Genomic DNA, 288,358 nt, shown 5'->3' on the forward strand with positions numbered 1-288,358 from the left:
TGCATGAGTTTTGCAGAGAATGAATTCGTCTCTATTGAAAATTTACAATACCAATTTCATCACGTTATTTACAAAATCAAATCCATTAAAATCATTCTAACATAACATCAAGCACCTCCAACAACAACAGAGAATTTTAGCATGAGTAAAACAAGGATTTTTTTTTCCCGAAACACTGTTTAACATCTTAAAGTAAACAAAAGAGCATATTTCATAGTTCATCTGTTCAGAGGGTAGGGAAATGCCTTATAATACCTACATGATTACGGTACATAGACATTTGCTTTTTTAAATAATTTTTTTCTTCATTTTGAGTTTCAAAAAAAAAAAAAAAAAAAAGACAGATATGATTTTTAATTTAAGGACTAATGACCCTCTGCCCTAAATTCCAAACACTGATTTTCATCAATAGCTACAGCATCAGAACAAATAAAAATTGGATGAGTTGTGAAGCGCTGCCTATTTTTTCAGAAAAAATTAATATGTCAGATCATAATATGAAAAAAATAAACAATTATGCAATTCGAATTATTGCAGTGATCTATTGTGATACTTTGAAGTGAAAAATAATTCAAATGATTCATTCTTTAAACTTTTGCCTCTCTCGTGAGAGTACAAGATAATTCATTTCATGGAAATATATGTATCTTGCCTGAACAATCAGGTGCTTCTATGACGGTACCACTGCATCCATAGATACAAGCCCCATTAAAAGCATCACACTGCCTATAACGACATTTTGGATCGCAGGAAGTGCAGTTTTCTCCGTAATGTTGAGATGGACAACCTAAATGAAAACATAAAATATTAAAGGATATACATTAGTATGGTTGCAACAATGCCGTCTAAAAGAATCATGTTAACACTCAGATATATGATTTCTTTTCCGAAACTCAGTTTTCATCTTCAATTATATTGTTCAATCATATGAATATATCTGAAATAAGACATACCCATAATTTTTACTTCACAGATTTCAATGGTTGCGAAGGTAGGTTCATACCCTGCACATGTTGTGCTGACAGGGGGGTCCTTTGAGTTATACAGAGCTATTCCTTGAATCTCTTTATTGATAGTAATAGTTGACACACGATCAGGACAGGTAGAGATATTGTGAGTGAACACTTCATGTCGAGATTTGCTTGATGGAGGAATATATGATGAGTTGTTGAAAACAAAAACAGAAAATCCCACATGTCGATTAACAGCTGAAATGAATGTAATAATCAAAAAAAAAAAAAAAAAAAAAAAAAAAAAAAAAAAAAAAAATTGTATACACATTCCTGGATGTCAATCCAATATATTAGATAACAGTTTAAAGCAGGAAACAGAAACTTTTTTGCCTTCTTAATGATATGATTATTATTCTAATCAGATAAAAAAGTTCATCATTCAGGCAAAAATATCGAAGAAACGAGAAAACCTCTCATCGAAATATATGAGTAGCTGATATAGAATGAACCCTTATAGACTGCTCCTAACTGGTAATCTATCATATATATATATATATATATATATATATATATATATATATATATATATATATATATATATATATATATATATATAATTCCAACATGTGATTCGTTTCCTTAAAGTCCTGTAAATTATATCCGGCAAAAAATTAACTCTGTGGATGAGATATACGTTTACTTAGAAGATTTAAAATAATTTTAAAGCAAGTTTTAACGATTTATCTTTAATGAGTATTTTTTTTTTCCGAGGAGAGGATATCTTTACAATTGTATATGCTATTTACAGGGAACTTCTTGCCCAGTTATTATTTTTTTATGCCCCTTTCGCCCCAAGTACTGGTGGGCGAATTTAAAATGGAGTATTCAACAGTGGTCAACTGCAAAGAAAATAGAGGAGCTTTCACAAGTGGTCAACTGCACAAAATATATCGGAGCATTCAACATTGGTCAACTGCAAATGAAATATAGGAGCTTTTTACAGTTGTCAAGTGTACAGAAATATCGTAGAATTCAACAGTGGTCAGCTGCAAAGAAAATATAGGAGCGTTTATCAGTGGTCAACTCCACAAAAATATGAGTATTCCATTAATCGTCAATTGCATATGTACAGAAGATATGTGTATCAATACACATAATATATATGAGCATTTAATAGCAAAGAATATTTGGGTCAACTATAAGCAAATGAGTTGAACACTACCGTAGTTGGCAAAGGTTCAACTAATGGTCAATTGACGGTCAATTTATCGTCAACGAACCGTCAACCGATTACTCCGATTGAATTCTCATAGTCCTTTTTTGTATGGGATTCTTTCAGCTATTGCACACACACACACACACACACACACACACACACACACACACAAATACATAACCTACGTAAAATATAAGCTGGTAATGTACTTTTCCTGCAATAGCTATTTTCCCCGTACTTATAAACAAAAGAAGATATTCTATCGTTTGCATTTCTGTCAGTATAAACGATCATGCAAAGTACAAATAAGTACAATAAGTAGTGTATCATTGATTTGTACGGTATTGTGGGTCTCACTGAAGGTAAAATAAACTGCATGAGAAATCTACACAAGTTGCTTGAAAAAAAAAATGGTTCTAACCGGCGTTTACTGGTTAATGAGTAAAGTTCATTTCAAAAATTTTCAGTGGATGTAGATGTTTTACAGTGACTCATTTTACATTAGCAAGATTTGCTTGATACTGTTTCTGTCTTTACATTGATTATATATTGTATTGTTCTAAATAAACAAACACAATATATTATAGAAATGGATTTGTATGTACTTTTATAAACTGAGTATTTTTTACTAAATTATAAGTTCCATTTATTTGTCATCGCAACAATCTATTTCACCAGAGTTATTAAGATTCTATCTCTCTCATGCATGTTTTTAACCATGTAAGAAAGTTTAAGGATTTTGTAAAGTGACTTACTTGAACTTCGGAAATAAATTTCTAAATACGCTATATTAGACATGCGTTTCAGTGAAAATTTCCACCAAGCAACCTTAACCTCAGGATTAGCCCATGTAATACTGCAGGTGTTTTCACGTTCCTCCTGGAGATAGCCATCTACTGCTCTGTCTGCAGGTGCGTTATAACCGCCGTATGTTCTACTCTGGGATGCATGTCCTTTATACGCTGGTAGCGAGCTAAGATTATCTTCAAAGAATAGAACATTAATTTTACTATAAAAAGTACTTTGTGAAGAAAAAAAATGACTATGTTTAGAAGAAAAAAAAGGTATTTATTGAGAATCTGTGCATTTATCGAAAAAATAAACGTTGTCGAAAATCATACATATTTTTGAACAATATGTAGTTTACCAAATCCTTCAACTGTATGAATAGCATTCCAAAGAAATATGAGGTACATTAATCTTTTAAACTCCTCCATAAGTGCTTATGATTATCCAATTGCAATGACGCTCATCAAAAATTACACGATTGAAAAAGTTAAAGAGAAAAATTACAAATATCACCACACTCTTATTTGGTGATCTTTGAAGATATAAGACTGTGATGATAAAGATTTCCTATGAGGAAAAATATTGAATTCAACAAAAAAAAAAAAAAAAAACAAAAAAAAAAAAAAAAACAAAACAAAACAAAACAAAACAAAACAAAACAAAACCAAATTGAAACATAAACTTCCTTAGTTTGTAGTTATACATTACACTCTCTTGTGTACGTTTTATGCATGACGATTGAAAACGCATAAACCATTTTACCTAAACAGCTAGTGTGATACAAGATATATAATTGCGAATTGCGAGGAAGTTTCCTTATTTCTATTTGCTTTCTTTTTTTTTTTTTTATAATTTCGTGAACTTGTCTATATTACTACGTTTATCAAGGATTTCACATCTAATTTGATGTGATTTTTATCTATCAGGTCGTGCGAAAAACAAAGCGGGATTGGGGAGGGGGGTAGAAAACATATCATGAATTGCATAAAACTTGTGAAATCATTAAATAAACTTTACTAATTCCCAATCAAATAATGTAGCCCGGTTTTCTGACAAAAGCAAATTCATGATTTATCTTTCTGCGAAAAAATGAGCTCAGTATCTTAAAGAACATGAAACAAATTATCAAATCCGAAATGGACAGAATTACAGAGAGATACATAGACAAAGTATTCCCCACCTATTTCGCCTATATACAGTGTAGTTTTAATAAAACTCAATCTCTAAACATGACATTCTTTGTATATTTATCACATGTTAAATATACACCTCCTCCTTCTCTCTGGCTTTCCCTTGTTCTAATTTACAAAGCATGTTAACGCCAAGAATATAAAAAGAGCGCAGAATAATGGAGAAAAAATATCTATTCATGTTTATAATTGTATTCATTGAAAAGGAGATGGGCGAACAAGGCGTGCAAAATGCATATAGCCTTAAGTGTATAAAAGTCATAATCAATATGTGAACTTAGTATTTAGAGTAAAGTTCTTATCATTGAAAGGACAAATCAAATGTTTCTGGGGAATATTCCTTCGGCAAAGATCATTCTATGAATTAAAAAGGATTTGGCATTCTTTGGGTTCAACCCACGCGATAAAAATCCTGAATATCAAATTTCCCTTAGAGACTAACACGCTTACCATTATGCTATACCACTCATAACAAGCAGCGGATTTCAGTCATGTTTGTAACATGACCCTTGACTAAATGGAAAGGTACAAGTATTATGTGATAAAGTGTAGTTTTAAGGTATAATGGGTCATTGTCCCATGTTTTGTTAAGAAGAATGTATATTTTTAAGCACACTTTGAACCTTTAAAAAAGAGCAAAGACCCACTCATATAGGAAAATCGTGTTATCGTATAAAGAACTGGTCGTAATTGCCCTCTTTTGTGATTGTATACTATTTCATAGACTAAACATTTCAAATTTGGGGGGATTTTGGGGATCTGTGGAAATTTTCCATAGAGTATGCGCTTACCTTCAATGATATATATATTTAAAAAACCCATAATTGAGATTTGATTTATTTACGTTCTTGTGGCAAAATAGGCATTTTTTCTGGCCTTGATCACCCATCATCTTTGAATAAATTACCTCATTAATCCATGTTCAAACTTTATGTCTAAATGTTTGCTATGCGTTTGCTTACATGACACTATTGAAAAAATATGATATGAAATATATACTCAATGACAATCGCTGCATAAAGGTGTCATCTTGTGATGAAATGCATTGAAACCTAACTAAAGACGTTTTGCAAATCATTTTTTATTTAAAATATAACAAGTCCTATTTTATCAATTTAATATATCATAGCAAATAGAAAGAATTTAAAGGTGAAAAATAAATAACACACAGTATTAATCTGATTTAAAATCACTTTTGATCACAGAAAATAAAAGTCAAAATAAGTATCATATTTCCTTACATCTTTAGTAAATCGGAAGTGAAATAGAATAAAAAGCACCATAAACAATAGGATCTGGTTCCCGATGACAAAGCTTCCAACGATAAAGTCTTTGTTTGCAAGGCGTATTATTATAGCTACATCTTTCAAGAATCTCTCATTCTATAATTCAGCTTTCTATTTACAGTCCATATCATTTAAACTAGATTTTATTACTTGATGCTCCGTCTATCTGATCAATACATAGGGCTTTCGGCGGGTGTGGTCGGTCAACAGGGGATGCACCTGGTCCTACCTCTGAAATTTCCGGAGGTCTGTCTTTGTTTTCCCTGATCACAGATTTGTATTTTTTTTTATAATTTCTTTAGATTGATCACTGTTTGTTATCTTCATTGATTGAACGGAGAAGAGTGGTTGTCGCATCGTGCAGCGATTATTTTTTCACCGCTTTCTGTAAAATGAATTCTTTAAAAAAGAAACAAAATACTTTTGCTGGACAGAAAAGATTAAACGTATTCAAAAGCTTCCTGACATAACGTAAAATCTAATTGATTTTCGTCATGGCCCCTAGAGCTAGGGTAGGGTTGGTCCACAATACGAGCTGAAAGTTTCACAATAATCTTTATAAGAAATCTTTTTAAAAATCCTCTGAACAACACAAAAGAACCTCAATTTGCAAACATTTTCAAGTTGTGTCTACTCTTTTTTTTTTAATTATGGACACAGGGTTAGAGTTTATTTAAATCAGGATCAAATTTTACACAGTGCATATTTACATGATGATGATAAATGAATATAAATAAATAATTTAATCTCCATAACTGCAAAGACACGTTAGTCATATTGATAACGAAGGACACGCCTGTTGTGTAGATTCAAATACCCCTTAATGTTAGGATGGGGTAATGATGTTTTTCATAATAATTGTTGGGCCATTATTTACATACTGAATTTTCCGTTATTTCCTGATCATGACAAAGAGCACACGGAGGGTGTGACCGGTCGGCAGGAGATGCTCACTCCTCCATGGCACCTGATATCATCTCTGGACTGGGTTGCTCAAAACCTTGGTTAGCGCTAACCGCTGGTTAAATCTCTTATCCAGCGGTTAACTTTTAACAATTGGTTAAATTCTGTTGCTCAGAATTTATCCGCTGGTTAACTTTGCTATCCAGGGGTTAAATATTGGCCAAAGTTAGCCATTCCACGGAGGTGGGTTAAGTCTCTTATCCAGTGGTTAATCATGGCTACCTAGTTATTGTCTGTTGTAGATTTTGGAGGATAACAAAAGAAACAAAGTCTTGTATACATTGTAATCATGAATTTAATGTTGATGAGTACTAACAAAGACATAGTCATTTATAAGTCAAGTAGAAATGGCTTTGCAGCAATATGGAAGAGGGAATAACAACACTATCAGAGATATGGTAGGATTTCATGTCTTCAGCATCAGCAAGAATGTTTTGTATGGGGTTTTTTCAAGGCTAAAATTGTTGGCGTTGCAAAGGTTTTCATCAAGTGGCCCTCCCCTACTTGCTGATAAAAAGAAAGATGATGATATTCATTATATGTATGAATAAAATTGTTTGTCATTTGCAAATATGCTTTATAACGGATACAAATAAATTGATACACATGAATTAGTTTGGTAACCAAACATAAATGATTAAAATACATTAAAATAAATTGGGAATCGACACCCCCCCCTCTTCAAATGTCTTGCTTTTAAATTATTTAATTACTTTTTACAATATTATCATTCGCTTGACAATGATAGTTTATTGGCCCCATTTTTTTTAAGCGATGCTTCTTGCAAGATGCATTAAATAAAGAGTATATCCCCTATTTCCTTTGATTTTACATTCATTTTGACTAGGTCCCACTTTGATTATAAATAAATAAAAATAATTATAGAAAATGATTTGCACATTTGATATTTATAGATATCTATATATAGTCCTTTATTTTCTCTAAATATTGATACCTATTAAAAGGTGTGACAGGGTTCTCCATCATTTCAAATTTAACTGTGGCGCAAGACTTAGCGAAGTCCTAATATTCGCGTTCTTTTCGCAACCGAATTCGCGAGGGAACCACGAAATAAATTGAAAAAACATACAACCCCAATGAATCAATCGTTTAATATACAAATGTTATTTATTATATGGCAAATTGATTATTTAATTTTCATAATAAAAGTTATTAAACGACATCGATTAAACATAGTGTAAAACAATAATTAGGATGTTCCCAAAATATATGCATGCTTTGAAAAAGACCTCCACCCCTTACCAAACACAAACGTACTTATAAATTAACAAAAATATGAGCTTATAAAATCTGAAAATAAAAGTACCAGTAACAAAAAGTTTTAAGCATTAAACCCTCTTTAAAAAAAATACAAAAGGTAAATTATTCAAGTGTCCAGTGAGGTCTAAAAGATAATTGTATGTGCAAGCCAAAAAATGGACCTTAATTAGAGTAAATTAACGGTTTAGCATTAGAAACTGAAAAACAGTACCTAATTTATATATTTATCTTACTGACGACGACGACCTTACTGTGGCGCTAATATTTTAACTGTGGCGGAACTATGGCGCAGATTTTTTAACTGCGGCGCTAAGGAATTTAATTGTGGCGCGGGCCACCACGTTAAACGGCCCATGGAGAACCCTGGTGTGATATTTATGTAATAAACTTTGGATAATGCATTAATGCATTTTAGTTACACAGTGTATGGGTACGGAGCGAAATGCCTTAGTGACGAAATTACTTTATCTATGTATTCGACCATGACATTTCTGTTATTTACAGAAGTGCAAACAATCTCCTATGCAGAGTTGTCGTTCGTTCCTTTCTCAGACACCTCTGCAATGGGCTCGCGTCAAGATTTTTGACGTAACGTAAAAAAATAACATTTCAAGGATTATTTCAAATTAAACTAATAGTTTAATATCTATTTAGTAAATATCTATCTTTAAGGACTATCATTAGCTCAGACATTTAATGATAATGAATTAAAATAAACGCACTATTTCTCGTGCTTATCACTGTGATATACGCGAGCCAACGGCAGAGGTGAATGTATGAGCCGATGGTAGAGAGTGAAGTGCAAATAGTAGTGACTACCAACTATCGGTGTTACAAAGACAGATATAAATGTGAAGAAAGTTTTTTTCTTTGTAAGTATTTGACTATAAACGTTGAAGTAAGTTCCTTCTGGCAAGGCATTTAAAGCGAGAATATAACCAGTGCGAATTTCCTCTGAAACATAGCAGACGACGTTTACGTGGTGATAACAGGTAAAGGTGTTCAATAAGTTATTATTTGAGTATGAAACGATGCAAATTGATGTATTAACCTTTTAAGTATTGAATAGGAATAATTCCGAAAAGATATATGGCAAGTCACTTTGCATTATTTACGACACTAGATTTGATGAGGGCTATGATGCCCATCATCGGTCTTTACACAGCCAACTATCCACCTTGGCCGTTGTGCTAATTTTCGTATTAATACCGCCCTATGTTCTTATTGATTCTCCACTTGAATATACAGCATTTTTAGCCAAACCTGTGCTTTCATGACTTTTTGTGACTTAAACCGTTTGTTTAGTGTTGATAACTGGTACATCTATCATGGGTGTTACTGCGCTTCTTCAATACAGTTGAAACATTATAACTTCTCACTTTTTACTCGTATTGTATTTACCATGGTAGCCTTTTTTTGGTTGACAAGTGGACAAATGTAATGCATTGTGGGATACTAACCGCTGGTTAAATCATTTAACCCGTGGTTAACTAACCAGAGGGTAATTTTATTTTGAGCAACAGATATTTGACCAGTGGTTAGTTGGCCAGTGGATATAGAATTTAACCACCGGCTAACTTAACCAGTGGTCAAAGTTAACCAGTGTTTTGATCAAGCCAGTCCTGGTGTTTTTGGACGTCGGTGTTTGCTCTGCTTCCGATTTGCATTGTTTTAATGGAATTTGAGCTTGAATACTTTTTGTTAACTCCATATTTCATGGAGGCACATTTTTCAGGAATAGAAAGTAGCGAAATCGTGATTAGTAAAAATGTAAAGAAAATTGGGGCTAGCCAGGTAAGCGTTTAGACCAATTAGCCTCCTTTTTAAATTAGAATAACCTTTTCCAAATATTACGAATTTTGTCCACAAACACGATCATCGAAGCCAGGGACTGCTTTTGAATGATTTTTGATTGAATTGTTTGGTATAGCGTACCGTTGAATAAAATTTTGTTTATCTACAGGTTAACATATAACTTATGTGGAAATATTTAATACACAAGGAAATATATTTTTTAGCTACTGAAATAGATATTGCAAACTTGCGGAATTATATAAAATAATTTTAGCATTTATAAAATTGAAAAGGTAGCTTGCTTATACTTTCTAAATTTACATGTGTATTTCTTGATAAACAGAAACATTCACTGCAATACTAATTTTTTATTATACACGTTTTCCTCTTCTGTCTTTTTAGCTCACCTGAGCCAAAGGCTCAAGTGAGCTTTTCTGATCAAAATTTGTCCATTGTCTGTCGTCGTTGTCGTTGGCGTTGTCGTCGTTGTCGTTGGCGTAAACTTTTCACAATTTCAACTTCTTCTCCAGAACTACTGGGCCAATTTCAACCAAACTTGGCACAGAGTATCCTTGGGTAAAGGGGATTCAAGTTTGTTCAAATGAAGGGACTTGCCCTCTTTCAATGGGAGATAATAAAGAATTAGTGAAAAATTAATACATCTTTTAAAAATCTTCTTCTCAAGAACCACAAAGCCAGGGAAATTGAAACTCATGTGGAAGCATCCTCAGGTAGTGTAGATTCACATTTTTCAAATCATGACCCCCGGGGGTAGGGCGGGGACACAATGGAGGATCAAAGTTTTACATAGAAATATACAGGAAAAACCTTTAAAAATCTTCTTCTCAAGAACTGCAAAGCCCTAATTGGTCATATTTATATGGAAGCATCTTCAGGTAGTGGAAATTCAAATTTGTCCAAATCATGACCCCCGTGGGTAGGGCGGGGCCACAATGGAGGATCAAAGTTTAACATAGAAATATATAGGAAAAACCTTCAAAAATCTTCTTTTCAAGAACAGCAAAGCCATGATAAGTCATATTTATATGGAAGCATCTCCAGGTAGTGTAGATTCAAGTTTGTTCAAATCATGACCCCCGGGGGTAGGGCGGGTCCACAATGGAGGATCAATGTCTGAAATAGAAATATATATGAAGGTATCTTCTGATGAAGAACTGCAAAGCCATGTTTGTCATTTTGATATGGAAGCATCCTCAGGTTGTGTAGATTCAAGATTGTTAAAATGATGACCCCCGGGGATAGGGATGGGCCACAATGGGGGATCAATTTTTTTTTTTTACATAGGAACATATTGGAAAATATCTTCTTCTCAAGAAATGAAATCATGTTTAGTCAATTTGATATGGAAGCATCCTCAGGTAGTGTAAGTTCAATTTTTTTTTCAAATGATAACCCCCCAGGGGTAGGGTGGGGCCCAATAGGGATCGAAAGTTTTACATAAGAACACATAGAAGAAATATTTCTTCTCAAGAACAGAAAAGCTATGTTTAGTCATATTGATATGGAAGCATCCTCGGGTAGTGTAGATTAAAGTTTGTTCAAATGATGACCTCTGGGATAGGGAGGAGCCACAATGGGGGATCAAAATTTTACAAAGGAATGTATGGGAAATTTTTTTTTTAAATCTTCTCAAGTACAAGAAAGCCATTTGTTATATTGACATGGAAGCACCATCAGGTAGTTTAAAATTCAACCCCCCCCCCCAACCCCCCAGTAATCTTATCAATACTGAACTGATTTCTCTCTAGCTAATGTGCTCAGGTGAGCGATGTGGCCCATGGCCTCTTGTTAATTTTATCATAGAAATGCAAGTTTCCCGCTGACTCGGTATCCTCCTCTTTGTGACCGTGTTTTTGTTTTCCTTTGTGGCGTATTCTAAGGGCTATGATTATTATAGTTACTACTACAAGTACTGAAACAGTGACGAGGCCCACGGTGGAGGTCTTAAGTGTCTCCGACCTTCCATTATCTACAGGTGTAAATAAATGGCTCATGATATGCTTTCGAATTCTTGTTATCATCTGCCAGTAAAAGCTCAAAATCAGAGGAGCAGTATGTTTTTACTTTGAAATACCTCACAGATAATGTACACAATAGATTCAGAATCCCAATTTCTAACATTAGGACAGCATAGTGACCAGCTATTGGAATTCACAGGTACGCAAAAAAGCAATTATTTCATGCATGTCATCAAACAGAGTCGTTTTACATGTGCACAAGCATATCAATTTCATGTAACAATCGATTTAATATCCAGACTTTTTTCCCTCTGTGTAGAATCTCCACAAACTTATAGTATGTGAATTAAATTTACAAGCGATAGCGTAGGCTATACTCTATTATCCATTAAGTAAGACCTTGATGAGAAATATGACAGAATGCATTGTTATCAGAGGCTTTCGTGCATGTAATTTGTGCAATTTATTACATTTTAAAGTTTAAATTCACATTTCAAATATTTTCTTCGTACGTTATATGCCTATGAAATCTATTCTAAAACAATTCTTTTGTGCACACGTTCTAGTTTTTGCAATATTGACCTATATACTAAAATTAAAGTATACAGCGTCGTACTTTGTTAACATTCGCATGGAATTGGACAAAACCGTCCTCTTTTGTAGTTTAAATTTGATATATTCGATTGCTATAAGAAGGATAAGTGTTTTCAATTTGTTAAAGAGAGTAAAGAGAGAAATAGGAAGGAAAGTTCTTTTCTTAGTCTTTGATGAAGTTTTTCATGTTGAAAAACCAGAGTTTGAAGCCCAAGACGCTAAGTAAAAATCAACACAAACTGCAAATAATCCTGAAATTTCAAGGACGTTTAAAGAACAGAAATTGTCCCAATTATCATGTTGCATTTAACATTCTTACACAGTTTGTCAAAATATCTTCTTATCGACACTCGTAACCTTGAGTTTCTCACAAATATTTCCTGTTCACTATCCATATGTCTAGAAATAATATATTTTCAATCGACAATAATTTGGGGAAAAATGTTTAACAGTTTGGTTTTTTTTCATTAGACGTACATCCTCTTAAATCCGTTCAATATAAATGTGATACGTTTAGTTGATTCATTTTTGTAGTTTTACATCCATTACAAGATTACTTAAAAAGAAAGTAATATAATCAAATGCCATTGAATAGTAAATTAAGACTATAACTTGGCACTTAGGTCCATTGAGCATTGATAGTTCTTTAGCGTACCAACGAAAGCTGCAATTGCTCCATTATTTTTTTCGACTTAGATTTGTTGCTGCCGGACGAGTGTGATAGGATCTGCATGAATAGTGGTTTAATTTGAAAAAAAAAAAATGCTGAAAGCAATTAGGGATCATTGTACACCGTAAGGAGAAAATCTACATAAATGTGTAATATAGTTTTCTTCATGGAAACAACATTAATAAATGAACCAAAGTTGTCATGTTATTTAAGAAAGAACATTATAAAATGGTTTTTACATACATAATTATAAATAGTTGAGATTGTAAGTGCAGACGTAGGTTCGTCAAATAAGATTTCCACAATGCGAAGAGTTTTGAAAGAGCAACACATTTAGAGGAAATTTTAGAGCAATGAACTATCATCTCCATCATGATATGTTTGATTGTCAACAAGCTCAACAAGCTTGAAATTATTCCTACCATATGTCAGTGAAATTAAAGATATCAAAATTTCAGAAATTTCATGTTCATATCCATTTCTCTCTTTTTGATCAGTGTTCACTTTTCTGCTCTCTTCTCCTATGTTTACAGTTCGCTCATTTTTAATTTCAGAGAATGAAATATGCGCCAATTTGAGTGTATGTGTCATCTTTCAAAGAAATAAATCGTTCACGGCAGCTCAGTTGCTAGAGCGCTCGCTCCGTGACCGGGAAGTTGTGAGTTCGAATCTCGGGCGCAACTGACCTAAAACTATAAAAAAAAAAATGGGTAGCAACTGTTCATTCGTCATGCACTCGGCGCTTTGAAGTGAATGTAGCGGTTCTTCGGATGAGATCTTGAAAACTGAGACGGCGCTGGCACGATAAAGATCTTTCACTGCTCGATGGCCATGAGTGCCGAGTAAAGTTTAAAATTTGAAACCTTCACCAGTATATGGTGACGTCTCTATATAAGTGAAACAATTCTCGAATGGGACGTAAAACAACATACAGTCAATCAATCAAACAAAGAAATTAGATTATATAAACGCCTTAATATTGAGACAACTTAGAATAAGTATATCAAAGTGCCTTAAAAGTTTAATTCTCTATTTACTCAACATATAATACGTGTGAAATAATAAAAGAAGTAAATACAGCCAGATTGTTTTTGATATCTGCATGATCCATTGAATGCATCACAGTCTTGTTTAGGACATACTGATGGGCATACTTTGCAACCTTCTCCGTAAGCTCAAGCTTTGCGGCAAAAATCAAAGCAAACAACAGGTATTCATTGTACGTTTATTATGAGATTAAGTATTAAAATTAATCCTATTTTCTGCTGATATTTTTTAATAATTTTCCGTTTCTTTCGAGGATTTTGTTTCTTTTGAAACCTACTTGCAAAATATTTTCTCGCCACTACAGTACCAACCAGACCCAACCTGCCACAAAGCAGTCCCAGAGCAGTCCCGGGGTCTGCTTTCTGGGACTGCTTTTCACTAACTTGTCAATTTACAATAACTCTTAAACTAACATAACTGCCCTAAGTATCACTATTATTAAAATAAAAAAGAAAATAGGGCTAATCCAAATCCTATATGCATGCTTCGCTTTGCAAAACTATTAAGTAGGCATATTTCAGGGAAAAAAATTAAAAAGATATATTATATATCTCTTGCTACAAATCCAAGTAAAGAATGTATACCTGTGAGTTGAACTTTTCAAAACTTTAAAGGAAAAAAATCTATAAATTATCTTTCTAAATCAAATATACAATTTACTTTACTTGCAAAATGCACTGTAATATATCGTAAAGAATACTAAGTACAGGGATGCTTTATCGAAGTATTACTTGTGTTACTTGATAAATCATGTGGTTGATAATTTTGAAGTAAAAAAAAAAGCAAAATTGTATTGACTCTAGACTCAGGCTATATATACAGTCAATCCTCTCTAATCAGTATGAACCCCCATGGGACGCCAAATTTTTTTAGTTTGTTTACTATTAAAATTGAAAAAAAGGTTACACTCAGAATTTAGACATGTACAATAAACAATATTTTATTTTTTTTTCGTATACAAGTTAATAATAAATTTGCTATGCGGATGCATATACATGGTTGACAAAGTATACCTCAGATTAGTGAAGCTCTATACTTTATTGAGATTGTTAGTCCCCGAAGGTCTCTACAGCCCAGTAGCTAAGTACTTCGGTACTAGCATGAAAATATGGATATATATTTAATTTTTAGGTATAAATTAGTAATTAATCTCAAAACTAGGTATTATCTCCCTCATGCATAACTCTGATCCTTCGACGTATTTGGCTCTAGTCTTTGGAACCCCTTTTTCGGCTCTTCGAGTTTTTTTTTTTTAAATTTAAATATTTCGGATTTCCATCGTTTCTGCATGAGCATCACTGTAGAGACATAATTTGTCGAAATGTGCACCTGATGCATCAAAATTGGTAGCCTATAATATTTACATTGTATTAAAATTACTTGCGTAGAAATTTCGTTTCTGAATTAGAGGGATTAAGGGTAAATCAAACCTAAAAAAAATTAGCTTTAGCTATTTTCACTTGCAGAAACATAAATTTCTATCACGAGACTTTCATCATGAAATGAATAGACATACTTTAAAATAAATTTGAGATGATTTAAAGAAAAAACACTTCACAAAACATTTTTTTTTTTAATTTTTGAATGATAATCCGATCCGTTTAGTATATATTGACGGTTTTAAAAAGAGGAACTTACTACATGAATTAATTTTCTACTTTGGTATACGTAACCTACAGCAATCTGATGACGTCATAAAGGTGTTATTACATCCATAGATACAGGCACCATTTAATGAGTCACACAGCTGATCACGACATCTGAGATTGCAAAGTTTACAGTTTCCCCCATATTTTTGCAATGGACAGCCTGAAAATATTTAATATTTTATCATTCTAACAAATCAAGTTGAGGTCAATCAACACTGTATTTTTTGCAAGTATATCTTAAGATTTGACGACACATATTTGTTTGTTTTGTTTGTTTGTTTTTGTTTTTTGTTTTTGGTTTGCATCCCTTTGTAATAAATTGAAATCCTTGTAGTTCATCAGTTCTTGTGATTTCCAGTAAAGAATTATATAGGAAATACAGCCACCGGAATCCTTCACAAATGCATTGTAATATACCCCAAATTCTTGTGAGGAAACTTTTAGAAGTAGCAATAATTTAATAACAAATTCTGCGAAAAGGTTAGATATTTTTGAGGAACGAGTCATCTGACCTCAAAAGATTTTGAAGACATATTAATTGATATTAAGAAAAATATATAAAGACTATATACCCATCACGAAAACTTCACATATTTAAATAGTAGCAAATGTTGTTTCATATCCTGGGCAGTTAGTGTTAATTGGAGGGTCCTTTGAATTATACAGTGCTATTCCTTTGGTCACTTTATTAAGGTCTTCCGTGTTCACGGAAGACCTTATAGTGATTCTACTGTTTCTTCTTCTTATTATTATTCTTATTTTTAGACAAATTTTGTGCACGCGATATCTCGAGAACTATTCAGTTGTTTTTCACCAATCTTTCAGGGATAATGCGCTATTAAATGCCATTGTTACATTTGGAAGATGTTTTGAATAATTCGCTTCCAGTTCCAAGTTATGGACTGTTTCCTGATTTCAAAATGAAATTTTGTCGCCCCTTTTATTTCAAAAATAGTAAAAGATATGAACTGGAGACTTGTTAGAGACCATAGGGCATGGCTTTTAGATATGCAGAATCTCCTTTTCGTGCGTCGTCAGTACTTCCGGTCGCTACCGGAAGCGAATTTAAAAAGTGGAATTTTTAAACTTTTTTGTTTTTCAATATTTTTTAATAATATTTAGAGGGTTGATAAATACCTCCTGCAGAATACATACTATATACTTTGTTTGAAAATTGATAAATCCCTACTCTAGATATTGGCATTTCTAAATTTGAAGCGGTGGTCCAAAATGGCGGCTGTCTTCGTAAACTCCATCGAGCAGGTCGGAGTTTACGGAGACAGCCGAGCTTGCCAAAGAAAAGGCGCGAAGATTTACTCATGATATTTGGCTTGAAATAATGTATCGTGTCCCGCCTTTCATAGTAGACAAATGGACTGATGCAGTAGATTAGAAGTGCAGAAAAGGATTACATGGACATCTTTGTTTGGAATTGAATGGAATTAAAAAAAAAGAATGCATAAAAGATAAAAGAAGTTGAAACATCAATAGTTTTAGATATTCGCATTTCTAAATTTGAAGCACTGGTCCAAAATGGCGGCTGTCTTCATAAACTCCAACGAGCATGTCAGAGTTTACGGAGACAGCCAAGCTTGCCAAAGAAAAGGCGCAAAGATTTACTCATGATATTTGGCTCGAAATAATGTGTCGTGTCAAGCCTTTCATATTAGACAAATAGTATAGAAGTGCAGAGAACGATTACACCGACATGTCTGTTTGTAATTGAATGGAGTAAAAAATTGAATGCATAAAGAATAAAGGAATTAAACACATCATTAATCAATAACAGATTATTTCTTCTGCTAACAGTTATTGTTAAAACTCAAGTAACAAATTCAGATGTGAATCTGCTTGCACAAATTTTGGCTGGTTAGCTAATATCCTATAATTCCGTACCATGAAAATATTAACCTCCCTGTCGCTCTTTGCTTCAGGCAATGAGTGCAAATAAACATCCAAGATAGTTGGATTATATTGCGCTGGTAGATCGGTTTCCATATTAATTTTTCACGCAGGCGATCTGGGTTAAATTTTGTGCACGCGATTTCTCAGCAACTATTCGGTGGTTTTCAATGAAATTTTCAGGAATAATGCGCATCTGTAGGAACTTGATGCATCTGGGAGGTAATTTGAAAATTCTCTTCCGGTGCCAAGTTATGAACAATTTCCTGATTTTAAAATAAATATTTGTCGCCCCTTTTTTTCAAGAATGGCTAAAGATATGAACTGGAGACTTGTTGGCTATGATAGTACATGACCTATAGGTGAACAGAATTATCTTTTTGTGCGTTGGCAGTACTTCCGGTCGCTACCGGAAGTGAATCTATAAAGTCAAATTTTTCAACTTTATTGTTTTTGAATATTTTTTGATAATAAAAGGATGGTCAATCGGACGGAAGACCTCTCGTTGCTCGCAACGAGTTTCTAGTTGACTGTTATATTCATCTCTAAGTGAAGGCAGGTAGATGGATCGTGAGTGTAAACTCTGTCACCAGAATTTGACGGTGGTGTATAGGATGAGTCATTGAATACAAAAGCAGAAAATCCTACATGTCGATTCACAGATGGAACATTGTATAAAGATACGTTTACCTCTTTTTTTTTTATTTCATTAATTGAATTCGTCTAGCATGTTAATGTATCTAAGAAAGTAAAAAGAATAATTTAAATTACCCTGTAATTAACAGCAGATTATAACTAAAGAATATCACTCGTAATGACACATTTTAAAGGAAAAAAAGTTCTTTCTTGATTCTCGAAAAAAGATTATTAAATACGCCACATTGGCCATGCGTTTTAATGGAAATTTCCACCAAGCCGTGCGACTATGGGGGATAGCAAGGGTTATGCTACACGTGTCTTCGCCACGATCTTCTTCAAGATATCCATCAACTGCTTTGTCGGCTAAATATAAGTCTGTGTAAGATTTACTCTGTGTTGGTAGACCTGAATACTCAGATGACTAAGGTATTCTAAATATGATTTAAATGCATGATTATGAGAGTGATTCAATATGACATAAAATAAAACTTTTTGTATTCCCTGTTCAATCTCTAATTTAAAGTAAAACATTTTCAACCCCCTCCCCCCACCCCCCCCCCCCCCCCCCCCACACACACACAGAAAAGAAAAAAGAAAAAGAAAAAAAACCTGATCAGATATTCGCACAATAATAAAAACTGCTAAGGAAAGTATAAAAGTATAAAATGTCTGTAGATAGCATTCTTTTCCTATGTTGCATTTTCTATTTAAACGATCAATAATGAAATTGTCTGCACTCTTGAATGAATAAATTCTGAAAAAAAAAAAACGTCCAAATCAAATTTTTAATTTATTCTGAGAAGAATATAACTTCAGTTATAAAAAAGGAGACATTACAATCGTTAAGAATATTCATAATATTCTACATATTGAGAAATGCATTGAAAACAATTTAAATCTTTAATTTTTTTTTAATCCAGAGAACATATATATATATATATATATATATATATATATATATATATATATATATATATATATATATATATATATATATATATATATATATATATATAATGAAACATGGTTAAAAACAAAACATCAGAATCGCTAACATAAATATATAAAAAAAAAATATTTTTTAGATAAATTATAACATTTAAATTTTTTACATTTTAACTTTTAATTTTTTTTCATAGAAGTTAAAATTTACAAACTAGGTTCATTCCCCTCTATTTGACGTAATTTGTACCAAAAGATTACCGAAGCATACTGCTTCAACAGGAATGAAAACTATAGGAAACTTTGCCATTAAGAAAGTGTCCATCTTTCCTCTGGATTCCACGTTCCTAAAATTTGAATAATTTATTGTTGGAAATATGACAATTACGGAAAGAAAATTAAGAAAATAAATAAAAATCATTACATTCAATCCCTATAAAGAAACACTTTAAAAAATAACACATAATAGACATAACAAAGTAACAAAAATAGCTTACTCACCTCCTAATCAAAATCTAACACAGGCTAGCAGAAATAGGTTCCTATACGTTTGAACTTATCAATTACCTATTGTTCAATTTTGTTAAATAAATATAGAGAAAAGGATATATTTGAATAATAATACGAAGGATCTTTCGATGAAATATCTCCTTGACCTGTACTATGAAACTTGTATAATTTATTTCAATTTTATTTTTGTTATTCTGATGACTTTTTGAGGAAAATATCACTTTATTACGCATAAAGATTGAAATTAAAGATACCTGCAAAAATCTTATCGAGTCAAAATAAAATACAGCTTCCTTGTTTCTCTTTTTTTCCAAAATAAAATCTTCCTCTTTTTTCTTTTATTTCCTAGTTTCGCGAATTTTGTCTTTTATTTCCTTTTTCTTTGTTTTCATTTAGAATTTGTTTTTTTTTTCTTATTTTTAGAAACAATTCGTTATCCAACATTAAAATTTTTCCGGGTCATTGAATTGTTTACATCTTGGAATATAATAGAGCTTGATCTCAAGGTCAGAAATCCAACATAGTCTAGTACAAAACTCTGGTCCAGACTTCAGTAGGATTGTATTTATCAGTTAAAACTGTAAAAGATGTTCTTTCAAATGTTTATTCAGTAAGATTGATATTGCATAGAAAAAGAATTTTTAGACATATTTCTTTTGCACAAAAAGATATGTCTATTAAAAGTGAGTTTTTTTAAAAATCTTTTTACAAACGGTAAGAATCGACTACATAAAGATGTCGAGGAAAGACATCTAGCAAATTTAAGAAGTTTATATGTATATGTTTCTCATATTTAAGAAAGTAACTCCGTTAATGATGCTTTACCATAGCGACGGAAGAGGGCATAATAAATGGGTAAATAAAATGAGAAGTTAGTGAACAGTAATCATGCTCTAGGTTCAATCAGACAATACAAATGGGAGCATAGCGAACACAGACTTCTGAAAACAGCGATGGGATCAAGTGCCATGGAGGAGTGAGCATTCCCTATCTACCGGTCAGTCCCGCTGTGGGCTCTTTGTCATGATCGGGTAAACGAACAAACACGTGTTTTAAAGTGTCATTTTTAATCCTTCATTCTAGGGTTGTTATGCGTACATCTTGGACTGCAGTTTACTCCAAAGAGGCTGATTTTTGCTCCAGGTGAGGAATCCAAAAAAAGCCTGGTCCAAAACTGTAGTCCAAAGATTTCAGTGGGAGTGTAATTACGAGTTCATCAGTAAAAGATGTTTTATTTATTCACATGTATGATTAAATAGGCATTACACGGAAAAAGATTACTTTTGACTATTTATACCTTTTGAGAAGAAAACAAATCAGCTTATATTCCCCTAAATACTACTTCCAATTTAAAAATCGATGGATGAAGAAATTTTATAAACCATGTTTCATTTCGAATAATTTAACGTTTATCACATACAGCTCTCATTTATTTTATTTTGTTTAAAATTTCAGTTTTGCTCTTTCAATCTCAGCGCTTTGACTGGATCTAATTAGATCATGTGATTAAGCCAAAAAAGAGGAATATCAAATGGATGCTTTTAGTTTCGAAAATGTAAGATGTTGCTAAAACATTCTTCTGTAAATAATTATAATAAATCTATCACAATATATTGATACATGTATCAAGTGGATGTTTTTAAAGGTGCGATCACTCGATGCGATTTTTCATTCGATTTTCCATCAGATTTTTCCATTCGATTTGCTTTCGAATAAAATCGTACTGTGTGACCACCCAAGTCGAAAGCAAAAATCTGAGAGTCGATTGGAGATCGGATGGCGTCCAATTACAATCAGCTTTCCGATCAGAATCGTGACGTCGCTATGACACATCCCGTGACACGAAATAAAAAAAAAGAAATTGCAGAAAGTATATCATGTGAATTAAGAAGGTCATTATACATGCATTTATAATAAATGTTATAAAGGATGATTCTCTATAAGGCCATTTTTCGGCCTACGATAAAATCACTTAAAAATGTGATTTTATGTAACTTTAATCATTGTATTTCATGATTTTGATGTTTGTTTTTCAACATCGATCACCTAAGTCGCGTGATTTAAAGATCACAAACGGCCGTCAAGTAAAGAAAAATTGAGGATAGGTCTATTTACATCAGGTTTCTATGCATGTTTCTAGATGTAAATGATCAAAAATTGTTTATTTATGTCGGAAACTTATCAGACTTAAGTAATAAGTGCAAAGATTGTTTAATTTAAGGCTAAGGATATTTTTTATGGCAAGAATTTTGATGCATTCACATTTTGCATATTTTGAATGTAAATCTTTACAAAATGCACCTCGTATGATGTTGAAAAATGTTTAATTAGCATTTAATTAAAAGTATTATTTCATATATGTTTATATTGTAATTGTGTATTGTTTCTATAGATGTGGTACCTATTTTACCATAAAATGCCCATGCAAGAAATGAGATTTCTAAGTTTCCATTGAACTATAAAAGTTGTGTATCAAATGTTTAAAGCATTGAATGAATTTTGTTTGATTAAATCAAAATTAAGTTGTAATTTATAAAATATAGTCTACATAAATTTTCAAAAAAAAAAAAAAAAAAAAAAAAAAAAAAAAAAAAAAAAAAGAATTCATTAATTTACAGGATGAAAATATTAATGCAAGTACATAAACCTCAGAACGGTTGTATTAAAAATATATATATCGACGTAAAATGAAATAACATCATAAGAGTTGCTTTGATTCAATGTAATTACGCATGTAAAACAATATATTTAATTTAAAATGCTATCTAAACTATGATACACAAATGTATGTATAAAAGTGGAGTCCTCCCCCCCCCCCCCCCCCCGGCACTCCATAAAATGGAGTAGATTTTCAACAGTTCCTTCCACTACGCTTATCAGAAGTTTTAGTATATCCATGGACTAACATAGTTCTACAACATCCCAGGTACAAAATGGACCGTAAGAGATGACACTCCTTTCGCACTTTTGAAACCTGAGGATTAAATTCTCTTTCCGTGCTGCGTCAAGAACTAAGGTGTTTAACACGGGTAGTGACAGTTCCTTTGCTAAGTCCTCAGCATTGAAAGTAAAAGTCATGGGTCTTTTGGATATAATCTTAAAGAAGGAGGTCCTGTCCCACGGTAGGTGTTGGTCAATACTGAAACCATGCATAAATCAAAATTGTGACACTTCACCTTAAGTGGATGATCTCTTTATCTGGGTGAAAAATTCTAAAATGACGTAAAGCAACATTCAATTATCAATCACGTGACATTTAGGAACCCCTTTCCTCCTTGGCGTTTTATTTTCTAAGACAGAACTACTGTTCTCATAACTTATATTGATGCTACCAAAGAAGTGTGATGAATAGATTGAGTCCTCTCAACACCCAGTTAACAAAATACATGGATCCTATGTCACTCATACGGAAAAGTGTCCTTCTAAAAGGTCGAGGCGAGAATTTCCATTATGAAACCATCCCATCAGTAATTCTCTATCTATAAAACTTACATGTGTACCCATAGAAAAATTAAGTTTATAACACAAATAGCAAATGCATCTTCCCGCTACAACAAAAATAGCTTTTATCATTTCTAGAACTAATAACAAATATGCAGTACTCCTAAGGAAATACAAATACAAAGAAGAAGCATAGATAAACTATACTTATAAATTATAATAATTATAATAAGTAACTTATATTCATGCCTTATAGTCTATAAAAAAAATTCTTTATTTCTAGCAGAGAGTTCAATGACACTTGTTTTCACGTAATTTCATAACAACCAGTCCTTTGCTTTTAGATTTTTTAAGTAAAAAGTTTACCTTTTTTGAGTAAACATGCATGGCTTATATTAATTCTTAGTAAATCAATAGAAACATGTACTCTAAGTGGAAGTTTATAATAAGAAATAATCTACATAAGCTGATATCCTTCATTGTGAGTAGTTAGCTTTTCCTGCAAATATCCTAAAAATGAAGCGAAAAGTTTTTATTTACATGTCATAACCACTTTAACCAAGATGATAATTTGGTAGTCACTTTTTATGTTCATAAGAAGTTTACATGCAAATTTTGGTGTTGGTTAAAGGTGGTTATGACATGTGTAGGAGTTACCTAACACACCAACCCTCTTGAGTTTTCCCATTACCCTAATACTAATACGGACCGATAGTACCTTACTTTGTGACCCTATATCATAAAAAATACTTTTGTATCATTAACCAATCAACATTTATCATTAAATTGGAACATTAGCCTACTGACTCATGCAGTTTTTAAGGAAAAAAATACTATTTGAAAATTTGAAGTCATTGTAGGCCGCAAAACGGTCTTATAGAGAATGATCCTTTACCAAATAAAAAGAATAACAGCTACAGCGATTATTGTGAACAAATGGATAATTTTATCAAATAAATCAACATTAATCACCATAGAAAGCGAACACTGAGATCTATGTATTTATAGTATGTCATTTATGAACTTAAACATATCTTCTTCCTTTTTAAGAATTGAATGTAATCGATTAAATTTCATTCAAATTATCGCATTAAATTTTCAATTTTTGTGAAATATTAAGGCTACATTTTACTTTGAGAAACGTAATTCGTAGTTTAAATAAGTTTCACATATACGAAATTTCTAATAACGCTTTTATGGTGTATCAGTCTGAAATGCTATAGTAAGTAAGTCAAGATATTATTGTATATACAAAAAAAAAAAAAGAAAAAAAAAGCCAAACCAAAACAAAACAAACAAACAAACTAACAAACAAAAAAGAAAAAAAGGGGAAAAAAACCCAACAACTACAAAATATTAACTTAAACCTATGTCTAAGCCCTTTAAAATTTAATTTTTAAATAAGTCATTCTCACAAGAATCAATGGTAAATTCAAAACAATTCGATATACATTTTATCAGAAGTCTTTTTTTCTGATTTCGATTCATTTTTTTTTATTATGATCATATTGAAAGTGCATATATTCGAACTTCTCCAACTCTCGAACCAACACCTGGGTCCTGTTACACACATTTCATTATTTTTTACTCTCTATCTCTCGAAGTTTTGATTGCGCATGTGTACACGCCAATCAAGCGTAAAATTAATGCAGCTTAGACTGACCTGGATAAAGTGAACGCCTGGGGCTGGCATGGAGGTGTTAAATGGGTGTTTACATTGATGACACTATACTTGTGAGCATCCGAGTTTTGATAACTTATTTGGACTTGACAGTGAGACGATAATTTTCAGAAAATAATTTTAGAGACGTGTCAATAATTTTCCATAGATTATGAGTATAGATATTTATAGTTTTATTAGAGTCTACATAATCCCAGTATGACAAACATTGCACAAGAAATCCTATCTCAAGAATTGAATACCGATTTAATACGAGAAATCTGGTGAAGGACCAAGCTCGGGGCGATACCACACCGACGATTGCTATTCAGGTTTCATGTAATCTTGAAATGAGAACAAATAAATATTGAAAATTAAAGAGATCGTTTTATTTATTCAAAATACGATCATTGTTGTTGAAATCATGTGAATTGCCTGTAAAATACGAATGAAAGCAAGCAATGACATTATCAACATATACTTCCGGTATTTATAATAGTAAAACAATGATGATCGGAACTGAAAATTCCGGATTTTATTCACTTTCTATCTCTCGAACCCCTCGATCTCTCGAACTTTTTTTGCGGTTCCCTTGAACTTCGAGAGATCGAGAGTCACCTGTAAATAGATTGTATGAAATTCAATATATTCCGGCTTCTTGAGATTACTAACTTCAGTTTCGAATTTAGTTCAAAAACAAAAATTTATATTTTCGGATAAAATTTAATTCATAATGATTGGCTACAGAAAAAAAAGGTTTGCCTTTTAAGAAAAGCGAGCGAAGGTTGGCAGTCTGAACCCGTAACCCAGAAATCACAGCCCAAGTTTGAGGTCATGATGTGGTGGTGCATTCCTTAGCTCAGCCCTGGTACAAACGCGGCTCTAGATGGACGTTTTTGTCACATATGGCGAAAAATCAAGTCTAAACCTGGACTCGAACGCAGGATCTCTGGCATACCGTGCCAGCGCTCTAATCACTCAGCTATTGAGACCGATATGTTGACTGATTTTTATGCACCTGTGAACCCAGTGGCATATCCCCCACCCCCTCTTTGTAGAAATTCGTCCTCGAATTCTAGGAATTAGGAAAATTCTTTAAGGCATGTTCCTAGGAAAAAATGGGTATTTTGTACGTTAGGCGCCAAATGTCACAGTTGGTGAAAAATCAAGTCTCAACCGGGACTCGAACCTAGGGCCTAGGGCTTCTGGCATACCGTGCCAGCACTCTAACCACTGAGCTATTGAGAGACCCGACTGAATTTCATGCACCTTTGAACCCGGTGACACAGTAATGCCATTACCGATTTAATATCATTTTGGAGGACCACCTATGCCAGTTATTGCACGACATTTTCCTCAAAGATGCTAGTAGTTTCTTTTTCAAGATCACAACGCCGCAGTCCACCACGCAAGATCGAGCATGCCATACAAAACCCCATATTCTGCCACTTCTCAGCCCTGCACAATCACCAGATTTTAATATCATTAGCAATTTATGGCTTTTTGATAAAAGAAATTTGCAAAAAATGTAAAATAACACTAATATATCGGCAGCTTTATTTTAAAGAAATTCAGACATTTGGATCGACATCACACCTCAGGACATACAAATTTTATACAACTCCATCCTCAGAAGTATTAAAATTTTTAATAAAACTAAGTATTTATTTGTAAATTATTGCCTTCTTTGTGCAGCAACACTAAAGATTTCTTATTACCTATTTAGCACCTATTTAGACTATCGTAATGGCAAGTTCTGAACAAGGTAGGTTGTGTGAATTTATTTCATTTTAGTCATTTATTTTTAAAATACAGTTGACATAATATTTATGCTTAGCTTGAAATATTATACAGATATAAAAAAAATAAAATAAAATACATAAATGTCTGTACACGTTACACATAATGTTCATAAACACCTGAAAAAGTTTAAGCCATCGATATCACCTTTCCATACTCGCTCATACTCAGTTCTGCCGAGTATATTGTCTATTAAATAAAATTAAAAAAAAAAAAATAAAATCTGAAAAATCCCGAATAAACTAAAAGAATCATTTTGTCTGTGCGAAAAACAAAACTTCTTTCCTTTGTTTACTTCAAGAACTATTTTCTTTGAGCAGACAGTGTACATGTATTGTTGTAAGTATGCATTTCTTGATAATCATACTCCTTTATTGAAGAACTGACTTTTTGACAGGTATGGTCATTCTTAGTATCTGCTATTTGGTCATAAAATTGTGGGCTTTCCATCGTCTTTGCTGTTATATTGTATGCTTGATCTTTTACTGAAATTTTCCTCTTGTTTATAATTCGTACCCCAACATATATTAGGGTTACAGTCAGAAGTGTGAAGAAAATGGATATAAATACAGATGATGTCCTTGAAATCCCCTCATCTACAATTCAATTGAAAAAATGACAATTAAGTCAAAGTTTCGGCTGATTTTGGCATTGATTTGGTAAAATAATGTTTACAAGGCAATCAAGGACTTAAAACAAGTATATCGTTTCATATTTACACTTTTTTTCAATCAATATTATAATGAATGTAAAATTTCATCATAATCAGTGTCTCCAATTCTACTATATTTTGCATGTACATATAAGATGTTCATATTGATCATACCTGAACAAACATTGAGTGAATCTTTTTCTATAGCAATGCCATCACATTTGGGAAGTGTCCAGTTTTCTTTGCAGCCCATAGGACATACTCCTGTTAACAGGTCACAAATGGTCCCTGTTAGACATTTTCCACATTTATAACCACAGTTAAATCCGTAATATCCATCAGCGCAAACTGTAAACAGAATATTATTTGGCAAAAAATTGCACCATATGTCAACAAACAGTTTTTTATTTCCATAAAAAAAGTTCCTCTTTTAATTATCAACTTCATCTGTGTGGCAATCTCCCGCGTGGCTCAGCAGTTAGAGCGTCTGCTCTAGAGTGGAGTAAGGAGTTGATCCTTACGTCGCGGGTTCAAATCCCACTGCGGGACCTGGAGACCGGTACTTTGGATGAGACCTTATAAACCGAGGTCCCGTGTCGCAGTAGGTGCTGGCACGAAAATGATCCTTCATTGCTCAATGGCCCTGAGTGCCCAGTATAGGTCAAAATTCGAAGCCCTCCATCGGCAAGTGGTGGCGTCTTCATATGAGTGAAAAATTCTCGAGAGGGACGTTAAACAACAAACAAACAATCAATCAATCATCTGTGTGGCGCAGTGGTTAAAAAATATTTTTTTTTATCTCAAGTAGTGTGATTTGAAAAAAAAAAAATGAAAATATGTATGTGCACATTCATCTATATAATCATCCTTTGATGAGTTCAAACGATATTAAAATTGACGGAAATGTGGTTTATTTAAGTAAAAATAACAAAATATTCGATTAATTGAATATTTGTAGTTCTACATCCCTTCCGGGATTCTTTCACTGATATGAGAGGTCACCAGATACAGTTGGAGGGCTTGAAATCTGGACTTTACTCGGCACTCAGGCCCATAGAGTTTTGAAAGGTCTCTTCCGAAAACTTTATTTTTTACTTCAAGTACCTAAAGCTTGGAGAAGAAACAGCTCCTGCCTATGTTATATCGACTTAGGTTTGTTATGCCCGGGCATGAACCTACAATCTTTTGTTCGCGGAGATGTCCTCTACCAAATTACATGTAGCTACCGTGAGGTTACAAAGTGTTTGAAAATGAATATAGTGACTGTCTTTTATCCTAAAATATACATAAAAATAATGTTTTATCAACTTATATCATTACTATCAATTTTTGGTTGTATTTTTAAAACTGATGTTTAATACGGAAATCCAACTTACAAATAAAGTTAGAAGTAGAAGGGGTTGGTAAAATAAATAAATAAAACTGGAGCATTGAAGCAAAACATGAATGTAGTCTATATTTCACAAAAAACTGAAAAGATTTGAGATTTGAAAAGACTTTCGCAGTCTCCTATTTCTACTTAAAAAAATAGATTTTTGCTACTTTTTATAATTAGACACGACTGCATTGAAAACCTTCCAAATTACTATCAAAACTCTTTTTAAATTCACCAGTTACATTGTGAAAATATATGTGTTGTCAAATCGGACGATTTTTAGTAACCGGTTACTCTCTTACTTTTCCTATCGAGTACACGGTTACTTGGCTTTTCTTTAGACATCGAAACATTCCTGTTCGCGGTATATATACTCATATATAGCTGTAATATATATTGTAATGTCGTTACACTTATCATTTGTTTATCGGTATATACAAAACACAAATGCACTGCATATGAACTTTATTCATAATTACGAACACACAATATCTTCTAAAAAAATTGTTCTCGAAAACTCGTAATCGTTGGCTGTTTTGTGCTTATATATCGCTGGTTTCACAGTTAAACTTCAGTCTGAGGTGGTTTAGTATATAAGTTGCCCCATTCTTGTATGCTTAATCAATTTCACATAATTTACATCTCACGGATTTAAACTTAGCCATTCTTTTAATAATTTTGTATTGTGAACTAGCTCAGGTTTATGTGAGGTAACTATAATCAAATCTAGCCTTCTTGTATACACCTTGGCAATCAAAACAATTAGAAAAACTGTGAAATACTAATCAAAACAAATCGATCACATTTGTTAAACGCTAGGTAAAGACTTACGTCACACATGTATATAACGGTAAGTAAAATGGGGACATTTTAAACAAAAAATACATTATTCCTACTGATTTACTTTATAAAAATCAATATATCCGAGTAACCGAGTGGCAGTTTTACTAACCGATACTTGCATCGTTCGACGAATATCCGGTTAACCGGGTACTCGTTGACAACGCTAGAAAATATATTTGAGGTTAAAAATAAACAAATCCGATGAAGTCATTTTCATAAACGGAAAGAATAACACCACTTTCTGACTACATGTAACAATATTGGTAGAAGCGCATGTTGATAACTCTAAATCTGCATTTTTCAACAGAAATAATATTTTAAGGAAATGTGTAATTCTACTGATTATTGAGGACTTACCGTCACATTTTGATCCGTTCCAGCGATTCTGACAACCCTCTATGCAGTTCCCTGTGATGTTGTCGCAGACATTTCCAGTTTGACATTTGCCACATGCGTATTCACATGTATATCCGTAAAAACCATCCACGCAGACTATTTTAAATCATGTTTACAAAACATAAAATAAATAAGCACACTCTTTAAAACCAACTGACAAACTTCATTGTTAATAAGTAACATTTCTTCTATATGTATTTGTTTTAAGGTCTTACGACACGTTTCTCGAATATCTGTTTTGTATCTCTTCTTGATGATGAGAAAAATAGTTATATTATTCATTATCAAATGAATAATAAACTGCTCTCAAAAGGTCTCTGAAGAATTATTTGCTCACGAATTGTGTTATTAATATTCAATTGATTTTAATAGGATTATGTAACAAAAAAATCTTTCGGAACAAATGCCTAGCAACGTACTTCAATTTCTCAGGAATCTTGTTAAAGTAACAATACTATAATGGCGAATTTGTATATTAGTTAGCAAAACGTTGTCTGACCTTAATACTAGCAAGTGTGTAAAATCAAAGTGAAGGGTACTAAATTATTTCCGCTTATGTAAGTATATTAATTTCATAATTTTGAAAACCAGCACATATGTCTGCAATAAATGAAGAGGGTGGATGCTCAATTTATTGTTCATTTTTGCAACAAGTAAGCTACATTCCACAATAAAAGCACGGTATAAAACAGTGCCATTCAGTTAACTGAACGGCAACTGAATTGTACAGGTCTTAGCTATTCTAGATCTTCAACTAACCATTCTGTTTAATGAAATGCACACTTTTATCCTGTGAAGTTTTCTCTGTGTAATTAATTTGATTTATTTATAAGAATCACTTTAAGGATTATCAAATGTAATGGGCTATTGAGGTTATAAGTTAACATAATAACTATTTGCTAATTTTAAGAATCACACACCATCACAATGAGATCCCTTCCAATGATTATCACAGCCTTCCTCACAAATACCAGTTACATTGTGACAATAAGTTCCAGATGAACAGTGACCACATGTCCGTGTACAGTTATCACCATAGAAACCATTCTCACATACTGGATATGAATTAAAAAAAATAAAACAAAGAAGACAAAAAACAAAGAAAAAAATGTTCAAATTTATAGTAGAAGTGTTTAGAAATGCAGGTTAAACTGATTTGGTTCACATATAAATCATGCCAGTTCTTACTGTCACATTTTGAACCTCTCCAGCGACTCTGACATCCATTGGGACAGATTCCTGTGATTTTGCTACACACAGTTCCAGTTTTACAGTTGCCACATGTATGTTCACAATTTTGTCCATAATAGCCACTATTACAATCTATAGCATAAAGTATTAAAGCATATGATAACAACAAGTACATTGTATATTTCTGCTATAGATGGGTTTGGTTTTTTTAATCTTTAATTTGAATAAATTGATTCCATTTAATTTAACCAGCTCCAAAAAATTTGTTTCTGCTTAACTTCACAAATCAATAAAAACTCAAATGCAAAATTGAAATCAAATGCATATATGTGACAGTAGATCCGAACAAGAAAAAATACCATTTGTGATCAAAATTTACTTGTTCATTAGGGTCGATAACGCCTACATTTTCTATTCATTAATTATCGGTATAAATCGGTATGAAAATGTGATTGAACACACATATCGTGAAGTAATTAACTAAAATGAGAACAAAAAAATGCTTTATAAAGTATCTAACAAGTACTTAAAAATAGAGTGATGTGAATCAGTTAACATAATTGAGAGAAAAGTTTTGCAAAGATACATAGATGGAAAGTGTTGAATATTATTCCAGCTGATGTCGATATATCCTACAAGGAAATTTCCGCTACTTTGTCTGGTCTCAAAATGAAAAGAGATGAGAATCTTAATTAAAAAAAAAGAGAAAAAAAAAACCCAACAATCAAACAGTTGACTGTGTTATATAGTATGCGTATTTGTATTTATTTCAATGATAAATCAGCTTCACATTTCATTTATATAAGAATTAGCATCAATTTCCATGCTTTCATCCTTTTGGCAATTGGAAATATTAGAAGATTAGTTATTTCTTTACTGATGTCAAACGTTTGCTGCTTATCAACATATCTAGTATGCTGAATATTAACTTTCTAATAGCCGAAACCTCGCATCTGTACAACAGGGGTTGGACAAACAAAAATGTCTGAGGGTGAAAAAAACATACTACATTTGGCAAAAAAGACTCCCAAAAATTAATGAAGAACAAAGAATACGGCCAAACTGAACTTTAATTAGCAAAGGACTGGTGAGAAATTGATAGATATTTATGACAAGTTACTGGACATGTTCGATGGTGTGTTGGCAGAAGCTTAGGGAGACGAATCCGATCTATGCAGAGTTGCGCTCCAACATCCCAAATTAAATAATGATACAGTGGTCTCTCTCCGAAAATGGAAGGATTGCTGATACGGTGATGTCTGAGGTCACTGAAGTCTTAAATTCAAACGAAGACGTACCGGTAGACATAGACCTGATTGTAACTATTGGATCCATTGATATGCCAAAGGGATGGGTTGGAAATAAATTACCCATCACCGCCGTACTTAGATCTGGAAATAGTCTGATCAGAAAATACTTAATCTGTAGGGTAATGTACATAATGATATTCATCTCTTGCATGACCATTGCAATAAAGCTTTGCTTTTGGAAAACGTGTAAAAAAGTGGATTCTAAGACAAGAAGTACTTAGTAGGAAAGGAGTCGGGAATACAAACTTTGAATTGGCAGTGAAATACCAAACGGTCCCCCAAACGTTTTACGACAATATCTTGAAGACGAGTAGGAGAAAAATGCAAACTAAATGGCTTTATCGTTTACACGTTCGGTGTACCCACACATACGTATTTGGGGTTAAAATGAAATTGACCCGTTTGAGGCATCATTAGGTGTAAACATGTATGTTGTCTCGTCGCGAGTGGGAAACAAATTGTGTCAGAGTAAGAATGATTGTTGCATTGGTTATTTTATTTTACTGTATTCAATATTGAAATATCCAAAAGAATGCAAATGGCATTCACTGGCAGGTTTGATTTTAGACAAATCAAAATTGGAATATTTTAAATATCTATCCATCTGCGTACTTAAACAGTCAGGTAGTTCGTCAAAGTGTTCACTGCAGCCATATCTACATGATCCATCAAAAGCATCACACTCTCTGTCTTTACATTTTGCTGAGCATAAAGTACAGTTCTCTCCGTATTGTTGAGATTTACACCCTAAAGAATATTGGTCAATCATCAATTTACATGAAATAGAAATGTAAATTATAATTAATATGAATATATAACAGATGCTTAGTTGAAGCTTATATTTAAATTAATTATTTGATTGATCCTGTGCTATAGAATACACATATATAGGAAGAACAATTTTCATTGCTTTAAACGAAATTCATTAGACCCAAAATATATTTAAGGTTGTTTAATTATATCTTTAAACACTTTAAGGAATGAAATCTAATTTTACTATAAACTTAAATTCATCATGAACTGCTTTCTGTATAATATTTTTACGATAAGATGCTTAACTTTCCATTTGAGATTTTATCACGCATTAAGAGAAGCTAACTGCCTTATTGCTTATTTTTGATTTCATCGGAACCGTCATTGATTCCTTCAGTACAGTACATACCCATCACCATCACTTCACAGATTTCAATGGTAGCATATAAAGGTGCGTATCCCTCACAGCTTGTGTTTAGTGGAGGATCTTTAGAATTATATATAGCTATTCCTTTAGTCTCTCTATTGACAGTCACATTCATCACTTGCTCTGGACAGGAAGATGAATTCTGAGTGAAAACCAATTCTCCTCCGAAAGATGGTGGTGTATAGGATGACTCATTGAACACAAATACTGAGAATCCAGTATTACGATTCACAGCTATAATTGCAGAAAGTAAACTGAAGCAGTTAATTTTCGTTGCGTTATTTAAAGATGTTCTTTAATTAAGTGCAATAAGAAGGGTAATTATTATAATCACAAATAGGCATTGCAAATAATTGTTTTCTTCTATTTCTTGGTGTACACATGTTTATCAGGATGCAGAAGATCAATCATAAGGTCGTTAAAATTCGTGTCTAAAGTAACCTAGACAGAGTCATTGCTCTCCTCTGAAAATTTCTCTTCAATCTATAGCTTAATGGTTTGTTTGTTTGTTTGTATGTTGTTTAACGTCCCTCTCGAGAACTTTTCACTCATATGGAGACGCCACCACTTGCCGGTGGAGAGCTGCAAATTTTGTCCTATACTCGGCACTTACGGCCATTGAGCAGTGAGGGATCTTTTTCGTGCCAGCACCTACTGCGACACGGGACCTCGGTTTATACGGTCTCATCCGAAGGACCGGTCTCAACGTCCCACAGTGGGATTCGAACCCGCGACGTAAGGATCAGCTCCTTACACCGCGACTCTAGAGCAGACGCTCTAACCACTGCGCCACGCGGGCGACCTTAATGGTTTGTATAGAGTCATTAAGTCTTAAAAATTCGTGTCTTCTGTAACTTAGACAGAGTTATTGCTCTCCTCTGAAAATTTCTCCTCAATCTATAGCTTAATGGTTTTATACAACTGATAAATAAATTAGATTGAAAATGATGTATAGAAAACATAAAATGTTTTCTATACATCATTTTCAATCTAATATATTTAAAAATTGAAAGTTGAATGGTAGAGAAAGTGTCCCTTTTGAATTTTAATTCCGCGATACATTTTCAAGAAGTGGGGTTTGCTTTTATTCCAATGTAATACAGAAGCATATTGAATTTCCATAAAGTAAACTAAAATATTTTTGAATGTGAAATAGACAGGGAAAGGATAATTATTGAAATGTATCTTGTTATACAGTTTTAAAGATATACTAGTATATATATATATATATATATATATATATATATATATATATATATATATATATATATATATATATATGACTGCCGTCATGAGATAAAGGCCCTTAAGGTCAAAATTTCACAAATTGACTTTTTGTTAAATTTTGATAGCCTGACTCTTTCTGAATGCAAATATACATCAGTTTTTAAAATATCTCACTTTATCAGTATTTTATGAGCATTTTAGTAAGGCCGCTTCAAAACAACGTTGACGTTACTTACTGAAACCGTAATGACGTCGCGTGCGTCAGATTCAGTTTCCAAACATTCTTTTAAAAACTTCACTTTTTAAATAACCTTAATCGTTTTGACTCGTATAAACTTGAGAATTTTTTTTCTTCCAAGCAAATAGTATGTAATTATTCATGAGGGAAGTTGAATACTATTTTCATACTATATTGGAGCAAGTCTAGTAATTTCGTTAAGTGTGGGGTGGGGGTATAGACAGGATATAGGAACGGTTTTTATTCAGTCGAAAAATTAATACTTGTTGAATTCCACATCATAAGGTATTCCTTTTAAAATTCCTACCCTAGTTCAATTCATAAAAGAGATAAAGCACTTGTAATATTAAAATATGAAAAAATCTATATATATATGTCCCAGAAGGGCTCCTCGCGAAAGAGCACATCGATCCCGATAAAAAAAATAATTTCGGATAAAAGCACGCATTCACTCACCCACATACAAGCACGTTACTTTATCCCCTATAACTTTGATACGAAGGGATAATAACACCTCATGTATTTTCGGTATCACCAAAAAATTCTAACGGGAAATAAATTCAGATACGCCATATTTGTAAACATTTTTTTAAGTTTCATTAAAGAAATCATAATTAATTAAAAAAAATATTCACTACTTCCAAGGAGATTTTTTTTTATTTAGCTTTTTCTTAATTCTTTAATAAAAATGATTAAATAATTAAGTTTACATTGTTTATACAATTCAATTTCTTCGCCTGTCTTAGTTATGGAGTAGAAACATAACAAAGAGGCACATAACGATGTCAAAGGATTGTATTATGAACGTTTATTCTGTACATGAAAATTTAATTTTTTTGTCAACTTCTTAATTTTTTTCAGTATACCACACTCAATCAAAAGCGGTTAAAAATGTTTCTCTCCTTTTATTTTTATTTTGAGGCATCTGTGCCATCGACGCTACTGCTGTATCACTTGAACACAACAAGTATCGTTCATCATTTCTTAAAAGAGTCGCTAATCTGGAAAAAAAAAAAAAAAAAAAAAAAAAAAAAAAAAAAAAAAAAAAAAAAAAACCCTGATATACATACAAACTAAACGGACTTTTCTGAGCGAAATGAAATACAGTTGCATTACAATTTTTATGAAATCTATTTGAAATCGAAACCGATTATTATGCGAGACTTAACAGACCCGTAGAACGCGGGGGTGGGGTGGGGGGGGTGGGGGGTGGGGGGCAATTTTCCCTCTTATACGTGTTGGTTCCCCCCCACATTTTTGTTGTTATAAGGTGGAGCACTGGTAAATCCAGGATTTGTACAGGTAAGTTTTCCCTTTTTTCTGCTTGTCAGATTATTTTGGAAAGTTGCCCCCCCCACTCTTTAGTCAGTATAGGTTTGTTTGTTTGTTTGTTGTTGTTGTTGTTTTTTTTTTGCTTTTCAGATCTTTAGAGGAAGTTGCCCTCTCCCGATCCCCCCCCCCCCCGAACTTTTGAATCTAACAACGGACCTGCTTGAATATATGTATTTGATCATAATTAAGATCATCTATTCATCTTCCTCTGTGGCATCAGCTAACCTGACACCTAATCTTTTCATTTTTCGATGCGATGAAATGTACATAAAATTATATTCTTAAACAATAATTAAATATTACGTCCAACACACATGTTTATACTTTTTTGTATATGAGGCGATTCGGTTAAGCAATATCCCATTGAATGTTTCTAACTCTACCACTCTAACTTGAACTTCATGGGCGATCGACTTACATGTAGTATCCGCTTTTGTCTTGAAAGCTAAAGGTAAAATAGAAAAACCATTTTTTCCCAGTCATTGTTTCAAAAAAAAAAAAAAAAAAAAAAAAAAAAAAAATACAATTTGTCAGAATCTCGAAATTAAAGAGCATGACTCTTATTTTTGCCTGTTACCACACGACTGAAATAGAAACGTTTTTTTTCTTCTTTAAAATCAAAAAGATGTGTGTGCTTGTTTAATATTTTTCCTTCGGTATCCCTACATCAACGGAACTTTCAAAAAATGTCGAGATATCCGGCGTATCGAGACATCAGAACTGAGACTCAACATAGGATTTCAACACGAAACGTGACTAACTTATTACATACAGATGTACATGAATACAACGGTCCACATTCACTTGGCGTTTTTAACCTTTCTTTTCATATATAAAAAATTCTCCATACTATTACAGTATGGAGATTTTTTTTTATTTATGAAAAGAAAGGTTAGAAACGTCAAGTGCCTGTGCAACAGTCAGAAAAACGCCTTTTTAAACATATTTTATGGTTATCAGAGCTTTGCCTGAACCTCCGTTTTTCCGATCGAAACATCAGCAATGTTAATTTTTTTTTTCATCTTTATCAAAATATAGATTTCTTCACTGTCTTTGTTGTCTTACGACTGGTGTGGTTGATGTTTTTGAAAGTTTTCTTAACATTTGAATTTGACACCCATAACCACTTGTTGCTAGTTCTTATTCCCCTATCAGTGATTTATTCTCAAAAGATGTCGCCATATCAAAATTTATCAGAAGTTTTAATTTCTTACAGCCTTATCTATTGTTTAATCTGTTGTTTCTTCTGTTTCATAAATATTTTTAATCCTAATATCACCGTTGATGCAATTGTTATTTTTTTCAACGTTGATCATATTGCTTTTGAAAAGTCCACATCAGCTGTATCTATATCCTAAATATATTGCAATTCAATTTCAAGTCAGCTTTTACAGGATCTATCTAAGAAAATTGATACAATAGTCATTTTTATCAGAAACTACTTTTTATGTATTTATTTGATCATGTCAAAATGTTTTCTTAATCATAATTTATTTTTTGTGACATCCCTCTCTTCCGTTTTTCCCCTTAGCATATTCTCTTGCTGTTAACTTAGCAAAGAAATTTCTATATCGGGCCCGTTTCCCCCCCCCCCCCCCCTCCCCCTCTCTCTCTTATTCGTTGCTGTAGTAGGAGGTTCGAATCTCCCATAATACCATATACCAGTACTATATCCACCCCCCCCCCCCCCGAAAAAAGAGATAGGTTCTCTTTTTTAGATTGAACTTTTACCGATTGCGGTTTTATTAGGAGATTTTTTTTTTGCTTTTCAATGTTCTGCGTCCCACCCCTTCCCCTCCCCCTCAAACACATTTGGATATCGACGCTTCACTTTTTCTTGTTACACCTAGAAATCCAATTTAATTTTTTGTTCACAAAACGCAATCGACAAAAATTACTACAATACCACGACTTTGACGTCTTTTTCTGAGCATTGTGACGTCAAAAGATAAGGGCCCTTTTCTCATGATGGCAGTCATATATATATATATATATATATATATATATATATATATATATATATATATATATATATATATATATATATATATATGTGTGTGTGTGTGTGTGTGTGTGTGTGTGTGTGTGTGAGGGTGTGTGTGTGTGTGTGAGGGTGTGTGTGAGGGTGTGTGTGTGTCATTTAACGCCAATGTCGTCATTTAACTCGTATAGTTACATTTCTGCATTTTTAGTATGACGTCTTTGGTGGACGCAATGACAATAAAACGGTAGTTGTTCATGGAAAAGTTATCTCTGAAATTTGAAAAAGAAATAATATGCACGCATGGTTTTGAATTTAGAATTGCTAAATAATGACATTAAAAAAATGCTTTAAGGAGATTAACTAAGTGTTGAAATCCAGCCAGCTATATTTTCGGTATTTCCCTGAAATGTTTTATTCAAAGAGTTTAATAACGTTCAATAAATTAAATAAGTTTAACTTTGTTTTTTTACATGTATCTCGAGATTTGAATCTTTTTTAATCTCACTTTCAAGTTCCAAAAAGATATAATAGTCACTTAATTACTGATGTCGCAAATGAAGTAAATAATAAGGACCTTATATCACTAATTCAGAATTTTCACTGCTGACAATATTTTAGCGATGCTTGGTGTAACATTTATCGTAACCAGATATGTATCTTTATTTGTAAGGTAATTATAGAAAATGTCTTCAGACATATATTCACAGACAGCTTCTTTCAATGTAGACATCCACGTTAACAATGCAAAATTGTTAGCACTTTTAAAATTCTTGATACTTTTTGTCCACCCTTTTGGCAATATTTGATTAACTTGTCAGGTGTGATATATTTTGTCATGTAATACACAAGACTGTGATTACTTTTTTTTCATTTATCTTAACCATGTACATCCATATTCGTCCTTGCTTACTTCTTATATTAAGTTACTTATCTTCAAAATTCTGAGAATAAAACACATATATTTTTAAATGAAATATCATAAAAATATACGCTATAATTCATAAAAATAATTCATTTTTTTTTAAATATTAGAATTGGAATTATAAGTAGATATGATATTTTCAGCATATTTTCTGCATTTCGGATCTTCTATGCATTTGAAATCAACTTATGTAAGTTTATATACAGCGACAACCTCCCATAAATCAATTACATGGATTTGTTTTCCTTGTTTTCTTTGTTTTATTTTAAAACCAGGTGACTACATATTGTCGAATCGTATATATTGTCTAGGCGACACTATGACAATTGTTCACAGCGAAAACGTGTATCAATACCCTCACTGCACAAATTGTCGTCTATCTACACAATACATATTGTCGTAGGCTACAAAATGATACACATGCATATTTTCGACTCAATAACACTAGTTAGTAGTACTCAGTCCGCTAAAAAAAGAAAAAAAATTCAGAATATGACTTACAAAGGACTGAAGAATGTACACAACTTCTATTGAAAAAGGGTTAATGAAAAGAATTAAAAAAAATATAACCCTAAATTTGTGTATATTCATATAATAAAAATCATAATTATACCAACAAGAGGCCCATGGGCCACATCGCTCACCTGAGCACATTGGCTAGGCAAAAGCACAAATCAGTTCAGTATTGAAAAGATTACCCGGGGGGGGGGGGGGGGCTTGAATTTTAAACTACCTGATGATGCTTCCATGTCAATATAACAAATGGCTTTGTTGTACTTGAGAAGATTTAAAAAAAAATTTCCCATATATTCCTTCGTAAAAATTTGATCCCCCATTGTGGTTCCTCCCTATCCCAGGGGTCATCATTTGAACTTGAATCTACACTACCTGAGGATGCTTCCATATCAATATGACTAAACATAGTTTTCCTGTTCTTGAGAAGAAATATTTTTTCTATATGTTCTTATGTAAAACTTTCGATCCCCCAATGGGCCCCACCCAACCCCTGGGGGGCATCATTTGAACAAAATTTTATCTACACTACCTGAGGATGCTTCCATATCAAAATGACTAATCATGGTTTGCAGTTCTTCAGAAGAAGATATTTTCCTATATATTTCTATTTAAGACTTTGATCCTCCATTGTGGCCCCATCCTACCCACGGGGTCATGATTTGAACAAAATAGAATCTACACTACCTGAGGATGCTTCCACATAAATATGATCAATCAGGGCTTTGCTGTTCCTGAGAAAAAGATTTTTAAAATTTTTCCTATACATCTCTATGTAAAACTTTGATCCTCCATTGTGGCCCCATCCTACACCCGGGGATCATGATCTGAATAAATTTGAATCTACCCTACCTGAGGATGCTTCCATATAAATATGACTCATCATGGCTTTGCTTTTCCTGAGAAGAAGATTTGTCCTATATATTTCTATGTAAAACTTTGATTCTCCATTGTGGCCCCGCCCTGCCCCCGGGGGTTATGGTTTGAACAAACTTGAATCTACCCTACCTGAGGATGCTTCCATATAAATATGACTCATCATGGCTTTGCTGTGCTTGAGAAGAAGATTTTTAAAGATTTTTCCTATATATTTCTATGTTAAAATTTGATCTTCCATTGTGGCCACGCCCTACCCCTGGGGGTCATGATTTTAACAAAATAAAATCTACACTACCTGAGGATGCTTCCATATAAATATGACTCATCGTGGCTTTGTTGTTCTTGAGAAGAAGATTTTTAAAGATTTTTCCTATATATTTCTATGTAAAACTTTGATCCTTCATTGTGGCCCCGCCCTACCCCCGGGGGTCATGATTTGAACAAACTTGAATCTACACTATCTGAGGATGCTTCCATATCAATATGACTCATCATGACTTTGTTGTTCCTGAGAAGAAGATTTTTAAAGATTTTTCCTACATATTTCTATGTAAAAATTTGATCCTCCATTGTGGTCCCATCCTACACCCGGGGGTCATGATCTGAATAAATTTGAATCTACCCTACCTGAGGATGCTTCCATATATTTGCTGTTCCTGAGAAGAAGATTTGTCCTATATATTTCTATGTTAAACTTTGATCCTCCATTGTGGCCACGCCCTATCCCCGGGGGTCATGACTTTAACAAACTTGAATCTAACCTACCCGAAGATGCTTCCATATAAATATGACTCATCATGACTTTGCTGTTCTTGAGAAGAATATTTTTAAAGATTTTTCCTATATATTTCTATGTAAAACTTTGATCCTCCATTGTGGCCCCATCCTACACCCGGGGGTCATGATTTGAACAAAATAGAATCTACACTACCTGAGGATGCTTCCATATAAATATGACTCATTGTGGCTTTGCTGTTCCTGAGAAGAAGATTTTTAAAGATTTTTCCTATATATTTCTATGTAAAACTTTGATCCTCCATTGTGGCCACGCCCTACCCCCGGGGGTCATGATTTTAACAAACTTGAATCTGCACTACCTGAAGATGCTTCCATATAAATATGACTCATCATGACTTTGCTGTTCTTGAGAAGAAGATTTTTGAAGATTTTTTCTATATATTTCTATGTAAAACTTTGATCCTCCATTGTGGCCCCGCCCTACCCCAGGGGGTCATGGTTTGAACAAACTTGAATCTACGCTACCCAAGGATGCTTCCATATAAATATGACTCATCATGGCTTTGCTGTTCTTTAGTAGAAGATTTTGAAAGGTTTTTCCTATATATTTCTATGTAAAACTTTGATCCTCCATTGTGGCCCCGCCCTACCCCCGGAGGTCATGATTTGAACAAAATTGAATGTACACTACCTGAAGATGCTTCCACGTGAGTTTCATTTTTCCTGGCCCTATGGTTCTTGAGAAGAAGATTTTTAAATGATGCATTTATTTATTTTTCACTAATTCTTAATTATTTCCCCTTGAAAGAGGGCGTGGCCCTTCATTTGAACAAACTTGAATCCCCTTCACCGAAGGATACTTTGTGGCAAGTTTGGTTGAAATTGGCCAAGTGGTTCTTGAGAAAAAGATGAAAATGTGAAAAGTTTACAACAACAACAAGAACAACGACAACAACGACGACAGACAACGGACAAATTTTGATCAGAAAAGCTCACTTGAGCCTTTGGTTCAGGTGAGATAAAAATTAAAACGTGTTCTAGTTGTAGATAAACATTTTTATAACCCGGGAGCAAATCTCTGTGAGCATGGTGAGTGGAAATGTTAAGAAAAACAAGATGTGGTTGTGAAACACTAATGCCCCCGTATGGCAGGTTATGGCGAAGGTTAAAGTTTCTCAAATGCAAGTCAATCTCCAAGGTCAAGAGATCAAAAATGTTGTTACCCAAAGAAATGACTTGTTTCACTGAACATTCCTGGTTAAAAGGAAAGACCAAGTACAAAGGTCAAAATTAATAGTACGCAAGGGAAGACTTTGTCATAAGAAATAAACATGCAAAATATAAAAGCCCTTGCACAAACTGTTCAAATGTTATGGCAAATGTTAAAGTTTTTTTTAAAGTAGGTTAAACTCCAATGTCAAGGTCAAAAGGTCATATTGTTGGTGTCCAGATAAAGGTCTTGTCACAAGGAATATATCTGTGAAAATTGAAAGCCCAAGTTCTAAACTCTTCAAAAGGTAAGGCCAAGGATAAAGGTTTTTTTTTAAAGTTGCTAAAACTCTAAGGTCAAGGTCAAAAAGTCAAAAATATTTAAACTTTTGGAACCGTCTTGTCCCGATGAATACACATTTGAAATATGAAAGCCCTAGCATTAACTGTTCAAAAGTTATGGCCAAGGTTAAAATTGGGTAATTTTTTGCAAAAGTAGGCAAAACTCCAAGATCAAGATCAGAAGGTAAAATATTTTGGTACGCAAAAGTCTTGTCACAAGGAATACATATGTGCCATAGCTCCAACCAATCAAAATTTTGGAGTAAGGTTAAAGTTTTTTTGGAAAACAAACAGACAGACAGAAGGCTAGAGAGACAGACAGACAGACAAGACAAAAACTATATACCCCCGAATTTTCGATTACGGGGGCATAAAAAGTATAACTTGAACTGAATTTCCCTCCTTGTACTTCTCTTGTACCGCGATTGTAAGAGGTACCTCTCCTGTTTTTTTTAGAAAAAATATCTCGTCTGTCATTCTTACGTAATTTTGCTAGATTTGTGAAACTTGCAAAGATATTTTTCTTTTCTGTTAGGAGTGTGTTAAGTTTCAATTTTTAGAATAAAACATTTTACAACACAAGTTTACGTATCCTTTAAAGGAAATCCGTCGACAATTCAGTGTGTAAATAATGGCCTAACAATTAGTATGAAAACGTCAGTTGGCATTTGACTCAAAGATAAATTTCTTATTTCATGCAAGCTTTTTGAAAGTCTTTTACTTTTTTCGTCTACGTACATGTAATTATAAGTTTCAAGTCAACGTAAAACATACGACTAATCATAAAGTCCCAGGGCAGCAGCGTGAATACGGGATTCAAAACATTTCTAACTACAATGATGCTAAATGTATTTAAAAGATAGAATTAAAATGACGAAGGATGCACTTGTTATAAATCAACATAAGAAAATTTTGAACAGGTATTATAAATTTCTCATTAATACCATTAAGTAAAGCATATTTTCCCTCTTTTTTTTCATAGTACGTCTGGATAAAGTGAAAAGGATTTTGCGAAAAAAAAAAATAATTGTTACTTTATGATTAAAATGCTGAATATATTTCTAAAAATTTACAAAAAAATCGTTGAACTGCAACTACATTTTCTGCACTTTTTACCAGATTATATGGATTGACAACATATCTTTGGTGAAAGAAGCACTTGTTTAAGGAAAGATGTTTGGATTTTGGACCAAATAATTTGTGTGAATCACAACAAATTAGAAATTATATGGATTGAAGATTTGAAAGCCAAAATTTAAATTACATTATTATTCATTTATCAATTTCATTTTTTTTTCCATTAATTAAAAGAGATCGATTATTTGTCTAAAATAAAGAGTCAACATTGCAGTTTTTTTCCAATGGAAAATATCCGTGTGTACACTAACTATACTGGTAATATCAAACTGTGTAAGCGCTTACTAGATTCTCTGAAAAATATTTGCAAATAAGCAACATTAGACAACTGGGTCAGTGTAAACTTCCACCATGCTGTCTTATAGTAAAGACCTATTGAGAAACTGCACGTTGGTTCACCAACTTCACTTGGAAAAAATCCATCAACTGCTCTGTCTGCGGACCATCGGTTATTCACGAATGAAGAACTTAGCGATGCTACGCCTCTAAATGCAGCATTCTGAGCAAGGTTCTCTAAAAAATCAAAATATGCAAAAATAATGACAAAAAATTATTTTCTAGATTTCCTGGAATTAACACTTAGTTTTAAGTCCTCATCCGAGAGACTCGTGACTTTCTAATTCCGGACGCTTTGCAAAGGAACTGTAACTAAATATGTTTACTGCTTTAGTTTGGAACGACGCAAGAATTCAACTTGTGCATTTCCATCACGAATTCTTTCTTTACAATGAAAGCGAAATACCCGAAATTGCCAAATGTCAATATTTCACATGCTTTTTATATTCTTTTTATCCTAATGAAAAAAACCAGTTCATGTAAAAATAAAAAAAAAAAATCTTTATGGAAATTGCAAAAATCTAGATTTAAATTTATTTTTTTTTTCTCCGTCTTTTTGAATGACTTTTCCATAATATGAAAGTATTATATAAATAAATTACCTAGACCCACTGATATATGAGCAAAAGTAACTCCAAAGCCGAAAAGCTTTATTAAAACATCCATGCCATTCAATTTTCTTGTTAAGAGCATTTTATCACCTTTGAAGGTTTATTTTGAAAGGAAGCTGTTTCCACTTAGTCATTCATATATATTTCCTGTTTGCTTTTTGTGAGATTGATATATTCTTCCCTATCCTATATATTTGATATGAATGCATATGTTATCTATCACTATTGAAAGGAGATAATACAAATTGGAAAATGGGTTTTGAAAATGAAAAAAAAAATACTCTCCTTACAATCTTGTTAACATTATTTGTGTCTATTTATTCATTTCCATTCATTTAATATTTTTTTTTAACATGCTCAAAAGTTTCATTAAAATGCATGAACTGTAAAAATACGTACTAAAGATGTGATATTTTTGAACGGTAATCGGCGCCATTATTTAAACGGGATCTTGAATTGGCAGGGAATATATCACACATTGTATTAAAGAAATTAAAAACAATTAACAGGTATATCTGGAAGGAACCTGGATGTGCATACAAAAGTTTATAAATACTTTTATTTTTTCTGCTCTCCTTTTTGTGTTGACTGTTGTATTAAAACCGATTTTTACAAATTGTGCTAATTCCTTTTCTGAATTCAAAACAATGTTATCCAGTTTGAAACACGAAATGGCTTTTCAATTCACCTAATTCTGTTTGCAAAATGCGAAAAAGATTCAGCACATGAATATCACAAGTGCAACTCGATCATACTACATGTAAATAATTTCTCTTACCTGAACAATCAAATGATTGTCTTTGACATTTTTTAATCACAGAGTGTGCAGTTTTCTCCATAATGTTGAGATTGGCAACCTAAAAAAAAAAGATTAATATATTATTGATATAACCTCCCGTTAAAATCCATATTAAAATATTAAGAGGAGGGTTCCTTGCGTTATGCGAAGCAATCCACTGAGTTACCCTTTTGATAGTTACATTTGTCAAACGGTCAGGGCAAGTAGAGGGATTGTGAGTATACACTTTATGATGAGACGAATTTGATGTAGGGACGTACGTTGAGATATTGAACACATAAACAGAAAATCTCACGTGTCGATTTACAACTAAAATCATACAATGAATGTATAAACATACTGTAGGATAATTTGATATACCAGAAAGTATTTAATTTCAAATTATTCTTGCAGCAGGTGCTTAAATTTCAATCTGATGCTTTCTTGATTCGGAGGTCTCTTAAAAAGACATTTTTTTGTCAAACACAAATATGAATTTATGTCGTTTGCATTTTAATTTCTTCAGTTAATTATACATATATCACAAGACCTTTCAGTTGAATTTAATCCCAAATAAGTTTTAGCTTGGTGTTTGTTAAAGAAAAACAGCAGCGAAATTTTTAAGATTTTTTGCCTTCACAAAAAAGATCTCAATAAATTTACGTTTATAGTGTAATCAGAATTTTATGAAGTTAGGCGATAAAAGAATATGATTCTTTTTATTTAGAAAATTAACAATTAAAAATATAAATATTTACCTGAATTTTTAAAAAAATCCAAGTATGCTACGTTAGACATTTGTTTTAAAGGAAGTTTCCACCAAGCTTCCTCTTCTTTATGATTCCCTACAGTAATACTGCACGTTTGTTCACCACCAGCGTTCTGCAAAATACCATCTACTGCCTTGTCTGCATGGTATCGAGAAGGATATGTTTTGTTCTGTGACGCAGTATCTCTAATTGAATCAAGTTGGCTTAGGTTTTCTTTAAACAAAAGAGATATTGAATTTAGCATATCCCTTTGGTTATCAGTGTATGTTCATTTGAGACAAATCTGAATGAAAAATTGATTTTTCCTTCACCTTGCATAACAGGAGTCCGTGATTGTAGCTTTGTTATTTTGAAAATTTATAATCAATCTGTTTATTTTATTTCATTAAAAGTAAAAATTTATCTAAATCTGTAGAAACACAAAATAAATTCACAAAATGCTTATTTTCAAGTAATTCAATGACACCTCTAAGAAAAATCACGGATTACTTATTTGAAGTAATTATAATTGAGTGACAAGGCGAATCCCCAAAAAAAGATATGTAAGAATACTAGATATTGACATGTAACTCAGCTGTATACTTTCATGCTTAATTGAAATTGGGACCAAAAAAAAAAAATTCAAAACGCCTGATTATATTCATTATAAAATTGCAAAGCACAGAGGTCTGTGTTACCAAACAGTTTTCGAAAAGAAAAAAAAAAACATCTGGGGAAGATTAAGTAAAGTATTAAATACCTAGACCTTTTGTTGCAACTTAGAATCAAATATATGGAGATAACGAACAGTATTCAAGCTCAAAAGTCCATTAAACAGTACAAAATAGAAGCAGAGCAAACAAGGACCTCCAAAACGTCAGAGGTGGGATCAGGTGCCATGGAGGAGTGAGCATCCCCTGCCGACCGTCACACCCATCGTGTGCTCCTTGTCATGATCGGAAAATAACGGGAAAATCCGTCAACAATTCAGTGTGTAAATAATGGCCTAACAGGTAGTATGAAAAACGTCAGTCAGCATTTGACTCAGAGATCAATTGTATTTGCTGACAAGGTCATTGTATCGACCATAGAACTTACGAAATGATGACTTTAAACGAGACTGCTGATATTAATGTTTCATCAACTTGTTTGTCAATAATTTACCTAGTTTTAGAAATTGTACATACGTAGAGCATGCTCTTGCGTATCTAATCAACTGAGAGATATAAACCCCGTTTGCAGGTGATGAAGGTATATTGCTGCATAAGTAAGGGAATTGACGATTGAAAAGTTAAAGTCATCACGTTTATCCTAAAGCTTGGTTGTTAGATTACCATTAACGTCTTTTTCAAGTAAAATATCCAAATATGAAGCAGATTTGTCAGACTCTGTGGTATCTTTTATCTCAAGCGCACCGGGATATATCGTATCGACAAAAGAATAGAAATAACCATTGTTAATTGACAATACGTCGTCGATATATCTAAATCTCGAGTTGAAGGCCACAGCAAGTGTTTTCTTCTTTTCAGGTATAAGATTTTGGACAAATTCTGCTTCATATGAATACAAAAAAGGTCTGCTAATAACGGGGCGCAATTGGTACCCATGGGAATTCCAATAGATTATTGGAAGACCTGGTCTCCAAAAACCATATAGATATTGTCAATCAGAAACTCAATCATCTTTTAAATGTCAACTTCAGAGTATTTGTGTGTTCAATCAGAATCTTTTTTAACAAAATAATTTTGCAAATGACCAATGACAAGGTAAGTAAATTTACGAGTTCCATTATTATTGAAAAAAACAGATGTCAGTGATATCAAAAAGCCTGCACTTTAATTTATCGTGGGGAATGGTTGTGTATGAAATTGAAAAGTCGTGAGTTTTTAAGCTGTTGGTTTTGGTAAATTCTTGTGATTTCAAATTTTCCCAAAGTTCCTTGGAATTTTTAAGTATCCACATCTGATTTACACTACTTCTCGAATATATTGTTGCACAGTACTCTTGAAGTTTCTCCTTCACTACTGTTAATATCTTACTGAGGGGTAAAGAAAGAGGCTTTGTTGAACGTTTACTGGAACCCGCTATGTATCTATGTATCTTTGTTTGTAAGGATTTTATGAAGTTTCGGAATCCAATATAGGTATGATAATTCAAATTCATTTTGGTTGTTTGGGATATTAAAATTGAACCACAACACACGTCAATTGATTCATGGCGAACTCTGCATTTTTGTCAAGTTCTCAATTGTTTATGTTTACAGAATGCCAAATCTCGATTGCTTATAGATAAATTTACAAAAATCTACAAATAAGGAATATTCTAAGGCAAGAAAGCATAAGATTAACATTAATCGGCGTATGGAAAAAAACAACAACTAAAACTTGCTTTCGCAATTGTTCTTAAATACTTACATGCAGAAATGCATCTAATTGAAAATTTCATTCGGAAAATTTTAAAATTGGATATCTGTTTAGAAGTGTCTTGAATATACAAAGCTTATTGCTAGAAATATTGAAGGTAAGGAAAAAAAATACTATCAGTTCCAAAAAAAACCAAAAAAAAAAAAAAAAAAAAAAACCAAAAAAAAAAACCAGATTATGAAGCATTACGTTTTTAATCATTTAAAATACTTAAAAAAAAAAACATGGCCAGAAAGTCCTTATGCTGCCAATGGAAAAAAGACATTCTATAGTAAGGTACGGATCGATTATTTAATTTTATTTTATGCATTTTCCCTCTACATTTCCTGAATACTTTTAAAAGGCATGTAAAATAAGAACATATGAGTGTCTTTTTGTGTTATTTCAAAAATGATATTCTTTTCTTTCCCATAAATGTTAAATATGTTCAAGGTAATTTTAACTTGAAATTGCATACGGGCTAATTGTAACAACTTTTTCATAATAAATCCTAAAGTTATTATTATATTCTTAAAGAAAAATGTTTGAATACCTTTTGAAAGGTTTTAAAGGCTTTTGTTTGACTTGAATAGATCATGTAACAAGAAATCTTCCTTCTACTTTGTTGTTGCCTTCCTGTAGGGATATTGGATAGTTTACCTTTTGTAAACATAGGCAACGCGACATTCTTAAAACAAAGATGAAGGAAACTATAATATAGGTGAGGACGATAATTTCACCCACGGTTCAAAAGGAAGATCTTGGTAATCAATTGGTAACGTTTGCGTATTCAAATATCTTTTATTAGTGTATCCAAGTGCAATAGAACTTGTTGACTAATTAAGAGACCATGTCAGTAAGCACTGAGCTTCATACTATATAAACATGGAAAGTGGAAAAATATTTCTAGCTCAACTTTTGTGATCAGTCTTTCAAAAAATATATCTACCCAGCATATGATATTTGCTATATTTTATTACAGAAATATTTGGACTGTCCTATCCTGTTATAATTCATATTTTTACATCCAAACTCTATGTATAATTTTATAATGTGGGTCATTAAGTGATTTGAAATACATTTTTCTGTTATATATGGAAAATTTATTTTTTGATTGATTCTATTAGATTTTACCTATAGAATTATATCGCATGAAGAGCTATGTTGTTTGCAAAATCAAGACAACTTTAAAAATTTCTACATATATCTGTAGAAGGAGAATACTCTGTTTAATACATTAAATAAATAAAATTGTGTAGACGCTTAAGACTTTAAGAAAAATATCTGAATAAATTGTTGTAAAGTTCTGTTGAAAAATGATTGGATTACCCCCCTTGCAAGAGCTCACAAGCAAAAGAGGTCGGAAAGAATGAAACAGACAACAAAGGCGGAATTGCAGGAGAAAAAGGAAAACTTCCAGCTTGGGAGTAGTTGGACAAAAACTGATAGTGGTATGTTGAATATGTATTTTTCATGTACATTTTTGGGCAAACTTTTGATAAGCTTATCTTTTTAAAGCAAAATTAAAGATTAGGAAGGTACTCATAGATTCATTTCTGTTTCCCATGATGTGATACAAACACTGAATGCATGAGTGATGCATCGTACCTACAGCTCGCGAGCAACCTGTTATTTGACTACTGTTCAATTCTGCAGTTGTTAGATTACTCTTGATGCAATTAAAGATAGATAAATGCTATAATGATATTCAGAATAAATAGCACAGAGAAGACATTCTAACTCATCCCCTTCCTCTTTTATAATTCAGAGTTTATATTATTTAAGGAATTAATTTAATAGCTACCCAATTAATACGGTATAAAGTGGGTTTGGGTCAGTTTACGCTTTATAAACCGCGAAGCGTTTTATAAAAAAGCGTAAACTGTTCCAACCCACTTTATACCGTATAAGTTGGGTAGCTATTAAATCCATTCCTTATAATCAAATTTTCATTCATTTAGTGTACGAAAAAAAAGATGATTGCCCTTAAAAAATTACTTCAACTTGTACAAAATTTAAATGTAACGTCAGACGGATCGATACTTTTTGATGCAAGTCATTGTGACGTAGGCAACCCAATTTATACGATATAAAGTGATTTTTTATCCAATCAAATGGCGCGTTACAATCAGAATTAAATTATTTCATATTAAAAACAAAGCTATGTTCAAATCGTAGTTTTTCGTCTGCATCTTCCATAAAATCAATGCAATAAATATATCAAATGAGTGTTTTTTTTCTACCAATTGCCAAATGAATTGGGAGTGGTACTGATACCAATTCAAGGTTGAAAAATAGCATCAAATTTATTTACCTTTAAATTTTGGATGAAATGTACGTGAAAGCTACCATTCAGGGGATTGAAGCAAATTTGCTTGTTGACACTGGAGCAACATTGTCAGTACTGTCCAGTAGACTTTACGAAGCTATACAAAACAAACCAGTTTTGTACAAAACTGATCAAATAGTCTCCTCTGCATGTGGGACCGACCTAACTGTAAAAGGAAAACCTTGTCTTTGCATTAATTTGGGTGAAAGTTTTTATAGCCAAGATGTCATTGTAGCAGATTTCTCTCTTGATGGCGTCACTGGACTTGACTTTATGAAGAGATATAGTTGTACAATAGACGTATTTAACGGGTATTTTAAGGTAAACGACAAAGTTTACAAAGTTGATCTCTATGGCAAAACTGGGTGTTTTAGGATTAAATCAAAAGATATGATTTTTCTTCCTGCCAGAAGTGAAATAGTGACTTATTGTAAAGTCTTAATGCCATCAAAACCGCACGATTTAAAGGAAGTTTTGGGTATGATAGAACCATTGGAGAAGTTTCTCAAATTAAGAAAAATTTTTGATAACAATATCAGTTGCAGTGTATCCAGGAACATTTATTGCAAATTTGAGTTCTGTGGACACTGTCTATGAACCAACATCTACTGTTAATAAATCATGCAAAGATCTGCCTTCTCATTTGCAGGATCTGTTCGAGAGATCTAAAGTTAATCTAAATGCTGGTGATTTACCTAAATTACAGAAGTTCTTGACCAGGCATGCCGATATATTTGCTAGGTCAGAGAGATATCTTGGCCGCACCTCACTAATCAAACCCATGATTGATACCAAGGATGCTCGCCCACTGAAAGAACCTCCTAGAAGAATTCCACATCATTTACAGGACGAGATGAACAAGCAATTAAATGACATGCTTGACAGGGATATTATAGAGAAATCGAATAGCCCATGGGCATCAGGGGTAGTTTTCGCCAAAAAGAAAGATGGTTCTTTGCGTTTCTGCGTGGACTACAGGCGTTTAAATGCAGCTACAGTCAAAGACGCCTACCCGCCTCCACGCATCGACGACTCAATAGACAGTCTTGCCGAAGCAAAATGGTTCTCAACCCTTGACTTGTGCTCCGGGTATTGGCAAGTTAGTATGGACAACTCAGACAAATTAAAAACAGCATTTGCAACGAAACGTGGTTTATGCCATTTTAATGTAATGCCGTTTGGCCTTTGCAATGCCCCGGCAACCCTTGAAGGCTAATGGAAACTGTTCTGAGTGGCTTGCGATGGCAAATATGTTTGGTGTACCTAAACGACATCATTGTCGGAATACCGTTTTCCAACATGTTAGAAAACCTCACACAGGTATTTGATAGACTATCATCTGCCAACTTGAAACTGAAAGCAAGAAAGTGTCACCTGTTTCATAAGACTGTTGAATTTCTCGGACATGTAGTATCAGAAAAAGGAGTAAGAACTGACCCTTCAAATATTTCTGAAGTACAAAATTGGTCCTGCCTACAAATCTAACAGAGGTTAAAAGTTTTTTAGGTCTTTGCAGCTACTACAGACGTTTCATACATAACTTGACAGCAAAGGCAAAGCCACTGAACAAATTGACTGAGAAAGGAGCAAATTTCAAATGGACAGATAATTGTCAAGCATCTTTTGACTCGCTTCATCAAGCACTTATCTCTGCACCAATTCTGGCCCTTCCTGATTTTACCCAGTCATTTATTTTGGATACAGATGCTAGCGACGTAGCTATTGGGGCAGTTTTTTCACAGATACAAAATGGAGTAGAGAGACATTGTTTTTGGAAGCAGAACCTTATCTAAAGCCAACGTAAATATTGCGTGACAAGAAAGGAGCTGTTTGCTGTTTTCTACTTTACAAAGTATTACAAACACTACTTGTATGGCAAACAGTTTTTAGTCAGAACAGATCACAGCTCTTTGAAATAGCTAATGAACAGCAAAAACCCAGAAGGTCAGCTCACTCGATGGTTTGAATCATTGTGCAATTTTCAAATGACCATTAAACAAAGACCAGGGAATAAACACGCAAATGCTGATGCCCTCAGCCGATTACCTTGCAGAAATCCATGTTGTACATCTGGAAGTATAGTTAATACTATAAGTAATGTGGCATCTCAAGATAAGTTGTCTCTAAAAGCCAAACAAAACGATGACAAAGACATAAAGCAACTGGTCAAATGGGTTGAAAAAGGTGTAAAGCCAGAGTCCTCAGAGATTTCTGGTCATAGCAACTTCATAAAGTCTATATATTCTCAGTGGGATACTCTGGTGTTAGAAAATGATATGCTCTTCCGAAAGAAAAAGCACGAAAATGGCAAAGTTTCTCCGCAAGCTGTTGTACCGTACAGTGAAAGACGAACAGTGTTAGAACAGTTCCACAATGAAAGAACTTCTGCACATCTTGGGATAAGGAAAACAGTGTTGAAGATAAATGCCAAATACTATTGGCCAGGATTGCGGAAAGATGTTAAATTGTACCTTGCAGGTTGTGAAAAAATCCAGCGGCGAAAATCCCACAACACTACAAAACGTGCTCCGATGCAAATAGTCAATTGCGGTGCACCGATGGAACGTATTGCTACAGACATATTAGGCGAACTTCCAATATCTGATAATGGTAACCGATATATACTAGTCGTGTCGGATTACTTTACTTAATGGACTGAAAGTTTTCCTATGGCAAATATCGAAGCCGCAACTGTAGCTAAGGTAGTAGTACAAGAAGTCATAGCCCGCTTTGGAGTGCCTGGAACTATTCACTCTGATCAAGGAGTCCAGTTTGAAAGCAATCTTTTTACAGAAATGTGTAGGCTTTTGAATGTAAAGAAAACACACACCACCCCGTACCACCACCAATCGGACGGGATGGTTGAAAGATTCAACAAAACACTAGCTACCATGTTATCAGCATATGTCAATGAGTACCATACAGATTAGGACGAACATCTCCCACACATAATGATGGCATACAGAGCAGCGGTCCACGAATCAACTGGTGCAACCCTAACAAAAAAGTACTATAGTTTACTATAGTTAACTATAGTTTACTATAGTATCAAAGTTTTTTCACTATAGTAAATCAAAGTATTTTTACTATGGATTTCAGATCGTTATATTTTTTGTTCTTCAATTCATACCTACACATTTTTCATATTAAATTGAAATATTATTTGTATATTCACACATTATTTCCAAATTTTACATTACTGTTATCGAATTTTAGAGATTTTAGGCTTTGAAATCTCAAAAAAAAGTTCTAGAGTAAAGTTTCATAGTAAATCAAAGTATCAAAGTTTTCACTATAGTTAACTATAGTTAACTATAGTAAATTTTTGTTAGGGAACCCCAAACAAAATGATGTTAGGTAGAGAGGTCACTACACCTCTGGATATTGTCTATGAGGTCCATTCTAATATTAAGAGAATACCGCAGAATAGATGGGTTTGGGATTTACAAGAAAAATTAGAAGAAGCCTATTCAGTTGTCAGGGAAATGAAAAAGGAGAGTATAGAACGACAGAAGTGGTACCATGATAGAAAATTAAACTGGCAGTCATGTAAGCCAGGTGATAAAGTTTACGTTTACTTCCTAAAACGGAAAACTGGTACATCTCCCAAGTTCTCATCATATTGGCAAGGACCATACAAGATTATTGAAAAATGTTCAAATGTTACTTATATAGTAAATTGTGGACATAGGGGAGCAAATAAAGTCATTCATACTGACAGAATAAGGCCAGTGAAAGACCAAATCCTAACATCAGAAGCTTTGGGAGGGGGAAATTATTGCAGAAAATACAGTATCTGATTCTTGTGATGACGATAATGAAGATATTGAGACTGCAGATAAGAAGGAGTGTCTTCAGGCATATACAGTCCCTGAAACGTTCTACTTTCCCATTTTTCCGTTCGCTCACCGTTCGTTCACCGTTCGTTCAGCGTGTGTTCACCGTTCGTTCAGCGTGCGTTCACCGTTCGCTCTCCGTTCACAGTTTTGCGTTCACCGTTCACAAAGCGTTCAGCGTTCGCTCTTCGTTCCGTTCACTTTGCGTTCACCTTGCGTTCAGCGTTCACCTATCGTTCAGTTTTCATTGTCATTCGGAACTCCGAAGTGAAAGGACTTATCTTTTTGTAGTTAAGGAGTTACAGGTTTTTTAAATTTATTAACTAACATATTGTGTTTGAAGAATCATTATTTCATGAGGAAAAATATCTACAATATATATTTTTATTATTCTAACTTAGCTGCATGTTAGGTTATTTATAAAATTACTCTGGAAAATAAATGTTGTTACAAGCACATTCTGTACCTATGAAGAACGATGCTGAAATATTAAACTTAACTAAGGGTAATGTGCAAATACTTCAAGCACTGCAACATTTTGTTGTTTTGTTAAAGACGACAAATCGTTAATGGAGATATAATTATTCAAGTCAAATAATTACGCAGCAAAATTACGAAAATATTTATTTCTATTACGTTTTTTTTCAATTACTACAGAAAGTATAATAGAACTAGTTCTGAGAGTTATACATAGTACTGCGGATATCCTGTTAATTTATTATCTTTAGAACGAATTAAAATGATAGTGTGGCTAAAGGAAATATTTATTTGAAATGTAAAGCACTACAGAATTTCTCTACTGTAATATGTAAAGTCTATAGTTATAGAGGAAAAAAAAATCTTTCTTCACCGTAACTTTATATGTTTGCCATTCGATATGATTAATACCCCCCCTTTCCCCCTAAATCGGTGACTTAGTCAGTACCGTATTTCCAGAATATTTTAATTAACATTTAAAAAAAAAAAGCTACGGTCTTTTTTAGAACAAAAATTTCAGTCTCAAAACAAACATGCATCTAAAATAGTCACAAAACAATAGTAGATCAAAATGTACACGTGTCGGCGGTGGTATTTGAAATTGGCAGAGAGTATGTTTCACATTCAAGTGTCAATGCCCAATGTATTTTACTAATTTATTATTCAAATGTTGGAATCAAATCTAGAAATGATAAAAATATATGTTATAACTTGTTGGAAATACTCGCACTTCGTCTTATTAATTATCTGTATTTAGTAAAAACGTTACAAATGTATATGAAAGGAAGTAAGATTGAAAATGTGTAGGCAGTTTATAAATCAATATGTCTGAGTGTTAATATAATTATGTAAAAGTGTGAATAAAATTTATGAATTAAAAAAATATGAATTATTGTGTACAATTCCATAATATATAAAATGTATATAAAAAAGAAATCAATAAAATTATCATACCACCCCTCCATCTTCAGAAAACCAACCTCGTTATTTGGATAAGAGTCATACATATGAAAGACAAATGTAGTAATGTTTGTCTATGAAAATTGATCCCACCCGACCCCCTTTTCAGAATCCAGAAATCCTATGTATTTTGCAACTGATTTATTTGAATTGTTCCGTTGTCTAACAGGTTCATGCTAATTATTAACATTGACTAGCATGGTGCAAATTACAAGCATATATAATGCAACCTTTACAGAAGATAGGATGTACATGTGTGTTAATCTACTATGTATCACTTATTCAGTAGTAATACATAAACTTTTGTTATTTTTACAGCTATAGATAGTAGAAGTTGACATTCTGTTCCTAAAAAACCACTGGAGGAAATTTATCTTGTTTCGAACCATTATTAAAAGATAATCCTGTTTTACCATGTTCCAAATCAGATGCTACACATCTGTCTAATAACCACATAATCCCCAGAAGTGAATCTGAAGGAATGGAGGATAGCATGTGTTATGTATTTTTGCATGATATAGACAGTTAATACATGTATGTGCCCAAATCACAGGCAAAACTTGGACTTGGTTGGATTTTTTGTATTGTTTTTGAGTCTCATGTGTGTATAAACTGAATATTAAATGATCTAATATAATAACTTTTGAAAATTCTTTTTGTATTTTTGAGCTATTAGGAAATGGGTGTTGCAAGAATATGTAGCCACTTAAATTTATTTTTGGTTCTTAAGATTTCCCAGTTGGGGACTTGGAAGAACAATCTGATTCCATTAATTTTCTTAAGGAGTAGTTGTCAACAGTTGAAGCACTATTCATGTACTTTAAAGAAACCTTCTCCATAAAAAAGAAAATTGAGGATTTTACAAAAGGGGCAAATTATATTTTTCTTCATTTAATTTATTAATTAAAATAAAACAAGGGGGGGGGGTATGCTGAACTCTAAGATTTTTTTTACTCAATGTGGTCGAATTAATATTTGTTGAATCATTTTTGTCTAAATAGACGTTGACTTCAGTTCAATCTGATGTGAAGAGGTTGACTGATATAAGCAGAGGGAGGAAATGAAATAGATTTTCCATTGGATTCCTCTGTAAGTGCTTTCAGTAGTGTATTTATGGAACTATTGAAGGAGAAATTTTTAAAGGGGCATTAACCATAGCTGTACTTAGTAGGCTTTTCTGTCAAAAAAATATTGTTGTTGTTAACTTCTGCATTTTCATCTTTTAATTTACTGAAAATACCATTGGACCATGTTTCACACCGAATATCCTTCAGTAAAGGGGCATATTTCAAGTTTGTTCAAATAAATGACCGAACTCCTTCCCAAGAGGAGATAATCAGGAAAAGCCTAAAATAGGGTGGTGTCATTTACATTTACATAAATCTTAAGAAAAAGATGATGCAAAAGCTTCCTAATATATCAAATAATGGCCATTGGGTTTAGGGTGAAACCACAACAGGGAATCAAATTATATAAAAACAGTGGAGCCAGGATTTGTCATAATATGCAAGGAATTCTCGGGCAGTGCAGATTTCATGGTGTACTAATCATTGACCCTGGGGCAAAGATGAGGCTAAAATGGAGACTAAATGAGAATACAGTACACATTTTCAGATATTCTTTTCAAGAATAGCAAGATCGATATCAAACTAAATCATAGTGTCACAGGGTGAATTATAATTAATTAATTCTACTAATTATCATTCATATCATATTCATACATTTGTCTAAGGCATTATATTATTATAGTAACTAGTGAATTCCGTTCTCACTACGGAATTTACTACGTTCATTCATTGCCTTATTCATTCATTCATTCATTTATACGGGTGAGTGGTCAGTGAGAGTACGGGTGTGTGAGTGGTCAAACTGGTTTTATTCTGTCCCCTGCGCATTCGCGTCAATACTAATTCTCAAGCACTCCAACCTAAGACTTTGGGGAGAGAAGACGCTCTCTCTCCCCAACACAACTTTATCTCACGATAATTGTGAACTTCAGTCTAGGAATTACGGTAAGAAATAGTGGTAAATTATTTCTAAGGATTCAATTATTATTCAATATCTATTTGATCATTTTATTCAAATCGAGTATTTTCTAAATTATCCAAATTTATAAAATTTAAATTATGATCCGCGTAAAAGTGTGAGTGAGGCGAGAGATATTTAATACCTGTTGTTATATTTCAGGTCACCCTTCCATCTATGTTATAAAATTCCACAATCGTAGAATATATATTATATATAAACATCGAACCCAGCAGTCGTGTTGTGTTGTATTTTACCACATATTTAAGGCTGTGACAATGGCGCCCAACGTGATTAATAATTTCTACGCTGGAATTTTCATTTTTTCATAAAGTCTAAAGGGTGATTCGTATTTATATCATCGTTGGAGTTCTTCATTTGTTCATCATTTTAAAAATGTCCTTTGATTGCTGTTATTTATTATTCAATTCAACTGTGTCTTCATCTGTTCATCTGTTATATTGAATTGGACCCGCTCGAGCAGAACTGAACGCTGATCACCAAACCATTCAATACTTCATTCATCGTGCGTGACTTTTACAGCTGTTACTATATATACACCGATAGGCCTGCACCGCTGGAATGCGTTTCCCATCTAGACATTTCGCGTGCCATCCAGGATTCATGTTCCAGGGACTGTGACTTTCTCTATAGATTTATTCTATTGACTGTTAATTTTCAATTCATTTGTTTAATATCGTATATTTCTGTCATTGTTTATTTTCATGTATACACGTGTGTGAAGTGTGTGCGTGTATGAGAGTGTAAAACTTAAATAACTTAATTCAGTTGAAATTTAGTACACAGTCAAGTGGCATTACAGTTTTAGTGACAAGTTAACATGTCGGCATGCGCTAACATCTTTATTGCACTCTATTAACATTCTCTTATTTTTCAAAGCAGAGGAAATTCGAGTGAACAGGTGCGCGTTAGATTGTGACAGTTTCAGTCATCATTTAGATCGTTCATTTCATTCATCATAGTTATGAATTAACAGTGCTAATATTTGACTAAATTTAAATTGTACAGTGTATTTGTAATAGAACATAACAAGACTTACAGACTACCAGCTGATACACGGTCTACATTACTTCGTTCTATTATTTCAGATTACAAGATACGGGTGTAGCAGTTACAAAGAAATATTAATTTCTATTTTCTTTATTACAGATTACAAGAAATCAACAGATTTAAACCAAAATTTACTTTTGTATTTAGTTTATATTTTGTTGTTTTAAGAGTTTAATTCACTGTAATTAGCTTTGATATTTAATGAGTAATAGTAAGTTACAGAAATATTTAGATAGACCAGAAGAAAAGAAGAAATTAGTTAGTCAACCTGTATTAGTTAGTACAAGTTTGGGTAACTACCTGAAAAAAACTTCTAGTCTTTTAAAACAATATCATTTATTTTTGCATTTTGAATGTAGACCTGGTGCTCGATTTACAGATTTTTATTCATAGTTAAATTAAAATTTACGTGCTCTTTTGGACCAGTACGGCCATTTGACGTAGTATGATTGGCTTCGTAAAGGCGAAATCAAAAGAAAATCTGGTAAGTTTATTTCTTTAGTTTCTGAAAGTCTTTTGTGGAGAATGTTGTTCACTATATAGATAGTTTTTATTCAATTGTCAAAGAGTTTCATTTAATTTCAATTTTATTTGGATGGAGTTCATCCGGGTCAAATGTTAACCAGAACGTGGTTAAAAAGACTTATAGAGAACATTTTTGTACACGGTTCTTAAATGTCTTAATATATACAGTGTTATTGATACATTACTGCTCATCTGGGAACAGGTATCTGTTGGCAGGGACTGACCCATTCACAGAAATCATACCTGTTACTCAATACACTGTATCATAGATTTATTCATGTACATAGTATTACACTGTTGGGTTTGTATTGGTAGGGATTGACCCAATCATACTTTTATACCTAATAAGTTGTAAATTTACTATTACATGTGATACTGTCATTATTTTACAAAATGGCAGAAGCAGGTAAAAAAGAACAAAAGATACCATCAGACAAGGCAGGAAAGGTGAGGATACTGATGCAATCTCTATACAGCATCATATTTCTGAGGTACAGAAAGACCCCAACTACAGAGTGTTAACTAAAGAGGAATATGACGTTTTAGTAAATGCTAGTTTAAAGCAAAGCAACACTAGTACCCCCTTGGGTAAACCAAATATGTCACCAATGGCAAGACTCTTAAATAGTAAACCATTAAATTTTGACTTCCCCAAAACACCAGATGTCCCTTCTACCCCTACATGTACAATCAGCACCCAATACAACTTTCCAAAATTACCAACATTTAGTGGTGCTGATGATCCTAAACAAGGTGAGGTCAAATATGAAGTATGGAATTTTGAGGTCAAGTGTATTCAAAATTCAGGCCAGTACCCTGAGCACATTTTGCTCCAGTCTGTAAGAAATTCATTAAAAGGGCTTGCCCGATCAATGTTAGTTTCTATTGGAGAAAATGCTTCTCTAAAAGATATTCTAACCAAACTTGATGGATTTTTTGGAAATGTTGCTTCAGGGGAAACTCTTATGCAATCTTTTTATAATGATATGCAAAAAGAGGGAGAATCACTTGTAGTGTATGCTTCTAGATTAGAGGATACTTTATCCAAAGCTATAAAAGTTGGCTATATAGATGCCGTTGCAAAAGATGCTATGCTTAGAAGTAAATTTTGGACTGGTTTGTACAATGTACAATTAAAACAAAGTACTAGGTATTTATTTGATTCAATTAAAAACTTTGAACATCTTCTTAGGGAAATTAGAAAAGTACACCAGGAAGAATGATCAACTCCTGTGAGAAAGACACAGAAAGTATTCCAACAGGCTGAGATAGCAGAAACAACAGACTTACAAAAGGAACTTCAGAAATTGACATCAACAATGCAAAGATTAGAGAGCAAAATTGACAGTAACTCTCAAAGTTTTCAGCAATTAAGCAATAAAGTTAATCAGTTGGAAAGAAATGTCAAACCAACAAAGTCCAAATTTTATTGGGTCAGGTAGAAGTAGAGCAAGAGGATTTGGTTTTTGTGGAAATTCTAGTAGAGGCTATGTTCGCGGACGAGGTCAAATTCGGGGTCAAGGTCATTTCAATGTAAATTAGAACAACCGAATTCGGTCAAACAATCAAGTGCCTCAAAAGAGTAACAATTCAACAAACTAGTAACCTCTTCTATTAAAGGGCAAATGGGGGAGGAATCTGTAAATAAGAGCCCTGAACAAAATTTGTTGTCAAGAATGGTGGGTCATTCAAATGAAAGTAGAATCATTATAAATGGTGTTGAGACAGAAGCTTTAATAGATACAGGTTCTATGGTTACTTGCATGTCAGAAGAGTTTTACCATTCATTGAGTCATAAACCTGAACTTCACAGTATTGCAGATTTTGAGTTGAAAGTATATAGTGCTGAGGGTAGTACTTTGCCATATTCAGGTTATGTTGAAGTAGAGTTTCAAGTACCTTTTCTGTCAAAAGAATCATTCTATTTACCAGTCTTAGTTATGAAAGGAACAGAATACAGTAGTAAAGTCCCAATAATTGTTGGTACTAATATTATAAGACTGTGTAAAGAATATTCTAAGTGCATAGAAACAACTATTCCAGATGAATGGGAATTAGCTTTTATAAATTTAAGCCTTGATAGTGATATGCCTGTCAAAAGCACAAATAAGTATCCCATTACAGTAGCACCATACGAGGTGAAAACAATTTCTGGTTTAGTTAAGACCATGGACAAGGTAAAAACTGCTATTACAGAGCAAATTAATACAAATCAAAATGGTAGCCTTTTGATATGTCCAAGGGTTGTTACAATGAAAAGTTGAAAAACTTGTAGAGTACCTGTTCGTGTCTGCAATATGTCAGCACAACCAATTAAAATAGCACCAAAATCTGTCATTTGTAATGTAAGTGCTGCAAAAGTGGTTGATACTTTAGATTCACCATTGTTAGATTCCAAGGACCATAGTTCATTTAATCTTGTGGATGCAGGTATAAAGGTTGATCATAATAACTTAACCCCAGATCAATCAGAAGAGTGTCATAATTTTCTTAACAAGTGGAAACACATCTTTTCTACATCTTTCAAGGACATAGGGAGAACTGATCTAGTTGAACATGAGATTAAATTAACAGATAATATTCCTTTTAAAGAACCATACAGAAGGATTCCACCAGCAATGTTTGAGGAGGTAAGGCATCATCTTAAAGAAATGCTAGATGCTGATGCTATTAGAAAATCTAAGAGTCCTTATTGTTCAAACGTAGTACTAGCCAGAAAATCAGATGGTTCACTTAGATTTTGTATTGATCTCAGGAAGTTAAACAACAAAACTATAAGAGATGCATATAATCTTCCTAGAGTGGATGAAACAATTGACACTTTAATTGGCAGTAAGTATTTTTCTAAGTTAGACTTAAGATCTGGTTATTGGCAGGTGGAAATTAAAGAGGAAGACAAACATAAGACTGCATTTTCGCTTGGTCCACTTGGTTTTTATGAGTGTAACCGTATGGCATTTGGCTTGACTAATGCGCCCGCTACATTTCAGCGGCTAATGGAAACTTGCATGGGTGAGATGAATCTTAAGGAATGTTTGATATTTCTAGATGAAATACTTGTATTTTCATCTACTTTTGAAGAACATTTAGAGAGATTGCAGGGTGTTTTCAAGCGATTAGAAAAACATAATTTGAAATTGAAACCCTCGAAATGTGAATTCTTTATGTCAGAGGTCAAATATTTAGGACATATTGTGTCTGAGAAAGGTATTCAAACAGACCCTGATAAAATATCAGCTTTGAAAACATGGCCTGTCCCTAAAAATATCAAATCATTACGATCTTTCTTAGGATTCACTGGTTATTATAGGCGTTTTGTTAAGGACTATGCCAAAATTGTAAAACCCCTAAATGATTTATTAGTGGGTCACCCTACAAACAAAAGAGCAAGCAAGTCAAAGAAAAAGAAAGTACCTTGGATTTGGGGTAAAACAGAACAAACTGCTTTTGATTCCCTAATAGAAAACCTCACGTCACCCCCTATTTTAGCCTATGCAGACTTTTCCCAACCTTTTATTGTAAATATTGATGCTAGTAGGGAAGGTCTTGGCGCTGTTTTATACCAGAATCAAGGAGGGTTAGACAGGGTTATAGCTTACGCAAGTAGGGGATTGCGCCCCAGTGAATGCAATTACCCCGCCCACAAATTGGAATTTTTATGCTTGAAATGGACACTATGTGATAAATTTCATGATTACTTATATGGGAATACGTTTACGGTCTATACTGACAATAACCCTTTAACATATGTAACAACTACAGCTAAGTTGGATGCAACATCGCACCGCTGGTTAGCGTCTCTTTCAAATTACAATTTCAAGTTAGTTTACAAAACTGGCAAATCTAATAGAGATGCTGATGGGTTATCACGGAGACCAACAGAGGTAGAGGTTTTTCCTGATGTTATAAAAGCTTTAACATCTGCACTTTTAGTTGAAAAGGAAGAACTACCTTTAGCTGAATGTTTAGTTATATCACAGAATGCTCAGTTAAAACATGTAGAAATAGAAAGTGAGAATACAGATTTTAGTACCAGTAATATCAATTGGAAAGAGGAACAAGATAAAGATACAGCCATTAATAGAGTAGTTGAGTTAATACACAGTGGATTGAAGCCTACAGGTAAGGACTTACAAAGCGAAAGTCAAGATGTTAAGGAGTATCTTGAAGAGTGGAAGAACTTAGAAATTTGTAAAGGTATACTTTATAGAAACACTATTCAAGATGGAGTAAGTATTAAACAATTAGTCTTACCAGCACAGTATAGAGATGTAGCTTTTAAAGGAATTCATGACAATGCAGGACACCAAGGTAGGGATAAGACACTATGGTTAGCTAAACAAAAATTCTTTTGGAATGGAATAGATAATGATATTAAATCCAGAGTAGAAACTTGTGGAAGGTGTGTAAGAAGAAAAGTTGGTGATACCCCAAGGGCTGATCTTGTTAATATCCAAAGTACTAAACCCTTAGAAATTTTATGTATAGATTTTTTATCTCTTGAAAGAGCAAAGGGTGGATTTGAAAATATACTGGTGATCACAGATCATTTCACTAGATATGCAATGGCTGTGCCAACGAAGAACCAACTTGCTAGAACAACTGCAAAAGTATTATTTGAAAATTTTATATGTCATTATAGTTTTCCTGAAAGATTACATTCAGATCAGGGAAGAAATTTTGAAAGTAAAGTTATTAAAGAACTTTGTAAATTAGCAGGTGTGAGTAAATCACGTACAACACCATATCACCCCATGGGTAATGGTCTAGTTGAACGTTTTAACCAAACTTTACTTAAAATGTTGGGAACTTTAGAAAATTACAAGAAAGATGATTGGAAATCTTATATTTTACCATTGGTTCATGCTTATAATGCAACCAAACAAGACACAACTGGTTTTTCTCCACATTATTTAATGTTTGGTTGGCATCCAAAGTTGGCCATTGATGCATTTTTAAATTTAGATCCTTCAGAAATGTCTGATAAGCCAGTCAGTCATCAAACTTATGTTGACAAATTGAAGAAAAGATTAAACTTTGCTTATAATGTCGCAAGGTCTAATGTTGAAAAAAATACTACAAGACACAAAGAGAACTATGATAATAGAGTCCGATTCTCAAAGTTAGAGATCGGAGACAGGGTTCTAGTTCGTCTTTTAGTAAAGACTGGAAAAAGTAAACTATCTGATAAATGGGAAAAAGATCCATATGTTGTGTTAGATATTCCCAATAGTGACATTCCTGTGTATAAAGTACAGAAGTCATCTGGCAAAGGACCAGTAAGATTACTTCACAGAAACTTACTGTTACCTTTTATGTTCTTGTCAGATGATGACTGTCTTACAAATAATATGACCAAGAAAAGTAAGAAAACTGTTAAACAAAAACATAGCGTGTTTACAGAAAGTGGAACAGATTCTGAATCAAGTTATTCTGAATCAGAGGTGTTACTGGTGACAAAACCAGCGAATACAAATAAGTGTAAAAATGTTCATAACACTTCACGTGTTAACCATAATACTCATCTCAATAGTTCAAATGAACAAATGAGATCAGATGGTTTGACATTTAACACATTTAATATTTCAGATTTTAGTAAACCTATGTCAAGGTTAGAAAATTCTTCTTCCGTTGACCCTGCATATCAAATACAGGACAGTGGTTCTTCTTTTAACACAGTATCGAGTACAAATTTATCCGAAATGCGTGATAATTTGTCGCGAGGTAGTGAATCGAGCCCGTCTACTATTCAACCAAGTATAAGACGTTCCACAAGAGTTAAAAATCCTCCTGATAGATATGGAAATTGGATTGTAGGGGAGCATGATGCTCAAGTATGGTATGTGTAGGAGGAGAGTGTCACAGGATTATTACAGGGATTAGATTTTAGATAGTATATTTCAGATAGTCAGTTGTATATAGTTTTATGACGTAGATATCTAAAGTTGATAGTTTTAAGACGTATGTGATAGTTGATAGTTTTATGACTTACATGATCGCTAGTTGACCTAGATTTTAGGATACTTTATTAATCATGGATTGCTTTTCAGCGTAGCCATTCGTGATTCCAGTTTTATGAAAATAATACATTGATATGAATTGATTGAATGATTTTGTATTTCAGCTTGTGCTAATACAAAATGCTCTCTGTTATAGAGCAGAAGATGTTGCAAAACATTAATTATCAATTATATGTGTGTTGATATTTTTAATATGTAATATTTTTATTTCAGTTGATATATAATTTTTTACAATGTGATTTGATGAAATGTGAGGACACATTTTTCTCAAAGAGGAGGAGAATGTCACAGGGTGAATTATAATTAATTAATTCTACTAATTATCACTCATATCATATTCATACATTTGTCTAAGGCATTATATTATTATAGTAACTAGTGAATTCCGTTCTCACTACGGAATTTACTACGTTCATTCATTGCCTTATTCATTCATTCATTCATTTATACGGGTGAGTGGTCAGTGAGAGTACGGGTGTGTGAGTGGTCAAACTGGTTTTATTCTGTCCCCTGCGCATTCGCGTCAATACTAATTCTCAAGCACTCCAACCTAAGACTTTGGGGAGAGAAGACGCTCTCTCTCCCCAACACAACTTTATCTCACGATAATTGTGAACTTCAGTCTAGGAATTACGGTAAGAAATAGTGGTAAATTATTTCTAAGGATTCAATTATTATTCAATATCTATTTGATCATTTTATTCAAATCGAGTATTTTCTAAATTATCCAAATTTATAAAATTTAAATTATGATCCGCGTAAAAGTGTGAGTGAGGCGAGAGATATTTAATACCTGTTGTTATATTTCAGGTCACCCTTCCTTCTATGTTATAAAATTCCACAATCGTAGAATATATATTATATATAAACATCGAACCCAGCAGTCGTGTTGTGTTGTATTTTACCACATATTTAAGGCTGTGACAATAGCAATAATTTTGCAAAGAAACCCAAGTGTGGATTTTAGTTTTTAGCTCTACTGGTCAGAGACCAGAAGAGCTTATGCGATAGTAAGGTGTCCGTCGTCCGTCCGTCTGTCTGTCTGTCCGTCCGTCTGTAAGCAATTTTTCAAAAAGCTACTCCTCCTACAGTTTTGACCTAATTTCAATATAACTTGTTACATAAGTATACTACACAAAGATACATAATTCTGTGTATCGGTTTTTGATTTCAATGAACGGTGTTTCCACGGTTACTAAAACAGAAATTTCTGTGAAAAACTTTCAAAATGCTACTCCTCCTACAGTTTTGATCTGATTTCAATATAAATTGGTATACAAGTAGACTATAATAAAATACATAATTCTGTATATCAGTTTTTTATTTCAATGAACGTTGTTGTCATGGTTACAAAAAATAATTTTTTCTGAAATACTTTCAAAATGCTACTCCTCCTATAGTATTGGTTCGATTTCAGTATAACTTGGTACACAAGTAGACTACACTGAGATACATAATTCTTTGTATCAGTTTTTGATGTCGATGAGCGGTGTTGCCATGGTTACTAAATATAGAATTTTTGGGAAATACATTCAAAATGCTACTCCTCCTACAGTTTTGACCTGATTTCAGTATAACTTAGTGGCACGAAAGTAGATTACACTTAGATACATAATTTTCTATACATGTATCAGTTTTGAATTACGATGAACAGTGTTGCCATGATAAATTAAAATAGAAATTTATGTAAAATACTTTCAAAACATTACTCCTCCTACATTTTTTGTCTGATTTCAGTATAACTTAATGGCATACAAGTAGACTACACTGAGATACATTGTGGTTATTGTTTTTTTTTTTTTTATTTTGTTGAATGATGTCGCCATGGTTACTTAAATCCAAATATCTGTAAATTTGTTTTAGTCTGATTGCAATAAACCTTGCCACAAAAAGAGACTAAACCAAGGATCATTATTCTATTTATTGCTGTTACAAAGTTTCACATCCAAGTGCTACTTTTATCTTCTTTTATAAGTACAACCAGTAGAGCTACAGTCTCGTCAGACACTTCTGGTTTCCCTCAGATTGTCAACCTCTAGGTATGGATGGGGATAAAATTTGGGACCAAATTTATACAGTGCAGGGGAGGAAAATCTTAAGGAACATCAAGGTCATTTTAATCATTAATGATGTTGAAGCATCATTTTTTAGTGTTGACTAAAGGTTGTTCATGATGCATTACTTTGCATATGTTTCAAATACATGTACATGAACCACAAGAACAGGTCACAACAGATAAAATTTTTAACTTGACCTCAGTTAATTAACTGACCTTGCCATTGGGGTCAAGGTCAACAGTAGAACATGAATTCTCCTTCTTGAATTGTCTAACAGTATACACTGTGCATCAATGTATGAAATATTTGGAGCAAGGTTCAAAATATCAAGAACCACATAGATTTAGATAAGAAATTATTAGATAAAGAATATATAATACGGAATAATTTGACCTTGGGGTCAAAGGTCAAAGTTAACAGAAGGTCATAGTAGTGCATGACTCATTTCCTGTTACAACTGCACCCATATGGAATAAGGATATCTTGTTTCTCAAAGTACAAATTACTTCTAGTAATCTAAACTGTTAACAGGAAATCATCTAAAAATGCCCAAATTTGTATATTTTTGAATCTCCATGGCAACAATGTTTTTGAAAGTCTACCAAAGTTTACTTTTTAATCTTTTTGTATACTCAATCAGTTACAAAATTTCATTATAGCAATTGTATGGATTTTTGTCAAACTCCTTTTAAAAATGTCTTCAATTCAGCTATTTTTTCAATGCTAAAATTGTCGCTCTTTCCCATTGCCATAGCAACGTAACATAAGAAATTAATCCAATTTAATCAGTCAAAGTAGAACTATCAATTTAGTCATCTTTAAAAAATGGGTGATTTTAAACCATCTTTTAAAAACATTTGCCTGAAAATACAATTAATTATGTCAGTATTTGCCCGTTTTGAATATAAAAAGTTGTTCTGGTAACTAAGGAAATGTTTCTCCTTGGATACGATTCAGTGATTATGGTTGAAATAATTAATTTTGTATTTTTCTTGTTATTTGTGACAGATATAATGCTTAGACAATATTAAAAAAAAATCATATTTTTGACTTTCCATAGAAAGTTCAATGCGTACTGGCATGGTCTCTTAATTGATTGTTTATTGTCCATTGCAATATGTGACCTCAAAACATAAAGGCGAATGACGTTAAATTCGAACCTATGATAAGCACCCAGGACCATTGAACAGTGAGTGGTTCTTTTTCTTGCCAACGCCTAGATGTACATGTACCATAGTCCTACGTTTTTAAGGTAATTTACAGAAGACCCAGAACTTTCACTTGTAATGCCATGGGTATAAGGAAGGAAAAATCACTACTTATGTCCAGCGTCTAAGGTTAAACTCAGCGTTACGGACATGGACCAAACTTGAATCCCAACCATGTAGCAATTATCTTCATACTTGTCTACCACAACAGGTACACGTAAATATATTATGTGAATATATATATATATATATATATATATATATATATATATATATATATATATATATATATATATATATATATATATATATATATATTTCGTACAATTTGTCTTGTTCTAAGAGAAATGTAATGAATTACCATTTATTGACTTCAAAAATTATTTTATACCGTGTACTCTTGTGAGTGTAGAGTTACGATAGAGGAACTGTCCTCAAATGCCTATTATGTTTCTCTATTCAATAGAATACCAAAGATGCTCACAGTTAAGGGGGGTCATTAACATAATGTGATGACGCATTTTTAAAAAAAAATGGTCCAAGTCTAAATTAAACTAAAAATAGGACAATAAGGAAAATTTAGCGTTTTCATTTCCAATTTGGATGGTTTTCCTTCATTTCACTTATTAGGCCATCTTGAAAATCTTCACCTATTACTTTATCTACATTCCATTGTCTACCAGAACAAGATGTCCCAATATCTTTGAATGACGTTCCATTAAAAAATTGTATTGACCTAATAAGATTTCCCGAAAATATCTTTAAGATTTAATTCAACAATAATATTATCTCGTTTGGCCTTATCATTTATAGCCAGTAAAACATCTAAATCTGAAACATATGACAGACTCTGTGGTGTCTGTAATATCAGGTTCACTTCAAATATATAGAAATATGTGGAGATAGCGTACATTATTCGAGCTCAAAAGTTCATTAAACATTACAAAATAGGAGTAGAGCAAACACGGACATCTAAGACATCAGAGGTGGGATCAGGTGCCATGGAGGAGTGCGCGCATCCCCTTCCAACCAGTCACACCCGCCGTGTGCTCCTTGTCATTATCGAGAAATAACGGAAAATCATTGTGTAAATAAAGGCCTAACAATTAGTATGAAAAAAGTCAGTCAGCATTTGACTTGTATTTGCTGACAAGGTCATTGCATCGACCATAGAACTTGCAAAATGATGAATTCAAACGATACTGCTGATATTCTTGTTTCATCAACTTGTTTGTCAGTAATTTACCTCGTTTTAGAAATTGTTTATAAGTAGAGCATGCTCTTGCGTATCTAATCAACTGAGAGATATATACCCCGTATGCAGTTGATGAATGAAAGTAACGTTTGCCAATTTATTATATATCGTCGATGAGTGTTTTCTCCTTTTTATGTAGAAGTTTTTGATTAAATCCTGCTTCATAGGTATATAAAACACGCCAGCTAATAAAGGAGCACAGTTAGTGTCTATCGAAATTCCAAAAGTTTGTTGGAGGACCTGTTCTCCAAAGAGTACATAAATGATGTCAATGAGGAATTCCATCATCTTTTTAATATTAACTTCAAATTACTTGTGTGTAGAATCAGAGTGATCTTTAAGAAAGAAATTTTCTTGATGACCAATCACGAGATAGGAAAAGTTCCGACTTCCATTTTCATTGACGAAACAGTAGTTTATGTTTTTATTATAATGACTTTTGAAAAAAAAAAATGCGATTTTAATTTTTCTAAAAGTTCTCTGGAGTTTTCGAGAATCCACATCTGATTAACAGTACTTCTAGAGTATGCTTTTCTGGTTTTACAATAAGATATCATATGCTCTTAGTCTTCATTTTATTTTTTAATGTGCTGCAAAACAACATACAGGCAACATAATCAAATTATTGTTAAATTATTTGTTTTTATGTATACATAAATCACAGAGAGATATCAAAATTAACACAAATGATAAGATATAAAAATAATCATAAAAATATGTAACTTCTATGTAGAATATATCCCTATAATTTTGTTTTTTTATAAATGTATTTTTATTATTTCAATACAATTTTATCCATCTAAGGCAGGAACGATTACTGTATTAATATAATTTGTAAACAGACTTTTGTGACATATACAAGAAATCACAATTTTTACAAGCTCAGGGGGAAATATGCAAGAAAGAAGAGGGAAAAAAATAATGATAGTAGGTAAGGGCAAGTTTGTAGTTATAAAAAGCTGTAAAATGAGGCAAGCTACGAACAAAACATAAATGATACAAGGGTATCTGCTATCGCATTTTGAGTCAACATTTAACAAATCCTATTACCGATATAATGACCTTGTTTGCAAATTTACATAATATGTCGTTAGGTTGATACTGATATGAGTATGATACACTTTGTTTGGTAGGCCTGAATACTCCGAGAGTTGACTGAGACTTTCTATAAATGAATAAGAAATAGGTTGATGCAAGATTATCATACCTTTAGAAATATCGGACAGTGTAATTATTCTTTTTGCTTACAAATATTATCTTACAGCCTAAAAACTGGTTGAGAGTTGAAAGAACAAAAAAAAAAAAAAAAGAAAAAAAAAAAAAGATTTCAACTAGAAGGATACATGCAACTTGATAAAAAGTGACCCCTACCGAAAAAGAAAAAAAAGTCCGTCTAATCCCAAGTCAAATTACAAGTAACCTGGAAAAGTTCTAAGGCAAGAACATTATTTTGATTATTTTCAACAATGCGTACTTAATATATATGTGCTTTCGACAAATGTTATACAAACTGTAAGGTCATGAGATTCAAGCTGAGTTTTTTTTTTTTTCTCAGGAATTACTCTGTTTATCCGATGAACATCAAGGTTTCACAACTCGTATGACTGGTCGACAAAAGGTGCTAATATATATATATATATATATATATATATATATATATATATATATATATATATATATATATATATATAGAGAGAGAGAGAGAGAGAGAGAGAGAGAGAGAGAGAGTTCGAGTTCTATAAAGTTGTTAGATTGGATTATTAGACATAATAACGGTTTGTTTGTGTTCTCTCACATTTCTCTTGAACTTTTGTAAGAAAAATATATATAGTGCATTTTCTATGATATAATTGGCAAAGATTACTAGCAGAATACATTGAAATAAATTTCATGTATACATTTATATTATTAAAAAATGCTTTCTTAAAAAAAAAAGAAAGAAAAATGTTATATATATATATATATATATATATATATATATATATATATATATATATATATATATTGTTGTTGTAATTTTCAACATTTAACTGAAGTTTAATTTTGAGTTAGCAAATAACAATCTCTTCTGTCGATATCTCATCTATTCAAAATTATCATACAAACTGATTACCGAAGCATTTTGTTGCAACAACGAAGAGCACTTGAAAAATTCTTCCATTCTTTCCTCAGAACTATATTTCTATAGAATTCTTAGTATTTCGATAATCATTTTTATAAATTGGAAAGCACTTAATTTTAAAATAGGAAAAGAAACATCTAATCCGGAACTGGGTACGTTAAGACCGATTAACGGCCCTGTAAAATCGGCAAAAATTAAACGCATGATTACATTTTATCAACAGTATCAATTAATTATTACGGTTTTCCTGTGTGTGAAATAGAAATAAATTTTTCTCAACACACGTTTCTTTTTGTTCAAACCGGTCTAATATTCCGGAGGTCCCCTATTTTGGACGGTTTCCTCCTCTTCAAATCTATATTTCGATATGAACCCATCCGAGTATTATGCGAAACTTCGCAGAATAAACAAATATACCTCAATTTCTAATATTAAAGAGAAGAATATCAATAAAAACCTGTTGTCACCCCTGCCACAAAATGAGTATTGGTTCTAGGTTATGGGATACACTGAGGTCACACGAAGGTCAGAAAATATGCCAATTTTCGGATTTTCTCATTTATCATGAAAAGTGTATCTTACAAATGCTCCTTCATAGTGGGCATTGATTTTATTCTACTGTTCAAGAAAAGAATATTTTTTACTTTTTATTGAAAATCATCAGCTTCCTTACGTATGCTTTACTCGTTTTCAATTTTTATATGTCTGGGATTCATAAATATCAAAAGACAATAGCTAGAGATTTTACAGATTTCTTTTAACGTAACGTTAAATCATTAAACTGTTTGAGATAATTTTAAAAAATAAAATGTTTTTGAAAGGACACATCGTAGGTATGTTTGAAAAAAAAAGCTAAAATCAAATTTAGAGGCAGAACCGATTTGTTATACGTAATGTACCCAGTTCTTTGTAGAGTTGTCTCATAGTTAATATTTCCTGTGCAAATTAGGCCCCGCCTCCTTATTGTAGCCTTAACAGTGCTGCGTCTGAGAAGCATGTAATCGGTTGAAAAAATAATATCAGCAGATAATAAATATAATTTCTATTTTTTTTTCATGCGGAAAATGTGAAAGATTAAGCTTTTTATAGTTCATGTAGAAGGAAACTCCGTACATTGTGCCTCAAACATTAGCATATATCCCCTCTGATGAAACGGATCCACCAAGTAATTGGTAACACCTGCGGTACTCTTCCTGGAATAAAATGAACAGCAAGAAGAAATAAAGTCACGTGAATCGCATACAATTCAATAAAACAGACATAACATCATAGGATGAAAAGCTACTACAATGTATTATTGTAATGCCATATAATACAAAAAAAATATTATAATCGGTATTAACTAGTAATTATAGGACAAAATATACAATGAGAGAAGGATAATGTAATATTCCGGAAACTTATAGTGTGACCATTCGGGTTTAGCTATAATGTTTCAGATGTAAACTTCCGTGTTAAAAAGGTATATAAAGGCTGAATCCCGGTACAGACAGTCCTTTCCAGTGCAAGCTGTGCTAAGTGCAAGACGTGTGTGAACATACAGCGGTACTTGTAAGTGAGACGATAAAGTCAGCTTACAGAAGAGGTTGACCTTATGAAATAAGTAAGGTCTACAAGGATAGTTATTAAAAGGCTGTTGCGTTTTGGAGTGGCAAGCCACTTAGAGGCTAACCAGCAACGGAGGTTAGCCACTTGTAATTCGTCTTGTTGACCTGTCTGGCGACCAGGCTGTTGTGCGCAGTGTGTCTGCCTGAATAAGGCTAGCAGTGTGCACAGCAGTTGAAGAGCTGTCACTTGTACTGACTGTGTCCTGAATAAGGCTGCAGTACAAGTGTCAGTCCGAGGTTGGCCAGTGAAAGTGATAGTCTACCCATTGCATTTACACAATCATTTGTAACCAGTTGAAATCCTCGCAGCTGTGTTAAGGCTGCATAAAGTGGGCGGGGCCTAATTTATACGGGAAATGTCTACTGTGACATCACACAAATATAGCAATTCCTCAAAACAACAGAAAATGAAATAATTTGCGGTTTTAAACTGCATAAGAGTGATGAACTACATCAAAACTTACCACTGCATTCATTTTTGTCGCTAGTTAAATCCCACACAGCAAGATATAAACAAGTCACTGATCGCAATGCACTTGTCGACATGACGTCATCGTGGTAAAATTTGACGCATTTTATGTGCAGTGAGAGGCGGATCAAGTTATTTTTCCACAGTGAAAAACGCATTTTATTATTAAACAGAATATTATTTGCAAATCTTAGGTAGACCATTATTACAAATCTGAAACCTTTGTTTTGTGCCATTTTTTAAAGAACTATCGAGAGAATGTATTGAATTAATTCTACCGTGTTTTTATGTACAGGGTGTGCATGTTTCACTCCGAGGTGCCTCATTAAATCGCCTTTTCGCAGGGGCATACACTTAATAGATCTTGACCATTTTTTGAATATGCATAACGGAAGCATTCCTTAACTTGAAAAGTGCTGCTGCTTTCCTGAAATCGACAGCATTACTAAATAAATAAATAAAATACATGGCAAAGGTCACACATATTTCGTTTATAGCCAAATAACTTGAAATTTAAACTAATAAAATGCGAATTCTATGTAAAGCAGCAGCACCTTTCATAAACTACAGGTTATGTAGATACAATTTATTACTGAAATTTTTAATTCTAACTAGGGTATGCCCTTGCGATATTGAAATTTGTTTATGACCTACATACAGTACACATTACATGCATTTATCACGTGACTGTCAAATAACGTGACGAAACCAAATTCCGTACCGAGCGAGGTATACAATGTTATTTCAATTAAAATTAAAGTCATGTGATAATATAGTAGCTTTACAAAAATTAATTCAGTTTAAAATAGTATGTATTTATGCACGTATATATTCCGTTGTTTTATTCGTAGTACGCCTTAACAGTCCTGCGCTATTTCATATTGTCGTGATTATTAACCTAGATAAGGTTAGGCCATACTATTTGTATATATTTGGAGACCTTTGTTGTTAATCATATGCCAATCATTTATTAAGAAAGATTGTTATATTGAAATCATCCCCCAAAACCTTGAATCGACAAGGTACAACCCCCCGATAGAAGTTAACATTCCGCTCGACACGTTACAATAAGATGAAAAGAAATATCACAATTTGTCACTTATCATACTTTCTCGATGAGAGAGGATAGTTCGCGAATTAAAAAAAAACGAGTTTTATGAAAACATTAACAACGATATGTAACCTTGTAAATCGGAAGAAAAAAAGTTATAATAGGATGACATTCCTAGTAACAGTATACAAGTTGCATGCTTGTGATGAGAAATGACTAGTTTTTTTCTCTCTTTAGAATATGTACAAAAAGGAAAATGAATGATAGATGACGGATAACGATTAGCAATCACATGAGTCTTTTAAATCAAATTCTCAGAACGATTATTTATTTTTGAAAGACCTTCATTGTGTTTTTCAATTTAAAAAAAAGTTCCTTCTGGTTACTTACGTTAGTTATAACTTTTAAATTGTCAACAGACACTCGGCAAACCTCGTGAACCGAGTTATTCGAAGTGTTACAAAAGATCGATAACTCTGCATCGACCATGTATTGATTTTCATGCGACTAGGTATAAGTAATACACCCCTTCAGAGGACAGACTTCAACCAATCGTAAGCCAGGATTTCATCGAAAAATCAACAGAAGTGGGCTAAAAATGTTAATTGCAAATCGTTTTCAATAAAAACTTACAAGCGTTGTAATGACCTCTGGCCTCCTAGTCTGTATCTGTCGGACTCTTGTTAATATATCCACCTCTCCGTCCATTCGAAGCTGTTGAAAAGCGTTATGTAGAACACAAAATACTCCCACTGGTCCGGCACCATTACTTTAGAATAACGATAAGTTAAAATTATGTCATTGCGTCATTTGAGAAGCAAAAAAGTCATTTAAAAATGTAAAATACTAGACTAAACAAAATACTTATTAGGAAATTTAAGATCAAAGATCTTGATAGCATATATTTTGAAGACAATTCTGATATAATTTATAATCTACTTTTTAAAGTCTATGAAATTAACTTTTCTATGGACGTCAAGAATGAAAATTGTTATCGGTTAACGAAGGCGCGAAAAAAATGTGCCGAAGGTGCAAAAGCGTTATGATGATGGTGCGACATTGCGATGACGATGGTACGATAGCACGATAAAGCGATTGTGAACATCCCTTCGTCTTAATCATACCATTTTACCATCGTCAGCGCACAATCACTTCATCTTGCCATCGCACCATGGTCGCGCCATCGTATCACTGTCATTCCGCTATCATCGCTTCTTCGTCAGTGCATCATTGCGTCATCGCACTATCGACCCTTACATCGTCAACTGCATAGCCCTATCCGGATTCCCGACAAAATATATACAAAAGAAATTGACGAATGTATTTTGTTTCATACTTCAACAATCAATGTACTGTAAATAACATTTTATTCCCTCTAAACCTCGTTTTCCTATAATTACGCGAGACGGTCTCCTGTAAAAATTTGATTCGCGCTGATATTTTTATAAGCATTTATAAAGCAAAATACTAGCATTCACGAATATATTTATGCCCTCTTCACAGATTTGTATTGTTTATAGATTTTTTGATATCGACACTTCGTTATCTTAACCTTTTTCACTATCTACAGCAAAGGTGTCGATCGATTATTTAATTTTTATGCATTTCCCCCCTGCCTTTCGTGTAAACTTTTAAGAGACATGTAAAAAAAGGATATCTAAGTGTCTTTTTGTGTCATTTTAAACAAAACATTCTTTTTTTTTTCTCAAAAGAAACATGTTTATTACATTTTATTGTAAGAATGTTCTTAAAAAAATAAATCAGGTCTTTTTTTTTTCAGTTAGTAGTTTTGTTAAATGCTAATATTGATAAGTCTTGCTTCTTTCAAAATAAAATGTTCGTGTGGTCAAAATACTTAAATTGTATAATGTGTGTATTTAAAGCTAGTCTCTTTGATCATTATTAGGGAAAAAATAAACAGATTTGTAAATTCTTACCTGCTTATGACAAGAGAAGTTGATGCATTTCCTTTCTCTAGAAGCATATTTGCACCTTTCAATAAAGCCTCATCATTTCCAGATGGAATTTGAAAGACATCAATGTACGATTTGTAATCCTTTGTTCATAAAACATAAATAACGTATGATATAAAGTGTATTTCATTTTTAGAAACACATATTCGAAGTAAAAATAAGAGAATTAAATAGCAAGAAATATTAAAATTTAGCCTTACGTCTGTTGATATAAGAAGACGATCTTGTTGGATACCGTCACTGTCACACCCATTTTCTTTCGCACTTATGGTAAAAGGATTACAGTGTAGCTTTTCTCCTCCATTAGGTAGCCAGTTATCTCCCTTGTTATGATAAAAACGATTTTACATGTATTTATTATAATGTATACCATTTAAATAATGGAGAAATAAGTTTTTTTTTGAAAATAGAGAGGAAACAGGTAGATTGAAATATTTAGAGAAGGACCGAAATGGAAACGTTCTACAAAACCAGAGGATCTGCCAGAAATGTATTTTGTAGTAAAAATGAATAGGATTGTGATAAGTTTGCATTACAAACCATTTCACCGTCATTCAGAACCACCATTGACTCGACTTCATGGTCCCTGCACAATCTCCACAAATCAACCTCTGTATCAGGAAGAGGCTTCTGGGTCACAATGAATCCATATAGGTTAGTAAAAGTCTGGAAATTAAATTATATTTCATAAAATATTGTCTGTGCCATTTTTCGTCAATTACAATGTAAAAAAAAAAAAAATAATAAATAAATAAATAAAAATTCCATTAATGTCATGCATTCCTTTGATAAATCAAATTAGATTTGGTTTAATTTATTTTTGATTTTCCGAATGAAATTTATGATATGAAGGTAAAACAGTTACATCATATCTTATGAAACAAAATTTAAAAGAAATGTTTACTTCATGATTGAAATAAAAAGAAAGTCATTAAATCTAGTAAAACCTTTTTCCCTCATAAGAGTGAAAATTCATGTTCCTTGTATGTTCATAAAAGTTGAAATTATGATACGTACGGAAACGAAGACTGCATTGATGTAGTCATTACTTCCTCTAACATAGGATGTTAAGTAGGGTCTGTATTTTGATGCTAAAAATAAAATTGTTGACTACTTAAAAAATAATTCAATTGCATAGGTATAAATTAATCAAATTTAGGATATTGTTAGTTAAAATCTCACCTGGCAAAATATTCATATCCACATTTTTTGCTCTGTTTGCGGGTTTCACAGCATCTTCTTTCATCACATTATCATAAAAGGGTTTCAAGGCCACCAACAACTGAAAAGCAATCAAATGTAAAATCATTTGTATAATCATGAAAACAAGTTGAAAATATGAACACATCTTTAATGAACAATAAAGTTTAGTTCGTACCAAAATATAAAAAAATTATTTAAAACGATTACAAAGGTTTGGTTCGTAAACTTCCTTCATTTATATTACCTGAAACTCTTTGTTCAGTTTTTGTTGATTAAAAGGTGATGCATCGTTCAGAAGGGTGAGTACTTTAGCTTGAAGATCACGTTCAGAAATTACAGTTTCTAGATCTTGAAATCCACAGAGTAATGCTTTATGCAAGAACACATACTGCTCCTACAGGGAAAATTACTAATATAAGGAGTGGATATTTTCTAGTACGGAGCAAATTAATACAATCCATTTTCATATATTATATTTAAACATATACTGTTATCTTACAACTGTTTGAACCATGTTCATACGATCCTCTCTCATTTGCTTCACAAACTCAAAAACATTGATCCGCCCCGTTTCTCTTCCTTGATGTAGTAACACATTCAGACCAATATATGTTCCTGTTCTGCCCACTCCGGCACTAAAATGTCAAAGTTCATATAATTGAATGTGTATCTAGCTGCATTCTATAAATATATTCTAAATACTATTATTTAAATGTGCTAGAAGAAATCTCAATCAAATAATATCTAAAGAATAGAAATAAATCGAACTTAAAATTGCAGAATATTTAAGGAAATTTTTCGATCTGTTCCAAATAACTATTACCAATTTCTTTCTCTCTTTTTTTGGAAAAATGCGAGACAAATGTGATTATGTAGTTAGACAGGTTATTGCAAACAGATTCGACAGGAATTTTCGATCAACTTCTCGGGAATGTTGTCATGGACGGGTAACACGTTTTTCCACCAAAATCTCAAACGATTAAATATAAATTGAAATTATCTAGGTTGATCGAGGACGCATTATCAATTCAAATTTCTTATTTTCATTGCAAAGTCGACTCTATATATATATACCTATCATATCGAAATAAAAGATGCTACAGAGTCTGATACATCTGTTACTTTTTTTCTTTTTTTTTTAAAGAAAAATACGCTAATAGGCTAATGGTAACCTAAAAAAACTTATGACTTTAAATTTTTTTTATCACCAAAGTCCCTTTTTTTTAGTAATATACCTCCATCACCTGAATATCGAGTTTTTGTCTAGCAGTTGATTCGATTTTTAAAGCGAGTCAAGCTACTGAAAAACAAGATGATGAAGCAAGAATACCAAAAGTCTTAATTAAGCGAGCAATTAGCAAATCCTAAGGTAAATGCAATAAAATTGTCAACGAGTACAATTCAACATCATGTCGAATTCTGCTTGTCATTTATTTTCAATTTTCATCTAAATTTGCTCGGTTATTATTTACATGCGGAATTGTCTACGGAATTTTTTATTTGCCCGAACAAGGCAAGGAGCACCCTTCGAGTGTGACCGGTCGACAGGGGATTTTATACGTTTATACGTTCTCATCCGAAGTATCGGTCTCAACATCTCAACTTTTTACTCCACAACTCTAGAACACTGCGCCACGCGGGCAGCTAGTTTCTTATGAAGATATATAAAAGAACAATTTATTGTATGATGCACATTTTATCTTTCGTAGAATGTTAATCTGTTTTCGTGTAATTGCATAAAAAAATGACGCCCAAGACAAATCCATTCTATTACAATACCATTATACTATTGCCATTGTTAATTGTATCTTAACAAATCCGATTTCTTTTTCTTATTGAAGATTTAAGTATAATAGAGATCGTTATCGCCACCGACCTGCAGTGAACCAGTAATGGAGATCTAGCTTGGTAAATTTTGATAACAGTTCTGTGGAACTGAACAATTCCTATCTCCTCTGGAGTGCCATGATCTGGCCAAGCTGTATAATGGAACTGGGTGATTGTTCTCAAGGAGTTTGACTGTAATGATATTACAAAAAAAGATCTGTATTAACGTCTTGGAAACTCAACCGCCAAGTAAGACATGCAATAGATTTTCAAACATAAATAGGTAAACTTGAAGATAACATTTATAAACTTAAATTGCCAATCTATAATTCTTCTACTTGTAGGTAGCGCTTTTATAAAACGTGTATTCAATACTTGAAGTGGATATGTTCAAAAGGTGGTTTGAATGGTAAGTATTTAAGACGTACGTTTTCTCTCTGAAGTGAGAACTTCCGAACAGTAAAGAAAGCATAGGTAGTTTCTTCCAAAAGGCGAATTTTACATGGACCGATGTTCATAGAGCGATCTTTATTGGGCCAGTACTCCTTGCATTTGTTCTATAAAAATGGATTGATTATGAATACATGTTATATTCAATTAAAATAATCAGATAGGGCCTACAACAAATTGAAAAAAGAATGAAACATTAAAAGAAACAAGATGAATAAATCAACAAACGTACATAAGAAAAGATTTTCGCTAGAACATCTGATTTATATCATACATCAGCATACCTTCCCATTTTCTACAAGATTTGTCAGCATAAGAACGCATTCAATATTCTCTTGCCATATCATTCTCCAAAAGTCAATAATTGTATTCTTCTGAGGACCTGTATGAAGTATGAAAATATAGGTCAGTTTTCCTTTAAAATATTAAAGATGGATAATATTGAGGATCAACAGCTGAATACTTGAAATATTTATGCTATGGAAAAAAAAGTCCATCACAAAGAAATCAGGAATATTTTCTTTTAATATACAAGTTTTCACATAGGATGGGTATAATATATAAAAATCGACTTGGGTTGAGGGCAAAATTGATTAATTTAGCCCCTTATCCTGAGGAATGAAATATTGCCCGTCGCAGAGCGGAGGTCACGATTTTTGTTCAGAAGGGGCTAATATACTCAATGTGTCTCAAAATCATTCAAAAATATTTTTAATATGAAAAAAAGAAACAAATTGATAAAACAACCTTTTGTTTTCATTCATCTAAATTCAGCACATTATTTATATCGAATGGCTTATTCTGCACGTTGCTTGTAGTGCTAGCGCTTCTTTAAGTTTCCATGACTCTATTATTTGTATTTTCAATGTGATGTTTTGCTTTTTGAAAGTCGTGATGGATTTATTTCATAAAATCAGGCTACTTATCAGAATCAAAATCAATGATATGGTTGGAAAATTCTCTTTACTGGTCAATAGCAAAATATTTTTTTTCGGAGGAGCAAATATCAATTATGTTGTTCGTTTCTCTATATAGAAAATAGGGGGGGGGGGGGTTATAATTTACTGAATATAACAAAGATTTATATTAGCATCAATTCTACCTTTTAATTCGATGTCATATTAAAATAAATCTTGATGTATTTGCATTTCTGCTTCCATATAAACGGAAAAAAATATTCTTGATCAAAAGAATGGATACTGAAACTGAAAAAAACAGTAACACTACTCATGTGATGTACTTGTGAAATAACTCACGGTTGATGAGACAAAATGTTTAGTTTACGTAAATAGGAATAAAAGACGAGAGATAACAAAGAAAATTAATTTAAATCTGCTACCTTGTGTTGCAATGAAGCGATTTCCCCAATATAAATCCTACAAAGATTAATTAAAAACAGCTAAATATAACAAACAAATAAGTATAAAACAAAGGTACTTAATAACCCTAAAACAGAAAATTACCCTAATATAATTTGCGTTTATATAGTCATTGTCATCTTTATTCCATTTTTCTTTAAGGATTACTCTGGAATGTTCATCTGCAACAAAAGTAAATTTTGCAATATTTTTTTTTGCTACAAATTTCATTGATAGAAATGATGATATGTATACGTCAATTTAAATTTTGGAATACAAGTAGAATGCAGTGACGTTAGAATATCATTTGGATGTTTTTTACTGTTCAATAAATGTAAAGGAATATTGCATTGTTTTCATATGAATTATTATAACTACGTAATTGAATTGAAAAGATTGTGACTGAAATAAAATGGGGGAAAGCTGAATTGGTTAGGTATTCTTACAAGGAAATGTCGTTTTGAAACGGTTCTTCGTAATGTTTTCTTTCTTCTGGGCTGTGTGACAGATTTCTAGATCTTCAGTTGGTAATCTCTGTTTTTACGATAAAAAGAAAGTTATTCTCAAGCTTATATCTATCGGCTAAAAACAATATTGCAAAAAGTACGATGGACAGAACTGAGATTTTTGCATACTTCTGGATCTTATGTTTAAGCTGCTACATATGGTCTTATTAATCTGAGCGTTTTCAAATTCTCGATTTACAGTTAACGTTTTCTAATGAACAAACAATAAGTACATATGTAACATTTATTCGTCATTAGTATTAGTCTATCATATCTTTCTAAATATGTAACTAATATTCATGAAACAAGAATAGTCTTCCTTTCTCTTTAAACCTCTTCACATTTTACTCCAAAAATCTCATTCTACCTTATATTCCAGATAAAACAAGGGTTTTTCCCCAGCACTTTTGGCTGCAATGTAACTCTGTAGTTCCTCTATTTTAACATCATGGCTTGTTTGGTTTGCGTTGTAATATACACTATCAGCAGCATGGTCCCGACTTGTCAATCGATCTTCAGGAGATGGTTGGGCCAAGTAACCTATGTAAATTAGCTTGTATATATATATATATATATATATATATATATATATATATATATATATATATATATATATATATATATATATATATATATATATATATATATATATATATATATATATAGATAGATAGATAGATAGATAGATAGATATAGATATAGTGGGGCCTCGTTTATCCGGACGCCTCTGTCCCCAACGAAATTGTCCGGATAAATGAATCGTCCGGATAATTGAATCACTTCTCAAAAAAAAAAAAACTCTCCATGTATGTTTATATATGCACATTCTTGTATCAAATGCGACGGCAAGGAAAAGAAACTTTAATATTTTGCTTTTTTATTTTTATTTTATAGTTTTAAAAGAAGTAATAAATTAAAGGAAAAATGTGTTAAAATCTAATTTCTAACCCCCCCCCCCCCCAAAAAAAAATAAAAAAATGGATAGGCAATTTTATGCTGAGACTCCCTTTTTAAACACTGGAAATTTTATTTGACTTCTCTTTGGCATGTAACTTCATGGGCTGGGCAAATTTTGACCTACTGTTGTTTTATTTCTCCATATTTTATAATTATTGAAGCTCATATGATATGACAGAACTGTTCCGCATCATCATTAAAAATGTTCAAATATAAGTTAACCCCGTATATTCGCTGTATATTCATTACACAGGTTACTAATTAAAATTAACTGAACACTGCAAGATAACTCAAACAAGCGCAATCAATGAAAGTACAAAACAGAAGCCATCTTCATGATTATCAATATTTTTTTCTACAGACTCTAAGTTTGGATTTCGACCATTAAACAATACCTTGAAAAGCGTAATCAACTTCTATACATTTTATGTTTCTTTTCTATAGTTATGTACATTTATAGACAAAGTACATTACAGAGAAAGATATTTCTTCATTTATGTACATTTCTAAACTGTCTTGCGGGTAAAAAAGCGTTCAAATACATTTACGCTTTTAGAAGTGGAAAATCGAATTTTAATCTAACGCAATCAACATCATAAATAGTATTACGAAATCGTTCGTAATGTATTGTTCATTTTATTTTCAACTCTTCAAAATTCTCATGAATTTACCGATGTATATACGGTTAGCAATATTATTTTGAACGGATTATTATTTAGTTAATGCACAGTGTAGGCTTAATTCTTCGAGCTTCATAATAAATGTGTGATTTATATTCGGGGTAAACACACGCTAATTGTAGACGCTATTGTTTTTGGTCACTGGTAACCACCTTCAAATGACTGCATGACCAATGTTTTTACAACAATTACCACTACTGCAAGATAAGTGTGATAAAGTCGTTTCTAGAAATATTAGCGTCCGGATAAACGAGTCATTTTTCATTGAACTATTACGTTCTGGTAGTAGAAATCGACCGTCCGGATACGGAACGCGAATTTCCGGATTAAAGGGACAAAATAACGTGGGAAAAATCGGTTCCCAAAAAATATCGTCCGGATTGTGAAGCGTCCAGATAAACGCGGCGCCACTGTATATATATATATATATATATATATATATATATATATATATATATATATATATATATATATATATATATATATATATATATATATATATATATATATATATATAACTCTGATTTAAGGACTAGGGAGACCAGACCATTATATATGGCTTAAGGAGACAATATACAGATTTTTTAAATTTGCTTTTTTCTAAAAAGAAGTACCCGATCAAAGATCTATAGAACACCATTTAGTCGACTCTTGCTTTATTTTTTCATAATAAATGCCTCCTAAAAATATATGAAAAAAATGGTCTCCTTAATATTTTATGTTTCTCTCATATGACTTAAGGAGACCAGTGTATATTTTTTATAAATATAACTTGTGGTTTAAGTAGACCATTTTTCTTTCATAGTAATTTCACTTATTATGCATTAATTAACATATTGTTTCCAACCAGAATAGTTGCGGATGGTCATTAGTCAAGGTCAGCAGAAAGATATTTGTGCTTATGTGACTCAACATGATCAGTACAAACTTTGAATTAAACTAAAGTCATTGCACAAGTGACTTAAATAGAGAGTAGTTGCCCCCGTGGCGCAGTGGTTAGAGCGTCTGCTCTAGAGTAGCGAAGTAAGGAGTTGATCCTTACGTCGCAGGTTCAAATCCCACTGTGGGATGGGGAGACCGGTCCTTCAGATGAGACCGTATAAATCGAGGTCCTGTGTCGCAGTAGATGCTGGCACGAAAAAAATCCCTCGATGCTCAATGGCCGTAAGTCCCGAGTATAGGACAAAATTTGCAGATCTCCACCGGCATGTGGTGGTGTCTCCATATGAGTGAAAAAATCTCGAGAGGAATGTTAAACAACATACAATCAATCAATATATAGAGAGTATAAGCCCAGAGTAGCTTGTTCTGATATCCACATTTAACTCTCAATGCTGTCGCCCTCGTGGTGCAGTGGAAAGAGCCTCTGCTCTAGAGTCGTGGAGTTAGTTGATCCTTTTGTCACATGTTTGAATCCCACTGTGGGACGTAGAGACCCGTCCTTCGTACAGAGGTCCAGTGTCGCAGTAGATGCTGGCATGAAAAAGATCCCTCACTGCCCATTGGCCCTGAGTGCCGAGCATAGGTCATTTGCAGCTCTCCATCGGCAAGTGTTGGCATCTCCATATGAGTGAAAAATTCTCCAGAGGGACGTTAAACAACAAACAAACTCTCAATGCCCAAAACAGTTTAACCTAAAAGTGAATGCAGGCATAGATTATTCTTTAGACCAAGTATAGTATACTCCATATTGTTTTGTTGAGGACACAAAGTTCACAGTGGACATCAAGTAGTTTTTCCTGCTATTTATACCCAGCTTCTTTTAAACCATATAGTCACCGAGTGCATTCGCTTTCCAACTAATTGATGAAGTTCTGACCTATGCCTATATTTGTTTAAATTCTTTGTGATTTAGGAATACATTTGACCAGTTGAAACCAAGAGTACATGTACTACATAAAATTTCAAGGTTGTGATTAAGATTCAGTAAAAGTTATGCCCCATCCAGTATAGCAATATGTGGATGCCATGTTCAATATACATATTTGCTATCATTAAACTTGCAGAGACCATGAATCAAAATAATTCAAATGCTTAAAAATCATTTTATTTTTACTGCTAGTCAAAATACAGTCACCCAAGCATATCCTTTGTTAATTTGAAAAAAAAAAAAAAATAATAGTTTAACATTTATTATTAATACCATACCAAAGCACAAGATAGTGCACTTCTTACATAATCCAATGATTCATGCTGTGATTTTACCTATTTAGATGTTTCTTATTTACAGTTCAATTTACAGTGTACCATGATATACATGATATACCAGTACATTGTGACACTAACCTAGTATCAGTTAAATGGATCACTACTATTCTGTTTTTAAGAAGTTTGCAGGGTAAAAAGTATAATAAAATAAAAATATTGATAAATTTACTGATTGCATATGCTAAAAACTTTTATAAAATATCAAACATTGTATCATAACAGCTTTTACAAATTAATTCAATACATTCAAAGGTACAAAAATCAAATTATTTTCATCCACAGTTTTATCATATTCAGTTGAACAACAACTACATCTATTATATAAAATGTATGGTAGTTGGCACTGATGGTATATATATCCTGAGCAAAGAAAAAACATACCTAATCAAAGAATACAAAGCTCACTTCTATAAATGTTATCTACTAGTAAGGCAAAGTCTCACTCAACAAACACCCTGGTAATGTATGTCACCTGGATCCAAAATCTATGCAAGTTGGTCTGGGTTAGATTAAACTGCTCAATAACCCTGAAAATGTATGTTACATACAGCATCAGAAGCAGGATACATCATCTATGTTTACTGATCACCAAAGAGTATATTGTTACTTTGAATGAACTTTCTCTAAACCAGAAGTCTCTGACGAGACTGTAGCTCTACTGGTTGTATTTATAAAGGAAGATAAAAGTAGCACTTGGACTTGAAACTTTGCAACAGCAATAAATAGAATAATGATCCTTGGTTTAGTCTCTTTTGTGGCAAGATTTATTATTATATCAGACTAAAACTGTAGGAGGAGTAGCCTTTTAAAACAATTTTACAGAAATTTTGATTTAAGTAACCATGGCAACATCATTCAACAAAATCAAAAAAACAATAACACCAATTATGTATCTCTGTAGTCTACTTGTATGCCACATTATACTGAAATCAGACAAAAAGTGTAGGAGGAGTAGCATTTTGAAAGTATTTCAAGAAAATTTCTATTTTTAGTAACCATGGCAACACTGTTCATCGAAATCCAAAACTGGTATAGAGAATTATGTATCTTAGTGTAGTTTACTTGTGTGTGAAGTAATACTAAAATCAGACCAAAACTGTAGGGGTAGCATTTTGAAGGAAATTTCTATTTTCAGTAACCATGGCAACACCGTTCATCGAAATCAGAAAATCAATACAAAGAATTATGTATCTTAGTGTTGTCTACTTGTTTGCCAAGTTATACTGAAATCAGACCAAAACTGTAAGAGGAGTAGCATTTTGAAAGTATTTCACAGAAATTTCTATTTTTAGAAGCCATGGCAACACCGTTCATTGAAATCAAAAACTGATACACAGAATTATGTATCTTATTATAGTTTACTTGTGTGCCAAGTTATATTGAAATCAGATCAAAACTGTAGGAGGAGTACCATTTTGAAAGTATTTCACAGAAATTTCTATTTTTAGTAACCATGCTAACAACGTTCATCGAAATCAAAAACCGATATACAGAATTATGCATCTTAGTATAGTCTACTTGTGTGCCAAGTTATATTGAAATCAGATCAAAACTGTAGGAGGAGTAGCATTTTGAAAGTATTTCACAGAAATTTCTATTTTTAGTAACCATGGCACTAACGTTCATCGAAATCAAAAACCGATACACAGAATTATGCATCTTAGTATAGTCTACTTGTGTGCCAAGTTATATTGAAATCAGATCAAAACTGTAGGAGAAGTAGCATTTTGAATGTTTTTCACAAAAATTTCTATTTTTAGTAACCATGGCAACACTGTTCATCAAAATCAAAAACCGATATACAGAATTATGTATCTTAGTGTAGTCTACTTGTGTGCCAAGTTATATTGAAATCAGATCAAAACTGTAGGAGGAGTAGCATTTTGAAAAATTGTTTACAGACAGACAGACAGACAGACAGACAGACAGACAGACAGACGGACAGACAGACAGACAGACGGACGGACGGACGACGGACACCTTACTATCGCATAAGCTCTTCTGGTCTCTGACCAGTAGAGCTAAAAACTGGTCATTAATCCAGAAAATCTAAGTCAAATCAAGGATTGGTACCCTGAAACATTTACATGTACATACATCATCTTTGCAGGTTTGTTCAACATAGAGTTTATAATTACATGAGAATAGGACTGCTCAAAACACTTAATCTTGTGGAGTCCCCCATGTGGCGCAAAGGATAGAGTTTGTAATCTAGAGTCACGAGTAAGGATTTAATCCTTAAGTCTCAGGTTCAAATCCACTGGGGATGTGGGGACCAGTCCTTCAGATTAGACCATATAAACCGAGGTCCCGCCTAGCAGTTGATGTGGGCACAAAAAAGATCCCTTACTGCTCAAGGCCCTGAGTGCAAAGTATAGGTCAAATTTTGCAGCTCTCCACCAGCAAGTAGTGGCATCTCCATATGGATGAAAAATTCTTGAGAGGGATGTTAAACAACAAACAAACAAAAACAAAAAAAAAAAAAAAAAAAAAACATGAGGAAAATGTAGATCAGGTCAAGCATCTGAAGTAAATCTGTTAATGTGCTTTAATCCATGCAAGTTTGTCCAGGTAGAGCTTAGGAATGAACCTTGCTCCTTAAATTTTAACTGGGATACAATGCTAGGTATTTAGTAAGAACTCATCTAGACTGTCCAGAAAAGCTAAAAAAATATTTAGCAATTTCTTACTTGCATGATTTAAAAAAATCTGCAATCTAACATTATTTCAAAAAGAATTTCAACACATTTTCTAATTTTCAACAAATTCAATGCACTATGAGACGATTTAACATTTCTTAACCACATACACTGTACTTAAAGTGCAATATACATGCATTATACTGTATGTTAAATCTTTACAGTTTTCTTCAAGTACTCTAATAGTATATGAAATATGAAGATTACCAAAAGTGATCAAGCTTTAAAGTCCATTGAAACAATGCATAATTAGAGCAGAGCAAACACAGACCTCTAAAAACACCAGTTGCAATGGAGGAGAAAGCATTTCCTGCCATGTGCTCCTTGACATGATTGGACAAATGGAAAAAACCACAAACAATTCAGTGTAAACAATTTTGATGAAAAACATTAGTCAAAATTCAACTTAATGATCGATTGAATTTGCTATAACAATTAATTTACACGTAAGTGTACACACATGTATGCATACTAGATGAATTATTTCACAATATCCAAAATTGGACAATAATAGTTTCTAATCTAGCTAGACAACAGGAAATTTTCATTATTACTTAAATTACATGAAACTATTGAAGTCTGTGAGCTACAAATTATATCTAAAAATTATACACATTTTAACAAGTGTTTACAGTTTAGTATATTTATTATACACAAATGATGACTTAGTAAGACATTCTAGTAAAGTCCACAGATTGACTTCCAGATTTCAGCTCAAAGGCTTGAAGATTTTTAGTGGCTCTTTCATCATTTTTTTTCACTGAATATTTTCATTTTTATTTTCAAGACGCTGTTTTTGTTGAGGTCTTTTAGCAGTTTGATGCAATCCAAGAACTCCAAGGGCAATTTAAGAACTCCTGAATTTCTTTCTTACCTGGAAAAAAAAATTTAAAAGTTTAAAATATATTCAACTTACATGAAGAAAACTAGTAAAACTAGTGATAATGTAATAGACCTTTCAGATGTTCCAAAGCAGCTACATGTATCTAATTAAAAAATATAAAGTTTGAAGTATTTAGAGTCACCTGTATTCTGAACAAGGGATATGTGTATTTGACAGACAGATGAATGAATAGACTGATCACTATAGAGCACCTTATAGTCTTTTTTCAATAATCTTTATATTAGTGAAAATCAAATAGGAACTAAAGTGTTTCAAGGAATGTATATGTCACCTGCTAGGTATCGTCATTAAAAAGGTTAATAAATCTAAGAGTTGTCAGCTATTAATTTAATATTAGCACGGAGGTTCATGCATTTGCCTGCAAGGAAAAAAAAGGATCCAAAAGTAAAAGACTGGGATAGAATCTGGCAATCAAAGAAAATATGGTTCCCCAGTCCTCAAATGAATAATTTAATTGAAATTATGAGGAATAACTATTTATCACTTTATTAATACACATGTAGGTGCTTCCAACATTCCTCGGAGGAAAGGAATTTCAGACTGTCTTTACTTTAATTGTCCCTTTGTCAGTCAACACGATTCATTGTGGAATACTGATCCCAGTGTAATTTAATAGTATTTAAATATAAGTTTGTGTGGTAACTGAATTTCATACAGTTTCAAAGTATAGTATCATGAGCTCAAAAACATACATAAATGCTAATTATCAAAACCCTGCCTCTCAAAATTTTGGAGATATAAGGTGTGACAGACGGACAGACAGACACCAGGTAAAGTGATCTCTAAGTGTCGTTCTGCTCTGCAGTTGACACAAAAATGAAAGTTAGTCAATTTTTGACCATGTATATCACTTCAGTGATGAAAGGAATGCTGAAGTGGTAAGTCTATCCTAATTATTTGAAAATACGGCAACCCCATTGGTCAGAATATAATACATATGCTGTCCAGCCTTAATTTCATTGGCATAAAGCAGCACAAAACACGATTTGATTGGATGGTGCAACTTGTTTTTCTAGGGGGGGCTGTTGCAACCCTGGAAAAGAAAACAGGACTGGGGCTTGCCCTTAGGGGGCACTTACTGACCAGAAGTAAACAAACAACAGAAATAGCAATACACTAGAAATATGTCCATAGGACATGTATGCCCGCCAAGTGTATAGTAATGCAACATGAAATTTTGTGTTAGTGTATGAAGTTTGATGAGAATATCTTGAAAAGTTTCTTTAAAATTGAAAATGAAATCTAAAAAAATGGATATAGATGGTAAATTCTCACCAAATTATGTATAGATGCATAGCCTTAGATATCAATATTTTAAATGGTTTTAAAACCATGCAAAATGCAAATTGAAGGAAAGTGAGGTCAAGGTCACAGGAAAGGTCAAAAGTTTATGAAATAGTTGAATAGGTCTTACTAATTATATTTGTTACATATATATATTGAATCAGCATATTAAGTTTGATGAAAAATACCTTGAATGATTTCTTTAAAACTGAGCTAGTCACAAGCGTGGCGCCATGGTTAAGAGCGTCTGCTCTAGAGTCGCGAAGTAAGGAGTTGATCCTTATGTGGCAGGTTTGAATCCCACTGTGGGACATGGAGACCAGTCCTTCGGATGAGACCTTATAAACCAAGGTCCCGTGTCACAGTAGGTGCTGGGATGAAAAAGACCCCTCACTGCTCAATGGCCATGAGTGCAGAGTATATGACAGAATCTGCAGCTTTCCACTGGCAAGTGGTGGCATCTCCATATGAGTGTAAAATTCTCGAGAGGGACTGCAGATTACCTATAATGATTGACCAAAATCCCGACTAGGCTTTAAACTCTTCATTCTTGACCTGTATTTCGTCAAATGAGATTTTTCCAGTTAATTAAGGTAAAATTACTAATTGTTAAAACTGTAAATGATTTTTTTTTTTTTTTTACCTGAGCCAGATTTTTACTTTTCTTAAAAGTGTCTGTATTTGACTGTTGGTTCCACCTATCTCAAGGAAATGATCTGTAAAAGTAAATGTTAGAAATCATAATCTGTTCTCTATCTACTATAATCATGAGAAAAGGTGTTGAAAATTAACAGATGGAGATAAAATCAGCAGTCATATTAAAGGCTTTTTTCAATAATCAATTTATTATTGAAAATCATAAAAGTATTAGGCAAAAAGGAAAAATAAATGTTGTCATTAATTAACCTTGCATATCTCTACAATTTTCTGATAAGAAAATTATACCCGATAGATGCAATATAATCACCCTTTGCCTGCCCCTAAATTAAATTATGAAATTTTGATAGATTTTGATCTAGTAAGCAATTATTTAAAACAAGCTTCTTTTAGAGGTGCCTAGGGTCGAAATTCATAAAAAAAACCTACAAAAAACGTGAAAACCTATTTCTATCATACTGGTTTATATTTATTATAAATGTCCTCATAGTCAGCATAGCCCAGAACGATAGACCGCAGACTCTCACCATGAACATATTTAGTGTCCTGGTTCGAAACCATTTGTTGGCACATTTTTATTTTTTCAAACTTTTTACCTGTATAAACACTAAAGAATGAGTGCACTTATGGGCCCTGGTAAAATGTGAAAAAATGAAGAATTAAATTAAGCATAATTTTCCATCTCAGATCAATAATTGATATCTAAACCATAAGATTCAACAAATTTTATCGCTGAAATTCATGAATATACAAAGAGCAAAGCCATACAATGTGGTAGGGGGTCAGCCGACATTCGTGATTTTCTATAGTAAATCGAGGGCGGTCATTCATTTCAAAGCTTTTGTTTATTGTCAGCCTAACATTGTACAAACTTGTGCGATTGACAAAAAATGCATTATACATTCATGAATTCACAAATATACAAAGAGCAAAGCCATACAATGTGGTAGGGGGTCAGCCGACATTTGTGATTTTCTATAGTAAATCGAGGACGGTCATTCATTTCAAAGCTTTTGTTTATTGTCAGCCTAACATTGTACAAACTTGTGCGATTGACAAAAAACGCATTATACATTTACGAAAATTGTGTGAAAGTAGGAAATTTGTACATGATTAGGCTTGACAATGTACTTAAAATATTAAAAATGTATGAAAAGTTCAATGTTTTTCCTATAACAAGCAAGAGCTATTTACCTGTATGACCTATGTTTAACATTCATGCAAGACAATGGTACTGGTATTGAAAGCCACCTAAATACACTTTTTTTCATTTTAAAATTTAAAGGAACTAATGTTAATACTTATTGTATTATTTCAAATGCAAGCATGCAAATTTCTTAGTTTGATCACTATGGATACAGGTATCTATACAACTTCATTCGATTTTTTTCTCGGGTAAAATAGCACAAGAAGTATCATTCGGCAAACGCGCCTGTCAATGATCCACCATCAGATTGTTCAAGTGTCTGATTAAAATGTCTCCTCCCCTTGATTTAAATAAACGAAACTCAAAATAGGTTCTGTACGACTTTTCCGGATTTGGGGTATCTATAGGCATTTAAAAAACTTCATTTGTTTCAAATCCATGCTGATTTAGGTGATGTTTTAATGTGATTTTAATTAGAAATGTCCACTTGTGTTTAACTATTACCAAAAGAGAACAATTTGGTAATACATTCTAAATTAATACGACACTGAAAAAGGGCCCATTAAGCATTGCTTAAGTGCACTTGTCCTTTGATTTTTTAATACAGGCTTTTGCATTTTACTTAATATATTTTCTTCCTTAAATGCATGTTTGGTGTTGATATAAAAGACATCTATGGAAATGCAGATCATAAATTCTCTTTAACTAAACGCAATCAACCGGAACTAAACCTCATTGTACGCACACTTTGTTCGAGGACATGATTCATTCCCTTTGTGTTACTCGATACTGCAGGTGTCACGAAAAAAAAATCATGCCGAACAATAATTGCTGAGTTTGCCTTTCAAGAACATAATGACGTGTAATAGTACTGTTGTGCCAGTGGGAGAGATACTGTTCTATGCAGAGTAGATGCAGTTCATTCCTCGGGAAAAATGTGTGCATTGGCGATATGTTATGCTAAAAATGCATGAGGGTTTTCAGATTAGAAAAGAATGTGGTAAGGTCAGTTAAGGTTTTATGTCCCGTTGCCATTACTCAGTCAGACATCAAGAATGACCCTCAAACAAAGGATGTATCATTCTGTAAGTACTGAGGTAGGATCACATGAACACACAGTTGAGTAGAATGAAATATATCGAGATAACAATCAGTATTCAAGCTCAAAAGCCCATCAAAAAATACGAAATAGGAGCAGAGCAAACACGACCTCCAAAACATCAGAGGTGGGATCAGGTGCCATGGAGGAGTGAGCATCCCCTGCAGACCAGTCACACCCGCTGTGTGCTCCTTGTCACGACTGGGAAACAATGGAAAAATCCATACACAATTCAGTGTGTAAATAATGGCCTAACAATAATAATAAGAAAAACGTCAGTCAGCATTTTACTTAATGATAAATTGTATTTGCTGACAAGGTCATTGTATCGACCATAGAACTTTCACTAATAAATAAATAAAATAAGAAGAAATTCCATGAACTTTCGGATCAATCCTCGTACATGTCAGTCATTAAATCTATATAATATACAGTATGCATAAGGGAGACCAAATGTATTATTACTGTATTGAGGAGACCAACCACTATCCATATGTAAATCAGTATTCAACCACTTTCACTAAAAAAAAAAAAATAAAATATGAAGAAATTCCATGAGCATTTGCATCAACCCTAGTACATGTCAGTCATTAAATTTATATAATATACAGTATGCATAAGGGAGACCAAATGCATTATTACTGCATTAAGGAGACCAACTACTCTCCACATGTAAATCAGTATTCAACCGCTTTCACTAATAAATTAAAAAAAATATGAAGAAATTAGTGATGAGACATCGGTTAATTTTCAGAATCGATCATCGGTTGGAATCGGTTACTGCTTCTGATGCGATTTCACCGATTATAATCTGATTTCTTCATAGTTTTGCATACAAAAAGCAGACTATTACAATAATTTCATTTATTTCTTTAACATGAATATATAAAATACATAATATATTATTTTCTTTGTTGTTTTGCTTCTTTTACACTTTCTAGACCTAAAAATATTTACAGTGGACACCCAACATGGCTGCCTAGCGGCAGAAAACGAACTTCAAAAAGTTGTGGGGGGAATTGATCACTCTTTATATTTAAGGTAAATGTTGACTAAGTTGCATATTTTATATCTCAAATAAAAGATACAATTAATATTTTCTTAATAAAAAGAATCAGCTGATTGATCAAACCAAAGAGCAAACACAGATTTGGCAGAAAAAAAAATTCACCTGGGGTAAATTGAATGGGTCGGTCGGGTTATTACAGGAAACAAAAATATTTTTTTTTAGGCCCTATATATACATCTTCGGTTCTTAATCACCTCTGCTTCGTGCTAGTTGGCTAGTATCAGATGCAGATGCCATTTTCTTTCATTAAGAAGAAATAAATTTTAAACCAGAAATGGATAATTCCGGAATGTATTGTATTAGAAGTATGTTTCCGATGATCGATTATGAAAAACTATAATCGATCATCGGAATCGGTAGCATTTTTTGTCGACAATCGATGTTTTCTGATTATCGGTACAACACTAGAAGAAATTCCACGAACTTTTGGATCAACCCTCGTACATGTCAGTCATTAAATTTATATAATATACAGTATGCATAAGGGAGACCAAATGTATTATTACTGCATTAAGGAGACCAACTACTATCCACATGTAAATCAGTATTCAACCACTTTCACTAATAAATAAATAAAATATGAAGAAATTCCACGAACTTTTGGATCAACCCTCGTATATGTCAGTCATTAAAGAGCTAGGTACGTTAGCTAATGTCAAAAGACCCTGCAAAAAGCTTAAAAAATAAAGTCTGCGTATCCTCATTAACCATGTATATTTATAAAGTTTATGATCCTTAGTCCTTGTATATGTAAACGTTTGGGCGGATCCAAGCTTCTTCTGCTGCTATGTAATATCCAAACCTATGCCATATCCGGAAAACAAGCAATTTTCTTCACTTTTCACCCGGGTTTTGGGAAAATTCGATGTGGCCACAAGCATCGGCTACGAAGATATTTTAACAAGAAATACTAAAGCATAAAAGGGATTAATTTAGACAGGTTTCGTTCTGGCCGTGGGCTGTGGCCACATTGAATTTTTACAAATTCTGATATTATCGGTCGTCTGCTATACGGACCTTGACGTGAGGGGAATGGAATATTAGCTTGGTATTTTTATCATATTCGTAGAAAATAAATAACAATTGAACACATGTTTATTTTGTAGAAAACTAAATGATAAAATGCATTATTTTAATAACTCAGTTGTTAAAAATTCGTATCCGCGACCACCCTTTTTACTTTCGTTTTCATTCCAGGCAACCAATACACAGGCAAATGTACACATGAAATGTCTAAATATCAGACGGTGTTTTGTTAAAAGATATAACTGAGATGTTATTGGGTTGTTAAATTTATTTAAAAAAAAAAAGTATCTTATGATAATTTTAAGGCAAAAACCTAACGTCTCTAGGTTGTACATCGAACTCTAAATATAGACGTCCTCATTGTTTACATTGACAACATACAGTGACGCGCCAAAAGTTTTTCCAATTTTTCAGTCTTTCGTTCGATATTTTACTGTAAACAATACGTTGTTTTATCAAGCATTTGATAAAAAATAATTGAGAATTTCTCACAGTAAAAGAAAACTGTAGTCAGATGATTCATTTTAGATATAAAAAAATCTCAAATTAACGACTTTTTATTATCTGTAAAAATGCTGGAAAGTTTACATGTTTCAATGCACAGATTAATTATTTTAATATTATAGCACTTACACCCTTTCTCCAAAAGCTTAATTAGTACATACTTATACTTAGTGTATTTTAAGTATGATAATCTTTCAATGAATTAAATCTATATACCATCATAGAAACGAAAAAGAAAACATAACCATTTAAAATGTTTTTATGTCTTCTCAAAAAATAATTGAAATGATAATTGAGAACAGTAGAGGCATAAGTATGTGTTATTTATGTCCCTGAGAACAGTGAAACAATGCGGTTAAATTCAAGAAAGAAGAATGGGGAAATTATATATAACTGTTTAAGTTTTCCTCAGAAAAGTTAAGATGAGAATAAATAAAATATTGTTCGACTAAAATGAAAACTTCTGAATGGGACAGCTTCATATAATTTTATGAAATTCTAAGATACTGAAAATATTTTTTAAAGCTATTTATTGTGTATCTGAGCTTGAAATTAATAATACAAGACTTAGTGTAAATATATATGATAAATGTTATTTACGTTCGAATTAAAATTTTCACCGATTTTGAACTTATATAACCTCACGTTTCTATAGTTAAATTGACTTTAAATTTGTCTGTTATTTTAATGTGGAGTTGGTAAATAAATCGGTTATTGCTTTAAATTTTTAATATCTTTGAAACGTGATTGATTTAAATTGTGTAATTTACAGGAAACTCCTATCTTATCTAAAGTAATAAAACAAATAGAAAGATTTTTTTTTTAATTTTGGTTACCTGAACTTATCAAAAAATACGCCCAAATATGACTTAAAATTTATTTTATATATCTATAGTTTTTTTTAACTCAGTCATTTTACACCCTCCCTTTTGTGACAGGAAATTTGCAAATTCATTGATTATTACTAAATCAAATAATATTACATGTAATAATAAAAATCTTGTTATAGGCTATTTATGAGCTTATACATCATACTTAAAATCTCGGAAATTGGGAAGTTGAACTACTTGGCCAGGGATCTCAAGGTACCTCCCCCCGACCCTGACGTACGTACCAGGAAGATACTGTATGTGTACTTTAAAAAGCCGGCTTCATATTTTAGTGGCTTTGGCGTAGACAACAGTGCGCTAATTCATGAATACCGTAAATAAATCATAACTGAGTACAATGCAAGGACCCATAATCTGTAGTGTTAATTTATGGTAACGCCATCTAGTCCATAGGAAGTCCTTCCGCTAAATTTTGTACACGTACAGTTTTGTCTTTTAATTGGATATAAAAAATATTTAGCGTTACAATAAAAAGACTCAGGAGAATTATTTTCATATCTTAGTTTCTTCTTGTTGTTTGTCCCCAAATGATCAACAGTCAGGTTCTAAAGCTGAAACCACTAGATCTAAAGGAATGAATTCAACATGACCCTGGTTGATGCATTATTAAAAGTCATGTTTGTTTAACCTTATGCTTACGTAAGTACCCCGCGTTTCGAGACACTGGTAACCTTATCGCTGTTCTTTGCATACAACTTAAGGCAACCCAACATTATAACTTTTTTGTAAAAAAAAAAAAAAAAAAAAAAAAAAAAAAAAAAAAAAAAAATCGCCATCTTTAAGGTCATGTGCATATGGCCCAGGGTTAAAATGTTACAACCTTTTTATGTAGGGTTGAAAAAATATACCTATATTATTATAAACCAAGTCAAAGCTTAATAAAAATTAAATATATCGTGTATGAGAGGAGTCGACCGTCTTCATTTTTTGATATCTTGGAGGGATGATGGATATGTTCAGAAAAATCACAAGTAATGCTCAAGAAAACGGAACAGCGTCCAATCATAAAGTTATGTGTTGATATGGTACAAACGGCGTCAGAGACATAATTCACGATTGTTAAAATTACTGGGAATTATCGAAATATTTTTTAGCTCATTTGACAAAGCAATTCATTTCATATTTCACAAAGTTTTGAAAGAAAAGTATTGTCTGAATTCCCCATTAGACAAATGAAATTAAATTTTATCACTACTATTATTTGAATTTACATCAGCTGTTTTGTATGGCTTTGTAAGTTCACTGTTGGTAAGTTAGGAAGATTGATTTTAATTTATTCTTTGTTAGTTGACACCTTTGTCTGTGGTCCAAAATCAAAGATCAATTTGCAAGGTCATCGTAAATTAAAAAAAAATGCTGATGGAAATTATGAAGGCATGTCCACTAGAGCCTGACTCTGACTCAAAGATATGTAAATTAGATCCAGTCTATACGTTTTGACAAATAAAAGACGTTAACTTTGACGTACAGTTCACAAGGAACCTTAGGGTCAGCTTTGATTTTTTTTTTTGGTTATTTGTTATGCCAGTAGCTTACTTTCACCCTCCCCCCCCTTCGTCCCTTTCTCAGCGCAATAGCGACCTAGAATATATTTTTACTTTAAACAAAACCTTGGAGTAACTCAGAATTTCAGGATTCTGAAGTCAATGAATTTTACTAAATATTTCTTAAGTTGCAGGCACGTAGTATAGGTTTTTAAATGAGGGCGGGATGGGGGGGGGGGGAATCAAACTTGAAAATCCTATTTCGTGGGAGGGAGGTCCAACTTCTCAATCTCTTCCACATCGATTTTTTTTCATACATCACCACATAACTATGCAACAAAAAGTGGGGGAGAGGAGCAACTAGCCCTTCAATGGACATTTTCGATAGAAAAGGTACTGTTCGAAAAAAGGGGACAGCCCCCCCCCCCAGTACTTCGTGCCTGAGTTACATGTATCATTACATCCTGGTGATATAATTTCTTATTATTTTGCTGTCCATTGATCTATTTTGCAAGAATAATTTAATACTTTTTAAAAATTGTATTGATTAATCTCAAATAGGGCGATTTTCGGTATTATAATATTATAATTTGAACCTTAGTGCAAATAGGTCAAAATTAATGCTAAAGTTAGTAAGTTATTTTTCCTCATTTACTGTTCTTGTTTGTTAATAAAAGCTTCATTTCAAGCATCTATTTGCATTCTCTATCTATTTTTTTTTAAACAATCCAGAAAAAATAAATTTATTTGTGGAGAAAAACACACTGCACCTTATGCAAGCAATTTTGACTGCAGTTATGATATTCGGGTATATCAATACTATGGAGGTCATTTATTCTTTAAAACATTCTTTTTTGTACAATATTTTCTTGAAGTAAATAAACTATCCAATGTAAACATTTTAATTTAAGATTTTTTACGTATAACATACATTGATACATTACAGTTGTTATTTAAATGTTCTTAATCGACGGCGATAATGACGTCATAGTGCTCAAAACGGTTAAATGAAATAAAATACATTCCATTTTTAGAGGGCTATTGCAACTAAACTATAAAGGATAGGTAAAAATTGTTGATATATTTATAAAGTGTACATCTTCAAGTCATTTCTTTATAATTGTTTTAAATTTTCAAAGAAGGGCTGATTTTCACTACTAACGTACCTGGCTCTTTATATAATATACAGTATGCATAAGGGAGATCAAATGTATTATTACTGCATTAAGGAGACCAACTACTCTCCACATATAAATCAGTATTCAAAACTTGAGATTTTAACACTCTGATAATTTACATGTTTAGTTACATGAACTAAATCTATTTACCTTTGTCATAATGCAAGAACTGTTTTACATTCAGCCAACTTTAACATTACACATGCATACAGTGTATGCCATGCATTAGGAAGACCAGATGCATTATTTCAACATTAAAGAAACCAACTACAATGAAACAATTAGACAGTATTCCAAAATGTTCATTCCAATACCATAGTAATTTCCCTTAATTTGTTTGTATTTAGATGACTTAAATCAATTTATCTCAGCCAGAATTGGAACAAAAAAGCTAATCATAAAAGTGGCCAAACACATGAACAGACAGATGGACATGATGATTCCTATGCTTATATACACCCAAAGTTGCCAAAGTAGAGCAGATGCAGTAGTTAGAGCGTCTACTCTAGAGTCGCGGAGAAAGAAGCTGATCCTTACATCGCGAGTTTGAATCCCACAGTGGGACGTGGAGACCCGTTCTTCAGATGAGACAGAGGTATTAACCAAGGTCCCATGTCACAGTAGGTGCTGGCTCGATAAAGATCCCTCAATGCTCAATGGCTGTAAGTGCTGAGTATAGGACAAAAATTTGCAGCTCTCCACCAACAAGTGGTGGCGTCTCCATATGAGTGAAAATTCTCAAGAGGGACGTTAAACAACAAACACTATACACCCAAAACTTTGTTTGCAGAAGATTTTGTGATACATGCTTTACAAGTATACCTATTGTTCATAAGGGAATAAAAATGCTATAATATATCATTAAGGAAAGCAACTGAAATTAAATGTGCACTTCTAATTGAAATAAACAAAATTACCCTTTGTCAGAATGTAGATTTATAAACAGGAAGGCTGTTTTTCTTCATTTTTTCCATGTCAGATTCAGACTGTTCTTGAAAAAATTCTGGCATACACCCTGTAAAAGTGAACAGTGCAGATAATAAAGAGCTTCTAATAAACTGCATAATATTTAAATGATCCACTTAATGAGGTTCTCCTGAGCTTTTGAGCAGATTTATATCTTACCCTATATTTCAAAAATTCTGCGTAAAGTTTTAATTGTTACAATAATTTTGGATTCTACAATGCCAATTAAACTATATTCAGTTAAAACTCCATGACTTACTTCCATACCAAAAGCATTAAGTGAGGAACTATATTTTGTGGCAGGAGGTTTTTTAGAAGAAAATGATCATTTTTTTCTCTTTCGAAGTATTTAAAGTATGTTAAGTTTGAATTCCTATTTCTCCATGCAGTCTGCACACAGAGTTATTTTGTGAAGTGAACTGTTTTATACTGGTCCTAAATTATATATCAAATAAACTGTCATGAATTTTATCATCATATTTAATAAATATAGCAAATATATTTTGAAAGTCAAGAAAAAAATATCCCTAATTTAAGCTTAAAATTAGCACTATTTTAGTAATATCTAAAAATTAACATTACAGACCCCCACTTTTTATTTTCTTTTCTGAATATATAAGATACTTTTAACCATTCTTCTTAAATTCAGTAAAATGTCATTACTTTCAAATGATATTTTTGCTTGTTAAATTTTTAATGCCAGAAAAATGAAATTTTTTGAGTGCAAAAAGGTCAAATAATTGAACATGCGGAGTAATTTGAAAATTTTTTCGTTGTCACAAATTTTTAGGTGTCTATTCAAGATGACATAAGTCTGTGTTTGTTCCCATAATTTACTTGAATAAAAAATATTGGAGGAAAAACTTCAAAAATTGATTTATGTGTAAGACGTTTTTACAGTGCAAAAAGGTCAAACTAAATGCTCTGTAGCGCCAAAAGAATCGCATTGACCCCCATTTTTTGTTTTGATTTTTAATTAAGCTATGTGTATAAATTCAGAAAATATACTTGATAAAAAATTCTCATTACTTTTGATGGCAGGATCCAACCTCCTTAAAAGGGATAACAAATGCATTTAACTCCATCAAGGAGACCAACTGATATCCATATATATATAAATCAGTACATGTATTTTAATTGTGATATTTTAATATCCTAGTAATTTACATGTTTAGTTTCATGAAATAAATCTATTTACCTTTGTCCAATGACCAATGAGCACAAGCACTGATTTTTCCTCTTTTTTCTTTACGGAATCACCAGGGCCAGTCTGCGGTCCATATGATTCTGGCATATGTACACTCTGTAAAATGCATATTTGTACCATGTACAGGCATATGAGCAATATTTCTATACTACATACATGCATCATTAAACTTAATAATCTTTTTTTTCCAAAATTCATTATTCATATATAATGAATTGTTTTGCTGTTAGCAAAATTCAACAAAAACTATACCGTATATATACTTGCCTATAAGGTGGTCCACCTATAAGTCAGTTGTATTTTTTGAGGTTATTTTGGAGGGATTTGTTACTGACCCGCTTATAAATCGGTACAACTTTTTGCCAGAATCAATTGACAATTTCAAATCAATGCTCTGATGTTTTAACCTGGTTTCAAAATACTAATCTTTTTATGACTCACCTATAAGTTGGACATAGAGTATATAGAGTACCTGCATTAGGAAGACCAAATGCATTATTGCAATATTAAAGAGACCATTGTGGCAAATGAAATCAATGTATGAATTGTATTCAAAACTACGGGTGTACTAATTTGTCTGAAGTATATCATGATATAATGTGATACACAAAGACTTTAACAGGATATGACATATACCCACATGCCTAAATGTAACAACAGTTTAAAAATGAATAATTTTTTTTTTTTGTAAATTTCACTGTTTAATTTATGAAATATAAAACATTATTTAAAACCTACATTTATTAATATTGTGGGTCATCATCCCATTTTTTGTGAAGGAATCATGAAAGGCATTGTAATTTCAACTTGCTCACAGAGCAAGTTTTACACAGAGGACCAACTCTTTATTCAAAATTTAGTTTACATACTTAATTTTTTAACAATTAAGTTTAATGGGTTTAAAAAACTTAAAACTAGGTCAAAATATTTTGCTTTCTAAATATGGACAAGAAATGTTCTTTCTTAAAATCACCTTAACTTCAGATTAAAAAAAATGCACTGTGCTCGTCCTCTTCAAATGCCTTGTTTGTAAATAACTTATAAAAGGTATATCTCACAAATGCTTCATTATTACAAATGTCTTACAGCAAATATATGCATCACCACAACTTATTTCATCAGTAAGAATAAACCCTTAAGCAATGAATATAAATGCTGAAAAGTGGTGCAATGTTAGGAGTTGATCCTACTACACAAGTTTTGAGATTATCTCCATTGGTGCACTCTTTTGTTACAGAGGGGAGTTTTGTTTCCACGTTAGCAGGCAGGTGGGACAGTGGCATCTCAATATGAGTAAAAAAATTCTCAAAAGCAATCTTGAACATAGAAACTAACAAATAAATGCTGAAATTATACATCGTGATATGTAGGTATATAGGGTTGGGATAATACACAGACCATATGATATGATACATATAAAATTTCAAAATGATTTATAAATCATGATTGTCAAATGTCAATAAATAACACAATAAAGTAGATTCATCATTTAGTGTAATGGCTAAGCATTCAGATTTGTTGTGTTTCTCATGTATTGAAACTTTGAATGACACAGTTTGAAAACAAGCTGTCTTCTCTGTAGTAGCGGCACTAGTGAAGAACCCAACATGTTCCAAAACTCGTAAGAATGGCCTGATTTGAATGTGTAAGATACAGTTGCAATGCCAACCATGCCAACATTTGGCATTTGTTTATTTTTTAGTTATTTTATGAACCAGCAATAATTAGGGCTGCATCAAATATATCGATACATATCTAGATTGATGAATATCGTCGCTGCGCTTCCAAAACCTCGTAAGTCAAAAAATGCGCGGGATACTTTTTTTTCTATTTTAGAATTGATACCCCAGCCTCCGTATACTCTCAAAATATCGTAACTCTACGCCAATCAGAAGTCCTTAAATTATACATGTGACAAAACCTCGTAAAATAATTGGTCGTCTGAGCCTATTCCAAAATATCGTATGTCAAAAGAGAAAAAAAACACCATGTGAAAATGCAGCTGCAGATCACTGAAAATACAGGTAAACTGTTATTTCGTTTATTATTGTGTTCAATTAATAAATAAACATGCAAAGAGTGTGCTATTTTAGTACATGTTCACTCTGAATTTAATATTATAGTGTGAAAGAGAGTAGAGATCATCTGATGAGCAGCAAATGAAGGATTTTCCCCCCTATTTTTGGCTTCGCAAAGTGTAGGAAATATGTCTATATCATTTTGATATCGACGTTTATATTTTTAATGTTTGATTAAATCAATAAATACTTCTTTCAAACTTTTTTTCTGGAGATACGATGTTTTGCAATTTTAACTTGAATGAATGATACGTGACATACGACAATTTGAAAGATCCTTTGATTAAGTTGGCATCCATTTTCGAATTAGATCAGTATGTAATTATAATGTTTTGTATATATGCGATCAATATACGAAAAATTGGAGTTGTATCTTACATCTGAAGGTGCAAAATAATATTTTTTCTGCCAGTGTCTAACAAATCAAACGACATGCATGTATTTTTACTTTAGTCATTTTATAATCTAAATAATGTTTCTTAGATGTCGGACTCTGATGAGGAATGGCCAGAGTGGAGTTGTTCTGAGTGCCATCGCGTTGCAGTGAACTCTGTTTGCCTTGATTTGCAGATGATAACAAAGGAACATGTGATACTTGTTGATGTAAATGGAGAAAAATGGGTGCGATGTATGTGTAATAAACGATTTCATTTGAACTGTACAACAAATCTTCCTAAAAAAGTCAAAGAATCAGACTTTACAGACATATATATTTGTGATTATTGTGGTTGGTTTATGACTGGGGCATACGATTCTGAAAATGCAACAACCTTGTAAATGGGGAAGAAATTACACAGATGTCAACCAAAGGGTACATTCAATTCAACCTGTTGTATCACTTTTACAAAGTAGAGAACGTGGTGATTTCTCGAGAAAAGGCCAGCATTTTCAATTTATAGAAAATATCTATTATTCTTGGTTTCCAGAAACAACACCAAGAGCAATAATCATTGAAAGACGTGGTAACGCTTACAAAAAAACTTAAATTCAAATTTCATCCTAACTGTAAGAATGGCTGTTAATTTGCCTCTGTCACGTGGACAACTTCTTTTGCAAATATCTTTAAATAAAAACAAGGAAATAAGTCATACAAACGAATTCAGAAATTTTCAAATTCAGGGATCTGTTGTTGCAGAATCAGTAGACGAGAATGAAAAAAATCAATGTGATGGAAATGAAAACATTCAATTTGAAAATGATGTACATAATGAGTCTGATGATGAAATGTACGATAGTTATGATGATCCAATCTGGAAGCCCAAAAGAAAAGAAATGCTTTTAAGCAGCTCGGACAGCAAAACAGATTGTAGCAATAAACGTAAAAGAAAGAGAAGAAAAACGTCAAAAAACAAGCAGATCAAAAAAAACAAAACAAAACTGTTAATTTCACGAACAAACCAGTCAATGAAAAAAATGCAAAAATCGACGATATTGGTAAGGGAATCTTGATATCTGCTGAAAACCGAGAGGATCCAAGTAACATTTCTAACAATCACATTAACGACGAACAGCTCCCGTTTGAAAAAGAAGTGATTATTGAGGAACAGAGTCAATCAGAAACTGTACCTCCTGCACAACTGCACATAGACGAAAACAACGAGTTGGAACGCGAACAATCAGATGCTGAAACTCAGACTACTGTTGATAGACAACAAATTCATTCAGAAAATGCCAATGACATGGAAACCACACAGGAACCCAAGAAACATAGAAAAAGAAACCTCTCAGATTGGGAGAGAAATAAACAAAAAGCATTACGAATGCAAGGTAAAGGGTATAAAGGGATGACGAAAATTGACGGTCACTACAAATTTACAGTGGAGAGACCAGAAAGGGTCATGAAAGAAAGAAAGTGCTCAAGAAAATGCCAGAACTGTTCTTCGATAGGCGAGGAAGAAAGAAGAAGCATTTTCAATCAATTCTGGAACAATATGGACTGGGATCAGAAAAAAAGTTTACATCTTAACGTTGGTGGATGTGAAAAGCTGTAAACAGAGAAAGCAAGATGAAGATATAAGCAGGCGTTCTAGATCTCTAGTTTATCATCTCAAACGAAACCATGAAAGGATTCCAGTTTGCAAATCCATGTTTCTGCTTACCTTTGGCATTGGCGAAAAGACTGTTTATACCTGGATAGATAATTCTGATAGGGGAATTCCTAAGCCACCAACCGTACGACAGATACAAAGTCGAGCTCCAGAAAAAGTTACTTTTGCAAATGACTTTTTGAAACAACTAACAAAGATGCCTTCACATTATTGCCGATCGTCTACCTCGAAACAATATTTGGAACCAACTTTTAACTCCTTTTGTGAACTCTACAATGAATACGTTGAACAGTCTAAACAATGTAACAAACCATTCCTGGCAAGGAAAATGTTTACAGAAGTATTTGAAAGCCAGAACCTCTCTTTATTCAGTCCTAAGAAAGATCAATGTGATATTTGTTGTGGCTTTGAGACCAAAAATATATCAGAAGCGATATACGCGAAACATTTAGAGATGAAGTTGGAAGCACGCACAGCAAAAGAAAAAGATAAAGAAAGGGCACTTGTAGAGGACAATCTGAAAGTAATAGTGTTTGATTTGCAGGCCCTGCTTCTTTCCCCTTTGTTGAAAGCAAGCTCCATGTATTACAAGACTAAATTGGGTTGTCACAATTTCACAGTATTTGATTTGTGTACGAAAGATGTGACATGCTACTTTTGGCATGAAGCGGAGGGCGATTTAACAGCAAATGCATTTGCCTCATGTGTCACTGATTATGTAGATAATCTTGATGAAAGAATCGAAGAAGTCATCATGTACAGTGATGGATGTACTTATCTAAATAGGAATGTTGTGCTAGCTAACGCCTTGTTAAAAGTATCACATGATAAAAAAATTCGAATTGTTCAGAAGATTTTGGAAAAAGGACACACGCAGATGGAGGTAAACAGTGTTCATAGTGTAATTGAGAGGAAACTCCGCAACAAACCGATCTATGTTCCACAAAATTATGTCGACATCATGAAGGCATGTAGACCATCTCAGCCATATAGCGTGAGGTATTTGACACATGATTTCTTCAAAGATTTCACTTCCTTAAATTACTACCAGTCGATTCGACCTGGAAGCAAAGCTGGCGAACCTACCGTTACCGATCTCAGGGTGTTGTACCGATCTCAGGGTGTTGAGATACCTACCTAATGGTACAATTGGATACAAGCTGCATCATGACGGGAATGAATTCATGGAGTTTCCAAGACGGGCTAAGCTTCGTTCACCTGCAGATGATGATGCTGTTGAAAATTTATATCAGCAACGGATTGAAATAAAAGCAGTGAAATATGCCCATCTTCAAGAGTTGAAAGGGGTTATTCCTGGTGATTATCACCCTTTTTATGACAGTTTGCCACACACATGAGTATGCCATACTTACCTGAACGTTGTGACCTCTACTGTTTATTATGTTTTTTATTTTCCTCTGCAGTAAAGCTATAGTGTTAAGACGTTGCAAGTCTTGTTTCACTTTCATGAACCATGAATATTAAAGCCTATTTTTTTTTGTTAATTGCTTGTTCTACATTGTTGAATTGGAAGTAAATTTCTGCAAATACTTAATACGTTATCATTAATTAATGTTCAGAATCAAATTTTACACGGTGAATACTATAGATCAAAAAAGTTTTCATACCATGAAGGGGATGAAAAGGAGAAAATAAAACACGTAGGTCAATCTCATCTCTAGTTTGTATGATTGAAAACGTTATTTATCAATTATAGGGCAAGCTAGTTTGATTATTATGTAGAAACGGTGAGTGACAAAAGGTCGTAGGTACCAAAAAATTACAAAAAATTGAGACAAATCATCGTAAGTCCGCTATGCTCCGTACTGTGCACAGTAGTTTAGATTGCAAATCGGCATCTTCAAAACAATGGTTATTAATGATAATTTTGAAAACAATTTTGATATGTCACTAAAAGGAAACGCATAAAACAGTTTTTTGACTCTCCTGAAAATTATCAAATATTGACTTGCGAGGTTTTGGAAGCGCAGCGACGATATATCGTATCAAAAACAAGAGGCCCATGGGCCACATCGCTCACCTGAGCACATTGGCTAGGAAAAAGCACAAATCACTTCAGTATTGAAAAGTTTAAAGGGGATGGGGCTTGGATTTTGAACAACCTGAGGATGCTTCCATATTAATATAACAAATGGCTTTACTGTTCTTGAGCAGAAGATTTTTAAAGATTTTTTTCCTATATATTCCCTTGTTAAAAATTTGATCCCCCATTGTGGACCCTCCCTACCCCCCCCCCCATCATTTGAACAAACTTGAATCTACACTACCTGAGGATGCTTCCATATCAATATGACAAAACATGGCTTTTCTATTCCTGAGAAGAAGATTTTTCAAGTTTTTTTCCCTATATATTCCTATGTAAAACTATGATCCCCCATTGTGGCCCCACCCTACCCCCAGGGGTCATGATTTGAACAAACTTGAATCTACACAACCCGAGGAAGCTTCCATATCAATATGACAAAACATGGCTTTGCTGTTCCTGAGAAGAAGATTTTTCAAGTTTTTTTCCCCTATTTATTCCTATGTAAAACTGTGATCCCCCATTGTGGCCCCACCCTACCCCCAGGCGTCATGATTTGAAAAATCTTGAATCTACACTACCTGAAGATGCTTCCATATCAGTATGACAAAACATGACTTTGCTGTTCTTGAGAAGAAGATTTTTGAAGTTTTTTCCTATGTATTCCTATGTAAAACTTTGATCCTCAATTGTGGCACCACCCTAACCCTGGGGGTCACGATTTGAACAAAGTTAAATCTACACTATCTGAGAATGCTTCCATATCAATATGACTTTAAAACAAGGCTTTGCTGTTCCTGAGAAGAAGATTTTTCAAGTTTTTTTTCTGTATATTCCTATGTAAAACTTTGATCGCCCCTTGTGGCCCCACCCTACCCCGAGGGGTCATGATTTGATACAAACTTGAATCTTCGCTACCTGAGGATGAATCCACATCAATATGACTAATTGTGACTTTGTTGTTCTTGAGAAGAAGATTTTTCGAGATTTTTTTCTACATATTTCTATGTAAAATTTTGATCCCCCATTGTAGCCCCACCCTACCCCTGGGAGTCCAAAATTTAATCTACACTACCTGAGAATGATTCCATATCAATATGACTAATTGTGGCTTTGTTGTTCTTGAGAGAAAGATTTTTAAAGATTTTTTTCTATATATTCCTATGTAAAATTTTGATCCCGCATTGCATCCCCCCCCCCCCTGCCCGGGGGTCATGATTTTGTACAAACTTGAATCTACACTACCTGAGGATGATTCCATATAAATTATGACTAATTGTGGCTTTGTTGTTTTTAAGAAAAGCAATTTCAAGATTTTTTCTATATATTCCTATGTAAAACTTTGATCCCCCTTGTGGCCCCATCCTACCCCTGGGGGTCATGATTTGAACAAACTTGAATCTACACTATGTAATGAAGGTCTCACCTAAGTTTCAACTTTTACAGCCCTGTGGTTCTTGAGAAGAAGATTTTTAAAAGATACCACTAAATTTTCACTAATTCTTAATTATCTCCCCTTGAAAGAGGGTGTGGCCCTTCATTTGAACAAACTTGAATCCCCTTTACCCAAGGATGCTTTGTGGCAAGTTTGGTTGAAATTGGCCCTGTGGTTCTTGAGAAGAAGATGAAAATGTGAAAGGTTTACAACAACAACAAAGACGACAACGACGACAGACAACGGACAAATTTTGATCAGAAAAGCTCACTTGAGCCTTTGGCTCAGGTGAGCTAAAAATAACTTAATTCCAATACATTTTGGGCAGGCAGTTTTTTATGTAATTCTGTGAAAAAGTTGGGAATTTCAATCACCAAAGATTATATTTAACTGTTTTGAATTAAAACTGATCAAAAATGATATAATCATTAAGGAGGTAGCACATCTTAGATGATTATTACAAAATCATAAAAATACATAGACAACTTTACTTAACATGTTGATTTTACAGTCAAGAAAAGTTTGAATTTGAAGTGTAATTTTTAAAGACGGTGAGACAAAAAATTAAAAATGAGTAAAAAACAATTATTATTTTTATAAAATTCATGCATAATGATTTATAAGACTTTTTTGACAGAATTGTTAAAGAATTCAATATATTGCATATCGCATTAAAAAATGTCTTTTTTTTTTTTTTTTTTGCTCAATACACAGCCCTAGCAAAAATTATATACAACAAGGACTTTGATTGGATTATTAACATTCATTCAATTGATCATAATTATTAACTGTTACTGCACTTTCATTTTCAAAATGTTGTTAGGTATGTTGTTTGTTCTTTCTTTTGCATTGATATTATAATTTATAAAAGAGTATTTTAGCAGAAAAAATTATCAATTTACCTTTCTTGGAATAAAGACATGTTGACCCTTGAGCTGAGATTTTCTCTCTTTCCATAGATTTGTTACACTGGGGTCCACATGATTCTAGCAGAGACCCTGTAAAAAAGGACTTAACTATGGAAAAGCATGAAGAATATATGCCTATTATACATATCTTAAATTCTAATGAAAACAATGTTTTTTAATTAAGATCCATATATTTCTAATGATTGACATAATACAAATTCAAAATAAAATATGCATGTCTATATTATACACTGTACCTTAAGCAGACCAATTGCATTATTACATCCTTCAGGAGACCAACTTAAATCAATGTTTGAGAACTACTTGTGAGAACAATAAATTTATCTACTTTACAGTACTAAATGTACATGGAATCTATAGGATCATGTTACTTTAATTGACCTGCCTTAGTTCAACACAGTAATCTAACAAAGAAATTAAGCCAAAACAACATTTTAAGACTTTTTGAACAGTGCATGTTCCTATCATTTCAAAACCATTACCAGTAAAAATGCTAATATAGGAAAATGATGACAATTAATTAATATTGTACTTTCAGGTATATTAGATGAATTAATCTGATTCGTCAAGAAACATTTGTTAAAAAGCACTTAACTTATTCCGCTGAATAATGAAGCTACGCCCAGTGTCGCAACAGTCAACATTGCTTGACAACGGGTGATATTCCAAAAAACAGTGACTGCGCAGATTTATGCGCTCAAGGTTCACTATTATTTGTATTTGTATAAAACATTCAGTATAATATAATAAATATTGCATGTAGTTGAGTGTAACATTGAAAATTTTCACCCCTCAAAAACCAAATACGTCAAAAAGGGGATGGGTTTCTTTTCCAACTTCTACATAGTTTCGCCACTGCAAAAACTGGTATAGACCTTGGAAATGTTTAAACGGGCTAAGAGAAATCAAATGCATCAAGAGTACTTAATTGTTTTTACCCAAGTTACATGCCAAAAAAGATTCAGAGAGACGTCACATAAAGTTAACGTTGATTTGAACTGAAGTTAGGGTGTCAAAAGTCATTCACGTCCAAAAGTGACATTGATCATGTGTGGTAGATAATAAACTCCTACGAGCTAAATATGCTGCCATAATCAAGTGAGGATCTTTCCCTCATCCTATATATAAATCCATTTACAATATTATATGCACTTAAGCAGTGACATTGTAAAATTATATAAACAAGACCGGTTTATATAATTTATATCAATTTATATAATTAATAATATAATTTATATAATTTTAGCAAGATAAGTGTATGGGGTAGAGGGAGCAGACATTGAGAATCAATGTTGTCGGACCTCATGAAACTAAACTAACAGTCTTCCAAATAACCCGGGAGTCCAATGCCAGGACCTGTTAACATTTGCAGCCGGGCATGTAAAAATTGCCAAATTACATGTCCGAATAGGGCATATGTGAATCTTCTTTCATTGTACGATCTTTACTTGCCATTTATTCTGTACTACCCCCATTATTCGCTTAAACGTTGCTATATGTAATTGTCGATGGATTGCCTGTCTACATTCTCGATACGACCTGTCAAATGATTGTCAATCTAATCATTGACGTGTTTAGTTTAACCTATTTGTTTTCTCGAAGTTGCTTGCTAAATTTCGAGATGTTCATCAATGCCACATACAGTGGCACTACAGTCATGATCCCATTTCTGAAATTCAGTTCAGCTAAACCGGCCAACAAATGACCAGCATGCAACTCAAAAGTTATTTATGAACAAAAACGCTTTAGAAAATGGCAAGCACAGGCCATGGTTGGTTTACGACGCTGAAAAAATTAATATAAAATCTTTATACCTAATGGTTTTTTTTGTTGCACAATACTGGTAAATGTAAGAATTTTGAGTAGGACATGTACAAATTTGAATGGGCTGGGAAAAAATTATAGGTCAACATGCCCGAAGGGCATGTGCTGAAAAAGAATTGTTGTGAAGACTGAACTAAAGCGACAGCGCCGAGTGATCATATAAAGTCCCCTTTATTACATAATAATTTGGCAAATTATCAACACATCAAGCTAAAATTTCCAACATATCTTGACGGTGAGAATTTTTATTTTTTAAGTTGAAACCTCGTGACCTATGAAAAAAAAAAAATTTGTATCCCATCTAAAGTCTTAAAATGTATCAAGGTAATTTTTCGATACAAATTTGCGGTTGGGGTTATAAATGAAGGATAAAACCAGAGACCTCGGAATGGAATACTCGAAAGTCTCTGGTTTTATTCTACCCCCAACTGGAAGTTGTATCCCATCTAAAGTCTTAAAATGTATCGAGGTAATTTTCGAGGAATAAATGAGTGGTTTACAATAAAGAGGATTGACCAGAGACGTCTGAAACGATTTATTTGACAAGAAAAAAGTCTCTTGAAGCGAACGATGTCATTTTAAAGTAGGTTAATGATTGATAATGATACATGAACAAAATACGAGCTTGAAGCGGGGGTGCCTGAAATTGAGTTAGATACCTTGTGGTAAAAATAAGTAGGGGTGCACCGTATATGAAACAAGTGCCTGTGATTGATAGTCTGAAATTTCTCTTCACCTAAATATTAAAAGCTTGCAGTGATCGCTATAAATCTATACAACAGTCAAGTTACATACGGTAGACTAACATAAAAACAAGATTACAACAGTCATGATTACAGAAGGTATATTTTGAAGACTCTAGGTCAGTAGGTGAATGTAAACAGGTAAACACACGTGGGACAGTCACCGCAAATAAATGAACCACAAAACGACTTATAACAACTGTATAACATTAAAATGTAAATATTCATCTGCACACAGATTTTTGCATAATAATAATAATTTTTAAAAAGTGTAAATTAAAATAAAAAATTAACAAACCTCAAACCTTGTAACAAGGCTTGTTTCCCTGCAATCTTATTCTGGTTCTCTGTCACTGAAAATGCAGGGAACCAGGCTGCGTTATTAACTCGTACACAGATTTGTTGATACGAATAAACCTATAAACATATATATACGAAATAAAATATTATCATAAAAAATGAAGAATTTCAAATTGCTTGAAAAATTATCTTTATGTAGTTTATAATAAATGGTTGTAATTGTTTATTAATTTCTATCTATCCATTAAAATTTGATACGTATATCAGCTTAATATGTATCCGTCTGAACAATTATTGTTATTACACTCCCTGTCACATCTTCATAGTTAGCCTGTAAGCATGGTAAGTAGGAATCAATTTCAGTTGAAGGGGACCAAAACCAAACATTTTTCAGTTTCATTTGGTGGGGAGGGGGGGGTATAAACCTCAAATGATCATTTTATCTCTGTCACTGAACTGCTGAAAATAATGAAGGGAACTAGGCTGCGACAATGATTTGTTGACTGAATTAAAATACGAAATAAATTATCATACATACGAAATAAAATAATTTCATGAAAAAATAAAGAATTTCCAATTGCTTGAAAAAAAAGAAGCTTTTCATGTATGCGATTTACAATAAATGGTTGTACTTGTATATTTTCTATACTGTTATCCATTAAATTTTCATAGTATCAGTATTTCACTATTTGTAAACATTAACAATAATATTAAATAAATGTTACACTCACTGTGGCTTTGACTGAGTTACTGTCACATCTTCATAATTAAACGAGAATATTCCCTTCCGTAAATATTGCTATATATATCCGAACTGTTACCAATTAATCTTTCTTTGGTGAAAGAAAACCTCAGGGATGGAGAATAGGCCCGTACGTAATTTAGTTGGAGAAGGGGGGGGGGGGTGAGCACAACCAAACAACATTTTTCAGTTTCAGGTTGGGGGAGGCTACAAACCAAAAATTTTTTAATAAGCAAAAGAAAAATACATTATCAGAGGTTATTATTGAGGGGGCCCAAGCATAAAGGAGCAATGTTTTCTATAGTATACCTAAATTTCAATATTTTTCCTTTTTAGGTTTTTAACATAAAACATGGAAAACTAAGTTAAAGAAACACTCATTTGAACAAATCAAAAGCGGAAAAAATATATATGCTAGATTTTTTGTTTAATTGCATGATTTTCATGGTCTCCAAAATGCAGAAAAATTATCCTTTGAAATTATACGTAGGTTATAAATTCTTTTCTTTTTTAGGGAAGATGATAGAAATTAGACAACTTTTGAATGTTAAATAACAGAGTTAAAGATTAATAATATTTAATGGCAGACTGTTTATTTATCTATAAAAAGACATTTGCAATACTGATGAGGTCAAAATAATAGGGAGACCGAAAAAGGTCGCCTTAATCCAGTGGTCTCCCTAAGTCGAAAATATATCCTCCTTGGTCACCTGGAGCCATATGTCAGATATATATATATATATATATATATATATATATATATATATATATATATATATATATATATATATATATATATATATATATATATACGATGAATTTAATGGTTAGAAAGAATAAACAGTTACTGTTATATTTGTCTAACCATAAATATAACAATCCCTGATTATCACAGTGTAATTGAAATGCTCCCAATGCAGCAGGGTAAACATGGTTTATTGCACATAAGAGCTGGATAAAAAAATCTTTCCAATTTTATCTCTATGTAATTCCAAAACTATATTACAACTACTCACAATATAATATACATTATGTCGACAATGTATCTAGATATAAGTACAGTGAATGCATTTTTTTCTTCATAATTTTTAACAGCTGATGCGAGTGAGCCGTTTTGGTCGAACTCTGCGGAGGCCTGTTATATATACTGAGAAGAATATACGTACGTCTGTTTTAACATTTTGTTATGAATAATTGAAAATAACCTTTCAAATCTGATGGTTTTTCTTTCTTGCTCTCTTCACATCCCCCCTCAGATATCACTGTCAGGCGTCTTTTATCATTTGATGCATTTTGCAAATTTCGACGTCTTCAAAGGAGAATAAAATTAAGTGTATATTCCATCATTTTCTGAATACATGTTCATCAGCAGAATACTTTTCATATTTTACTATATTACAGGATGGAATTTTATGAATAAAATGAACCATAAGAGTCTTCAATAGGAAATTTTGAATATTTTTTTTAAATTACAAAACACATTTTTCTAAACAATTGTGAAACTACATAAAACACTTTCTTAGCAATATACCTTTTAAATACAACTATGCAAATCACAAAACCCGCAGAAATAATTAATACTATAAGGATCCCTCCAACAATCGATCCTAGGCTACTTTTAACATCCAATGATAATTCTAAAAGAAAGGTGATTGTTATAGTAAATAATAATTTATTAATTAATTAAAATGAATTATTTTTGCTACAGTGAATAACTGTTTTACAAAAAATAGGAAGGCATTCATAAATTTAAAGATATCGGAAAAGGTTTTTTGCTTATATTTTCAAATTCGCCTTTATTGTATTTTAAAATATTTCCAATGATTTTTTTAGAGAATAAGAAGCATTATGGATTGTTATTAGCCATCTCGACACATACCATCACATCTGACACCTTTCCACTCCCCCTGACATCCAGTGAGACAGTGTCCGTTTTTTTTATTACATGTACTTTGATTGCAATATCCACAAGATTCACCACAACTGGATCCATAAAATCCATCTTTACACTCTTTAATGAATTATTTTAAAAAGTTTATTTATTGATTTTTTTTGGCATCAAAATATGCTCATTTGAAGCATTTGAATACCTTGCCTGAAACAAATATCAAAATGAACGATGCAAAGCATATTAGCTTAAGCATTAATTAAGAAGAACACCAAAGAGAATCTTCCTTTTCTTTACCATATCTTCCGTCGCGTTAAAAAAGATACTGTCTAAAATTTTTTTTATTAAAGCTGATACAGATACACATATTAATAAATTCAGTTTTTACAAATTCAAGAGCATTGAAGCCGTTAACGCAAGATATCACTTTTTTAATTTTTTTTACTAATGTCTTAGACAATATTCTTGTAGAATTTTAAATATGAATTGAATAGTATTAAATAAAGGGATAGAAAAAAAAATCATATTGGAATACTCTTCATATCAGTTATCAATTATACATGTTATGTTCGAAACGAGGTGTGATACATTGTGAATTTTAAAATATTTCGCGATTTTACTGTCATATTTGGCATGTTTAAGCTTATACATTTTAGAATCACATACCATCACAATGAGAACCGTTCCAGTGGATATTGCAACCGTCTTCACAAACCCCTGTCACATTGTGGCAATATGTTCCAGGTTTACAATGACCGCATTTACTAGTGCAGTTCTCCCCGTAAAACATATCATCACACACTAAAAATATTTAAAGTAAAATATTAAAACAATATATCAACTGAAATTTTTTTTAAAAGCAAATTACAATTATGTTAAGTTTTTAGGTTTTTGACATGCAAACTTAACAAAAATGTTCTTCATACAACATATTCAACAAAGATTTATTTCGGTGTCATACTATGAAAATAAGATCAAGACTAACCTTGACAACTTGATCCACTCCAGCCATTCTGACAGCCTTCTTGACAAATTCCTGAGATACGGTTACATACAGTTCCAATTTTACACTTGCCACATGTGTGTGCACAGTTTTGCCCATAATAGCCATTTTTACAAGCTATGGTAAACGTTAACTAATTAACAAGCTTACAAGACTTAACAAGAAAATAACCGATGAAAATAATAAGTACATAATTATAACATCTTATCTAAATTGCCCATTCCATTCCTGAAATGTTTGTTCATGATGATCTAATATTCCCATCAAAGTTATTTTTTATTTATGAAATATAAAATATTCGATTTAAAACAAACAAACAAACAAACAAAAGGAGAACTCAAAGGTGAATCAAAGGAAAATGTTGATATGAACGCTAAAAAAATGTGACTAAACTCCTTAACTCCCTAGTCGAAGGGAAAAAAAAACCCTCTAAAAAGTTTAAAATGTAATATCTTTTCAAGCATATTTTGTTCATTTTATATAGTAGTTCTTAAAAAAAAGAAAAAAAAGGAAAAAAAAAAAACCCAAAGAAAAAACAAAACAAAACGAAAACTGGCGGATCTTAATTAATTTTTTTCCCCATGCAAGACACTGTAGATATTATCCTCAGCAAAGAGAAAATGATAATATAAAACGATTTCGATTTTTCTTGGAAAATATCAGTACACACTTTTGCATTTTAATCCTCGCGATCAAACTTTCTGAAATATTAAGCATACACAAATATATACGAGGGTTGTCCAAAAAGTTCCTTGACAAATGCTTAATTTTCTTTATAAAGTCCGCTATGGCAAACATGTACGATAATATCTTAATATAGACCATGACTGAGTAAATGTACAAAAAATTAAAACAATGCACACTATTTACTGAACATTATAGGTGTAAATACTTTGTATATGCAAGTCTCACGTGCCAGTCTGACGTAACGCTTATTTCATGATAACGTCAGAAATATGAATTTTGAATTTTTATCGCATGTTCATAGACGCATGCTATTTTTCTTTATTATGCCACATTGCCAAATGTGTGCAATAATATTTATGTATAGATTATAATTAATTTAAATTTTAAAGTTCAAAACAATACACAATAATTTACTAGCATCATCAATATTAACACTTTGTAAACACAGGATGCACAGGCCAGCCCGACGGCGCTATATTTATGACAACGTCATGAATAGGAATATATCCTAATTCATCAAATAACAGTGGTTTTCCACTTCTTGTAGTGTCTCCGAAATTTTACACACCGTTGAAAAATCGTATACACCAATTACAAATCAGTAAATATTTTCCAATAAATTTAAGTTGTTTGAATAAATATTTTGCTTTTGACGACATTTCAACCATATTAACCTTAATTGTATGATTGGACGCTGTCCCGTTCGGATGGCCGACGTCGCTTTTTCTGTCAATTTTTGAAACATACTTCTTGCGGTTTTCACTTAATATTTTCATTGTCTATTTAGTAAGTGATACTAAAGGTATCAGAAAATGGCGATAACCGCTTTATTTGTGATATATTAAATTTTCATTCAGCTTTGACTCGTTTTAAAAAGAAAATAATCATTTCAATCAGATCATTTTATTTAAAAGTTCATGGCATTTTAACCCTGGTCCATACGCACTATCGGCGACCTTTAATGACCGAGATTTTTACAAAAATATTAAGTTCAAACAATAAAAACCAAACTATTCCGAGTTGGATTTTCATAACTAATATTTTGGTATGCAATAAGCATATCTTGAACCATTCATTTTGACAAAAACGCCATAGTCCATGAACTTTTTGGACAACCCTCGTATATATATATATATATATATATATATATATATATATATATATATATATATATATATATATATATATATCTCCCTACTCATTTTTGGGTAAAAAATATATCCTATTTAACAAAGAAAATATTTGTCATTTTTTCGACGTCCATTTACCGCTAGAGCCACAAAACTGTAACATAATAGAACATAAATGAAATTCCGGGTTCATATAGCCAAGAGTGTTCGACTGAAGGACAACCGCAACATAATAATGATATAATAATATTAAAAAGAAAAATAAAACAAAACTTTTTTTATATCCACTTCACAATTTTTTTTTTCATTTCACTATACATTTTATATAAACTTTTCATACTTTAAACATTAACACAACACGCTTGTTCTAGATTTTTTTTTCTAAATGGTAACGTTTACGTTAGCTACTGTGTAGATATGTGAAGTAATGATAACGACGTATTCTAAGATATTAATCACTTGTCATTCATTGTTTATATTACGATTTAATACGCTTATAAAAAAGTAGAAAAAAAAAACCCAGCTCTAATGTTTTTTAAGCATACTTTTGGTTGTTGCAATAACCGCGGTGTCACAGTCTTCTTTTCTCAACATATATGGTTTTCCAGAGTATATGATACCTTTTCATGATTATGTAAAGCATTATTAAATGAATTATAAATTACAACATATACATTATAAACATAGCATATTCTGTCCACTGTGTTTTTTTTTCACACGAATTGATTGACACTTTAAGAAAAAAAGTATGAAAATTGCTTTTGGTTTTTAAATTATGTCCTCTAAATGACGTTTTACCTGGGTAAGGATCATGTCTACATTGTACAAAATTCCTTTCGACATCATAATATGTTTTGGGTGTTATCTCCTGAATTTTCATTGGGATGTACATTTTAAATGAATAAAGGATTCAGATTTTGGTTAAGAAACAATAACCTCGGACTGGGTTGGTTAATAACAGTTTCAAAAAGAGAGTCTCTAGCTCTTGGGATAAACCCCTTTTGATTGAAATGCAATTTTTAACAAACTTATTATGTAATTTAGTGGCAATACTTTTCCATTTGTGTGAAAAAAATCTATACTGTAATATTTAATTGCTAAAATTGCATTTATTCTTCTATAGGCACGTGTTTCTTGCAGTTTTTTTCAAATGGTTTCATATTATTTAAGACACCCTGTACATTTGTAACATTATATTTGAATGAATTGAGTTGCGTAGCGTAGTTTAGTGTTGCATTAAAGATCGAGATTAAAAAAATACAAAAGATACTTGTAATCATGAAGTTTTTATGCATTACAAAACATGCAGTATTTTTTTTTTATTTATTTTTTCTTAATTTATAACAAATATTGATTATGCTATAATTAATCTATGATTTCTATAGAAAATTAAACCATGGTTATGTCTGAATTTTTCTAATAAAAATGACGTCTATGTAATTTTGCGACAAAAATGAAATGTGCTAACTAAAATTCCGTATTGAATACTGAAATTAGGTGCAGAGTCTGTGGCCACACTTGGCTAAAAGGACCAGGAATTTTATATCTGATATTATTCCTTCAGGAAATCACTCTTGGCTACATTGTATAAAGACTCGTTTATTAAAATACCCGATTTATTAATTGCCGTCGAAAGTGTGTCAGATTTTTCACCATATAAATTATGATTGAAGACCAGTTCTGCTCTTTATGATATTAATCTCCATTTTTAGACAATTGTAAGAAATTAATGTATACAATGCTAACAATGAAATTATGCAATTAAACTATGATGCTATAGTTAAATCTGCTCCTATTTGGTATTGTTTAATGGACTTCTGAGCTTGAATACTGTTCGTTATCTCCATATATTTCATTTCTTTCTAAATAAAAGTATATTTCTCACTAGAACAGTCTGGTGGATATACAAAGCGTTCACTGCAGCCGTATATACAAGATCCATCAAAGGCATCACACTCTCTGTTTAAACAGTTAGTTGAACATAATTTACAGGGGTTTCCGTAGTGTTGAAACATGCATCCTAGAAGAAACTAATCAAATGTCAATTCATGTTGAGTAGAGACTCAAAAAATAATTTCGTTTTATAATAGATACTACATAAATTGGTTATTATTTTTATATTGCCAGTGCCTCTCTTTAAATAGTACAGTACTTACCCATTACTATTACTTCACAGACCTCAATAGTAGCAAATAACGATTTGTATCCTGCACAGCTTGTGTTAAGTGGAGGGTTTTTTGAAATAAATAGAGCTATTCCTTTAGCCAGTTTGTTTACTGTTACATCCATCACTTCATTTGGACAGGATGATGTATTCTGAGAGAAAACCTTATAGCCACCAGTAGATGGTGGTGTATACGATGACTCATTGAAAACATATACTGAGAATCCTGTATGACGATTCACAGCTGAAATTATTAAAAAAAATGTTAAAGTGTTAAAATTATATCAACGATGATCTTCAAAAGGTATAGAAAAGGGGCAAAAGGCAATATGGAATTTGAAAAATTTCTGTATTTGTTGGAACGCTTCCTTTAGTTATTTTGATTTCCAAAACTTTTTTTAGAAGATTAATGCGGATTTCCAAATCGTCTCACGCACACACATAGCAATTAATTTCTCTGGGAAAAAAAAGTTTATGGAAGATGTGAAAAAGCATCTGATTTTGCAGTTAAAAAAACACTATCTATACCATGAAAATTATTTAGCTTACCTTTGTAAATTCCTTGTGTCTTTGCAAAACGAAATATAAAGACATGTATGCTAGCAATGTAGCATCCACAACTCATTTTACGCTATTTATTACACTATGTGACTATATACAAAATTACCAATTTAAAGAAAACCGTATTTAACAAACTTTCATATCTCCAACTTAAAAAAAAATCAAACTGAACTGTAAAGATTAATTGTTTAACAATTTAAAAATGTTAATGTTATATTTTTTATTGTGGCGTGCTATTTTAATTTCTTTTAAATGTTCAAGCATGTTCTGAAATAAAACGTCACAAATTTAACACGTTGTAAAAATCAAGTTCTTTTTTTTCGCCGTTTCCATGACAACGATGGATATAGTCTGTTTTTTGTCAAAAGTTGATGCTGAAGATCATGCTGAACATAATGATACCAAAAACGTCCAGCCAGATTATCGTATTGCCATGATAATAGATAGCCAAATATAAGTATTTTCCGGAGAGAATCCCCCCCCCCCCCTTTGACGAGCCGGTTGCATAAGTGTTACAATAATAGAACGAAAGAGAATCTTCTCTTCTCCAAGGAGCGGTGTATATTTATTTTCATTACATCGGCGCTAAAAAGCAATCCTTTAAATAACAACACTACATATTTAGCGTAATCACTACTTAACGTCATTTCACGCCTACCAGGCAAAACTGTTCTGTAATTGAGTGTGATTACTGTACATGTAACTATGAATATTCAGAGGGGGATAACTCTAATGTCTTTCTTATGGGGTGCTCAAAGGAGTATCTTTAATATTACATATTTTCATACTAATTACAAATGTCAAAAATATCATATAACATGAAACAATTAGGACTTGGAAAATATCAATAAACTAAAAAGATGTTATAAGAGAAAGAGCCACTTGGGGCGTTTTTCTGGCCCTGGGAATTTTTGAAATATCGAACCTGCTCAGTTTTGGTGGAAAATGCAGTATTTATAACTTGGACCCTTGGTGACCGTGTAACTATTGAACATGACGTAATTTTTCTTTCTAGTCAATGCAAATTGAAGTCATAAAATGCGTCATTCTTCCCATATCCTGTAAATTCCCTTAAAAATGGCCAAAACTTGAGGTATTTTTTTTCTTCAATTTTTCATATAGAGCACAACCTCTGATCCAAAATATTCAGTTACATAATGAGAGATCTGTTTCTGAAGATCACAAAACATATTTTAATTTTTGGATCGTGGGCTGTGCTCATATTTTAATTCTTTGCTGAATGTGGTCAAATACACACGTTTTCAGCAAAATTCAAGAACATTGCATTTTCTCAAAGCCTGTTTCCCAATACCTGGATTCTCAAAAAGAAATTTTGTTATAGGAAATGAAAGCACTGAGTCTCTACTTTTTTTGATATATGAAATGGGACAGAGGGTGATAACAAATTAATTGATATAAGGACAGGGCCTTTTTATGATGCATTAAGTGAACCTAGCTCTTTGGAAACTATAAATATTTATAATTATGATTAAAATACAAAACAAAAAAGAAAGGAAAATAAATATTTAGCGTAAAAAATACATTAGTCTATTAAATATCTTTTTAATTAGGAACTGTAAGTAAAATCAATTAAGTTGCCAAATAAATTAGCTTAATTTATAATATGTTAATTCTAGAAGATTATGTTTAAAAACTTATGTAACAGAAAATAATGATTTTGATATGAGGAAGGTTGTTTTACCATCACAATCTTCATTCAGTTTGTCTTAAATTTATAGTCCCATTACCCTATAGTTTATGTCCACATACTGACATTGTATTTTAATATATATATATATATATATATATATATATATATATATATATATATATATATATATATATATATATATATATATATATATATAATTATATTACCTTTGCATACAACATATTTGTAAAAAAATATTAGTATGTGCCAAGAGTGCACCATTTTTTTTAAGAGATATGCGTGGGAGGATTTTTGGTTTGACAGAGAGGGGTGTAAGGCCTGTTTTCTAATCATTTTCAAGGGAAGCCAATACCTCGAATCTTCACATCTCTCCCTGTAGATCTGCATATGCATTAATTGTGTTGTGTAGACATTTTAATTAAGATTGCATTTTACTGTTAGTTATAGTCCTATTTCTGATGTTTGTTTCTAAGTGTTCTTGTCTGACTAAAACATTAAAAATGTTTTAGAATATTAATGAATGGATGGGTGGATGGATAGATGGATGATTGGATAGAAATAATAAGTTCAAATAAATAGTATAACAGATGCATCAAAGAGGACTTCAATAAAAATTAAAAGTACAAGACCAATGTTTTACCCGAGAGAGAGAGAGAGAGAGAGAGAGAGAGAGAGAGAGAGAGAGAGAGAGAGAGAGTGAACAAAAAAGAGAGAAGGAGATAGAGCTTGTTTTGATAATTCACCGACAATTTGGATAATCTTTATTACAGATTACAGATCCTACAAGTACCTAATTTCTTTTACCTAAATATCATACAATTTTAATCAACTTTTTGTCTCCTTTTTCCCTCTCAGAGTCTATTATATGCTGCTGCCAGTCATATTTATGACTAGTATTCCGCAAGTTTTTGATGAAATGCCCAGTTCAAGCATCAAAATTTTCAATTCTAACATTATTGATTCTCGAAAAGTATGTGTAGCATTCAAGACTGCGCAATGGGTTCTTGGAAACTCGCAAAACTGCAATTTTACCTCCACTAAGGTAGCAATTACACGGCTAGTGACTCATTATGTAAAGCTTAGAAAAATGTATGTTCTGAATGAAGGAAATAAGAAATTTAAAATATTTCTGGATACGGAATTCGTTCCACCTCGGATATCTAAAAGCACTCCCCATGATTTATGAATTATCCTATTTAATCAGCTCAGATGGTGATGCATCTTCCACAGCCATGTTAATTAACAAATCACTCATTTTTGAAAATCAAAGTCTTGTCACAGAGAAATCGAGATTAGAATCAGAAATGTCAAAACAAACTTCCAGCATACGATGCATAAGCAGTTATTCAGAAGTAACAAAGATTGAAAAACGAAATTCTTCACGAGAAGTTAAATGATCCAAAGCAAGAAAGAAACCAAACGAACAAAAAGAAGAAAAGAATACTGGAAAACAAAATGTGCTCGCTTAGAATCATCAGCAGGCTCAACTGTAAAGGAATGTCACAAATTCATAAGCGAATTACAAGAGGAAAATGATGACCTCAACACTGTTGTCAGAGAACTTCGGAAAACTTTAAAGGAGAAGGAGGAGGAAATTTCAGTAATGTCTGAGTTATTACAAGAAGCAAACAAAAACCATGTGATTCGCTTGTTTAATAAAAAAGAGAAAGCCTTCACACCTAAGCTCCATCTATGTGTCTACACTCTTCTTGAACACAGTGTTCCTGCTGCCCGAATTGGTAAGTGTTATTACTCCAGTACATCCTGAGTTTGTGTGTTATGTTTGTTTGTGTGTGCTCGTTCATGAGAGAGGGAGGGGGGGAGGGGAGGAGAGACTTCTTTCTTGTATGTACTTCTATCTTATACAGTCCCTGAAACGTTCTACTTTCCCATTTTTCCGTTCGCTCACCGTTCGTTCACCGTGCGTTCACCGTTCGCTCTCCGTTCACAGTTTTGCGTTCAGCGATCACCGTCCGCTCGCGTTCACCGTTCACAAACCGTTCACCTTTCGCTCTCAGTTCGTACACTTTGCGTTCACCTTGCGTTCAGCGTTCACTTATCGTTCAGTTTTCAGTGTCATTCGGAACTCCGAAGTGAAAGGACTTTTTGTAGGTAAGGATTTACAGCTAGGTTTTTTAATTTAATGATTAACATATCGTGTTTAAAGAATCATTATTTCACGGGAAAAATTATTTATAATATTCTAACTTTTTATTTTTTATTATTCTAACTTATCTGTGGTTATTTATTAATTTACTCTGGAAATAAATGTTGTTGAAAGTATTTACCTATGTAGAACGATTCTGAAAAAATTAATTTTAATTCGGACAATATACAGATTTTTAAGCACTACAACATTTTGTTGGTATGTTAAAGATGACAAATCGTTAAAGAAGAGGTAATAATCCAAGTCGATTAATTACAAACTGCAGCAAAATTACGAAAATATTTATTTCTAACACGTTTTTTCCCAATTACTACAGAAATACATGATAGAACTAGTTCTGAGAATTATATATAGCACTGCGGATATCCTGTTAATTAAATATCTTTGGAGCGAATTAAATTGATGATGTAGTTAAAAAATATTTAAAATGTAATATACTACAGAATTTTCCCTACTATTATATATGAAGTCTATAGTTATAGAGAAACAAAACAAAAATCTTCCTTCACCGTAACTTTATATGTTTGCCATTCGATATGATTTAGAGCTTCCCCCCTTTTCCCCCTAAATTAGTTACTTCGTCAGTATTTCCAGTACATTTTAATTAACATTTAAAAAGAAGTTAATGTGTTTTGTAGCACAAAAATTTCAATCTCAAAACAAACATGCATCTAAAAACGTCATTAAATGATAGTTCAAAATATACAAGTGTCGGTGGTGGTATTTTAAATTGGCAGAGAGCATGTTTCAAATTCAAGTGTTTAAGCCTCATGTATTTTATTTATTTATTTAGAAATTTGGAATCAAATCTAGGAATGATAACAGAAAATGTTAAAACTTGTTGTGAATACTAGCACTTCATCTTCCTTGTGACGAGACTTTCACACCTGCACAGTGTCGAATGTTTTTGATTGACATTACTAGCACGTGGACTTCGACTGAACTTGAAGCAAGAAAAGTAAAAAAAACGATTATGACTGTCAAACAAATAGATTTATTGATTAAAAAAAAAGTTACTTTCACTACCTGATTTATGTAAAAAAAAATTATTTTTTTTATATAAGTACAAACATTTGTTTAAGCCTGAAAGGGGAGGGGGGGGGGCGAAATATTCCTCTCTCTCACATCGTTCACTCACCGTTCGATCTGCATTCGTTCAGCGTTCATTCACTGTTCTCTCACCGTTCAAGTGGGAAAGTAGAACGTTTCAGGGACTGTATGTGCGAGAGAGAGAGAGAGAGAGAGAGAGAGAGAGAGAGAGAGAGAGCACTTTGTTTATGCACCTTTTCAGTTGCATCATATTAAATGTTGACATTAAGCACTTCCTTTTATAGGATCAACAATTGAAGCATGTTTAAAGTTGGCAGGAAAAAAAACCCTGATCATCTTCCATGTCAATAAAAAAGGAAATATTACCCGAGAAAAAAACACTACGTTACATACAAATGAAACTTCAAAGTATGGCATACAGTATGGTGGGTTTTCGGTTCGTATCGAAGATGGATCTTTTTTGTTTTAGGGCTGCGGGAAATGGCAACGAAGTCAGCAGAGACTACTTAAGACACATTTAAGGATATTTAGAGGATATATCTGAACCAAACAACAAAACTCTTGAAAATACAGGGACCAAAATTTTGGGCACATACAGAACACAATGAGTAATAGAGCAGCCACTGAATTAAAATTCAATGAACTACTAGAAATATATAGACAGAGTCTTCTTCCACAAACACAAAAAGATTACAACACTTTAAATAATGCTGGGAAAGAAGCAGTCAGTAGACTAAATAACTTTTTTGCAGTCTCCATGGACTAGTCAACATGGCAAATGCAGCACAGAAAAGTCTGTTTGAAGCAGAAAGGGGAAATTTTAATAAGAGAACCCACCAATCTGTCATGAAGGATTCTCAAAAGAAGTCGAATCAGGTCGAATTCGAAATGCATGCAAAGCTTTTGCTAGGCGCGGGGATGAAAAAGTGGGTGCTTTGGGAGTTTTAGAACATACAAGTAACCGTTTCTTCAGCAAAATGGTATCATATCCCTTCCATAACAGCCGTTTTAGGAAAATAGGTTTAATATTTTGTTTCAAAATGCAGCTTGTATCTTTTATCTCCATTCTCACATGATTGATTTTCTGAAGAAATCCTGCATTGAGTTTAAGAGACTTCTTATGTCTGTACTTTCGGTTCTTAAGGTTTCATTACAGTTGCCGGATTGAAAGTTCTAGGTCTCATTGCAAAATTAATCACAACTCCCTTATGAAATCTCTTTGAAAAAGTAGAGAACTATCCATTGAAAGTATGTCTTACCACTACATTCATTTATCAACGTATTTAGCAGATGCTAGTCAAAATTAGCCAGATTTTATAAAGGGAAAATTTCCTGCTTTCACACCAAACAACTTGAATGGTGACAAAATATTTGAATGTGTGATACGCGAATCTAAATATGACACAGACATCGAGATCATATTAAGCATTATGCTTCCCTTAATCAGGAATGTCGTTCTCCATGTTTACAAAGACCATTTACTTCTACGAAACTTTTACCGAGGAGCTGTCATTACTGACAAAAAGTTTGGACAAGCACAATTCCTTCTCAGAAAGACTTTTTGCATATACTGACCAAATTTAAGAAATAAATCTTACATTTCTACTCTTGCAATTGAAGCCTACAGCGCTTTTTTGCTGAATTGAACATCTGACTGGTTACAAAGTAAAGATGGAAATATAAAAGTTCTCACTTCAGAAGCTAGGAAATCTGTACAAACGGAAAGATATATCTTTAAAACAAGGAGAAGAGAAATACAGCAAAAACTAGAAGAGCGAGAAGAGCAAGAATTTGAACACAAAGCAGAAGTTCAGAGAAAAAGTATACATCGTCTTGAAAAACAGAGCGATGAAATTGTTTTCTATGGGTTATAGAAATCTTCCCAGGAATGCAAATCAAAAATAAAGGAGCTCAATCGTGTCAGGGAAAAAAATCAAGGTCATTAAAGCACAGTTGCGGTACCGAAAAAATGTTTGTGGAACAAGGTAACAGAAAAAGAACTTTATAAATTTACTAAGAAAGGAGACGATGGTAAAAAAAATACAAACTCTTCCACAAAGAGTTCCTTGCAAATTTGTTCAAAGTTTTGAAGTCAGTATAATTTTCTGTCAATAAAGATATCTTTCTTGGAGAAAAATAAGGAAGTCAAAATATGTAATCATGATGAAATTAATTAGGTAGTAATTAACTTTTATATACTACTTAGCAAAGTTGATATTTGGTTTATATCGTATTAAAATACACGTACATGCATTTGTTCCTGGAAATAAAAAAAATTATAATTGTTTTGTTTGTGTTTATTAATGTTTGTGTTTTAAAACGATACAAAAAAAAAAAAAAAAGAAAAATGCAAATATTAAAACTGTTGAAAATGAATGTGATTTTCTTTTTTATTTTAGGCTATGCTGTCAAAAACTAACGCAATGGAGAGTGCACGGTCTTTATATTAGTTCTACACATTACATAATTTTTTCAACAAGGGTAATTAGTGGAAAACGTCATTTGAAAAAAAAAAAAAAAAAAAAAAAAAAAAAAAAACATACAATATTATATTGTAATTGTTGTATTTGCAGTTTTCAATTTGTTTGATATTAATCACCGTTTTAAATTTGCAGCTCTTTTCAATAAAAAAAAAGAAACGAAAACAAGATGTGTTTGTGAAACACTGATGCCCCCATATGACAGCTTATGGCGAAGGTTAAAGTTTCTCAAATGCAAGTCAAAATCCAGGCCAAAAGATAAAAAATGTTATCTTTGAAAGCCCTAGCTGCAACTGTTCAAAAGTTATGGGTTGTTGGTATCGAAAGGAAGGCCTTGTCACAAGGATTACATATGTAAAGTATGAAAGCTCTAGCTCCAACCATTCAAAACTTATGGCCAAGTTTAAGGTTTTTCGAAAGTAGGTCGAAATCCTAGGTCAAGGTCAAAGGGTCAAAGTGCTTTGTATCCAAAGGAAGGTGATGTCATAAGGATTACATATGTGAAGTATGAAAGCCCTAGCTCTAACCGTTCAAAAGTTATGGCCAAGGTTAAAGTTTTTCAAAAGTGGGTCAAACTCCTAGGTCTAGGTCAAAGGGTCAAAGAAGTTGATATCCAGAGGAAGGTCTTGTCAAAAGGAATACACATGTGAAGTTTGAAACTCCAAGCACCAACTGCTCAAAAGTTATGGCCAAGGTTAAAGTTTTTCAAAAGTAGGTCAAACTCCAAGATCAAGGTCAAAAGGTCAAAGTTGTTGGTATCCAAAGGAAGGCCTTGTTACAAAAAATACACATGTGAATGTTGAAACCCCAAGCACCAACTGTTCAGAAGTTATGGCCAAGGTTAAAGTCTAATAAAATTTTGCGAAAGTGGGTCAAACTCCAAGGTCTAGGTCAAAAGGTCAAATATGATGGTACCCAAAGAAAAGCCTTGTCACAAGAAATACACATGTGAAATATGAATGTCATGGCTCCAACCAATCAAAAGTTATGGGCAAGGTTAAAGTTGACAACAGACAGACAGACAAACAGATAAACAGACAGACAGACAGGAAGAAAACAAATTACCCCCGGGATCTTTCGATCCGGGGGCATAATTATAAAGTCAACCCTATAATTATAAAATATGATACTATTTAACAAGATCTAACCCAGTAAACTATGCTCTATCGTAGGTTTTCTCACTTGCTAAATAAGGTGTAATCCTCAACAATTGATATGATTTAGTATTTTTACTGGTTTTAAATTAATTTGCGATCATTTTTTATTGATTTTCTTGTAAGAATAACAGTGGCGTAACGTTGCGTTCCTATGGCATAACGTTGCGTTTCTATCGTGTGACTCAACTAATTATACAGGAAGTAGACCGTTAATATCTAATGAATCAGACCAATCTAGGCGTTCTATGCAATTAAACTTTAATAATCATGAATCTGGGTAACAGAAAAAAGAAACAAAAGATTATAATTTTAATATTTTAACTTACATTTTGACATTAATGATACAAAATATTTTATTCAGATAAGTAATCTAACAGAAGAGCAATACCGCTACATTTCGCAATCTATTTTTAGTAACAACGTTTGACCAGAAAATCCCAAAATGATATTTTTTTTGAGGAGGCCGAGTCTAAATCGAGTGCGCATGACTTTGCGCAGCTTTTTAATTTCGTGCAGTCATATTCGCGACATTACGCCTTTCCTAAATATTGTGATTTTAATACAAAATTAATATTATCTGTAACACCTATCGATCGGAAATATGTTTTTACGACAATAATTAAGAAAAAAAACCCTGCTGAAATGGCTCTAACGACGTCACTGTTTTCCGATTTTGTAAGCAAGGCATGACGCTGAAGAATGACACATGACTCACTTGTAAATTGAAGACTTCCATCGATATTTTACTAAAAACCGTTGGCAGAACAACAAAAGAAACATACTAGCAATCTAAACATTTCTATTTTTTCCAAAATAATTCATCTGCGCCGACAATTCATCTGCACCGATATATACATATACCGGGCATTGCAATAATAAACTTTGTAATAATACCTACACCAATCTAGATGGTCAACTTTTTTGAAATTTCACAGTTTAGTGACTTTTTAGAATAACTTTCATGTACTTGACTAAAAAAGAAATCTCTAGGGCAGAAATACAAAATATACGGGAAAATGTGATAATTTGGCGCTTTTCCAACAAATTCCCATAGGGTCCAATAGTAAAATTTGACAACTTTTGAGATGGCCTCCTAAGCAATTGGGACGGTAAACATTCGATTTTTAAATCTTAAAACAATAAATATAATATTAAAAATTAATTCAAGAAAATTTATCAAAATCTCAAGTGTGGAAATAATTAGACTCGGCCTCGTTAAATGATATTTATAAGCTTTAATTTGATATATAATACAATTGGTAAATACAAGAGAGGTTGAGATTTCGTACGTGTACGGGTACGGGTACGTCTAGTAGGGGAATTCCCTTAATTTTTTTGCGTATTACGTCATCAGATTTCATTATGACATGTTTTCTACACGCTCATAGAACTTGTAGAGTGGCATCTACACGTAAGTGTAAACTTATAGTTTTTTATAATAAAACTAATAAGTCAATTTATGTGTGAAAACGTAACTGTTGTACACTATTTAGGACGCTTAGTTTCATGAGAACTTATTTTTACCATGTCTTATTTACTTACTAAAGTCAGACTGATATCATAAGACTACTAAATAGTTGAAACAGAGACACCGATCACAATGTACACGTTCTTGTTACACGTCATTAAAATCTCAACATACAAATTACAACGTATACATGTATGTCAAAGTATATGTTCATGTACACATACGCGTAAAAGCTTAAGATCTAAACCTCTCTACTATATATAAAATTTGACTTGTGGATGCTACTAAATGTTATCATCTTCCAATTACAGAAAAGTCGATTGTGAACAGCTTTTTTTCCCCTCAAATCTGCCATGTCTGCTTAAAGAATCTCCGGACATAAAATGCAGATAATTCTGTTTTGTTGAAAAATGTTTGGTTACAAAAATTATTAAAGGCACCAGAAAACTTCAACAATTAAATTGCTTACTTGATTTTCTGAAATATATTTTCAAGTATGCAACATTCGACAATTGAGTCAGAGTAAACTTCCACCATGCTGTCTTATAGTATAGAGCCGTTGTAAAGCTACATGCTTCTTCATTATTTCCGTTTTGAAAATTTCCATCGACTGCTTTGTCTGCTTGCCATCGGTTTCTATCAAATGAATGACTTTGTGAAGCTACACCTTTGAATGCCAAATTCTGAGCTAGGTTTTCTGAAAGAAAAATAAAAGATCATTTAATTCGATAGAAGGAAAACATGTACAATGTGAGGATTTTTTTTATGAATCAACACATTTTGCCTGTTCCTTTTATGGTCGCTATATTTTCTCTTTTTTTTTCCTTTAGAACGTCATATTGCCCTTAAAACTTTACGTTTGTCTAGTTGAATGATATTCTTCCAATAAGAAATAAATGATACTAGTAATACTGTTTAATTATGCACAATGTATCCAGAAAATATTGTTTATTTCATTTATTTTTCTACGTACGACATTTTCAGAGAAATTTATCTATACTAATTATATCTTTAAGCCCATCTAGATCTGAACCTATCCTGAGGTAATGTTTCTTCTATATAGTGAATTCTTGCCCGTAGTTGTAGTTTATAAGCGTAATTGTCTGTAAGTCGATTAACTTTTTTTTACGTTTAAAAAAATCTTTTTCTAACGACTGCTTCTCATTACGATTAACTGTTGACTGTTTCCGAAAGCAGATTATCAATTCATGGTATGGAGTTGGCTAAATAGAATATACTCTTCTCAAGAAGCTCAAGACAAGAAACAAGAGTCTGTCAGTTCTTTGTTTTAGAGTGTAGAATTATGTTCTGTCATATTAGTGAAATTAATTACATGAAGTGTAGGAGGACTAATATGCAGTACAGTTAAGATGCCAAATGGATATATCGGCGAATTTTTTAGACAGAAAATACATTCTTTACAAGGATGGGCGATTCCTTTTAGGCCTTTACTATTATCGGACAAATGTAATGTGGCTGAAACTACATGTTGATGACGTTTATATTTCTTATTTAGATTTCACACGTATTGTGACAGTCACGTGACTTTAGCAAATATATCTGAAGTATTGAGGTCATTTATAAATTCCCATATTGCAAGGGCATAACCAAGTTAAAAATCTAAGTTTAATTTACAATTATTTTCAATATTCTTTGTAGTTTGTGAAAAGTGCTGCGAACCTATATAGATTCAACTATACAATTGCAAAAATTACATTTGTTAGAGCGTATGTTGAATATTTTGCTGGTCAAGTACATTAAATGTAGATATAATCAATTTATTTGCAAGATTTCATCAGGTTCGCAGCACTTTTCAAATATCTTCATACCCCTGAGTTTATGTGTAAAAGCTTGTCGTAATTCATTGAGTGTATGCCCTTGCAATATATCGATTCATTACGACCCTTCTATTACCCTTCAATGAATCTGCATACAAATGTACGGCAGTTTCACCTGTCTAGGGAATGTACTGGAAGTATATGAATAAAATCATAAAATAGACATCGCATCCAAGTTAATGGTCTCCTATATATCTGCAAATAATATTTTATTTAATTACAAAACACGTTTTTCATATAAAATATAACTTGATCCGCCTCTCACTGCATACAAACTGCGTCAAATTTTACGATATGACGTCACATTGACAAGTGCATTGCGATCAGTGAATTGTTTATATATTGCTGTGTGGGATTTAACCAACGACAAAAATACATGCAATAGTAAGTATTGATGTAGTTTAAAGCTATCCAACAGTTTAAAATGGCTTATCATTTTATTTTGTGGTAATAAGGGGATGTTCAATCTTCCATAGCACCTGATGTCACCTCCGTTTTCGGGGGTCCATCATTGATCTGATCAAAATCTGTATTGTTTTGTTGGACTTTAAAACGTGATTGCTATTCGCTGTCTTAATAATTCACTTTATGTACCGCGTGTTATATAAAAGCTCTTTTAATAAGCTTTTTCATCTGTTTTTATAGACAACAAAGGAGTTAGAATATGAGCCATTGATATTATTCATAAAAATTCCTTTTAGTGAAGAAGTGGGCTTGGTCAAATTTTCTCCGAAGGATTAAAGTTAACCACGGTGTTACGTAAATTTCTGCAAGAACAATACAACTTGAATTTGTAAACTAAAGGTCAAACTTTAATATATGTAATTAACAAATCTGAATATATATCTGAATATATAGAAATAATTACTTGATAGCTACATTTATAAATATGCAAAGAATTAGCAATTACAATGAAGCACTGTAACTTCTGTAAAGGTTCGCGGGTAATCTTGCAAGAATATCAGGCCTCTCCTCTACCCTAAAACTAACCTCAAAATTGAAAAAATAAAAACATACAATTGTGGATAACGCAGCACAGTTAAAGCCACAATAAGGAGGCGGGACCTAATCTATACGGGAAATTCTAACTATGACATCACACAAAAATATATGTTCTTCAAATTACCACAAAATGAAATGATTTGCTTTTTAAACTGTTGGATAGCTTTAAACTACATCAATTCTTACTATTGTATGTATTTTTGTCGTTGGTTAAATCCCACACAACAATAAATAAACATTTCACTGATCGCAATGCACTTGTCAATGTGACGTCATATCGTAAAATTTGACGCAGTTTGTATGCAGTGAGAGGCGGATCAAGTTATATCTTATACAATGAAAAATGTGTTTTGTAATTAAATGAAATACTATTTGCAGATATATAGGAGACCATTAACTTGGATGCGATGTCTATTTTATGATTTTATTCATATATTTAATGTAGTTGACCTGCAAAATATTCAATTGCAACATACGGTCTAACTAATGTAATTTTAGCAATTGAATAGTAGAATCTATATAGGTTCGCAGCACTTTTCACAAACTACAAAGAGTGTTGAAAATAATTATAAATTAAACTTAGATTTTTAACTTGGGTTAAGCCCTTGCAATATTGGAATTTATAAATGACTTCAATACTGCAGGTATATTTGCTAAAATCACGTGACTGCCACATTACGTGACAAGTCTATGTAAGAAATCTAATCGTCCTCAGCATGTAGTTTTCAACCACATTACATTTGTCCGATAATAGTAAAGTCCTAAAAAGAATCGCCCATCCTTGAAAGAATGTATTTTCTAAGTAAAAAATTTACCGATATTTCCATTGGGCACATTAACTGTACTGCAAAGCGAGTCAATCCTGAAAACCTGAAAACAAGATATTTCAGTCTTAATGTTTTGTAGGGCATATGTAAAAAAATCTGCATTGTATGTAATTTTATTAAAATTCTAAAAAAAAAAATCACACTCATATTTATTTTTTCAAAAAGAAATTCGAAGGCCCACAAATTAAAATGGTAGACATTTTCAATTTACGATTGTCCATGTCATTGTCGAGTCTATAAAGTTTCCCTTTTATGATTCTTTAAAATAATATGCCAGCAGTAGCCCACTTCTTTGTATAAAATGTTAATTAGCCAACTTTTTGTAGATTGATTGATTATATGTTGTTTAAGGCCTCATTTCAAAATTTCAGTCATAGAGAGACGACATCGTATGCCGGTGAAGGGTTTCAATTTCAGACCTATACTCGGTATTTACGGCAATTGAGCAAAGAGGGTTCTTTATTTTGCTAAAACCAACCGTGCCACGACACCTCAGTTTTTAATATATCCAGTAAACTTGAAATAAAAGACACCACAGAAACATCTGTTTCATATTTGGATGTTTTACTGACTATAGACGATAAAGGCAAACTAACAACTAAATTGTATGACAAACGAGATGACTTTAGCTTTTCCATCGTCAACTTTCCTTATCTCACTATCACCGGTATATGGTGTATACATCTACCAACTTATTCGACTCACGAGCATGCTTCAATTTTTTTTAACTGAGGCAGGCTACTGACAGATATCATTAATGTAATAGGGATTTCAACAACCTAGTTTAAATTAAGCATTTCATAAACTCTACGGTCATTATAATGACCTTGATAGCAAATATAACCTGTAACTGGGTCGTTTGTTGGCGGACATGTTTCATACCCATTGTTAGGCCTTAATTTAAATACTGAATTTGACTGCGGGATATTTCGTCTACTTGATCTATACACAGGGCTTACTGCGGGATGCAGGGTACTCCTCCTGAGCACCTGGTCCCACCCCTGGTTTCCTTTCCAAAGCTTCGTGTTTTATGCCCTCTTGACATACATATTTGTTTTGTTTGTAGATTTTTGATCTTCTAGATCATTGTTCCTTATCTTTACCTTTTAATATTTTTAAGATCAAATCCGAAAGACCCGTGACTTTTACTTCTAATGCCAGGCGCTTGGAGAAGGAACAGTCACTATCTATGTTAAAGTTTAAGGATTGACGCAGCCTTTTCTTTTCATGATGAATTATCCAATATATAGAATTTTTATCTATGTATTCCCGTTGTATAATGTATTCAGGTTTTCACACAAGATAAATCCTATATTTTGATACATTTATGTTTATACATATTTGTACATAATGTAAGTATTATGTCATCAGTATTACTTATTTTGATATTGGTGCAACGGCTGAGTAATTTGAGTAAATAACCTACAACTTATTCTTTTTTATTTGAATAAGTGTTTAATTTAAAGCATATCTTTACATAACCCAACTTCTTTTCTTGGAAAAACATAAAACATGTGAATTTAATTGTGACACTCACGACATCTGCATCACAGTTTTTCATGAGTTTCTGAATTTGTGCCTCATGTCATGTAAAAAATTTGATAGAAATCTCATTTTTATTACTTGAAATTACTTGTTATAATTCTATCAAAAAGCAGCGATTTAGTATTAATAGCTGAGACTGCAATAATAAAATAAATAATAATAAAATAATACAAATGCAATAATTTATAGCATTAAGCATTGCATGTGTAACGTTTAGTGGTATTTTTAACATTAAGAGTCGTTGTATCATTAGCGGTCTTTACAAAACACTCCTCACTGAACATTTTAGTACAAAGCACATGATAAATAAGTTTTAACCCACCCTTCTAAAATACACAAAGTAAAAAAAAAAATAAATTCGCTTTAATTTTAACGGTCAATAATCTTAAAATCATATTAATAACATGTTTTCATCTTAAAAAGAAAGTGGATATATCGTATATATTGGTCATTATTTGAATAAATTTAGAATGTGTTTGTCATCTAGATGCGATTTCTTCATAGTAGAGCCTTGAAGTTTGGATAAATGTATAATGAGTCTCCACGTCCCATGGATAATAAAGGTCAATAACGTATTTATAATTCAAGGTCAAAAAAATATTACATCGTGCACTGATTCTTGGCATTGAATTTTTTTTTAAATCTCAAAAATATCTGATTCCCTATGGTCAATGTTCCTTATTTTGACACATTTCAATCTTTGATGCATTTCAATCATTATTTTTTTTTTCAAATATGACCTAAACAATTCCTTCTACGATATCTTAAAGTGTAGAATATTAACATGCGAGTTTGTATTTCCTGAGTTATGCTATTTCTTTTCTTTTCTTTTTTTTTTTTTTACATTGAGTGCACTCAAATATATATGTACAGTGGCGCCACGTTTATCCGGACGCTTCACCTTCCGGACGATATTTTTGGGAACCGATTTTTTCCACGTTTTTCCACGTTATTCGGTCTCATTAATCCGGAAATTCGCGTTCCGCAACCGGACGGTCGATTTCTACTACAAAACGTAATAGTTCGTTAAAAAGTGACTCGTTTATCCGGACGGTAATTTTTCAAGAAACGGCTTTTTCACACTCATCTTGCAGTAGTGTTAATTGTTGTAAAAACATTGGCCATGCAGTCAGTTTGAAGGCGGTTTCCTGTAACCTATAAGCAATAGCGTCTATAATTAGCGTGTGTTTACCCCAATTTAATCACACGTCTGTTATGAAGCTCGAAGAATTTCGCTTACACTGTGCATTAATCAAATAATAATCCATTCAAAACCATATTGCTAACCGTATATACATCGGTAAATTCATGAGAATTTTGAAGAGTAATGTTGTAAATAAAATGAACAATAAATTACGAGCGATTTTGTAATGGTCTTGATCAAGTTGATTGCGTTAGTTTAAAATACAATTTTCCACTTCTAAAAACGTAAATATATTTGAAACGCTTTTCTCCCCATTAGACAGCTAGAAAAGGTACGTAGTTGAAGAAATATCTTTCTATTTAATGCACTACCGTTTATAAACGTACATTACTTTATAAAAGAAATACAAAACTGGCGTTATACGTTTAGAAGTTAATTACGCTTTTCAAGGTATTTTTTGTGATCGAAATTCAAACTTAGAGTCTTTAGGGAAAAGATTTGATAATCATTAAGATTGCTCGTGTTTACGTTGAATATTTACAATACTTTCACTGATTGCGCGTGTTTGAGTTAGCTTGCAGTGTTCAGTTACTATAGTAGACCTGTGTAAAGAATATACGGGTATATACGGGGTTAGTTTATATTTGAACATATTCAGTGATGATGCCGAAATAAAACAACAGTAGATCAAAATTTGCTCAGCCCATGAATTCACATGCCAAAGAGAAGGCGAATAAAATTCCCTGCATTAAAAAGGAGGTCGCAGCGTAAAATTGCCCATCATTTTTTTTTATTGTGTAAATTACATTTTAATATATTTTTTCTTTACTTAATTACTTCTTTTAAAGCTAAAAGATAAAATCATTAAACCAAAATATCAAAGTTTTTCTCCTTTGCCTTTACATTTGATACCGGTATGTGCATATACGCATGCTTGGAGGTTTTTTTCTTTTTTTTTTTTTTTTTTTTTTTTTTTAGAAGCGATTCATTTATCCGGACGTTTTCGTTAGGGACGGAGGCGTCCGGATAAACGAGGCGCCACAGTACAAGTATCGAAAAAATATCATCTATTTTATGTATATAAAATCGTCGACTTTATTTTACGGGAAAAAGGTATTAATTTTGATCGTGATCGGCCTGCGGCTCTGGGTATTGTATAAGTAGGGAAGCTCGAGATCAACATTCTTTTCAGCAACTTGCTGGACACAGAGTAGGTTAAATATTTCTATGACAAGTTTTTTTCATAAAATTTGTAAGAATTTTTTGCATCGGTCTTAAATATATTTAAAATCTTATTAATGGATAATAAAGTGCTATGTTCTTAACATTATTTTAATCCAACGTATGTATTTTCTCTGGATTGTGTTGGATTTAAAGGTCGATTTTAAGGTGACGCGTCAGCCATATTTGTGTTTCTAATTTTACGCGTAACAAATTCCAAAAAAGTTGTATTTTTTTTAATTGAAAGTTAGTAATTTTATGTTTATTATTTACTCTAACGAGTGGATATGTCACCAAAAAATAAGAATAAGAGGAATTACAGAGACCACGTGGGTAAAGCAACAAGGTCAAAACGGTCAAGGCAAAAGCGACCAGCAGCACTCACTGACGATAGTCCTGCAGTACAGGAACCAGGTCTTTCAGGAAACATCGTCACCCAAGACAATGTAGTTTTTGCCAGAAAGTCAAACTCTCCACCAGCACCTGTCCCTGCTTTGGCTATTGAATCTCAGTCAGGTACAAGCATTGGTTATGAGAATCAATCTGTAGATAGCATTCATTCACTATTGGCTAGCAATGTCTCTAACTCGTTGAAGTCTAAAATCATTAGTTCAACATACACAGAGATTAGCTTATTGCTTGAAAACACTTCCCTGACAGAATGTTAAGAGAAAAAAAATATTTTTTAATGAAAAAGGGGAGTTGGTCAAAGAGAGGTTGTTAAACCTAGCAGTAAGATTCAAAATATCAGTAGATGGACAGATGCATTCTTAGTATATCATTAGCTAGCATTTATGCGTAAGCCCATCCAGAATCATTTCAGGGTCTTCTAAAATATTTACATAACGTAAGACTAGGGGCATCAAGATGTGGGGAAGGAAATTTGGGGTGGAAGAAATATGACGAGCAGTTACGCCTTCGCCGCAAGTGTCGATCCCACCATAGATTGGTCTAAAGTAGATTATAAGTTATGGTTGATGTTTATAACATCATTCCCACAATCTAAACTAACAATTCTACTTCATAACTGTCCAGTTCATTACGGAACCACATGAAATAGCACAAGCCTATCTGGCCTCAGTGCACTTTTATCTTGGCTTCAGTGTGGACGTGTTAATATAATCAGCAGTGATTTTCCCGCGGTTAATTGGTGAACAAAGGATTTTTGTTAGTTTTTGGATTAATTGTTTTATTATATATCATGGCTACTGGCCGTGAAGAAGATGCCTTACTGGGGTCGTTTGATGATGAGTTAACATCAGACTCAAAGCAATTTTTTAATGCTTTGACTAAAATTCAAAGCACTATGGACACAGTTGCTACTTGCATCAATAAAATGGGGGATGCTTTTTCTGCATTACCAGCAGCAGGCCCCAAACCTATGGTTACTGACCTGCCTTCCACTTCGAGCAAGTGTTCTGCTGATTTAATGGAGGAGGGGGAGGCAGATGACTCTGAGTATGATGATACTGATGATATAAAGAGTTTCTTGGAATCCGGAAATATCGGAGCCAAAACTGATCTACTTGATGATCAGCAGAGTGGTTCAGTGTTAGGAGAAATGGGCGCTCTCTTAGAGGATGATGATGATGTTGGTTCAGCAATTTCTGAAAAATTGGCCAATATTACTAACAAAGCATTTTTTAAACAGCATTCTATTGATGCTGTTAAGAAAAAAAAAGAGTATCACAGTTATTGTTCCCAAAGTAAACAAAGAAATTTGGCGTCAAATGCACAAACCAGCTTTCACTAAAAAGCGTGACTTAAGATTGATGAATGTTCAGAGTTTGATCACAAAGTCAACTTGTGCAATAGTTAGTGTAGCAAACAAGTTCTTGAATTTGGATGGCCAGAAGCATGATGCAGAAATAAGAAATTGTCTTGATGCGATTTACTCATTATTCCATGCAAATACCACAATGTCTATACAGCGTAGAGATTTATTAAGACCAGTGCTAAAAAGTGATTATGCTGCATTATGTGACTACAATATCCCAGTTACATCTTTGCTTTTCGGGGATGATCTTCCTAAGTCTTTGAAGGAGGCACGTCAAGTAGGCAATGTTGGAAGGGATTATTCAAAAAACGGAAAAGATTTGGGTTCAGTCAGAAAAACAAGAACGATTTTTCTTGGAAAAAGAAGAACCAAAGCCAGCAGAAAAGATTAAAAAAAGATCAGTAACAGAAACCCTGACTGAGGTAAAACTTCAATCTACTACATCTGACGAATATGCAAATTCTATAGAAAAAAAAAAACTATTTTGAATGCTAAAAAAGACATATTACAATTTGAAGGTGGCAGAATCGTGCATTTTTTTTTAGATCAATGGACTGAGCTCACTTCAGATCCAGAAATATTGAGCATTGTGAAGGGTATTGAACTTGAATTTATTAGTAAACCAATTCAGTATATTAATGCAATTCATCAATGCAATTTTAATATGATAGAGAGAAAAGCAATTGATGAAGAAATACAAAAGTTACTTGATAAAAAAGTAATTGTAGAGAGTGAACTGGAGAAAGACCAGTTTATGTCTTCTATATTTTTAAGACCCAAAAAAGATGGCAAATATAGGTTGATATGCAACTTGAAACATTTGAATTAATTCAGTATCGCCATTTTATAATGGATTCACTGGTGTTAGTTTTGAGGATGATGACACCAAATTGTTATATGGCTTCTATTGATCTAAAAGATACATATTAATGCATACCTGTTGCAAATGTTTATCAGAAATATCTTAAATTTTATTGGAATTCTAAGCTTTACATGTATAGAACATGTCCTATGGGCTAATGTATGAGCCCCCGGTTATTTAAACGTACTGAAACCAGTTTTTTCAAGACTTAGACAAAATGGTCATCAATCTGTAATTTATATTGATGACATTTATTTGCAAGGTGACAATGTACAAGCATGTAAAGAAAATGCAGTTGCTACAGCAAACATGCATTCTTTTAATTGCAGATTTGTCATTAGCCCTGAAAAATCTGTTTTTCAGCCAAGCCAAGAAATAGAATATCTAGGTTTCCTTCTGAACTCAGTAGAAATGACAATTGCAATTACAGACAGAAAGGCATTTAAAGTGGTTACAATTTGTGATGAATATCTTAAATCAAATAGAAATTCAATTAGAAATCTTAGCACTGTTATAGGAAACTTGGTGGCAAGTTTTCCAGCTGTACCACATGGGCAGTTGTTTTATCGTCAGTTAGAAAATGAGAAAAGTTTGGCTTTAAAGATGTCAAGGTGTCAATTTGAGGCTGAAGTTCTTTTTATCAAATCTAGCAATTAATGACTTACAGTGGTGGAAACGAAACATTGTGGGTTCTAAAGCCCTAATCACTCGAGGTCAATCAGATTTGATAATTGAAACAGATGCAAGTTTGCAAGGTTGGGGTTGTAATTGTCAATCACTTAGCATATCAACAGGTGGCAGATGGAAAGATTCAGAAAGAAATTATCATATAAATGTTTAAGAACTTCAAGCTGTGTATTTTTCATTGCAATCAATATGTAATGATACGCAGTACAGTTAAGGTGCCGAATGGAAATATGGGCGATTTTTTTAGATAGAAAATACATTGTTTACAAGGATGCGGGTTTCTTTTTAGGACTTTACTATTATCGGACAAATGCAATGTGGTTGAAAACTACATGTTGAGGACGATTAGACCTTATTTAGACTTGTCACGTGATGTGGCAGTCACGTGAATTTAGCAAATATACCTGAAGTATTGAGGTCATCTATAAATTCTAATATTGCAAGGGCATAACCAAGTTAAAAATCTAAGTTTAATTTACCATTATTTTCAATACTCTTTGTAGTTTGTGAAAAGTGCTGCGAACCTATATAGATTCTACTATCTAAATGCTAAAATCACTTTTGTTAGACCGCATGTTGAATATTTTGCTGGTCAAGTACATTAAATATAGATATAATTAATTCATTTGCAAGATTTCAACAAGTTCGCAGCACTTTTCAAATATCTTTATACTTTTTGAGTTTATGTGTAAAAGCTAGTCATAGTTCATTGAGGGTATGCCCTTGCAATATATCGATTTATAACGACCCTTCTATTACCCTTAAATGCATCTACATACAAATATACGACAGTATCGCTTGTCTAGGGAATGTACGGGAAGCATATGAATAAAATCATAAAATAGACATCGCATCCAAGTTAATGACCTCTTATATATCTACAATTTATATTTTATTTAATTACAAAATACATTTTTCATTGTGTAAATATAACTTGATCCGCCTCTCACTGCATACAAACTGCGTCAAATTTTACGATATGACGTCACATTGACAAGTGCATTGCGATCAGTGAATTGTTTATATATTGCTGTGTGGGATTTAACCAACGTCAATAATGCATGCACTAGTTAGTATTGGTGTAGTTTAAAGCTATTCAACAGTTTAAAATAGCAAATCATTTCATTTTGTGGTAATTTGAAGAACTTATATTTTTGTGTGATGTCATAGTAAGTATTTCCAGTATAAATTAGGCCCCGCCTCCTTACTTCAGCCTTAACTGTGCTGCGTAAGAAAAATATGCACATAAAGCTTTTAATTGACAATACAACTGCCGTAGCACATATAAAAGAACAAGGAAGTAGTCGTTCTTTAGAGTGCGATAAAATGGTCAGAAAAATTTGGACTTGGGCATATGAGAGAAATATTTGGCTGACGGCTGCTCATATCCCAGGGAAAATGAATTGCAAGGCAGATTTTGAGAGTAGACATTTTAAACAAGAATATGAATGGATGCTTAATAAACAAGTTTATCAATCAGCTTGTGAATAGTTGCATTTTATTCCATATATTGATTTGTTTGCTACATTCAATAATTGTCAATTAGAAAAAAATTGTGTCATGGACACCAGAGCATCTTTTGCAATTGATGCTTTTTCTATTTCTTGGGCTGGTATGAAATTATAGTGTTTTCCACCCCTTAGTTTGATACCATCAGTTTTACAGAAAATAGTGTTAGATAAAGCCACAGGTATTTTAATAATGCCAGATTGGCCAACGCAGCCATATTATGCTACTGCGATGAAAATGCTCATAGAACATCCAATTTTTGTTCACAGGAGGAAAACTCTGTTGTGCATTTCAGGGACAACACAGATCCACAAAATATGGGAAAAGTTGAACTTACTAATATGTCTAATATGTCTGTTATCATGAGATCAATCCAGAGTAAAGACTTATCGAAGCAAGCTAAAGACATTTTGTTGTCTTCATGGAGAAAGAAAACAAAAAAACAATATGAATGTTACCTCCGTAAGTGGGAGACATTCTGTGGTGGACGAGAATTTGATCCCTTTTCAACAACTGTAAATAATGTTTTGGAGTTTTTAACATTTTTATACGAGAGTGGCATTGGCTTTTCTTTCTAATCATGTTGGTAAGTCCACAAGTCACCCTAGGGGAACTCTGCAGGGGCAACCCCAAGTTAGACCCCTATGTCACACCCAACCCAAACCCCAAGACCACAAAGATATCTGTGCCTTAGGAAATTCCCCTATTGATATTGTAAAACTTAATCAATATTTGCAATCATACCCAGACAAATATGCTGCTAATTATATAAAAAATGGTTTTTCAAAGGGTTTTGAAATAAATTATACAGGCCCAAGGTGTCAAGTGTTTTAAAAAAATCTTAAGTCTGCAATTGAACACCATGATGAGTTGATGGATAAGATAAATAAGGAAATAAAGCTTGGCCGAATCATGGGTCCTTTTGATCAACTTCCAATTTCTAGCCTCCACATTTCGTCAGTTGGCATTGTCCCTAAATCTGATGGAGGTTGGCGAATGATTACCCATTTATCCTATCCTACTTTCCATGGGATCAACGACTTTATAGACCCAGATTTATGTACAGTACAGTATGCATCTTTTGATGGTGTAGTTGATATGATTGCCAATTTGAGAAAGGGGCCCTGATAGGTAAATGGATATTAAAAGTGCTTTTCGTTTAGTTCCTATCAATCCAGGAGATTTTGACTTGTTAGGTATCTTTGTAGATGGATTGTAATATATAGGTAAATGCCTTCCTATGGGTTGTTCCATTAGTTGCAAAATTTGGGAAACATTTGCAACTGTTCTACACTGGCTTACTCAGTTCAAGTTTGGGCTGAATACATTAGATCATTATTTAGATGATTTCCTTTTTGCAGGTAGGTCTGGTAGTGAAGAATGTGAAATTCTAATGTCTACTTTTAGTAACTTAGCTGGGGAGTTAGGAGTACCACTAGACATGACTTTTTTTGACCTCATACCTGTAGTTTTAGCAATAAAGGTATGGGGACCTAGGCTGCTACATAAAAAAAGTTCAGTTTCATGTCGATAACCTTTCACTAGTTAGTGACAATACCCAATCTTCCAAATCCAAAAGAGTTATGGAATTGATAAGACATTTGGTTCTTAGTCTTATGATCAACAATGTTATATTTTGGGCAAAACACATTGGTAGCTTGGATAACAAAATTGCAGATCTATTTCTCGCAAACAGTGGTACCGCTTCAAGAAGTGTTCTTACGCTACGGCTAGATCTTACTTATCATCTATTAGTTTTCAATCCAAAATTCAAAACTTGGTTGATGAAACAATGAACTTTCTTGATATCAAGGTTCTTGAGGGTATGAGAAGAATGAGTAGGTCCACTGATGCAAGGCTACCTATTACTAGGTATCAGTTCTCATCTGTTTTGAAAAATCACTTCATGTTCTTGGGGTCCAGGGACATTATAGGGTCCATTCATTTCCTATTGGGGCAGCCATAAATTTGTAGAGTTTCCTAGAGCTACCGTGTGATGTGGGCTCATCTATTATTAAGAATGCTATGGTGGCATCAGTATGCAGACCGGGGGGAACAAATCTTGGATTGGATAGATTGAATATGAATATCTGGTGGCAAGGATATTCAGGTTTGAAGTTTATGGAGCTTAAAAGAAAGTTTTTTATCTGACAGAATATGAAGAATCCCCAGATTTTTTGGTTATTTACTGTGGGGTGAACGATATCGGGGCAATAGATCTGTATACTCTCATTGAGAAAATCAAATCCCATCTGAAGGTTATTAAGGCTCGCTTTCCGCAAGCCACACTTGTCTGGTCACAGATGCTTCCACGAAATAAATGGAGGTACTCTGGGGACAACAAAGCGATGGAGCGATCCCGTCTCAAGGCCAATAGGGTAATTGCTTCATCAGTTTTTAAGTTGGGGGGTAGTTACATAAATTACCCTGATCTGTTGAAAAACATGTTGCAATTTTTGTTGTCAGATGGCATACATCTCAACGAGCTAGGAAACAAGCTCTTTCGTAATAATATCCAAGGGGGGTTAGAATTCTTCGAGACAAAACAAGGGAATGTGTATCTTTAAACAATTCTTAAAGAACATTGGTCCCTGGGGGCCTATTTGTCAGTTGTTTGGGTGCTCCTCCATGTGTGGTATGACTGCGAACTCTCCTTAGATTGCTCGCGGTCAAGTGGCGTTTGCACACACCAAAACAACTGAGGCCTACATAAACTTTGTATTGATGTGAGGTCGTCACCACTGCACTGTGAAAGGGGTTAACACTGCTTGAAAAAATAGCTTTACAAATAAGTAAAGGTATTGTAAATTTAATATTTACATTTACTCTAATCAGCTTTACTGTTTTACGTCAGAGTTGGTAAAGGTCATATTTACATTAACTTTACTTGACCTTAAAGGTCATGTAATGTCCCACATTGAATTAACGTTACTGCAAAGTAAAGTAAAAACTTAAGTCACTTTGATTTTTCTTAAATAAGAAGTTTATTTTATTAAATTCAATAATAAGATACCTTAAATACCAACTTCAATTGTAGTAAAGTTAATCTTTGCTTTTTGTAAATTATGAATTTACAAAATTTACTCGATCATAAAATAGCCTTAAATATCGACTTTAATTGCAGTAAAGATAATGTTTACATACTGTAAATTTTATCTTTAAATAAATATTTAGTTTATATTTTTTCCTAGTTTAAAGGTAATTCAACCAAGTAAATGCAAAACCATAAACTGAGTGAAAAAAATCAGTGTGCAGATACTTTTATTAAGTATAAACTTTGTTAAGAAAATTGTTATCTACATTAAAACATATACATTTTCAATACAATATACATATATACAATTGTAATAATGTTAGACAAATCTTAATTATTTACAGTTCTAAACAGTTGCATTTTTAATTTAATTAAATTTTTTAATTTAATTAATTTTTTTAATTTAATTAAATATCCAGGAGAACTTCTCCTCAATATCCGGCTTTTCCTGCTGCTTCACTGATCCCCTGGTTCTCTTCTGGAGAAGCCTCCTGCTTCTGAATGGACACATCTCCAGATATTCTTTTATCCAGGTTGTCGTTGATTGTCCTCCAGGCATCACTCTCCCATGAGTAGGGATGGGAAATGAAACCATCTGCCTCCTCATCGCTTGACACAAGGTTGTGTGACGACTTGGACCTCAATAACTCAGTAACCATTTTCTTCTTCTCTTGACCCCAGTTCTTCTTTTCAATAGCCTGCAGGCGACGTCTTGCTTTCTATAATGAAGAAAAAATATACTGTAATCTAAAATGCAACAGTAACTTTATTTGTATTTTTATTCAAGAAATCCTATGTGTGCCATCACAAAAATTGAATTAAAAAATATTATTATGTTTGCTCCTCTTTTTCTTCTTTAGCTACTAAAATTATGCATTCTCTCTAACTCCATAAGCAAAAGGTCAATTTTTAGAAAATCTGCTTGAAGACAATCACATTAAATTTAATTAGGTTAATAAATACCCCTTTTTATTGTTTATGTATGATGATAGACTTCCACAGTTATAAATAAATAGAGATATATTGTAATATTCTTAATAAATCAAAGAGTCAATATATTTCAGACTGATATATTTTCAAATTTATAGATGATCAGATTTTCTGGAAGTTCTAATGGTTTAGAAATATCCTGGATATCTTTAATTTATCTCCTATGTATACCAATCAAAATTACTTTGGAAAAAATATCATTGATCTTTATTGGGATTTGCCAATTTCTGTTACTATATATGGTGTTTCTGAGTGTCTATGGGTTACAAAATACTTGCCTCTTTCTTTCTCTCATATGTGGCTTGTCTCTGCTTGTGCAGGGTATCCTTGTTTTTGGATTTCCTGTTAGCAGCCTCCTTTTTGGATGTAAAGTATCACTTTACAGCAGCTGCATAAATATAAATAAAGATGATTTAAAAAAAAAATTCTCACTGGTTACAAGATTTGTTACCAAATATTGGTAGTTGGCTAGTTGCTAAGTAAGAAAATCTTATAGTGTTGTCTTTATTAAGAATAATACCCCAATCAGAGGAGCTTATCAATTTTGCAAAAGAGCATAAAATCATGTATCAGTTCAAACTGATTTCATAGCAGGTTAAGCTAACCTGTAGTATTAAGATATCCTAATAATATAAATAAAAGAAATATTCCTATGTAAATCTATGAGACCAACTTCAATTTTTTTTTAAAATTCCATGAAATGATTTTTAAAAAAATCAATCTGAAATCTTCTCATTCCCTCAACATCAATTTTAATTTCATATTTAAAAGTTTTTTTTTGCTTGTTTATTTTTTCCTTTTTTAAAATTTTTACCCTACCTAACTTTTTTTTTTACCCCAAGTCGGAATAGGACAATCAGGTTATTTTAACATATGGCCTTACCTTCTAAAACCCTTTACCCTTTTCTTTATAAACTCAGCCATTTCACAATTCTCCTCGTCATAGAATCTACAGTATATTTTAAACATAATTTTACAAATAAAGGACAGTCATTGAAATTGTTACTGCATATATTAATTAGAACTCAATTTTATTGTTTAAAAGACACAAAGGAGAATCTCGGTCAAGTTTAGAAATATAACGGATGTGGACAACAGAGTTGGTAATTATGAAAAAAAAAATATATAAACTGCATAAACAACTTAACAAGAGAGAAGAAAAGATCTAGTAATTTCTCATCTGCATAACTTTAAATTTAAGGCAAGAAATTACTGCTCAGTGATAAGTAATTCTAAACTAACCTCTTCTGGCAGTCCCATTTCAAATCCATGTCCTCCCCATTGGCAAAGTATTCCTTAACAGCCATCTACAAAAGAAACATACATATAAATGACATGTAAATTAAAAAATAAAATACTCTATCTGAAATCAAAATGGTGTGTTCCAAATTCTCTTCTCTTGAAAGTTCATGTACATGTGTACAAAGATTCATAATTTGACATGTGTATAAAGATTCATAGCTTTGCATTGTGGAATGGAAATGAAGATCCATTATAATTTAGAAACCTCGCAGCAGGGGTTGAAAATTTTCCTGGAAAGCTCACTAGCCGAGGGACTACAGATCAGTAAAAAAATACTAGCCCAAACCTCAAACTAACTAGCCCAATAATTTTTTATGCAAAATGAAAATATAAAACAATTTGGGTTTGAGTTACAGAAACAAATTTAATGAGTTCTGTCCAAAAAAAAAAAAAACAAAAAAAAAAAAAAAAACAGTCAACATAGAAAACAAAAGTAAACTGCCAAGAATTTTTTTCTGGTCTGCTAGTCCCACGGACTATTATTATATATAAATTAGCTAGCTCGAGTCTTTAAACGATTTGCCCCGGGCGTCAGGCTACTGTATATTTCAACTCCTGTCTCCGTCACGAGAAAGACAACCTGATTTCAATAACCCCCCTCTCCCCAAAAATCTTAAATCTTAACACATAAAAAAAAAACAACATTGTATTGCGCTGACTTTTAATGTTATTATTCACATTTAAATTTAATGGCATGAATGTATAGCCCTATATCTGCAACTCTTTAGTGAGCATAGAAATAATATATTAGAAATGACTTACCCTGATTCTGTTTGGAACACTGATTGGTGCTTGTGCTTCTTCTCTTTTTCGTTCAAATTCCTGTGCTAGTCCTTTTATGTCCCAATGTGGGCAAAAATTTCCCTTTCATTTTGAAGGATCTCTCTTAGTTGTCCTTGCACACCTTTACAATAAAAGCAGAAAATATTTCTTAATGCAAGAATGAGCATGCTCAATTTTTATCAATGCCTCTCAGGAAATGTACATATATTTTTAAATCAGCTCTTTATCAAGGATGATCTATAATCACTTGATTTAAATATCATCAGACAGCTAACACTGTAGAATACACTTTGCATTTAATACATAAATTTCATTATTAATTAAGTACTTTTTAAGTACTATTTCAAAGTGCCCATCCTTTCATTTTCAATCTGATAAGAATATGAACATTATCCTTACAAGAGATGTTTGTGAAACACTTATGCACCCCCCTCCCCCTAAATGGAATTTTTCTAAGTCCAAAGGACATACTGTAAAGGCATTACATTTGGCTGTGTATTCTTTTTTGCACATTTGGTGGAAATCAACGTCCGCTAATTCAAGTACAAAGCTAAATGTCTTGCACATATACACATAAATAAGACCATTGAGAAATGCGCCAAATCTAATCTATGCTAATTTTCTCAATAATCAATATCCGCTAAATATCGTACACGCTAAATATAATACATTTACAGTAACTCTGTCAAAAATTGCTCGATCGTACCCAAACATAACTTGTCCTAGATATTTTTATGATAAATTTGTATACCAAATTTCATTTCAGTATGTGCAACCTCTGTGAAGAAAAATGAACAGATACTGCAATTAATTGGAATTTTTCTAAGTCCAAGGGACAGAACTGTCCAAAATTGCTCGACTGTACCCAAAACAGATCCTGACCTAGATATACTTATGATAAATCTGTATACCAAATTTCATTTCAGTATGCGCAACCTCTGCGATGAAATGAACGGAAACTGTTGGTGGACTAACACACAGACCGACTGACAGATAGCAGCAAAGCAATATGCCCTCCCTTCTTTGAAGGGGGCATAAAAATTGAAAATACAAAACCAAAAAAAAAAAAAAAAAAAAAAAAAAATCACGCACTCAAAGAATAAAACTGATGTCAGACACAATTTCAGCTATGGGAAATTGATTTGCTTATTAGGCACTTAAACTTTCACTTGTCGAAATTTACATTCAGTATTAATTATCGAGAAACCAACACACCTTTATCGAGAAATCAACACCCCTAACTTTCAAAGAGATATCAGAGAAAAAACAGTTGCATGTAAAATATTTCATTTTCATTTCAGCCTTCCCAGTTGACAACAGGCAGATCTAATAAAATTTATTTCTTTTCTAAGTTTGTAAGTGCCCCTGGTGCTTAATCTTTAAAACAAATACAGTATAACTACATGTAATATTTTGTTAATCACTTACCACCACTTTGTGTTTTACTCGTTGAAGTTGTTAACCTGCTTGTGTCCATGTACAGTGGTAGTGTCAATGTGGGTTCTGGTCTTGAGGCTCCTTTTTTCTGCTTAACAAACAAAAATGAAAATTAACTCTTTACCCAAATTTTGACATCTAACATGTTTATTTCTTACCATTAAATATTAAGTCTGAATAATGGGCAGACACCAAGTACAGATCAAAGGAGGAATGATTTGAGAGCTGTTCATGATCATACATGTATAAATTTACTAAGATACCGGGACTGGTATACAAACCAACTGATATATACATGTTAAAATACAAAGAAAAGTCGAACCTTTCTGTAGAGATTGTCATCTTTTGCAGTTTGAATGTCTGCTTCTATTTCTAGCACTTCCTCTGACTGTGACTCCTGTAATTGTCTGGGGTTATTTGCTCTTTGTTTTCTGGGAGACCTTCTTAAAGGTGTGCTTGTTCTTACATTCTGTGCAATTCGAACAAACATGTATATATGTGAAGCTAGAACATCCACTTGCAACCAATGAAATTTATCTCAATAAAGAAAAATTATCTTCTTGCTTATAATACATCATTTATTTCATGCTCTGCTTTAAAATTAAGTCTAATTTTGTATTTATTACTGAACAATGATTTTTTTTAAAATGAATAATTTTTCCTTAACAAAAGAGAATGGACCATTGTCAGATTGTCATCAGTTTCTTCATCAGATCTTTCCATTAATATTCTCTGTGCCTCATTCAGTGATGACTTCTTTCTGGGTGTCCGCCTTAGGGGTAATGGTGGTGTAGCAGATTTCTAAGTAATTAAAATAAAATTTAATAAATACCCTAAGGTTAAATTCATAAAGTCTTAATTCCTACTTTCTTTTCTTTTTTTTTTAATATATAAATTCCTATGTTATGCAGTGATTATAAAATACAGAGTGAGACAATTGTACCAATTATGCTTCATATATGAGGTTAAAAAAATCACAATAAAACTATTAAGAAATGTAACATTTTTAACAAGCACTGACAATTAAGTTCTTTAGTTTTTTTTTCTTTGTGTCATACAACACATCAGATTACATATATAGTAATAACTAAACATATATACAATAAGATATAACAATAAGAGAGTGAGTATAATCAATAAATAGGAAGTAAATTATGTAGAATGTGCTTTAACAGGCAACTATAATCATAAAACACTTACAAATGATTTCTTCTAATGAAAGCTTGATATAATTATTTGCAGAGATTACAAATGCAGGGTAAATTCTACAACGGGTACTTTCTAAAAATTGTTTTGTAAAAATAAAAGTGAGCTCTCAAATAACATGTATTTCACTCACTGTTGTCATGTTAGATAAATAAAAAACAACATACACAACTATCTCAACTGCACTTTTTTCCCAAGGTTATTAATAATACTGTTTATCAATATGGCTTTCAATCCATTAGTTCCCATATTAGGGCCTTAAAGGCAGATATTTTAAGCATTCAAAAATACCTGGTCTGTGTACCCCTGTCAATCAAGTGCATAAAGGTACATCATTGGATGCTAGAACTTGACTGGCATTTACTTACTAGTCCCTGTGTATACCCTGTAGACCTTGTTTGGCACTCGTGGTGACCTTCAAATTAACTTGTGATCCTTTGATATTTACCACACATGGTATAAACAATAAAGAAGCTGTATTTCTATGAAATTTTTAGCTTGATAATATATATTCATACACGCCTTTAGTATTTGAAATAACTATGATATTCTTTATGATAAAATATATTAAAATTTGGTATAACTTTTTTTCAAAGCTCAACAAATAATTTGAATTATGATATTTTTTTAATGGGTGGGGATGCTCTGACACACATTCAATAACAAATTAATAAAAAAATTTTGAGATTAAACTTTATTTATAAATTTTTATTTCTAATTTAAAATCATCTCAAAATCTCACCACAGGTAAAGTTTGACTTCTTGGTTACTCTACTGTGTATTAAATCACTTCCTGTGTATAGGGATTAGGGGACAAATGACCACAGGTAGACTGCTAGCCCTCAAGGCATTCACACCTGTACAAAATAAGCCCCTCCCTCACCTGGAATTTACCACCCGGTAAAAAAATCTCTGCCTTTAAGTACTAGTTTTAACTTCAAACATGGCAATATTCATATACTGATATGTATCTGTACATTGACATTTGATTAATATCAATTTCTGAAAACTTCAGGCAAGTAATATAGTTGGGGGAAGGGGGGACTGTCCTCCCTTTTTTAAACAAAATTAATAACATAATTTTCATGAAAATGCCATCCTTTTGACCATTTTTTGTTGTTGCATGTAGTCAAATTTCTCCCTTATTATAAAATTTTCTTGACAATTTTTTTTTGACACCCCCCCCTTTCTCGTAACTTATTTATTTTCATTGTTTTTTTTTTTTTTTTTTTTTTTTTTTTTTTGCTAATGACAAAGATTTTTCAGGTATGCCTAAGTAAAGTTGTAAGTTCTTCTTGCCTAACTTTAAAAAAAAAGATCTTCACAAACCTAACATGATGGTTTTGTTAGTGAATATATGTAACGTATGATATTAAAATTAAATAGATTTAAAAAAAATACCTTAGTCAGAATGGACTCAGATTCAGCTTCACTTGCAGGAGACATCGGACGAATATTGCGCTTCTTTTTCTTTGGACGGGAATTTCTGACTGGACTCTGACTCGGCCCAGTCTCCATGCCGCTAATTTCCTTGGCCGTTTCCTCAATTCGCAAGTTAAGACTTTCTTCGTCAGGTTCAGGAGTGCTATAATCGTATTCCGACATCATTCTGCTGTTCTGGATTCAGTTTGTTTGTGCTCAGGTTCTGGGCGAATTCAAACTTATCTGAATTTGTATGTGCGCCCTCAACTCTGATTGGTTCGCAGTGTAGTATGGAAAGGAGGAATGAGTTAATATACATTGAAAATTCATAAATATATATATAATGAAAAACATATGGTTGCACCTGGAATCGAACCCGGGACCCCTGCATTGCGAATACATCTCTATGCAACAATTAGCTTACTGGTTCATTAGTGCATGGGCGGTTGGCGCAATCTTGAGAACAAAGAAAAACTGACCAGAAATTGAACATTAGATGTACTGAAGGACAAGACTCATTCTAAGTGTTCTGTAAGTTGAATTTTTAAACTTCATGGACCAGTATTCTTAACTATTGTAATTTTTATTTCATTGCAGTTTATAAAAATGTAAATTAAGGCTCTAGATCTATATCGACATGACTCATACAAGAAATTGCGCGATTTTTAACAGAGCAAGTAAATGTAAACTTTCAACCGTTGATTTTTTTTTAAAGCTTGGCCCTTTATATATAAAGCATTTTTCAATATCCCATGCGCTAGAATTATGCCTTTTAAGCTGATCACAGGCACACGTGTGGTATCGTTTTTGAAAGGAGGACCAGGGAAAAAAATGGATCACCTGAAAAACTTTGACAAGAAAAAAAAAATAAATTCTTTAAACTCGAAAATCCTATTTCGTTTGTGTAATTTTCTTTATACATTACTAGATAACATTTACTTAGACTATGCTGCAACAAAAAAGGGGGGCACTACCCTTTCAGTTTGTATAAAAAAGCTTATGTTTGAAAGAAGGGGGGGGTCCTCCCTGCCTCCCCCCTGATTCTATGTGCCTTGATCTACAGGGATACTAAGAGAACTTGAACTCCCCTACTAGGACCGATGAAAGATATTTAGACCCCCCCCCCTTAAATTTCTGGATAGACCATTGGTATATGCTGGTATTTGTACATTTAATTCTTTTGTTAATGCCCTCAGCTGTGATTATTAAAATGTGAAGATAACAAATGGTTTAGAACAAGAAAGACTCAATCAAAATTAGAAGTGTTAAGAACATCAAAGTTTATGGAATGTATTAATTGAGAAATTAGAGTATATTTTCAGTTTTATGCTTATCAACATTAATTCAAATATTGTATATATGATTAACTTGAGAATTCTGTTGCATTTATTTCTAAATTCATGCACTTATATTTCTTTGGAATAAGAATTTCTTGAGTGACAACTAAAGGAGAAATAAATTTATTTATTCATAATCAGCACTTTAAAGTTTTCGTTTTCAATGTTATCTTAATGTACAGTTCAACAATACTGAGCAACAGCTCTGATAACCCAATTTTTAACTAGTTTTTAAAAAAAAAGAAGAAAAAATAAGTTGTCAAGTTATGATGCTCAAAAACTAGGAATATATCTAACACATATATATAGCCACTAACCAAAAGGTTAGGAGTCATACAAAATGTATACAAAATTTAGAATGTTACTTTATTTCCCTTAATTTACAATATCTGTTGATGTCAAAGTTAAATAATTTATACAGTATTAATGTCTACCAGATAGCTATCACATGCGACAGTCATTTATATCAGCTGGGGGTTGATCAGGAAGATAATTTTAAATAGGATATGTTCCATGAAATCAAATTGAGAGCTTCAGATCTAGAGATCAACAGTTTAGTAATTCGTAATTAATTATACTGGTATTTGATTGACCATATTTCAGTTATTCTATGATTTTATTCCTTATTAACAACAGTATCATGTGAAAGGAGGGGGGGGGGTAATTGTTGAATACAAAGTCTGACAATGATCAATTTGATAGTCTTAAGTTTATCTAAAATAGAGTATTTGTATCATGAAAACTATTACATTTGATAAAGAGTAAAATATTTGATAATTTGTAGTACAAGCCTCACAAAATGTCAATGTGTATAATAAGAAACTAAGCATTTCAGCAGAAGTAATTAGTGCCCAGTTCTAGTAAATGGAATTTACATGATTAATGCATAGATAAGAAATGCCCCTACCCACTCAGTTAGATGTGAGGATTATCCATTAATGACCTGTTGATTGCATGTCAGAGTGAAAGGAAAGTTAACTTTGCATGCTCACAGTATGAGGCCCCACAGTGTATACAACTTTTCTTTTAAGCTTGAACATGCCATTTTTACACAACTGCTAACAAGTCATCCGATGAAAGAATTCCACATATCATGCTGCTAAATGGTGGTTGTATGAATTACATTCACTAACCAAGATAATTTGTTTATTCTTTTTGCATCTGACTGTGGATGAACCCACCATGCTGTTATCCAGCATGTGATATTAGCATCTTTGCATAATATTAATAAAGGGAACAAAAAATTAAAACATTTGATTGTAGTACATGTAATTAATATTACAGAAGCAAGATAGCAGACCATAAATTTCTACACAAGTTTGTGAATGATTATCTTAAAGGTATGCAGAACATTGAGCATGAAAAATATACCAGAAATCTATAATACAGCATTTAATTCTGTTACTATGATTATGGATATACAAACAAGTATTCAATGGAAGAAAGGAAAAGAACAATGCAGTATATATCATAATAAATTTGCCAGATGAAATCAAAATATTCATTCATTTTTTTATTCTTTATAGTTTTAGCCCAAAGTAAAATTAGGGGATAACCATTTTATATGTTGTTGGTTGGGGGTTAGATTATTTACTTTCATGCCAGTGAAGGACAGATTATGTATTTCCAAGATAATCAGAGACAGCTTATTTATTTTCTCTTTCACTGAAAAATGATGAACAAGCTTGAGAGAGGAAGAGACTGCCAAGCTCATTCTAGGAAAAAAGAAGAAAAAGCAAAGAAGTTGTAAAAGCAAAGACTAAAAGAAGGCGATTGGGGAAAAAGGAAATCCTACGGCTACATGCAGATCAGCAGAAGATACCATTGACTTGTGAAGAATGTTCCTCAAGTGGAGAAACTGAGGAAGCTTCAGTGAACAGTGGTATGATATATATATATATATATATATATATATATATATATATATATATATATATATATATATATTAAAATTTCTGATTCAATGCTATGCTTTTATATATTGATATTTGATAGGTTAAAATCTTACTATTAATCCATGACAACATAGCAGCATTTTGATAGCATGCAACATCAGCCTTTATGGGAAATACAATTATTGTATTCAAAACAGCTAGGTCTTACATCTTTTTATCTGGTGGTTTGGCAAATTAAATACAATTAATACATGCTGGTGATCTTAATATGAACATGATAACTTCTGGTCGTTCAAAAACTCTATGATGATGAACTTTTAAATTAATGTACAAAAATATTACAAATACACTGAATAATAGAGATTTTAATATTTGTAAAAATTATGTCCCATTTAAATTTAATTTTCATTTTTTTTAATGCCTCATCATCAAGTTGCTATGACATTCAGCATTTCCTTCATCTGTTCACTGTCATACCATCCCATAAAAGTTTGTTGACTGTACATGTAATACATTTCTCTTTGAACGTTCTTTCAGTTCTTATGAATTTAAAATTTACAGGAATTTAATAACATGGAATTGAATTCAATTTTTAAGAGATGTACACAGGAAAAATTGCAACGTATGTTTAACATATGTTGAACATACGTTGAACATATGTTCTGAAACATATGTTCGCCATAAAAAAACGAGCAACTTATGTTTAACATATGTTTATGTACATATGTTGATCATATGTTTAACTTATGTTGCTTATATGTTTTGTTTGAACATATGATTAACATATGTTTATGTTCATATGTTTTTCATATGTTAAACATATGTTAAGTTTATTTCTTACTTACATTTATTGTTTAATTATTTTGTATTTCAACGGATTGCAAAGTTAACTAAATAGCACTCTTGTCCTTTAATCACTTAATAATGAGAAATCAAAGAACACAATCTCAAGCAATAATCTTGTGTTTATTTTTTCAAATTTTTACATAATTCTGGCTTTATTTCCATGACAGTGACTGCATTGCTTCTGAAATGATAAAGAAAAAATAATAAAAATTAAGAAGTCAATTACATGTATAGTTAATGAATATATATTGTATTAGTTAGCACAAAGAGTAATTACTTTGAGCACTTACACTTTCTTGGCCTGTTCTTTGTTTTCTTCCATTTTACAACCCCTTGGAACCTCATCATAGGATTTGAAATTGTCACATGTTAAGCTACTGGGTGCACTACAGTGGAGACTCCAATTTTAAGGTTCTGTTGATTAATACAGGTTCTCTGAAATACAAATTAAACTCTATATGTAATTTAAGTTCATACACTGAAGTGCAAATGCATACTCCATTCTCTTAAACAGTTATCCGTTATGATACAAGTTAAAACTAATTTCATAAAATATTATATGGTGTTGTAAAACACCGTATAATGTTATGTCCAAGACAATTTCACTCTTGGAAGATATGTTTAATAAGAAATCATTTTAACAAAAATATTTTTTCTAAATGTTTACAAGTGAATTTGGAATGTTGAAAAAGTATAATATATTAATATTAAATGGATAATCAGATACAAATGCATATTTGGATATGAAAAAATACAGGCATAAAATACAGGCAGAGAAATAGACATTTTGTTTCCAATATATCACAAAACTTTGTTTGGAAGAAAATAACAAAGCTTGTAATACAGGGTGTACTTACCTATTCTGAAGCAAGCCTAAGGTCGTGGTGTTCTTCCATGTTATTCATAGCAGGGAGGGGAGCCTATAAAAATTGTAAAATAGATATTCATACAGTAAATATTTTCTAATCAAAATTCAATCAAAACTTAAAAGAAACTTCGAAAGAGAGTGAGTACAAGTCTCTAGTTTCTCTAGTGTTGAAAAAAAATCTATGTCAATTAATATATAAATAAGTAATAAATTAGCTGATGCACTTTAAATACATTTACACTATTATCTTGAATGTCAGATTAGGCTGAAATTGAGCATCTCTCAAATATTTATAGTTTAAAAGCCAGCAAGTTCTATCCATATCAATATCTTCAATATTTTAGTAAAAAAAAAGAGTTTGATAAATTTTTCATAAAGTAAACCAGTGTAGAATTAAGAAGCAAAAAGAAATTTCTCAGGAAATATTTTGTTATTAAAGAGTCACCCTAATTACTGTGATTATTATATGTATTTATTTTCACCTGTATATTGTGATCGTGCACGTGCAATCTTCAGTCAAATCAGCTTTGGGTTGAATTCTCAATCTTAACAGCTTTGGGTTCTTTCAATAAAAACGGCACTCTGACACTGAACTCCAATTGCTTAATACATAATAAAAACAAACGTTTTCCATTAATAATTTGATAAAAGAACCGAATGGATAACTATCTTAACATAGGCTACAAACAAACTGCTGTGCAACATTTCTACTTTCACTTTCATGTCAAGATCCTACGTAAATATGCAAACGTAGCTTTTGACAAAAGGAAAACAAATCTGAAAAATTAGTAATGCTAAATGGGTTTTACATTGGTCGAAAACAAATCCAAAATAACGTAGACAAGATCAATAGGTGTATCGTCTTTTTACAAACTTCATTAATTACAACTACAGTAAGATGTTATGCAAGTCACGAGGGTACTAGAAGTTCGTATGAAACTGTTACCCTAAAAAATCCTCTTAACATCATGAACTAAATTCTAAAAACATATCTGAGAACACTTACCTGTTTCCAACACCCAACACTTCTGCTGCAGCAGTGACGTCAAAAATGACGTACGTACACTTTCATCCGAAAAAACCCAAAACCGGTCCGGATATAAAATGTGGAATGATTTTTTTCACTCATTTAATAAATCCAAACAAAACGTGGTAAAATACAAATTTATTAAGCCTTGATAAATTTAATATTGGGAATAAAATGTTCAAGAAGACAAATTTTGATTTGAAGAAAGGTTGGGGTGGGGTGGGTGAGGGGGGGGGGACTGAATTTGGAGAAACGAGTGGAGGAGGGTGTGCAGGGTAACAGCGTAGTTAACCCATCCCTTTTTTTATGTAAGCTTCTACAAGTAATGATCATTCTTTTGAATAAATAAGTTTTCAAATTAATCTTGATAAATGTTATTGAAATTAATTTTCTAACATGCAGTCTACTTGCATTGGCGAATCCAGAAGGGGGGGGGTTGCTTGTCAACTCTGTTCAGAGGTTGCCCCCTTCGAAAACCGTTGCTATGGGCTTGAAGTGCCTATGGTGCGATTCTATGCATGAATGTTGGGGACACCGACCTGTAAACCCCCCTTCCAAAATTTGCTGGATACCCCCCCTCCATGTGTTAAATAACATATAACTCATGTTTTTCATATTAGGCTTAATATTAAATTATTGCTGGTTCACTGATTAACATTAAATTAATTAATATATTTTTTTATCTCGTTAAATTAAAATAAAATTAATCCAAATAACGATAGCATTGATTTAATATTTAATGAAATAAATGTAAAAAGGCTATTGGTTATTATATAATGTTCAGTATGAGTTTTATGTGAAACTCAAAACATATGTTGAACATATGTTTGAAACAACCATATGTTTAGCATATGTTCAACATATGTTAAACATATATTGTTACCACAAACATATGTTCAACATATGTTTTGAGTCTGCTATATGTTCAACATATAATTGAAACATATGTTCAACATATGTTTTAAACATATGTTCAACATACTGTCGAAAATTCATATGGTCAACATATGTATAACGTATGTTCAACATATGTTACTCGAAACATATGTTGAACATACGTTGCAATTTTACCTGTGTATAAAGAATGTTTGGATGCCGTAATTTAACTTTTTTCAACATTTGTTTAGACGTCCTGTAATGTTTATTAGATAGTTCAAAGAAATAAATGAATAATTTCTGGGATTTATAAATATGTACCAAATACCGGTATTTTAGTCTCCATATCACGAAATAAAAAAAATCACGATATACCGGTATACCGATAAAATCTTGCATCCCTTATATTTCAGTTGTTTGTTGAAGTGTTTGCCAAGTTATGGATACACATATTGGGTAATGGTACATATCTTTTATTTTTTGTTGTAGTGAAAAGACATCGCAGCTAGGTTAAGGACGCCCTTGAAATATAAGCCTTAAGATCAATTCTCTGTAAGGACCAAAATTTTACTGTAGGGCTGTGGCACACACCATGAGCGATTTTCATGAAACTTTTTCAGGTGATTAATGCCCATACATTATGACATAATCAACATTCAAAATTAAGGTTACTACCTTGGTTGCCATGGTAAAGGGCTAATATAGATTTTTGCCCCATTTACTCTCAATTCAAGCATAAAAATGCTATATACTTGATTTCATGTGGTTTAATCATCTTTATCATTTTGAGATAATTCATACATTATATGAATAGAACAAATGAAGCACTATATAACACAATAAAAAAAATTCTACAAGTCACTGCAAATTCTTCAATTGATGGCTCAAAGATGATCAAATTCTTATATTTTGAAAATGATCTTTTTTACCCTATATTTCAAGAAGTCTTTCAAGAAATGCAGGCAATTCAAGAAAAAATCACCTGAAATTTTAGAAACACCATAATAATACTAGAGCCAAGCTCGTTGCAGAGCAACGAATAGGTCTTCCGTTGGAGCAGTGACCTTGAGTCAAGGTCATGCCATATTCTAAGATGATAAATAATATTGTAAGGGACCTATCAACTGGCAATGTTCCGCCAGTAGAAAGACAATAAAATAATGTACACTTTCTATTTGTGACCTTTCCCAGATGACCTTGCGTCAAGCCATGACGCACTCTGGTTATGACGCAAACCTATCTGTGTTACCGACTTGACAAGTTCACACATGTTCTTTCAGTCCACACATCCAGTAAAAGCATCTTGTTCTTAGTGACCTTGAACTTGAGTCAAGGCCATGACACAGTCTGTATGATACCAACAATACCCTTCTGAGTGTTTCCGACTTGACAAGTTTACACATATTTTTTTTTTTTCATTTCATTTCCATATAGTTGTAATTTATTACGTTTAACTCGCTGGCTTCAAATTTTATTGTAAATATGTTTTATGTCCTATTTCGATATTGAAAAACGTCGGCGTCTTTGAGTACGTGTACAATGTGCATTACGTAACCCTATCACATCATGTTTTATAACGCAGACCAGTCGGCGTTATAAAAAGGTAAAAAAAAAACCCATTTTATTCATTAAAAATCTCTGCATAATTATCTTTGCCGATTTCTTACAGAACTAGATCTAAGAGTGTTCCAAGGAACGCATGTGTCGCCTGCTTTTAGCTTCATTAAAGATGTAACTAAGTCTAAAAGTGATCAGCTATTTATTTGCTACGGCATGGCATATAGTTCATGCAAAAAAAATCCAGGGGTAGTAAGACTGCGATAGAATCTAACAATCAAATAAAAATACAAATCCTTAATCCCTCAAAGCTAAAATGGATATTAATGAAATTTGAATAAATTTATTATAAATAATTATTTATAAATTAATTACGTGATTTCAACAATCCTTCAAAAGAGACTTCAGTCTATCATATCCGCAATTGTCAGTCTACACCATCCATTTTGGAATACCGATCCCGTTGTATTTTCATAGTACTTAAATTTCAGTTTTTGTGGTTTCTTTATTTCATACAGTGTCAAAATACATTGTCATGAGCTCATAAACATGTATAAATATTAATTATCAAACCCCTGCCTCTCTAATTTCAAAAGCCTTAAGTTAAATTTAACCCTCCACAGTATATTTTGCAAAATAGGTCCAAGGTCAAGTGGACTGTAACGCTGGTATTTTTCAAAATGTTTTATGACAAACAGTGCACATTCTAAATAGCATAGACTTACCTCTTTTAAAAATATCAAAAAGACGTTGTACATCGGCATTATTGGTTATTTTGAAAAGTAGGTCAAAGGTCAAGTTCACGGATATCTAGGTCGGAAGCCATGGTAAAATACAAAAGCCATAGTGTCAAGCTATATGTGCAGATTATCAAATCCATACCTCTTACAGTTCTCGAGATATAAGGTGTGACAGACGGACGAACAGCAAGACAGACAGACAGACGCCAAGCAAATTGATCGCTAAGTGCTGCTCTGCTCTGCAGGCGACACAAAAATGTTTGTTTGATTGTCTGTTTGTTGTTTAACGTCCATTGGGCTGTCAGCATTTGCCAGTGGAGGGCTGCAAATTTAGGCATGTACTCGGCACTTACGGCCTTTGAGCAGGAGGGATCTTTTTTCATGCCAGAACCTACTGCTACACAGGACCTCGTTTATACGGTCTAATCCGAAGGACCATACTCCACGTTCTGTAGTGGAATTGTTTGTGTGTTGTTTAATGTCCTTCTCGAGATTTTTCACTCATATGGAAACGCCACCACTTGCCGGTGGAGGACTGCAAATTCAGACCTATACTCGACACTCAAGGCCATTGAGCAGTGAGGGATCTTTTTCGTGCCAGCATCTACTGCTACAGGGGATCTCGGTTTATACGGTCTCATGCAAAGGACCGGTCTCCACGTCCCGCAGAGGGAGTCGAATCCGCGACGTAAAGATTAACTCCTTACTCCGCGACTCTAGAGCAAACGCTCAAACCACTGCGCCACGCGGGCGACGTGGTGGTATTCGAAACTGCGACTCCAAATCGTAGGGGTAGAAACATTTTGATAAAGGTACTATCATTATGAAAATCTTTTACTGACTCGAGCCTGTAGAAAGTAAATTTCATTTTTTTCTGGGATGGGGCAGGAACAATCAAATTTTTTTGATATATAAGGAAAAAAAATGAATAAAAAATTAAAACATAATTGCGGGGGGGGGGGGGGGCACGACCGTATAGTTTAAGCTATATAGTGACTAAGAAGGAATAACTTGTCATTTGTCAAAGTCTTTTACCTAAACGCTTCACTTTTAATTGTCAATAACAGATTCTTGTTACAAAATGAAAAGTATGCATTTATATGTAGTACAGGTATCCATCTCATGTGCATAATCTATTTAATCAATCATTTTATTCTAAAGGGAAAGTGAAACCTCAATCAAAACTTGTCACAAATACTGGATTTTCTGATTAATTATAATATACATGTAAGAACGGATCGTCAATTAGGACTGCAGGTTTCATAAACTCACAGCATGCATCTTCAGCCTTAATTAAAACGTTTTTTTCCGAAATATTACACTGTATCTATAAAGCACTGTGTCTATAAAGCAGTGGCACCAGAAGTTTACAATTTTGATTGACAGGTGAAGCGCCGTGCATGAATTTCATGTAACTATGTACCAATAAGAAATGAAGGGATCTAAAGAAAAGAGTTATTGTGATTGACATTGTAATTAAAACAGAGACAATTAAGAGTAGTTTGGCTGTACTGGCCTTTCTGACATTTGAAGTAAAGTTTTAGAGTAACTCATCATTGAAATGAAGTTGTAAAAGTGCATTATCAATTATTTTCATTTTCATCATTAGATGTGTGCTAATATGTTTGTTATATTCAAGTCCATGTATATGTACTCCTTGTACATTTTTTCTTTTGAACCGCGCGTGCAGGTGGAATAAAATTATAAAAAGTTAACATAGTTCTTAAATGCATGACATTTACGTTACACAGTTCTTGACATTAGAAATAAATAAGCTTATAGTGTTGCCGATATTTTATCGTATGCTAAAAAATATGTATAACATAAAACATGTATTTTAAAAAAAAATCAGCACAATATAGCCTTTCAGATACTTATACATACAAATCAAATTACATATAATATGAAATATTTTATTGAAAAATTACGATCTCTTCTCTGTAAACAGGTAGACATTGAAGGCGAAAAGGGGCTCGAATAGCCGCCAGTTTTTTTTCTTCTTCGGAGAGCTGTACAATTATCTTGGACGACATATCGCGTACAAGAACAGTGTACAAAACAGCAGTGAAAATAAAAATAATGAACTAAAAGTTTAATTCTCTTCTCTCAATTATTTTTTGAAATATAATTACCAACCAATATATAAGGTTTTTTTTACCAGAGTGTTTATAAAACTACATGGCCGTAGGAACCGGGGGGCACGGGGGGGCCGTGCCCCCCCCCCAATAATTTTGCCGATATATAGATTACTATAGTAAACATAGATACTATAAGCATGTGCCCCCTCAATAAAACCGCCTGATGCCCTTTTTTTTTTTTTTTTTTTTTTTGGCTTGTCAAGGAATATTTGGTAGTTGACGACCTTTTTTATTTTTTTTTTTGCTTGTCAGAAAATTTTTAGTAGTGCCCCCTCAACTGTCAACTGAAAAATGTTTGGCTGTGCCCCCCCAAACTGAAATTGCTTCCTACGGGCCTGAACTACTTTACCGCGACTTTTCAAGCGGTACATGAAAGCTTTGACGCGTGACCAGGTACATGTAATTGCTTTCAAAGCATGCAAATTCAGACTAGCCAATCAAATCAGCAGCTATTGTTTTATTTTTGTATGATTGACGGGCGGTATATTATCGATTTTTAAGCTAGGTAGATTTCGTGGGCGTTAATGGAAAATTGGCTGTTTAATAAAAGCACACGTACTTGCCATATGCTGGAGTTACAAAACTTTAGTCGACAGAGTTTTTCACATAGCATGTTCAGAGCTGGTGTAATCATAAAGATAGCCATTTTAAAATGAAAATATATGTCAGAGTGATAAGCAATGCGTCTTATTTTTTTCAAAATATATCTCTTTTGAATTCTTTGTCTACAAACCTTGTGTGTCAAGTTAGAATTATCTGCAGAATTAACCACACGCAATGAATCTCCGAAATAAAACACACAACAACACGTACATAACTGAGAAATAAATCGTTTATTAAATACATGTACATGTATGCAGTTTTAAGATTAGGATTCATGAAATCGGTGACCTTTATACGCCCTTAATAAAATGTTTTGGATTTAAATTAAATCAAATTAAGATAAGATTAAATGATTTAATTGAATGATCCGATATGATTTAAAAAATAATTTTCCGTAAATCATTGTGTTAGCAAAATGAATATAGAAAGACAATGTTTTGTGTTTGAGCACTAATAGCTGCTTCCTCGGCCTATCGAGGGAAAGGTTACGTAATTGTAAACAAACACAAAACCCGGGATGTTTGTGAAATGCGGTTAAATGCAGTTAAAGACTGATTTATTTTTTGCTAACTTTTTTAAAATTTAATATAGTGTATGTTTCAACATTAAACGACGAAAAGATGTTTTGTTTACGAACGTAGGTCGCTGGTTCACATGCAATGGATCCGCCACAATAATTTAAGAAGTATATCATCAACTTGACCAACATAGATAAAATGAGATAATTTGAAAGATCCGATATGATTAAAAAACGCAATTATCCGTGCATCGTTGAGTTTGCAAAATAGATTTAGAACGGCATTGCCTGTTTAGTGTATGGCCACTGATCACTGGATCTAGGTCACGCGTGATCGGTTACGTAATTATAAACAAAAACAAATCCCGAGACGTATTGAAAATATGTGACTCAGTAATTTGGAATGAAGCCACAGAACACGTATAAACTTATTACAAAGTAATATTAGTATTTATTTTGGATAGGTTAATCATTTATAGCAAGTTTATTTCAGTTATGCGCATAAAGATTTCACCTTCACCTGTCTAATGAAACTATAGTTACCTGTATATGGGTCAAGCTTCTAGCTCATTTATTAAACAAGACTCGAACAAAATAACAAGTTCATGAGATCAATAATATGTTAAAGAACAACTTTTAACGACAGCTATCTCGAAATATTTACCGTTTTTGAGTTATAAAACGAAAACTTTCAAGGACCCTAGATCCCTTATTTTAGGGACCAGCCCCTTTTTGGTAGTGCCAAATGAAAGACCTTAAAATTATGCACAACTTTTATTCAACATGTCTTAACAAAATATTTTTATTTAAAAGATACAAAGGAAAATATGTGTACATTTTCGCGCTTTTAGGCGTTCTAATTTTTGACCCCTATCTAGCGCCATTTTGAACGCAGAAATCAAAAAACAAAAATAGATGTGCACAACTTCAATGCTTCTATTATTCAAATTCAGTAGTATTTCTGCTCCAGCTTTTTTAGTCTCTGAGCCTTTGTCTGGAAAAGAAACCTTCGAAATTTTCATTTAAAGGGAGATAACCCAAAAGTGGAAGTGGATTTTTGACATGTTTGTCAGCATTCTGATAGAGTTTTGTAACGTCTATAAACCCTGCAAATTTGAGCAAAATCCGTTGACAATTGAGCGAGATATGAGGCCTCAAAGTTGGCGTCTAGAAAGGAGAAGAAATAAAAAAGAATAATAATCTTAACCATCAGAATCAGTAGAAGGTCTTCCGTTGTGACGGAAGACCTTAATTAGTTAACATTTATGAAAAGTAGAGTGGGGATTTTTTTTTTTTCGTTTTCGGTATTTTTAACTTCGAAAATTGGCATTTTGCCAAATAATTTTTTTTTTCAAAAATGATTACTAGACACTGGTTGTTTTATAAATTTCTTTTCCAAACATTTTTCTCACGAATAGAAAAGACAAATGGAATGATAAGTAAATATTATTAAAGATAATAAATAAGATAAAACAAAATTAAATGAATTATTATTGTTTCTCTATGATCCTTTACAAAGGGCAGGTACATGTAACTCAAAATCTAAAGAAAATTAGCTATTCAACTTTTCACAGAAACTTATTTCAGTAAACAACATTTTCAAATACTAGATAAAAAATGGAAAAAGATAATGGATAAAAACTCTAATGATACTTTTCAACCCAAAAAAAAAATAAATAAATAATAATACTAATAAAATAAATAAATAAATAATAAATTATTACTTTTCCATGCATAGGTAGGTAGATATTAATTTAGCAGGTTTTGAAATTTGATAAGCTAATGTTAATTTCCTCCATTTAAGTTTTGCTTGTTCCCAGATGCAAATCTTTAGATATCAATTTTATTTGGATAAGGAAATTTAGAATTATTTAGACTGACCATAAATTAAACTCCATTAAAAATAAAACCATTAATGTATATTCTTACAATCAGAAAACATACACATATTCATGTGTATATGTATAATTTTATCGTTACTTTTTAAAACAGTTTTTTTTCAAATTATTAATCAAGCAAGAATCTACATCTAAACATTATCCAAAATGGGTATTTAGAGATAAACAAAATGTAGAAAATAACTGCTATATAGCAGTTTTGTAGACAATAGAAACAGCTAGGCTTGATGTTTCCATGATTTCTCTTTACATCAGAGGTTGGCCATTATGTGGTGTTGTGTCTGACCAGTCAATAAGAATTTTAAATGGGTTTGAAAAGTGAAACTTGAAATAATCATCTTCATCTTTTCCCCTGGAATAAAAAACACACATGTACTTTAATTAAAAATCAATTGTTTAATATCTACTACATTTTTCATGTGATAACAAATGCAAGTATATAAGCTTATCTATTTTTATTAAAATGTATATAACACTAAGCTAGTAGTTAGTATTTACACCTCCTAATAAATTGCCTCAGAATTCCTGCATGTGTGTTTTAAAAAGCAGGCTTCCTATCACAGGTGCTTGGGGACGGGACCCCCCCCCCCCCTGCGTTCCATATCCCAAGGGTTCTCTCCGACTTTTTTATATAAAATATTTTTCTATGACACATTCACAATTTTTTTTTAATTGACTTTAGACATAAACAAACATACATACACAAACACAAACACAGACACACAACGACTGGAAAGCTTACATTCAAATTTTTAGGAATAGACATGAAATAAAAAAAGAAATATGAATACAGAAGATATACTAAAATAATAATGTAGATGACATAAATTTATCTATATGTTTATGTTTTCAAATATCTGGTTCCAGTTAATCCATCTTCTTTTATAGTTTATACACATGTAGTTCATTGTTTTATTTATTTTTATAAAAATTTATACTCTTGGATACTAAAGGAGAACTTTTAGTATCAGAAAGTATGAATTTTTATAAAAGGTTAGTTTTAAATTATATTTTGGATTTTTCAATTGTAATACTTTGTGAATGTGTCATAGAAATATATTTTATTAAAAAAAGGTCGGGGAGAACCCTTGGGGTACGGAACGCGGGGGAGGGGGTCCCATCCCCAAGCACCTGTTCTTCATGTTTTATCGCCTTGAACGCAGACAACAATTGCTAATTAATGAATACTGTAAATAAACCATTAATAAATACAATACATGGCGCAGACGTATGTAGCGCTAATTCATGATTACGCCAACCATTCCATACCCAGTGATTGCGCTAAATTTTGAATACGCCAATTTATGTACACATACAGAATTTCAGTATAGCCAATTGCAAGGTAAAAGTAACTGAAACACTTTACCATCACCTACTCCAAAAGCTGTCACCATGCTCTAACAGAATCTTCTCCAAAAGAATATTGTTCAGTTCAGATACTGTCCGATGTTCAGTTCTCACGGTTAATTGCAAGGTTTCTTTCTCCATTAGTTAATTTTGTAACTGCCTCCTACTTCTGGTATTTAGCCTTTGTGTTGAAATAAAGATGATAAAAACACAAGAAGAAAGGTTCTCTTTATGTACCGGTATCTTTTCATCTTCTTTTTTTCAAAGCACCAGTACATCTAAAATATGTTTAAAATATTTTTTTTTCAAATTAAAGAAATTCATTCTAATTGTCAATCATGATTACATACATTTACATGGGTATATCATATTTATATCTTATTAGTGTGTATTTATAGCTGCAGTTAAATTATTCTCTATGTGTTTTTATGTGTTTCCGTTAAGTCGACCATCTCTAATTTTTACCCACCACCTACCCGTACTACTTTTTTGGCCAAATCAGATTTTAAACTATACCGCTGGCGGATTTAGAGGGGGCAGCCCCCCCTTTTGTGTCCAAAATATACATCAGATTTAATAAATCAATTTTTTGGTGTGGTCTTGAGCCCCTTCCCCGACACCCCGACACCAAACTGGTCCCTCCACCTTTCCAAGATTCCTGGATCCGCCACTGTGTACAACGTTACCAAAAATATATATTTTTTTTAATTAAATTTTATTAAATTGCCTTGTGTATACTTTTCATTACATACAAACTTACATCTTCTAGAACATTCTCCTCCTTTTAATAAACTTTGTAGTTATGATTTGCCAAAGTAAGTTGCTTTCTGAAGCAAGCAAAAATTCCTATAATGCAAATATATTACTAAGATGTATATCTGGAATGTCCTGCTAACATGGTGGTCTTTGAATATACACCAATTAAGTCTATTATATAAAAAAAAATATTTAATTTAAAAATTATGTCAATTTAATTGAAAAAGCTTCTTACATGTAATTTTTATACAAAATGAATATTTGAAAAAAAATTAAATTTATACCTGTGCCTAGGGTTGTTCTAATCATTCCCACTGACTGCCGTATCTTCTGCTTGTTGTATTCCTCCAATTGCATCTTGCATTTTTCTCATGGGTTTTAGAGAGTACATGGAATCCCACATGATGGGAATGCAAGTCAGATTTCATAAAATTTGTTTCAATATTCGCAAAGTGAATTTGACTTTAAAAATCTATTATTAATAAAGACCTGTACATCATTATCATGTTGAATGCTGAGAAAGCAGTGTCTCCTTCTTTTGATCACGATGACTTACTTTGTCATTCACAACTGAATTCCATTTTAAAAAGTTGAAAAACGCATCATTTTTCTATTATTGTTTCATGTTTATTTTCCTGGCGTCTGTTTTTGCCACATGTTGTTATAAACTTCTTTAGACTTCAATACAGGAGAATCAACAAAGGGAAATAACACCAGTTTAATTTTTTGTCTTCAGTGCAAAAGAGTCAGCAAAGGGAAATAACTCTAGGTTAATTTTTAGGAAAAGTTATAATTTGAAGGGATTGGAATATGACTTTTAACTGATTTCCCCACCTCAAATCTTTTTGCATATTTTAGATCTAAGCTCGATCTTACTAAAAATATCTTTTTTCTAAGTTTCAATTGCCTGCAAAAATTAATATGCATATCAAGAAATAGGCGCCTTTGTATTCATTTTTATGACAAATTCATGTAAATTGATCTGTATCATATTAAAAACATTGGGCTAAATTGAATAAAATTTAGATACATAGAAACTTTAATTACTTAGCTATAAAATAAAACCCATGTTATGTTGATAACTTTCCTACATTAAGGAAGCACGGAATTATTTTACATGGTGAAGACAATCAGGTCAGATTTGCCATAACAAAATATTTCAAAGTCGTTGCTATGGAAACCAAGGCGGTACTGTCCAAAATTTACCCACCAATAGTCTTTATATAGGGCACTCTCTAATATTATAGTGACAAAATAAAATTCCACGGTAGTGCGTGGCCAAGCATTTTTGGTCCTTACAGAGAATTGATGTTAATATGTTCAGAGAAAATGAATCCAATTTTAATTATTGTTTTAACAGCATTAGTTTTGATGAAAGTGAATTATGGTGTTTACACTTGTATATATCGGGTCTCTGCTTAGTTCGGCAAAAGCGACATCGCTTACATCAGCTGTTTGTCACGTGACAGGTTTAAAATAAGAACATATATGTACAACTACAAAGATCGTAAAAGTTCAACGATATACGGGTTTCTTTCCGCTATAAAATTTATTATGTTTTGTTTGAGACAAATTCCTTAACATGAAAAGTGCTGGGAGCAACTTCCTCATGCTAGGGAATTGTGTAAAATTTAGCTGTCTTTCTATAAACTCCTGACATAAATGTAATACGCACTGGAATAATGTTACATTACGGAATATATAAACAATGCACAACCAGCTCCCAGCAGTTTTCAGAATAGTAGGAATAATAGCTACACGTGTTTAAAAATTCAGAATTTACAATGAAGCGGATATCGTTGAACTTTTGATATTTTCGAGGGGCTGGGCCCTTCATTCTAGCACGTTACTGTACAAATGTGTTACCTATGGTTATATATAAAGTCTAAATATTATCAGTTTAATTTGACAATAAAATGTGGATGAATATATTTTAGAATATGCCTTTAGTTTGGTCCAATTAAGCTTGTTTCGTATCTAATTTTATTTTTTTTTACAAACTACGATAATAGCTTGATCCACGCCTCAAGTACAGAGAAACTGCGTGTTAAACTAAGAAATGACGTCATCTCAGTAAGTACAGCGAGATCAAGGTGGCTTTCATTCTACATACGCTAAGTGTTATTTTGGCAAAATAAGTTGCACATTCATTTATCTTTACAATGTTTTTGAAAAACGAAAGTATTTTAGTGTGTTTTAAAAAGAACAGATAGTATTTATTCATCGAGATTCATTTGTGTTGTTTTAACGTGACGTCAAAATAGCTTTCCCGAACCTCAGCATAGGCTGACGTAAATATAGGAGTCCTTAACCTAGTTGCGATGTTTTCCTAAAGGAACCATATCAGTTCTGGTCTAATAAAGATGGAACGCAAAAGAAAATGGAGGGAACCAAAACCATGTTCAGGTTGTGGTGAAGAGTACTCTGGAAGACATCTTTTGAGACACACCTGTCCAGCAAATCAAACCCAGAATCCTATTGATGATGCTGGAATAGTACCATCAGCCCCTTTGTTGAATTCTGTGACAGATACTTATACAGAGAGATCAGACAACCGAACCTTGCCCATTACAGAAGATGATGAAGAGGACAATATTCAAATGGAAGAAGACGTTCAAATGAATGATATCTGTTTTTTCTGAGTCTTCTGACAATGAAGAGGAATTTTCTGACATAGATGCCAACTCCTTTTTGGAGGAGGAGGAGGATTCAAGCCAAGAATTAGATAACATTATTTTTTTGATTATTTCTGTTTTGAAAGTGTTATTGCGCTGGCAGTCCTTGTTATGTGTGTCTGATCTTGCATTTTCATATTTACATCTTCTTGTCAAATCATTATTGTACTTGGTGTCAGCTACTTCTGAATTTACTCAAGAATTGTACAAGAAGTTTCCATCAAATTTATACCAGTTGAATAAGAGTATTTCCTTTAGAAATGATATGTTTCGAAAATATGCAGTTTTTCCAAAATGTTTTGCTATTATATATATAATTTTTCGGAGTGTGTAGATGTTATTGAAGGTGATGAAATGTCTAAGAAATGTAAGAATGTTTTGTTTCCAAATCATGCTCTGAGGCACTTTCGAAAACCTTGTGGAGAATTTCTTGTAAAATCAGTTACTTATTAATGGTCTGAAAAAAAAACTTATACCAAGAAAATTTTTTTGTTTTGTGAATCCTGGCGCAATAGAAATGAACCAGATGAAGTTCTAATGGATGTTTACGATGGCAATGTTTGGAAATGTTTTAATGGAGGAAAATCTAATTTTTTTCACTTCAAAACGTAATTATGGCATAATGTTAAATGTAGATTGGTTCCAGGCGTTTAAGTATACAAACTATTCTGTGGGTGCTATTTATTTGACCATTTTAAACCTACCAAGAAGTGAACGATTTAAAAAGAAATATGTCATTTTAGTTGGTCTTATTCCTGATATGAAATCAGAGCCTCCCACTAATACATATTGAACCCTTAGTTGAAGAACTAAAACAAGCTTGGAACGGTTTTTGTATGAAGAGTTTTAACTCGCCATCACAACCTGTAACATTCAAATTAGCATTAATTTGTGTTGGCTGTGATGTTCCAGCAAGTAAAAAATTGTGTGGGTTTTTAGGGCATGCAGGTTGCAACAAGTGCATGAGGGTATTTGAAGGTGGGGTGAGAGAAAAGAATTATGGTGGATTTGATATGTCACTTTGGGAACAGAGAAATTTGGAAGTTCACAAAGAAATTGTAAGGGAGATCGCTAAAAGCAAAACAAAATCTAGTAGGGAAAGATTGGAGAAAGAATATGGAGTGAGATATTTTGTACTGTTAAAATTAGAGTATTTTGACCCTGTTACAATGACTATCATTGACCCTATGCACAATCTATTTTTGGGGACTGCAAAACGAATGCTTTTAATATGGAAAGATCAAAAGGTTTTACTACCTGCGCATTTTGATATGATACAAAAACAAATTATTTTGTCCATCAGATGTAGGAGAACTTCCCCAGAAAATGGCTAGTAGTTTCGGATCCTTTAATGCTGATCACAATTCAAAAATTGGACAGTTCTTTTTTTCTATCTATGCATTAAAGATGGTTTTGCTAGCTGAACATCTGGAATACTGGCGAAAATTTGTACTGGCATGTAAAATACTTTATACAGGCACTTTGTCAAAAAATAATGTGAAGGTTGCACATCTTTTGTTAATTTCTTTTTGTAAGAAAGTAGAACAGGCATTTGGTAGTGAATGTACTACTCCAAATATGCACTTGCATGCTCATCTTGACAAACGTTTATATGACTTTGGACCTGTATACTCATTTTGGCTTTTTAGCTTTGAAAGGGAAAATGGGATTTTGGGATCAATACCCACTAACAGAAGAAATATTAAAATTCAGCTTATGAGAAGGTTTCTAAAGAACAGTCATGCTGTTGACCTTTTTTCTGATGAAATCTTAGAGGAACAATTTGGACCTGACTTTCAAAAACTTAAGATCTTGCATGAAGACAATGAAATAGGGACATTGAGTCTGATGAACACAGGTGCCAGTTATGAGCTTGTCAAAATGTCATCTAAAGATGTTCGTGTTGAATCACTGTGTTGGACAATAGATTCATTTGATGGTATAAAAATATCAACACTGAAAAGCTGTACTTTAAGTGAAAGGGATGTATTTTTTTAAAGAAGAAAGTACAATGTTTTATGTCCAAATATTGAAGAAAGTAGAATCACTGTTTGTAGTACCTGCAGATCTACAAAGTATGTAGATTTGTTTGGTTCAGTTTTAGGCATCGAATTGGGAAGAAGTAATAGGCCTAGGTCGTCAATGATAAATGCATATTGGCATAAAGATGGCGGGGAGCTTTGTGATTATGAAGATGTGGGACTCTCACCTAGACCAGGACAAATCAAGAACATTCTACTGCACAATATTATAATCGATGGAAAATCTTGTGTGCATCTAATAGCTCGAGTTAATTGGTTTTCAAAGCCAAATGAATGTATACTAAATTACAATGGAAAGCCAGTTGAAGCATGGAGTTGTGATCTGTTTGATGTTCAAGGGCCATCATTGTATATACCCATACAAAGAATTAAGTCTAAATTTGTATATGCAAAAGATGAAGTAAGGGGACATAATGTTATTGTGGTGATACCTAGAGAAAGGCTTTTGTATTGAAACATATAACAAACTACAGAAAAGAAGATTTTACGTCACTGTTTATACTTGCACTAGATATTTTTTAGAGTAAAACAGTGTTAAGAATATTCTGTCTGTTGCTAGATTATTTTGTACTTTTTACCTTTTTTTTAGGTCTTGACAACTACATGTTCATTCATACACAATACATGTTTTGGAACCTTGACACAAAGAGCACAATCGTTTATAATTATGTATGATTAACACTCACAATACACCGCTTTGTGAAGTCAGCACATACATATTAATGTGTAAGTGTACATAGAGCAAACATTATGTATTATAGTTTATACACATACATTTTCAAAATAGCAATATACTTCTTTTTATCACGGCTTTATTCAAAGCTAGACACACTAATTTAAAATTGTACAACTGACAAATTTAAAGTTTTATTTAATTTTGCAAATAAGTCTTTATAGTCCAATTGACAAATATCTATTGTCAACAATGATGGACATTTTTGTTAAAGAAGATGTGTTTTCTGAATTTTGACATTGTGACTTCATTCCTTTTAAAGTTGTTGAATATACACGATGAAGATGATGTGCACAAAAATATCATTTTTTTCAATTGCAATTGCTTAAGTGTATCTGCTGTGTTTCATTTTTCTTACTTCAAGCATTTAGCTGCTACATTTATAATATTATTGCTCATTATTTTCGGTTGTGAAGTAAATTATCAATTTTGTACAGCAAAAAAAAAAAATTATTGATGCATACCTACACCCCTATTCATTTATATTTGACTCTGTAGTTTGTTCACAATTTGTTTTTACTTCATTTTTTTTAAAAATCCGTTTCTGTTTGTAATCTTTACAGTACCTGTTGCTTTTATTTTTAGTGAAATAAATCATGAACGCATAATGACTTTTTTTTCATTTCAATACAATAAAGATGCAGAATAAGTTTGAAAAAAAAGATTTTGACTGCCAAATATAATAGAAAAGTTTGTGTGCTGAAAAAAAATGTTTCCTTGTTCATGAGACAGTGATTAATATTTATATATGTATCCTTTAGATTGGCATTGATTGCAATTTAAGGTAACTCTTCCTATCAGATTTGTTGGTAGGAAGATTAGTAAATTTTAAAGCGGGGAGATGAAGTGTTGAACCCTTTTGTATGTAAAATATTTGCTTATATGTTGATCTACTTTGCTTTTTGCTTAAATTGTGCATATAACTACTTACACTTAAATAAGTAACCTTAAATAAGTAACCAGCCGCGGTTTACCCGGGGTGGTCATTTTTGGACATATCTTGTTTGTGTTGATGAATTTTGTTGAATTTGTGTGGGTTTGCCCAAAAGTTGTGTGTATTGGGATCCCACAAAATACTATGCCACGGCCTATGTTCGCCTAATAAAAGTTAAAGCAAACATCTTGTTGTCATTTCCCTGTATTATAGTAAAAAAATATTTCGCTATAAACATAATTTAACACAATCTCACATATTTGTGTTATATCAAATGGAAATAGCATAGAAGTCGCCTACGGAAATAGTTTCCTGTCGAGAGGAATCCTATATTTGCTATATCAAGCAAACCTAGGGATGGCAATTTGTAACCATTTAACCGATTATTCGGTCGGAACGATGGTAATCGATCAGAAAATCTCTAATCGGTTAGTCGGAAAAAATAAATTATACTTAAATTTGAATCTAATTTTCTTAAAATTCATTTTTTTAAAAAAAGAAACCTCAGCATAAACTTATCATTTAGTATTTTCACATATCTATTTAAGCTGATTTGGTAGTAATAATGGCTCTCAGGATTGAGATTGCGGGGTAATTGGTTAGTTTGTGAAGTGTTAATTACTGTTTTTGAAACACCATGTCGGTAACCCGATGTTCTGTAATTCTTTAATGATATTAAATAGTTTACCGTTGAGCACTGATTTAGTACGTTTGTCTTTTCACGTCATCTATTGAATTATATTATTAGGCAGACATTGTAAATTAAGTGGAAGTTCATACAGTATTTTAATGGTAACCTTTTGATTATGGTGACAATGCAAAATGAACTTGTGTGACCTCTGCTCCGGAAAATTATCAATTTCTGATTTTACAGGCATGCATGTTTCATATTTTTTCTCAATTTTTTCTTGCCTATTGAAATTAAATATATGTTCATGTTCCTGGTTATGATAAACAGATTGTTTTTAACTTCTAACGTTTTTAAGTCTTCTTGTGCATATGAATAGAGCTACTTAAAAAAAAATGTCCAGAAATGTGTATTTTGATACGATTAACCGACTAATCGGTCGGAACGTCTTGCGGTTAACCGATTATCGATTCTGTATTCGATTGCCATCCTTACTCAAACCCATTCCATAAATGTTTTTTTTTTCTACATGTATCGAAACAATCTATAGGAGATTTATTAAACCAGTTACACAAACATTTTAGACAATAAATAGTGTGACAGAGATCGGGCTCGGGATGTCTTTATACATTACGTCAGCCGGACTTTATCGTAGTTTGATACAGGGTGTTTCACAATATATGTCACACATCTAAAGGCAGAAAGAAAGATTACGACAAAAGTTACATATACAATTTATATATCATTTTAATCAGCAGATATTCAAAATTATTATTTTAAGTCAGAAGTATCCAACAATCTCCATTTCAGTTTCTATGGCAACGATTTCCTAAAATGTTGTACTCTAAGTGTTTTCCTTACCATTATCCTAAATAACTTAAGAATCTCGTGTTCAGAAATTTCTGACCACTGCTTCGTACGTTTCACGGGATACTTGAGAAATTTCTTGTTTTATATCTAGCTTTTTAGAACCCCCAAAGTGCATATTTAATTTTTTATTTTAAGGTGCATTTAAATAAATGTTTCATATCAGAACTACGTGTGTGTGCTGACGTCCACTTCTTTCTCTCTTTCAATCAATTTACAAAAAACTAGAAGGGCTTTCTAGTCTGGATATTTTTCTTCATCACATCCTGTACAATATTTAGGATACCATGCTTATAATAAAAGTTTACAAATTCAAATATCTGTTGCAAGGTCTACCCCATTTTGAGAACAGCTGAAATTATGACATCACTGATTACATCATTAGTGACTTCATGGTATTATAATTTTCCCGATTTTTTTGCAATGTCATAATTTTAGATTAATATGATTGTCTATGGTATTTTGGTATTTTTGGTATCATGCTTGATATTCAGATTATGCCCATTTAGATGTGTGACATATATTATGAAACACCCTGTACAATAGCGGCCAAGGGTAGTCCGGGCATATGTGGGTATATATATATATATATATATATATATATATATATATATATATATATATATATATATATATATGATTGCGCCCATGACAAAAGGGCCTTATGGCAATTTTGCTAAAACAGAGAAATAACGTCATAAAGATATGACGTTGCAGACGGTGAGCGTCGACGCAGATTTTTTTTTATCCACGTGTTTTACGTTTTGACACGTCTAGCTTACTTTTGTCGTTGTTCTCAACATTGAAATAATTATTTATTTTCATTTATATCTTTAATTCACGTCTTGATCTTCTAGTCCACTGATATTAATTAAAATATTTAAGAATATATTATATTAGAATTTTATTCGAGACCCGTTTCTTTACTCTATGTTATATTGTAGCTTTATATACGTCTCTGATCTAGGCTGTGTATTTCCTGTACATGTATAGAAGCTTCAGACAAGGTTATTTTCTGGATAATTGAATGTGGATGAACGAATGCGATTTTGATATATAGACAAATTGAAGTTATTTGTTAGACACATGTATATTATCAAAATATTGCAGAGGAAATCGTTTTCCTGTATAAGATCCGCCCCACCATTCTCAACACATCGATCATGTCAACATTGAAGCATTGGTACATCGTGCATAAATTTTTCACGTAAGAGAGGTAACTCTGACAAGCGAGATACTAGAGAGGTACCAGAGAGGGACTTTCTTTTTTTTTTTTTAACACCATTCAAAATCAACATACTCATACAAATTTGCTCCCGTAGTATAAAAAATATTTTTAAAAATCTTACTTATCATCAGTTAAAAAACGTTTTAATTTTAAGTATTGTATTTATATTTTCTTTAAAAGTATTTTTGAAAGCTCATGGAACTAGCTGCTGTCAAAGTGAAAGAGGAAAAAAAAAAATAGAATAAGAAAAGATGCTACATTGAACAGACTTTCATTTATTTTTTAAATTTGTTACATGTGCATCTATTTCAACGTGAAATTATTATTTTAAAATAACTTGAATTTTATTTTTTTTTCAGTAATAATGATCATAAATTTAAATAAATTTAAATAAAATGAAATTAAAAAAAAAAAAATTGTTTCGTCTTATTTTTGTTGTTGCCACTTCCGATATAAGTACTTGAAAACAAACAAAAACTACCGAATGAAATAAAATTGTTCTAATTGTTCTAGCTTTAAAAAAAGTTCACATGTATGTATACCTGATGTGTGTGTGAGAGAGGGAGAGAGAGAAAGAGAGAGAGAGATGTTACATTAAATCCAGTTTATCAATACAATGTGAAATTTGAAACTTTAATGAAAAGGCGAATTTTCAAAAGAACAACAATACCGTATTATGAAAAGAAATCTCTATCTCTTTTTTTTCTTTTGTTGTCTATTTATTTTCAGTAACTCGAAAATATAACGTTTTGGTACTCGTACGTGTTGTGCATAAAAAAAGTTCAAAGGTTTTATCTGTAGTTTTAAGTCACTTACAAGTCAAATATATGTAATGCTTATCATTCATAGAATCTCAGCATTGTATGTCATTACAGTTCTATTTTCAATCTAAAACTCGTTTTCTTATTGAAATAATAATCTCAGTTATCGGTTTAGTATGATACTGCTTAACTTGCCGTTGAATTTTGTAAACGGGCTGATTTTGTTATTTGGATTTATTGAAATAAATCTTTTTAAGATCAAATTGTATTTAAACATGCATTGTACAAATTAAATTAAATGCTAAAAATATACTACACAAAAGACTAAGAATATGTTTGCAAGTTTTTATTTTTGTGGCAGTGCAGGAGACCGGGGAAGAGGGTTAGGGTCATTTTATATTACCGGGACCTAACTACAAGGATAAGCATGCATATCCAAGTCTCTGGCATGGGGCCAGAATGGAATTTTTATATTGTAAAACTTCATATACAATAACACTTGAAAACAATAACATTAGAATTTCATACGATAAAGAAGCCGCGAGAAATGGGGGGGGGGGGGTTCTACACACACCATCACATAACAATATTTACATGTACCTAAATGTGTGCCACATCGTAAAAATTTGTCATTTAAAAACTCAGCCAGTCAAGGAATATTATGAACCAGTCGCATTTAACTGACTGGATATATAAACTTTCAATTAATTTTTACACCCCCCCCCCCCCTGCCGAAAAAAAATCTATTAATTAATCTGCATGTCATTGATTCATAACGACAACATATATATAATTATTTATGATTTATTTCTTAGAAAAATCTATTTTAATATTAATTTAAAAAAATGACATATTGATTTCATTCAAAGTTCAGGTAAAATTTGTTGAAATGACAATAAAATACCCGATATCTATTAATATCCAGTGTATACATGTTCTTCTAAAACCATTTAATTTTACAAAATCAAACAAAATCGTTATTCTAAGACGCAATTTTTCTCATGATTAACTAGATTTGATAGCAGTTAAGTTTCCATTTCCAGGCATGTGGAGCTCATGATCGCTGTTTGTTTTGAAAATGATCCTGCTCATATATGTATACATTTACGTAAGGAGAAGTTCAAGGTGCAAAAATAAATTGAGGAATTATTTCAATATTATTTCAAACCTAACCAAATGACGTATTTGGAGGTTATGGGGTTGGTGGTGGGAAGGCATCCCCACTGCACACCTAAAATGTAGGAAGATTTTAAAAATAGACAACCCTCGTATGCTATTAAACTCATGTTAACTGCAAGAATTGCATGTTTCTGTCATTTAACTTTTAACCCCCCCCCCACCCCCCCCACCCCACCCCACCCCCCACACACAATCCAACCACTGGTCATCCTGGATCTGTTCCTTTCATTTTAAATGCATGTGAATTATAATTCATCCATTTGTTTATAATTTATCAACCTGCTTACTTAAATTAATTATTTAAACATTTTCCTTGCTGTGGCTGAAAAAATGTGTATCATTTCAATTTAAAAAAAAGAAGTTTTGTTACCACATGCGGGCAGAAGTCCTTCTGATTTTTTGTTTGAATTTTTTTTTAACGAATATTGCTTAACATGCAGTGTATCAACTCAATGTCCTTAAATTGTTGTACAGCGTATACAGTAACTCACTACATTTCACAAATTTTCTGTCTAATTATATTTAGAAAACAAAAACAAAAAAAACAACAAATTTTCACTACCCAGCAGCATCTATTTTATTGTTGTTTCCGAGAATTTTTTTGAAATATTTTTTAACTTCACATTTTGAAAGAGATATCGTTTATACTGGATTCAACCCCCCCCCCCCCCCCCCCCCCAAAAAAAAAAAATGACATCTTGTCCTATCGAGAGCCATGCTTGAAATGAGATGATTTTCGAATGAATGCTACAGGTTTCTCAAACGATTATTACACGAGATAAATACTTTGGTTTTGAGAGAATAAATTGATATTGAACAGAAGCCGCTTGCTTCTCGGGTTTTCCTGACATTCCAGCATAGTGAAATGTAAAACAAACAAACGAACAAACACTCATAATTCTATACACCACTGCATGATGGATAATACTTAATACAACTATTTATTATCATTTATATAATTATTAAAAGAGACAATGACTCAAAAATGTTTCTGGAAATACTCAATAACATACGTTTATTACTGTAGTAACATTACAATGCAACGTGAAAGTCATGTTCACTCTGAAAACTTTTGACGTTGGTGCGAAAGTAACATGACGTCATTGTTTACCTGTTAAAGTATCATTGATATAAATGAAGAAAAAACCTACTTAGAGTTGACGTAGGGCCATTAAAATTCAGATTTGGCAACTTCTAACCTTGCTCTATTAATATCCATGAAAACCTTAAAATGTGTAAAAAACTGCCATAAGGTCCCTTTTCCCATGGGCGCAATCATATATATATATGAGCGTTCTGTAGAAAGCTGTCAGTTGCCAGTCGAAGCTCAAGGGAGAAGGTCGTTAAAGCCTAATTATTGCAAGGTACGGTGGAGTGTAAAGGCCTTTATTGTACAGTATACGGTGTCAAGTATACTGGGTTTACATTATTTCAGGTTAATAAAGATATAATTACTTTTCCTCTGAAGTATTAGTAAGATCTGTCTGTGTATAGGAGAGAAACCTCGGAGACCCGTACGTGTCTGGTATAGATATATCGAGGACCCAGACCTGTCCGGGTACAGGACCCATCCCGGAATTGAGACCCTTACCTGTCCTGGTACTGATACATGCAGGACACAGACCTGTGCGAGACCCATACCATCGTTGTTTAAAGAAAGTCGTATGCTTTTATGTTAAGGATAGGAAATCCTTATATTATATGTATATATTGACTCGTACATTTTCCTAGGCTTGTCATCTATCATTCCTAATCATTTACTAGAATTCGTTGATCCATCTTTAGTTTATATAATCATTTGATTAATTAATTGTCTTGATTAAGGATCTATACACAAATTCACAGACCCAAACACGTTACAATTACATTCAGATAAACACAGATACATATAGATATTTTTTTTAGATATCTAACGCATTCAATATCAAGGGATATAATAATATGTTTAAAAATAATAATTACACTGATATCTTACAGAACGAACATGCTTGTTATTTTACTTTCATTCCTGAATGATTTTAACATTGCATGTCGAAATGTTTTTCCGTCATAGTTTCATTGCCAATAGTATTGCGTCATAAACTCGAGATTCCTCGAACGCTCCGCCCACTGAGCATTTTGATTGATTAAAACACTAATGAACATTAATGAGGAACTAGTCCCAGGGAGTAGATCTGATTTTACAGGAGTAGTCCTCTGAAGGGGGAAGTAATGCATATCATTTTCAGGGAAATAGATATTTTATTATGTTCATTTTATATAGAGTAATAACAGTAGAAGTATAATGTTAATTTTTATACAATGCACATTTTAATATTGAATATCTGATTCAATCCTCTGATAGGCCTTATATCATACTATGTAGGCAAAATATATTCTTCCATATTACACATAAGGAGAAGTTTTGTATCTTAGAACAAAATTAAAGTTTCAAACAGATTGAATTTGAAGACAAAAACCTACCTTTTTGTACTACGCAAAATAATGAAACTTTAGATACTATACTTATCAATGAATGACTTTTAATCAAATATAAAACGCATTTATAAATGAAAGAGGTCATAAGCAGAAGGTTAATATGAAAATCAAAACAAGCAAATTCAAAGAACTGTGGTCCCCCACATTTGGTGTATTCGTGGATGGGATTCTATTACGTATGGCATATTGTGTCATCTATAAATACTCTATCATATGTCAATCAAAAGTAATCACCAATAAACATTTTTGAAAAGTAGGTCAAACATGAAGGTCAAGGGCAGAAATCATAGCATGTTCGAAAACATCTTATCACAAGTAACGCACATGTCAAATATGAAAGCCTTGTATCTTCTCAATCAAAAAATTGTAAGGAAAGATAACATTTTTGAAAAGTAGGACAAACTTCAGCGTCAAGGTCATAGGGTCAAAAATCATACAATATTTAGAAAGGCCTTGTCAAAGGTAATATATATGTTTAATATGAAAGTTCTGTCTTTTCTGTTTCAAAAGTTATGACCAATTTAAAGTAATGTTAAAATTTTTGAAAAGTAGGTCAAACTTTAAGGTTAAGATCACAGGGTCAAAAATCACAGTATATTTGGAAAAGTCTTGTCACAGGTAATGTACATGTGAAACACGAAAGCCTTATCTCTTCTCATTCAAAAGTTATGACCAAGGTCAAAGTTTTTGTGACAGACGGACAGACGAATGTCCCTTACCTTTCGCAAAAGCGGGGGACAATAAGAATTCCTTGAAGGAATTTCAATTCTATGATGTACAGATTTAAGAAAAATGAACAAAAGTCCTAAAATTGATTAAAGAAATTCTCAATTTTCTTCACGCATTCCTTTGATATTCAAATGAAATATTAGAACATAATGAAAATGAAACGGAAGAATGCAGTTAGTTTTTCTTCTGAATTCGGAACAAACTTAATTTATTCCTCATTTTAATAATACACCTCTTCAAATATTAATGAATATGATATTATATAATTACCTAGACCCACTGCTGTATTAACAAAGGTCACTCCAATACAGACATGTAGTAAAACATTCATGGCGTCCAATTTCTTGTTTTGACTAACTTACAAGCATACAGTATTTTTTTGATAGAAAGGTTTATGTGAGGCATGTTTATTTCCTGTTTGTTCTTTCTCCTGATTAGTCGTTTTTTTTCTCTTAATATCAGTAATGTAATCTACTTATTTGAAAGCTTTCAAAAGGTAGAAGAAACAAAGTCAAAAGAGATACAAGGAAATTGATTTAGTCAATAGAAAAATCTTCCCAATCGCTTAATTTCATTTCTAGTGCCTTTGTATCAAGCGAAAATTCTTTTAACCTTTTTGTAAGAAATTTGAGATAATACATTTGCAGCACAAAAGGGTTGCAACGGGCTTCTTGAATCAACATATAGATTCAGGTTGCTTAGGTCTACATTAAATTAGATTTAATATTGAAAGTAGAAAACCTGTTTAGAGCTACATTTAACACTGCGACCATATGATAATATGTTAATGATCCAGGGATATTAACAATCTCGTTTGAAAAGATTCGATCCCAAGCTTTTGAGCAGGTTTTTATCTGGGCTTCTATTTTTAAAATTCTGCATTATAGTTTAGTTGTGACAATGAATTTAGATTCCACAATGCTAATTAACCTATATTCAATTAAAAGCCAACAATTTAATTCCATAAGAAAAGTATCAGGTGAGGAACTGTATTCTGTGGCGGAAGTTGTTTTTAGAAGAATGAGTTTATTTTTTCTCTTTCAATGTATTTACAGTATTTTTTTTTTTTTTTTTTTTTTTTTTTTTGATTTTGAAATTTTTTGGATTCCTTTTTTTTACATACAGGCTGCACAAATAATTATTTTGTGCAGTGAAATATTTTATGCTGGTCCTTTATTATTCATTAAATTAAGTATTACGAATCTATCTTCATATTGTGACAAATAAAGCAAATATATGTGCTTTTACAATGCGCAAGACATGTGCCTCTTGAAGAGTTATGTTCCTCTTCAATTTAACTTAAAAGCAACAATTATATCACTCGAAAATTTGCTTATTTCTTGAACCGAATTTTTATTCGTAAATTCTTTTTGTAACATAGCTATCATTTCGTTTAATAGAAAATATTAAACAAAAATTAATAATAATAACAAAAGGAAGAAGAAAAACTAAATTAAAGGAGCTTAATTATTATCAGAAAAAGAGAAGCATCATGGATAAATATAATAATGCCATTTTCTGTTTTTTCTTTCCTCATTGTAGCGATTGAAAACATCGATAATGTGTCAAAAGAAAAAAAAAAAGATTGATCGCTGGTTAATATTGATATGATAATCAATATCCTAAAATGGGTCAATTTAGTCGGAACTGCACATATAAGATTGATGAAATATGAAGATAAAAAAAACAGTAATCAATCTCAAAATTCTTTGGGAGCAGAGCAAACACGGACCTCTAAAAAAACAAAAGAGATGGAATCAGATGCCATGGAGGAATGAGCATCCCCTGCCGACCGGTCACCCCCACCATGTGCTCCTTGTCATGATCGGAAAAAGGAAAAATCTGTAGATAATTCAGGTTTCATTTGCTGACAATGTCATTGTATCGACCACAAAACTTTCAAAATAATGACTTTAAACGAGACCTGTACATACCCTTGTTCAATCAACTTATTTGTTGATAATTTGCCTCGTTTTAGAAATTGTTCGTACATAGACCATGCTCTTGCGTATCGAATCAACTGAGAGACATAAACCCCATATGCAGGTGATAAGGGGATATTGTTAAATAAAAGGAATTTGACGATTGAAAAGATGAAGTCTTTACGTTTTTCATTAAGCTTTGCTGGCCAAAGTAAGTGTTTTTCTATTTCTCATGTAGAGGTTTTTCTTTTGAATAAACTCTGCTTCATATGAATACAAAAATTGATCTGCTAAAAACGGGACGCAATTGGTACCCATGGGAATTCCAACAGATTGTTGGAAGACCTTATCTCCAAAATCTACATAAAATGTTGTCAATCAAAAACTCAAGCATATTTTTAGTATCAAATCAGAGTACTTGTGTAAACAATCAGTATGTTTTTTAACAAAATAATTTTGCAAATGACTAATGACAAAGTAATATTTATGATTTTTTGGCTGTCTAAATACAATTTTAAAAATCTTAAGTAAAATAACAAACAAGATAATGGTTTTGTTTTTCGGTGTTACAATTTTGCTTCCCTCATTTAGTTCAAATTCAATACTATTTCCTGAGAACTGAGACAGTATTGTTGTAAGTATGCATTTCTTGATAATCAGACTCCTTTATTGAAAAACTGTGTTTTTCATAGGTATGATCATTTTAATATCCGCTATTTGGTCATAAAATTCTGGGTTTTTCACAGTTTTTACTGCCATATCGTCTTTTTTATCTGTTGCTATTTTCCTCTTGTTCACAATTCGTACAGCAACGTATATTAGGTTTACAGTAAGAAGTGTCGAGAAAATTGATATAAATACAGATATTGTCTTCGAGATCCCCTCATCTACAATACAATTGAAGTAAGTCAAAGCTTGGCGGATTGTGATATTGATTGGGTAAAGTGAGATTTAAAAGAAAAGTAGATCATTTAATATTACCTCGGGTTTTTTTACCAATCAATAGTATTTGAAAGTAAAATTTCATCATAATCAGTGTCTCTAAATATACTAAATTTTACATGTACATATACATATCGACTCTACCTGAACAAATATTCAGTGATTTTTTTTTTCTTTGGAAATTCCGTCACATTTGGGAAGAGTCCATTTCTCTTTACATCCCCTGGGACACACTTCTGTTACCTGATCACATACAGTCCCTGTTAGACATTGTCCACATTTATCTTCACAGTTAAATCCATAATATCCATTAGCGCAAACTGTAAAACAGAATATTAATTGACTTATAATTGTAACAACAATTCAACAAACATATTTTTATTTCCTGTAAAATGTCTCTCTTTTTAATTATCAAATTTATCTGTGCGGTGCAGTTGTTGTTTTGTTTTTTAAAAACATTTTTTTCTGCTTGTTTATTTGTTGTTTAAGGCCCCTTTCGAGAATTTTTCACTCATATAGAGACGCCGGCCACCACTTGCCGGTGGAGAGCTGAAAATTTTGACCTATGCTCGGCACTCGGGGCCATTGAGCAGTGAGGAATCTTATTCGTGCCAGCATCTACTGCGACAGGGGACCTCGGTTTATATGGTCTTATCCAAAGGACCGGTCACCACGTTCCACAGTTTAAGTAGAGTGATTTGAAAAAACAAGAGGCCATGGGCCACATCGCTCACCTGAGCACAATGGCTAGGCAAAAGCACAAATCAGTTCAGTACTGAAAAGATTACGGGGGGGGGGGGGAGGGGTCAATATAACAAATGGCTTTGTTGTACTTGAGAAGATTTTTTTAAAAATTTGACCCCCCATTGTGGCTCCTCCCTATCCAAGGGGTCATCATTTGAACAAACTTGAATCTACACTACCTGAGGTTGCTTCCATATCAGTATGACTAAACATCTGTTCTTGAAAAGAAATATTTTTTCTATATGTTCTTATGTAAAACTTTTGACCCCCACTGGGCCCCACCCTACCCCCAGGGGTCATCATTTGAACAAAATTGAATCTACACTATCTGAGGATGATTCCATATCAAAATGCCTCACATGATTTCCAGTTCCTGAGAAGATATTTTCCTATATGTTCCTATGTAAAATTTCAATCCCCCATTGTGGCCCCACCCTATCCCCCGCGGGTCATTATTTTAACAAACTTGAATCTACACTATCTGAGGATGCTTCCATATCAACATGACTAATCATAGCTCTGATGTACTTGAGAAGAAGAAATTTTCCTATATATTTCTATTTAAGACTTTGATCCTCCATTGTGGCCCCGCCCTACCCCCAGGGGTCATCATTTGAACAAACTTGAATCTACACTATCTGAGGATGATTCCATATCAAAATGCGTCACATGATTTCCAGTTCCTGAGAAGATATTTTCCTATATGTTCCTATGTAAAATTTCAATCCCCCATTGTGGCCCCACCCTACCCCCAGGGGTCATTATTTGAACAAACTTGAATCTACACTATCTGAGAATGCTTCCACATAAATATTACTCATCATGGCTTTGCTGTCCTTGAGAAGATTTTCAAAGGTTTTTCCTCTATATTTCTATGTAAAATTTCAATCCCCCATTGTGGCCCCACCCTATCCCCTGCGGGTCACCATTTTAACAAATTTGAATCTACACTATCTGAGGATGCTTCCATATCAACATGACTAATCATGGCTCTGATGTTCTTGAGAAGAAGATATTTTCCTATATATTTCTATTTAAGACTTTGATCCTCCATTGTGGCCCCGCCCTACCCCCAGGGGTCATGATTTGAATAAACTTGAATCTACACTATCTGAGGATGCTTCCACATAAATATTACTCATCATGGCTTTGCTGTCCTTGAGAAGATTTTCAAAGGTTTTTCCTCTATATTTCTATGTAAAACTTTGATAGTCCATTGTGGCCCCGCCCTATCCCCAGAGGTCATGATTTGAACAAACTTGAATCTACACTATCTGAGGATGTTTCCATAAAAATATTACTCATCATGGCTTTGCTGTTCTTGAGAAGATTTTTAAAGATTTTTCCTATATATATTTTTATGTAACACTTTGATCCTGCATTCTGGCCCCGCCCTACCCCTGGGGGTCATGATTCGAACAAACTTGAATCTACACTACCTGAGGATGCTTCCATATAAATGTGACTCATCATGGCTTTGCTGTTCTTGAGAAGAAGATTTTCAAAGGTTTTTCCTATTTTTTTCTAGGTAAAACTTGGATCCTCCATTGTGGCCCCGCCCTACCCCTGGGGGTCATGCTTTGAACAAACTTGAATCTAACCTATCTGAGGATGCTTCCATATAAATGTGACTCATCATGGCTTTGCTGTTCTTGAGAAGAAGATTTTCAAAGGTTTTCCCTATATATTTCTATGTAAAACTTTGATCCTCCATTGTGGCCCCGCCCTACCCCCGGGGGTCATGATTTGAACAAACTTGAATCTACACTACCTGAGGATGCTTCCACATGAGTTTCATCTTTCCTGGCCCTGTGTTTCTTGAGAAGAAGGTTTTTAAAAGATGCTATAAATTTTTCACTAATTCTTTATTATCTCCCCTTGAAAGAGGCTTGGCCCTTCACTTGAACAAACTTGAATCCCCTTCACCCAAGGATGCTTTGTGGCAAGTTTGGTTGAAATTGGCCCAGTGGTTCTGGAGAAGAAGTCGAAAATGTGAAAAGTTTACAGACAGACGGACAGACGGACTACAGACAAAATGTGATTAGAGAAGCTCATTTTAGCTTTCAGCTCCGGTGAGCTAAAAAAGTGAAAAATATATTCATTCATATTTATAATTATCCAATGGTAAGTTCAAACGAAAAGTTTTAAATGCGGGGATGTTGTGTGTTTGAGTAAAGATAACAAAATATTCCATTGATTGAGTGTTTGAAGTTCTATGTCCCTTCCGGTCACCAGATACAGATGAAGGCTTGAAAATCGGGATTTACTCGGTACTTATGAAAGGTCTCTTCCGAAAACTTTATTAATTTTACTTCAAGTATCTAGCGCTTGACGAAGGAAGAATTCCTGCCCATGTTATTGTCATCTCCCTCGGGAGATGACACATTAAGTTTGAATCCGGAAGTGAAGTCCTAGTGTAAGGTGCCATTGATAAGCTGGTGGTCTTGCAAAGGACCTGATGATGACACGATTTCTGAATATAGAGATTTAAACAAAATTGACCAAAGTCTGTATTATTATTATTAAACAAAATGGCCCATCTTAAAGTAAAACTACACAGGGTTCATTAGGAGTAATAGAGGTAGGATCACTTGCGTGGTGGTGGGTCTTCAAAATACACATATACATTGTATCTAGGCTATTGCGTAAAACGATGGACAGCGCGCGGGGATCAAAATACACAAAACATGGCATATTGAATGTATAAGCCAAGGCGTGGACCCAAGATTTACTGACGAAAGAAAACAGTGAAAACATTTAAATAACAACTAACATTAAATGCATATATACAATGGCAAAAACTTTACTTTTATGTGTGCTTTAGTCAATCGATAATTACTACCGTATATATGAAAAATAAAATAGAACTTATTTAAAAAAACAATAAATTTCGAAGAAAAGAAATTTTACCTAAAGGTACAATTTAGGCAGAGACATTTGTCTCTGATTTAAGTAACTCAGTGCTGCAGGCATTGGAATAAAGATCATAAAGAATCATTATGAGTATTTTCTCGGATGTGTGGACTATTCTTTTATATTTAAATTTACCCCTGTAGAAAAGTTTCAGGAAAAGATACAATTTTCTTTACCTGGCTCAGATTTTAATAATTTATAAACAAAGCAATTGTTATCATTTTCTTTATGCAATTCTAATTTGCGTTTTTGTCAATGAGAAAAAGTAAAAAAAAAATCACTCCCCATATTCTTGAAATAAAGCCAAAATTATAAAATGTGTGTCTCATGGAACAGCCTATAAAATCGATGTTGGTAGATGTGGGTTCTTTTCAGTGTGCAAATACTTAATTTTAAATGGTAACGTTTCAATTTTATTACCTTTCTATGCATGATTTTTTTTCTCAGGAGCGTATACATGTACATGTACTTATATCATACATAATATAGTGTTAGAACATGAATCTGCATGGGCAGCAGAAGGGCATAATGCAGGAGTATCTCAATTTTTCCCTTGATATTCCCAGTGGCTCGATGGCCAAGTCACATCAGAGAATACGCGCGATTAAGGAAAGTAAGGAAAGTCTTTGGAATTAATTGATGTTCAGATTAATTTAAGCTGAAGCTTTAAAACTTCTTTGCTGCTATAGTAGGCGGCTAAGAACTAAAGTCAAAAGGAACGCTAAATTTTTATCCATCTTTTTTCGGAATAATTGTTAAAGCTATATATATTGTATCTGAGTTAAAAAATAAAAAAAAAAACGAGATTGAGTGTTGCTACACGCGATATACGTTATTTACGTTGAAATTAATTTTTTCACCGATTTGACACTTGAATAACCTGATGTTTCCATAGTTAGATTGATTAAAAAAATTAAACTGTGTCCGTTAATTAAATGCGGAATCGGTAAATAAATTGTTATTGTTTTAACTTTCTTATATCTTTGAAGCGTGATTGACTTAAATTGTGTAATTTACAGGAAAGTCCTATTTTTATGTAAAGTAATAAAACAAAAAGAAAGATATTTTTAATTTAGGTAGTCTGAGCTTATAAAAAAAAAATACGCCATATATGACTTTAAATAATTCTTACGAATATTTCTCAGTGGTTAGAATTTTTTTTACAGACATTATAAAAAATATATTTAAAATGAATAAAGCATATTTACAACAGGTAAAACAATACAGGCACGTAGCATCAGGAGGCCCCCCCCCCTTCCACTTTTTCCCCCAAACATTGAAAAGGCGCACCCTTGCCCCCTCTTCCACCTTTTGTTGCGGTATGGTACGTCAAATTATCCCATGGGAATGTATTATGATATAAAATATGTTTGTCGGAAAAGTTGTAATCCCCCCTTCCAAGAAATGAAAATGTTGAGTTTGGATATCTCCTTTTTCTCCTTGTCAAAGATTGTTCAGATAAGTCGTCGATTTTTTTTTGTCCTCCACCCCCCATTTTTTCAAAAGCGATACTACTGCTTGTAATAGCTGAGAAAATAATTCAACATTCCACTGTTTATTCTGTGACATTAATGAAGCCAAATAGATGACATTGCAGGCTTTCTGGAAAGCCAAACTTGTATCGACTTAGGTTTGTCATGCTCGGGCATGACCCTAACACCTTCTGTTTGCAGATATGTCCTCTGCCGAACTAGCTATCTTGAGTCTACAAAGTATTTGAGAAAAGAATATAGTCTTTTATCCTAAAATGTATATAATGATAATGTTTGTCAATTTCATAACCATTACTATCGAATTTTATATGTATATTTAAAACTGGAACTAAACATAAAAGTCCAACTTACACAAATAAAGTTAAAAGTATTAGCGATTTGTAAAAAAAAATAATCCAACTGTAGCATTGAAGAAAAACATGAGTGTAATCTATGTTTCACAGAAACTGAAAAGATATTTTTTTCGGAAAACTTTTCCTGTTACCTAGTTTTACTAATAAAACTAGGTTTTGCAAATTTTCCTAATAAGATGAAACTGCATTGAAAACCGTCGGAACTGTCATTGAAACTTTATATAAAATCACCAGTTATATTGTGAAATATATTAGAGGTTAAGAATAACCAAATCTGATGAAGTCATTTTTATAAATAAAACGAAAAACACCACTTTCTGACTACATGTAAAGATAATGGAAGCACGTGCATGTTAATAACTCTAAATTTGCATTTTTTTAAAACAACAATTCTTTTAAAAAATGTATAATTCTATTGATTATTTACGACTTACCGTCACATTTTGATCCGTTCCAGCGATTCTGGCAGTCCTCTGGGCAGATTCCTGAAATGTTGTCGCAGACAGTTCCAGTTTGACATTTGCCACCTGTGTGTTCACATGTATATCCGTAAAAACCATCCACACAGACTATTTTAAATCATGTTTACGAAACATCAATAAATTAGCCCAATCTTTAAAAGCAACTGATAAGCTTCATTGTTAATAAGTAACATTTCTTCTACATGTATTTGTTATAAGGTCTCAAAATTACGTTTCTAGAATATCTTTTTTGTATCTCTTCGTGATGTTGAAAAAAATCTTCATATGATTCATTATGTAGTGAATACTGAAATGTTCTCGAAATGTCATTGAAGAATAATCTGCTCACGAATTGTGATGTTAATATTCAATTGACTCTAATAGAATTATGTATCAAAACAAAATCCTTCGGTACAAATGTATAGCAATGTACTTCAATTTTCCAGGAAACTTGTTAAAGTAGCAATACTTTAATGGCGAATTAGTATATTAGTTAGCAATACGTTGTCTGACATAAATACTAGCTAGTGTTAAAATCAAAGTGAGGGATACTAAATTATTTCCGCTTATATAAGTATATTGATTTCATAATATTGAAAACCAGCACATATGTTTGCAATAAATGAAGAGAGTGGATGCTAAATGTGTTGTTCATTTTTGTAACAAGTTAGCTATATTCCACAATAAAAGCACGGAATAAAACAGTGCCATTCAGTTAATTGCATGGCAACTGAATTGTACAGCTCTCAGCTATTCTAGATCTTCAACTAACCATTCAGTTTACTGAAATGCACACTTTCATCCTGTGAAGTTTTCTCTGTGCATTCTATTTCATTTATTTATAAGAATCACTTTAAGGATTATCAAATGTAATGGGCTATTGAGGCTATAAGTTAACATCATAATTATTTGCTAATTTTAAGAATCACACACCATCACAATGAGACCCGTTCCAATGATTGTCACAGCCTTCCTCACAAACACCAGTTACATTGTGACAATAAGTTCCAGGTGAACAGTGACCACATGTCCGTGTAAAGTTATCACCATAAAAACCATTCTCACATACTAAAAAATGAATTTTAAAAAATAAAACAAAAAAGACAAACAACAAAGAAAAAATGTTCAAAGAGCTAAATCCACGAAGGGGCTAAATCGGCCCAGTCATCAAAATAAATGAAACTTTCTCACATAAAACTCTAAGATTTGTATGTTGTAAAACAATTTATTTTTTAACAATATCTTTTCTGGTTTTCTTTTTACATTCGTTTAAATTTGGTATTGTTTTCCTTACTAATACTATCACGTCATTACGTTGACGTTACATACTTTAACGTCGTGACGTTGACATTCTGTATAAGACAGTAACATATGTACGTTAATGGAATAAAAATAACCAATATAGGCTCTTCTTTAAAATTTTGTAAAATTTTACTATGAATTTTTCAAAAAGTTCTGAAAAGTTTTGGTTTATTTTTTAATTAAAGCTATTTGTACTCTAAAGAAATGCCAAATATTTGTTTTATACAACTGTTGTCTGGTATAATTGTTGATTCATGTAACACGTTTTAGATGAAAATAAGAGAAACGTTAAGTTGAAAACAAACACAAAGTGTTAATCCGTCATATTTGAGTAAAACTGAATTAATGTGGTAAAATATATACTATAGTAGCCATGGATAAGGATTTTATCATTCTTAAATGGTTATTGTATGGTCATACGGTGTACAAACAAAAAATATACGTTTTTTTTTTTTTTTTTTTTTCCAGAAAACACACGAGTACTCTTTAAAGGTTTTTTTTTTTTTTATCACGTTTCAATTTTTTTTGATATGACAAAGTTTACATGCTATTAAAATCATATATTTAAAAATCTTTGCTAGAAAATTAATATTTTTGATGTTTCAGCGATTCAAAGTTTGAATTTCTCAATATGCATATTTTGATCGCCGATGTTACGCGCCATTGCTCTGATGTCATAGGTGTCAATCCTGGTCAAGCGAAGTACTTATTGTGTATACAAAAGGGCTCATCTGTTGTCCCTATTAAACCTGTTAGAAAATAATTAAGTGATAATTGAATAATTGACAACTTGTAAGGTATAATTTATGGCTTTATGGTGCACAAATATGCACAAGAAAGGTTTTAGGATGAATTTTTTCCCCACATTCTCTGGACTTGGTCGAGAGATGAAAGGGGGGGGGGGGCTTTCTCTGCAAATGCGATGGCGTTTATCTCCATTCAGAACAATCGTTTATGCCCGATCGATCACGATTTTTTTCTGTCCTATAAAATATTTTAAGGAAAGATACTTTTTAAAAAAATAATAAATGACAAAAACGCATTTTTTAAAAGTCGCACAGAATATAGTAGGAATGTTGTGAGCTTCGTAATGGCGTACGGCGCCATTGAAGAAATGTCATTTCTAGTACATGATATTCACTGCTAGAGCTAATAGAAGATATACAGGATTTATTTATCTATAATAAATTAAAATAATAATGAAGGAGAATTTAAAATTCCAATATTTATAAATGTTTATGAAGTTAAACTTTAGTAATTCGTTCTATTTAGTTGAAGTCCCGAGTTGTCAACGGCTTCGTCTTCGGTGACCTCTCTCCAATTGTCGGCATATTTTCGGGTTATTTCTCTCTGCTAGACATTCGTACCTAAAAGATTGACCGTCCATAACCAAAGGAATATAGTCTATGTCAAAATTTCAACCGGCCTTACTGTGTATTCTAATTATTTAGCGTAAAAATCTATTCCATATATTTTTTCTTTCGATAAGCTTTACTAGTTCTATTGACCACTGACACCTATGACGTTTCAGTAAAACGTGACCCCTATCTAATTAGTGGAATTTTTTAATTCGAGGACCCTATATTACGGGCTTTTTATCGTCTAATTACGGCCGTTTTCAACATTATTTCATAATTAAACGATAATTATATGTTTCAAGAATATAACAGTGTTTCATTTTTAAGAAATTTAGATACGTGATAAAAACCCTTTAATAACGAAAACATAAAATTAAAATGAAAAGTTGCATTAAAAATGAATACGTTTGAAGTTACCATCTATTTTATTGTCATTTTGAGAATTTCGTTGCACTTCCGAAAATTATGGCATTTCCCGGACATTTGAAATGAAATTGTAGTTGATACATGTAATACACGTAAAATAGTGACGTTTGACGACAATCCTGCGCACCACAGATTGTTAGGAAAGAAGCCACTACAGACTTTTAAACATGAGTGATGCAAATATGAAATCGGCCGCAAAAATATTATTTTCCAACGAAAACACAAGATTTCCAAAGTATCTGAATTTCAAAACGGAACCTGAAGTTAAAAAAAAAAGAAAAAAAAAAAGAAAAAGATAAACGGAAATGGAACATATACCACTTTACGCAATGTAAATCACTTAATCGAAATAAAGTTCACTAATTATGATAACTATGTTATATCATCAAAGAGAAACTTTTTTTATATACCCACAATAGATGTGAAAAGAGATTTCAGATGATAAAAACGATCGAATGAATTATTGCTAACTAATCGTTTTGTTATCATATTATCATATCTTACACACTCCCATGTTGGGGAGTACGTAATATAAACGCTTTTAATAAAATCATAAAGTAATGATTATCTGGTGAGAAGTGAAAATTACATTGAAACATAACAACATCTAGGACTTTCATATAGTTCAAAACCAGTTTTAACATTTTACTCATAATTTTCATATATTTAAAATAACGTTCTGTTTCTCCATGTACAATTTCTAAAACAACTATAATTACATAGGCGATAATGAGTACAGAAGACGATAAAATAATCATAATATATGTACATATTGCATATGATATTTTTAACTTGGACGTTTTCGGATCGTTACTATTTGTAATTAAACAAAAATATACGAAAAACAGCTACTGGCAGTAGTAAATGGCTATCATTACAGACCGTCGAAAAAAAAAATGATAGACCACATGTCGAACGACATATTACCACCCCCCTCCCTCCCCCCCCCCCCCCAATACCATGTTCAAATGCCCGATCTATGAAGATATATTTTATATAGACGTCCTTTCAAAAAACAAATATGATAGACAGGCAAAATTACCGGTAGCAGTTATATCCGTTAATAATAATAATAATACATTAAGGATACATGGCCGTAGGAACCGGGGGGGGGGTGGCCATGCCCCCCCCCCCCCCCCAATAATTTTGCCGATATATAGAATACTATATAAAACAAAGCTACTATATGCTTGTGTCCCGTCAATAAAAACGTCTGATGCCCCCCTTTTTTTGGCTTGTCAAGGAATTTTGGTATTTGATAGTGTCCCCAACTGAAAATGTATGGATGTGCCTCCCCCTCCCCCCTAACTGAAATTGCTACCTACGGGCCTGGGATCTATAATAAATTTATGCAATGACTGAGTCACGAAAAATCAATCGTTTTTTTAAATAAATTTTTATCAAGGAGATTGAAAAGAAATGAAAATTGCTATTGAATTTATTTTTTATACTTTATATATACTATATATATATATATATACAAGGACTAATATAATTGACCGCGAAGCGGTTTATAAAAAAGCGTAAACTGTTCCAACCCACTTTATACCGTATAAATTGGGTAGCTATTAATTTCATTCCTTATAATTTAATTTTCATTCATTTAGTGTAAGAAAAAAGATGATTGCCCTTAAAAAATGACTTCAAATTGTACAAAATTCAAATGTAACGTCAGGCGGGTCGATACGTTTTTGACGCAAGTCATTGTGACGTAGGCAACCCAATTTATACGATATAAAGTAAATTTTTTATCCAATCAAATGGCGCGTTACAATCAGAATTAAATTATATATTACATGTAGTTATGATAGACTCTATTGCGTAACATTAACCATTTGTACATGCTGTCGATACAGACTTCACGACATTTATGTTTTGTAAGGTGGCAAAACAATCATTATAAATACGTCTTGGTAGTTGCATCCGATGTAATTTGTTTAATATTCTAGGCTATTCCGACACGGCCACTCAGGAGAAAATAAAGATGTAGCCTACATGTTTCTCGGGTGATCTCTCTTTGATTACATAGTGACCATGGTGACGAGGAGCCGGGAGTTTTACAGTTGCCACATGTATGTTCACAATTTTGTCCATAATAGCCACTATTACAATCTATAGCATTAAGTATTAAAGCATATGATAACAACAAGTACATTGACCCATTTCTGCTATAAATGGGTTTGTTTTTTTAATCTTTAATTTGAATAAATTGATCCATTTTAAGCAGCTCGAAAAAATTGTTTTTGCTTAACTTCACAAATCAATAAAACTCAATACGAAATTGAAATCAAATGCATAAATGTGACAGTAAATCCGAACAAGAAAAAATACCCTTTGTGATTCCTTTACTTGTTCACTAGGTCGATAACGCATACATTTTCTCCCAGGTAGCACAAAACGTTTTCATAACATTTTATTCCCGTTGTATATGTTATCTGAAAACGTTTTTAATAAAACGTTTATAAAATGTTTTTAAAACGTTTTATTTTGGTTGTAAACACGTTATTAAAAAACGTTCTTAACAATCATTTTAAAAATGTTTTTTATAACATTTTTTTCCTGTTGCAAGGAGGTTTTCAGAAAACATTTAGCATATATATATATATATATATATATATATATATATATATATATATATATATATATATATATATATATATATATATATATATATTGAAATACACATTCTTCATGATAAAATATAACACTCATTTTAGTGAATGCAGTGGTTTCAATGCAGGGCGGAGATATGCAGGACAATGATGCAAACAAATTCCATGGGTCAGTTCACTAAGACTGGACAGAGGGTTGAAAAGTGCACCCCTTTAAAGAATTATTAAGAGTAAGTTTTATAACCATTAATGCTAAGAAAATGCATTAAGACTCAGTTAACATTTCAACTTATAAATCATTGTCAACATATCAACATATAAATAATGTTAACATATCAACTTATAAATCATTGGAAAATGTAGACAGCAAAAGGAAACTGATCTAAGTACTAGTAATGCTGTGTTGTTTTCATTTAACTTTTAAACTTAGGCGGGGGAGCCGGGGGGTCTAAGCTCCCTCCCCCCAACTTTTTTGCAAAGATGGACGTAATAGAGTTAGTGAAAATTCGGGTTTACCCCTCCCCCCAACGTTTTTGTTGGTTTACCCCCCCCCCAACTTTTAAATTGCTTCCGATGCCTTTGTTAAATATGTTTATACATTAACTTATTTACATTTCTTACAATGAATTTCACATTACATTTTAGTAGCTGCTGCTTACAAGCCTTACAAAGCATCAAAGACAATCTCTTACGATTTATAGGTTTGATCCATACCTTCCTGGAGGAATTATTAAATATGATAAGGTACGTTTGAAGTTGGTTGTCAGAAATATATAGATATAATACCACCTGTAATTTTTTGTTTATTAATACAACAATGCATACTTTCTTTGTGTTTATCAGATTTTTATATACTAGTATGTGTTGTTAGTTGTCAGATGCCTTATTACATGGATATGTTTAACTTAAAAGAAATGTACGAGTATGAATGGGTAATCATTTAATCAAAGTTTTATGTCCAAATCTTTGTTTTTCAGAAGAACACAGAGAAGTCCAAGTGTATAACAGATTGATTTCTAATGGAATAAGGATGCTGCGATCTTTTCGTATTTCAAACAGTACAAATTTCATTTGAAGGAAGACTGTAATTTTATTGTGCAGGTGTTAAAAAAAACAGTGTTTAGACAACATTAATGAATGGATTTAAATTTATTAAATTATAAGACATATATTGTTTATTATGTTGTAAAATTGATTTCTTAAATGTTTTAAAAACGTTTTAAGAAATGTTCTCAAAACGTTTTTATAAATGTTTTCCAAACGTTTATAAAAATGTTTTTAAAACATTTCAGTACAATGTTTTTGCAAAACGTTATAATAACGTTTAAAAAACCACACAAAATAACGTTGTAATAACGTTTTAGAAAATGTTTTCATAACATTTTTATAACGTTTTTATAACGTTTCAATAACGTTGTTGTGCTAGCTGGGATATTCATTAAGGAGGGATTCTTGTCTGGTTTCTGACTTGACGAAATATTTCAAGTATATTTGCTTGTATATCTTATATACTTAGCTGTAATGTATTTAAAAGATAATATTTTTCTTTACTCATCATAAATGTACAATTTTAAATAGAAATGTTAAACTGGGTTTGAAATCCAGCAGGGACTATATTTTTGGCGCAACTGCGGCGTATGAAAATATCTCCTTTTCTGCCTATCAAAATCACTTACAGAACAATATATTTAGTTAAATTTTTTAAGCAATGAAATACTTAAGGAAATTTTGAAATGTAACAAAAATTAATAATAATGCCTTAAAGTTTTAAAACATAGCAAATAATAGTGATTTTCTAAACAAACTACAATCTTGTTAGCTTTTGAAAGCTTCCAACCTAAAAGCAGGTTTGAGCAAAAATCAGTAAAAAGTGGGGTTTTTTTTTCTCTTACTAAACTGTCAAAGTTTTTTTTTGTATCATTTTGTATATTTATACGACTTATTTACCATATGTAAACATAAGAAATATTTAAATATAAGAAGTATATAAAAATAATTTATATATCCTAAATAAACTTATATATCCTTAATTATCGGTATACAAAGGGTAAGAAAATGTAATTGAACATACATATCGTGATGTAATGAACTAAATCGTTTTCAGTTGCATGTAATGAGAACAGAAAATGCTTTATAAACTATCTAACAAGTACTTTAAAATAGAGTGATGTGAAACCGTTAACATAATTGAGAGAAATTTTTTGCAAAGATACAAGGATGTAAAGTGTTGAATATTACTCCAGCTAATGTCGATATATCCTACAAGGAAATTTCCTCTACTTAGTCTGGTCTCAAAATGAAAAGAAATGAAAATCGTTATTAAAAAAAAAAAAAAAAAAAAAAAAAAAAAAAAAAAAAAAAACATTTGACTGTGTTATATAGTATGCGTATTTGTATTTATTTCAATGTTAAAATCACTTTCACATTTCATTTATATAAGAATAAGCATCAATTTCCAATATTTATCCTTTTGACAAATTAGAAATATTAGAAGATTAGTTATTTCTTTACTGACACATTATGTCAAACGTGTGCTGATTATCAACATATCTAGTGTGCTGAATATTAACTTTCTAATAACCGAAAAATGAACAAAAGGGGGTGGACAAACAAAACTGTCTAAGGGTGAAAAAAAAACATACTACATTTGGCAAAAAGACTCCCAAACATTTAAGAAGAACACGACCATGGAAACTTTCAAACTGAACTTTTATTAGCAGAGAACCGGAGAGAAATTGATAAATACCTATGACAAGTTACTTGACATGTTCGATGGTGTGCTTGCAGAGGCTAAGGGAGACGAACCCGATCTATGCAGAGTTGCGTTCCAGCATCCCAAATTAAATAATGATACAGTGGTCTCTCCCCGAAAATGGAAGGATTAAAATGCTGATACGATGATGTCTGATACGGTGATTGACAGTGAAATCCCAAACTTTTACGACAATATTCTGAAGACGAGTAGGAGAAAAATGCAAACTAAATGGCTTTATCGTTAACACGTTCGGTGTACCCACACATACGTATTTGGGGTTAAATGAAATTGACCCGTTTGAGGCATTATTAGGTGTAAACATATATGTTGTCTCGTCGCGAGTGGGAAACAAATTGGTCAGAGTAAGAATGATTGTTGCATTGGTTATTTTATTTTGCTGTATTCAACATTGAAATGTCCAAAAGAATACAAATAGGATTCACTGACAGATTTGATTTTAGACAATTCAAAATTGGAATATATTAAATATTTATCCATTTGCGTACTTAAACAGTCAGGTAGTTTGTCAAAGTGTTCACTGCAGCCATATTGACATGATCCATCAAAAGCATCACACTTTCTCTGTTTACATTTTGCTGAGCATAAAGTACAGTTCTCTCCGAAATGTTGAGATTTACACCCTAAAGAATGTTGGTCAATCATCAGTTCATATGAAAAAGAAATGTAAATGATAATTAATATGAATTTATAATAGATGCTTAGTTGAAGTTTTTATTTAAATTAATTACTTGATTGATCCTAAACTATAAAACACACATTTACAGGAAAGATTAATTTTCATTGCTTTAAACGAAAATCGTTAGACCAAAAAAGTACGTTTAAGGTTGTTTAATTATATCTTTAAACACTTTAAGGAATAAAATTTAATTTTATCATAAGCGTAATTACATCATAAACTGCTTTCTGTATAGTATTTTTACGATAAGATGCCTAACTTTCTATTTGAGATTTTATCACGCATTAAGACAAGCTAGCTGTCTTAATGCATATTTTTGATTGCATCGGAACAATCATTGATTCCTTCAGTACAGTACATACCCATAACTATTACTTCACAAATTTCAATGGAAGCAAATGATGGTTCATATCCTACGCAGCTAGTCTTGAGTGGAGGATCTTTTGAATTAAATATAGCTATTCCTTTAGTCTCTCTATTGACAGTCACGTTCATCTCTTGCTCTGGACAGGAAGATGAATTCTGAGAGAAAACCAATTCCCCTCCGAAAGATGGTGGTGTATACGATGACTCATTAAACACAAATACTGAGAATCCAGTATGACGATTTACAGCTACAATTGCAGAAAGTAAACTGAAGCAGTTAATCTTGTTGCGTTAGTTAAATGATGCAATAAGAAGGGTAATCATAATAATCGCAAATAAGCATTGCAAATAATTTTTTTCTTCTCTTTCTTGGTGTACACATGTTTATCAGGATGCAGAAGATTAATCATAAGGTCGTTAAAATTCGTGTCTTCAGTAACCAAGACAGAGTTATTGCTCTCCTCTGAACATTTCTTTTCAATCTATAGCTAAATGGTTTTTATACAACTTACCATTAAAACAGTTAATATCAGATGTTACAATTTTAAGACCAATGCCTTGCTCTATATAATTCATCATGTGTAAATGAAATATCGCCTTATTGTTCACACCAGTACTTTTGATTATGCGCAATTAATTCTAAAAAAAATTAATTTTTTTTTTCAATACATCGTTTTCAATCTGATTTATCTAAAAATTGATTATAAAAAGTTGAATTGTAGAGAAAATGTCCCTTTTGAATCTGAATTCTGCCACACATTTTCAAGTAGTTGGGTTTGCTTTTCTTCCAATGTAATACAAAAGCATATTGAATTTGCATACACTAAACTTTGATATATTTCAGTGTGAAATAGACAGGGAAAAGATACTTATTGAAATGTATCTTGTTATACAGTTTAAAGATATACTAGTACATCTATATGGCATTTAACGCCAATGTCGTCATTTAACTTGCGTTGTTACAATTCTGTATTTTTTGGTATGGCGTCTTGGGTGGACACAATGACAATAAAAGGGTAGTTGTTCATGAATAGTTATCTCTGAAATTTCAAAAAAAAAAAAAAAAAAAAAAAAAAAAAAAAAAAAAAAAAGGTATACACGCGCATGGTTTTGAATTTAGATTTGCTAAATAATGATTTTTTTTAAATTTGCTTTAAGGAGATAAACTAAGGGTTGAATGTCAGCCAGCAAGATGTTCCGTATTTCCTTGAAATTTTCTATTGAAAGAGTTTAATAACTTTCATTAAATTAAATAAGTTTAACTTTGTTTTTTAACATGTTTCTCGAGATTTGAATCTTTTTTTAATCTCACTTTTGAAAACGTATAACACATTCTAAGTAAGCAGGTAACACTGAAGGAATTAATATCCTAAGTTTTTCTTTTAATTATATTTCCCAGTTCCCAAAAGATATACTAATCACTTAAGTACTGATGACGTAAATGAAGTTAATAATAAGAACCTTACATCACTAATTAAAAATTTTCACTGCTGGCAATGTTTTAGCGAGGCTTGTTGTAACATTTACTGTAACCCGCTATGTGTCTTTTTTGTAAGGTATTTGTAGAAAATTTTGTCTTCAGACATATATTCACAGACAGCATCTTTCAATGTAGACATCCACTTTTACAAGGCAAAATTGTGAGCTCTTTTTTTTTAAATCCTAATACTTTTTGTCCACCCTTTTGACAATATTTGGTTAACTTGTCAGGTGTGATATATTTTGTCATACTTATACTTACCTTATACTCAAAACTCTGATTACTTTTTCATTTATCTTAACCATGCACATCATATTCGTCCTTGCTTACTTCTTATATTAATTTTTTGAAAACAAAATTACTTATCTTCAAAATTCTAAGAATAAAAAATATATTTGTAAAATGAAATATCATAAAAATATACCTTACAATTCATAGAAATAATTCATTTTTTTAAAATATTAAAATTGGAATTATAAGTAGATATAATATTTTCAGCTTGCTTTCTGTATTTCTGATCTTCTATGCATTTGAAACCAACTTATGTAAATTTAAACAGCCACAACTTCCCATAAATACATTGCTTTGTTTCCCTTGTTTTCTTTGTTTTAATTAAAAAACCATGTGACTGTACATGTTGTCGATTTGTATATATTGTCTAGGCCACACTATGCCAATTGTTCATGTGTACCAATACCCTCACTGCACAAATTGTCGTCTATCAATACAAAACATATTGTCACAGGCTACAAAATGATACACATGCATATTTTCGACTCAATAACAACTGCTCAGTGGTACTCAGTACACAAAAATATGACCAATTTCAGAATATGACTTACAAATCACTGAAGAATATACACAACTTCTATAGAAAAGGGTTTAATGAGAAGAATTAAAAAAAATATTAACCCTAAATCTGTGTATATAATAAAAATCATAATTATACTAACAATTAAAACGTGTTTTAGCTGTAGATAAACATATTTAAAACCCGGGAACGAATCCCTGTGAGCATGATGAGTGGAAAACTTAAATAAAACAAGAGGCTGTGAAACATCGATACCCCCGTATGGCAGGTTATGGCGAAGGTTACAGTTTCCCACATGCAAGCAATCTCCAAGGTCAAAAGATAAAAAAATGTTGTTACCCAAAGAAATGACATGTTTCAATGGACATTCCTGGTTAAAAGGAAAACCCAAGCACCATTCATTCACAAGTTATGGTCAAAGTTAACGTTTTCTAAACAAAAAAATGGTCAAAATCCAAGGTCAAGGTGAAAGGGTAAAAATTTATGGTACGCAAGAGAAGACTTAGGCATAAGAAATAAACATGAAAAATATATAAGCCCTAACACTAACTGTTCAAATGTTATGGCGAAGGTTGAAGTTTTCTAAAAAGTAAGTTAAACTCCAAGGTCAAGATCAGAAGGTAAAAATTGTTGGTGTCCAAATGAAGGTCTTGTCACAAGGAATATATATTTGAAATTTGAAAACCCTAGTTTTAACTCTTCAAAAGGTATGGCCAAGGATAAAGTTTTTTTTTTCTAAAGCTGGTAAAACTCTAAGGTCAAGGTAAAAATGATTAAACTTTTGGAACAGTCCTGTCACGATGAATACACATGTGAAATATGAAAGCCCTAGCCTCAACTGTTCAAAAGTTATTGTCAAGGTTAAAGTTGGGTAAATTTTTGCAAAAGTGGGCCAAACTCCAAGGTCAAGAGGTCAAATATTTTGGTACCCAAAAGTCTTGTCGCAAGGAATACACATGTGTCTTAGCTCAAACCAATCAAAATTTATGAGCAAGTTTAAAGTTTTTTGCGGACAAACAAACAGACAGACTGATAGATAGACAGACAGATGGACGAACAAAACAAAAACTATATACCCCCGAATCTTCGATTACGGGGGCATAAAAAGTATAACGTAAAACGAATTTCCCTCCTTGGTACCTCTCTAGTACCGCGATAGTAAGAGGTACCTCTCCTGTTTTTTTTTGTTTTTTTTTTTTTTATAAAAAAATATCTCGTCTGTCATTCTTACGTAATTTTGATAGATTTGTGAAAACTTGCAAATATGTTTTTTTTTTTTCTGTTAGAAGGAAAGTGTTAAGTTTCAATTTTTGGAATAAAACATTTAACCACACAAGTTTACGTATCCTATAGAGGAAATCAATTGTCTCTGCAATATTTTAATAATATATTCGTATCTAATAATACTAACATGTAACCTCAAATTGGTTAAAATCGCATTCGTTCGTCCATATTCAATTAGTCAGAAAATCATTAAGCTTCCATAGGAAATGAATACTAATACGCCTTTAGGCGTATATCAACTGATCAAGCTGAGGAGAATGGCTACATCGATCTTGAATAAAATTCTGATATTTTAATTAATTAAAACCAGTGGACAAAGAGGATTGAGAAAACAAATTAAATGTATAAATGAAATAAAATTATTATTTCAATATTTAGAACTACGACAAAAGGTAGACTTGTAAAAACGTAAAACACGTGCATAAAAAAAAAAAAAATCTGCGTTGAGGCTCACCGTCTGCAACGTCACCTCTTCATAACGTTATTACTCTGTTCTAGAATAAATGCCATAAGGACCTTTTGTCCTGTCATACAAGAAACGCACAAAAATAAAGAACACTAAGTTATCACTACTGAAACTAAAAATCAATATTCGATCTAAGAATATGGTTAAAAAAAAGAAAACTAGTCGAATTTATCATATTAATCCGGAATTTTGGTATATCAATCTGTGCTCCGATGATCAAGGATATCATTTTGTAAAGAAAACATTTTCCCTGTACAAACTTCTTACTTCCTCTTTCTGCATGTACCATAGTCATACCTCTCTGTCTCTCTATCTCCCCTCCTTTCTCTCTCTTGAGAAACAAACAATAACTATTTACCTAAATTTTGTTCAATCTCTATTCCTTTGATGTTCGCAAGCAAGATAAATTTTAAAAATAGGATGTTTTAAGAGAAGTCTTTATAGATTTATCAAAATGAATTACTTTAACCCCCTCCCCAACAAGGGACGGAATATAAGTTAATTTAACAAGCTTCTTTATTCTAAAGATATAAATTTCTTAATTCATGCAAAATCTTTTACTTTTTTCGTCTAAGTATATGTAATTATAAGTTTCAAGTTAAATTCAACGTAAAGCATACGATTAATGAAAAAGTCCCAGGACAGCAGCGTGAATACGGGTTTCAAAACATTTCTAACTACAATGATGCTAAATGTATTTAAAAGATATAATTGAACTGACGAAGGATGAACTTAACTCAACATAAGAATTTGTTGTACAGGCATTATAAATTTTTCATAAATATCATTAAATGAAGTATTTTTTTCTTTTTTTCGTAGTACCTCTGGATAAAGTGAAAAGGATTTTGCGAAAAAAAAAATTGTTACTTTATGATTACAATGCTGAATATATTTCTAAAACAAATTCAAAAATTTCGTTGAATTGTAACTACATTTTCTGCACTTTTCACAAGATTATATGACTTGACAAAACATCTTTGGTGAGAGAAGTACTTGTTAAAGCAAAGATGTCTGGATTTTGGACCGAATAATTTGTGTGAATAACAACAAATTGGATATTCATATGGATTTCAGTTTTGAAAGCCAAAATTTAAATTACATATTCAATTTCAATTTCAATTATTTTTTCATTAATTAAAAGAGATTGATTATTTAAGTATGATAAAGTGTCAACATTGCATTTTTTTTTCCAATGGAAATATCCAAGTGTACACTAACTATACTGGTAATATAAAACTGTGTAAGCGCTCACTAGGTTCTCTGAAAAATATTTGCAAATACGCAACATTAGACCACTGGGTCAGAGTAAACTTCCACCATGCTGTCTTATAGTAAACAGCCCTTGAGAAACTGCACGTTGGTTCATCAACTTCACTTAGAAAAAATCCATCAACTGCTCTGTCTGCGGGCCATCGGTTATTCCCAAATGAAGAACTTAGCGATGCTACGCCTCTAAAAGCAGCATTCTGAGCAAGGTTCTCTAAAAAATCAAAATATGCAAAAATAATGACAAAAAATTATTATTACTTTCTAGATTTCCTGGAATTAACACTCAAAGTATAACGTCGCCACTTAGTTTTAAGGACTCATGCGAAAGACCCGTGACTTTCTAATTCCGGACGCTTTGCAAAGGAACTATAACTAAATATGTTTACTTCTTTAGTTTGGAACGACGCAAGAATTCAACCCGAGCATTTCCATCACGTATACTTTCTTCACAATAAAAGGGAAACACCCGACATTGCAAAATTGATAATATTTAATATTTCATATGCTTTTTATATTCATTTTATTCTTGAGCAAAAAACCAGTCCATGTAAAAATTAAAAAAAAAATCTTTATGGAAATTCCAAAAAAATATATTTAAATTTATTTTTTTCTCCGTCCTTTTGAATGACTTTTCCATAATATGAAAGTACATGTATTACATAAATAAATTACCTAGACCCACTGCTAAATGAGCAAAAGTAACTCCATTGCAGAAAAGCTTTATGAAAACATCCATGCCATTCAATTTTCTCGTTTAGAGCATTTTATCAGCTGTGAAGGTTTATTTTGAAAGGAAGCTGTTTGCACTTAGTCATTCATATATATTTCCTGTTTGCTTTTGTGAGATTGATATATTTCTTCCCTATCCTAGATATTTGATTTGTATGCATATGTTATCTATCGTTATTGAAAGGAGATACAGTCCCTGAAACGTTCTACTTTCCCACTTGAACGGTGAGCGAACGCTGAACGAAGGGTGAACGAACGCTGAACGAACGCAGAGCGAACGGTGAGTGAACGATGTGTGAACGCTGAACGCAACTTGGTGAACGCTGAACGGTGAGCGAACGCAGAACGCGAACGGAGCGCAAACGCGAACGCAAAGTGAACGGTGAACGAACGGAACGCAAGATGAACGATATATTCGGAATGCCTCTGATCTTTTCCTTGCATTGAAACTATTTTATTGTTTTATAATGTCAGGTGCCAAAAAAATATCAAATAAATCAATAATAAATAAGTAAACCAATAATGAATAATGAATAAATAAGTCAATAAAATAAATTCTCCAAAATTGTCCTGAGAGAGACGATGCATGCACATTAAGTTTTTAATCACACGATTTTTATCGCATTAAAACATTGCAATTGTTGCCGAACGCTGAAGTATAAGAGATATTTTTTTTAGTTTGAAAATAAAAAATGTTTATTCTTATTTGATAACAAATCAGAGAAAGCTTCTGACTTATAGAATGAATTAAAGTGGTTGTAACATCCATTCATATATCTCCGTGTTAAGGTGTCTTCGTGTAAAGTAATGGAAAAAAAAATAATTACAAAGGTCAGTGGACGTTTTGCATTCATACGCTCATATTGTAAATTTTTAATACAATAATATATTATGTGTCATTTCTATTTTTCATGATGATTTATTCAGGCCCGTAGGAAGCAAATTCAATGGGGGTGGGGGAGCCATACATTTTCAGTTGATAGTTGAGGGGGCACTGCCAAAAATTCGTGACAAGCAAAAAAAAAAAAAAAAAAAAAAAAAAAAAAAAAAAAAAAAAAAAAAGGGGCATCAGACTTTTTATTGCGGGGGGCACAAGCATATAGTATCTATGTTTACTATAGTAATCTATATATCGGCAAAATTATTGGGGAGGGGGGCACGGCCCCCTCTTGCCCCCCCCCCCCCCGGTTCCTACGGCCATGTTTATTGAGCAGACTTCTACATTTATCTGTAAATGGCCGTGATTATTCTCGGACAAGATAATACAAAGATACATATTCATATTATTTGTTATAAATTCAATTTTCAGAACTTGATATTCAAGTAATATGCTGTTATACATTGTAGTTTTTATTAAACAGACAAATGAGAGAGAGAGAGAGAGAGAGAGAGAGAGAGAGAGAGAGGGAGAGAGAGATTCCGTTTTAGCCCCCCCCCCCCCGCATTTCTGGCTTCACTAAATGTTTGTACCTATATCAAACAGAAACTCTGAAATTTTTTTCTAAATATATCAGACAGTGAAAGTCACTTTTTTTTTACGCAGGTATGTTAAGGCAGTACTCAGATCATTTTTCGGCGAATTTAGACTTTTTTCGTAAAATGTAACATTGATAAATCGGAAAAACCATAGATAAAACATTTACTATTATCATCCATTGTATAGACGTCATTGAGTCTTAGGCTAAAAGAAGCACTCCACTACGACGTCATCACGTGACGTCTATAAATAGAAAAATTGCCTTAATGAAAAAGTGAAAAGTTCAACACTATCCCGGAGATAATTCATTTCTTTTAGCGAAAATAATTATGTAAAAACATCACTGGGCCATGAAAAGTGCTGCTAGAATCCTACTCTCCTGACACAGAAAAAAATATTCCAAAGTTTCGCATCAAACCTTACCAAAATTTTTACATTTTATACATACGATCAAGGAATTTTCATCAATTCATGTTAACCACACGATTCTAGCAGCACTTTCCAAGTACTATAGAATGCAAGCTTTCGATACAAACAAAAATTATATTTCAAAGTATGCGGCGTAGTGTTGAACTTTTGCATCTTTGTTGTTATAGAACGACAGAGGAACGGCTGATCGGGATTTCAAAGCACTGACTATGTTCATTATAAGAAAACATGATAAGAATATATCAGCGTACCTGATTCTTAATCTTTAATTCCTTATGAATCACACATAACATTCATGGTATATGCCTTAAAACTCCCATTTCATATATTGGTTTACATAAATTCTCATTTCACTCGGCAAATATTTGATCAATAGTTATGACGTCATGGGTTTGGTATTTAACCCTCGTGCTAAATAATTAGCTATTTATACCACCCAAAAACGACAAGATTTAGTTTATGTTATGTTTTGAATGATTCCATTCTTTTCTTGGACCTGAAGTTAAACTTTAAAGATAGATATTAAGAAATCATTATTTCTGTAGTTCACGTCATACAGCTTACTATGACGTCATATTGTGAAGGCAAGTAGGATATCTCTGGGTGTAGCCTTAACATACCCGCGTATCAACAAATCATATCCATTTGTTTCACAGTCATACTTGTTTTTATTTTCCTGCTTCAAGTTCACATGAAGTCCACGTGCTTGTCCTGTCAATCAAAATCATTCGACACTGTGCAGGTGTGAAAGTTTCGTCACATCAGCTAAGTTAGAATAATAAAAATATATATTGTAGATATTTTTCCCCATGAAATAATGATTCTTCAAACACGATATGTTAGTTATTAAATTAAAAAGCCTGTAACTCCTAACCTACAAAAAGATAAGTCCTTTCACTTCGGAGTTCGAATGACAATGAAAACTGAAAGATAGGTGAACGCTGAACGCAAGGTGAACGCAAAGTGAACGGAACGAAGAGCGAACGCTTTGTGAACGGTGAACGCGAGCGCACGGTGAACGGTGAACGCAAAACTGTGAACGGAGAACGGTGAACGCACGGTGAACTAACGGTGAACGCAAGCTGAACGAACGGTGAACGAAAGGTGAGCGAACGGAAAAATGGGAAAGTAGAACGTTTCAGGGACTGTAATACAAATGGGAAAATAGGTTTTGAAAATGAAAATCTCCTTACCATTTTTATAACATTATTTGTGTCTTTTTATTTATTTCAATTCATTTAATATTTTTTAACATGCTTAAAAATTTAATTTAAATGCATGAACTGTAAAAATACGTACGAAAGAAGAGATATTTTGAACGGTAATAGACGCCATTATTTCAAAGGGATCTTGAATTTGATAGGGAAATATATCAAACATTGTATTAAAGAAATAAAAAAAACGTTTTAACAGGTATATATGGAAGGAACCTGGATGCGCATACAAAAGTTTATAAATGCTTTTTATTTTTTCTGCTCTACGTTTTGTGTAAGCTGTTGTATTAAAACCAATTTTTACAAATTGTGCTGATTTCTTTTCTAAATTCAAAACAATGTTATCCAGTTTGAAACACAAAATGGCTTTTCGATTCATCTAATTCTGTTTGAAAAATGCGAAAAAGATTCAGCACATGAATATCACAAGTGCAACTCGATCATACTACATGTTAATAATTTCTCTTACCTGAACAATCAAATGATTGTCTATGACGTTTTTAAGTCACAGAGTGTGCAGTTTTCTCCATAATGTTGAGATTGGTAACCTAAAAAAGATTAATATGTTATTGATATAACCTCCAGTTAAAATTCAAATTAAAACATTAAAAGAAGGGTTCCTGGAGTTATACAAAGCTATCCACTGAGTAGCCATTTTGATAGTTACATTTGTCAAACGGTCAAGGCAAGTAGAGGGATTGTGAGTAAACACTTTATGATGATACGATGGAATTTGATGGAGGGACGTACGTTGAGGTATTGAACACATAAATAAAATCTCACCTGTCGATTTACAACTAAAATTATATAATGAACGTGTAAACATACTGTAGAATAATTTGATATGCAAGAAAGTATTTGATTTCAAATTATTCTTGTAGCAGGTGCTAAAATTTCATTCTGACGCTTTCTTGATTCGTGGATTTCTTAAAAAGACATTTTCTTTGCCAAACACAAATATGAATTTATGTCGTTTGAATTCTAATTTTTTTAGTTAATTATACATATATCACAAGAACTTTAAATTGAATTTGATCCCAAATAAGTTTTAACGTGGTGTTTGTTAAAGAAAAACAGCAGCGAAATTTTTATGATGTTTTGCCTTCACAAAGAAGATCTCAATAAATTTTCGATTGTAGTATAATCAGAAACTTATGAAGTTAGGCGATAATAGAATATGATTTTTTTTTTCATTAAGAAAATGAACAATTAAAAATATAAATATTTACCCGAACTTCTAAAAAAAAATTATGTTACTTTAGATCAAAAAACTGATGGAGTATTTAAAAAAAGCAGACATACCTAAGTCGAAATTTGGTCTCCGACCAGAAGAGATATTTAAAAAAGGCTGATTATATTCATTTTAATTAAGAAATTTGTAAAGCACATAGGTCTATGTTACCAAAAAGTTTTCGACAAGAAGAAAAAAAAAAAATCTGGGGGAGATTAAGTAAAGTATTAAATACCTAGAACTTTTGTTGCAACTTAAAATAGAACCACAACACACGTCAATTGCTTCATGGCTAGCTCTGCATTTTGTCAAGTTCTCAATAGCTAATGCTTACAAAATGCCAAATCTCGATTGCTTTTACAGATAAATTTATGTAAAAATTTACAAATAATGACAATTGTAAGGCAAGATAGTATAAGATTAACAGTAATCGGCGTATGGGAAAAAAACCCTAAAACCTGCTAAACAATTGTTCGTAAATACTTACATGCAGAAATACATCTACTTGAAAATTTCCTTCGATACATTTTAAAATTGGATATCTGTTAAGAAGCGTATTGAATATACAAAGCTTATTTCTAAAAATATTGAAAGTAAGAAAAAAAAAATACTATCAATTTATTGACAAAACAGATGATGAAGCATTGCGTTTTTATTCATTTAAAATACTTAAAAAAAAAAAAACGTGGCCAGAAAGTCCTTATACTGCCAATGGAAAAAAGACATTCTATAGTAAGGTACGGATCGATTATTTAATTTTGTTTTATGTATTTTCCCTCTACATTTCCTGAATACTTGTAAGAGACATGTAAAATAAGAATATCTGAGTGTCTTTTGTGTAATTTTAAACGTAGCATTTTTTTTTCCTCATAAATGTTAAACATTTTCAAGGTAATTTTAACTTGAAATTAAAAACGGGCTAATTGTAACAACTTTTTCATAATGAATGCTAAATTCATTATTATAATTAAAAAAAAAAAAAAGACTATCTTTTGAAAGAGTTTTAAAGGCCTTTGTTTGACTTGAATAGATAACGGAGCAAGAAATCTTCCTTCTACTTTGTTGTTGCGTTCCTGTAGGGACATTGGATAGTTAACCTTCCTTAAACATAGGCAACGCGACAGTCTTTAATAAAGATGACGGAAACTATAATGTAGGTGATAACGGTAATTTTACCCGCAGTTCAAAAGGAAGATCTTGGTAATCAATTGGTAATATATGCATGTTTAAATGCCTTTTGTTAGTATAACCAAATGCAATAGAACTTGTTGAGCAATCCTAATTTATGGAAGACCCGGAACTTTCACTTGTAATGCCAGGAGTATGAGGAAGGAAAAATCACTACCTATGTTCAGGGTATTAGGTTAAACTCAGCGTGAGGAACGAGGACCAAACTTGAATCCCGACCATGAAGGAATCACCCTCATACTTGGCTACCACAACAGGTACACGTAAATATATCATGTGAATAAAAAATATACTGACGTATTTCGTAAAACTTGTCTTGTTCTAAGAGAAAGACATAATAAATCACCATTTATTGACTTCATAAATCATTTTATACCGTATTCTCTTGTTGTTGAAGAGTTACGAGAGAGGAACTGTCCTCAAATGCTTATTATATTTTCCTATTCAATGGAATACCAAAGATTCTCATAGTTAAGGGGGTTCATTAACATAACGTGATGGCACATATTTACTTTTAGTTTTTTGATCTAAGTCTCAATTAAATTAAAAATAGAACAACAAGGAAAATTTAACGTTTTCATTTCTAATGTGGATGGTTTTGCTTCATTTTACCATGGACTTATCAGGCCATCTTGAAAGTTTTCACCTATTACTTTATCTACATTCTACTGTCTACCGGAACAAGATGTCCAAATAACTTTGTGCAACGTTCCATTATAAAACTGTATTGGCCTCATAGGATTTCCCTTAAATAATTTTAAGATTTAATTCAACAATAAACATTATCTCGTTTGTCGTACATTTTACTTGTAAGTTTGCCCTTATCATCTATAGCCAGTAAAACATTTAAATACGAAACAGATGTGGCAGACGCTGTGGTGTCTGTAGTATCAGGTTCACTCTGATATATGAATGAAAGTAACTTTTGTCAGTTTATAATACATCGTCAGTGTTTTCTCCTTTTTATGTAGAAGTTCCAAAAGTTTGTTGACCTGTTCTCCAAAGAAAACATAAATGATGTCAATGAGGATTTCCACCAGCCTTTTAATATCAACTTCAGATTACTTGTGTGTAGAATCAGAGTGATCTTTAACAAAGACATTTTCTTGATGACAAATCACAAGATAGGAAAACTTTCGACTTCCATTTTTATTGAAGAAGCAGAAGTATATGATATCAGAAAGTCTTGTTGTTAATTTATCGTAAGGAATGATTGTTTAAAAAATAGAAAAAAAAATCTATGTTTTGATTATACTTACTTTTGAAAAATTTGGCGATTTTAATTTTTCTTAAAGTTCTTTGGAGTTTTTGAGAATCTTCATCTGATTTACACCACATCGAGAGTATGCTGTTTCTGTTTTTTTACAATAAAATATCATATGCTCTTAGTCTATATTTTATTTCTTAATGTGCTGCAAAAGAACATACAGACTACATTATTACATTATTGTTAAATTATTTGTTTTTATGTATACATAAATCACAGAGAGATATCAAAATTAACACAAATGATAAGATATAAAAGTAATCATAAAAATATGTAACTTCTATGTAGAACATATCCCTATGTTTTTTTATGAAATGTATTTTTATTATTTCCGTCCAATTTTATCCAACTAAGGCAGGAACGATTACTGTATTAATATAATTTGTAAACATACTTTTGTGACATATAGAAGAAATCACAATTTTTACAAGCTCAGTGGAAAATATGCAAGAAACAAGAGGAAAAAAAAATAATGATAGTAGGTAAGGGCACGTTTGTCGTTATAAAAAGATGTAAAATGAGGCAAGCTACGAACAAAATGTTGATGATACAAGGGTATATGCTATCGCATTTCGAGTCAACATTTAACACATCCTATTACCGATACAATGACCTTGTTTGCAAATTTGCACAATATGTCGTTACGTTGATACGGATATGTGTAAGATACACTTTGTTTGGTAGGCCGAGAGTTGACTGAGACTTTCTATAAATGAATAAAAAATAGGTTGATGCAAGATTATCATACCTTTAGAAATATCGGACAGTGTAATTATTCTTTTGCTTACATATATTATCTTACAGCCTAAAAAATGGTTTAGAGTTGGAAGAACAAAAGAAAAAAAAGCTTTCAACTCGAAGGATACATGCAACTTGATAAAAAGTGACCCCTACCGAAAAAGAATTAAAGTCCGTCTAATCGCCCCAGCCCGGGGTTGAACTCTCGACCAACGGAACCTGTCTCCTAGCAGTACAGGGACAGCGCCTAGACCGCTCGGCTATCTAGGCAAGTCAAAAAACATGCTTTCGATGCCGATGGAATTCTTGCGGCGCTGCCCTACACTACACGGTCATTGAGAATGGAAGTGGGACAGGTTCCGCTGGTCGAGAGTTCAACCTCGAGCTGAGGCGGAAGTGGGTATCCTTGTAAAAGTGAATTTCTTTGTGCTTTCTATATTAATATTTCTTCACTTAGGGCAGTTATGTTAGTTTAAGAGTTGTTGTAAAATGTGCTTTATATATATACGTACATACATACATACATACATACATACATATATATATATATATATATATATATATATATATATATATATATATATATATATATATATATATATATATATATATATATATATATATATATATATATATATATATATATATAGTTCTATAAAGTTCTATAAAGTTGTTAGATTGGATTATTAGGCTTAATTATGGTTTTTTTGTATTCTCTCACATTTCTTTTGAACTTTTGTAATATATATATATATATATATATATATATATATATATATATATATATATATATATATATATGTATGTATGTATGTATGTATGTATGTACGTATATATATATATATATATATATATATATATATATATATATATATATATATATATATATATATATATATATATATATATATATATATATATATATATATATATATATATGGTGCATTTTCTATGATATAATTGGCAATGATTACTAGCAAAATACATTGGAATAAATTTCATGTATACATTTATATTATTAAAAAAAATTGCTGTCTTAAAAAAAAGAAAAATGTAATATTTTTTTTTTGTAATTTTCAACATTTAACTGAAGTTTAATTTTGAGTTAGCAAGTAACAATCTCTTCTGTCGATAACTCATCTATTCAAAATTATCATACAAACTAATTACCGAAGCATTTTATTGCAACAACGAAAGTACCTGAAAAATTCTTCCATTCTTTCCTCAGAACTATATTTCTATAGAGTTCGTAGTATTTCGATAATAATTTTGATTAATTGGAAAGTAATTAATTCTAAAATAGGAAAAGAAACATCTAATCCGGAACTGGGTACTTTAAGACCGATTAACGGCCCTGTAAAATCGGCAAAAATTAAATGCAGGATTACATTTTATCAACAGTATCAATTAATTATTACGGTTTCCCCGTGTGTGAAATAGATATAAATTTTTCTCAACACACGTACCCTTTTGTTCAAACCGGTCTAATATTCCGGAGGTCCCCTATTTTGGACGTTTTCCCCCTCTTCAAATCTATATTTCGATATGACCGCATCCGAGTATTGTGCGAATTTTCGCAGAATAAACAAATATACCTCAATTTCTAATATTAAAGAGAAGAATATCAATAAAACCTGTTGTCACCCCTGCCACAAAATGAGTATTGGTTCAAGGTTATGGGATACACTGAGGTCACAGGAAGGTCAGAAAATATGCCAATTTCCGGATTTTCTCATTTATCATGCAAAGTGTATCTTACAAATGCTCCTTCATAGTGGGCATTGATTTTATTCTACTATTCACGAAAAGAATATTTGTTACCTTTTTTTGAAAATCATCAACTTCCTTACGTATGCTTTTCTCGTTTTCAATTTTTAAATGTCTGGGATTCATAAATATCAAAAGACAATAGCTAGAGAATTTACAGATTTTTTTAACGTAACGTTAAAATCAGTAACGCCGTGATGACGTTATCACGTCAAAAGTTGTAAATTTTAAAGAAAACGCAATTTTTCGAAAAAAAAAACGGTTTGAGATAATTTTAAGAAATAAAATGATTTTGAAAGGACACATCGTAGGCATGTTTGAAAAAAAAAAAACAAAACAAAACTAAAATCAAATTTAGAGACAGGACCGATTTCTTATACGTAATGTACCCAGTTCTTTGTAGGAGTTGTCTCACAGTTAATATTTCCCGTACAAATTAGGCCCCGCCTCCTTTTTGTAGCCTTAACAGTGCTGCCAATCGCAACTTCTCGGGCCTTTCCGACTGGCGGGAAAAAAAACCTCGAATGTATTACGTAGATGCCATGACACCCCCCCCCCTTTCACAAACTTTGAAATAAATGTGGGAAGACCTCTTATCTGTGGAGTATAGAGTTTAACTTTATTCACTGTAAAGTTATTTCCTAAAATATACTATAGAAGGGACTTTTAACTCCGTCTATCCTATATTTAAATAAATAGGAAGTTGTATAAAATTTTAACATCCGGTGATGTTAATACATTCGAGGTTGTTTTTCCGACCTCTTACGGAAAGACCCGAGATGATGCGATTGCAGTGCTGCGTCTGAGAAGCATGTAATCGGTTGGCAAAATGATATCAGCAGATACTAAATATAATTTTTATTTTTTTCAAGCGGAAAATGTGAAAGATTGAGCTTTTTATGGTTCATGTAGAAGGAAACTCCGTACAGTGTGCCTCAAACATTAGCATATATCCCCTCTGATGAAACGGATCCACCAAGTAATTGGTAAGACCTGCAGTACTCTTCCTGAAATAAAATGAACAGCAAGAAGAAATAAAGCTCACATGAATCGCACACAATTCAATAAAACAGACATAACATCATAGGATGAAAAGTTACTACAATGTATTATTGTAATGCCATATAATACAAAAAAATATTATAATCAGTATTAACTAGTAATTATAGGACAAAATATACAAGGAGAGAAAGATAAGATGAAAAAAAATCACAATTTGTCATTTATCATACTTTCTCGATGAGAAAGAATAGTTCGTGAATTAAAAAAAAACGAGTTTTATGAAAACATTAACAATGATAGGTAACATTGTAAGCCGGAAGAAAAAAGTTATAATAGGATAACTTTCCTAGTAACAGTATACAAGTTGCATGCTTGTGATGAGAAATGACTATTTTTTTTTCTTTTTAGAATATGTACAAAAATGAAAATGAATGTTACATGTCGGATAACGATTAGCAATCACATGAGTCTTTTTAATCAAATTCTCAGAACGATTATTTATTTTGGAAAGACCTTCATTGTGTTTTTCAATTTAAAAAAATATGTTCCTTCTGGTTACTTACGTTAGTTAACTTTTAAATTGTCAACAGACACTCGGCAAACCTTGTGAACTCGAGTTGTTCAAAGTGTTACAAAAGAACGATAACTCTGTATCGACCATGTATTGATTTTCAAGCGACTAGGTATTAGTAATACACCCCTTCAGGGGACAGACTTCAACGAATCGTAAGCCAGGATTTCATCAAAAATCAACAGAAGTGGGATAAAAATGTTAATTGCAAATCGTTTTCAATAAATACTTACAAGCGTTGTAATGACCTCTGGCCTCCTAGTCTGTATCTGTCGGACTCTTGTTAATATATCCACCTCTCCGTCCATTCGAAGCTGCTGAAAAGCGTTATGTAGAACACAAAATACTCCCGCTGGTCCGGCACCATTACTTTAGAATAACGATAAGTTAAAATTATGCCATTGCGTCTTTTGAGAAGCAAAAACGTCATTTAAAAATGTAAAATACTAGACTAAACAAAATACTTACTAGGAAATTTTAGATCAAAGATCTTAGTAGCATATATTGTGAAGACAATTCTGATATAATTTATATTCCACTTTTTAAAGTCTATGAAATTAACTTTTCTATGGACGTCAAGAATGAAAATTGTTATCGGTTAACGAAGGCGCGAAAAAATTGTGTCGAAGGTGCAAAAGCCCTATCCGGATTCCCGACAAAATATATACAAAAGAAATTGACGAATGTATTTTGTTTCATACTTCAACAATCAATGTACTGTAAATCACATTTTATCCGCTATAAACCTCATTTTCCTATAATAACCCGAGACGGTCTCCTGGAAAAATTTGATTCGCGCTGATATTTTTTAAAGCATTTATAAAGCAAAATACTAGCATTCAGGAATATATCTATGCCCTTTTCACAGATTTGTATTGTTTATAGATTTTTTGATATCGATCATTTTTCGTTATCTTAACCTTTTTCACTATCTACAGCAAAGTGTGGATGGATTATTTAATTTTTTATGCATCCCCCCTACCTTTCGTGAATACTTTTAAGAGACATGTAAAAAAAGGATATCTTAGTGTCTTTTTGTGTTATTTTAAACATAACATTCTTTTTTTCTCAAAAGAAACATGTTTATTATATTTTATTGTAAGAATGTTCTTAAAAAAATAAATCAGATCTATGTTTTTTTTTTCTGTTAGTAGTTTTGTTAAATGCTAATATTGATAAGTCTTGCTTCTTTCAAATTAAAATATCCGTGTGGTCAAAAAACTTAAATTGTATAATGTGTGTATTTAAAGCAAGTTTCTTTTATCATTATTAGGAAAAAAATAAACAGCTTTGTAGATTCTTACCTGCTTATGACAAGAGAAGTTGATGCATTTTCTTTCTTTAGAAGCATATTTGCACCTTTCAATAAAGCCTCATCATTTCCAGATGGAAATTGAAAGACATCAATATACGATTTGTAATCCTTTGTTCATAAATAACATAAATAACTTATGATTTAAAGTGTATTTTATTTTTAGAAACAAACATTCGAAGTTAAAATAAGAAAATTAACTAGCAAGAAATCTTTAAATTTAGCCTTTTTCGTCTGTTGATATAAGAAGACGATCTTGTTGGATACAATCACTGTCAAACCCATTATTTTTCGCACTTATGGTAAAAGGATTACAGTGTAGCTTTTCTCCTCCATTAGGTAGCCAGTTAGCTCCCTTGTTATGATAAAAACGATTTTACATGTATTTATTATAATGTTTACCCTTTAGTTAATGGAGAAATAAGTTTCTTTGAAATAGAGAGGAAACAGGTAGATTAAAATATTCAGAGAAGGACTGAAATGGAAAAGTTCTACAAAACCAGTGGGTCTGCCAGAATTGTATTATGTGGTAAAAAAGAAAAGGATTGTGATATGTTTGCATTACATACCACTTCACCGTCATTCAGAACCACCATTGTTTCGACTTCATGGTCCCTGCACAATCTCCACAAATCAACCTCTGTATCAGGAAGAGGCTTCTGGGTCACAATGAATCAATATAGGTTAGTGAAAGTCTGGAAATTAAATTATATTTCATAAAATATTGTCTGTGCCATTTCTCGTCAATTACAATGTTTAAAAAAAAGTTCCAATAATACCATGCATTCCTTAGATAAATCAAATTCGATTTGGTTTAATTTTTTTGATTTTCCGAATGAAATAAAAAAAAAATAATAGTCATTAAATCCAGTAAACCCTTTTCCCTTATAAGAATGAAAATTAATGTTCCTTGTATGTTCATTAAAGTTGCAATAATGATACGTACGGAAACGAACACTGCATTGATGTAGTCATTTCTTCCTCTAACATAGGATGTTAAGTGGGGACTGTATTTTGACGCTAAAAATAAAATTGTTGACTACTTAAAAAAATAATTAAATTGCATGGGTATAAATTAATCAAATTTATGATATTGTTAGTTAAAATCTCACCTGGCAAAATATTCATATCCACATTTTTTGCTCTGTTTGCGGGTTTCAAAGCATCTCCTTTCATCACATTATCATAAAAGGGTTTCAAAGCCACCAACAACTGAAAAGCAATCAAACGTGAAATCATATGTATAATCATAAAAACAAGTTCAAAATGTAAACACATTTTTAATGAACAATAAAGTTTAGTTCGTACCAAAATATAAAAGCATCTAATAAAGGACTACAAAGGTTTGGTTCGTAATCTCCCTTAATTTATATTACCTGAAACTCTTTGTTCAGTTTTTGTTGATTAAAAGGTGATGCATCGTTCAGAAGAGTGAGTACTTTAACTTGAAGATCACGTTCAGAAATCACAGTTTCTAGATCTTGAAATCCACAGAGTAATGCTTTATGCAAGAATACATACTGCTCCTACAGAGAAAACAATCTAATATAACAGTATGAGTAGGATAATCAGAGGGAGTGGATACTTTCTATTACACAGAAAATTGATACAATCAATTTTCATATATTATATTTAAACATATAAGGTTATCTTACAACTGTTTGAACCATGGTCATACGATCCTTTCTCATTTGCTTTACAAACTCAAAGACGTTAATCCGTCCCGTTTCTCTTCCTTGTTGTAGTAACACATTTAGACCAATATATGTTCCTGTTCTGCCCACTTCGGCACTGAAATGTCAAAGATCATATAAATGAATGTGTATTTAGTTACCTATTATATATATTCTAAATACTATTATTCAAATGTGCTAGAAGAAATCTCAATCAAATAAAATGTAAAGAAGAGAAACAATTCGAACTCGAATTGCAGAATATTTATCAAGGAAAAAAATTCTATCTTTTCAAAATAACTATTACCAATTTCTTTTTTTTTAAAATGCGATACAAATGTGATTATGTAGTTAGACAAGTTATTGTGCAAACAGATTTGATAAGAAGTTGCGATCAACTTCTCGGAAATGTTATAATGGAAGGGCAACACATTTTACCAGCAAAATCTCAAACGACTATATATAAATTGAAATTATTTTAGGTAAATTGAGGACGCATTATCAATTCAAATTTCTTATTTTCATTGCAAAGTCAACTCTACATATATACCTATCAAATAGAAATAAAAAGATGCAATAAAGTCTGATACATATGTTTCTTCTTCTTTCTTTTCTTTTTTTTTTCTTTCTTTCTTTTTTTTCTTTTTAGAAAAAGACGCTAATAGGCTACTCTTAAGCTACAAAACTATGGCAAACGTGATGACTTCATTTTTTTCCCCTCAAAGTCCCTTATTTTTGTAGCAATATATATTCATCTCCTTAATATGGAGTTTATGTCTAGCAGTTGATTCGATTTCTAAAGCGAGCCAAGCTACTGACAAACACGAATACCAATAGTCTTAATTAAAAGAGCATATGGTAAATACAATAAAATTGTCAACACGCACAATTCAACATTAAATTTTGATTGGCATTTATTTTCAATTTTCATCTAAATTTGCTAGGTTATTATTTAATTACTGACTTGTCTACGGAAATTTCCATTTGCCTGAACAAGGCAAGGAGCACACTGCGAGTGTGACCGGTCGACAGGGGATGCTTACTCCTCCAAGTTACCTGATCCCGACTATGATGTTTTGGAGGTTCAAATTTGTGCTGTTATGTATTTGTATTTTTATGTATATTTTTCAATGGATTTTGACTTTGTTTACTCTTCCTAATCTCCATATTTCATATTTTTGATCATACATGTAGAAACATGTTCGGAATTTATTTTAAACATCTGTTCACATTATATCTTATAAAGTATAAAGGACAATGATGACACACGATCACAACTCCCTGTTTTCACAGGTCTTATCTGCTCATAATTCCTACTGTTTTAATGTTCTTTTGAGAATTATCCTTGATCGTTATCTTCACAGGAAATATACTTTTTGTAACATGTTTATTTGAAATGGATAGAAGAGTTTACACATTTCATTTGACTGCACTTCACATTTATGTATTTTATTTTTTTTCTTCCAACAGTAATCACAAGATTAGTTGTTTAACGTCCCTTTGAAAATTTTTCACTCTTATTGAGTCGCCACCACTAGCCGGTGTATGACTGAAAATTGTACTCGACGTTTCCGACCTTTGAGCAGCGAAATATCTTTTTCTTGCCAGCACCGACTGTTGCAAAAGACCTCCGTTTATACGTTCTTATCCGCATTATCGGTCTCAGCGTATTGAAGAGGGAGACCTATGATGTAAGGTCCATCTAAATACTCCAGGACTCTGGAACAAACGCTTTATCCACTGCGCCACGCGGGCAAGTTTACGAATGAACAGCTAGTTTCTTACGAAGATATATAAAAGTACAGTCCCTGAAACGTTCTACTTTCCCACTTGAACGGTGAGCGAACGCTGAACGAACAGTGAACGAACGCTGAACGAACGGTGAGTGAACGATGTGTGAACGCTGAACGCAATTTGGTGAACGATGTGTGAACGCTGAACGGTGAGCGAACGCAGAACGCGAACGGAGCGCAAACGCGAACGCAAAGTGAACGGTGAACGAACGGTGAACGCAAGATGAACGATTTATTCGGAATGCCTCTGATCTTTTCCTTGCATTGAAACTATTCTATTGTATTCTAATGTCAGATGCCAAAAAATAAGTAAATAAACAAATCAATGAATAAATCAATAAAATAAATGCTACAAAATTGTCCTAAGAAATTAAAGACGATACATGCACATTAAGTAAAACTAAGTTTGTTTTTTTTTTACTTGTATGATGTTTAAATTCAACTTTTTAATCACACGATTTTTATCGCTGTAAAACATTGTAATTGTTACGAAACACTGTAGTATAAAAGATAAAATTATTTTAGTTTGAAAATAAAATTGTTTCTTCTTATTTGATATAAAAAAAAAAAAAACAGTACAAATAAGAGAAAACTTCTGACTTATAGAATGAATTATAACGGTTGTAACATCCATTCATTTATATTTCCGTGCCAAGGCGATTCCGTGTAAAATAATGAGAAAAAAAATTAACAAAGGTCTGTGGACGTCCTGCATAAATACACTCGCATTCTAGATTTTAATGCAATAATATTTTTATGTGTCATTTCTATTTTTTATGATGATTTATTAAGCAAAACTTCTACATGTACATGTACCTGTAGACGTTTCCCCGTGATTATACTCGGAAGAGATTATACATACTCATACATATTCATATTATTTGTTATAGATTAAAATTTCAGAACTTGATATTTAAGCAATTTGCTGTCATAGTTTTTATCAAGCAGACAAGAAAGAGAGAGAGAGAGAGATTCCGTTTTACCCCCCCCCCCCTTTCAGGCTTCACCAAATGTTTGTACCGATATCAAACAAAAATTCTTCATTTTTGTCTAAATATATCAGGCAATGAAAGAAACTTTTTTTTTATCAACAAATCCATTTGTTTGACAGTCGTACTCGTTTTTTTTCCTGCTTCAAGTTCACACGAATCCACGTGCTTGTCCTGTCAATCAAAATCATTCGATACTGTGCAGGTGTGAAAGTCTTGTCAAACGGAAGACGAAGAGCTAGTATCTCCAACAAGTTTTAAATTTTTTTTAATCATTTATAGATTTGATTCCAACATTTCTAAGTAAATTAATAATTAAAATACATTGGGCATTAACACTTGAAACATACTCCCTGCCAACTTAAAATACCACCGCCGACACGTGTATATTTTGAATTACTATTGTTTATTGACTTTTTTAAATGCATTTTTATTTAAGAATGAAATTTTTATGGTACAAAACACATTAACTCCTTTTTAAATGTTTATAAAATATACGGGAAATACTAAGTAACCGATTTAGGAGGGAAAAAGGGGGGGGGGGGCTCTTAATCATATCGAATGGCAAACATATAAAGTTACATTGAAGGAAGAATTTATTACCTCTATAACTAGAGACTTTATATTATAATAGTAGAGAAAATCTGTAGTGTACTACATTTAAAATAAAGATTTTTTATAACCACACTATCACTTTAATTCGCTCCAAAGATATTTAATTAAAAAGATATCCGCAGTACTTTGTATAATTCTCAGAACTGGTTCTATCATGTATTTCTGTAGTAATTATAAAAAAGAAATATGTGTCTATTAAATAGAAATAAATATTTTTAATTTTGCTGCAGTGTTAGAAATAAATATTTTTGTAATTTTGCTGCAGTTTGTAACTTAATTAACTAGGATAATTATCTCTCCATTAACGATCTGTCGTCTATAACATAACAACAAAATGTTTCAGTGCTTGAAGTATCTATATATCGCCCGTATTTCAATTAAATTTTTCAGCATCGTTCTACATACATGTAGGTACATACTTATAACAACATTTATTTCCCAGAGTAGATTAATAAATAACCTTACAATTAAGTTAGAATAATGAAAAAATAATGTTAGAATATTGTGGATATATTTTCCAATGAGATGACGATTCTTTAAAAACGATATGTTAATTAATAAATTAAAAAAACGTAAATCCTTACTTACAAAAAGATAAGTCCTTTCACTTCGGAGTTCCGAATGACCCTGAAGACTGAACGATAAGTGAACGCTGAACGCAGGGTGAACGCAAAGTGAACGAACGGAGAGTGAACGCTGAACGCTATGTGAACGGTGAACGCGAGCGCACGGTGAACGCAGAACGCAAAACTGTGAACGGAGAGCGAACGGTGAACGCACGGTGAACGAACGGTGAACGCACGGTGAACGAACGGTGAGCGAACGAAAAAATGGGAAAATAGAACGTTTCAGGGACTGTACAATTTATTGCATGATGCACATTTGATCTTCCTCGCAATGTTTATCTGTTTTCGTGTACTTCTATAAAGAAGTAAACGCCCAAGACAAAACCATTCTATACCTAGGCCATTGTTAATTATTTCTTAACAAATCCGATTTTTTTCTATTGAAGATTTGTGTATAATAGAGATCGTTATTGCCACCGACCTGCAGTGTACCAGTAATGGAGATCTAGCTTGGTAGCTTTGGTAAATTTTGATAACAGCTCTGTGGAATTGATCAAGTCCTATCTCCTCTGGAGTGCCATGAGCTGGCCAAGCTGTGTAATGGAACTGGATTATTGTTCTCAAGGAGTTTGACTGTAATGAAATTACAAAAATAGATCTACATTAACGTCTTGGAAACCGCCAAGTAAGACATTCAATATCTTTTCAAACATAAATAAGTAAACTTTAAGATAACGTTTATAAACTAACATTGCCAATCTATATTTCTTCTAGGTAGCGCTTTTATTTAATGTAAATTCAATACTTAAAGTGGTGTATGTTCCAAAGATGTTATGAATGTAAAGTATTTTAGACGTACGTTTTCTCTCTGAATTGAGAACTTCCGAACAGTAAAGAAAGCATAGATAGTTTCTTCCAAAAGGCGAATTTTGCATGGACCGATGTTCATAGAGTGATCTTTATTAGGCCAGTACTCCTTCCATTTGTTCTATAAAAATAGCTTGATTATGAATACATGTTATATTCAATTAAAACAATCATATAGGGCCTACAACAAATTGGGAAAAGAATCAAACATTAAAAGAAATAAGACGAATAAAACAACAAACGTACATAAGAAAAGATTTTCACTAGAACATCTGATTTATATCATACATCAGCATACCTTCCCATTTTCTACAAGATTTGTCAGCATAAGAACGCATTCAATATTCTCTTGCCATATCATTCTCCAAAAGTCAATTGTATTCTTCTGAGGACCTGTATGAAAATATAGGTTCATTTTTTTTAAATATTAAAGATGGATAACACTGAGGATCAACAGCTAAATATTTTAAATATTTATGCTATGGAAAAAAAAGTCCATCACAAAGAAATCAGGAATATTTTCTTTTAATATTCAAGTTTTCATATAGGATGGGTGTATTATTCTATAAAAATCGACTTGGGTGTAGGGCAAAATTAATTAATTTAGCCCCTTATCCTGAGGGATGAAATATTCCCCGTCGCAGAGCGGAGGTCACGATTTTTGTCCAGAAGGGGCTTACATATTCAATGTGTCCCCAAAACATTCAAAAAATATTTTTAATATGAAAAACAGAAAAATTGATAAAACCACCTTTTGTTTTCATTCATCTAAATTCAGCACATTATTTATATCGAATGGCTTATTCTGAACGTTGCTTGTAGTGCTAGCGCTTCTCCAAATTGCCATGACTCTATTATTTGTATTTTCAATGTGATGTTTTGCTTATTGGAAGTCGCGATGGATTTATGTCATAAAATCAGGCTGCTAATCAGAATCAAAACCAATGATATGGTTGGAAAATTCCCTTTACTGGTCAATAGTTAATATTAAATGGCAGTCAATATTTCTTTTCAGAGGAGCAAATATCAATTATGTTAATTGCCTTTATAGAGAATGGGGGGGGGGGTTATTATTTAGTGAATATAAGAAACATTTATATTAGCGTCTAATTCGATGTCACTTTTAAATAAAACTTGATGTATTCGCATTTCTGCTTCCAAATAAACAGAAAAAAAATATTCTTGATCAAAGGAATGGATACTGAAACTGAAATAAACAGTAACACTACTCATGCGATGTGTTTGTGAAATAACTCACAGTTGATGAGACAAAATGTTTAGTTTACGTTAATAGGAATAAAAGACGAAAATAACAAAGAAAATTAATTTAAATCTGCTACCTTGTGTTGCAATGAAGCGATTTTCCCCGTATAAATCCTACAAAGATTAATTGAAAACAGCTAAATATAACAAATAGAGAAGTAAAACAAATGTATTTGATAACCCTAAAACAAAATATTACCCTAATATAATTTGCGTTTATATAGTCATCGTTATCTTTATTCCATTTTTCTTTAAGGATTACTCTGGAATGTTCATCTACAACATAAGTAAATTTTGCATTATTATTTTTTTTTGCTACGAATTGCATTGATAAAAATGTATACGTCAATATTAAATTTTGGAATACAAGTAGAATGCAGTGACTTTAGAATATCATTTGGATGTTCTTTTACTGTCCCATAAATGTAAAGGGATATTGCATTGTTTTCATATGAATTATTTAACTACATAATTGAATTGAAATTATTGTGACTGAAATAAAAGGGGAAAAGCTGAATTGGTTAGACATTCTTACAAGGAAATGTCGTTTTGAAACGGTTCTTCGTAATGTTTTCTTTCTTCTGGGCTGTGTGACAGATTTCTAGGTCTTCAGTTGGTAGTTTCTTTTTTTTTACGATAAAAAGAAAGTTATTTTCAAACTTATATCTACCGGCTAAAAACAATAATGCAAAAAGTACGATGGAAAGAACTGAGAATTTTACATACTTCTGGATCTTATGTTTAAGCTGCTACATAAGGTCTTATTAATCTGAGCGTTTTCAAATTCTTGATTTACAGTTAAGGTTTTTTTAATGAACAAACAATAAGTACATACATGTATGTAACATCCATTCGTCAATAGTATTAATGTATCAAATCTTTCTAAATATGTAACTAATATTCATGAAACAAGAATAGTCTTCCTTTCTCTTTAAACCTCTTCACATTTCACTGCAAAAATCTCATTCTACCTTATATTCCAGGTAAAACAAGGATTTTTCACCAGAACTTTTGGCTGCAATGTAACTCTGTAGTTCCTCTATTTTAACATCATGGCTGGTTTGGTTTGCGTTGCAATATACACCATCAGCAGCATAGTCCAGACTTGTCAATTGATCTTCAGGTGATGGTTGGGCCAAGTAACCTATGTATATTAGGTTGTATATATATATATATATATATATATATATATATATATATATATATATATATATATATATATATATATATATATATATATATATATATTTATTTATATATATATATATGAATGTATTTAATGGTAAGAAAGAATAAACTGTTTATTTTTTCTAACCATAAATATTACAATCCCTGATTATCACAGAGTAATTAAAATGCTCCCAATGCAGCAGAGTAAACTTGGTTTACTGCACATGAGAGTTGGATAAGTAATCTTTCCAATTTTATCTCTATTTGATTCCAACCAAAACTATATTACAACTGCTCACAATATAACATACATTATGTCGACAATGTTTCTAGATATAAGTACAGTGGATGCATTTTTTCTTTATAATTTCAAACAGCTGATGTGAGTGAGCCGTTTTGGTCGAACTCTGCGGAGACCAGTTATATATACTGAGAAGAATATAAGAGGGCTGTTCGGAAATCATTGAGACAATGTGTGTATTCTTTTTTTCTAATGAACGTCTTTCCCTGAAAATTTGCATATACTTTTGACAAATAATAAAAATTAATAAAATCAAAAAAATATTTTACAAATATTATATTTCTTCTTCTCTGAGGTATATTTAGGGGTACCCGGCGCAGTCACGATATCAGATGTTGAAAATATGTTACACCAACGTTCGAACTCCCGGTGGACTCATAAAGTAAGAGCGAAAATAATTTAATTTATGTATATAATTTTTCAATTTAATTTTGAATTATTTTGTGCAAGTTTCTTAGAATTTCGATCAGAAATACGGAGATCATAAATATTTTTTTAGCGCGGCATAGAAATCTGAGAACGACGACAAAATGGAATTTGCCGACAAGGCGGTGCAGCGAGCATACCTTTAATTTTGTGTAGCGCTATGGAGAACTCTTTTCCAGACTAAACGACCTGCTAAAACAATAACAATGCAAGATATGTGTCTAAGGGTTTTATTTTTTCATTGGTATATATTTTATTCTTACAAAATATTCAACAAGAGTAAAAATAGAACCTCCAGACGACCATCAATTATTACAGACTAAAATAGCGTTGACCCGCTGTGCAAAAATCGGTACTGTGTGATGCTAATTTAACCTGTATATGACACTTCATGTATTTTTTACACCGAGGTCGCAACACAATTTTTTTTTATTTTATTTTTTAAAGAATTGTTTAAGAAAAGAGATAGTTTGATTTTTTGAATGTTATATGTGATAACAGAGAAAGAAGAGTAAACGCTTCCCGATCGTTTCACTTGAAAAAACATCTCTGGCTTACGTGACGTTAAAATGACGAAGCGATGCTGCTCCAGGTCGAAAGACATATGCATGTTTATAATTTCACCGGAACCTGTCTAATTATCCTATAAATTAGAAATTTTGCACATTTCTTTTATTCGTTATTTATAAAATGTTGACGAAGTTTCATGAATGTATCTCTGGCCTTTATGGAGTAAAAGTAAATATCTCAATAATTTCCGAACAGCCCTCGTACGTCTGTTTTAACATTTTGTTATGAATAACTGAAAATAACCTTTTAAATCAGATGGTTTTTCTTTCTTGCTATCTTCACATCCCCCATCAGAAATCACTGTCGGGCGTCTTTTATCAGTTGATGCATTTTGCAAATTTCGACGTCTTCAAAGGAGAGTATATTCCATCATTTTATGAATAGATGTTCATTAGCAGAATACTTTTCATATTTTATTTTATTACAGGATGGAATTTTATGAATAAAATGAACCATAAGAGTCTTCCATAGGAAATGTTGAATATTTTTTTTTAAATTACAAAACGCCTTTTTCTAAACAATTGTGAAACTACATAAAACACTTTCTTAACAATATACCTTTTAAATACAACTATACAAATCACAAAACCCGCAGAAATAATTAATGCTATAAGGATCCCTCCAACAATCGATCCTAGGCTACTTTTTATATCCAATGATAATTCTAAAAGAAAGGTGATTGTAATAGTAAATAATTATTTATTATAAAATTAAAATTAATTATTTTTGCTACAGTGAATAACTGTTTTACAAAAAAAATAGGAAGGCATTCATAAATTAAAAGGTATCGGAAAAAGGTTTTTTGCTTATATTTTCAATTTGCCTTTATTATATTTTAGAATAATTCCAATGATTTTTTTAGGGAATAAGAAGCATTAGGGATTGTTATTAGCCATCGCGACACACACCATCACATCTGACACCTTTCCACTCCCCCTAACATCCAGTAGGACAGTGTCCGTTGCTTTTGTTACATGTACTTTGATTGCAATTTCCACAAGATTCACCACAACTGGATCCATAAAATCCATCTTTACACTCTTTAATGAATCATTTTAAAACGTTTATTTATTGATTTTTTTTGGCATCATCATATGCTCATTCGAAGCATTTGAATACCTTGCCTGAAACAACTATCAGAATCAACGATGCAAAGTATAATAGCTTTAAATAAAGAAGAAGACCCAAGATAATCTTCCATTTCTTACGTCGCTTTAAAATAAGTTACTGTCTCACATTTTTATTAAAACTGATACAGATACACGTAATAATAAATTTAGTTCTTACATAATTCAAGAGCATTGAAGTCGTTGACTCAAAATATCACCTTTGTAATTTTCTTTAAAACAAATATCTTAGACAATATTCTCGCTGAAATTTAAATGTGAATTGAATAGTATTAAATAAAGGGATAAAAAGATAAAAAAGGAAAAAATCATATTGGATGAATCTTGATATCAGTTTATCAATTATACATGTTATTTTCGCGACGAGGTGTGATACATTGAATTTTAAACTATTTCGCGATTTTACTGTCATATTTAACATGTTTAAGCTGATACATTTCAGAATCACAAACCATCGCAGTTAGAACCGTTCCAGTGGATATTGCACCCGTCTTCACAAACCCCTGTGACATTGTTGCAATATGTTCCAGGTTTACAATGACCGCATTTATTTGTGCAGTTCTCCCCGTAAAACCTATCATCACACATTAAAAAAGTAAAATATAATCATAATATCATATTACTAACTGAAATGAAATAAAAAATATAATAATGTTTATTTTTCATGTTTTTAACACGCAAGCTTAACAAAAAAAGTTCTTAATACAACAAATTTAACAACATTTATTTCCGTGTCAGACTATGAAAAATAAGATCAAGTCTTACCGTGACAACCTGATCCACTCCATCCATTCTGACAGCCTTCATGACAAATTCCTGAGATGTGGTTGCATACAGTTCCAATTTTACACTTGCCACACGTGTGGGAACAGTTTTGCCCATAATAGCCATCTTTAAAAGCTACAGCAAACGTTAACTAATCAATAAGCTTGCAATAGCAAGAAAAAAAACCTGATGAAAATAATTACTACATAAAAAAAAAGCATCTTTTCTAGATTGTCCATTTCATTTCTAAAATATATGTGCTTGGTGACATTAATATCCCAATTCAAGTTATCTTTTTATAAATGAAATATAAAATATTTGATTTTTTAACAAGAAAAACAAAACAAAACAAACAAACAAAGGAAGAACTCAAATCCGAATCAAAAGGAAAATATTGATATGAAACCTGAAAAGGTGACTTAACTTTTTAGTCAAGTAAGAGAAAATAACCCTCTTAAAATTTTAAAAAATAAATATATCTTTTCAAGTATATATTTTTTCATTTCATGTAGAAGTTTTTTTTTAAATAACATGTTCAGTAAAGGTGCAACTTTACTGAAATGTTTTTTCACGCAAGATGCTGTAGCTATTGTGTTTAGCAAAGAGAAAATAGTCAAATAAAACGAAATTACGCTATTATATTAACTATTTACTATTTGGTTATGATAAACATGGTATAGCACAATTTATAAATAAGGGTATCATGCGTGGTAACTTTTTTCAAACTGGGGGAAAAGTCAGATCATAATTGACAAAACAGAATAGCTTTCTGCGCAGATCACATGTGAATTAAGGCTAGGTATAGGCGTTTCTATGCAAATGAGCTAATAAAAAAAAGCATAAGAGGTCTATTTATTATTTAGAGAAAGTGTTGATTTATTTTTTTATGCATACTTAGTACCAACGATATGTTATAGCCAGTACACATTATGACGTCATATTATGACGTCACTGATCTTACCTACTGGATGTAATAAAACACATCAACAAAGCAGCTTTGGCGCAAGGAATTACCCTATTTATTTTTACATAAAAATTGTATAATGCTAAGAGGAATATTCTATAGATTAATATAACTGCTGCACAAATCCTAGGCATTTTCTCATTAGACCGGAATTTGAGGAAACTTATACCGGACTGTACATTTTTACCCTTATTCAACTTAAAACTTTACAAATTGAAATTACACAACTGAGCTGTTGATATTTGTGCAGCAATACCAGTAAACTTTGGAATCTTTTGCTTCTAAAAATACCTTGTTTCAGTTAAATAAAATAGAGCATGCCCTTGCGCTGAAGCATTTTTGTTGATATCCATTACAATCTTGTGTAGTAAAGAACAATGACGTCATAATGTGACATCATAATGTGTACTGGCTATCTCACTTCGTAGGTACCAAGTACATATTAGACAATAAGTTTTAACTTTCTCTGTAAAAAAGATATAGTCCTTAGACATTTTAATTAAATAATTTGCATAGAAATATCTACACCTTGCCTTAACTCACCTGCGATAGGTTAAGGACTCCCATATTTACGTCAGCCTATGCAGAGGTTCGGGAGAGCTATTATGATATCACGTTAAAACAATATCAAATGAATCTCGATGAATAAATACCGTATGTTCTTTTTAAACGCAGTCAAATACTTTCGTTTCTCAAAAATATTATAAAGATAAATAAAATGTGCAACTTATCTTGCCAATATAGCACTTAGCGTTTGTAGAATGAAAGCCAGCTTGATCTGCTGTACTTACTGAGATGACGTCATTTCTTTGTTTGACACGCAGTTTCTCTGTGATTGAGGCGTGGAACAAGATATTAAGTTTGTAAAAAAATAATCAATCTAAATTTAAAATGTATAGACTTTATATATAGCCGTAGAGAGCACATTTGTACAGTAACGTGCTAGAATGAGGGGTCCAGCCCCTCGAAAATATAAAAAAATTCAACGATATCTGCTTCACTATAAATTCTGAGTTTTTAAACATGTGTAGCTATTATCCATACTATTTTGAAAAGTGCTGAGAGCTGGTTGTGCAGTGTTCATATATTCCGTAATGTAACATTATTCCTGTGCGTATTACATCTATGTCTGGAGTTTTTAGAAAGACGTCTAAATTTTACGCATTTCCCGAGCACGAGGAAGTTGCCCCCAGCACTTTTCATGTTAAGGAATTTGTCTCAAACAAATCAGAATAAATTCTATAGAGGAAAGATACCCGTATATTGTTGAACTTCTACGATCTTTATAGTAGTACATATATGTTCTAATTTTAAACCTGTCACGTAACAACAAGCTGAGGTAAGCGATGTCGCTTTGGCCGAACTCAGAGATCCGATATATACAAGTGCAAACACCACAATTCACATTTATCAAGACTAATGCTGTTTTTAAAAAAAATATTAAAACTGTATTCATTTTCTTTGAATATATTCAGGCGTATATTTCATGGGCGTCATTAACCTAGCTGCGTAAAAAAAAATCCACAAGCATTAAAAAAAAAAAAACTTCGAAAACATTGTTAGACAATGCTGCAACAATTATTTATCTCCCTATACATTTTTTGTAAAACACATATCCTATTGTTCAAGAATTGTATACAAAATTTTGAAAGCCTTTCGACCCCCAGGTACTTTTAGAGCCACAGAACCGTGACATAATAAAATGTTTATAAAGTTCCGGATTCAAATAACCAAGAGTGTTCTACTGAAGGATATTTTAAAAAAAAATAATATAAATCACTTGTCATTGTTGTTTATATAACGATTTAGTACGCTTATGAAAAGTAGAATTAAACAGCGGTAACGTATATAAGCATATTTTTTATGTTGTTGTAAAAAAACCGGTACCATATTCTTCAGTAATTTTCTCTCTTAATATTTTATATATTTTGGTGTCTCAGAAAATATTATACCATTTCATGATTATGTTTTTTTTTATTTGTTTGTTTATTGTTTAACGTCCCTCTCGAGAATTTTTCACTCATATGGAGACGCCACCACTTGCCGGTGGAGAGCTACAAATTTTGACCTATACTCGGCACTCAAGGGCATTGAGCATTGAAGGATCTTTTTTCGTGCCAGCACCTACTGCGACACGGGACCTCGGTTTATACGGTCTCATCCGAAGGACCGGTCTCCACGTCCCACAGTGGGATTCGAACCCGCGACGTAAGGATCAACTCCTTACTCCGCGACTCTAGAGCGAACGCTCTAACCACTGCGCCACGCGGGCGACTTCATGATTATGTAATACAATGCTAATAATTCAATGTGTATACGGAATTATGGAATTGAAATATAATAATATGTATATGTGGAGTTAAAATATAAATTTTCTCACTAGAACAGTCTGGTGGATACACAAACCGCTCACTGCAGCCATATATACAAGATCCATCAAACGCATCACAATCTCTGTTTCAACAGTTAGCTGAACATAATTTACAGGGGTCTCCGAACTGTTGAAACTTACATCCTAGAGGAAACTAATCAAATGTCAATTCAAGTAGAGTAGAGACTAAAAAAAAAATCATTTTTGATAGATTCTTAACAAACTGGAAAAAATGTTTTGTATAACATCAATTGCCTTCCTGAAATAGTACAGTACTTACCCATCACCATTACTTCACAGACCTCAATAGTAGCAAATGACGGTGCGTATCCTTCGCAGCTTGTGTTAAGTGGAGGGTCCTTTGAATTAAATAGAGCTATTCCTTTCGTAAGTTTGTTAACTGTTACATTCATCACTTCACTTGGACAGGATGATTGATTCTGAGAGAAAATCTTATGTCCATTTGTAGATGGCGGTTTATATGATAACTCATTGAACACACACTGAGAATCCAGTATGACGATTTACAGCTGAAATTATAGAAAATATATGGCAATAAATATACATTATTCAAATCATGCTCTTAAATGTTGCCATCAAAGGGTAATCATCAAATATCCACATTACCTACTGCATTTATTTAAAGACCTACCTTGGACTTTTAAGAATTCTATATATCGTTTAGTAACATATGACGGTAAGAGTCGTACCATATTTTCAACAAGCATTTTTCTATAATATAGGTATTAGGACTTTATTACTTTTTAGAGAACAAGTTAATTCTTGTAGGAGAAATATCGGGCGGGATGTAGCCGAGGGCATGAGCTCTTGGAAGAAACATCCCATTATATCTATTTATTATAAAAATGTATTCTGAAGGACTTGTGACACCTTTCTTAGGTTTTGAGTACCTCACTGATGTGCCTTACTTATCAACCAATCATATGATTTTGAAACTCTTTGGTTCAATAAAAAGATATTAGTCGCCGTTAATTTAAGATACTGAGTGGAGGACGCAGTATGATTTGACAAATTATCCTTAAAATTGAAGAGGTAACGACATGTCCGTCAAATCGTGGATCTTTATGGTCTAAAACACAGTAACAAATCTTAAAGTACATCTATCTACTTCGCAGCACTTGTCAGGCTATGAAAGCATCAGCAAACTCTTACAATAATAAAAATGAAATAATGTGTGCTTTCAAAAAATACATCAAAACTTACTATTGCTTTCATTTTTGTTCAAGTTAGATCCAAATCTATAAGGTATATATATGTCAGTTATTACAATGTACTTGTTGACATGACGTCATGATGGTAAATTTTGAGGCATTTCTTGTGCAATTAGCATTTATGGGCTATTTGACATTTTTAATTAATATTCCATTAGTATTAAAAGTATTTTGCTGACATTAAAATACTTGAGCAACCTCCTATTAAAATTTGAATCCTGCGAACTGAAACAAAGACAATTTTAAATGTTCCATAATAGTTACCGATACATATTTTCAGCCTTTAAACTACTGTCGAGACACTTGAATTTACAGAGACATTTAGACTTTTAACATGTGTTTTGAAATTAGAAATTTGAAAAACTTTTCATTGAAATTTTCCGATTTACATGACAGTGGTGGAATTTTTGTGTCTGTATGAAACAGACTGAATTTTGTTGTTATCTAAATGAATCTTGGATGGAATGAAAGTGTAACCGGTTCGGTTTGATAAAAATTACGATAAAAAGTAGAAAGTAGCCTCAGATTTATTAGTAAATGGAAATTAGGCACACCTTCTCTAAGTTTTGCCTTAATAAAGATTTCAAAGAAATATTTCATTTCCGCAACTTAAATGAATAGTCGACCGTGTGGCGCAGTGGTTAGAGCATTTGCTCTAGAGTCACGAAGTAATCCTTCGGATAAGACCGTATAAACCTAGGTCCCGTGTCGCAGTAGGTGTTGGCACGAAAAAGACTGATTAATAACCTTGAGTACCGAGTATAGGTCAGACATTTGCAGCTTTCCACCGGCAAGTAGTGGCGTCTCCATATGAGTGAAAAATTCTCGAGAGGGACTTTAAACAATAATCAAACGAAAAATTTAAATGGATAGCAACGGAGTCCCAAACTTCAATCCGAATAGTCCCATCCTTAAACCAGAACCTTTTACCAAGGGTCCATGAATCCACAATTTTGGAAGAGTAACCATTGCTCATCATTACTATTGACTTTTTTTTTATCTCTTACTATTTAGGAATAGAAAAAAAAAGATTTTCAATGATATATATATATATTCTCGCTTTATAATCAAAAGTCCCCCTCCCCAGAAACCCTGACTTTTGAATGCGCTATTCACACTTGCTCATCATACATGTACCTTAGCAGCTAATCTGGTTCACATAGAGTGAGGAGGGAAATATTTAAGAAGAATTTAAGCAGTTTCATTATATGACCATCAGAGCCCCCGTCCATCTCTAGAACCACTGGCCTTTGTGCCATGCATTTCACAATTCTGGTGTGGGGTTAAATGCTTATTCTACTCTTGGCGACAGTTTAATTGTTTTAATGGTGTTGCATTGCCCGTTTTGTTTACAATATTAATTCTCTCTTATCTCGCTAACTCACTTTAGTGATTAGATTGTACGAGAATTTTTTATTTTATAATTCATTGATTAAAACAAGCTTCATGACATCACCTCAAATACATGTGTTTATGTAAACAAGGATTGTAATAATGTTATTTTTCAGTTACTGTTTCTTTCGGATGTGTTCAATTTGTTTACTCTGCACACATCACTTAGAACAGACTAAAAAAGATGGTGAGCTGCTTTTGCATTTCCCTCCTTCCTACTCTAAATTTTCTGGATAATAGTTTTAATATTTTTCATGAATGCACAGCAAATTTTCCAGCTTTCTTAAACATTAGGATAAAATGTAAATTTACTTGTGTTTCAATGAAACGCCTCACGACATTCGTATTTCAGTTTAAAAAGTTTTTAAACACATGCACTTTTATAACATATTGGTGTGAAATGATCGACCAACATATGTTATGGCATAGTCATGATATCATATTGAAAATTTTAACACGTGTTATAATGCATCTTTTTAATAGGTTAAAACAGTTGAATGTTTTAAGGAAAAGAAATGCACAGAAATGATCATATTTGAACAAATTTTTCACTTGGTTATTTTCATATTGAAATGAAATAAAAATATGACAATTTTATTTTACATTTTCTTATTACTCAGGAAAAATCACTTATCGATTATAAAAAAAAAATGTTGAATGTTTCTTTTATACACAAAAGTTATTTTTATAATGATATGTAATATTTTAACATTTTAAGCGATAAACTATTTGTCAGGAAGCAATTAATATTTTCTTTGAAATGTGACTATAACGAAGTGAACATGCTCAAAAGCCTACGTAAATAATACAAATTATGAGCAGAGTCAACATAGCCTCTGAAAACAGAATTTTCGGCTCTTTGAATTCCAAAACCTTTTCAGTCCATAAATAAAGACTTTGCATTAAAATATATGATAAAAACAAATGCGTATTTGTTCAAGATAAATTAACAATAAAAACGTGTTCAAAATGTTTCATTAACGTTCTCAGATACAATTACAGTATTGTAAGCAATTTTGAATGATTAAATAAAACTTACTAGATTTTCTGAAGAATATTTTCAAGTACGCAACGTTAGATAATTGCTTCAGAGTAAACTTCCACCATGCCGTCTTATAGTACATCCCTGTAGTGAAACTACATGTACATGTATCTTCGCCAAAATCATTTTGAAGGAGCCCATCAACTGCTTTCTCTGGGAGCCACTTGTTATTATCAAATTTGTGATTACTTACTGATGCTTCGCCTTTGAAAGTCATATTCTGAGCTAGGTTTTCTAAAAAGATAAAAATATCAAAGAGTTTGAAATAACAAAGCAAAACATTTCCTTACATATGTACAATGACTAGTGTAGGAGACTTTCCTGGAATCGAGGTTTATCAACCGTACCTTTTCTGGTGATCAGCTTTTTATGCTAAAAACCTTTATAGAACATTTATTAGCAGTTTTGAAAGCCTTTTTTTTAAAATTTCTTTTCATATATTTTTTTCTAAACGGTTAATTTTTACCTGAATGTTATAACAATCTAATTTCTTTAAAGAGAAAATATTTTTAAAAGCTTAAAAATGATTTTTAAGCCACCTCTAATTCAAATATATTTAACCTTTTCCTTTCATACCAATTATTCGGTCTTTGTTTTTATACTAAATTGACTACTGAATTTGTCTTCTTCCTGATCAATAGATCAAGTTCATGGCGGGTGTGACCAGTTTTAATTACCTGACCCTACCTCTGGAATTTTCGGCGTCCCTGTTTTATGTCTTCTTTACAGATTTGTATTGTTTATATATTTTTTTAAATGATCATAGTCCGTTATCTTCATCTTTATTTTTCAGTGAAAGATGTAGAATTAGCTAATCATGTTTAAGGTAAAAATACAAATTGTTAGCTTAGAAAACATTGACCTCTGGGAAAAAACGGATATGATAACAGGAGCCTTGGAGGTTTGAGCATCTCTTGTCGATCTGTCAATCCCGTTGGGTACCCCTTGTCATAATAGGATAACTATTTCTTGACAATTTGGTGTAAATATAATGGCCTAACACGTTTTATATAATACGTTCAGTCAACATACAACTTGACAGCAAAATGTATTTGTTAACAGGTTTATATTTTCGTTCGTGGAAGTTGAGAAATATTGTAATATTTGTAAGAGATTGCTGGTATCCTTATATCATCATCTTATTTTTCCAAAACCTGTTTTGATTGAGAAATTGTTCATACGTAGAATCATAGAACCTTGTTATCAAATCATATGCATACTCTACGGAAACTCATAATTTTGTTTAAAAATCTGAAACCTCTGTTTGTCGGCTACGGTGGAAAAATATACGTAGTAATTATTACCTATCAGTTTAATATAATGTATGTTATATATAAGATTTAAAGAAGCAAGCAACGAAAGGAAAAATATTGTATAATTTGAATAAACTTCACTCTAAAAAGAATTTTCAAAGTGATTTTTTGGTATATACTTGTTTTTGATGAATTTAGAAAAAAGAATCTGGCAATAATAGTGATGAAACGAATTTTATCTGCGTTGAGAAAATGCCTTCTATATTTTAAAGAATGTGCGTTTTCCTAAAATAATTATATTATATAAATATTCATTTCAAATAAGGATGAAATATTTGAACAGATTTTAAAAGAAAAAAAAAATCATGTTTTTTCTCCTTCACAATCTGAAAGTCTTCATTAAATTTTATATTTTGATAAGCCTTTTTTATTCATGAATGTATTGATATATAAAGGAAATGAATACATTACCTAAACACAAAGTTGTATTGATAATTGTCAGTCCAACACAGATACCCTGTAGAAGTAAAGTATTCATGGCGTCCAATTTCTCGTGTGAGCTATTTTACTTTTTAAAATAAATTAGTTTTGACATAAAGGTGAGACATTGATATATATTTTAAATATTTCCTGTCAAACCTCCCATGTGTTTCTTTCTTCCCTATAGCGGTAACACAATATACCAATTAGAAAATTATGAAAATTTATAGATATACAGGGAAGTTCGTACAGAAAATGAACAAAACATTTTTTGTTTAGATTGACCCATTTGTTTCAATATATAATGAAGAGAACAAAGATTTGACTCAGGAGTAAATATGACATCTTCTCTGTAAACTTGAGCTGTCATGACGGGGTACAATGTATCATAATGTTCACGCCTTACTTCAAACGACATATAAAGTGTTAAAATGTTATTGTGAAATTCGTCCTGTCTTGAGTGCAGTTTAAAGTATAAAGGTTTTTAAATCAGTTGAAAGTTAACCATAAGATGTGTATAATTTAAAAATCTGAAGCAAACATGTATGATATGAAAATTCAATGAAAGTTTTGGCTTTCCATCCATAGAGAACAATATACAAACAAGTGTGCGTATAGCTACGGAAGCCCGTTAAGGCCAGTTCAGAGAAAGGAATATTTTTTATTGCGATGAATCACAATAATTATAGCCTTTAAACGAAAAACATTGCTTTTAATCAAAACACTCATTGCGTTTAAACGCAAAAGATTAAGTTAAATCGCAATAATTACTGTGTATAAATGCAAAACACTTTGCGTTTAATCGCAAAGGATTGCGATTAAAAATAATCTTTTGCGTTTAAACTTATAATTTTGCGATTAAACACAAAGTGTTTTGCATGAGATATGCGGAGATAACGAACAGTATTCAAGCTCAAAGTTCATTAAACATTACAAAATAGAAGCGGAGCAAACACGGACCTCCAAAACATTAAAGATGGGATCTGGTGCCACGAAGGAGTGGGCATCCCCTGCCGACCGGTCACATTCCTTGTCATATTCGGGGAAAAAGTAACGGAAAAATCCTTCGACATTTCAGTGTGTAAATAATGATCTAACAATCAGTATGAAGACAAAAAGTTAGTCAGCATTTGAATGCAATAATATTTTTTTGCTTTTAAGAATTTTTGCGTTTAAACATAATAGTTTTGAGATTAAACGCAATACTTTTGCATTTAAGGTAGAACCTATGTCGGAAAAGTCTTTGTCACAAGCTTTTCAAACTTTTTTTAAATGATAAATTAGCACTCGCTTATCAATCAGTTAAAAATATATGGTATGTTTCCTTGTTATTAAATTTAGTGCAGTCTGTGCAACTTGGAATGATAATTTTACACTGCGACTACATATTTTCAGTCATTTTTAGGGGTACTGGTCATAAGAGAATATAGAAAATCACATCAATACTTCTTCAAACATCGTCGTTTATAGACTTTATTAACTGAACCGTATTAAGCAATATTATTCAAGAAAAAAAATTTGTTTTATTCAATTGACATAAAAGATTAAGTCCACATTTAAACAAATATAGGCAAATGTGCTCCATATTTTTTTTTTTTTTTTTTGGTTCCATTTACCACCTAAATTTATAAATATTTTTCAAAAGTCTTTGTGAGAATGTTTTCAATCTTTAATATGATGAAGAACATACCCAAATAATTACAAAAAGTGATTAAAATATATACCTTTCCCCTCAAACGAATGAGAGATACTCTATTTATCAATACTTCTTTTGTTGACCTTTTTGCACTTACACAGGATTTAATTATTAAATGACTGTTTTGGGGTTACGTTCAGATTTACAATGTTACTATTTATCAAAAAATGTAATTTTTTTTTATTTAAAAAGATAATATTTTAGGGAAACATTATTAATATACAGCAAACATTATGAATAATTAACACATAATTATGAAAGGGAAGTCATATCATGATAGACATTACAAAATTTACATACAATTTTTAACAGATCTTTGACTCAGACACATTTCATCAAGATATTGTACTATTTAGATTTCTTGAGATTTTTGATTGCCTTCAAAATAGTTGCATGCCATTCACATTATCACAGTTGTGTAACTTCATTACACGAGACAGTCTTGGAGAACATTACATGAGACAGTCTTGGAGAAAGTACGGGAAAAGTAACATTAAATTAATTATGACGTCATAATGGATCTAGCACCAAAAGAGACGGTCTAAACCCATTTACTTGATATGACATCATACGACGTAGGTTCTACGTTAAAGACAATAAAATTTGCGTTTGAACGCAATTATCCTTCCTATTAAAGATTTCTATTGCATTTAAACGCAATGATACTGTAAATAAAAAAATCACTTTAAAGAAGATCTGTTTGGTTTTGTGTCTCTTGCAAAATGTTCCAGTTTTTTACAACCAGAATGTCTTAAAGGTATTACAACCCAACATTCTTTATCAATGAAACCTTTCATCAATTGCTTACGTATCACAACTAATATTATGAAAGTTCCACTGGCATTAACAGCACTTGTCAATTTGGTAGTTCACATCGATCAATTTGTTTTCATTTGATTTTCATTTTGATTTTGTATGATTCCATCACTTATGTTCGCGTATTTACTGTATGCAACCGTAGATACATGTAGAGTTGTGAATATGCATGTACATTTAAGTCTAAATACTTCATCATGTTGTATGTAATTCCAACATTTCATCAGTCGTCTCCTGAATTCCTTTATACATGAGTTAATCGTGGGGGATAGTTTTTTTTAACCATTTTTGTTCTTTAGTATTTTAAACTCCGTTAAGAATATAGAGATCTAATAATTAAAAGACATGTTTCGTTCTGAGGTTGCTTTTTTTTTTTTTTTTTTTTTTTTTTTTTTTTTTCAAACCGACGTTTTTTTTTTCTCCTCTATAAATTCACAGTACTGATCTATCCTTTCAGAGAGCGTTTGTTCGGAGGAATCTGGTCTTATAAGCAACACGAGACGAAATTTTCATAAAAAGTAAAAAAGTAAAAGAAATAAAAAATATCAGTTTGCAGGGGTCCATTATACTCTGCAAGGTTTGATACAAATGATTGCATTTAAACTCAAAGATTATTGCTTTAAACGCAAAGATTATTACGTTTAAAGGCAAAACACTCCGGTAAATCATAAAAGAATTGCGTTTAATCAATAGAATTACGTTCAATCGCAATATCACTGAGCTTAATTGCAATAGAATTGCGTTTAAGCGAAAAAAAAAATATTGCTTTTAAACGCAAAAATATTATTGCTTTAAAACATTTTTTTTTTAAGTATTGCGTTTAATCTTTCTCTGAACTGGCCTCAACGGGCTTCTATATATGACTGAACCTACATGTAGCAGATATTTCAAATGATAATTGTTATTACTACTATAACATATAAGTATATAAGATGACAATACAGGAATAAGGAAACGGGTGTACAAAAAAGCTCAACACACTTCCGCATATGGAATTTAAAGATGTGCAAGTGGGCTGCCCTGGATCAATGTGATCTTCCAGTAAGTCGAACATTTTCAGTCTATTACATTGTCTTTAGTAGTCTATGCAATTGTGAATTAATGCAAATATGCCCATTGGCCACAACGTTCACTTGAGTAACATTAGCCCTGCGGCTCTTCAACAGATTTCCGCCTTGCAAAACTTTTTGTGGCCCCATCCTACTCCCAGGGGTCATGATTTGAACAATTTAGAATCTACACTACCTCAGGAAGCTTCCAATAAGTTTCAGCTTTTCGAACCTAGTGGTTCTTGAGAAAATTTTTTAGAAAGTTTTTTTCCTGTGCATTTCATTGTAGAACTTTGATTCCCTATTGTAGCCCAAACCTACCCCCAGGAGCCATCATTTGAACAATTTAGAATCTATTCTACCTCAAAAAAAAAAAAAAAAAAAAAAAAAAAAAAAAAAAAAAAAACACCATCAAATAGGTTTCATCTTTTTCATCTTGTGGTTTTTGAGAAGTAGATTTTTAAAGATTTTTCCTGTATATTACAATGTCAAACTTGATTTCTTCGTCGTCAATGAATGGGTCTCAGGTAAATATACTGCTATTCTTTGGTATTGGTTGAATTAAATGTTAATCAAATATTGGCTCTGTCTATGACATCATCTGCTAAGAATTTTTTTCCGTTATTGTCTGTTGCTGCGGAATCATTTTAATTCGGGTGGGGGAGGGGGTCAATGTTCGTTGGTAAATGAAATACGAAATCCCAAATATTGGTCCCCCAAGAACAATGATAATTCCACAGTGAGTTTAAATATGCCCTATGTGTTGTGCTAATAAATATTTAAGAAATGTTTGCGATAAAAATTTACATTGTATTAAGGAGGATGGATCCTGCCATCAAAAGTAATGAGAATTTTTATCTAGAATATTTTTAGAATTTATACACATAGTGTAATTAAAAATCAAAACCAAAAATGGGGAGGAGGGTTGGTTCAATGCACTTCTTTTGGCGTTAACGAGCATCTACTTTGACCTTTTTGCACTATAAATACGTCTTACACATAAATCAATCGTTAAAGTTTTTCCTCCAATATTTTTTATTCAAATAAATTATGGGAACAAACACAGTCTTATTTCATCTTGAATAGACACATTAAAATTTATGACAATTTTTTTTTTTCAAATTACTCTGCATGTTCAATTATTTTACCTTTTTGCACTCAAAAAATTTCATTTTGCTGGCATTAAAAACTTAACAAGCCAAAAAAAAATATTTAAAAGTAATGGCAATTTACTGAATTTTAGAAGAATGGTTAAAAGTATGTCATATATTCAGAAAAGAAAATTAAAAGTGGGGGTCTGTGATGTTAATTTTTAGATAATTACTAAAATAGTGCTAATTTTAAGCTTAAATTAGGTATATTTTTTCTTGATTTTCACAATATATTTGCAAAATTTATCAAATGTGATGATAGAATTCATGACAGTTTATTTAATATATAATTAACAAAAAAGGTAAAAATCTGACAAAAACCTTTTGGAACTATTTACTGCGATTCATGACAGTTTATTTAATATATAATTTAGGACCAGTATAAATCAATGCACTGCACAAAATAACTCTGTGTGCAGACTGCATGTAACAATTGGAATCTAAACTTAAAACACTTTAAATACTTGGAAAAAGAAAAAAAAAATATCATTTTCTTCTTAAAAAAACATTCCGCCAGAAAATATAGGTCTTCACTTAATGCTTTTGGTATTGGATTTAATCATGGAGTTTTTACTGAATACAGTTGATTTGGCATTGTAGAATCCTAATTTATTATAAGAATTAAAATGAAAAATGAAAAATAAAATAAAAAATTAAAATTAAAATACAGAATTTTTAAAATATAGGTTAAAATAAAAATCTGCTCAAAAGCTCAGGAGCGAACCTCGTTAATTCAGAAACAATATGGGTGAATATGTTTTTTTTTCTTTCAAAAAAGGATTTGGATCAGACCATGTTCTCTAAAATTTGTATATCTTACATGCATTGTATAGGCACAAATAAATCTAAATGTTTTGATTCGGACATTCTTCCATATTCACGTATGAGGAGTCTTTTTTATCTTGTGACATGCATGGTTTATGAAAGGTTAACTTGGTTATTTTGAATTATGTCTTATATGTCTTTTTAGTCGGAACTGCACAGAAATTATGTTGTTTGTGCAGCAGATCTAAGGTCGCTGTGATGTATAACAAAACTTAGACCTTAAAAACAGGTGAAAACATTTAAAAATGAACATGTAATGCAAATTTACCTGTCACACATAAGTAAAACAACCTGTAGTTTTATTGGATTAAATGTACCCGCACATCCTCTTAATATGATAAAGGCATACTGCACATCCTCTTAATGCAAAAAGGCGTTACTGTCCATTATCAAATTTTACTTGACTAGAGATCATAGTCGAAGGCTAGAAATGATGGTAGGGTGGAAGTAAGCACTGAAAATTTTGCATACATAAAATAGATACGCATGTGCAGAAGTCAAGAAACCTCTATCATAGATTAAGTTAGTGATTCAAATAAAAACTGCAGGATGGTTAAAAAAGCCATGGGGGTGCAACATTAAAAGAAGTGGCTTATTGATTTATCTTCTTTACTTACACTAGCTAAGTTACTTAAATAACTTTTGAACGATGGACAATGATTGAAAATAAGAGTTTTAAAGAATTAAGTCTTATTCTAGTGTAATACCTCTGCATAGGGTTAACAGGGGATGGTTTTTTCTTCTACTCAACTTGAGTTTGTGATCAAGTATTAAACTATGTACAGTATAATAATTTTTTTCTTAAACGTATCTGGGTTTTTCTATTATCTCGTTTTACGAAACATATGAGGTGGACTGAATTCTAATGACTGGATACAAATACATGTAACTCTCGGGATATGAACCGTGTGCCTTGCCAATGGTTCCTATTGATAGCGGGTATGAGGTGGTTCGTCTTTATTCAGATCTACAGCCACCAGTATCTCGCCTCAATTCCTAGGGATTCTTGTCACCGGTGTAAACCTATTAACTTGTTCTCTAATTCTTTCTTCCGGCTTTTCAACAGCCGTTCAGCATAAGAGCTTACTGAAACTTTCTGTGTGGTCTATTTCATACTCGTCAGAGTAGTTTACATTGAAGGAGTACAAGTTCTTCCATTTGCCCTACATCTGGGTCTACTTTGCGTTTTTATAATTCATTACAGTATGATGGTTAAATTTTTTATACTTTTTGGCAAATATTACCAACTTTTTTTTAAAAACACATTTACCGATTACACAAATTGTGTTCATTGTTCAATGGCTTCCATTGTGGTTGATGGAATTTGAGATCAAATATTAAAGCGATTTCGAAAAGTAACTGTCTTTTTATCCTTAGTTTTACATAATGGTTTCTTTTTGAGCCACCTGCCGAGTACATTGGAAATTAGGGATCACTTTACCCGGCGTCTGTATGTTTGTCTGTCTGTCTGTCCGTCTGTCCTTGTTACTTTTTAATTTAGGAGGCGAAGTTTTGATTATTAGCATTTATCCAAGTTCATGAGCTCATGATACCAACTGTGCATTGAAACTCTATGATATTCAGTTACTATATAAACTTATATGTAATGCTGTAAAAATACATCAGGATCAGTATTCCGCAATGTATCGTGTAGATTGACAATTGCAGTATAGACAGACTGAAATCTCTTTTGGAGGAGGAAACACGTATTTATAAAATAATAAATAGTTATTTCTTATAATTCAATTTAATTACATGAATTCATTTGAATGTTAAGGAACGATATTTCCTACAAATGATTGTCAGATTCTATCAGAGTCTTATACTATCCATAGATTTCATTTCTACTTTGCAGGCAAATTTTAATGCATGAACTTTCATGCTGATAGTTAATAAAAAGTTTGCCACTCTTAGATTTATTTATGTCTTTAATAAAGCTACAAAGCAGGCAACACATGCGTTTCCTGCATCAATACTGTTTGGTTTTAGATTTTACAAGGTTCCAACGCACTTTGTAGTTAAATAGATTTTTTTTCATATTAACACAAATACTCTCATTGAGTGTAACATTATTTAGTCCGTTAACCATCGAACACACCTTGACAGTCTGACTCAACTTGGTTCCAAAAAAAGGTAAAAATCTGACAAAAACCTTTTGGAACTATTTACTGCAAGTAGACTCTATATTGTTGTAAGTTTGCATTTCTTGATAATCAGAGTCCTTTGGTGAGGGATTGATTTTTTGGTAAGTATGGTCGTTTTCAGTATCTGTTATTTGGTCATAAAACTGCGAGTTATCCACGGCTTTTGATTTCATAGTGTTCCTTTGATCTTGTCCTATTTTCTTCCTGTTCACAATTCGTATTCCAAAGTGTATAAAGAATACAGTCAGAAGTGTCGAAAAATGGATATAAATACAGCTGATGTCTTTGAAATCCCGTCGTCTACAAGGCAAATTAAATTATGAGGATTACAAAAGTCCAAGCTTATTTTGTTCATTTTAAGTAAATTTTAAGGGCAATCATCTTACGTACAAGTATGTTCAATAAAGAAATGAAATTATATTAAAAAGAACGAATTATTAAGCGTTGACATTTATAGGGTATAAACTGGGTTGGAACAGTTTACGCTCTTTAAATTTATAAACCACATTGCGGTTTATGAAACATAAAGTACCACAATCCAGTTTATACCGCATACATTAGGTAGCTATTAAATTCATTCCATGAATGTTAATATCATTTTAATCAATTTCTGTCACTCCATATTCAAATTCATTATACACATTTTACGAGGGAGGTGGAAACCGGTCCTTCGGATGAGACGGTATAAACCCAGGTTCCTTGTCACAGTAAGTATTGGCACGGGAAAGATTCTTACTGCTCAATAGCCCTGAGTGCCGAGTATAGGTTCAAAGAATGATTGCACTTAATGTACAAAACGTGGCCCCCGGTAAATTGCGCAAAAATAAAGCATAGAAAATAGCCCCATGAGATGAATAATGCGATTCTTCTATGTCTAAATCGCAACTTTGCGAAATTACAGGAATTAAATGTCCATAAAAATAAAGAACGAAGGTGTGTTTTGTAAGAGGGGTCAATGCAATTCATGAATTTCCATTGATATTCCAAGTTATTCCAACTTTTAAAGCCGTAATACATGGTGAACGCATTCTTGCCCAAATTTCTCAAAAGGACAGAAGGTGTATAACTGTTGGAAATTCATCATATTTAAAGGAGAATTTTGGGCAAGCCTGCGCTCGGGGTAAACTTTTTGAAAAAGGGTACAAATTAACACACACTAGTGGGCATTTTTAATTACCTTTATTAAAACTAAAGCGCCGTTTTCAATGTAAATTTTCGCAAGTAATGTACCACACAGATAACAAAATATGGGTAAGGTGTAAAATAATTAAGATTTGAGTTAATTAGATGATGTTAGAAGGTTCCGAAAAAGGGGTCACGGCAATATGCTTAAGTGAAAAGATTCTTTGCATGCCACCACCAGCAAAAGGAGGCGTCTCCATATGAGTGAAAAATTCTCAAGAGGGACGTTAAAGAACAAACAAACAGACAAACACAGTCTGAGATGTAAAAGGTTCTTCTTATTCTATACTATACTATAATGTTTTGCATTCTAAAAATGAAAAGAAATTCGTCTGCTATTCAATTTGAGCTACATAACGTACACAGCTTCTCATCTGGTCCAGTGGCGTATTTGACCACTGAATATGAAGATAACGCGCAGTAATTAACCTCAAAAATCCATTTAAACAATATAATCGAAAGCAGAGTTGGTGCCACGGAGGAGTGTGCATTCCCTGTCGCCCAGTCACATCCGCCATGTGCTCCCTGGCATGATCGGTAAAACGGAGATGTAAAAGGTAAGGTGTTAAAGATGTAAAAGCTCCTCTGAGAAATCAAGGAATCAGAAAAAAAAGTTGCAAACAAACTAGTAGATGAAACATGCAATTTTCTAGAAAATACAGTAAAATCAGATTAAGTACCTTATAAAATGTCGGAATTTCGATAGATGTACAGTGTATATTATTTTGTTTTAAAAGCGGGGCTTGGTGAAGTATGATATTTGGTAGTTCCCTCAAGAAAAAATGTATGTATCACAAGCATCAAAGATAAAACAACATTCTACGAAAATCTTGACATGTACATTTTCCCCAACGAAACACATTTATGATTAGTCGCATTAATTATCCAGATCTGCTACTATAAGTGTTCAGCCTCATTTGTCCGTTCCAGACATTCCTAAATCGCTGACTAGCAACAACATTCAGATCTATCAACGACATTTTATCAATGCGCATGTGAGTAAAGGCTAGGTATAGGCGTTTCTATGTGAATGAGCTAATAAAAACGCATAAGAGGTATATTTATTATTCAGAGAAAGTGTTGATTTATTTTTTTATGCATACTGAGTACCCACGACACATATATATGTTATAGCCAGTACACATGACGTCATATTATGACGTCCCTGATCTTACCTACTGGAGGTAATAACACAAATCATGAAAAGAGCTTCGACGCAAGGGATTACCCTATTTATTTTTACATAAAAATAGTATAATGCTAAGAAGAATATTCTATAGATTAATAAAACTGCTGCACAAATCCTAGGCATTTTCTCATTTGATCGGAATTTGAGGAAACTTACACCGGACTGTACATTTTTACCCTTATTCAACATAAAACTTTAAAAATAGAAATTATACAATTGAGCTGTTGATATTTGTGCAGCAATACCAGCAATCGATATACCGGAATATAGACTTTTAAAGAAATGCTTCTTAATATAAATATAAAACAGATCGGTTTATAAAGAAGAAAAAAATAGTTCCTATCAAAATTCATACAGTTTATTTTAAAACCTGGTGTCCGAAAACTATGTAAATGCCCTAACAAAAAAGTACTATAGTTAACTATAGTTTACTATAGTTTACTATAGTTTACTATAGTTAACTATAGTTTACTATAGTATCAAAGTTTTTTCACTATAGTAAATCAAAGTATTTTTATTATGAATTTCAGATCATTATATTTTTTGTTCTTCAATTCATACATGCACATTTTTTATATTAAAGTGAAATATTATTTGTATATTCACACATTATTTCCAAATTTTACATTACTCTTATCGAATTTAAGAGATTTTAAGTTTTGAAATCTCAAAAAGGTTCCAGAGTAAAGTTTCATAGTAAATCAAAGTATCAAAGTTTTCACTATAGTTAACTATAGTAAACTATAGTTTACTATAGTTAACTATAGTAAATTTTTGTTAGGGTGTTATCAATGAGGAAGTCCAGCATCACTTTAACCCTTTCACGCTTTTTGTCCCAATTTTAATCATTAATTATTATGATATTTTAAAGATATTTTCGATAAATACCGATAATCGATTATGAAGAATGAATTCATAAAAATCAGAAACGAATTCAAATCAGCTGAATAATCCTAAACATTATCGATAGTTTGTTAAATATTTGCTAAAAAATTAAGTAAAAATATAGCATATAGATCAATATTAGTATTTTTTCATTCTCTATCTTATTCTTCATTTGCATTCAAATTTCTTACTACACGGTGTGATGCCTTCTAAAACATTTCGCTCAAAGTCCAAATTTACATGAAGCGTACCACGTTCTATTAATTTTGCTTCTAAAGCCCGCGAGGATTTTTCTATTCCTACATTAAATAAAAAGCAAGCCAAATTCCTCCAAGAACAGTTCTTACTTAGAAAAGAAATAATGAAACAACTTTGGCCCATGAATTTGAATTTAATTTATTAAAATTAATTCTATAGAAGTTGTATAAATATTTCATTTTGGCATTAATGTTGACTGAATGATTAAACGCATGTTAGTCTAATTAATTTTTTTAATTAATAACCAGCAATTAGGAAAAAAGATTTACTATTAAGCTGTTCAGTGTTATGCTTCTCTGTTAATTTGGCCAAAAGGCCAAGACGGTACCTTCCGGTCTGATGTTTTAGATTGGCAGGAGTAAAAGTCTTTAAAATGGTTAATTTTTGTGCGTAGCCCACGTCCTTGCCGATAAATGATATAGGCATTGACTACTGTTGTTAATCAAAAATAATCCTTGGTATAGGAACACTTACAAAATACAAGCTTAAACTGATAGATATATAGACCAGTTGAAAAAATATAATTTGTATATCAGAGGTAATTTTCAGCAACATTAATTCTGTAATTCCATATTTTATGGATGAGATCGATTAAAGGGTAAAAAATATTAAATATTATATATATATATATATATATATATATATATATATATATATATATATATATATATATATATATATATATATATATATATATATATATATATATATATATATATATATATAATCATATATTATTATAATATAATTTTTTCACAGATATGTAATGAAAGAATTGAAAAATTCAGGGGTTTAATGCAGTAGTCAAACTGGTATTGGTGTAAAACATAAACAATCAACCAAAACACGTATCGACAAAAATTAAAATCGTAATAAGAAAAAGTTAAATTAAGTTTTGAAAAGTAGAAAAGTGTAGCTTTCATTTGGTATGCTTTTAAAAGTTGTCAGTTGAATAAATCCTAAACATATCTACATTGAAAAGCCAATTACATTTGAATTTTCGCGCGGTTTGGGCGGAAGAAAAAAGAGGGCACAATAAGCGCTTCCGGCATTGTTGTTGAGAGGTAAACAACTGAAAATTCGGTATATAAAATAGATTATGGCGATTTTCAGTTAGACGATGAAGAAGATTTTCTTGATTTATTGTTGAGTGGAGAATTTCTCGAAGAATCATCATAAAATGACGAACAATTTGAAGGATCAAACCCCTATCATTTCGGGTAAGCAATATTCAAAGTGAAAGTAGATATTTATACAGTTATGCATGTTATATGTATATAATCTGGAGAGAAAAAAACCCCACTACAGCAAGGAAATATTTTTTACTGTGCCAACTTTGAAAGATGATTATATCGGGCAATATTTTTGTTGTCTGTATCTGTACGTTGTAGAATCCAGTTATGGCTTATTTACAACGGTGGAGAGAGCGCCGGATATTATTGGCGTCGATGTTCCTGTAGGGAGGTCTTAAATTCCTCTCTACAGTTTTTGCATGCACGAGTCCGGTAGTTGATTCCAGTGAATGCACGTGTCGACAAAAAATGAGTGTTGATATTGTGGTGTTCTACTGGTTGGTATGACTAAGCCTTTGCTGTTGTTACACACGTGTTTCTGGACTATGTTTATTGTATGGTGGTCCCTGAAGTGTCTCGGTTTGATTTGGCGCTTGGGTTTGGCCTTTGTTAAGAATGAGTGTGTCTAACAGATCGTTTTACTTAGGTTTGTTTCCACGTATAAATAGGGGTTAGACCTTGTTTATATGACTTTACAAAGTCTTGAACAGCTGACTTCAATGCATGTTAAATTACAAACAGATCTATACATAGAAAAGAACGACCCTCACTTGATTATGCCAGCATATTTTATTTATCGAAGTTCAGTATCTGCACACATAATCAACGTCACTTCTCGATGTGACGGTCACACTCTGAGGGATACTGTTTACTGCCATGAATGTGAAAACAGGTGCCAGTTTCACTACACAAGTATGAACTAAACATTTCGTATAAATACAATATGTTGCCATGTAAAGAAAAGTTAACAACAATTCTTGTTTTAACCTATTCACAAATGTTCACAAGGTTGATTAATTTTCAGATGAAATATTTTTGTTAGTCAGACACTTGGCATAATTAAAAGTAGTGGATTTTACATGTTAATCATCAAACCATTTCACATGTTGATATGATAATTTTCAGTTTTGATGAATTAAGATTATACACAATCCAAAACATACTTTCAGTTTCTTGAAAGCAGTGCTTTGGGTTGTACAATGTATTGTTTCAGAGCAGTTCCCAGATTGACTGTCCCAGAGTACAGATAGCTCTGCTAGTCAGCAATCAGTTGCAACTATCCAGAAAGACAGTGATGAGGGAATGAGAGACAACCGATTGTTTTCGTTTAAATCATATCTTCCTCTTGAGACCTGTTATTCAGCTTGGTTTCTTAATCAGGTAGTAAGAAATGAACTTATTTTCATTCCAGTTACGTCATTCTTGTATAAAGAACCAAATTAAGGCAAAATAGTTGAGTTTGACAGCTAGCATGAAAATGTACACAAATCTTACCAATAATAAATAAACATATAAAAGTCAGTTAGTTATTTTGTCACAAATGTCTGCTTATCTTCAAGATTAAGTAGCTTGAATGAATCTTCATTTCAATTTTTACTACCAATACAAACATTTTTGTAATTTATAGAGAGATAGTTGAAGATTCAAGAAACCAGTTGATTTTCTTCTGTTTCTGACCCATGAAATAATGCTAAGTATGTGTATTGCCATCGATCATCATGCAGAGGCTCTGATTTTTATCATATGCCAACAGCATGGGTACATTGACAAAGTTGAAGAAGTGTACAGGTAACTTATGAAGTAATGTTTAGGACAAAACAAAAATGAAATACGAAGTTAAAGTCTCTACTGGTCAAACTGGCTTACAGCTGGGCAGTTTTACTTTAGATACAAAAGACAATGGACAATATTTACAGAAAAAGTGACACGAAATAATTTTCATTATCCTGTTGCAATGGCTTGTTGACAAGAAATAAATAATTATCTATTGAAATGACTTGTTGACAAGGAATAAACGAAACATTGTTGACAAAGAATAACTGATAACAACGTGAAGAAAGATGTGATTTAACTGACAAAAAAATTATAAAAGATAAAACTAATGGAGAATTTCCTTACATATGGTAAGTTCAAATTCGTTAATATCATGACCCCATAACTAGGGTTTTGCCACAACAGGAAATCAGTAGGAAAAATTGTTGAAATGATCCTCTCAAGAATGGTTAAAAATATTAATATGCATGCATTCCAAGGCAGTGCAGATGCACGTTTGTTCAAATAATGGTCCCGTGTTCAAATGATGGATAGTGTTCAGCTACAATAGGGGTTCAAAGTTTTATATGAGAATGTAAAGGGGAAAAAATCAGAGTAGCAGTGCCACACTTAATCAAAACTGTGTTAAAATCATGTACCTTTAGCTTAAGCATATTTAAAAAAGTCTTTTTTAGTGCTGATTTGTAAATCTAGTAAGATGGTTTGTTTCATTTTTAATTTCAGATTTGTGGGCATTCCAGTCTACAGGTCTGTAGTGAATCGCCAAACATTGGAGAGATATTGATCAACCTGCACCTTGTATAAATACGATGTTGTTTTCATGAGCATCACTATGTCTCCTTTCTGCAAACCATGCTGATGCCGTTGAAGGTAAGCAAATAAGTTTCTCATTAGGAAATTTCTAGATCTGTACAAACAATCTTACTTAAAGTTAGATTTTTTGTAAGCTAAATGGGGGCTAATGTAATACCCATATTATTTTGCACATCTAAAGCTTACTTCGATTAACAGTGAAGGGCAACGATTTTAACCTTGTTTTTGACTCTAGCATGAAAACATGGGAATGCATTTTTGAAAGTCTCCTTTGTGCAATTTTGAAAAATGACAGAAATTGAAGTGTATTATATACCTAATTCATACTTGCATAAATTTTATATAAAACATCACTTTATTTCTATTTAGATGATAAGCTTACAACAGAGCACTGTCTTTTGGAACATTTGAAGTCTATATTCAGGTCCTAGTTTCAGCTATAATTATTTGGAGACAAATAGATGGTAGCATCAAAGCATCAGCTCTCAGAAGTCAGTGAATTCATGTGACAAACCATTACATCTTGGTTTCAAGTTGTGGATACATGTATTACATGTAGCAGATTCTGTTACTGGTTATGCTTGTGCATTTGTTTGCCTTGGCAAGGAGAAAACAGAACTTAACAGCAGAACCAGAGGACTTGCACACAATGCGATGATCAAATAGAGTAGGGACCTGATCAACCAGGGATACAGATTTCATACCATGTATACATGTATACAGACATTTGGCTAGAGATCTCTTACAGAAGTAACTATCTCATAAATGCTGTTAAACAAACAAGCAGTGCTGTGCCTTGTTACTTTAAAGACATTGAATTGCTTGAAAAGGTGTCAGAGGAGAGACTGCAATTTCTCCTTTCAATAATAGGTGTGCAAATGAACATTGTCAAAGAACTGTAAATGAATGATCAGACTGTAAGAAGACGTAGCTAATGCTCAGCATTACAACAGTAACATGGGAGGGCTTGACAAATCCAACCAAATGCTGAACAAGCATTCATGCAGCATTAAGTCGATCTTTCATCGGAGGAAAGTTTTGTTTTTTTCACAGTATAGATATCATGGTTGTGAATTCTTCCATTATTCTTTAGGAATTCATGAAGAATAACGCTAAATGTTCAGTCCATGGGGTCTCAGCAACCTTTGGCCAGATTGAATACAGTAAGAGTCTAGCCATTTTATTGATGGTTGAGAATCACCAACTGCATTCCTATGCTAACATTTTTGTTGATCATTGCTTAACAATAATAATATCAGAAAACCACAGAGACTGTGTATGCTGCAAAAGTAATGTTGTCTATAATTGCCCCTGACCCCAAGGTCAAGGTCATGGCTACTCTGAAACTCCAAAGTGGCAAATATTTACATCGGATATATCTCCATATCAAAATTGAGGACCAGATACATGTATGATATTTACATATTTTTAACAAATGACCTTGAACTTAATAATATGACCTCAGGACAAGATCATTACACATTTTGGGTCACTAGAATCCTCTTCGTCAAGTAGGAACTTCTAGTGACTTTTCAAAACTAAATTGCACTTCATTGCAAATAATAATAATAATAATAATAATAATACTAAAAATGGTACAGACGGGGTAAATTCTACAAACCCCTTTCCTCAAAGATTTTGGATTGTGGGGCTGTAATGTTTCTATCACTTACTAACGGATATGGTTGCTAAGCAACGGAAATGTGAAAAAAAAATTTATACGTTTCAAAAATACTTGTTTGAATTATTAATGTGCATTTCAATGAATAAAAATAACAATTATTATTAAAAGATTTTTATATTTTTACAATTATTTATTGAATTTCATTTCTGTTCAAAACAAGGTTTGTAGCCATATGTTTCTGATTCAGTGGTAAGGGCAATAAATATTTCATGCACTACTTATATGCTTCTTGAATAAAATAATGTTATTATAACATTTTTATAAAAAAATAGTTGCTAAATGATGTGTTAAAACAAAGGTTGTTGTTAAAAAAGTGGAAAATTTCAAATTTTGGTCATATGGACTAGTTGCTAAGCGACATTAATTTAAAAAGTGTATCTGTGGTTACCATAAAAAATATACTATTTGTGAAAACTTGAATGCTGAGGCTATTTGTGTAACAGGTTATTTTTGCTTATTTTAACTTTCAGCAAAAATTATAAAGAATTGAATTCAAGTTTTCGATTATTTATTGTCACAAATATTGTGCTATTTGTGCTCTTTTTCCGACCAGTATGCAAAACGTTGCCATGGCAACACAAATATTATTTCATGTTTTTCATCCTGACATCCAGACAAATGTTTTCATTTATGGTACATATATCTTCAGGTGTGTATTTTTTATTTAGGAAGTATTTTTGGAAAATCTTATTTCAGCCTTTAAATTTAGCCAAAAATGAGTGAATGTGAAAGGGGTTAATACCGTATAGCGGATTTTTTTAGTGGGTGTAAACTTTGGTGTTTTGCTTGCTCAAAGGTATGCCAGTAATTTTGGCGAAATTTCTTTTGACGTGTAAAGTAGAGGAAGTTCATATTCTGGATGTGTTTTCATTAGGTTTTATATACGCTTGAGGCAAGATTTTGAGCAAAAATCAACACCAGATGAGAGATGTATTGTTTGTCAACAGACTGAACAAAGTTTTTCTTGTATTCAGTACTTATACGCAAGGGTGCAAATTTAGCGATTAAAAGTTTAGCGAGCTACTTCAAAACCATTAAAACAAGCTAAAGTTAGCACTCCGGTAAAAATTCCCAAAATTCTGTATTTTAGAGTATTTTTGTTTTGAATTAAAACATATTTTATAATTCTGTAGTTTTTTAATGACCAATCACAGGTTACGGAAATTTCGTCGATGATATCATAAAGCTTTCTTTAAAATCGCAAGGAAAGGCTGTATAAAGTGAAAAAAAATTGTATGTTTTGATGTTAACAACTTTCGGGGAGGAAAGATGGCGATTTGAAATTCTCTAAAAAATCTTATGGTTTCCTCAGAATTTACTTTTGATTTACGTGCCCCCCCCCCCCCCCTTAAGAAAACAGGCATTATGAGAGTATTGCATTAGCTATACTAGTCCCCTACCGGCAAGTGTAATCTGGTTCCCATTAAAAATACTGTGATTCCGTAAAAAAATCATTAAAGCGGAACATAATCTTGATCTACAACTCATCAAGGTATACTCATATACCAAAAATCAGCTCGATATCTATCTGAAAGCATTTAAAAAAACAGTTTGGAAAAACTTTAAAAATAAAAAGGTTGTAATTCCCTAAAAAAATATTGAAGCGAAACGGAATTCAAACCTGATTTATACCTCATCAAGATACACTCACATACGAAAAATTAGCTCAATATGTGCCTTTAGAAAAGAAGTGCGGAAAACCATTAAAAATTAAAAAAAAGCCGTAATTCCCTAAAAATCAATGAAGCGAAACGAAATTCAAATTTGATCTGTAACTCATCAAGATACACTTAAATACCAAAAAAACCAGCACAATATCTTTAAGCGTTTAGGGAAAATGTGCGGAAAACCAAGTGGGACAATCTGACAGACAGGCAGAGGGACAGCTAGACGGACGGACGGACAGACAGACGGACGGATGAACAGACTCAGAGGAAACCTATAGTACTCTCCGGTCTCCCTGGTAGGGGACTAATAAACAAGCAACGAAACATATCAAAAACTAAGTATATAAGTTTATGAACTAAGATTAAAACACAAATCGCTGTAAATTTCAAAGGTAAAGGCTGATGACTGTGAGGAGGTAACATTCTCTGATGACCGGTTACACCTGCTGTGAACCCTACGTATTTATAAAATAATCAATTAGACGGAACATCCCGTGGTCAAATCTAATATGAAAACAAAGACCTAACAATTGGTCTGAAAACGTCAGCAAAAATAATAAACCCAGGGATATGCTTCTGAATAAGTCCATTGGCATAGGGTTCACGGCAGGTGTGACCGATCAAGAGAAGATGCTTATTCCTTCTACGCACCTAAGCCCACTTCGGGAATTTCTTGGAATCAATGTTTATGCTCTTTTCACATAATTGAACTGTTTTAATCTGATCGAGTACTGTTCGTTAACTTCACTTTTTAAAAATAAGAAGCCACCAGTTGCCAGTTGATAACTTTACATTTTAGGTCTACATTAGGCATTCAGAGCAGTGAAGGAACTTTTACGTGCAAGCACTCACTGCGACACGGGACCTCAATTTATATGGTCTCATCATCCCTAGGTGGGATTCGATTTCTGATGCAAGGATAAACTTTTTTAGAATCCGCAATTTGTTTCTTACCTAACCATTTTTATTGAAATAATATGATCATAAAATGCATTATTTGACCACAATTTTGTCATTTTAAGCTTTAAGACTGCTTAGTTTTTCTATATCTGTAATAATGCAATTAAGGAGATTAATTAATGTTACGACTGTAAACGTAAATATTCATGCGTGCTGATTTATTCGAGTAGTACCGCATCCGTTACACGTGGGGGTTAATTAAGCGAGATCAGTATTGTGTACTGTTAATCCTGAGTAAAATAAATATTAATGTGTTGGAACATAGGGGATATTCTTGTTTAACTTTTCTTGCGTTTCTAACGTAGACATCACCTATGTTTAAGTCTATTACTGTAACAGTATGTTTTTACATGTACATCAAAAAGATGTGTGCATTAATCGCACCTGAACATGCATTTGTGGATTCGTGATCTGAAGTAATATCCTCACACTTTGGACCAGTCCAATTCCCTTTACATCCTTTAGGGAACACTCCTGTTGATTGATCACAGATGGTCCCAATTAGACATTGTCCACATTTACTTCCACAAATAAGTCCATAAAACCCATCAGAACAAACTGAAAAGATAACAGTCTACTGGGCATAAAGTTATATCGATATTTTGTTTTACAGATTTTCTCTTTATGCAGTTTTTTCTTCTTTTTCTCAGCAAGTGGAGGAGTCTTCCACTGGGCATAGTACGTAAAGAGTTTCGATCTTGAATTGCTTACAAGGAAATAAGTGTCGTGGGTGAAAAACACAATTTTCTAAACTTATATGGCAGCAATAAATTACACTTTTTACTTCTAAATTTCAAAAAAAAAAAATCATCAAAGATTTTTAGGGAAATGTGTAAGTAGATTTTCCTTATAATGGAACTTACAATTACATTAACCCAGTAGGTTTTACCGTTACATTGTGATCCATTCCAGCGGTTTTGACATCCGTCTGGACAAATTCCTGTAACGCTGTTGCAAGAAGCTACAGGTGAACACTTGCCACATACATGTTCACAATAACGTCCGTAATATCCATCCCTACAAACTATTTCAAAACAAAATTTGAAAATTGTTACTAAACGCCTATAGATAATAATATTCAAAGTTAAGAGTTTCATTATTAACTGGTACAGTAATAGGTGTCATATTAATAAGTGGAATTCTAGCCAAACTTCCATATACATGATGTATACATGATGTAGTTGACAAATCAGTCATATTCACATCAAGGAGTATTAAAGGTTGTGTCCTCTCCGAAATAATGTTAAAAAATATTAACTATTCCGAAGAGTAAAAAATGAAAAAAGAAATACAAATATGGAATAATGAAGCAATTATTTGCTTTTTATGTTAATTTAATGACATACTAAATGGTCATAATGAATTTTAATTAAGAGCATGTTTAAGGCACCGTTAGTTGAAGGGAGGGAGCGATCTTAAAATTATAGGTGATATTTATCTGTAGCTGTCTAAACTTAAGATGCCATGAGACGGTACATATTGCCCTCAGCGACAATATATACCTATCATTACTGCACATATTGTCGTCTATCGGTACATATTGTCGCTGTCGACAATTTTTACCGAGATGAGCCTTTTTTTTGTCGCCGTCGACAATTCCCGAGATGAGCTTTTTTTTTTCTCCTGCATAATGGACGCCAAATTGAGCAGTCACGCATCGGCACACTTTGTCGTCTGCGACAATAGGTACCGTGAACATTTGTACATAGTGTCGCCGATATATTGTGTTAAAGAATATTTACTAAGGTCGTGAAGAGAGAGAGAGATGGATAAACATATACACAGAGAGAGAGAGAGAGAGAGAGAGAGAGAGAGAGAGAGAGAGAGAGAGAGAGAGAGAGTATATTCATACAGACTAAAAAGCACTTGAACAGCCTATCATGTAGCACTTTTTCTGGTGGAAAATTTCATCTGATCTACCTGTGTACTTTATTAATAGTAAAATCATCAGACTGCCATCCAAACCCTGGGCCTTATAAAAACAACACAAACATTGAATACCCATGTTTTGTATGCGGTAATGAAGTTCTCGACAACGAAGCAGGGATACAATGTGATGGTTGTGATTGTTGGTATCACACCACATGCATCAACATGAATAACGAGACTTACTCCTTACTATCCAATACAAACATCTCATGGATTTGTGCCAAATGTAGTTCTATTAATACAACAACCAGCAGTATGTTAGAGAAATCATTTATTATTCAATCATCGTACTTTGGCGTGCTATCACAGGTGGATCCATCATTATCAGGAATACCTATTAGCACATCTACACCAACTAAAGGTAAACCAAACAAGCTGAACATTAACACAAACCACACAACATGCAAGCCAGCAAATGAGTTAAAACTGCTAATTATGAACACTCAGAGTTTAAAAAGTAAGAAAGAATCAGTATGGAATGTTATTGATGATGAAAGTCCTGATGTAATAGCGATTAGTGAAACTTGGTTGAACAGCAACATACACAACTCGGAGGTAATGCCACTCATCTACGATGCTACAGGAAGGACAGGAAAGATGGTTATGGTGGAGTCTTAGTAGCTGTTAAGAACACGATCATAAGCCAACAGCTAGACGTGCAAACAAACTGTGAGGTTGTAGCAACTCGAATAGAATGCAACCACAACAAGTCTTTGATTGTAGCATCAATATACCGACCAACTAATAATGATGTGGAATACTCACAGGCACTTGGCGATACAATCCGTAATATTGCCATTAAGTACCTGGAAGACACAATCTGGGTGTATGGAGATACAAACCTACCTGACATCGACTGGGATAGTAATAACATCAATAGCAGCAACTACCGAAAAGAAATCAATGAGAACTTATTGTCATCGATCAATGACGCCGGACTAGAACAAATTGTCAACTTCCCAACGAGAGGAAACAACACCTTGGATATTCTCGCAACAAACCGACCATCACTTGTCATATCATGCGAACCATTGTGTGGGGTCAGCGACCATGAAATTGTCAGTATACAATCACAAGTGTATGCCAAATACCAGCGGCCTATGGTAGAAGGCAAGCATCCGAGACCGGAAGGAAGCAATGTCTGATTTTTGTAACAACTTTACGAACACACACAATAAAGATACACCTATAGACATACTATGGAATGCATTTAAAAATGAACTTTTAAACAAATTTGTACCATCCAAAACAACACCATGATTTAGTAAACCTTGAATAAATGCTGATATTAAACGACTCTCTAGGAACAAACAAAAGGCTTACAACCGAGCTAAGGAATCAAAAAATCCAAAGGACTGGGAACACTACAAAGCCATGAAATCAAAGTGCCAATTCGAATGCAGGAAAGCTCACAACAACTACATTGGAAACATGTTAAATGACGACATCAATAAAAATCCCAAACATTTTTGGTCTTTCATTAAGAGCAAATGTTGCGTTGCTCCACTAACCAAGGACGGAATCACCTAAAGTGACAGTATAAAGAAAGCGAACATCCTTAACCTCTGTATTTACATCCGAGGATACAACCTGTGTACCTGAACTAGACACATGCACCCATCCAAAGGTACCGGACTTCTCCATTGACCAAAAGGGAGTACCGAAACTGTTATCTGGCTTAAATCCACACAAAGCCACAGGCCCAGACGGCATTTCTGGACAGTTTCTAAAAGTGCTAGCTAATGAGATTACACCATCTTTGACCCTAATTTATGAAGCTTCCATCAAACAGGGCAAAATACCATCTGACTGGAAAAATGCTTTTGTTACACCTCTGTTCAAGAAGGGCGACCGCAGTAAACCATCAAATTACCGGCCAGTATCCCTAACACCCATTTGCTGCAAGATACTGGAGCATATTATATTCAGCGTCGTCATGAAACACCTAGAGAACAACAGCATTCTTACTGAGTCACAGCATGGAACAAGTCCAACGTAGAGCGGCACGTTTTGTTAGTGGGGACTATTCGACACACAGCAGCGTATTAAAGATGATAACTGACCTTAATTGGCCGTCATTACAACAACGACGCCAAAACATGAAAGTCATCATGATGTACAGGATTGTAAACAACCTGATTGCAATTCCATCACAAGTCTACCTGACTCCAGTTGTTACCACCACAACCGGAGGACACTCGATGAAATTCATCGTGCCACACTCCCGGATCAAGACTCATCAGTACTCATTATTCCCGTCAGCCACCCGCCTGTGGAATACCCTGCCAGACACACTAGTTGTCTTGCCAACCCTGGAGGCCTTCAAAACAGGGATCCAGATGGCTGAGTAAAGAAGAACCTGGTTTTAATTGTAAATACAGACTCTTTTAAGTGTACAGTCCTTTGTCGCCGTATGTACAGAAGTTCGACAATACTCAGTCAACTGAGGGATGAGCTTTGATGGAAGACGAAGACGAAGAAGAAGAAGAAGAAGTGAGAGAGAGAGAGAGAGAGAGAAAGAGAGAGAGAGAGAGAGAGAGAGAAGGATAGACGAAGTGATCAGCAGATATATAAGTAAACAAGTTGTGTTTAGGTAGCAACATTACTCGCAATTCTGAAGAGAGAAAAGGTTTTGGTCAGAAAATTGTTTCCTAAGGATTGATATACACCACTGTTATATATATATATATATATATATATATATATATATATATATATATATATATATATATATATATACATATATATATATATATATATATATATATATATATATATATATATATATATATGGACCGCTCTCTGACAAAACCGGGCTTAATGACATAAGCTGAGAAAAACGTGTTTATTGTGACGTCAAATTTTAGCGTTTAAAACGCACATGTTCCTTTTTCTCCCTTTCCAATTTCCGTTGTTCAGTTTTATTTTCAGAGTGAAAGTATAAATGAATAAGTATGTTGATCGTCATATCTTGTGTAGAATACGTTTCTTTTCCATTTTTATATATTTTCTTAAGATACCACCGATGGATATTCTAAAATTATTACATTGTATTTACTGTTACATGTTTGAATCCTACATGTGCATTTCACGGACAATTTTAAGTTGAATACGTACGATATACAAACTTGTTTTGTTTGTTTGTTTATTTCTTTAAGCCAAAGGCTCATCAGATTTTACACAATATAAAGCATACAAAATAAATGAATTTATTAAACTTTTGTTCAGTTATTTTCGCTGGTTTTAATATCCTGTAGCTAGTATAATGAATAATTAACCATACGCTGAAACAAATAAAGTCACTGTTAAGTATAAAATGTTTATACTTTGAAATTTTGCATACATGAAAATTGACAATATTAAATGAGTTTGATTATATTTTATAATCTTCATGCGTTCTCGTAGCATACAGCACCTGTTCTATGCAGCATTTGTAGGTTTGTGGATCGAAATTATTTTTTTTCTGAAATTTTCATGTATGAAACTGCAGTTCGTGTTAAGATTTTTTTCTCATTGTGTTGCTTGTAGTTCTTCATGTAGACATTTTATATACTCACAAATCAACAAATACTTTAAAAGCAAGTTGCACGTTTGCACTGCTGTATTTTTTTTCTGTCTGTGTTTTAACGCCGGTGTTGCTTCTTGATTTTACGTTATAGGCCTACATAAAATTCCTGAATAATTCTCAAAAAGAATAATGAAATCAAATCATTATCTAAACACTTAACATATTTTAATGTTAATGTTATTCCAATTATCTAGAGGGGGTCCGGAGCCCCCTCCCCCGAAATTTGTGGAGTAATCAAATATAGGTGGTAAACTAACTAAAAATGACCTTGGACCCTCCTCCTCTCCTAAAAAACAAGGACATCTATAAAGATAGTAGGAGGAGTAATTCTCATGAAGCTTAAGAAGTGAAGGAAAGCGAATCTGCCTCCACATCCCCATCACCGACCAACTCCTTTACGAAATCAGGTTTCCACGTTTGAAAGTAGTGTACGTTTTTAATTGTTTAGGGTTTTTTTTCTTTTCACTCGTCATCAAATTTAATGTCTTGATTAATTTTTACTGGGATGGACCCCCCCCCCCCCCCCCCCCCGAAACTAACACGAGTCTGTACAAGCATAGAAAACAAAAGTGTGTAAACAAATACGATTAAATAAAAAAAACCTCAGTTTTTACAGTGTACTAATATTTGGATAGACAGCATCAAATTAAACTTTAGTTTTATATTAAATTAAATTTTGACATCTTAACAGCCATGTGTTTTTCCTAGTTTCGGTTTATGAATTTCTGAAGATCGAAAAGTGCATGTGGTTTTAAGATATACTAAATCAGGAAAAGCTTGCAAAAAGGGGAGGTGCTACCAAGACAAGACAAATTAAAAGCAAAGATGTTCACCTAAAATGTGTTTCCGAGATGGTTGATTTGATTTTAATGGAGCACATCATGAAAAGTAACTCAACTTCAACTCCGTTCGAATTGGGGGGGGGGGGGGGGGTGTGACGGTAAGATCGTGTCCTTTATTGACTATTCAGGTGCCTGTGGGAAGTACATTACTTAGTTTGTGGTTTGTATTGAAAATAAGTAATTCTTATATACCTGCTTTTATTTAATATGTTTTATTGAATTTTTACACAAACTTCCAGTGCTCATAGAGAGATATGACCTAATATTGTATAGTAAGAAAAAGAATCATCCTTCATGCTATACTATATATAATATCCATAAGAACCGGGGAAGGGGAGGGTGCAATATTTTTACCATTATATACTTAACAATAGAAAACAAAGCTTATTAAAAGTCCCCCCCCCCCCCAAAAAAAAAAAAAAAAAAAAAAAACTTTAAAAACGAATATACATGTACATGTTAAGCTAAGTTATGGCTGTTCCCTTTTCAAAAGTATATTGGCCTTTTTGGTTTTGTTTGTTTAAGATGACACCCCCCCCCCCCTTTCAACTTCAATTAGCTCCTACAGCCTGTACATAATAAGTTGAGTCTACTTTAATCTTATTTCGTTACACTTAATAACATTTTCAAAAATACAAAAAAAAATATGTATCAAGTTAAATCTATGCGTGTTAGTTATTTATTAACTCGGCAAACATCATTTAAATAGAGTTCTGGTTTATTTACAGGAGCTTGGCAGTTTCAGCGTCAACACTTCTCCTGTACACCATGTAATATTCCAGTTACATCACAAAAACCGATTTTCCGATATGAGTTACACCTCATTATGTCCTTCAAATGGGGCCACTCTATTTTTTTTCACTCTTTGCAAAATCCAGATCTTTGGGTTTCGAGTAGACGATATCCTAAAGCAATTAAAAAAAAAAACAAACCATGAAAATATAGTGTGTAAATGTACAACTACTCGTGGGCCAGATTCAATTCTTTGAACTAGTCGTTTTCTCAATACAAAACTTACAATTCATACTGATAATAGCGACCGCCAAAACAGGAAAAGTTTATGATTGGAATGCGTGTATTTTACGAGGAATGTTATGACGGGACAGCAGTACAAATAGTATATATGATGCAAGTTTAACATCATACACTTTGCATCATAGTGATGGATTTGTTTTAATCAAAAAACTCTAGAGACCAACTCCATTGATCAGCTTCAAATAATCGAGGACCAGTTTTCAGTCGCAATCTCGGCTCCCCAGTACCCTGCATGACAGTGGCTGGAATGGAAGACTTTCCTAAGCCTCTGAGGGGAATACAAAAGTTCCACTGATTTCAAAGTACAGAGCTTGGTACTGTGTCCGTAGAAGAATGAGTTTCATTAGTAGAAGTGAGGATCAGCATATTAAAAGACAAGAAATCGTAACCAAGATAGGCCAGTAATTTTACATCCCATTGGTCTCACTGACTCTCGCAAGCATTTACCTTGTCATAAATTTCCCATCGGGCCTGACAATCGCTTGGATAACATACATGTAATGACACAGCTTTGTTTTGTATTTAGTTTCCTGTTTCTTTGTTATCATAATTATTTTCTTTGTCTTTTTTATCAATATGTATTGAAAGCAAGAAGTATAGTCTACCTTTATGAAATTAAATTGATATACATAAACATGTATTTATTGTAGTCATTCACTGTGCAACATGTACAGATACACACACTTAGTAATTTAATAAATGTCCTTAGTGATATTTTTATTCAAAATGTGTAAGAATAAAGTTAGGCTAAAATTGTATTTCATCATCAAATTAATCTTAGTCTGTTTCTAAGACGTCATTTTTAAAACAAAACCAAAAAAAAAAAAAAAAAAAAAAAAAAAAAGATGACGTAATTGAATAACGTCAATGCCGTTATTGTTTCATTACAACATGTTGTTTTCAAATACGTATATTTTTAAAACTATAGCAAATTAAATCCTCAAATTTTGACTGCGTGTCCTAAATTTGTTGTAGATTTGAAATATTTGAAAAAGTCAATTTCGCGAATTTTATCATTAACCCTTTTGCTGCCGTACATATTTCCAGTTCAAATTACGTACAGTGCCGTGACAGTTTTCTATTATTACGTTGAATCTATGATGTAACATAACTGTGACGTCACATACAATGTAGGTAACTTAGGTATAAATGGTTTTTCGCCTCTGCAGAAAATCGTTAAAATAGAGACATTATAAAAGAACAAATTCTACAACGACAGGCCTCTCCGAAAAAAAAAAAAAACATTTACAGAACACACAAAATTTTTGCTCAAATAATATTTTTAGTAGATTAGGTAGAGGGTTATATTTTTTTTTAAATAAGAACAATATGTAACGTCAAGTACCCGTGGGTCAAGTATATACTGCATAATATGATGATCGCAACACGAGTAAAGTAAAAAATATACAAATATACAAATGCAGTGTAATTGAAACACAGTGATTCATAAATAACTACTTATAATTTTTAGTGATCTACATGTACCAGTGAAAGTACGTGTTCTTAAACATGAAAATTCTATCGGACTTGAAAACGGTTAATTTCGGTTCGTGCACCTTATAAATATTTTTGAACGTAGATCGACCTTACATATTATCACATGCACCAGGCCCGTAGCAATAGTTTTAAAAGTCAGGGGGGATCTTCACAAAAAATCTGAGAAGCCCTCCCCCCCCCCCCCCCCGCAAAAAAAAAACATTGTTCTGAACGCAAAAATCCTATTTCGTATGTTTGGGGGTGGGGGTGGTTCTTACTTTTTTGGTGCACATTAAAAACATCATTGAATTCGCCAGTGCTTGACATTACAGCAAAAAAAGGATGTGGGGCAGCATCAAATAAAGTTGTAATATTAAAAAAATTAACTCAGAAAAAAGCCCCCCCCCCCCCCCCCCCCGCGCGTTATACGGGTCTGTGCACACTCACACCTTTCCCTGAACCACTTGTATTGTTTTAAATTATTATTATTTTATATTTGTTCAAACGTTTATATGTTGATCTTTTCCTGTCACATTTTGTAATCGTGTTATAAATAATAACCTGTAATACACCGAATAAGACGTACGTTACTTCCAATAGTAAGTTTTCTTCGTCCTTACCACCCTTGAACGGCAACTCGGATGCAATCTGTGGATTGTTTGAGTCAATCAAATGAAAAGACTTTGATTTATTAAAACTTATTTTGTCCTTTATTGTGATTTTATTGCAACATTTTTCTACAGTGTTTATGACTTGAATCACAGGCATTTGTTTCTGTAATAATTTTTTGACCCATGGTGTAATAATGTTATTTTTATGCTATGGGTTAAAAAAATACAGAAACAAGTGCCAGTGCTTTGAATTTGGTGCAAGATATATAAACACCTTCAAGGTCCTTAGAAAATTAAGAAGCATTTCATTTGTTAAAACTAAATATTCCGTCAACATGTAACTTACAATGTGCATCTACATGTACATGTAAGTAGAAATTGACCTTAAAAAGTATAAAAGTTTTCATATGTATTTAAAACAGAGTACACGATCATGCCAAACATTTTGCCGATCGGCATCACTTAATGTGCGATACTACAACTGAAATAACATGGTTGATAAATAACGGACAAGGTTACTATGTATATATAAGTATATTATGATTTTTCAAAATTACAACGGAGGGGTGAGGAACATTTGAGCAAAGGGAAACGTTAATTGACATATCTAATTCATTAGAAATGCCACGCACAGCTGTTAGAAAATGAAGAAATATATTACTACTAGTTTAAGTTACATTGAGAGGAAATCAAGATATTAGGGGTATTTGCCTGGGGTGGGGGGTGGTACTTGCCCCAATTTCGACCGACAAGATATTTTGCCTACCCTCTGATTGTAAATACCTACCACAATTCTTCCATTAATTTAATAATCTGACAAGAAGAAGCATGCGAAAAAAGTATGACCCAGCTAATACCCCCCCCCCCCCCCCGGCAGTTAAAATCAATAATTCGTGCCTAAAAGAAACCTGTATCGGTCATTTGAACAAACAGAATGGATGGAATTAATTGGATGGGGACATATAAACATGCAGAGGTTCTATGTCACAGTTGTTTCTTGCAGAAATAAGAGCCGTAATTGCTCAATGGACATAAGCAATCTTCTCCGGCAATTGGCGATGTCATGCACTGACTACATGTATTCCAGAATAGAAGGTTTATCTGTTAAGTTCCTTGTATCTTTGCCGAATTTCTTTGATTATGTGACATGTAATCTGTTGTAAACTGCATTTCTCTGTATAAAATAAACTCTTTGTTATGCTCCTGAGGTTAAAACTTTTTAAAATCGGTCAAAAGGCTCTTCAAGGCTTAAATGTTACATTGTTAAACTGTATACTATATAATGCCGGTTTAAGATAAAAAAAATATTTACAAAAATTACAATATGATATTGCATTACTAGTATTTTCACGATCAAAACACTAAGTTCTTGTAGGTGATGGTAAATTATTCTCGTGTTTAAGATAAATATTTTTTTCCACCATTGGAACTTTGATTGCTTGTATAGTTCAGACTAGGATTGAAAATGTTGATAAAATTGCTTAATTTCAAATCAGAATGCATTGTTTACATTTTCTAAAGATCAAGACAAATGATTGATTGATTGATTATTATTGTTTAACGCCGAGTCGGCAATATTTCAGCCATATTTCGGCGATCAAATTAAGTGTATTTGCCCATTTATGAAGTTTTAGGTTTCTCTGGCGGCCCCAGTGAGCCTACTCTTTTTCGAAAACCAGAGAAACGATCTTTTATGTGCCATGGGGGTTGTTATCCTTGACACGGGGCACCATTAAACGTCCCATCCGATGGACTCAAAAATTTAAAAGTATGTAAACAGTTAAAATATATATACAAAATTCTTAAGTTATATCATTTTAAATTTTGCAGTAAAAATTAGTTTCATGTAAAAATTCTAAAATTGTATAAACATTTATATTTGTAAAAAGTTCATGCATAGTTTGCACATTTTTAAAAAGTCTACTTCGAGTAGGAGAGAAATCGGTACATTCCAAAAGAATATGACTGATAGTTAACGGTCATTCGCATGATATACATTCTGGTTGCAATTCTCGAGTGAGTAAATATTCATTTGTTATTTTTGAATGACCAATATGTATTCTAGAAATAATCACTTCGTCTTGACGTTTCAAGCCGAAATCAGATGATTTGTTGACTTTGATTTCTATAGCATAAAGCTTACTTGTATCACAAAATTCCCAATAAATCAAGACAAATGAAATACCCATTTAAAATTCCTTTTCTTTCAGATAATTTTCCAGTAAAAGAATGGTAAAATGATTGATTGTTTTCATAAACAAGAAGCCAAAATGGCGCGAAACTCCGAATGATGACGGAACGTCATAATCAGCTTTACCTGTGACGTAATGAGTTAACAGTAGGCCCAAAATAGGCCCATGGCACTTAACGTAGTTTTTGAAAATAGACCCATAATAGGCCCGCGGCACAAAGAATGTAAAGACCCCTTTTCCCAGAGAACGGTCCATATATATATATATATATATATATATATATATATATATATATATATATATATATATATATATATATATACATATACATACATGTATATATCACATGGCTTCGAGGATGACATACCAGAATGTTTGCCCCAAGGTGACAGGAAAGTCCTAGAGTGTTATGTCACCCGATGCCGAAGGCAGAGGGTGACATAACACTCCTGGACTTTACTGTCACCGAGGGGCAAACATTCTGGTATAGTCACCCGAGAAGCCATGTGGTATATGTTATATTACATTTCTAAAATTAAAAAATCGTCTAAAATTGTTCAAGTTTAGACAAAAAATCCAAAATGCTTTCATGACGTTAGAATTACGCTCCGTTGTTTACATTTGCTTAGCAACCGACGTCATTACATCTCGAACCCGACCTACAAATGCGTAACATAAAAACACATGAAAGTGATCGAGAGAGTGTTATAACTGTTTCCGTCGGGTGACATAATTTTTGATTGTATCGAAAGCTTGTATTCTATAGTACTTGGAAAGTGCTGCTAGAATCGTTTGATTAACATGAAATGATGACAATTCCTTGATCGTTTGTACAAAATGTAATAATTTTGGTAAGGTTTCATGCGAAACTTTGGAATAATTTTTTCTATGTCGAGAGAGTAGGATTCTAGCAGCACTTTTCATGACCCAGTGATGTTTTTACATAATTATTTTCACAAAAAGAATTTAATTATCCCCGGGGTAGTGTTGAACTTTTCACTTTTTCATTAAGGCAATTTTTCTATTTATAGACGTCACGTGATGACGTCGTAGTGGAGTGCTTCTTTCAGCCTAAAACTCAATGACGTCTAAACAATGGATAATTATAGTAAATGTTTTATCTATGGCTTTTCCGATTTATCAATGTTACATTTTACGAAAAAAGTCCAAATCCGCCGAAATATGATCTTGGTACTGCCTTAACATACCTGCGTTCCGGTGTGATTCAGCATTTTTCAAGGTTTATAGTGAAACTTATTACATTTGTGATATAATAGGAAAACTTTTTCAAAAATGTTTATATATATATATATATATATATATATATATATATATATATATATATATATATATATATATATATATATATATATATATATATATATATATATATATATATATATACATAGAGAGAGAGAGAGAGAGAGAGAGAGAGAGAGAGATTGAATGTTATTTTTTTTTGTTCAGTAGTACTGATTATCTGAAAAATATTCTTGCGTTATTCTTATACATGAATCTATGTAACTGGGGTTGGGACATTTTAATGCTCCTGTGCTGAAAGCTCAAATGAACTTTCCTGATCGCATTTTATCTGTCGTCTGTCTGACCGTCCGTCAGCTTTTTCTCATGAACAACTGGAAAAAAATTTCAATTAAACTTTCCACAAAGTATCCGTCGATAAGGGGGATTCAAGTTTCTTCAAATGAAGAGCCATATCCTTTTTGAAGGGAAGATAATTAAGAATTATTGAAAAATATAGTGGCATTTCTTAATATCTTCTCAAGAAGTATTGTGCAAGAAAAGTTGAAACTTATGTGATAGCTTCATTATAAAGTGTTGATTTAATTGTATTCAGACCATGACCACCGGGGAAGGGTTGGACTACAACTTTCAAAATCTTTTCAAGAACTACTGGGCCAGAAGAGTTGATACTTAAGTTAAAGTTTCATTACAGTTTGTACATTTAATTTTGTTCAAATCATGACCTCCAGGGGTAGGATGGGGCCAGAGTGGGCATTCAAAGTTTTAAGAAGGCATTTATACAAAAAAATATTTGAAAAATATTTAAAAAGCTTCTCAAGAACAACAAGCCCATAACTAGTGATTACTATATTAAAAAACCTCAGGTAGAGTAGGTTTAAATTATTCAAATCATGACTCCATGTCCAGGGTGAGACCACAATACATAGGAGAATTCTTCAAAATCTTCTTCTCAAGAACAGCAAAGCAATAATTAATCATACTGATATGGAAACATTGTCATGTATTGTCATTGTCATATGACATGTGCCGTTGTTGCCGGCAACAATATGAACAGAACAATATGTACCGTCGCGCTGCATAAATAAACATATGGAACACGTCAGTGTGATTTACACACCAGTTACATTCACAAAAATGTCGCCCGCGTGGCGCAGTGGTAAGGGCGTCCTCTCTAGAGTCTCGGAGTAAGGATTTGATCCTAACGTCGCGGGTTCCAACTCCACTGTGGGACATGGAGACCGATCCTACGGACGGGATCGTATAAACCGTGCTCCCGCGTGTCGCAGTAGGTGCTAACACAAAGATCCCTCACCGCTCAATAATGACCCTGAGCACCGAGTATAGGTCAAAATTTGCTGCTGTCCACCAGCAAGTGGTGTGACTTAATATCAGTGAACATTTCTCGAGATTGACGTTAAACATCAAACAAACAAAACTATATATATATATATATATATATATATATATATATATATATATATATATATATATATATATATATATATATATATATATAGTAAATATATTTAAATATTCCATATTCAGCCAGCAACAATATGTACCGATGGACGACAATATGTGCAATGAGGGTAGGTACATATTGTCGCCGATGACATTATGTTCAAAACAAAAAAAAAATGTACCGTCACATGCCAATTAAAACTAAGATGTCTATAAGTCATTTGCATATTGTTTGTTGTTATGAGAGTCAAGACACAATTTCCTCCTCTAATTTTGATAGAAGTTCTTATTCTTATATAGATGTAGAAAGTCGTGAAATTTGCTAGTTTAAAATTTTGATCTTTTGAAGAAAATGAATTAAAGGTCATAAAAAAAAATCCAAATTAATTGAAAATATGGTCCTTTATACTTCCTTTACATTTTTATAACTTTAATTAGATAATTGATATAAGTTGTTTTCAAAAATCACATACAATTACAAAGAGAACCGTTCCAATGATCTTCACATCCTTCCTGACAAATCCCTGTTACACTGTGACAATACGTTCCAGTTTTACAATGACCACATGTTTCGCTGCAGTTGAAACCAAAAAAAACATTGTCACACACTTACGGAAAAAAAATAAAAATCAATCAAACAAATTTAAAGGAAAAACAAATAATGCCATAAATTATAGAAAAACAAACCTCAGCAGATTTTAAATAAAGTTTTTTCAATTTAAAATAGAGTTGTTATTTTGATTTTTTAAAGTTAACTTTGCTCCTTTTCCCTAAAGAGCCATGTAAAATGTTTCATGTCATACAAAATCAGGCTAGGTCTTACCGTCACAATTTAATCCAGTCCAGCGGTTTTGACATCCCTCGGGACAGATTCCTGTGATGTTGTTACAGATGGTTTCAGTTTTACACTTACCACACAAGTATTCACAGTTATATCCATAATAGCCAGCTTTACAAACTACAACATAAAGTCCTGAAGCATATATATATTGCCAGCAAATGTAATACGTGTTTGAAGATTAGAACAATATCAATAAATCATAAACATTATCCCATTTTTGCTCTACACGAGCTTGTTTTCTAAAAACAAGACTCTATGTCATTCTTTTTCGCAGCAATATGATTAAATTTCGTATTGACTAGAAATAGAGTCTGTGTTGGGCATCATGGGTTGAGATTTCATAATATATTTGAGATAGATTGATTGATTGTATGTTGTTTTATATTTGAGATAGATCTTAAGAGAAAGTTGTATTCTATCAGTTGATAAAATACAAAGCTTTTTCTTTATTTTGTCTAATTTTATACATTTTGAGATACACAAGAGGAATATGGGTTTCATGATTTTTTTCCTGGATTTCCATACTCTCCAAACTTTGGCCGGTATAGGTTGTACTTAATAAGCAAGTACAGAATCTTGGCATTATACGAAAAATGACGGAGAAAAGGAGAAAAAGGATACAACCGAAAAGCAAAAATTAAAAAAAAAAAAAAAGAAGGAAAAAAATAGTCTTTCGCGCATACTTTTCTTCAAGCCTGACCTCCTACGCACTACCTTTATGCACTATTGAATCAATCCCGTTTTTGCGTTTCTAGCACATTAAATATGCTTCTTTTTACGTGGATTATTTACTGAGACAACGATTTATAATATTTTCTTTTTCTCCTTGTTTTCTCCTTTTTTTTTAAAGTCCAGAAACACCTTCCTTCGGATGAACATTCTTGACAATCTCCGGCCGTCGAGGATATAAGTCTATGTCTGAATCTTCTACAATGAATAAACATTTGGGACAGTATGTACCAACATGTCTTTTTTTTTGATTTTTTTTTAACAATTTTGGACCATCGAAATTGTTAAACTCTTCTTAATTGCAATGAAATGTGCATTAATATTAATAGCTAAATAAATTGTATTTAATCCTCATATACTTTGCAATTGATGCCTGAAATATGGAGATAATGAACTGTATTCAAGCTCAAAGTCCATAAAAACAATACAATTGGGGAGCAGAGCAAACACAGACCTTCAAAAACATCAGAGGCTGGATCAGGTGCCATGGAGGAGTGAGCATCCCCCTGCCGACGGGTTAAATCCGCCTTGTGCTCCTTGTCACGATCGGAAAATAACGGAGAATCCGTCGAAAATTCATTGTGTAAATAATGGCCAAACAATTAGTATGAAAAACGCCAGTCAGCATATGACTCAATGATAGATTGTATTTGCTGACAAGGTCATTGTATCGACCATAAAACTTACGAAATGATGACTTTAAATGAGACTGTTGATATTCTTGTTTAAACAACTTGTTTGTCAATAACTTAGGCTGTCCAAAATTAATTCTACGTTTAACGTCACCCGCGTACGTAGGTTTAAGAATTCGTCTTTTGTTAAACAATTTGGAATTTTATCTTATTGTTCCCGTTTGGTTTTACATTTAGCGACATTGTTTTGCATCTTATAGTGAGAGAAAATGTGCTGTGTAATCGCAGTTGTTGTGTTATAAGTAGAAACTGGTGATGTTTACAGAAAATAAAACATGGATGGTTTTAAAATTGAGATTAATGAAAATGTTTGTTGAGTGTTTTATGTCGGTAGTAAGATTACAGACTATCAGTTCGTCATTATTTTTCTGAACCATTCCCTGTATTGTAGAGAATATTGCAAAGTCTCTTATTCAGTGTAGAGTGTTTAAAACCGAGATTTTACAATACACAGTAAGATATATGTCTTTAATTATTTAATACAATGTAGTTTTATCTTAAAATATTGCTATGGAAATTAAACGAGAAGTAAGTTGATGTGATTACACATGTAGTATTCAATTACTTACATTGAAAGGAATGAAAATATTAGACACTGACATTTTAGCAGGAAGAAGCTTTAATACAGAAGATGAGAGCTTTCAAGTGAAAGAGGAAGAATGAGAGTAGAAGAGATATTCCAACGACCCTGTCTTGTGTGTTTGAATGTCATGTAAAATATTATCTAACAGACATCGTACATCAAATATTGTACTTTCCCTTTCAAAACCAAATGCTAGACTAATACAATATATCTAATAAAAGAGAAAGATAACATATATTCAATTTTAAGATATTTCAATAAAAGAATGTAATAAATATTGTCATCATGACTTTAATTGTAGATACCGGTCAATTATTTCCACAAGAAGAAGCATTTTCCTACCGTGTACCATGTATGTGGTGATATGAATCTAATGGACATACTTCTAGACCTAGTTGCAAGCCACTCCTCTACGCATCCAGTCTACTTCATGTGCTCAAAAAAGTGCAAACCAGTATGTGTACTTGGGAAAAACATTTCACTTGTGAAATGCAAAACTGACTTATCCTTAGATATCAAAAATACTCTTATTACATAAGTGTTTTTTTTTATGTACTGAATAGGTTAATTTGAATATCCCAGCTAGGTTAAGGATGCCCATGAAATATGCGCCTTAAAATATTCAATGATAAGAGAATGAATATAATTTCAATATTTTTTTAACAGCATTAGTTTTGATGAATGTGAATTATGGTTTTTGCACATTATATATATATATATATATATATATATATATATATATATATATATATATATATATATATATATATATATATATATATATATATATATATATATATCGGGTCTCTGTTGAGTTCGGCTCTGTTGAGTTCGGCCAGAGCGACATCGCTTACATCAGCTGTTTGTCACGTGACAGGTTTAAAATTAGAACATATATATACTAATGCAAAGATCGTAAAAGTTCAACGATATATGGTTATCTTTCCGCTATACAATTCATTCTGTTTTGTTTGAGACAAATATCTTACCATGAAAAGTGTTAGGAGCAACTTCCTCATGCTCGGAATTGTGTAAAATTTTACTTTCTATTAACTCAAGACAAAGATGTAATACGCATTGAAATAATGTAACATTACAGAATAGATATACGGAGAAGCTGATACCGTTGAACTTTTGACATTTTCGAGTGTCTGAGCCTGTCATTCTAGCACGTTACTGTACAAATGTGCTCTCTACGGCTATGTATATGTCTTCACATGATCAATTTAGTTTGACAATAAAATGTGGATTAATATATTTTAGAATATTTCTCTATTTTGGTCCGATTACGCTTGTTCCGTATTTAGTTTTAATTTTGCATACACCGATAATAGCTTGATCCACGCCTCGAGTACAGAGAAACTGCGTGTCAAACTAAGAAATGACGTCAATTCAGTTAATACAGCTAGATCAAGCGGCTTTCATTCTACATTCGCTAAGTGCTGTTATAGCAAGATAAGTTGCACTCTTTATACCTTTACAATTTTTATAAAACCGAAAGTATTTGAGTGTGTTTTTTTAAAAAAAGAACACATAGTATTTATTCAACGAGACTCACTTGTTTTGTTTTAACGTGACGTCATAAAAGCTTTCCCGAACCTCTGCATAGGCTGGCGTAAACATGGGAGTCCTTAATCTAGCTGCGATATAAACATTTGCTTCAAATTTTTGTTTGTTTATTTTTCCTTCCTCCCTCGTAGGTTTTGAATTTTGTAGGTGACGTTAAACGGAGAATTAACTTTGGAAAGCCTTACCTCGTTTTAGAAATTGTTCATACGCAGAGCATGCTCTTGCGTATCGATTCAACTGAGAGATTTGCACCCCATATGCAGGTGATAAGGGTATATTGCTGCTTAAGTAAGAGAAGATGACGATTGAAAAGTTAAAGACATCACGTTTATCATAAAGCTTTGTTGTTAGATTACCATTAACGTATTTTTCTAGTAAAATATCCAGATATGAAACAGATGTATTAGACTCTGTGGCATCTTTTCTTTCAAGCTCACTGGGATATCGTGTCGACATATGAATGGAAATAACTATTGTTAATTGATGATACGTCGTCGATATATCTGAACGTCGAGTTGAAGGCCACAGCAAGAGATTTCTTTTTCTCATGTATAAGATTTTGAATAAATTTTTCTTCATATGAATACAAAAATAGGACTTTTATCAACGGGGCGCAATTGGAACCCATGGGAAATACAACAGATTGTTGGAAGACCTGGTCTCCAAAAACCACATAGATACTGTCAATCAGATATTCAAGCATCTTTTTAATATCAACTTCAGAGTACTTGTGTGTACAATCAGAATGTTTTTTTTTAACAAAATAATTCTGTAAATGACCAATGACAAGGTAAGTATATTTGCGAGTTCCATTTTTATTGAAAAAGAGGCTGTCTGTAATGTCAAAAAGCCTGGACTTTAATTCATCATAGGGAATGGTTGTATACAGAGTTGAAAAGTCGTAAGTTTTTATGTTATTGATTTTGGTGAAATTTTGTGATTTCAAATTTTCCAAAAGTTCCTTGAAATTATTAAGTATCCACATCTGTTTTACACCACTTTTTGAATATATCGTTGTACAGTACTCCTAAAGTTTCTCCTTCACTGCTGTAAAAAATTAGTGAGGAGTAAAGGAAGAGGCTTGTTAGAACATTTACTGGAACCCGCTGTGTATCTTGTTTTTTAATTACTTAAGCTAAGATATGTGTTGGAATGCAAAAAGGAACCAGTGACACAGTTGATTGTAAGCAATACAAAATTTTTGTAGTATATACATAGCGATCTACTTACCTGAACAATCATGGCGTTCCATAAAGCGTTCACTACAGCCATATTTACAGAACCCATCGAAAGCATCACACTCATTATTTTTACAATTTGCTGAGCATAATGAACAGTTTTCTCCAAAGTGTTGAGATTTACATCCTACATACAATGAATTTATCATAAATTCTTATGAATTAGAAATTCAAAGTACAATCAATTTATGAAACAATTTCAGTTTTCGGCATCACAATTAAGTAAATTATTGAACATACAGTAAGCCATTTTTTTAAAGATAGAGCCAAACTCTAGTAATTTAGATTTGTTGTTAGTGTAATTCGTTATATCACAAAAGTTTTTTTTTTTAATAGCAAGCCCAGATCATCATTCAGAGATCTTAGAGCAACGCTTGTCGAAGAGAAATACAGTCTGTCTGAATATTGATAAAACTGCTTTTCCTTTCCCTTCAGTCAACTATAATCCATAATCGAACTTGTATTACACAGGGCGCCGAACAATTTTTCGCTTTAACCCTTCAAAAATTTACAATTAAAAATGAAAAAAAAAAAACTTAATTTATGAATATTTCAGACAGATTGCAGATTAAACGATCTTTTTATGTAAAAAGAAAAATCCCCATTCAAGACTGTTAAGGAAATAATGCAGCTAACACCCGATATAGTGTAAGGTCACAGACTAGACCTTCGAAAAATATTGTATCGTGCGAGTTTAAATGAATAGCAAGGCCAGCTCATAATATTTACAACTGCGTACGTAAAAACAGAACCCCAGAGAATTTAAAACGAATTGTTATCGTGAAATTCTTAAAGTATTGCTGTAAGGGTATTATCTGCATGTTGCTTGACATTTTAAAAAAAAAAAAAAAAACGTATAATGTAATTTGTCAAATTCTATTAGAATTAATTCAAAAAATGGACAAAGAAAATTATTTCATTGTAAGCGTGAACTCCTTTTATAGGTTCTTGTACCGAAATATTATTGTATTATCATTAATCTTTTATTGGAATTTTACATTTTGAAAAATACGCTGCTATAAAACAAAATCATCAATAACACCATGAACGTTTATGGCCTGTCCAAAAACAGTACCTACCAAAAACCATAACTTCACATATCTCAATGGTAGCAAATGACGACTCATATCCCACACAACTTGTGTTTAGTGGAGGGTCCTTTGAATTAAATATAGCTATTCCTTTAATAACACTATTGATGGTTACATTCATCACTTGTTGTGGACAGGAAGATGGATCGTCAAAGAAGACCATATCTCCCTTAGACGATGGTGGAGTGTACGTTGACTCATTGAACACAAATACGGAAAAACCAACATGGCGATTTACAGCTGTATTTGAAAAAAAAAAAGTTGTAAATTGTAGATAAATCAGACCCTTAACGGGAAGAGATGATCGACGTACTATCACTGTTTTTAACAAAGCAAGCTACTAACCCAGAAGTTGATAAAACAAGAATATCTACAGTCTCGTTTGAAATCGTTTTGCATGTTTTATGGGAGATACAATGAACTTGTCAGCAAAGAGAATATATCATTTAGGTCTAATGATGACGGACGTTTCTCATCTAGTTGTTAGACCATTATTTACACACTGAAATTTCTGCGGATTTTCTGTTTACCCGATCATGACAAGGAGCACATGGCTCGATCTACTGCATAACAAAATACTTGCATATTCTGACCGACCCGAAAAGATGCCATTAATTTCTGTTAATTTCGTAGTAGTATTCATTATTTCCCGATTGGAAGTGGACGTTGGATAAGTGAACCAAGAGAAACTACATTATGTTAGAAATGTCATTTAAGTGAAATAGGTGATGAATTCCCTTACATGTTAAACTGCATATCCGTGATACACGAAAGAAATAAATGCAGTTACGCTTTAAAAATACAGTTACATTAAGAGAAATAATGAAATCAGAAAAAAAAATCCTTTTAAAGAAAAGTGCACTTATTTGCTAGAAACATTACAAAACGTCCTCCCCGAACTAGGAAATACCTTTATCTATAATTGTACTATACTGAAAGGAAATAGAAACGCAGGGTAAACTTTTTAGGTGAAATAAGGTTATATATTTCAGACGTATTTTCCAGTTATCCTATCTAACATTTAAAATCATCTTTAATAAAAATGTAACCAAAATCTCATTTGATTTTCCCCAGTAATTCATGAGTTATTGAAACTCATCTGATGGTACCCCAAAGGTGAAAAATGAAATTCTCATTATCTCACATGTCTCCCTCGCGCATCTGTCACAGCCTTGATTCTCCTATGCATGGAGCTCATCAGTGTGTTTATCCATTTAATAGGGATATTATTCAACCCTTCCGAGAAGGCAGCCCTTAGTTGATTGAGACCAGCTTGGACATTGTAAACCCTATCCTCCACGTAGTCCCACAGACGGTTGATGCGAAAAAGATGGAGTTGACGGAGACCAGTCAAGTGGATAAATGGGACTGTTTGCGAGAAAATCTTGACAAACCCTGGCAGCCTCGGAAGGGGGGATAACATGGCGAAAAAAAATAGGCAAACGACGCACGCATGCGCGAGTTAAAGGAACACTTACGTAAAGTTGACAAGCTCACAAACCAAAATCGCGCTATCGAGTTCCTTCAGTTTTGGGTGATTGTAACGATTATCAAAGCCTGCTGTATTAATAGCAGTTTTAGGGTATTGTGATGGTAATTATACAGGTGACAGGATGAATAGTCCGATCTTGACGTGGTGCAGTTACGCGTTAACGTCGTCTTCACGGGTGGTTGGAAACCTTTCTACGCCTCTCTGAGGACGAGTAAGACGTTCTATGTGGAAAATTCACAACAAACTGCACAGAAACTTGTCGTTGACTTTGTCCTTACTTAGGCAATGCAATAGCCAGACCCCATGGTACTTCCGTCAACTGTACCTTGATTTCAAGAAATGCAAATCGACTGTAAATATCGAATTACGATTTGTATAACTTAAGTGCAGCAAATGGTACTACGAGATGTGTTGAAAAACATGTCATCGATATGCACGTGTTTTCGGCATTTTACCACTTTCCTTATGTGACGTCATACATTTCACGGTTGAGTAGTTCTGAACACTGATTTAAATGCACAGTAACCAAGATATACCTCTGACCAATTTTCATAATTTTCGGTTATACAGTCAAAAAAATTTCGAATATTATGTTACCCTGCGTTTCTTTTTCCTATTAGTATATTTGTCTAAACTCATACTCTCGCATGCTATAATTTGTTTTATTTGTCATCATTGTTTAGATTTTTATCTTTGTATACAAGTGTAAAATTGTGAAGAGATTAATGAATACAGAACAGTTCAGTTCATTATTTAGCTAACACAAAAAAGAAATATGCACAAAATTTACATTCTGACACCTGTGTAGAAATATATCGATAGGGAATATGCACGATTCTCGGGTGCGATTTCAAAAGCCAATATTACACAAGGCGGGTATAATTTTCTTCTCAAGTTATAAGAAATAAATATTTATCCGTCATGATATTGCCACAGGCACTTGACGTTATACATTTTTCTTATAAAAATATAACCCCACACCTTATCATACTTTCAAGGTACTCATCGCTACCCTCTTGATATTTTTCTAGGTCAGTCACATCAACTTGTTTTTTTATCTTTAATTCTGTGATATAATTCCCTGCAACCATATTCATTCTGTGGTTAGTCTTTCGAGGTCTAAACTTGCGCAAAGTGCAACGAAAATGGACCATCACATACGAAGATACAGTAATCAAAAATCCCAAAGTCGATCTACTGCTTCAACAATCCGAGAAATCGCTAAAGGGGAATACTGTTCGTTTTCTCCATATTTCATTGTTAAGATCTGGAATTTAAGTTTTGCAATATTAGTAAAACATTTTATCTTCATTGTCGGTTTCATTTTTAGGACATGTAAGATTATATTTGAAAAGTATAAGTTTTATTTGAACCCCCCCCCCCCCCACGTCTCAATTTAGCATATGTCACATAATATATTGTCGGGTGGCTTGTTGTTGAATGCTCAAAAACAGCTATTCCGTACTCAATAATCTACATGATTTTTCATGTATTTTTTTTTTATTTCATGCACCTCTCTTTTTTTTAAAAAAAAAAGAATGTTAAGCACAATGAACTGTACACAGTATTTTTACGAGGTATATTTATAAGAAATGTTCCCCATTTTGTATTTATCTCATTTTTATATCGAAATATTTGTTTAAATATAAGTAATTTTAACACGCAGCTTTATATCTACGAAGGAACTGACAAGGAAGGGATTCCTATTAGTATATTCATGAAATCTTCCAACCCCTCTTTAGGGATTTTTGGATCTTTGAAGCAATAGATTGGTTTCGACAAAAGATTTTTACTATTTGCTAGTGTAATGCGCCCTTTTGTGCGTAAGTTGAGAACTTGAAAGACTGACCAAAGAATAAATATGGTTGCAGGAAATTTATTCCACATAGTTTCAGAAGAAAATACAAGTTTATGTTACCAACATAGAAAAAAAAATCAAGATGGCGGCGATGTGTACCTTGTGAATTAATAGGTATGGGTTTTTTTAATACGAAAAAGAGCAAGGGCCACTTAGGGCCTTTTTTGGCCCTGTAAATTTCTGAAAAATTAAAACTGCATAGTTTTAGTCGACAAGGCAAAACATATCACTTGAACACTTGATGACCGAATTTCTACCAAAAATGACGTAATTTTCTTGCTAGTCAATGCATTATGACGTCATGAATTGCGTCATTATTCACATATCCCGAATATTTCTTCAAAAATGGCCAAAATATGATGCTATTTTTTAATATTCCGTATTCAGCAGAACCTCTGATCCAAAATGTGCAAATATATTATGAAAGAACTGCTTATTAGGATTATAATACATATTTTAATTTTTGGATCGAGGGGTGTGCTAATATTTTAATTCTTTGTTGTAGGTTCTCAAAGTCATCCGTTTTCTGTAAAATTCAAGAACATTGCAATTTCACACAACCTGTTTTCCAGAACTTGGACTCTTTAGAGGAAACTTTTATATAAAAACTGAAAGTGCCAAATCTCTACTTTATATTGATGTTGAGAAAGGGACATAGTGTGTTAGTGGATAAATTGGTTTATCTACAGGGCCATTTTATGCATAAAGTGAACCTAGCTCTTTCTTCCACCAAATGATTGTGTTCGGTTACTAAAGTTGACATTATTTCATTGGAAACTGAGCAGAAAAACTCATCACAGATATAAATTAGTTCAATGTTGAAAGTAAGGAAAACTGAATTATTATTTGATATAGGAGTAAAACATGTCCAAAGCGTATTCTACTGATGCAACTATAAATTAAAATTATTTTAACGATGTTTCTTATTAGTTAGGATGCTTACTAGATTTTCTGAAAAATATTTGCAAGTACGCAACGTTTGACAACTGCTTCAGAGTAAACTTCCACCATGCCGTCTTATAGTATAAGGCTGTAGTGAAACTACAGGTGTCTTCACCAAAATCATTCTGAAGGCGTCCATCAACTGCTTTGTCTGCTGACCATCGGTTTTTATCAATGGAATAACTTTGTGATGCTATACCTTTGAATGTCATATCCTGAGCGATGTTTTCTAAAGAAAAAAAAATTAAAATATGAATTGTTACTAAGCCTTAATATGCTGAGTTCACTTTGATACACCACGCCTTGGAAAGTAAAATACTGAGGGAAGTTTTCTAAACATAAAAATCAGAACTACTAACAATGTGTAATATTTATTCTAATATATTTACAATTAAAAAAAAATGTTTCCCGTACATAACATTATTCAAACAAGGCGTATCCAAGCTTGTACACTGTAAGATACGTCTTTACATGTACATGTAGAATCCAAACACTTTTTTTATAAACCTTGTTGCCACCTCCCTTTCATATGTTTAACTCCTAAACATGTAAAATTTGTAAACATGTATGAGAAAGTGTTAAGAATCTAAA

The 288,358-nt window shown here is 32.5% G+C and overlaps 4 protein-coding genes, 3 long non-coding RNA genes and 1 pseudogene across 7 annotated transcripts; 2 read left to right on the forward strand and 6 right to left on the reverse strand.

Annotated features, from left to right (window-relative positions):
• Window positions 1–60,265: 60,265 nt before the first annotated feature.
• On the forward strand, window positions 60,266–61,314 carry LOC133189208 (uncharacterized). Its single transcript, XM_061324612.1, has 3 exons — window positions 60,266–60,319; window positions 60,370–60,999; window positions 61,135–61,314. The coding sequence occupies exons 1-3, from the start codon at window positions 60,266–60,268 to the stop codon at window positions 61,312–61,314; spliced, it is 864 nt and encodes a 287-aa protein (XP_061180596.1).
• Window positions 61,315–61,497: 183 nt separating this feature from the next.
• Window positions 61,498–62,136, forward strand: LOC133189209 (uncharacterized). Its single transcript, XM_061324613.1, has one exon. It carries the CDS (start codon window positions 61,498–61,500, stop codon window positions 62,134–62,136), a length of 639 nt encoding a protein of 212 aa, XP_061180597.1.
• An 11,494-nt stretch (window positions 62,137–73,630) lies between these two features.
• On the reverse strand, window positions 73,631–234,582 carry LOC133189210 (receptor-type tyrosine-protein phosphatase kappa-like). Its single transcript, XM_061324614.1, has 15 exons — window positions 234,457–234,582; window positions 233,473–233,604; window positions 230,175–230,211; window positions 81,399–81,496; window positions 81,093–81,221; window positions 80,714–80,856; window positions 79,337–79,472; window positions 79,082–79,231; window positions 78,817–78,916; window positions 78,652–78,725; window positions 78,175–78,300; window positions 77,835–77,957; window positions 77,599–77,717; window positions 76,295–76,430; window positions 73,631–73,727 (listed from the first exon to the last, which is right to left on the reverse strand). The coding sequence occupies exons 1-15, from the start codon at window positions 234,580–234,582 to the stop codon at window positions 73,656–73,658; spliced, it is 1,701 nt and encodes a 566-aa protein (XP_061180598.1). The 3' UTR covers window positions 73,631–73,655.
• LOC133189142 (uncharacterized) lies at window positions 90,217–101,775 on the reverse strand. Its single transcript, XR_009721416.1, has 3 exons — window positions 101,682–101,775; window positions 92,354–92,426; window positions 90,217–90,396 (listed from the first exon to the last, which is right to left on the reverse strand). It is a non-coding gene; the product is annotated as an uncharacterized LOC133189142 (long non-coding RNA).
• LOC133189141 (uncharacterized) lies at window positions 102,941–114,434 on the reverse strand. The gene is made up of 3 exons (XR_009721415.1): window positions 114,337–114,434; window positions 111,445–111,540; window positions 102,941–103,033 (listed from the first exon to the last, which is right to left on the reverse strand). It is a non-coding gene; the product is annotated as an uncharacterized LOC133189141 (long non-coding RNA).
• Window positions 116,968–118,082, reverse strand: LOC133189144 (uncharacterized). Its single transcript, XR_009721418.1, has 3 exons — window positions 117,954–118,082; window positions 117,635–117,769; window positions 116,968–117,091 (listed from the first exon to the last, which is right to left on the reverse strand). It is a non-coding gene; the product is annotated as an uncharacterized LOC133189144 (long non-coding RNA).
• LOC133189138 (uncharacterized) lies at window positions 148,357–155,291 on the reverse strand (annotated as a pseudogene).
• Window positions 234,583–262,412: 27,830 nt separating the features above from the next.
• LOC133189211 (scavenger receptor class F member 2-like) lies at window positions 262,413–282,418 on the reverse strand. The gene is made up of 6 exons (XM_061324615.1): window positions 282,377–282,418; window positions 279,338–279,374; window positions 277,556–277,690; window positions 263,245–263,379; window positions 262,740–262,913; window positions 262,413–262,444 (listed from the first exon to the last, which is right to left on the reverse strand). The coding sequence occupies exons 1-6, from the start codon at window positions 282,416–282,418 to the stop codon at window positions 262,413–262,415; spliced, it is 555 nt and encodes a 184-aa protein (XP_061180599.1).
• Between the last annotated feature and the right edge of the window lie 5,940 nt (window positions 282,419–288,358).

Source organism: Saccostrea echinata, unplaced genomic scaffold, assembly GCF_033153115.1.
Source record: "Saccostrea echinata isolate AGI-Se365-2 ecotype Australia unplaced genomic scaffold, CSIRO_AGI_Sech_v1 ptg000017l, whole genome shotgun sequence".
Classification (NCBI taxonomy): domain Eukaryota; kingdom Metazoa; phylum Mollusca; class Bivalvia; order Ostreida; family Ostreidae; genus Saccostrea; species Saccostrea echinata.

Coding starts and splice junctions, on each gene's coding strand:
- LOC133189208 (XM_061324612.1), top strand. CDS start 60,266: ATGGCAGAAGCAGGTAAAAAAGAACAAAAGATACCATCAGACAAGGCA. Junction 60,320..60,369: donor CATCAGACAAGGCAGGAAAG/GTGAGGATACTG, acceptor TCTGAGGTACAG/AAAGACCCCAACTACAGAGT. Junction 61,000..61,134: donor TTTGGACTGGTTTGTACAAT/GTACAATTAAAA, acceptor GTATTCCAACAG/GCTGAGATAGCAGAAACAAC.
- LOC133189209 (XM_061324613.1), top strand. CDS start 61,498: ATGGGGGAGGAATCTGTAAATAAGAGCCCTGAACAAAATTTGTTGTCA.
- LOC133189210 (XM_061324614.1), bottom strand. CDS start 234,582: ATGGCTATTATGGGCAAAACTGTTCCCACACGTGTGGCAAGTGTAAAA. Junction 80,857..81,092: donor TCTCACTTCAGAGAGAAAAC/GTACGTCTTAAA, acceptor ATATCATTACAG/TCAAACTCCTTGAGAACAAT. Junction 79,232..79,336: donor TGAACATGGTTCAAACAGTT/GTAAGATAACAG, acceptor TTTTCCCTGTAG/GAGCAGTATGTGTTCTTGCA.
- LOC133189211 (XM_061324615.1), bottom strand. CDS start 282,418: ATGGCTGTAGTGAACGCTTTATGGAACGCCATGATTGTTCAG. Junction 279,375..282,376: donor GGAACGCCATGATTGTTCAG/GTAAGTAGATCG, acceptor TCTACAATACAG/GGAATGGTTCAGAAAAATAA. Junction 263,380..277,555: donor GACTGGATTAAATTGTGACG/GTAAGACCTAGC, acceptor GTTTTGAAATAG/TTTGTAGGGATGGATATTAC.